Here is a 263453-nt window from a genome sequence, read left to right as displayed (position 1 = left end):
TAAGAGTCTGCCTGCCAATGCAGGGGACACAAGTTCGAGCCCTGTTCTGGGAAGATCTCATGTGCTGTGGAGCAACTAAGCCCGTGCGCCACAACTACTGAGCCTGCGCTCTACAGCCCGCAAGCCACAACTACTGAATCCCGTACTCCTAGAGCCCGTGCTCCGCAACAAGAGAAGCCATCACAGTGAGAAGCCCACGCACCACAATGAAGAGTAACCCCCCATTCGCCACAACTAGAGAAAGTCCGCATGCAGCAATGAAGACCCAACACAGCCAATAAATTAATAAAAATAAAATTAAAAAAATAAAGTATATGATCCAGTGGCATTAAATACATTCACCATGCTGTGCAACCATTGCCTCTTATCTAGTTTCAGAACACTTCCATCACCCCCAAAAGAAACCCTGTCCCCATTAGCAGTCACTTCCCATCTCCCCTCCTGCAGCCCCTGGCAACCACTAATCTGCTTTCTGTCTCTATGAATTTTCCTGTTCTGGACATTTCATATCAATGGAATCATACAGTATGTGGCCTTATGAGTCTGGCTTCTTTCACTCAGCCTGGTGTTTTAAGGTTCATCCATGCAGTAGCATGTGTCAGTGCTTCATTCCTCTTCACTGTTGAGTAACATTCCATTGTATGAATGGACCACGGTTTGTTTCTTTAACTGTTGATGAACATTTGTTTTCTTTTCTTTTGGCGATTGTGAATAGTGCTGTCATGAACTTTCACCTATAATATTTGGACACCTATTTAATTATTTTGGCTTTATCCCTAGGAGTGGAATTGCTGGGGCCTATGGTAACCATGTTTAACTTCTTGAGGAACTGCCAAACTTTTCCACAGTAGCTGCACCACTTTACTGCACTTGGCTTTCCAATGTAACCATCATGATTTTTTAAATAAAGAGTTCTCCATCCCTCCCCCTCCCTTCACCTCGCCTCTCACAGGCACTGAGCTGCTTGTTACACTGTTGCAAAGCCAGACTGTGAACACACAACTTAGCCCCTCTAGCCAGCTTTCTTTGGCCCTTCTTGTCCTTCCTTAAGGACTTTGGTCCTGCTTTCCCTTCCCTACGGACTCACCCACTTATTTCTTTTTTTTTTTTTTTTTTTTTTTTTTTTTTTTCCTTTTTGCGGTATGCGGGCCTCTCACTGTTGTGGCCTCTCCCGTTGCGGAGCACAGGCTCCGGACGCGCAGGCCCAGCGGCCATGGCTCACGGGCCCAGCCGCTCCGCGGCATATGGGATCCTCCCAGACCGGGGCACGAACCCGTATCCCCTGCATGGCAGGCGGACTCTCAACCACTGCGCCACCAGGGAGGCCCTCACCCACTTATTTCTGATCCAAATCCCAGCCCCTTCCATGTGTGACTTGGGATCAGTGGCTTAGCTGCTCAGGGTCCCTTTTCCTTACTTGCAAAATGGGATAAGAATAGTTCCTCCCTCCAAAGATTTCTGATATTAAAAAAGAGAACATCAGTGATGTGCTTAAACAGGGCCCGCATCCAGTGAATACTAACTTTTACCCGCATCACTCTCGGCAGTAGCACGTGACTCAGTTTTTCTGATCACCGCTAACTCAGTGTCATCAATTTCCTCTTTTTTTTTTTTCCCAGTGCGATGGTGGGGAAAATGAAACCCTCTGTGGTTTCCCTCTCTTCACATCCCCAGCTTCTAGCAATACATGCACGTTGTACCAGACACTTATTACAGGTTTGAGTTATAAAACCAGATTCTTGGTGAGATTTTTCTTCTGTTCTTTTCTTCTACTTGGCTGAGGTCTCGCTCTCACAGCTGGCCCAGGCTGGATTCCACATTTTCTGAATTCTACCTGAAACTGCCAGAGACCAAAATAGCCACTGAGTGTGTGACCTCTGGTCTGAGCTTGCAAACAAGGCTCCCGGGCAGTTCAGAGAACATTGCCTTGGATATTCTGAGGCCTGGGCCAGAGGCAGACGGTCCTTGGTCAGCACCCTGACTAATCTGGGCCAAGGCTGCTTGGAATGAGATGTCAGTGACCCACGTCCAAGGTCCAGTCCTGTTTCTAAGGATGTGGCCAGAAACTCAGCCGTATTTTTTGGCTATTTTTGGAAGAATGCTGGCCTCTGCTGAATGTGGGTTGGGGACCTACTGTGTGCTAGGTACAAGGCTCTAATGGAGACATAACCCTGCTCTGGAAGTCAGGGCAGGAAATGGGAAATAAACCAGAAAAGCAGTGTCGGGCTTCCCTGGTGGCCCAGTGGTTAAGAATCTGCCTTCCAATGCAGGGGACATGGGTTCGAGCCCTGGTCCGGTAAGATCCCACATGCCGGGGAGCAACTAAGCCCGCAAGCCACAACTACTGAGTCCGCGTGCCTAGAGCCCGTGCTCCGCAACAAGAGAAGCCCCCGCAATGAGAAGCCCACGCACCACAATGAAGAGTAGCCCCCACTCACCGCAACTAGAGAAAAGCCCACGCGCAGCCAAAAATAAATAAATAAATAAAATTAAAAAAAAAAAAGAAAAGCAGTGCCTATAAAGGAATGATTTCTGAATGTGATTGCTGCTCTGAAGAGGATGAAACAAGGAAATGAGATGGACCTACTGGGGTGGTGGTGAGTTGGGGTGGGGGATTTCAGCCAGGGTGAGGAGGACCCCTAGGAGGAGGTGATGTTCCAGCTGAGCCCTGAAGAAGCAACTAGTTTTGCAGGAACCTGTAGGGCATGTTCCAGGCAGAAGAAACAGCAAGTGCAAAGGCCCTAAGGTGGGACTGTGTTGGGTGGGCCCTTGGAGGATTGCTGAGTCTAGAGCAGCTGTGTATTGGGGAGAAGGAGGGAGGGGAGGCCCAGGTATCTGGGGCCACATCAGCCTCCTTAGCAACACAGGAGCCTGCTTTGGGCACCACCCAGCTGTGGGTGCCCGGTTTTCACCTTATTTCATCCCCCCCTCAAACTCCTGGCTTGAATGCCGCATCTGTGACCCCAGGAGGCTTTAGGTGAATGGCCTTCCGAACTAGGCCTCAGCTTCCTCATCTGTAAAAGGGGCCGAATAATGGAGCCTTGCTCACAGGGAGGTGGGGGGCACCGATATAACTCACAGCAGTTGATCGGTGAACATTGTGGAATGAATAATAATTCATGAATTCAATGAATGAATTCAATAATAATTCATCGTCCCCAGCGCGTGACTCGAGTTCAAGCGGCCACAACCTGCAGGACGAACTGTCCCCATCCAACGGGTGGGTAAACTGAGGCTGGGGAGTCCGGGCAACCACGCACTACTGTGGGGAGAGTTAGGGATGGGGCGTGCACTCTGCGTCTTGGTCGCGGGGACGCGCACGCCCAGAGGCCCGGCCGGGGGCGGGGCCAGGGCGGGGCGAGGCCGGACTTGGGGGCGGGGCGGCGCGGTGGCCGAGCGGCGGCAGCGGGCTTACCGGGCCGGACAGGAGTGGGTCAAAGGCGCAGCCTGAGCCCGCCATGGAGCAGCCCAGGAAGGCGGTGGTGGTGACGGGTACGCGGGTAGTGTTCTGATGGCGGCCGCGGCAGCGCGGCCCATGGCGGGGGCGGGTCGGGCGGCTCCGGAGGCAGCGGGGCCGGAAGAAGCGCGGTGGCCCGGGTGGGGCAGGTGCTAGAAGTCGTCCCAGGTGCTGGAAGTCGTCCCAGGTTTGGAAGATGTCATCGCCCACGGGAGCCCAGCTCAGTCCGCGCGACAGAGAAAGTGGAGAAGGGGGCGCCCCTGTGGTCCCACTGTCAGGAGTCGGGGCAGGCAAGGACGTGGGTGTCCTGGCAAGTGCCCCACACGGAGCAGGCCCCTCTGGCCTCCTTCCTGACCCGGTTGGGGACAGGGACCCTCCGGGCACTTGTTTTTTGTGTCTGCCCGGCAGGCTGGACTGGACTCCTCCCTGCCCCTCCCGAGGTTGGGTTTGTCACCACCCCCGGTCCCAGGGGATAAAGGCCGATTTGCGGGCAGGAAGTGCCCCGTGACAAGTTAATCTCTTGCCAGCCACTGCTCCCCGAGCCCTGCGCTAATGGGGGGCTGCTCTCCCGAGGCGGGGGCAGGTGAAGTTCGGGGAACCTCGGGTGCCCGGCCGTTCTTCCGCTTGTCCCAAGGACTGTCTTAGTCAAAATCTTTCCTGCCCGGGCTGTTTGTGGGTGAGCCTGGATCCCCCGCCCCACTGTCACCGACTCCCTAAAACTAACTGCTTCTCCTCCAGGAGACTCCACGTCGGAGCCTCGTGTGCGGTCAATTTCTGCCAGGCCTCTGGTGGTGGTGGTGGGGGGGGTGCGGTATTATTTTGACCCTGTCAGGAGGGGTCAGAGTGAGAAATCCAGCTAAGCTAATCCAGGTATATTGTGGTCCAGGGAGGTTTGGGCTGGTCCTGGAATTCCCAGGAATATGGAAGTAGCCACTTACCTAACAAACAGGTGTGTCAAGTTGCCTGAGGGTCACTTTCCCCTGCAGCCCTCCTATATCTGCTTATTTATTACTTTAGTCCTGACTCAGCAGGCAGCCACGGGATTGGGCATTTTTCTTGCATGAGCTCATTAAATCCTTACTGTCTCCATTTTGCAGAGGGGGAAACTGAGGCTCACAAAGGTCACCTTGTTTGTAAGTGGCTGAGCTGGGACTCATACTTGGTCCATGCAGGAGGAGGAAAGGGGTGGAGAGGTTCTGACCCTACTTGGGGGCCCCCTGCTGTTCCAGGGAACAGTATCCCGCCATGATACCACTTGGGACACTTGGCCCAACTGGAGTGACCCATGGTTCAATGACAGCCTTTATAGAGAGGTTTATTTCTTAGGTGGTATGTTGGGGCGATTAGAAGAGGGAGGCCACAGACTCTCCTGGGTCTGTGTTTGAATCCATGCTCTTCCGTCTTCTTGCTGTGAGACCTTGGGCAGCTGGCTTCACCTCTCTGTACCTCAGTCCCGGCTCCTCTAAAATAGGCCCAGGAAACACCCTTGCCTGAAAGGGAGGCACAGGGAGGCTGAATGCCACAGGGCATGCAGAGCACTTAGCACATCCTCAGGTGAGAATCTGGTTTGTAAATGGGGCCTGGAGTTTGAGTAAGTAGGGAGGAGGGTGGTGGGATGATGTCTGGACAGCCTGACCTGGGAGATATCCACGTGCATCCCTTAAGGGCCGTTCCTTATCAGGTGATGATTCACAGACCGCCTATGGCTCTGCAGTTCCAGAGTCCAGGGGAGAGGCACAAAGACAATGATAAAATTATATTTGGGGGTCAAGGATAGGGGAAGAAATTGGGAAGGGAACAAGGCCAGCCTTTTCTGGGGCCAAAGGAGGGCACTGGCCTCTTGCTGGGCATGAAGGTCAGGTGAAAGTGAGGACGAGAAAGGACTCACAGCTTCGGTTAAGAGCAGACAAGTTTGTGTGGTGGAGGGCTCTGAAGGGCCACTGGGTGCACCCCAAACTTGGGACCAGGCCCCCGACATTGTCCCAGGTGGCAGCTGCTCCCGAAGCTCCCTGCTCCATTCTCCTGGATGAAAGCAGCAGCCTGGCCCTGGGCAGGCCAGGAGGGGCCGCTGGGTGACATGCTGCTTTTCTTATTTTTTTCAGGGTTCGGCCCTTTTGGGGAACACACTGTGAATGCCAGCTGGATTGCAGTCCAGGTAACTGGATCCAGAGGGGAGGAATCAGGCTTGGGGCTGGGCTTCCCCTGGAAATACTTGACACCAAAGAAAGGAAGGAACCTACGAAGAGAATGTCTGTCTCCCGTGAAGCTTCCTGAGAGATATTTAAGTCTGATATACACTTCCTCTCAGATAGTTACCACTGTAGCTTGCGTTTGTTGAGTGCTTGCTCTGCGCCAAGTATTTTTTGCTGCCCAGCATGCTGAATTCTGCCAACAACCCTTAGGTGCAGTTATTCTTGTGCCCACTTTATGGGTGAGGAAACTGAGGCACAGAGAGAGTTACTGAGGTCATCCAGCTCAGAAACCAGAGTGGCATTTCTTCGGAAGTAGCCCATGCCACAGCCAGGTTTTGGAGGACCAGGCAGGGATATTGGGGGATGTATTAACCTTGTAGAGCGGGTGCAGTGACTCTCAGTGTTGCTTCCTGGCAGCTGGAGGAAGCAAAGGCCGCATATTGCAGGGGAGGAGGTCTTTCCCGCTGTCCTGAGCCTTCCAGTTTCTTTGTCAGCTGGGGCATTTGGAGGGACAGACTGGGGAACAATGGGCAGAGAGAAAGAGAGAGAAGTTTTCTCCTTATATAAATCAGATCTGCACAGACCGGAGTCAAACTCGTGTTAATCCTAGCCCATTAGCTGCTTGATTTAAAGCATCCCCTGCTTTCCACTCCAGAGCCCTGAATTCAGAGAAAAATCCAAGCTGAAACCTCAGTGTGTCTATTCCCAGTTGGGGTGCCCCACCTTTTTTGTTACCCTTCTTCCAGACCTCAAAATCTTGGCCACATTCCTCTCCCTTTTTAAAAATTTTCACCCCACTTTGCTAGCAGAACAGAGGGACAGGATCCCTGGGATTCCGCAGATGGGAGCATGTCTGAGGCCCTGCTCGTCGCACCCGCTCCCTGGAGCCCCAGACAAAAAGGAAACAGCATGTTTCTGAAGACGTGTGTGTCTGGCTTTGTGCGAGTTTCAGACAGGAGTCTTCACGGGGCTGAGTGGACACAAAGCCGTGTGTCTGAATCCCTGGGCCCCAGACACTATGATCTGCATCTAAATAGGAGAAAAATCAATTAAACAATCTTTGGAAATCCCTCCGAGCTTTGGGACTTGGATGGTGGAAGATGGCAGCTTTTCATCCTGCTGCCGGTGGGGAAATACCCCTTATATTTCAGTCACCCATCTCTCCAGACCTCACCTCTAGAAGACTTTCAGTTTCTTCCTCAACTTTATGAGACAAGAAGAGAGAATTCTCCACCATTCCCCAGCTAAAAAATGCCAACCTTCCCAGGTCCAATTGTTTCCCTTAAAAAAGCAACAACAAAAAAAACTGGAGTTGCGCATACATACCGAGTGTGCACAGCAATGTTAGTCCGTGAAATTTTACACGTGTACCTCTGCAGCACCTGAGTCCAGATCAAGACCTAGAACATTCTCAGCCCCTTCTCTGTTGGTCCCCATTGCAGAAGCCCCTTGTGTCCTTTCCCAGGTACTCCCACTGCACCCGCCAACCCTACTCCCAGGTGTAAACCTCTCTGCTGACTTTATGGCCTCCATAGGTGCATTTTACCTGTTCTAGAACTTGGTGTCAATGGAATTGCACTTGGGTCCCATGCCTTCTGCACAGCAGAGCATCTGCCGGATCCACTCACGGGGTGGCTAGGAGCCGCTGGTGGTGCTTTTCAGTTACTCTGGATAAAACAGATTTGCCCATGGAAAGGGTGTAGTCATTGGATGGGTCAAATCCATCCCTCAAGAAAATATGCCTCAGAGTGTTCTTGGTGTGATCCAGACATGAGTTGCGGGCAGCCATTGATGTCTGTCACCTCAAGCTGAAGATGGGTGTTTGGTGAGGTGGAGTGAGCAGCCGTTACTTCCTGTCCCGACTGATTTTTCTGAAGCTCAAGTTGCCACCTGTGGAAGGAACTCCTCCTCCTCTGCCAGGGACCAACTCACTTCTCTCTGTCTCTCTCTGTTTCTCTGTCACTCTCAGTCTCTCTCTGGGTGTCTCTCTCTGGGTCTCTGTCTCTCCCCTTCTCCATGTCTCTTTCCATATATCTGTCTCTCTTTGAGTTTCTCTTGGCCTCTCTGGGTCTCTGTCTCTTCCTGTCTCTCTCTCTCCCTCCCCCACCTCCTTCTCTCTCTCTCTCTCTCTCTCTCTCTCTCTCTCTCTCTCTCTCCCTCTCCTCTCTCTCTTATCTGACCTTCCTTCTTCATGCCCTGGGTGAACTGGCGCCCCAGCAGACAGTGAACTGTTTCCCACCAGCCACATTCTGGAGGTAGGAGTTCTGGGGACAGAGGGGCACCGCTCCTTTCCTCTTTCCCAGGAAAAAATGCCGCTGCCCCTAGCACCCCACACAGGAGGGACTGCATTTTTCAAGTATCCTGTCTCCCCACAGGTCTTGGGTGGTGGGAGTGGGATGCTGGCTGCGGGTCTTTCTCGCCCTAGGAGGCTGAGGTGGGTGTTGAGGGCCTGGACCCCCTTGGCTTGGGGCCATCTGTAGCCTTCTCTGCCCAAGTGGGGCAAGGAGGAGTCGGGTCACAGGTCCTGGTGACATCGCAGGACAATTACTGCCACAGTGAGTCTAGACAGACCTGCTAAGGATATTAACCAGGGAACAAAGCGGGTCTTTGTTACGGGGTCAAGGGAATCAGTCAGACGCAGCCGCTCAGCGGGGTCTTGTCAGGTAGATGGGGTGTAGACAATGTGTTGTCTGGGGCGCACAAGCCCCGTTACTTTCACAGTCTGTGCTTGGCGGCTGTGCTCGCTGCACATTGTCGTGGGACTTGGGGTGCGCTGCTACCCTCCCCCCAGGAGAACTGTCCAGCCCTTTTGGAGCAGAAAGTGGTCAGAGGCCAAGAATTTCGCTTGATTATGGGCCACCCACTTCTCTTAACTTCAGATGAACGGTGTAGCTGCTCCTCCCCCACCATTGCCCTTATTAAAATTGGGGAATCATTTGTATAAAATCATGTACAGATCTTCAGTGCCCCCATCACTTTGGTGAAAAGTATTTATGCCCATGTCACCAATACTTCGATCAAGGTGGTTGATTCCCATCAACCCAGAACATTCTTTCCTGCTACCCCCCCCCCGCCCCGCTCCCCATCACTCCTCAGCTGCTTCCTGAGCTCCGTCACTGCAGATGAGTTCTGCCTGGTCTCAAGTTGCAAATAAATGAATGGGATGGAACAGCCTCTGTGTTCCTCTGGCACCAGCTGCTTTTGCTCAGCCTGTATTGGGGGGTGTGTGTGTGTGGCGGGGGGACAACTGTCTCCTTTCCCGACCCACCCCTCCTCCCATTGGCGCTGACACTGGGGGCTTCAGGGTTTGCTCCCCAAGGATAAAGCAACAAGGATGCCCCTCTCAGGGTCTCTAGTGAGCATGTGGACGCCTCTCTGTGGGGATGCTGGCCATGGGGTGTGTGTATTTCTTTGATGGTGGGTTTCTTAGTTTATTTTTTCCCCCCAGATGGGGAGGGGGTAGGTGGGGACCCAGAGGACATGAGGAGGAAAGGTTAGGACAAGAAGGTGACTCACTCCGTGGCTCCCTGGTGGCACCAGGTCATTTCCTACCATCAAAAGTCGATGTGGGGCCTCCCTGGTGGCGCAGTGGTTGAGAGTCCGCCTGCCGATGCAGGGGATACGGGTTCGTGCCCCAGTCTGGGAGGATCCCATATGCCGCGGAGCGGCTGGGCCCGTGAGCCATGGCCGCTGGGCCTGCGCATCCGGAGCCTGTGCTCCGCAACGGGAGAGGCCACAACAGTGAGAGGCCCGCATACCGCAAAAAGAAAAAAAAAAAAAAAAAAAAAGTCGATGTGGGCGATTCTTCCCACTAATGCTTGGTAAACATCACCCAGTGGGAGAGACCCTTGAGTTACTGTGGGCGGGCAGTGGTGCTCAGCATGTAGCGCCTGGTCTGCTGGGTAAAGGGAGAGGGGCAGAGACAGGATCCATAAGGCGGGGCTGCTGTCCTGAGCTGGGGGTCCGACCTTGGCATATCACATGTCATGGTGGCCACCGGGAGGGTTACTGCGTCGTGTAGAGGGTTCCTTGGCTTGGTCACTAACCGAGTTAGTAGCATCCTCAGTACCCCACCCCCCCTGCCCATAGAGATTCTTCCACCAAATTGACTTGCCTGGGCATATGGGTGGCCTGTCCTGTGGACAGCTTTGGGGATAACTCCCTGAGTGAAACTCTGAACAAATGAAGATGATCCTTTTAAGTCCTCACTTAACTGAGGGATGGATTCTTTTCATTACTGGACTTTCAACATGTTGCCAGAAAGCGCTGCCAGGGCCATGGGGAAAAGAAGTGGGAGGGGGCGGGGAAATTTCAAGCTGTGGGGGACAGGAGGGTAAGAAAAAGTGGGGTCGTGGTTGACAGGGTGTAAAGATAGATGAGATTATTTACCTTATGCTGAGAGGTCTTTGCTGGAGATTTCTCCTCCCAGCCATGGCAGGAGAGGATGACAAAGAAATCCTTTCACACCCAGATTCCCCAAGTGTTAACATTATATTACATTTGCTCTTTCTCTACAGATAAATAGGTAGGTAGATAAATACAGTTTAAAAAATTTTTTGACTTCCAAGTCATTTTTTAAACTGTGGTATAATATATATAATATAAACTTTACCACCTTAACCATTATTAAGTGTACAGTTGAGTGGCATTAAGTACATTCACATTGTTTTGCAGCCATCACCATCATTGGTTTCCAGAACTTCTTCATCTTCCTAAACTGAAACTCTGTCCCCATTAAACACTAACTGCTCATTCCTCACTCTCCCAGCCCCTGGCAACTACCACATTCTCCTTTCTGTCTCTATGGATCTGACTACGCTAGGGACCTCATATAAATGGAAGCATACAGTTTTGTGCTTTTGTGCCTGGCTTATTTCATTTAGCATAATGTTGTCAAGTTTCATTCGTGTTGTAGCATGTGTCAGAATTTCCTTCCTCTTGAAGGTTGATATATATCCCATTGCCTGGTCTCAGGCTTTATATACCACATTTTGCTTATCCATTAATTGGTCAGTAGACACTTGGGTTGCTTGTACATTTTAGCTCTTATGAATAATGCAGCCATGAACATGGGCCTACAAATATCTCTTCAAGATCCTGCTTTCAGTCCTTGTGGGTATACACCCTGAAGTGGAATGACTGCATCCTATGGTAATTCTGTGTTTAATATTTTGAGGAACTGTCATGCTCTGTGTCATTTAGGGGTCAGTTGCAGACATGATACTCCTCTATCCCTAAATAAGTCACCGTGTATTTCCTAAAACACAGCCTCAGCACAGTGATCAAAATCAGGCTTATTGGACATTGATACAATTCTATAATCTACAGACCTTATTCAGATTTTGCCAACCACCCTGTTAATGTCCTTCACAGCAGAAGAAAGTTCCAGATTATATGTAGGTTCAGTTGTCCCATTTCTTTAATCTCCTGTGGTCTGGAAAGTTCCTCAGTCTTCCTTTGTGTCTCATGGCATGACATGTTTGCTAAGAACTGCTCAATCCTTTGGAGAGTGTCCGTCAAGGTGGCTCCTCCAGTGTTTCCTCATGACTAGATGGAGGCTGTGTGTGTATTTGGGGCAGGAATCCCACAGAAGTAATGTTGTGTCCTTCTCCGTGCATCATATCAGGAGGCACTGGATATATTGATGTGTCTCATTCTTGGTATCATTGACCTTGATCACTTGCTAAAGTTGTGGTCTGATGGATTTCTTCTTTGCAAAGTTACTATCTTGCCCTTTGTGATGAAAAAGTATCCCATAGAGAGATACTTTGAGACCCTGTAAAGAGATACTTTGAGACCATATTAGCATCCCCTGGTGAGTCTCACCTGAATCAGTTATTATTTTAGTATGATGCCTGCCAAATGATGGTTTTCTAATTCCATCTTTCCTTCGACACTTTTTATGACCTTCTGTGAGTTTATTTGTATCTGCGTGGACTCATGGGTACTGTCTTCAACAAATGATAATCTCTTACTCTTAATTTTTTTTAATTTTTATTTTATATTGGAGTATAGTTGGTTTACAGTGTTGTGTTAGTTTCAGGTGTACAGCAAAGTGATTCAGTTATACATATACATATATCTATTTTTCAGATTCTTTTCCTGTATAGGTTATTACGTCTTACTTTCTTAATTTTGATGTTCAAATTGTCCCAGATTTGGCCCATGGCAGCCCCTTCAGGCTGGCTCCTGTATCATTCTTTTTTTTTTTTTTGGTACGCGGGCCTCTCACTGTTGTGGCCTCTCCCGTTGCGGAGCACAGGCTCCGGACGCGCAGGCTCAGCGGCCATGGCTCACGGGCCCAGCCGCTCCACGGCATGTGGGACCTTCCCGGACCGGGGCACGAACCCGTGTCCCCTGCATTGGCAGGCGGACTCTCAACCACTGCGCCACCAGGGAAGCCCCTCCTGTATCATTCTTGAGCACTTCCTTCCTTTTTGGTTTCAGGCTCACTTTTTGGAAATGCATTTTTTTTTTTACTTTTTTTTTAAAATTCAAACAGAAAGTCACAAAAATTGTAATCATCCTCATCAGTTCACTCAGTCCCATGTAATTAATTGTTTTTCATCTTGGTCTTTTGTTAGCACTTTTATGAATTCATCAGTTTTCCATTAGAGTTCTGAAAATGCTTATTCATTCAGTTCAGCAGTATAGTCAGTTACCAGAAACCTGTACTTGTCAGAGTCTTTTCCATGAATTCTTTGAAGATGAAACCCTTTTATAGGAACATTTTTGCAAAAGCATCAGAGTACACCCAGAACTGTCTTTAAATGACAAAAGACTTAAAAATGACCACGGTTGAAGATTTGATAAAAGTTCATAATAATGCAATTGACAAGGAAATTTAGTTATTTCTGAGATATACATTTTAAAGTAATAACTAGAATTATGACTTATAACATTATACCAGAACATATAAGATTTTTAGGAATTTCATGTAATGTCTGAAACATATTAACATATTTCCATACAAATAACCCAAAGGAAGTTTAGTATTACTTTTTTTTAATTTTTGAATTTTATTATTTTTTATACAGCAGGTTCTTATTAGTCATCAATTTTATACACATCAGTGTATACATGTCAATTTCACATGTATTTTCACAATAATTTTAGATTTACAGAGAAATTACAAAGATAATACAAAGAGTTCCCACATACCCCTTACTCGATTTCCCCTAGTGTTAACATACGTAATGACTACATATCTCAAAATGAAGAAATCAACATTGGTCCATTACTGTTAACTAAACTCCAGTCTTTATTCGAGTTTCATGAGTTTTCCCACTAATGTCCTTTTTCTGCTTCAGGATCCCATCCAAGACACTACACTGCATTTAGTAGGGCATCCTTCCCCCCGCATTTTTCTGATTTCTACCTGAGTATTGGATGTCAGATGCTTTGTATGCTTTTTAAAAACCTGAGATACAATTTTATGGGATATAATCATGTACCATAAAATTCACCCTTTTAAAGTGTATAATATAGCAGTTTATAGTATAGTCACAGAGTTGTACAACCATCACTTCCATCTAATTCCAGAGCATTTTCATCACCCCAAAAGAAGCCCATACCCATTAACTATCACTCCCATTCCTCCTTTTCCTCAGGTAACCACTAATTTACCTTCTGTCTCTATGAATTTGCCTTTTCTGGACATTTCATATAAATGGAATCACAAGACGTGGCCTTTTATGTCTCCTTTCACTCAGCATAACATTTTCAAGGTCCGTCCCTGTTGTGGCGTGAATCAATGCTTCACTCCTTTCCATGGCTGAGTAATATTTCATTGTATGGATGGACCATGTTTTGTTTATTTGTTCACCCATTGATGGGCATTTGGGTTATTTCCACCTTTTGGTTATATGAGTAATGCTACATGGACACTCACATACAAGTTTTTGTGCGCATGTAGGTCTTCATTTCTCTTAGGGGTATGTGTATGTATCAAGAGGGGAATTGTTGGGTCTTATAGGAATTCTGGGTCCACCTTTGTACTTTCCCTGTCCCATCCCTGAAATGAGCAACTTCTCCAAGAAAACCTTCATTCTTTTAGCAGAGAATAATATTTAAAGCTGGAAGCTGGGAGCTGGGTGTGCTCATTGCTACTAGGATATCATCGCTTCTGAGTTCTGTCAGTTGACAGAACTGGAAAGTAGAGGTGTGTACATTCACACACACACACACCGGCACCCATTTCTATATCAAAACCCTGGAATTTGCACAGATGCCTTCAATTCCGATCCAACACCACAGACTTGTGACTCCTTCCTCCGACATTGTGAATCCCCTCCCCTCATGATCCCCCAGTGTGTTCACTTCTTTGATCAATCCTAGAATAAACAGAAAGAACTTTCAGAATTACCTACTCATGCTTCCCCCAAAGAAAGCCTACTTATTAGAATTTAGTATTCGCTTATGGTTCTTTTTGTCTTTAGCCTGAGGGCGGATTCCAAACAATGTATTCAAAAAAATTACTTGAGTTACTTTTTATTAATCCAATATTTATTTATTTATTTATTTATTTAAAATTGAAGTGTAGTTGATTTACAATGTTGTGTTTGTTTCTGGCGTACAGCTAAGTGATTCATATGTGTGTGCGCGTGTATATATGTATATGTCTATATTCTTTTTCAGTAAATATATATTCAGTATATATTCTTCTTCAATAAAATTCTTTTATTACAAGATATTAAATATAGTTCCCTGTGCTATACAGTAGGACCTTGTTTATCTACTTGGGTTAGTTTTTGTTTGTTTTTTTTTTAACTTGAGTTAATTTTAAAAGGACTAACTTAAAAATATTGTTGGAGGAAGAGAGAAGTACTTTAAATTATTTTTGAAATATTTCATACATGAAAAGTATACACACACTATATAGGGCAAACATGAAATTATGGTGGCTATGTATTTAATATAATGTGTTTTAGAAAAAGCATATATAACTAGCACATCATGTCCTGTAACTTCATGGATATTGTCACCTAGGGATGAGGCTACATTTATTTAAGGGAAAAAATTAAATGATTGAGTTTGAGAAAAATATTAAGTAATATTAGCTGCACTGGGGAAATGGAGCTGAGCATGGTGGGCCTATAGCCTGGGGCTTGAGGAAAGGTGTCTGTGTCTCTAAGCTGATGACTTTCTGGAAAACTCACTTTTAAAAAAAAAATAATTAATTAATTAATTTTTGGCTGCATTGGGTCTTCATTGCTGCGCGTGGGCTTTCTCTAGTTGCAGTGAGTGGGGGCTACTCTTTGTTGCGGTGCACGGGCTTCTCATTGCGGTGGCTTCTCTTGTTCCGGGCTCTAGGTGCGTGGGCTTCAGTAGTTGTGGTGTGCGGGCTCAGTAGTTATGGTGCACGGGCTTAGCTGCTCCGCGGCATGTGGGATCTTCCTGGACCAGGGCTCGAACCCGTGTCCCCTGCATTGGCAGGCGGATTCTTAACAACTGCGCCATCAGGGAAGTCCCCAGTTTCCTTAAAAATGAAAGGTTTATGTATCCCCATTTCCCCTACTTGTTCAAGATCCTGATAAAGGGACACAATTCATCATTTTTTTTTTTTTTGCGGTATGCGGGCCTCTCACTGTTGTGGCCTCTCCTGTTGTGGAGCACAGGCTCCGGACGCAAAGGCTCAGCGGCCATGGCTCATGGGCCCAGCAACTCCGCGGCATGTGGGATCTTCCCAGACCGGGACACGAACCCGAATTCCCTGCATCGGCAGGCGGACTCTCAACCACTGTGCCACCAGGGAAGCCCCACAATTCATCATTTAAAGGAAATGAGGAGGACCCCAGATTGGGCGCCTTCACATATCTGGGTCCTTCCTCCTGGCCAGGCAGTTGGGAATTTGAAATTCCTGCAAATTATGTGTGTGTGGGAGGGCTTGGAAGTGGGTATTTACTCTGTAGATTTTATTTTATTTCACTTCACTTCATTTCATTTCTTTTTTTTTTTTTGCGGTACACGGGCCTCTCACTGTTGTGGCCTCTCCCGTTGAGGAGCACAGGCTCCGGACGCGCAGGCTCAGCAGCCATGGCTCACGGGCCCAGCCGCTCTGCGGCATGTGGGATCTTCCTGGACCGGGACACGAACCCGTGTCCCCTGCATCGGCAGGCGGACTCTCAACCACTGCGCCACCAGGGAAGCCCGTAAGCATTCTTTATATACAGTTGACCCTTGAACAACTTGGGCGTTAGGGGCACCTACCTTCTGCCCAGTGGAAAACCCATCTGTAACTTACAGTCAGTCTTCCATATGCTTTGTTCCTCCATATCCACAGTTCTGCATCTGCAGATTCAGCCAAGCTCGAACTGTGTGGTGTTGTAGTATTTACTGTTGAAAATAAATCTGCATATAAGTGGACCCATGCTGTTCAAATCTGTGTTGTTCAAGGGTCAGCTGTATTCTAGATATAGATCCCTTGTCAGATACACGGTTTGCAAATATTTTCTTTCACCCCAGGTGCTGTCTTTTCATTCTATTTATTGCATCCTTTGATTCACAATTTTTTTTCATTTTTATGAAATCTTAATTTCTCTATTTTTTTCTTTTATTGTCTGTACTTTTGGTGCCATTGAATTTGTTTTTAAGATGGAAAAGAGCTCACTGGGTCTCCTTTTGGGGATTAAGGGAAGTTTCATTGATAAACCCTTAAGTTTTTCCCCTACCTCTAGTATATACTGAGTCTGAGGTCAGAAGGGCAAGCTTCAAGAGTTCCCTGGTGGCCTGGTAGTTAGGATTCTGGGCTTTCACTGCTGTGGCCCGGGTTCAATCCCTGGTCGGGGAACTAAGATCCTGCAAGCCTTGTGGTGTGGCCAAAAGAAAACAAAAAAGAAAGGAAGAAAGAAAAGAAAAGCAGGCTTCAGTGTGATAGTATCACTCACTAGCATACATGTTCTGATCTTGCAGTGCAACTCTTTTTAGCATTTAAGCTTCACACATAGGTGCGAGAAATGTGCACAAGGATGCTTGCTGCAGTATGGCTTAAAACTGAGGAAAATTGGAAGCCACTTAAATATTCCAGTGTAGGGGAATGTTTAAATCCAACTAATTTCTGGGATGGAATATTATGCAGCAGGGAAAAGGGAAAGGAACAAGATTTACATGTAATAATGTAGCTAGATCTCCAAAACCAACTGCTGAGTGGAGAAAGCATAGTTGCTGAAGGATGCAATTGATGTAAAAATAAATACTATGTGTTTTCTCAGACAGGTGTGTAGAAGGGATAGAAATAGGTCTGCAGGGATGTGTGTGCTGTTAACAGTACTTTCTTCTGAAGTATGGGAATGGGACCCAGACTCGGGGTGAGGGGGCTTCAAACTTGATCTGTCTGGCTTTTTAAAAATATACCAACTATTTTCATGTCCTCATCTACTAATTCTACCATCTGTGTTGTTTCTGGTCCTGTTTCTTTTCTTTTTCTTTCTTTCTTTCTTTTTTTTTGGCCATGCCACGTGGCTTGAGGGATCTTAGTTTCCTGACCAGGGATTGAACCCGGGCCATCAGCAGGGAAAGCGTGAAATCCTAATCACTAGACCACCAGGGAATTCCCTGGTCCTGTTTCTTTTCTTTTTTAAATTTATATTTACAATGGTTACATAGCAGGGGATTTTCATTTCTTTTTTAAAACATTTATTTATTTATTTTATTTTTGGCTGCGTTGGGTTTTCGTTGCTGCGTGTGGTCTTTCTTTAGTTGTGGCGAGCAAGGACTACTCTTCGATGCGGTGCGCGGGCTTCTCGTTGCAGTGGCTTCTCTTGTTGCGGAGCTTGGACTCTAGGTGCTCGGGCTTTAGTAGTTGTGGCACGCGGGCTTCAGTCATTGTGGCTCACGGCCTAGTTGCTCTGCGCATGTGGGATCTTCCTGGACCAGGGCTTGAACCTGTGTCCCCTGCATTGGCAGAAGGATTCTTAACCACTGCACCACCAGGGAAGCCCCCGGTCCTGTTTCTATTGATTGATTTTTCTCTTCATTATGGGTGGTAGTTTTTGGCTTCTTTGCACGCCTGGTCAGTTTCAACTGATGCCAGACCTTGTGAATTTTACCTTGTGGCATGCTGTATACTTTTGTATTTCCTCAAACTATTCTTGAGCTTTGTTCTGGGATACAATTAAGCTACTGGAAACAGTTCCTTTCCAGGCTTGCTGTTCAGTTTTGTTAGGCAGGACCAGAGCAGTCTTCACTCTGGGGCTAATTTTTCTCCACTTCCTTGTGAAGTTTTTCCACTCTGGCTGGTGGGAACAAGTATTTCCAGCCCGGTATGAGCTCGGAGGCTTGTTCCCTGTGTTCCTTTCAAGTGGCTCTATCCCTGGCCTCTGCATGCGTGTAAACCCATCAGCCCTCGGACTCTCAAAAGATCTCTGGATCAACTTCTAGACTGATCTCTCTCTCTCTTCCTCCCTCTCTCTTCCTCTCTACACACTCTCTCCTCCCCACCTACTTCCCTCCTCCCCTTCCCCTCCCCCCTCCTCTCCCTCCCCCTACCTCCTCTTCCCCCCAGGTCCCTCCTGTCCAGGACTCCACTCTGCAAACTGTAGCCCTCTTACACTTTCTAGAACCTCAGCTTTGACTCCTCAACTCCATGTCTGAAAACTGTTAGTTTACACATTTTGTCTATTTTTTTTCACTTATGCCATATTAGGCAGAAAAAATCACTTGGATTTTTTTTTAAGGAAACACATTAACGTTTTAAAATATAATTTAACATTGTTTTATTTTTTCTAGTTTCTTCTATTGTTTTATTTTTTCTCCCTATGACATGGGTACTACTGTTCACCCATTTACAGATGAAGGAACTAAAGCACAGAGGTTGAGTGACTTACCCAGGGTCACCCAGCCAGGGAGTGAGGGTAGGGGAGGGAGAACAAACCTGGTCACCTGGCTTTAGAGGCTCCACCCCTGATTCCTACCCTCCACCATCCATGCAATTAAGAGCTGCTTTTTTCCTTTTTTAAAAAATTGAGATGAACTTATATAGTATAAATCTATTTTAAAGTGTACAAATCAGTGGCATTTATTACATTCACAGTGTTGTCCAACCACCACCTCTATTTAATTCCAGAACATTTTTATCATCCAAAAAGGAAATCCTGTCCCCATTAGCAGTCACTCCCCATCCCCAGTCCCCAAGCCCCTGGCAGCCATTGATCTGCTTTCTGTCTCTGTGGATTTGCCTGTTCTGGATATTTCACATAAACAGAGTCATATAATATGTGACCTTTTGTGTCTGGCTTTTTTCATGCAGCATGATGTTTTCAAGGTTCATCCACATTGTAGCATGTGTCAGTGCTTCGTTCCTTTTCATGGCTGAGTAATATTCCACTGTGTGGATGGACCATATTTTGTTTATATCCTTTCATCCAGTGATGGATACTTCGGCTGTTGCAAATAGTGAGGAGCTACTTTTAAATGTAGGAAAGGATGAAAAGGAAAGGGGTCACAGCCAGCAGTGAGTCCAAACCCCCACTTACAGTTAAGAAAAACAAAGCACCCTCAGGAGGGTCGGGTACTTGCCCAGGCTCACCTGGGTCTGTATTTGTTCTCAGTCCAAGCTTGAACTGCTCACTTGTTCAGCTGACATTCACCAGCACCTAATGTGTGCACATCTTGGGGCGTGGCCAGGACATTGACCTGTGGGACCGAGAGAGCATGTAAAGCAGGCTGGGCATCCAGAATGTCTTCTTGGGAGGCTGAGACATGAAGGCTAAGGAGTCAACTGACCGGAAAGTGATGGGAAGAGCATTCTAAGCGGAGGGAATAGCCAGTGCAAAGGCCCTGAGGCAGGAGTGAGTCTGGTATGTGGGAGGCTGTGTTGGGGGAAGTGAGCAAAAGGGGGACAAAGGGAGAGGAGGGCAGCATCCCGACCCCTCAGGGCATCGTGGGCTATGGTGGGGAGTTAATATTTTTATTCTGAGCGTGGCAGGAGCCACAGCAGGGCGGAAGCAGGGAAAGGCTGCATTGTGATTTTAGATGCTGCCTTGGGGGACAGGAGGCTGGGGTAGTGCTGGGGAGGAGATGGGGCTTGATCTCCACATCAATTTGCCAAAACAAAACTTGGGTGTATCCAACAAACGTCAAGAAGCCAGTGGTCTATAACATCCTATTATTTTTAATGTGTGGCCATTCAAAATAATCAGTCCGGGCGTGCAGCATGCACAAACAGGGTGAATATTGATAAAAATCACGGGAATGGAAACAGGGAGCACAGATCTAAAACCTCCAGTGCTTCTCAGGGGTTCGATGGTGTAAAAAACAATACGGTGAGGTAGGAATCGTGGTTGTGTGCCAGCGAGCACCAGGCCTGCCTCGTCTCTGAATCCATAAACCCTTGAAGAAAGTCCCCTCTGATTCCCATCACCACAGTCCAGGGAGTTGAGAAGACAAAGGAGCATGAAGAATAAAAATATTAGTGTCTAAGAAAACTGATTGTGGGAGAAATTAAATATTTTACAAAGTTTTCTCTTTAGTGTCTTTTAAAATAGATTTCACACAAAATATAACCACCCTCCCCGCCAGCCCTCTACCCATCAGTGTCTGCAGCTCACCGTGCACCATGTTTGGGGAGCAGGTTTGCGCTCTGCCCTCTTCTGTCCTGCGGGGAGGGCTTCCTGATCTCACACATAACTGGGCTTAGCAAGAGGGCCGGGCTCCCAGATCCTGGTGTTGGCATTTGAGACTCCCCCCGCACACACACCTGCCTCGCCCCACCTACCCTCCAGATGTCCTTGTCTCCAGGTGACCTCTTTGGGGAGCAATTTGGAATTATCTATCAGTGAGGAAAGACCTGCTATTCCAGGCATCGGATACTCTCCAGAGCAACTGCCGTCAGTGGGGCACAGATCTGGGATAGCGTGGGTAGCAAGGTCAAGGCAACCAGAGAAAGAAATCCTGTAGCCGCTGCAGGAGATGCAAGAACTCACCTCTAGGGACTTCCCTGGTGGTCCAGTGGTTAGGACTCCACACTTTCACTGCCGTGGGCCTGGTTCAGTTCCTGGTTGGGGAACTAAGATCCCACAGGCTGCGCAGCGTGACAAAAAAAAAAAAGATAAGAGCTCACCTCTAGTGAATTCGGCAAGGCCAGATGCGAAACCTGCTTCGCCTGGGACCTGCCCATAGAACTCTGTAACATCCGCCAGTGGTAGCATGTCCAAATTACTGCATGAGATCTGAGAATAATATGAAACAGCCTGACCGATAATCATTATTTGGGGTATTAATTTTACCATGAAGAATGCTCAGTTTTTGATATTAAGCTGAAACCTTCATCCCTGAACGTCTCTGCCCACCCCTGGACGCCAGAGCTGCCAGGATCACCATTCCTCCGGGAAAGTTGGTTCTGGGTCTGCTGTGCTCTGAGTTGTGGGCCATCTGGGGGAAGGAGGCCCAGTCATGGGCTCTGCCACACTGAGAATCTGAGGAAAGCATCCGTGTTTCCCCAGAAAAGTACGCATGTGGTGATCCATCATAGCCCTTTTTTCCCAGATATATATTTATATATACATATATATGTATGTACTTATGTGTACATATTCTTTTTCAGATTTTTTCCATTATAGGTTATTACAAGATAGTGAATATAGTTCCCTGTGCTGTACAGTAGGTCCTTGTTGGTTATCTATTTTATATATAGTGGTGTGTATCTGTTAATCCCAAACTTCTAATTTATCCCTCCCCACCCTTTCCCCTTTGATAACCGTCAGTTTGTTTTTTATGTCTGTGAGTCTGTCTCTGTTTTGTAAATAAGTTCATTTGTATCATTTTTTTTTAGATTCCACATATAAGTGATATCATATGGTATTTGTCTTTCTCTGCTTGACTGACTTCACTTAGTATGATAATCTCTAGTTCTATCCATGTTGCTGCAAATGGCATTATTTCACTCTTCTTTTAAAAACATTATTTATTTATTTATTTTTGGCTGTTGGGTCTTTGTTGCTGCGCTCAGGCTTTCTCTAGTTGCAGCGAGCGGGGGCTACTCTTCGTTGCAGTGTACGGGCTTCTCATTGCAGTGTCTTCTCTTGTTGCGGAGCACAGGCTATAGGCACGTGGGCTTCAGTAGTTGTGGCTCGTGGGCTCAGTAGTTGTGGCTCACGGGCTCAGTAGTTATGGCTCGCAGGCTCTAGAACGCAGGCTCAGTAGTTGTGGTGCACAGGCTTAGTTGCTCCGCGGCATGTGGCATCTTCCCGGACCAGGGCTCGAACCCATGTCCTCTGCATTGGCAGGCATATTCTTAACCACTGTGCCACCAGGGAAGTCCCTATTTCACTCTCTTTTGTGGTTGAGTAATATTCCATTTATATATATACCACATCTTCTTTATCCGTTCATCTGTTGATGGACATTCAGGTTGCTTCCATGTCTTGGCTGTTGTAAATAGCGCTGCTGTGAACATTGGGGTCATCATAGCCGATTTTTGTTTATAATTCATGATGTTTTTAAACCCCTTCATTCCTGAGATGGTTAGAGGCTCCCTAAGGAGTTGGGTCCATCTGTAAAGGTATGTTGAGACCCTGCTATCTACCATGCACCAAGTCTATAAATAATTCTTAACAGGTGTAACAAAGGGAGAGCGTAATAACAAACAACAAAGATAACAGTAGTAATGGTAGTCAGCATTACTCGAGTCCCTGCAGTATGCCAAACATTGCTTGGAACTCTTTAGCGTGAATTAGTTCCTTCATTTGTTATAACTACCTTGTGAAGTAAGTACTTTATTATCCCCATTTTACAGATGAGGAAACTGAGGCACAGAGAGGTTAAGTGACTTGCCCAAGTCACTGCCCTTACCCCCACAGGCAGGGTTCAAATCCAGGAGACTAGCCTCAGAGGCCATGGTATCATGCTGCTGCCCACGGAGATGCTGAGAGAGTGGGTGGAGAAGGAGCTGAGGGAGGAGCTTTGGGCTGAGGGAGGAGCTTTGGGATAGACCAGCACATGGGCCTTCCCGCTCTGCACAGTGAGTCAGGAACCCTGCCTGTCTTCTGAGGATAGGTCACTCTGTCCCCAGGGATCTAGTTATCTCTGCAGCCCTGACCTAATGCCACATTTCCTCTGCTCTTGCTCCCAGGAGCTGGAGAAGCTGGGGCTCGGTGACAGCGTGGACCTGCATGTGTATGAGATTCCAGTGGAGTACAAGACAGTCCAGAGGCTCATCCCTGCCCTTTGGGAGAAGCACAGTCCACAGGTAAATGGGGCAATTGAGTGGGGTGAAGGTAGGTGCTTCCCCATCAGGACCTGCAGGTGGGTGCCCCACACATGGATGGTTTGTGTGACTTTGTTCCTGCTCTGATCACATGGCTGATGCCACAGCCTTATTTCCTAAAGTGCCGCACTTTCCTGGGTTACCCTTAGAGGTGAGGGAGGAAAGCAAACATCTGGAACTTCACAGAGCCTGGTTCTGTCCCACTTGAGTTCTGTATCAGTCATGACCTGTTTGGTTATAAGTGACAGTCAAATCATACCTCAACCCAGCTTGAGCACAAATGTTGGTATGCTTCAGGTATAGCTTGATTCAGGTGCTCACCCAATGTCATCAGCCTCCTCTCTTGACCACGTAGCTTTGCTTTGCTTTCCACTTTGCTTTTGCTTTGGCAGAGATAGGTGGTTGCTGGCTGATATCCTCCCAACTCAGCGGCTCAGCAGAAAGAGAACACCTCTCCTCCAAATAATTCCCCAGAGTCTATGGCTGATTCTCATTGGTCGGCTTGGGTCACAGGCCAGTCCCTGAGCCAATCACTATGGTTGGGGAAGAAGGAATGCTCTGATTTGTGAAGCCTGAGTCCCACATGCCTACTCTGGTGGCCAGAGGGTGGTGTCACCTCTCTCCAAACCTCCTAGAATGAGAAGAAATGGAGGGTGGTCCACAAAGGGAAAATAGCTGTGGGAGGGAGCTGTGGTTTTAACCTGATGTGATGGAATGGAGGCCAGACAGGCAGGAACCACACCCTCCCACAGAGGTAGTTTTGGCCCAGCCGAGACCTTGGGCAGGAGCCATCTGGGAACTTACCTGGGCTGGTATCTCTGACAAGTATAGTCCCAGTCCCTTTGGGGGGCCTCACTCAGCTTCCTACCCTATCCTGCTGTTTCAGATTCTCCAGGGCTGGCTGGAGGCATCTTCCTTTCTAAGAAGCCCTCTCATTGCACCTCAAGTAGAATTTGTCCCATAAGAGGTGGGTGGGGGGGATAAATTGGGAGATTGGGATTAACATACACTACTATATATAAAATAGATAACTAATAAGGACCTACTGTATAGCATAGGGAACTCTACTCAATACTCTGTAATGGCCTATATGGGAAAGTAATCTAAAAATGAGTGGATATATGTATAACTGATTCACTTTGCTGTACACCTGAAACACAACATTGTAAATCAACTATACTCCAATAAAAAAATTTTTTTTTGAATGTGGCTACTTTCTTATTTTTATTATTGTAATTAACGAAGTTCTGTGTTCTAAGGTACACATTACACTTTGTATCCATGGACCCTTCTTGTTACATAAAAGTATCATCAAGTATGTAAAAAACAAAAAGGTCAGGCAATAAAGCAAAAATAGGACAGTAAAAACAATATGATATTCACTTTTGTTTCCTTTAAAACAGAAGCGTTCTTCACAATTGCTTGCTGTTGGCTCAGAGAACTAGAGAATGTATATTAGAACATCAGTACTCAGAAAAATGATCTTCCTTGGCTATTATTTTGATAAGAAGCAATAAGCCATATAATTTACAAGAAGAAAGCTAATGAATCCTTCAGAAAACACAACCTGCCAGTTTATCTTCAGTGCAAAATAATAAGGTGGCAGGAGCGTATAGAGAAACAAGTCTTGGAGAACATCATGTAAGGGAATCCAGCTGTGCTTGTATGGTCACAAGCTTGTTATAGAAATCAGACAATTTCTTGTGACTGAATTCCTCAAGAACTTTCTTCAGGCTCTTTGACTCTTCATTGCTCACTCCTAGCTGTAACACAGCTTGAGGAGATTTTAGTTTTGCTTGGGCAGGATGAGCCATCTGAAGGTTAAGCTGCCATCCGACCGTCTCCAGCTCGTGGGGTGCGAGAATCCTCTGCCTGAATACTTCAATGGTTTCTTGACCCATAGACGACCAAGCGTTGACAAATGCTTCTGCTTTGTCTTGTCTAAGTTGAATGTTCTCTAACTGCTGCTGCAAAGCAGCTGGCTTCACGTTGTGGTATACTGCCTGTTCTAAAATGAATGATATTGTTGCAAGAACTAGGTGAAGATCTTGTCTCTCTAGAGAAAATGCAGCTTGAAGTCTTTCTTCCTCTTCTTCACTGAAACTATTCTCAGCCTTCAGGTGAAGTTTTTGAAGAATTGGGGTGAGCAATCGTGGAAATCTTCCTCTATCTATTTCATTTATCAGCGACACTGCTTTCTTCATGCTGGGGCTCTCCTGGTGGTGCAGTGGTTGAGAATCTGCCTGCCAATGCAGAGGACACGGGTTCGAGCCCTGGTCTGGGAAGATCCCACATGCCGCGGAGCAACTGGGCCCGTGAGCCACAGCTACTGAGCCTGCGCGTCTGGAGCCTGTGCTCCGCAACGGGAGAGGCCGCAACAGTGAGAGGCCTGCGCACCACGATGAAGAGTGGCCCCCGCTCGCCGCAACCAGAGGAAGCCCTCGCACAGAAACGAAGACCCAAGACAGCCAAAAATAAATAAATAAATTTATTAAAAACGAAAATTAGAATTTGTCCCTTTTTACAGAGGGGGACCTGGGGCTCAGTGAGATGTGACTGAAGGTTCTGTGAATGAGCTTTTTCCTCTACTGTCTATATAGTCCTGCCTTATTCTAGTTAAAAAGAAAACCTAAGGCATGAACATGTCTTAAAAATGTCTCACTATATAGAAAGGAATAAAGAAGAAAGATTTTGGGTCCAGGCTGCTACTGATGAGCTGTGAGGTCTCAGGGAAGCTCCTTGGGTTCCCCGTGCCTCAGTTTCCTCCTGTGACAGGTGGAAATAATAATAGTCGGGAATCAACCAAGCAAAGATCAAAAATATTTGTAAGAAAATTCCAGAGAATTCCCTGGTGGTACAGTGGTTATAACCCCATGCTTCCACTGCTGGGGGCCCGGGTTTAATCCCTGGTTGGGGAACTAACATCCAGTAAGCCGTGCAGTGCAGAAAAAATAAATAAATAAGTAAATTCAGAAAGTTCCAAAAAGCAAAACTTGAATTTGCCTTGAGCTGACAGCTATTTATTTGTATAACATTTGCATTCTATTAGGTATCATCTAGAGATGATTTGAGGTGTACAGGAAGATGTGCAGTAGGTTATGTGAAAATACTACACCATTTTATTTTTATTTATTTGCTGTTTTTGCGGTACACGGGCCTCTCACTGTTGTGGCCTCCCCCACCGCGGAGCACAGGCTCCGGACGCGCAGGCTCAGAGGCCATGGCTCACGGGCCTAGCCACGCCGTGGCATGTGGGATCTTCCCGGACCGGGGCACGAACCCGCGTTCCCTGCATCGGCAGGCGGACTCTCAACCACTGCGCCACCAGGGAAGCCCTACTTTGCCATTTTAGATAAGAGACTTGAGCATCCCCAGATGTTGTTATCCGAGGGAGGCGGGGGGGAACCTGGAACCAATCTCCTGTGGATACCAAAGCGAGGGGCGACTGAAGTACTAAAATTCTACCACCCAATTCCAGTGCGTGGGTGGGGTTATCCCCACACCAAGCAATTCTTGGAGAGCGGCTGTGGGTCCTACAATTCAACTCAATTCTGACACTACCTACCCAGAGATAGAATCGCATTCCACAGGGTAAGGGCTCCATCCCACAGGACTGCCCTCCACTTCAGATACCAATCTTTTTTTTTTTTTTTAAGTATAGTTGATTTACAATGTTGTGTTAATTTCTGCTGTACAGCAAAATGATTCAGTTATACATATATATACATTCTTTTTTTAATATTCTTTTCCATTATGGTTATCACAGGATATTGAATATAGTTCCCTGTGCTCTACAGTAGGACATTATTGTTTATCCATTCTATATAAAATAGTTTTCAGATGCCAATCTTAAGTCTAGGTTGTTACCTGTGCTTCTGTCCAACTGGCTATAAATCAGGGGTTCCCACGACCCCTTCCTTGGGTTCCATTAATTTGCTAGAACAGCTCACAGAACTCAGGAACCCCATTTACTCACTGGATTACCAGTTTATTATAAAAGCATATAACTCAGGAACAGCCAGCCAGATGAAAGAGATGCATAGGACAATGTATGCTTTGTCCTATGCCCTCCCGAGCATATGCCGCTTCGCCCTCCCGAGCGCCCTACTCTCCCCAGCTGAACTCCATCTCCAGGCCCTCTCCCTTCCTCTGAGGTAGCGGGGTGGGGCTGAAAGTTCCAACCCTCTAATCATGTGGTTGGTTCCCCTGGCAACCAGCCCCCATTCTAAGGTGCTTTCCAAAAGTTACCTCATTAACAAAACAGGGGAATTCCCTGGAAGTCCAGTGGTTAGGACTCCACGCTTCCATTGCATGGGGCACGGGTTTGATTCCTGGTCAGGGAACTAAGATCCCACATGCCATGCAGCAGCAGCAAAAAAAAAAATTAACCAAACAGGACCCCTTTACTGCTCTCATCACTTAGGGAACTCTAAGGGTTTTAGGAGCTCTGTGCCAAGAAGAGTGAACTAAGGACAAATATATATTTCTTTTTTTATTTTTTAATATTTATTTATTTATTTTGGCTGCACTGGGTCTTAGTTGCGGCATGCGGGCTTTTAGCTATGGCATGAGAACTTTTAGTTGCAGCATGCATGTGGGATCTAGTTCCCCAACCAGGGATCGAACCCCAGGCCCCTGCATTGGGAGCATGGGGTCTCACCCCCTGCACCACCAGGGAAGTTCCAACAAATGTACATCTCTTACTATAGATCTCGCTATCACAAGCACTAACATCGTGAGTTTGTGGTGGGGATGAGAAAGATGAGGCCAGTAGGGCAATAAACAGTTCTCAGCCCACCCCAGGGTTTCTCAGCTACACTGGGGCCAGAGCCTTCTCTGTGATGGGCTGTGCTGTGCACTGTAGGGTACTGAGCAGCATCCCTGACCACCACCCATGAGATGCCAGGAGCACTGTATCTCCAGTTTGATACCCCATAACGTCTCACCCCTGGTTGAGAACTCCTGGTCTATAGTAAGCTCTTTTTTTTAAAAAAAAAATTTTATTTATTTAGGCTGCGCCAGGTCTTAGTTTGGCACACGGGATCTTCGTTGCGACATGTGGACTCTTAGTTGTGGCATGCGTACTTCTTAGTTGTGGCACACAGACTTCTTAGTTGCGGCATGCATGCAGGATCTAGTTCCCCAACCAGGGATATAGAACCCCAAGTCCCTTGCATTGGGAGCGTGGAGTCTGACCCACTGGACCACCAGGGAAGTCCCTATAGTAAGCTCTTAATAGTGGTTAACTGGTACCACAGCTATTGTCATCACTCACATCTTCTTCACACACATGCATCTTCATATACATTTGTGCTCACCTGCAAGTACTGTTTAAGCATTGTACTGCATGGATTAGCATCCTGTGGCTGACATAACAATTGACTGCCAACTAGGTGTCTTAAAACTACAGAAATTTATAAGCACACAGTTCTGGAGGCCAGAAGTCCAAAATCAAGGCATGAGCAGGGCTGTGGCTCCCTCCAAAGGCTCTAGGGGAGGATCCTTCCTTGTCTCTTCCAGCTTCTGGTGGCCCCAGGCATTCCTTGGCTTGTGGCCTCATCACTGTGTCCTCTGCCACTGTCTCCACATGACCTTCTCCTTTCCTCTCTCTCTGTCCCTGCTCTGTGTGTCTCTTTTAAGGGCATTTGTCAATGGATTTTGAGCCCATCCAGATAATCCAGGAGGGCCTCATCTCAAGATCCTTTACTTAATTACATCTGCAAAGACCCTTTCCCAAATAAGGTCCCAGTCACAGTTTCCAGGTATTAGGGCAGGGACATACCTTTCCTTTTCTTTTCTTTCTTTTTTTTTTTTTTTGGTGGTGGTGGTGGAGTCACCATTCAACCCTCTATACTACAGCTAGCTGCTATTTTGTTTTTGCATTCACAGGAATTACAGTGTTACCTGATGCTCCACTGGTTTATGGAGCACCAGATAACACAGTGTGGGTGCTAGGCATCCAGTAACATAGCCCCTGCTCCTGGCTAGTTATATTCTTGAGAATCACGGCCTGCTAGACGTTACCATGCCAGCTACACAGGACAGTTTAAACTTTCTAGAAGCCACAATTGAAAAGCATACAAAGAAGGAATTCCCTGGTCCAGTGGTTAGGACTCGGCACTTTCACTGCTGTAGCTCGGGTTCAATCCCTGGTCTGGGAACTAAGATCCCACAAGCTTCATGGCCAGAAAAAAAAAAGCATACAAAGAAATAGTGAAATTAATTTTAATAATATCTTAAATGTCACCCCTTATTTCTAAAATATTATGTCAATGTGTAATCAACATCTAAAAAGTTATTAATGAGACATTTTACTTTCTTTTTTTTTTTTTTTTTTACTTTTTAGCCGCACCGTGCGGCATGTGAGATCTCCGTGCTCTGCAGTCGAGTCTTAACATGCAGCGTCTTACCGCTGGACCACCAGGGAAGTCCCTACATTCTTTTTTCATGCCCAGTCTCTGAAACCGGTGTGTGTGCTGCACTGGCATCTCAATTTGTATCAGCCATGTGTCGGCAATCTGTGTATCTTCTTTGGAGAAATGTCTATTTAGCTCTTCCACCCATTTTTGGATTGGGTGGTTTGTTTTTTTGATATTGAGCTGCTTGTATATTTTGGAGATTAATCCTTTGTCAGTTGCTTCATTTGCAAATATTTTCTCCTATTCTGAGGGTTATCTTTTCGTCTTGGTTATGGTTTCCTTTGCTGTGCAAAAGCTTTTAGTTTTCATTAGGTCCCATTTGTTTATTTTTGTTTTTATTTCCATTTCTCTAGGAGGTGGGTCAAGAAGGATCTTGCTGTGATTTATGTCATAGAGTGTTCTGCCTATGTTTTCTTCTAAGAGTTTTATAGTGTCTGGCCTTACATTTAGGTCTTTAATCCATTTTGTGTGTTTTTTTAAATTAATTAATTAATTTATATTTATTTTTGGTTGTGTTGGGTCTTCGTTTCTGTGCGAGGCTTTCTCTAGTTGCGGCAAGCTGGGGCCACTCTTCATCACGGTGCGCGGGCCTCTCACTATCGCGGCCTCTCTTGTTGCGGAGGACAGGCTCCAGACACGCAGGCTCAGTAGTTGTGGCTCACGGGCCTAGTTGCTCCACGGCATGTGGGATCTTCCCAGACCAGGGCTCGAACCCGTGTCCCCTCCATTGGCAGGCAGATTCTCAACCACTCACTGCACCACCAGGGAAGCCCATTTTGTGTTTATTTTTGGACATGGAAGCAACCTAAGTGTCCATTGACAGATGAATGGATAAAGAAGATGTGGCACATATATACAATGGAATATTACTCAGCCAAAAAAGGAAATGAAATTGAGCTATTTGTAGTGAGGTGGATGAACCTAGAGTCTGTCATACAGCATGAAGTATGTCAGAAAGAGAAAAACAAATACCGTATGCTAACACATATATATGGAATCTAAAAAACAAAAAATGGTTCTGATGAACCTAGGGGCAGGACAGGAATAAAGACGCAGACATAGAGAATGGACTTGAGGACATGGGAAGGGGGAAGGATAAGCTGGGACGAAGTGAGAGAGTAGCATTTCCGTATATATACTAGTGGGAAACAGCTGTATAGCACAGGGAGATCAGCTCGAAGCTTTGTGACCACCTAGAGAGGTGGGATAGGGAGGGTGGGAGACGCAAGAGGGAGGGGATATGGGGTTGTGTGTATACATACAGCTGATTCACTTTGTTATACAGCAGAAACTAATACAACATTGTAAAGCAATTATACTCCAATAAAGATGTTAAAAAAAAAAGTCACTGTAACATATATCACCGTAGGGAAATAACCAATAATCAAATAAAGAAAATGCATAGAAAAAACGTTTGTATCAGCCACATTTCAAATGCTCAATAGCCACATGTGTCCTGTGACTGCCATATGGCACAGTGTGCTCATCAGTCTGTATTTTAAATGTTCACATATTTTCTTACAGTGCCCTTTCTGTATATAAACATACACACAAATAATTAATATTTGAAGTTAAACTGTATTCAGTTTGGTATCCTGCCTCTTATAAATATGTTATCATGAGCATTTAATCACGCAGGTCATTAAAAATTCTCCCTTAACATTATTTTAACAGCTGGGTAATATTTAGTAATTAATACAACCATTCTCCTATTATTGGGCATGCTGGTCATTTCTATGTTTTGGGGGTTTTTTCCTCACTTTTATAAATAACACTGAAGTGACCATCAGCAAATTATTATCTCTTTGATTGTTTTTAGGTTAGATTCCTGGAAATTATACCTTGGCTTTTGTGTTTGGCAATATGTCTTGAAGATTATTTCATACAGAATTGCCTTGGGCATGTTAACAGCTACAAAGTAGCTCATACTTTACTTATCCAACCCCCCCACCTCACCATGGATGGCTAATTAGGTTGTTTCCAAAATTTGATTGTAATGACAAAGCTGCAGTGAACATCTTTGCATATTTCACATTCTTGCATGTTTCACTTGGCACACCTTTCTGTAAGAGTGACTGTAGGGTCTATTCCAGCAGCAAGATGTCAGAAAGCACATAACCCCCAGCAGAGCTCTGTGAGGAGGCTGCCCTCTCCTTGGCCTGGGGGGACTCCCAGTCCCATGACCAGACCCTATTAAGCCTTGCCCATCTGTCTGCAGCTGGTGGTGCATGTGGGGGTGTCAGGCATGGCGACCACAGTCACGCTGGAGAAGTGCGGGCACAACAAGGGCTACAAGGGGCTGGACAACTGCCGATTCTGCCCTGGCTCCCAGTGCTGTGTGGAGGATGGGCCTGAAAGCATTGACTCCATCATTGACATGGATGCTGTATGTAAGAGGGTTACTACACTGGGCCTGGATGTGTCAGTGACCATCTCACAAGATGCTGGCAGGTAAGGCACCATGGGGCCCTATGTGTAGGTGTGAGTAGGGGTTTCCCTTCTACATCAGCCCAGGCTGGGTGTTGAACAAGCCAAGTGTGTTTGACTTTAGCCCCTTTGGGCCAAGTGCTCACTTTTTTTTTTTTTTTTTTTTTTTTTTTTGTGGTACGCGGGCCTCTCACTGTTGTGGCCTCTCCCATTGTGGAGCACAGGCTCCAGACACGCAGGCTCAGCGGCCATGGCTCACGGGCCCAGCCGCTCCACGGCATGTGGGATCCTCCTGGACCGGGGCACGAACCCGTGTCCCCTGCATCGGCAGGAGGACTCTCAATCACTGCGCCACCAGGGAAGCCCCCCAGGTGCTCACTTTTTCTTTTTCACTTTTGGAAACATAATTGATTTACCACCTGATTAAAGCATGGGATAATTTTTTTAAGCATGGGATATTTTAACAGTATTATACATAATACTTTTACATAGAATTTCACAGTATATAAACCTCACAATGCATGAGGCACAGAGTTAAGTATATATGTGTATGTGTGTGTATATATATATAAAACAGGTTCCACGGATTCTGCTTCTGGAACTCGTTGTGTGTGGATTGTGGACCCTGGCATCTCCCACCTGCACGTTGCTCCGGCCGTCTCCCTGCTGTTCCTCCTGCCACATCTACCCCAACCCTGACAGTCCTTCTCTCCTAAGCAGTCAGTTTCTATATTAGTTTCCTGTGGCTGCTATATATAACAAATTACCATGTTGGTGGCTTAGGACAACAAACATTTATTCTCTCCCAGTTCTGGAGACTAAAAGTCCAAAATCAAGGTGTCAGCAGGGTTGGTTCCTTCTGGAGGTTCTGAGGGAGAATCTGTTCCATGCGTCTCTGGCTTATGGGCGCTGCTGACAACGCTGAGTGTTCCGTGGCTTGAGACGCTTTACCCCAATCTCTGCCTTCATCTCCACATGGCCTTCTTCCCTGTGTGTGTCTTCACATGGCCTTATTTTATTTTATTTTTTAAGATTTTTTTTGATGTGGACAATTTTTAAAGTCTTTATTGAATTTGTTACAATATTGCTTCTGGTTTTTTTAATATGTAAATTTATTTATTTATTTTTGGCTGCATTGGGTCTTCGTTGCTGCGCACGGGCTTTCTCTAGTTGCAGCGAGTGGGGGCTACTCTTCGTTGCAGTGTTCAGTCTTCTCATTGCAGTGGCTTCTCTTGCTGCGGAGCTTGGGCTCTGGGAGCGTGGGCTCAGTAGCTGTGGCTCGCAGGCTATAGAACGCAGGCTTAGTAGTTGTGGCGCATGGGCTTAGTTGCTCTGCGGCATGTGGGATCTTCCTGGGCCAGGGATCAAACCCGTTTTTCCCTGCATTGGCAGGTGGATTCTTAACCACTGCGCCACCAGGGAAGTCCCTGCTTCTGTTTTATGTTTCAGTTTTTTGGCTGCAAGGCACATGGGATCTTAGCTCCTCGACCTGGTATCGAACCTACACCCCCAGCATTGGAGGGCAAAGTTTTAACCACGGTACAGCCAGAGAAGTCCCCATGTGGCCTTCTTACAAGGACACCAATCATTGGATTTAGGACCTACCCTAAACCACTATGACCTCATCTTAACTAATTACATCTGCAAAAACCTTATCTCCAAATCAGGTCACTTTTTTTTTTAGACGTTGGGGGTAGGAGTTTATTAATTAATTAATTAATTTTTGCTGTGTTGGGTCTTCGTTTCTGTGCGAGGGCTGTCTCTAGTTGTGGCAAGCGGGGGCCACTCTTCATCGCGGTGCGTGGGCCTCTCACTGTCGCGGCCTCTCTTGTTGCGGAGCACAGGCTCCAGACGCGCAGGCTCAGTAGTTGTGGCTCACGGGCCCAGCCGCTCCGCAGCATGTGGGATCCTCCCAGACCAGGGCTCGAACCCATGTCCCCTGCACCGGCAGGCAGACTCCCAACCACTGCGCCACCAGGGAAGCCCTCAGGTCACATTTTGAGGTTCTAGATGAACACAGATTTGGGACAGAAACTAACTATTCAGCCTATTAGAGGGTCTATTAATTTAAGTCCGATGATGTCCCTAACTTGCTTAATTCTTCCTACAGCTGCACCTCGAATGAAATCCCAGCTCTCCACCATGCACAGGTTCTGTGTGGTCTGGCCCCTGCCCGCCTCTCCACCCTCCTCTGCCTTCACTCTTGCCGCACCACTGCCTTCCAGACCCACAAACCAGCCTCCTCCTGTTCCTCAAACACACCAAGCTCACTCTAGCATCAGGGCCTTTGCATATGCTAAGACCTCTGCCCAGAGCTCACCTCCCTCTGATAATACCTCTTTCAGGTCTTAACTCCAAAATGTTGCCCCCTTGGGAAGGACTCCCCAGCCTCCCAGACCTCTCTGTTCTATGCCCTCTCAACACCAGATACCTTGATTTCTCAACGCTTTGTACACCTCTCCAGTCCAAAGGTGGCAGGTGGCAAATTCAGTTGACAGAATGAAGAAGTGGCTGAATTTACCATCAGTCTTTTTTTAAAAATTATTATTATTTTTTAAAGATTTATTTATTATGTCTTTATTTAATTTATTTTTGGCTGCATCAGGTCTTAATTGCGGCATGCGAGATCTTCCCTGTGGTATGTGAGATCTTTCGTTGCTGCACGCGGGCTCTTCTCATTGTGATGCGTGAGCTTCTCTCTAGCTGTGGCGTGCGGGTTTTTTCTCTTCTCTAGTTGTAGCGCGCGGTCTCCAGGGCACGTGGGCTCTGTAGTTTGTGGCACTTGGGCTCTTTAGTTGAGGCTTCTGAGCTCAGTGGTTATGGCGTGCAGGCCCAGTTGCCCCGTGGCATGTGGGATCCCAGTTCCCTGACCAGGGATTGAACCCATGTCCCCCTCATTGTAAGGCAGACTCATTACCACTGGACCACCAGGGAAGTCCTTTAATTATTTTTTTATTAAAGTATAGTTGATGTACAATAGTATACGTTACAGATGTACAATACAGTGATTCACAGTTTTTAAAAGTTACACTCCTGGGCTTCCCTGGTGGCGCAGTGGTTAAGAATCCGCCTGCCGATGCAGGGGACACGGGTTCGAGCCCTGGTCCGGGAAGATCCCACATGCCGTGGAGCAACTAAGCCCGTGTACCACAACTACTGAGCCTGCGCTCTAGAGCCTGCGAGCCACAGCTACTGAGCCCATGTGCCACAGCTACTGAAGCCCGCATGCCTAGAGCCCATGCTCCGCAACAAGAGAAGCCACTACAATGAGAAGCCTGCTCAAGGAAGAGTAGCCCCCGCTTGCCACAGCTAGAGAAAGCCTGCACACAGCAACGAAGACCCAAGCAGCCAAAAAGAAATAAATAAATTTATTTTTTAAAAGTTATACTCCATTTATAGTTATTATAAAATATTGGCTATATTCCCTGTGTTGTACAATATATCCCTGTAGCTTATTTTATACCTAATATTTTGTACCTCTTAATCCCCTTCTCCTATATTGCCCCTTCCCCCTCCCACCAGTCTTTTTTTTTTTTTTTTAATTTATTTTTGGCTGCATTGGGTCTTTGTTTCTGCACGCGGGCTTTCTCCAGTTGCAGCGATCGGGGGCTACTCTTCACTGTGGTGCGCAGGATTCTCATTGCGGTGGCTTCTCTTGTTGCGGAGCATGGGCTCCAGGCACACGGGCTTCAGTAGTTGTGGCACGTGGGCTCAGTCTTTTTTTTTAACTAATTTTTTTTTTGTTTTTGGCTGCGCCACACAGCTTTCAGGATCTCAGTTCCCTGACCAGGGATTGAACCAGGGCCCTGTCGGTGAAAGCCCGGAACCCTAACCACTAGGCCACTAGGGAACTCCCCTAAAATTAATTTTAAGTTACTCAGATAATTCTAGAGTGTATTCTCATACTTGCCTGTTGTGAAAGATTCTCTTGCCCTCTCTCCTCCCCCCGCCCCTCCCCGCCCCAGGGATCCCTCGGTTAAATCAGAGACTTAAATTATGACCCTTCCTACTCACCCTCACATATGTTTCCATACATATGTAGGACATCTGGTGTACTACTTTTGAATTTTGTCCTGTTTCACTTTGCTTTCACGTGGATGGGGTTACGTGGTGTGCATTTTCATGAGAGTTCCCTTCCTTGGTTTCACTTGTGGGCATGTGACATGGGTCTTAGTGAGTTCTGTCTTCCTGTGGCTCCACTGCCTGCCTTGTAAACGGCTGCATAGTATTCCACTGTGCAGATGAACCAGAGTTTATTAAGCCACTCCTCTGTCAGTGGACATTTAGGTGGTGTTTTAGTCTGCTATAACCAAAAAAACCCCAGACTGGGCAGCGTATAAACAACAGAAAGTTACTACTCACAGCTCTGGAGGCAAGGAAGTTCAAGATCCAGGCACCAGCATGGTGGTGTTCTGATAAAGGCCTTCCTATAGGTTGCAGACTGCCGACTTCTGGCCATGTCCTTACAGGGTGGGAGGGGATTTGGGGGGACATTCAGATCCTAGCAGATTGCTTCCTGTTTTTCTGCTTTTACACATCATGCTGCAGCAGATAACCTTGTTTATCTTTCTCGTGCTCTTGTGCAGATGGCTCCTGAGATAGAGTCTAAAAACTCAAAACATCAGTCATAAAGTCTATGCATTTGTAATTTTTTTAAAATTATTTTTTAAAAATTTTATTGTAGTTCATTCACAATGTTGTGTTAATTTCTGCTGTACAGCAAAGTGATTGATATATATATATATTGTTTCATATTCTTTTCCGTTAAGGTTTATCACAAAATATTGAATATTGCACATTTGTATTTTTTTAGCCTGCCAGATTGCCCTCCCCTGGGGCAATTTGCATCCCAACCAGCAGCATCTCACACTGCTTCCTTCCCCACATATACCTCGGCACTTGGAGTTATTTATTTATTTATTTATTTATTTATTTGCTGGCCTGGGGAGGGAGAAGCAGTATTCCATCTTGTGGATGACTGATGAGGTTGGGGCGGGGGGGGTGTCTTATGATGGATTTCAATGGAACATTCACTCTCTGACCCCATTTGGTCTCCTTCCCATCCCCCACACCCTGTGGCTTAGGTACCTCTGCGACTTCGCCTACTATACCTCTCTGTACCAGAGTCACGGCCGCTCAGCCTTTGTTCACGTGCCCCCTCTGGGCAAGCCCTACAATGCAGACCAGCTGGGCCGGGCGCTTCAGGCCATCATCGAGGAAATGCTGGACGTCCTAGAGCAGTCAGAAGGCAAACTCAACTGTTGCCACAAACACTGATTGCTGCTCAGGCCTCCCAAGACCTCATTCTGCCAGGGACCCTGAGAGAGACGTCTGCCCTCCGGGGCCTGACCGGGAAGGACGAGCCCATCAGCTGGGGATCTGTTTTGGATCAAATATGCCAACTTACACACCTCCTCTCCCTTTTTCTCTGCAAAAGCACTGGTTGATTTGAAGGCCGTAGTGAAGATTTTTTTCTCTATTTCTCTTTGCATCTGGGGATACAGCTGTGGCAGCCAGGAAGCCGGGAGGTCCTGATTTCTTCAGAGAACCCCGATCAGGTGTCTCTATTCCGTGATCCCATGGCTGGGGCTACCTGCCATTCTAAGTCTGTGGTGGAGGGGTTCCAGAGTTCCCTCTGTCCGTGACTGTTTTTTCCCAAATGTAAAAGCCTCATGGAGACTCTTTACCCTGATCCATGTCCCAGCAGCCTGGACAGCCCCGGCAAGGGCCGCCTTGGGATCTGGCATGGCTTTTTTTTCTTCTTTCTTATTCTCTTTTTAAAAACAATAGTGCTAGTTTGGGCACAGAGTAATTGATATTCCCTTTGGTTAAAACGCGGGCTTTAGCCAAACACAGAAGTGTCTTTTCTTTTTCCTGGGGTGCAGCCCCTTCTGCCTCCTGCCCTGAACACTGGACCTACATCTTTGTTTTGGGGGTGACATTGAGGTCCCCTTGCTCGAGGGGTGTGGCACTGGGCCCATGGCCAGACCACGGGGAGTGGGGGGTGGCTGGTGCCCCAGGAGACTGAAAGGGTTGGCTGATCCTTTCAACGACCGAGCTGTGAGCTGTACCCACGGGGCCACTGGGGCCGGGCTGCCGGTGGGAAAGCAGACTCTCATTTCAACATGCACATGACTTTTTCTTTTTTTTTAATATGTAAAAATGCGTAGCAGCTGCAAACCTACCCCACATCTGACCTGGATTTTCAGTCTTGGTGCTTGTTTTCCTTAAGGGGAGAGGGCCAAATGGAGTCTGGGGGCTGAGCTCCATGTGTGCTGGTGTATTTGAGCAGGAGGGCGGTGGGGCAGCCAGCAGGCTTCGTGTAGTTGGTTTTTGGATGTGCCTAGGACTCGGTGAATTTTTATCTCACTCCCTGGTAAATTTTTATCTCACTCCCTGGTGACTTTGAACTTACCAGCAGGGGTGAGAGTGACATCTCCCAGGAGGCAGCTAAATTCAGCTGGACCCTGACACCCATCAGAGAGAGGGGGTGGCAGAAGCAACCGTGAGGAAAACACACGTTTTGGAAGTATTCTTCTATTTTTTTGGAGAACACGCAGTTTTATCGCTTCACTAAGTGTGAAGCGTGTGCTATAGTCTGATGCTGTGTTGGATCATGTTGGTGTTTCCCAGCTTGCAGCTCTTTTGAAAACAGCTGAGATTTTTGTTTTGTTTTGTTTTCTTAAACATTCGCCCTCTTTTCCTCCTGTTCCGATGCCCAGGGTGGTTGCTGCCTCCGTTGAGCTGCTGTGTCGCTTGGAGACCAGGTTGATAGGTTTCTGAGTGAAATGTATTTTGTGAGTCCTGGGCTTTCTCTGGAGGGGAAAAGTGGGCACAGGTGGGTGACGTGGGGTTAGCATATGGCATATGGTGACGTGGGGTCAGCATATGGTGGGTGTGTACCACGGCCCGCAGGGTAAAATGATCAGGACCTAGCTCCCCTGTCCATGCCAGCCCTCCCTCTGCCAGAAATGCCCCCTCCACATCCCTGGTCCGAGTTTGCAGTCTCCTGAGAAATCTGGAGCATAGGATGTCATGGCATCTACTCACTCAGCTGGCTTCTGTGAGCAGAGGCTCTTTTGAATGTGGGGGGGCTCAAGGCCAGGGGGTCCCCCAGAGGTCTTATTAAGAATGGCATCTAGCTCTAACTAGCTCTGTTCTCTAAAGGTCTGATCTGTGGGGCTCTGAGGAGGAAATGGACCTAGGCAAGCTGGAGTAGGGAGGGAAGACTGGAAGTGAGCCAGGTTTGAGCTTAGCTGGGTGTCCACGGAACCCAGACACACCATCCCCAAACTCTGCATTTTCATCTTTCTTTTGTCCTCCCTTCTCTTCTCTGTTTAAAGCACCATGTGGTTTAGCAACTTAGAGATATAATTTATTGTCTGATCATTGTTGAGTGTGTGTGTGTCATTTTTGTGTTCCTGCCATGGTTTTAGATTTCCTCATCAAGTCAAACCAGAACCCTGTCCTTGTTCATGATGTAGAGCACATAGGTCATTTTTATCTAATCAGATAGCCATTAAACATTTCACTCGCTCCCTGCCAACTTTAAAATTTTCCTGTTTTAATTACTTTTATCTTTTTCTTTGGGGCAAACCCAGCCATTCAGTCCATGGTATATCTGTCTGCATTTGTTGGGTCCCGGACAAAAATGTCCTTGTGTGAGAAGAGGGGGGCCAAGTCTCATTCCTTCTGCCTTGTCATTTCAGAGTCTGGGTTGTCGGGGGCACAGAATAGGGAAAGGGATGAGCCTGTGAAGTGGGTGCAGCTTGGCATGTACGGAGGTGAGCAATGCCAGAAGGGGTGGGTGCAGTGAGTGTTAATGGTGGAAGGATGGGCTGAGGGATGTGGTGGGAAGGCTGGTGGGGGAAAGGTGAGAAGGAATGCTGGGGGTGGACTCATAGGAAAGTGGAGGGGGCCTCTCTCTGGTGAGCCCTGTGGAGGGTACTGAGGTGGGGGATGGGGGCAGAGACAGTGATCCGGGCGTCGGGTGATGGCATCTCCTTTAAGGTGCCAGAGCCTCTGCACCTTATAACTTTATTCTTCTCTAAGCCCCTTTGGCTCCCCCCTTCCCACCAAAAAGAAGGTCGGTGGTCTGCATATGAGTACGTAGCTCGAAAAAGAAATAAGACAGAGTGGATAGAAAGAAAGGTGGGAAGAAGCAGGAATTCCAGTTGGTGGACTGGGCTTGGTGCCACCTGCCTCGTCTGGTCCGATCAAGGAACAGCCGAGGTCTCCTGGCCACTGAGAGAGACAGGGCCGTGGGGCAGCAGGGGGTGGTGGGCAGAGGTCATGGCTTCCCAGTCGGTGCCAGGTCTTTGGGGAAAGGTCAGATTGTGATAGTTTCAGCAAGAAAAATAGTTTTCAGCTACGCTGCTCTTTGCTGGCATGGAAACTTCTAGAACAGAAAGGACCTGCTCAAGGGGACGACTGGAAAAGTATATTCTTGATGCCTTTTGTTATCTTAGAAGTTTCTGCCAGGAAGCCAGGCCAGTGGGTGTGCATGTACACCCACAGGCCTGTTCCCCCGAGGGGTGACCGGGAGGGGGAAGGGAGCTGCTCGTGGAAATCCTCCCAGCACACTGGCCTGTTTTTTGCTGCCACTGTCTAGACTGTTGACCTTTGACCTCTTCACCTCTTGGAGTGTCTGAACCCAGAAGTCCCCTTCGGGGATGGTGGGACAAAGCCCCATTCTTCTCTGAGGGCCCAGCCTCCGCCCTGAGACCACTGGAAGCCTTCTCAAGCCTGCAGCCAGCGTGAGGCACTGATGCTGGTCATACAGACAGAGGCAGCTGCCTTATTGTCAGGTCATCCCTCATGGCCAAGAGTCTCATGGCCTCCACAGACTTGTGGGGAGCTAAAAAGGGCTTTGTTTTTATATCCCCAATTAAATTTCCCTTCTCATGGAACAAGTGCCTCGTAAAGGGACCAGGGCTGCCCCTGCGAGGAAAAACATCTCCATTTTTGCAGTGAGGAAGTGTGTTAAAGGCCAGGATCCCCCTCAGACCCAGGGCAGAATGGCTGTTGAGGGGAAAGGACATTTGCCAAAAATCCACATCTTGAAAGTTAGTTCTTGGATGGACACTGGGCATACCTGCTACGAGATCCTGTCCCCCAGTTTAGGGGCAGTTGTCACAGCTTGAGTTTCAGGGGTTCCTAGACCTCCAAGGGCTCCAGTCCAGCCCGAGCTGCTCCCCGCACTTAAAATCTGTTTCTCCTCCTCCCTCTCCTCACCCAAGGCTTCCCTTCAGCTGCCCAGAGACCCACAGAAGTGCCTGCCTCTGCATTACACATGGGGCACAGAGAAAGGGGACAGGATGGGAAAGAGAGAAGCACCCCCAGGCCCTGGTTCCCCACTGCCCAGACTGGCCTCACCCAAGCCGTTTGCAGGGGTGGGACCTGGGGCCAGTGGCTTTTGTGTCCTGCTCACTTTGAGGAAATCCCAGAGAAAGCCGGTTTGGAATGGGGCTCTCTGCTCCCAAGGCCTGGCTGGATGCCACAGGAGACCCATCTGGATCGTGGGAAACAGAGTTGGCCTTCCTCCTGCCCAGGCATATTTCCGGGGCTTCCTTAACATCTCAGGTTTCTATCTTGTTGTAAATCTCTGTCTAGGAAAAACCCTTCCTGCTGAAGGTGACCCTGTGTTCTCTCCGCAAAGGAGGGTCCAGCCCCTGCAGCTTCGGGGTGGCTTCTCCCTGAATGCAGGGAGACTCCTATGAGTGCCTTGTCTGAAAGTGCCGTGTCTGGGACCCCAGGCCGGGCAAGGGTCTGCCAGACTTTGCTGGGGGCTGGGCCCTGGGAGACCCCAAACTTGACACCCCAGAAAGCAAATAAAACAGTTGAAATATGCAGTTTCTTGTGTGTCTTTGTGAGAAGCTGGCATCCGCCAGGGTCATCCTCAACCTGGGGTCATCAACTGGCAGAGGGGGCCTCAAATCACCAGTATTTCTGTCCTTGGTGCTTGGTGTGTGACTGGTACTTGGTGTGTGGCCACTGCAATGAGTGTTCTGAATGGATAATGATGAGAAGATTTCTGTACTGAGTGTTCCACCTCCTACAACCCACTGCCTTCGTTCTGAGGCACAGAGAGGTTGAGTAACTTGCCTGTGGTCACACAGCAAGGGGGGTGGGGGGTGGGATTTGAATCGTGATCATGTTGACCCCCAGTGTGTGCAGAATTCCCCTGTGGGGGAGGTGCTATTACCACCTTTTACAGCTGGGGAAACTGAGGCTCTGTCTGTTGAAGCCCCTTTTCCCAAGGAGACGAGGGGCGGGAATGTGAACCCAAGCCGGCTACTCTGGACTGAGCAGCTTGAACACCGGAAACAGGATTCGGTCATCCCCCCGTGTCTGTCCTCAGCAGGAATGGGGACACTCCAGAGTCAGTGGCCTTCAAAGAAGAAGGGGCTTCAGCAGTAAGGAAATGGCTTGTCTTTGGGAACATGGGTCCCAGGGGAGGGGGTACCCCCTCCAAGTCCCTGAGCCCCCAAGGTCTTTTCACCCCAAGATGAGGTGTCTATAGCATGGTGGTTTTGCTTCTAAGGCTGGCTCTTTCCACGGCCCCGGGGTGTGAGCAGGGTCCCAGGTGTACCATATAGATGCTCCTGTGGTCACTGGAAGGGGCTGTGTCCTTTTTACATGGGGGATCCTTTTCCCAAATCCTGGAAACCTCCCCTCACCTCCCTGGTTCAGTGGGACCCCCCGCCTCCCCTTGGCCACGCTGCCCAGAGAGAAACCCCCTGACCTCAACTGTAGCCTACAAGTTGCAGGCCAAGAGGGGCAGCTGTGTGTGGAGGGGAGGTGGGAGGGGTAGCAGGGCTGATGGCGCAGGGTCTCAAGGCCTGGCGAGTGGTCTGGGTGTTATTCCAAAGGCTATGAGAAGCTGAGAGGTGGGGGACGATCTGAGGCCCACTTCCCTGAGCCTCAGTTCCCCACACTCATGGGCCTTGTGTGAGAATTCAGTGAGATTCTGCTTTTACAGCTCTGGCACATAGTACTTACTTAATAAGTACAACTACTATTACTTCCTCCTCCAGGAAGCCCTCCTGGCTGTCCAGGTACCTCCTCTGCCTCCCATAGCTGCCTGGTTCCCCCCCACCCCCGTGCCAACATACTCTGGGTAGTAACTGACTAGTTCTATGGGAGTCCCGGAGGACAGGCAGGTCTGTCTGGGGTCCCCTGAGTCTGTTGCACCCAGAACAGCACTGGGCACGTAATAGGTGTGCAATAAGCTATGGGAGAGAGGAGAGGGGTCGGTGCTGGGTGTTCCATTCTGAGGCCAACAGGGGGCGCAGGGAGGTGCAGGAGCCTCCGGGGAGGGGACGGGAGATGACACGCCCCTGAAGGCCAGGCGCCTCCTCCAGCTCAGGCCCCCACCCTGCCTGTTCACTGCCTCTAGAGCCCCATCTCCTCTTGGCTGCTCCAGGAACTTAAAAATTACCTACTGTGCGCTGGGTTTGGACTGGGGACACACCAGGAAACCAGCAGCTCCCAGGCTGGGAGTACAGTGCAGGGGTCCCAGCTGTGATGGGGGACAGACAGGCAGCTGAAGGGTCTAAGGTATATTCAGGGAGGCTAATTCAAGAGTAAGGCTTGGCCCCATTCAACAGAGTTTCCCTCAGCTCTTGCTTGGATGTTCTCGGTCTTAAAGGTGAGGGTCTCAGACAAGAGTCCATCCCGTTTCAGGGATCTGCCTGGGCCCCTCTCCACCTCTCACACCCTCGGTGGCTCCCCTTGGCCCACAGGAGAAAGCCAGACTCCTCTGCTGGACATCTGAACCCCTTTTCCCTTGTCTCTGCTGACCCCAGTTTGTCTTTTCTGCCTGGAAGTCCCCCCTCCTCCATTTACACCTAGAGAACTCCTATGCATCCCTCAAAACCCAAAGTTTTGGGGGAAGATGCTGAGGTCATCTTGGGACACTTTGAGTGTGACAGGCCTGGGTGGGGGTAAGAAGGGCAAAGTACCACACCAGAAATCCCAAACTAGGCCTTCCTGCACACCCTCTTCAACCTTCCTACTGGCTCCTTCCTGCCCTGGCATCTTGCCACTAGGCATTCAGCAGTTTCTACAAGGAGTGTCCAGACCTGCCCGGACATGTCCTGGTCCCCTGGAAGAGAGGAGGGGTGCGTTCAGGCTTCCCCCCACCCCCAACACACACACATACACACACACACACACACACACACACTGATGGGGGTGTTGGTGAGAAACAGAAAAACAAATGCAGAGAGAACAAGGGAGAGAGAGAGAGGGACTGAGGGAGGCAAAGAGAGAAAATGTGAACTTCCTTGCTGTTTTTTCTTCTAAGTTGCCGTGTTTAGGGTGAGGACACCTAGAGGTGGAGAGGGGCCCAGCCCGCCAAGGAGGAGGAGCTGGGATGCTGGGTGACTGGGAAACCACGCTGTGTGAGTCATGCACAGGGCTGCCCTCTTCTGGGCCTCAGTTTCCCCCAGTGTCAGGGAACTAATTCCCCCAGCCCCGTGGCAGGGCTGGGGGTCCACACTCAGCCAGGGCCTAGTGCACAGCAGATGCTCCATAAATGTACACCGTGGTCAGTGAAACCATTACAGGAGCAGGCATGCAAACCAGGGCGCTGGAGGGGTGTGTGTGGGGGCGGGAGGTGGGGGGGTTAGGGGTTCCGGGCAGTGAGCATGTGGGACCCCAAGCCTGATGCCTCAGCTGACCCACTTCCTGCCCGGCCTGGGCTGTGCTGGTGACCACCCGCAGCCAGGAATCCGCACAGCCGGTCCCAGGGCCTGAGCCAACCACTTCTGTCCCCCGCTCCCCCTGCAGCCCAGGCCCTGCTGACTCACACTCAGCTGTCCCCACTCTTCCCTCACTGAGCTCTGATTTTGAGAGGTAGGGGCGCTGGCAGAGGCCCAAACCCCGAAGGCAGGGAAGTCACGGCCGGCTGGGAGCATCACGGAAGAGAGAGAATTATACCCCAGGTTTAACTGCCTGAAAAATGAAAACCTGCTCTTGACAAGGAAAAAAAATGAATACTTTTGGGACAGTCCTTTGGAATCAGTCACAATTTCAAACTTTTGGCCACCAAAAAAATCCATAAAGAAATTGAAAAGATAAGCCAGGGACAGAGAGGAGATACCTGCGATGCATTTAACTGACCAAGGAATAGCTTCCAGGACATATGAAGTGCCCCCACTCCACCAGACACACTAGATGGAAAGAAAAAACACCACACAGAAAAATGGGCAGATGGCATTGTTTTTGCCATAACAATGACCACGAACTGGGTCTTACATTTCTGGCTTACAACAGCAGAAATTTATTCTCTCACAATTCTGGTGGCCAGAAGTCCCAAATCAAAGTGTCTGCAGGGCTGGAGGCTGTGAGGGAGAATTGGTCCCAGGCCGCTCTCCTGGCTTCTGGTGGCTTCTGGCACTGGTCGGCATCCCTTGGCTTGTGGCTGCATCACTCCAATCTCTCCTTCCATCTTCATGTGGCCTCTTACAAAGTAATCAGTCGTTGGATTTAGGGCCCACCCTACTCCAGTATGACCTCATCTTAATGTAAATAATTACATCTACAAAGACCCTCAAGGTCACAATCTGAGGTTCTGGTGGACATGAATTTGGGGACACACTATTCAATGCAGTACAGGCATGGAAAGGCAATTCTGGGAAGATGAACCCAGGACAACCAATAAATAGAAGCTCAATCTAGTCATCAGGGAAAAAAATTCACTGAGATCCCATTTCACTCTTAGGCAGGGGACAGAGTCACTGGTGGTGGGCGTGGGAATTAGTTTGACCACTCAGAAGAACAATTTGGCCATGTTAACATAGCTGAGGATGGCTGGACCCTCCCTCCTGGTCCTAGTGTGAACCCTAGAGAAACCTACATGTGCATGCCTTTCCAGCAGCATGGTTCATAATAAGAAGGAGCTGGGAACTAGGGAAATGTTAGGGTGTGTTCTTACGATGGAGTACTATACAACGGTGAAAAAGGATGCGCCAGACTTGCAGGCAGAAACCTCCAATCCAGACCCTTGAGTGAAAATAATTGTAACAGTGTGATACCATTTTTATAAAGTTTTTTTTAATTTGCATTTTTGTATTGTGGTAAAATATATATAACATACATAGAATTTGCCATTTTAACCATTTTTAAGTGGACTGTTAGTGACATTAAGTACATCTGAAATGTTGAGCATACACATAGTACATCACCACTATCTACTTCCAAAACTTTTCCATCACCCCCAAACAGAAACTCTGAAACTGTTAAGCAATAATTCCTCATTTCTACCCCCTCTTCCTCCAGCCCCTGGTAACCTAAAATTGACTTCCTGTCTCTATGAATTTGCATATTCTAGACATTTCATACCAGTGGAATCATATAATGTTTGTCCTCTTGTGACGGGCTTATTTCACTCAGCATAATGTTTCAAGGTTCATCCACGTTGTAGCATGGATCAGAACATCATTCTATTTTTATGACTGTGTAATAGTCCATTGTGTGGATATACCAAATTTTGTTTATCCATTCAGTTATTGGTGGACATTTGCATTGTTTCCACCTTTTGGCTATTGTGAATAGTGCTGCTGTGTACATTGGTGTACAAGCTCAGTTTGAGTCCCTGCTTTCAATTCTTTTGAATATATATCCAGAAGTGGAGTTGCTGGATCATATGGTCATTCGTGTTTAGCTTTTTGAGGAACTGCCAAACTGTTTTCCACGGCATCTGCACCATTTCACATTTCCCCCAGAGGTCCAAGAGGGTTCCAATTTCTCCACACCAACACTTGTTATTTTGCTAATAGCCATGCTATTGGGTATAAAATGGTATCTCGGGACTTCCTTGATGGCGCAATGGTGAAGAATCCCCCTGCCAATGCAGGGACAGGGGTTCGATCCCTGGTCCAGGAAGATCCCACATGCTGCGGAGCAACTAAGCACATGTGCCGCAACTACTGAAGCCCGGGCGCCTAGAGCCCGTGCTCCACAACGAGGGCCACGGCAATGAGAAGCCTGCACACCGCTACGAAGAGTAGCCCCCGCTCACTGCAACTAGAGAAAGCCCACGCGCAGCAACGAAGACCCAACGCAGCCATAAACAAACAAACGAATAGATAAAATTTAAAAATAAAGTGATATCTCACCATAGTTTTTTTTTGTTTTTTTTGTTTTGCGGTACGCGGGCCTCTCACTGTCGCGGCCTCTCCCGTTGCGGAGCACAGGCTCCGGACACGCAGGCTCAGCAGCCATGGCTCACGGGCCCAGCTGCTCCGCGGCATGTGGGATCTTCCCGGACTGGGGCACGAACACGTGTCCCCTGCATCGGCAGGCAGGCTGTCAACCACTGCGCCACCAGGGAAGCCCTCACCATAGTTTTGATTTGCCGCAACCAGAGAAAGCCCGCACGCAGCAATGAAGACCCAACGCAGCCAAAAATAAATAAATTTAATTTAATTTAATTTAAGAAGAAATTGGAGTGATGCATCTACCAGCCTAGGAACACCAAGGATTGCTGGCAAACACCTGAGGCTGGAAGAGGCAGGGAAGGATTCTTCCCTATAGATCTCAGAAAGAGCGTGGCCCTATCAATACCTTGATTTCAGACTTGTGTCCTCCAGAACTGTGAGAAAATAAATTGCTACTGTTTTAAGCACACACACACCCCCAGGCAAAAAAAAAAAAGAAGAACATGAGAAGGATACAGAGATGTGGAAGGCAAGGCATCCGGGAAGGGGCGCAAGGCTTCCATGCCCTCTTGCAGCACCTCCACGTGTTCACCAGCCCAGAAACTCTCTGAACCCGGTTCTTTTGGGATTTTTATGGAGGCGTCATCACGTAGGCATGATCAATCATTAACTCCATTTTCAGGCCATCCCCCCTCTCTGGAGAATGGTGGGAGAGGGAGTGTGGCTGAAAATTCCAAACTCTTAATCATGGCTTGGCCCTTCTGGTGACCAGCCCCCATCCAGGAGCCATCCACGAGCCCACCCGGTCCCATGATTACAACAAAAGACACTCCTATCACCCAGGAAATTCCAGAGGATCTGTGTCAGGCACTAGGGTCAAAGACCAAATATTAGAACAAAAGATGCTCTGAGTGTTCTTATCACGTAGGAAGTTACAAGGTTTTCAGGAGCTCTATGCCAGGAACCGGGGGCAGAGACCAATATATATATATATTTTTTTCCTATTATCTCACAGTGCGTAATTTTCTTTTCCTGCAACATGTTTACCTGTCATTATTATCAGAGTAATTCTGGCCTCATTAGAACTGTCACTTCCCCTTCTATTTTTTCGAAGAATTAGATAAGAATTGGTATTATTCCATAAATGATTCAGAATTCACCAGGGAAGCCATCTGGTCTTGGACTTCTCTGTTGGAAGGTTTATTATTATTATTATTATTATTATTGGTCACACAGCATGGCATATGGGATCCTAGCTCCCTGACCAAGGATCAAACTCACGTCCCCTGCATTGGAAGCACAGAGTCTGAACCACTGGACCACCAGGGAAATCCCGAAGTTTTTTGGTTCTTTTTGTTTTTTAATTAATTAATTAATTTTTATTTTTGGCTGAGTTGGGTCTTCATGGCTGGTTGCAGGCTTTTCTCTAGTTGCGGCGAGCGGGAGGGCTACTCTTCGCTGCAGCATGTGGGCTTCTCATGGCGGTGGCTTCTCTTGCTGCAGAGCACGGGCTCTAGGGGCATGGGCTTCAGTAGTTGTGGCACACAGGCTCAGTAGTTGTGGCTTGCGGGTTTTAAAGTGCAGGCTCAGTAGTTGTGGCACACAGGCTTAGTTGCTCCACAGCCTGTGAGATCTTCCCAGACCAGGGCTCGAACCTGTGTCCACTGCATTGGCAGGCGGATTCTTAAGCACTGCACCACCAGGGAAGTCTCTCTATTATTTCTTTATTCTCTATTTAATTTATGTCTGCTCTAATCTGTATGATTTCCTAACTTCTACTACCTTTGATTTTAGTTTACTCCTCTTTTCCTACTCCCTCAAAGTATAAAGTTAGGTTCTTGATAACTTTTAGTATGTTTATAATTGACCAGGACCCATGGGGCCTTCCTGGGACAGACCACCCCCCATGACCCCACCATGTCCTCTGCCTACCTCTTGTCTGTAGAAGAACATTAGGCTCCTAGGCCTTCCTCAAGTTCCAAAGCATAAATTTAATCAGAGATGTGAGAAAATGCAGAAAGGAGGGAAAACAGTCAAGCAAGACAAAATAATACTAGTTTAGCCATTAAACAAAGTCAAGAACCTTTAGTTCCATCTCAAGGGCTGTAGATAATATTCTGAGCCACATCCTTTGAGCAGTTTTTCAGATACTTGAAACCTCCACCCGGTGGAAAAGGGTAACCATATGCTGCCCGCAAGCACGTAGACTTCAGGCCAGTTGGAACCAGAAGGTTGATGATGTTGACTCCCGATTACCTCACCACCAGCCAATCAGAAGAATGTCCATGAGCTGATCACACACCCACAACCCCCCTCCCTCACCTTGTCCTTAAAAACCTTTCCCTGAAAGCCACCAGGGAGTTCAGGTGTTTTGAACACTAGCTACCTGGACACCTTGCTTGGTACCTGCAATAAATGCTGCACTTTCCTTCACTACAACCTGGTGTCAATAGATTGGCTTTACTGCACGTGGGCGAGTGGCCCGAAGTTTGGTTCGTTACGTGTTGTATTTTTGTTTTCATTCATCTGCAAGTATTTTCCAATTTCTTTCGTGATTTCTTCTTTGATCCATGGTTTCTTTAAGAGTGTGTTAGCAGTGTGCTCAGCGGTCCCGTGCATCTGTCTCTTGCTTCAACAGTGTTTGGATGGAACAGACCCAGGAACACCCTTTGCTCCAGCCTCTGACCACCCTCCAACATTTTTTGCAGTCACAACATTCAGAATCAGCCACTCAGTTATCCTTGGTCACCAGGACCAGCCAACACCATTTTTCGAGATTAACTCCTTATTACCAATCAACCATGAGTTCCCAGATTCATCAGAATTATTCCACTGAGGTGGAGGCCGCCATCAACCGCCTGGTCAACATGCATCTGTGGGTCTCCTACACCTACCTCTCTCTGGGCTTCTAGTTTGATCCCGACGATGTGGCTCTGGAGGGCATGGGCCACTTTTTCCTTGAATTGGCCGAAGAGAAGTGTGAGGGCGCCGAGTGTCTCTTGAAAATGCAAAACCAGCACGGCAGCCGTGCCCTCTTCCAGGATGTGCAGAAGCCATCTCAGGATGAGTGGGGTAAAACCCAGGACGCTATGGAAGACGCCATTCTCATTGAGAAGAACCTGAACCAGGCCCTTTTGGATCTGCATGCCCTGGGTTCTGCCCGTGCAGACCCCCACCTCTGTGACTTCTTGGAGAGCCACTTCCTAGAAGAGGGGGTGAAACTCATCAAGAAGATGGGTGCCACCTGACCAACCTCCACAGGCTGGCTGGTCCCCAGGCTGGGCTGGGCGAGTATCTCTAGGAAGTACTCACCCTCAAGCATGACTAGGAGTCTCTGAAGTCCAACGGCCTCTGAGGAGCCCCTCTGGTGTCAGGGCTTCTGCTTGAAGCCCATCTCTGCAGCCACTAGGCAGCTTTTTAACCACCCTGGGGCCCTCTCCCAAGCCTTGGACCAAATCGAAACAATAAAACTTTCTGCAGCAGAAAAAAAAGTGTGTTGTTTAATATCCACATATTTGTGAACATTCCAGCTTTCCTTCTGTTATTGATTTCTAGCTTTATTCCATTGTAGCTGGAGATGATTTCCACTTTTTAAAATTTATTGAGAGTACACCTGTAACTTATATAATACTGTACATCAACTATACTTCAATAAAAAATAAAATTAAATAAATGATGCCAGAAAATGTATTGAGAGTTGCGTTTTTGCCTAATAGCTGATCTATACTGGAGCATGTTCCATGTGCATTTGATAGAGATGTGTATTGTGCTGTTGGAGTGTTCTATAGATGTCTATTTGGTCTAGTTGGTTTAGAGAGTTGCTCATTCCTCCATATCTTTAATCTTCTCTCTAGATGTTCTATCCATTATTAAAAGTGGGATATTGAAGTCTCCAACTGTTATTGTAGAACTATTTACTTCTCCCTTCAAGTCTTAGATACAGCTTTGAGTTACTGTTTAGGGTCCTTTCATTTTAACCAGCAGGACTCCCTTTAGCATTTCTTGCATGGCAAGTATAATGGTAACAAACTCCCTCAACTTTTGCTTACCTGAGAATGTCTTGATTTCTCCCTTTTTCTTTCCTTCTTTCTTTCTTTCTTTCTTTCTTTTTTTTTTTTTGGCCATGCAGTATGGCTTGTGGGATCTTAGTTCCCCAGCCAGGAATTGAACCCGGGCCCTGGCAGTGAAAGCGCCAAGTCCTAACCACCGGACCACCAAGGAATTCCCTCTCCCTTATTTTGGAAGAATGGTTTTGCTGGATATAGAATTCTTGGTCAACAGTTTTTCTTTCAGCAGTTTAAATATGTCATTTCATTGCCATCTGGAGTCTAGGGTTTCTGATGAAAAACTGGCTGTTGATCTTACAGAGGATCCCTTGTACTTGATAAGTAGCTTTCTCCTGCTACTTTCAAGATTCACTTTTCGTCTCTGGCTTTCAACAGTTTGATTACAGTGTGTCTCAGTGTGTGTCTGAGTATATTCTTCTTGGAGTTCACTGAGCCTGTGAGATGTGTAGATTTGTATCTTTCATCAAATTTGGGAAGTTTTTGGCCATTATTTCTTCAAATATTCTTTCTACCCTTCCTCTCTCTCTCTGTCCTCCTTCTGGGACTCTCATAATATATATGTTGGTCCTCTTGATGGTGTCCTACAGGTCCTTTAGACTCAGTTCACCTTTCTTCATTCTTATTTCTGCTCTTCAGACTTGATAATTTCAATTGTCCTGTATTGAGGTATGCTGATTATTTCTTCTACCTGCTCAAATCTTCTGTCGAACACCTCTAGTGAATTTTTCATTTCAGTTATTGTACTTTTCAGATTCAGAATTTCTGTGCTTTTTTCTGTGCTTCATGCTTTTTTTTTCTTTCTTTTTTCCTTTAGCTTTTGAGCATGTTTAAAATAGTTGTTGTAAAGTTTTTGTTTAGTAGGTCTGATGTCTGGGCTTCCTTAGGGATGATTTCTGTCAATTACTTTTTTTCCTTTGAATGGGCCATACTTTCATATTTTTATGCCTTGTGATTTTTTTGTTGAAAACCAGGCATTTGAATATTATAATGTGGCAAACTCTGGAAATCAGATTCTACGCCTTCCTGAGGGTTTTGCTGTTTTGATTTTGTTTTTGAATTGTTGAAGGCTGTAGTATTCCTTTTGTTTAGGTACTTTTCCAAACTATTTTTGCAAAGACTGTATTCCTTTTCATGTGTGGTCACTGATGTCTGTCCATTTAGCTCATGTTCAGCCAATGTCTTGACAGAGATTTCCTTGAATGCCAGGAGCTAAAAATGAAAAACCCAAACAAACAAACAAAATCCGCATCTCCCAGTGTTTGTAGATGGGTTCTGGGCTGGAATACTCCTTTAACTTTTAGCCAGGTTTGTATTGAGACTAGGGATCAGCCTGAGGTGAAGCTCAGAGTCTTCTCAGTTCTTTTCTGAGCATAAGTCTTGCCCCTGGGTGTGTACATAGATTTCTAAATTCCCTCCATACACACAGGTGCTTTTGAATGTCCTAATTTCCCCCAGTAATTAGGTAATATCCCCCAGCTTTTCCTCTCAGGGTTTAAGTGGTTGATAATATGTTTTGACCGTAACCTTTTGCCCTAAGTGTCTGTATGTGTTTGGTTCAGCTTGCAGTGCTTTTGAGCAACACCCACCACTTTTCCAGCCCAAGCTCCAAGTTAGGCAGTTCAGAGGTGAGCTGCCATGTCAGTCCTTCAAGAAGCCCCAGACAGGTTAGAATAGACCTACACAATAATTTGTGAATAAGATCTGCACTGCTCCCACCAGATCCAAGGACCACGGTCCTGCACTGGGAACATGGGTTACTTCCGCTACAAGACCACAGCTGTGGGACTTCCCTGGTGGCACAGTGGTTAAGATTCTGCCTGCCAATGCAGGGGACACGGGTTTAATCCCTGGTCTGGGAAGATCCCACATGCCGCGGAGCAACTAAGTCCATGCACCATAACTACTTAAGCCTGCGCTCTAGGGCCCATGAGCCACAACTACTGAGACCGCGTGCCGCAACTACTGAAGCCCACGCACCTAGAGCCCATGCTCCACAAGAGAAGCCACCACAATGAGAAGCCTGCACACCACTGTGAAGAGTAGCCCCCGCTCGCTGCAACTAGAGAAAGCATGCGTGCAGCAGTGAAGGCCCAATGCAGCCAAAAATAAAAAATAAATAAAAATTAAAAAAAAAAGACCACAGCCGAGCTGCAGAGTGGGTGGGGCAAGGGCAAGTGGAAATGCCACGAGTGTTCCTACCATTTTCAAGTTGCCTTTTTCTTGCTTCAACATGCACTTAGTTGTTACAAATTTCTGTTTTCCAGAGTTCTAACAAAGTCAGTTCTGATAGTTTTTGTTTGATGGTCCTGTAGGGGAAGGAGAGGTTGGAGCTGAATACTGCACCATTTTGTTGATAAAATTTTAAATATACTTACTATATATATATATATATATATATATATATATATATATATATATATATGGCATGCATGGGGATGATCAAATCAAATCCCAATTTTAGACAAAGGCTTGGTGAGTGGTGGGTGGTGGAGGTGTACACGGGCTTCAGCTCTCTTGGGAATGTTTCTGCAGCAGGGTGCTGGGTACTTGGGTGTTTGTTACTTTATTATTGATACTTTTGTGTATATGCCTGGAATATTTCATAATGAAAAATAAAACTGACAGGAGAAGGCTTGGTGATTTCTCAAACATAAAATTACCACATGACCCAGCAATTCCACTCCTTGATATATACCCAAGAGAACTGAAAGCAGGTGTTCAAACAAAAACTTGTACACACATGTTGATACCAGTATTACCGAACTGGGTCCATTTGCCTGACACACAGCAAGCCAAACACTGAGACTCTGAGGTTTGCAGCAGAGAAAGAATTTATTCATAAGGCAGCCAAGCGAGGAGATGGGAGAACAAGTCTCAGATCTGCCTCCCCGAAGGCGAGGGGTTTGGGATATTTATGGGAGAAGCAGGGTGGTCTTGGGCATAGGAAAAGGTGATTGGAGGTAGGGGAAAAGGTGAGGTAATCGGTGTTCTGCACAGGCGTATCTGGGTTACATGTTTCTGCATCTTCAAAAATGGAGGCACTTAGCATGATCTGAGGGTGGAGTTTTCTGACATCAAAAGGCCATTCAGGGCTTCCCTGGTGACGCAGTGGTTGAGAGTCCGCCTGCCGATGCAGGGGACACGGGTTCGTGCCCCAGTCCGGGAAGATCCCACATGCCGCGGAGTGGCTGGGCCCGTGAGCCATGGCCGCTGAGCCTGCGCGTCCGGAGCCTGTGCTCCGCAATGGGAGAGGCCACAACAGTGAGAGGCCCGCGTACCGCAAAAAAAAAAAAAAAAAAAAAGGCCATTCATCCAATGCATGGGCCCAGTTTTGGGGTTAGTGGTCCCCATCAGCCTTAGTTGAGCAAGAGCTGACTCCTGTAAACAACTGGGCTATGTGACTCTGGGAAGGTATGCAATTAAAGAGAGGAAGAAAAGAATGAAAGAAAAAATAACTAAAGCAAGCTTAATCAGTGAAGGCAGTTTACAAGCAGAGGAGTTTCAACAAGCTGTTCCCCTATCTGTTGCTCTGCAAGACAAACTCAAGAATTCCTGTTAGTCATCTGCTTCTGTTAACTCTCTGGGGCCAGTTTCCGTGGTTGCCACGGGCTGGAGGAGGGGGCATGGGGAGTGACTGCTGATGGGGACATGGTTTCCTTTTGGGGTGATGGGAAAGTTCTGGAAATAGATAATGGTGATGGTTACACCACGCTGAGAATGTGCTAAATGCCACTAAGTTGCACATGTTTAAATGGTTAAAATGATACATTTCATGTAATATGTATTTTACCACGATTAAAATTTTTATTTAAAAACAAGGTCCTATTGCATAGCATAGGGGAACTACATTCAGTATCCTGTAGTAAACTGTAATGGAAAATAATTTTTAATTGTTTTAATAATAAAATAAAATAAAATAAAAGCGACTTTGCTCAAGTAACCCCAGCCATCAATTGGGCATCTTTGGGGGTGCATTCACATGCTCACAGATTTTTTTAAAACTTACCTTGACTGTGAAGAGCTGCAAAAAAAACCTCTCCAGGTGAGGAAAACTACCTTTGACAAGGAAAAAATTCTAGGATGTGAAGTGCTTGCTTGCCCTGGTCACAGAGCCAAGGAGAAGCCAAACTCGGATTTGAACCAGGCTTGTCTGCTGTGAATGGCCTCATGCGCCTGCATCAGCTTTCAAGTTCCTTTACCAGCCTGGTGCCTTGAGTTGCCTGTCTGACCTCAGGGTCTTTGAACATGCTGTGTTCCCCTGCCAGAATCACCCTTTCCTCTACTCCTCCCATGCCTAGAGACTTTTCTTTTGCTACTTGAAAGGAGGTCTGGCACATAATAGATGTTAAAAGAAATATCTCTGGAGCGAATGGATGAAGGAGTGAATGGATAAATGAATAGATGAGTTCCTTTAAAGCACCTCTCATGTGAGCACAAGGAGAAAGACGTGTGGATCCTCACAGCTGTGGCCTGTCCAGAGCTCAGGACATTGAAGGAAGAGTGGCACAGAGAGGCCAAGCCACCTGCCCAAGGTCACACAGCCAGGAACTGGCATGATCAGGATTTGAACCTGGATCTTCCTTCCCTGAGCCTGGATTCTTCCCACAATGCCCAGGTATTGCAAGCCCATCATATGCCCAACATTGCAATTTCATCAGTCCCATCTGAAGGGTAGCAGAAGGTGCCACTCCAGAGCCTGCCTCTTTGGCATAAAGATTCTTTTGAGAAACTGCAGGTACAGGAGAAACTCTGAAAACAGAGTAGAAGTTATGCTTTTGTAAGGGGCATTTACATTTACAAAAAAAGTCTCCATTTGTTAAGTGTGTCTCCCTCTCTGTAGGAGGAGGAAGAGCATGGCTGTAAATCCCTGGAGAATCTTATCAGTGGAGAGAGCACAAATTAAAACCTGCAGAATGAATCTTACCCTTGTTTACTGTGCTTTTCCTGGTCACCTCCCAGAATTGGCCTCAACACCCACCCCAGGCCCAGCACCTTTCTTTTGTCTTTAGCGGAAGATGGTATGTAAGGGAGTGGCTGGGGCCCTCTTGGGGAGTTTTACTCAGTTTCCCTCTGTATCTCCCATATATACACGAGATATACATGTTAAACTTCTGTGTGTTTTTCTCTTGCTAGTCTGTCTTTTATTCCAGGGGGTCTCAGCCAAGAACTCAGAAGGGTAGAGGGAGAATTCGTCTTCCTCCTCCCTGCCCCACATCTCATGCTGGCCCCTGAGGGTGGCCAGATACCCTCTTTTTTTTTTTGCGGTACGCGGGCCTCTCACTGTTGTGGCCTCTCCCATTGCGGAGCACAGGCTCCGGACGCGCAGGCTCAGCAGCCATGGCTCACGGGCCCAGCCGCTCCACAGCATGTGGGATCCTCCCGGACCGGGGCACGAACCCGTGTCCCCTGCATCGGCAGGCAGACTCTCAACCACTGCGCCACCAGGGAAGCCCCAGATCCCCTCTTTTTAGAGGCTCTGGGGCAGACAGAGCAGGCTAGGGGGCTGGCTGCCTGGGCTTCAAGCCCAGCTTCACTGGTTTCTGGCCTTGGCACAATGCCTCTCCGGCCTCAGGTTGTCACCTGTCAAGTGAAGATCATGATCCGCCCCCATCAGGTCTTATAAGGATTATGTCTTATGTGCCAGACACATAGTAGTGAAACTGAGCCCCCCTAAAACTGAGTTCCCTTACCAAGTTTAGGATTAATCCCTCTATCCCAAACTTCTTTCCCTTTCTTGTCCTGTCTGACCTCAATCCTGTGCTAACTGAACACTAATCAACCAGAGTCAGATGATTAAAATTGCTGATGTTGATAGCATCGTTAATGTACCAAAATGGCTATTGTAGATAACATCGCTAGCATACAAACTCAGCTTGTTTCTCCGGGTCGAGATGAGCTCACAGACCCCAGAGCCATGGACCACCTGGCCAGAGAATCATAAACCAGACATATCCTGATGCCTGAAACTATGATTAAGAAATGTCACAGCAGGGGCTTCCGTGGTGGCACAGTAGTTAAGACTTTGTACTCCAGGACTTCCCTGGTGGTGCAGTGGTTAAGAATCTGACTGCCAATGCAGGGGATATGGGTTCAATCCCTGGCCAGGGAACTAGATCTCACATGCATGCTGCAACTAAGAGTTCACATGCCACAACTAAGGAGCCCAAGCACTGCAACTAACACCCAGTGCAACCAAATAAATAAATATTAAAAAAAGAAGAAGAGGGCCTCCCTGGTGGCGCAGTGGTTGAGAGTCCGCCTGCCGATGCAGGGGACACGGGTTCGTGCCCCGGTCTGGGAGGATCCCATATGCCGCGGAGCGGCTGGGCCCGTGAGCCATGGCCGCTGGGCCTGCGCGTCCGGAGCCTGTGCTCCGCAACGGGGGAGGCCACAACAGTGAGAGGCCCGCATACCGCAAAAAGAAAAAAAAAAAAGAAGAAGAAAAGAATGGGTACAATTCTGATTTAAAAAAACCAGAAATGTCACAGCAATGTCACAAGATGATTAATTTCAGCCTTTTTGTTCTTCCCCTTTTAAAAAAACTCCTAACTCAGGGGCCAAGGTGGAGCGGATTGGAGGCTGGTCTCCCACTCCCTTGCCTGGCGCCCTGCAATAAACATTGTACTTTCCTTCAACACAACCTGGTGTCAGTAGATTGGCTTTGTTGCGTGTAGGGTGAGCTGACCCGAGTTCAGTTTGGTAACAGTAGGTGCTCAAAATGTTTCCCCTGGTATTTATTCTTTGCTCCACACTTTGCTGCAGATGTAGGTGTCTCCCCACACCATCGCCACCATTCACTGCTGTGATGTTTCTCAGGGAATTTCATGGCCCTTCTCTGGACCACACCTCCCTTGATGAGTTGGTACAGATCCCTCAGTCCCTGTGAATGTGACATCATTTGGACAAAGGGTCTTTGCGGAAGTAATTAAGTTAAAGATCTTGAAATGAAACTGTTCTGGATTTACACTGGGCCCTAAATACAATAAGTCCCCTACATATGAACCTTCAAGTTGTGAACTTTCAAAGATGCGAACATACATTCTATCAACGTGGGGCGTGAGTGAAATTGCAGCTTGCCCTCCGTCTCCTCTTGCTGACGATCCTTCAGCTCTACCATCTCCCACCTCCTCTCCCTCCTCCAGTCAGTAACTCTTCTTGCGTGTTCACTGGATGCCAGCCCTGTATGCTGTTGTACTGTACTACTGTACTATTCAAGGGACTGTACTGTAAAATTTTAAATGTTTTCTTTATTTTTGTGTGTTTGTTTGTTTTGTATGTATTATTTGTGTGAAAAGTATTATAAACCTATTACAGTACAGTACTATATAGCCAATGGTGTTAGTTGGGTACGTAGGCTAACTTTGTTGGACTTACAAATCGGACTTATGAACGCGCTCTCAGAATGGAACTCGTTCGCACGTAGGGGACTTACTGCATACTGACAGGTGTCCTTAGAGAAGAGGAGGGATAGACAGAGAAGAAGAGAAGGCCATGGGAAATCAGAGGCAGAGACTGAAGTGATGCAGCCGCAAGCCAAGGAACACCTGGGGCCACCAGAAGCTGGAAGAGGCAAGGAAGCCTCCTCCCCTAGAGCCTTTGGAGGGAGCACGGCCCTGCCGACCTATGATTTCATAGTTCTGGCTTCCAAAACTGTGACAGAATAAATTTCTGTTGTTTTAAACTACCCAGTTTGTGGCAATTTATTATGGCAGCCACAGGAAACTAACATAGTGATACTGGGACTTGGTCCCAGAAAGCTCTGGTCTGACAGGGCACAGAGCCAGACTCAGACCCTCCAGCCTTGTGTGGTCAGGATGAGGCCAGAGGGAGGCCCCTCAGCCTGAGGGAACCTGGGCAGAGAACAAGGAAGTCTTATTGGAAGATGGGGCATCAAACTGGGGTTTAAGAGGTAAATAGGAGTTTGCCAGTGGGGGCCATTCTTTCTAAGTAAGCTTGCCCAGACCTATCTGAGCCCAACTCTAGCTGAAGCTGAGACATTATTGGCCAATTACCCATAATACCAATAGTTATTAGTTCTTGGGAGTGTAGCTCCAATCAAACTTCATCTACTCAGTGCTGCCCTATAAGAGGGTAATACTGAGAAACAGGCTGCACTGAGAAACTGAGGTTTGGAGAGATTAGTAACGCTTCCCAAATCTGCTTGGTATCTCAAGGACTAAGCCACGATTTGAACCCAGTCTGCCTGTGTACCCCCATCGATGACACAGGCACGTGTTGGCCTGGAGGGACGTTCACAGCTACAGGACAGCAGTTCTCCTTGTCGGTTGAACTCAAGAGATTTTTAAATAACCTGCTTTTTCACCTCTTCTGGATCTCGTGTCATGACTGTGTTTGCCTCACATAATGAGAAACCAACAACTGGGTTTGGGTTGTTTCTTGTGTGTCGCGTGTGTCTGATGAGGGTGCCTACGGCCAACAGAAGGTGGTGAAGAAAAATTCTAGGAGGTTGGGAGCTAAGCCAAGTGAAGGGAACAGCCTGACCCCCGGCCTCTGTGCTCTGTTTACCTCTGCCGTGGTGTGGCCTCTGGGACTCGTGGAAGCTGCCAGTGAGGAATGCAGGGTCCCGGCCGACTGAGCTCATCGCTGGCTGGCTGCCTGCAGCCTGCCCCACTGTTCCTCCCAGCTTGGCCATGGGACTGGCCATGAGGTCATCGGCTAACAATGCTGTGAAGGGGAGCCAGATCGGCCTGGCTGCCGGCATTCCAGAATTTGGTGAAGTGGAAACCACCATGGAGCTAATGTCACCCTTTCCTGTTCTAGGGACCACCCACGGGCTGTGTCCCCTTGAGAAGTTCCAGGAATAAAGGGGAACTAATTACTGGTCCTGCTCGTAAAGTGACAGACACCCACTCATGAGTCAGCAGCTCCACTCCTGGACATGCACAGTGGAATACTATACAGCAAGGAAAAAGAACAAGGCACACAATAGGTGAAGAACACAGCCATTCACAGCCATGGTGTTGAGTGAAAGTCACCAGACAGAAAAGAGGATGCACTGGCTGGTTCTGTTTACATCAAGTTAGGAAACAGGCAAACTCATCCATGGTAACAGAGGTGGGCACAGCTGTTATCTGAAGGTAGGGAGAGTGATGGAGCTGGGAATGTTCTGGAACCTCATTTTGGGAGGTGGTTATGTGAAATGTCATCGAAGTCAACACCTAAGATTAGGCCTTTTTGCTTTCTGTAAGTCATATCTTGATAAAAATTTAAAAATAAAAAGGCAGAGGGCTGTAGAAAACATTTTTGTGATGCCTCAAAAAGTTACACATAGAATGATCATATGATCCAGCAATTCCCCTTCTGGGTACAACCTCACAAAAATTGAAAACAGGTCCTCAAATCTTCATGTATGTGTTCAAGAAAGCACTACTCACAATAGTTCAAAAGGTGGAAACAGCCCAATGACCATCAATGGATGAATGGATGAATGAAGTGTGGTGTCTTCATATGCTGGAATACTATTCAGTCATAAAAAAGAGAAAAGCACTGCTACACACTCCAACATAGATGAACCCTGAAAACATGCTGAGTGAAAGAAGCCAGATCCAAAAGGCCACATGCTGCATGATTCCTTTTATATATGTGATATTGTGACTTATAATAAGAAATATACATTTGGTCTTCCACCCCATTTCTGGCATAGAGCTCCTAAAACCCTTGGGATTTCCTGTGAAGAGAGAGATAAAGGTGGCTTTCGTTATGTTATAGAGGTGACTTTTGAAAAACAACTCAAGGATAGAGGCTGGTTGCTAGGAGCACAAACCATGCAATTAGAGGGTTGGAACATTCATCCCCAACCTCCCATACCCCCCAATTCCGGGGATGGAAGAGGGGTTGGAGCTAGAGTTCAATCACCAATGGCCAGTGACTTAATCAACTGTGCCTATGTAATGAAGCTTCCATAAAACCCCAAAGGATGGGCTTTGGAGAGCTTCTGGGTTGATGAACATGCAGAGGTGCTGGGAGGGTGATGCGCTGGAAGAGGACATAGAAAATCCATGCCCTTTTCACATACCTTGCCCTATGCATCTCTTCCATCTGGCTGTTGATCCGTTTCCTTTATTTTTTAAAATATAAATTTATTTATTTATTTATTTATGGCTGCGTTGGGTCTTCGTTGCTGCACACGGGCTTCCTCTAGTTGTGGCGATCGGGGGTTGCTCTTCGTTGCAGTTCACGGACTTCGCATTGCGGTGGCTTCTCTTGTTGCAGAGCATGGACTCTAGGTGCGTGGGCTTCAGTAGTTGTGGAACGCGGGCTCAGTAGTTGTGGTTCGTGGGCTGTAGAGTGCAGGCTCAGTAGTTGCGGCACAGGGCTTAGTTGCTCCACGGCATGTGGGATCCTCCCGGACCAGGGGTCGAACCGTGTCTCCTGCCTTGGCCGGCGGATTCTCAACCGCTGCGCCACCAGGGAAGTCCCTCCATTTCCTTTAATATCCTTTGTAATAAACCTGTAATCTAGTGAGTGAATGGATTTCCTGAGTTCTCTGACTGGCTCTAGCGAATTAATCAAACCCAAGGAAGGGATTATGGAAAGCTTTGATTTATAGCCATTGGTCAAAAGTACAGGTGACCACCTGGACTTGTGACTGGCATCTGAAGCGGGGTGGTGGAGGGCAGTCTTGTGGTACTGAGCCCTTAAGCCGTGGGGTCTGACGCTATCTCTGGGTAGACAGTGCCATAACTGAGTTGAATTATAGGACACCCAGCTGATGTCGGAGAATTGTTCATGTGGGGAAAGAATGTTTAATATGAAATGTCCAGAATAGACAAATCCATAGAGATAGAAAGCAGATTAGTGGTTTCCAGGGGCTGGGGGAGGGGGGATGGGGAGTGACTGCTAACGGGGACAGGGTCTCCTTTTGGGGTGATGAAAATATTCTGGAACAGGTGGTGGTTGCACAACATTGTGAATGTACTAAATGCCACTCAGTTGCTCACTTTATTTATTTATTTATTTATTTATTTATTTAATTTATTTAGGCTGCATTGGGTCTTCGTTGCTGCACGCGGGCTTTCTCTAGTTGCGGCGAGCAGGGGCTACTCTTCGTTGCGGTGCGCAGGCTTCTCATTGCAGTGGCTTCTCTTGTTGTGGAGCACGGGCTCTAGGCGCGCGGGCTTCAGTAGTTGTGATGCACGGACTTAGTTGTTCTGCGGCATGTGGCATCTTCCTGGACCAGGGCTCGAACCCATGTCCCCTGCATTGGCAGGCGGATTCTTAACCACTGCGCCACCAGGGAAGTCTTGTTCACTTTAAAAGTTGAATTTGCTGTTAACTTCCTGGGCAGGCTCATACCTGGGAGGCATGAGAAGCTGTCCTATGACAGCTTTCCAAGAGAGGTAAGGAGGTGAGTGGTGATGGCTTCCGCGAAACTCCTCCCAGGCCTCCAAACTCTGGGTTCCCAGTGGACCCAGGCATTCTGACAAGACTCAGATGAGGTCTGCGTGGCCTTTGTGGACAAGTGCAAGATCCTATGGTGGGACTGTCCCCTACAACTCTACCCACCTTACTTGCCCCTCAAAGTTTTGGTTTCCTTATCCCTAGAAAGGAACTGAGTCCCATGGAAATAAGAGGACTGGTCCAGCCTCCCAACCAGCTGCAGTCAGATGGACATGATTGTGACGTGAGCAGAGAGACGTCTCTACTAAGCACCTGCTGAATGCCCGGGGCATCACATCGAGAGCCTCAGCCCTCCACCCCCATAGCTGGGCGATAATCCCACTGCACAGAAACTGAGGCTGAGACCCAGTGGAGCCAGAGGCTTGGTGGGGCTCACACAGCTGGAGGTGGGGAGGGCCTGGACTCCATTTCTCCAGTAGGAGCCTTGCTGTGTGACACCCCCCCCTTGTATCTGTTGCCTGCACACACCCCATCACACTTTACACACCCCCACGATCTGCTTTGCACAGCGGCCCATCCTCTCTGAGGCCAGGAAGCTGGGAGTAGGCACAGGGATGGATGCCTGGGGCCAGGAGTCCTGAGCAGTAGAGCAAGGGCTGGGTACCCCAGGAGAAAGGATGTTCCTGGGGCACCCTCTACCCCTCTATCCTCTGGTGGCTGGACCTGATACCAGCCTTCACTGCCCCAGGCCCCAGCACCCCAATTCTCTGCCACCTCTTCTTCAGGCCCAGCCAAATGATGGGGGCCCAGAGTAGCTTCATCCCTGCCCAAGCCTTCAAGAAGCCCCAAGTCTGGGGCAGACAGAGCCAAGCACACACACTCCCAGCACTGTGGGGTCAGGGCTGGGCTGGAGGAAGGGATGGGGTTGGAAGCACCCTGCTGAGCCTGGAAAGGAAATGTCAGAGAAGGCTTCCTGGAGGAGGGGCTTTCTGAGTAGGGTTTTGAGGAATGGATAGGAGTTCCCCAGCTGAAGACGAGTAACTGCAAAAACACCCAGTTTATCAAGCACCTGCTATGTGCCTGGTCCTGTCCTTTACACCTCATTTGACCTTCTCTCCAGTGAAAGTCTCAATCCTTCCTTATTTTCCAGATGAAGAAATAGAGGTGTGATGGAGAGGAATGATTTGCCCCAGGTTACACTTTCTGGCTGTTCTTTTCCTCTGCTTCCTTTGTTTTTCACTATCTTCAGCCTTTGACCCTAAGCAAAGAGGGGAGAGCAGGAATCTCATCAGGGAAGAAAGCCACCTCACCTCTTAAGCTCCTGTTGTGGAGTTTAGCACATAGTAATAAATCTTTTTTGAGAAAATTATTCTTCCCTCCAGTCCACCAAGCTGGGATGATGTCCCCATTTCACAGAAGAGGATACTGAGGCTCAGAGAGGCTCCTGAGGGGGGTTCCCCAGCATACCTAGGAGCAACCCCCCCATCAAAAAGCACTGCCCCCTGAAAAGCAGCCGAAGACCCCTCCCAGTTGTGGTCCCTGGAGTGTTTACTCTGCACCCACGGTGGGCGGGACCAGGCAGGCGGGGGCGGACAAAGTCCGGGGACTATAAAGGCTAGTCCAGCAGCGTCCGGTCAGTCCCAGCTTAGAGCTTAACTAACACAGCCATGCCAGGGCAGAGACGGACACCACCACACTGCTCTCCGATGCTGCTGATGCTGCTGATGTTCTCCTGGCTGCCGTCGGGAGGCGCCCTATCTCTGGCCCAGGAGCACTTCCCCGCTTTCCCGGGACCCTCATACGTGCACTCCAGTCCTGATGTCTCCAGATTCCGGGAGTTGCGGAAACGCTACGAAGATTTGCTCACCCAGCTTCGAGCGAACCAGACCCGGGAGGACTCGAACCCGGACCTCATTCCCCTTCCTCAAGTCCTGATAGTCACTCCAAAGCGTGAGTAAAATCTCAGAGACCCCACCCTGGGCAGCTCCCATCATTTAACCAGTGGTTCTTAGACATAGAGGCCTAGGCCTACCGCCGAGCCTCAGTTTCCCCATCCGTGAACCCAGCAAGAAAGTCACCCCTCGAGGCTGATGGGGGAACTAAAGCCTGGGTTTGCATCAGGAACAGGAGAGGCTTAGCCAACCTGAGATGTTACAACACCTCCCCGGGTGGCAGATGGGGAAACTAGGGCCAGAGAATCCAGAGACTCTACTGAAGACTCAAAGAGTCCGGAGAACCCAGAGACAAGGTCAGGCGAGGGGACATGGTCCCTGCCCTTGGATGTGAGGAAAGGGTTAGAGGGGGATTTCCAGTGGGAAGGATCCAGGGGTCCGGCGGAAGGGCGGGGCGGGGGAGGAGACAGAGTGGTGCGCAGAGATGCACAGAACCTGCTTGGGCTGGTTGTGAATCTGATGCAATTGCACGCCAAGGCACTGCTAAAGTTGCACGTGACTGGTGCCTTAGGGAGGGAGTGGAGTATCTTCACGCCCTCCACCGAGCCTCCAGCGGATGGAGGGGGTGCAAGGACATGTGGGCTGCGCTAGGAACTGGGATTTGAGGGAAGGGTGTCAGGCCAGAAGGGAGAGCTCTTATCCCGCCCTAATCCCACTTGTGCTGTGGGACTCCAGGAAAACTTCCCTCTCTCTGAGCCTAGCGACTGGGTTGTGAGCCCTCAAACCTCAGTCTCCCCAGTATCCCCAACATCTGTACCAGCCTGGAGGTCTGAGAATCCTAGGGAGCCAGACACCCTTCATTTCTCAGATATGGAGGAAACCAGAGAGTTGAAAACACAGTAGCTCGTTGCTGTATCCCTAGCCCCGGGCACTTAGTAGAACTTCAGTAAAAGTGATTTTGGCAGCCAGAAGGAGGCGGAGCCAGCACTGGAATCTCAGTCTCTCTAAAAGATCAGATACACATTCATTCCTGCAAGTATTAACTAAGCACCTACTATGTGCCAGGCACAGTGGTGACCAAGCAGACAGAAATCCCCGCTGAGATTCTGGTGGGGGAGGCAAATAATAGACAACCAAATAAAATAGGTCGGTGCCAATTTTAGGCAGGTTGGAGTGGTATGTAACCAGCCATGCTGAGATTCAGGGGAGGAGTGTGGCCGGTAGAGGAAGTAGCTTGTGCAAAGGCCCTGAGGTAGGATCTAGCTTGGGGTGTTGGAGGAAATGGGCACACACACACACCACCACCACCCCGCGTCCGGCACACAGTAGGCCCGTGAATGACTGGTTTTCCTCTCTCCCATAGTGCGACTTGGACCAGGCGGCCACCTGCACCTGCGCATCCCCCGGGTCGACTTAACTGAGGAGCTCCCTGCAGCCTCCCGCCTGCATAGGGCTCTTCTCCGGCTGTCCCCGAGGGCGCGGAGCTCGTGGGACGTAACGCGGCCACTACAGCGTCAGCTCAGCCTCGGAAGCTCCCGGGCTCCCGCAATACGCCTGCGACCGTTGCGGCGACCGGACGAGTTGCTGGAGGCGTTGTCTTCTGCACAGCCCCAGCTTGAGCTGCACTGGCGGACAAGCGCCACCAGGGGGCGACGCCACGTGCGTGCTCGCACCCGGGACGGTTGCCCGCTCGGGGAGGGGCGCTGCTGTCGCCTGCAGAGCCTGCGCGCGTCGCTCGAGGACCTGGGCTGGGCTGACTGGGTGTTGGCGCCGCGCGAGCTGGACGTGCGCATGTGCATCGGCGCGTGCCCGAGCCACTTCCGATCGGCTAACAGGCACGCGCAGATGCAAGCGCGCCTGCATGGCCTGAACCCTGATGCTGCGCCTGCCCCATGCTGCGTGCCAGCCAGCTACGATCCGGTGGTGCTCATGCACCAAGACAGCGACGGCCGCGTGTCACTCACGCCCTTCGACGACCTCGTGGCCAAGGACTGCCACTGCGTGTGAGCGGCCCTGGTCCTTCACTTATGGCACAAATGCAATGGAAATGACTTCAGTTGTCCTTGTCTGTCTAATGGGCTCGTGGAACCTGAAATACCCGATTCCTAACCATTGCTGTCTGCTCCCTCCTGGCCCAAACCTATGTATTTATGTTTGTATTTATTATTAATTTATTGGGGTGATCTGCCTGGGGACTGGAGGGCTGGGGAGGCGTGGTCTGACAGGGTGTGTGTTTATGGAAAACTCTGGTAATAAAAATGAAGCTGTCTGACCTGACCCCTGTGGTGTCCAGGATGGAGCTGGTGACCTTGGGAAGAGCCCACCCCCGCTGGCCTCAATTCCCTCAGGGGAGCTGATATGAGATGACTGGAACAGTCCGAGGAATGGGTGGCAGGACGTTCTTGGGAATGCCAAGAAATTGGACGGTGCTCATGATGGCAATGGTCCTCAAGCGCAGCCGGAGACATCCCTCTCTCTATTTCTGTGCTTCTCTACCTCCCTATTCCTCTGCTTTTGTTTCTGAGACCCTTTTGGGTCTCAGTTTCCCTCCATCTCTTCTGATCTCTCAGTACTCCTGTCTCCGTAATTATCTGGCCCTGTCTCTATCACCATCCTGCTCTCTCTCCCTCCATGGGGGTCACCTTTCCAAACACAGGCAGCCCAGAGTCAAGTGCATTGTGTGTGAATCTGCCCCCGACTTGGAAGAGTCCCATTACCTCTCCTGTTTGTGGCACCTCCCTTCATGTTAATGATGCCTCTATCCTTTCATATAAAAAGAGCAGGGAGAGGGACTTCCCTGGTGGCACAGTGGTTAAGAATCCACCTGCCAAAGCAGGGGACATGGGTTCGAGCCCTGGTCCAGGAAGATCCCACATGCCATGGAGCAACTAAGCCCGTGTGCCACAACTACTGAGCCCGCGGGCCACAACTACTGAAGCCCGCGTGCCTAGATCCCATGCTCTGCAACAAAGGAATCCACTGCAATGAGAAGCCTGAGCACCATAACGAAGAGTAGCCCCTGCTCGCCACAACTAGAGAAAAGCCCATGCACAGCAACGAAGACCCAACGCAGCCAAAAATTAATTAATTAACTATTTAAAAAAAAAAAAAGAGCAGGGAGAAGCAAGTTGTGAAGAACGTTTTCATGCACACCACATCTCCCAGGTTATATCTTTTCCTACTTAGGAGCTTGGAATTGCTGAGATGTACCAAGCCCAGCCCCTTCCCCACACCCACTTGCCTGTTCACCCTGAGGAACCGTCATGGGAGTCTGGAGGACAGGGCACCCAGCTTCAGCAGTGAGTGAGATGTGTCCCCTGTGAACCCCACCATCCAGAGGCAGATCTGAATGACTGCAGGTGCCCCTGAATGTATTCAGTGAGTACCCACTTTGTGCCAGGCCATGGCTGGGCACTGAGGACACGAAGGAACAACGTAGGCAAAAACCACTCCATTCAAGCTCAGCTGAGTGCAGGGACAAATGAGTATAAATCATAAGTGGCTGATGGTAGTAAGAATTGTGCAAAGAGGTCAACCCAGGCAATGCATTAGTGAGCAGAGGAAGACAGATTTTTGGCAGCAGGAGTGGGGGCTCGAGTAGTGTCTAGGGCAGGGATGCAGGGATGCAAGGAAGCTGGAGACCCTCATAGGTTGCCTCTCCCACGCTGGGTCACTCCCAGGTGTTTGGGAAGCCAAGGGAACCTCAAAATTAAACTCAATGTCAGGATCACCCAAAGGTAGCAGCTGCCATACTGAGTCTCTCCCCAAACATCAACTGTTGCCTTTGCCAGACACTGCTGCCCATGTGCCTTTTCACACCTCCAGGCTGGTCCCCCTGCCCAGTGTGCCTTGTCCTTTCTACTTCTCGAACACCTATGCATCCTTCAAAACACACTTCAGATTCCCCTCTTACATACAGCCCTTTTAAACTCCATTCATCTTCCTCTGGGTACCGTCGTTCCATCTCTCCTTCTGGCCCAGGCTTGACATCCCAGGACTGGGGGTGTCTGTGTCCAGCTCTGTCTCCCCTAGTTTGGGGGCTTGGCAGGAGTCGGGCTGGGAGCAGCTGACAGGAAACCCAGCTGAGGCATGAGCTTGAACAAACTCTTGAAATACACTGAGCTCTGGGAGTGATGAACTCTGCCTGAGGAGGAGCCAGGGAAGGGTTCTCAGAGTGGCATTGGCATTGCACCTGGGCCTTGAAGGGTGCGTTAAGGTGTCTCAGCATATTAGAGCTAAAACAGCCTTAGAGGCCAATTTTAATCACCTTGTTTTACAGATGGGGGAACTGAAGCCCAGAGGGTTAATGGCAGAGTCAGGAAGTGTACCCATGCCTCCTGATGTCCAGACCAGAGTTCTGCATCTGTATTTAGATGCTTAAGAGTGAGAAAACATGGAAGGGGATGGCAATCTGGGCAAAAGGAAAGGCATGGGTAAATGGCATGAGAAAATGAAAGCTTCAGGAGGGAGGTGAGCTTGATGGGGAGGAGGCCCAGACCAGAAGGACAGAGGAATGGGAGAGGGCAGTGGGTTGGGCAGGGCTGGGTCACGCAGGTCTCAACCACCAGGCTAAGAATCTGGGGGCAGTGGGGAGCCATAGAGTGTGCGTGAGCAGGGGAGGGGCGCAGTCCCATTCAAGAGTTATAAGGATCCCTTTGAGGCTAGTGTGGGCTGCCCTGGGGGGCCAAGTCTAGATACCAGGCACCTGAGAAGGGGACCTGAGAGTGACAGAGGGGAGAGACTGGGGGTTGGGAGCAATTTGGGAGTCCCAGAGCTCTTGTCTTGGGAGCCCAGCAGCCTCATCTGTCCCGCAGAATTTATTGGGCAATACTTGCACACCAACGGGAGGGTGACGACAGAATTCACACGTTGACCCTCCCATCCCTGTGTTGGGGTCTCTCCTTCTCCACTTCTAGCAGCCGAGTGGCCTGAGGAGCAGAGTGGTCTAGGGAGGGGGCTGCAGAGCCCCCCTGGGGCCTCAAGGATGATCCTTCCCTGGCCCCATTCCTCAGATGGGAAGACTGAGGCCAGGGAAGATCCAGGGTGCCCCAAGTCACCTGGAAGGGGGTAGGCTGGAGTTTGAGATGTTGAAGGCTCAGCGCCCAGGGATCACATACTCCTCTTCATCCGATGGGGCCTGGCCCAGCGACTGCAAGTTGCAGTAGACAGGCTGGGAATCATGGTGGAGGCTCTCATAGTTCATGTAGAAGTTGCTGTCCTCTGAAGGGTGAGGCCTGTGGGGACAGACAGATGGGAGGGCAGGTAGAATTCAGGGAGCAGACACATCAGCTTTGAGAGGCAAAGTAGTTCAGGGCGATTGAGTCCACTCCTAATATTTACATATGAGAAAAGTGAGTCATGGGGCAGTGTTCTCCCAGCCTGGCCCAACTTTCTGTGAGGAAAACAAGTAAGGGGCAGTGATTCAGGGAAGATTCTGTGGATTCAGTATTGTAACGCTGTGGTCCAAGGACCCTGAGTCATTGTAGGGTTTTTTTCTTCCTTAAAGTTGAGATGGTTGCCCATTTTTTACATTAAATTGTAGGTTTTGTTTTCCTCTTGAAGAACTGGAAGCTCTAGTCACACCAGCCACATGAACACAAGTGGCTGGAGCTGAACCAGTGCCCCTTCAGATGGGAAATGTTTTCACCAGGTCCCCAGAAGCAACTGAATTTGTAGTCTTGATACAAAAATAAAACTCTGAGCCTCAGTTTCCCCAACCACAAAATGGATCAGGGAGGAGGTAGCTTCTTAGGAATGTCTTGCTATGGTGGGCAAGACACCCAGAGAAGAACTTTCCTGCCTCCAGAACATCCTAACACCCCCATCCCCGCTCCTCTTGTAAAAAAGGCCACCTTGGGTAAGTGGTGTCTATCAGTCATTTGTACTTTATTATAAATTACTCCAAATACATAAATGGTTGCATGGGGATGGAAGTCAGGGTTTGTTTCTTGCTTCTGCTTCTGACCTTGGGCATGTCATTCCCCTGCCTTCCAGAACCTCCATTTCTTTCTTTCTTTCTTTCTTTTTCTTTTTTCAGCCACACCGCATGACTCGTGGGACCTTAGTTCCCCGACCAGGGATTGAACCCGCACCCTCACCAGTGAAAGCACAGCGTCCTAACCACTGGACCACCAGTGAATTTCCAGAACCTCCATTTCTGCAACTGTAAAATGTAGGTTGGGATTGACACATCCAATTCTAAACAGTGTTTTTAGAGGAGACTGGTCCTGAGGTCTTGGTGACAGCGAGGTAGAGGCAAACATCAGAACACAAGCTGCCTTAGGGAGTGTGGTGCCTTCAACTCCTTACCTCAGCCCACTTCCGCTTTTGAGCCATATTTGCATCTGCTTTGCGTATTCTCTTATTTCTCACCAACAGCCTCCCACAGGCCTCCCCACCTTTTGGATTCTGCTGCCCCCAAACCCAGCCATGACCCTCTTCCCTTACTGCTTGGATCCTCCCAGCCCCCTCCAACTTCAGTCCTGATGTCTTGCCTTCTCAAAACACATGCACAGCAGATTCTCTGTTCTCTCCCACCTCCAGGCTTTTGCCCTTCCTTGTGCCTGCCCCCCTGAAATCCCCTCCACTCCCTCATCCAACCTGGAAAAGTTGAACCCATCTATCTAAGCCCAGGCAACTTTGGAGGCAGGGCTTTGTGGGGTAGAGAGAGACACAGATGGCTTTCTTAGCATCTCCTATGTGTCAGAAGTAGACCGGAGTGCTGTCCCATTTTACAGAGACCGAAACGGAAGTTCAGAGACAGCCCTGGGTCACACGACATCTGAGCCCAGGCCACTGACCGCTACTGCAGAGCCCCGACTCTGCCTTGAACACCTGCCTCCTCTCTCCCAATCCTTGGCAGCCAGAAGCTGGGTTTGCAGGTCACGAGAGGGACGCTTGTCTCAAGCACAAGAACTCAATTCTTGTCCCAACTCCATGAGGCGGAGGGCTGTTATTGACCCCATTTTATCGGTGAAGAAACAGTGACTCAGAGAGGTGGAAATGACTTGCCCAAGATCACACAGCCTGTAAGAGGCAGAGCTGGGAATTGAACCCTGGCCATCTGGCTCCAGAGTCTTGCAGGCAGATGTGTGTGGGTCACTCACCTGTGTTCAGCCCACTGGTGCCTGGCAGCTGGTTGGCCCACAGACATGTTCTCATAGTCAGAAGTGGAAGGTCCGGGCAGGGTGGCTGCTGGGAGCTTAGGGCTGAGGCCCCGGCTACTGTACCGTGGCTGCTGGCCCGAGCCAGACCTAGGACCATTCTGAGCAGCCCACGTTTTGCTCATGCCCCGGCTACTGCCTACCCGATGTCTACAGAGTCTCCACGCCAGCACTGGGCCAGCAATGGCGAGCATGAAGAACAGGCTTCCACTGGCCACCAGCGCTCCTATGGTTGTCATGGTCAGAGGAGGGGCACAGCCCACTTCCAAGAAGGCAGAGACGTTGTGCCAGGCGCCGGTGGACACATCCAGGCACCGCAGAGACAGTGGGCCAGAGCAGTTGTCCCGCCGGACCTCGTGCCAGGGTGATAGGACACAGCTGCAGTCAGCCCTCAGGTCAAGGTCACAGTGTTCGGCCAGTGCCCTGTCCACGGGGTCCAGGGGGTTGTTGGTCACATCCAGGACCTGCAGCTTTCCCAGGTGAGCAAAAAAAAGTGGTGGGAGCTCTCGAAGGCCATTCCCAGACAGGTCGAGATGAAGCACACTGCTGGCCTGCAGAGACTGGTTCTGAGGCAGCCAGCTCAGGCTTTGGCCACTGAAGTTCAGGCATGTGTCCGTGAACTCCCTGGTCCAGTCCACGTCCCCCGAGGACACATGGCACGACAATTCCTGGCTGCCTGGATGGAACAGCAGCAGCGGCGGCAACAACAGCAGCCATACCAGGGCGCCCCCCATGCAGGCAACCTAGGCAGAGACACCGGAATCCAAGCCCCAACCTCAGTCTGGGGTCACCCTCCCCCTCGCCACGTATGTTTGTTATATATATTTTTAATAGCCGAGAGCAGCTCAGGCCACTTCTGAAGTGTTAAAACTTAGCCCTTCCGCTGGTGGCTCCTCTTTGATTGGCTCTGGCCCCCTGCCTCAGTCTCCCCTTCCGAGGAATGGGTACCTAACCCGGATGCCTCAGGGGCTTGGAAGGCGAGGAGGAGACCTGACCCAGACAGCCCCTTCCCCTTCTCTCAGATCAGCCACTTCGGGCTAAGTTGCCCAATTTCCCCGAACATTTCGGGAGCCCTCTTTGGCCAGGTCGGGGACTATATGCAAATGAGCCATTGCCCCGGAAACGACCCCGCCCCCTCTGCCTTTCTTTTCCGAACTGCAGGCTGTTGGGAGTCTTGGGCTGGCCGGGGTTGGGGGGGGCTGCTGACGGGGTCCCACCAGCTCTGGTTTGCACAGACCCAAGTTCTAGTGCCTCCGTCCTACCTTTCTGGTCCCGCTGCCACGCCTTGGCCTCGGTCGTGCTCTAGAAGTCTCCGGCGCGGAGGGGCTGCGTCGTGGCTCACCTGGACGCGGGGGGTCAGAAGGTCTGACCCTCCGCGGATCCGGATCCACTGTGGTGCCTGGCGCTTCTCAGGCTCTACCCAGCGACTCAGGGGAAGAGGAACTGGTGTCGGCTGAAGCGCAGAGGGGAAGAATGAAGAAGATACAGAGACCCGCCCCCCCACCCCCACCCCGCTGAAAGGCCTCAAGGACCAGGATTCTTAGGGGAAGGGCAGGGGCAGCCTGCTTCCTTCTTACTGGAACCCAATGACTACACGTCCCCCAGTAACACCCCAACTAACTGCTACCTCATCAACTCACTTCCTGGTCTCAGCTCAGTTGACTCCCAGCCCATGCATTCATTTATTCGTTCAACAAACATCATCCATGCTGAGCCCCCAAGAGACTTCAGCCCGTCCAGTTTCTTCAGGAGCAACCAGTCTCGGAAAAAGACAGAACCGGACACAGGCGTCCCAAGTCTGATGGAGTCAGGTCAAGGCCACAGTGAGGGACGGGGTACTGGAAGCTTTCCTGGAGAGGAAACATTAGAATTGGGGTTTCAACACATGAGTAGGAGTTTGCCAAGGATTCCTTGGCAAACAGCCTTTGACTTTCCAAGCTCCTAGCCTCTCCCACAAGCTCAGAGCTCTCCTCACGTACAAATCATGCCTCCATGCTGCAGGGGGGATGTGAGGAGGGCTCCCTGGGGGAGGGGATGTTGAGTCTGGGGCTTGGAGGATGAGTTGCAGTGGAAGACAAAAACGAATGCATTGCAGATTCCAGGCAGAAGGCACAACAGGAGTAAAGGTCCTGCAGCTTGAGAAAGCATAGCCGGCTGGGACAGCGTCGTTAGGAGTGGAGTGGCTGGAAGGGACAGACTAAATGGAGAAACTGGTGACATGGGCAGGTTGGGGAGGCAGCACAGGCCTCCAAAGCCAGGTGGAGGAGTGGGGCTTTATTCCCAGGGCCAAGCAGGTGTGTGAGCAGGGGAGGGGCACTGTGTCAAAAGATTCTTCTGGAGTGAGTCTGGGGTCTGGAGGTGGGAAACCTTTTGAGGAGCCCAGAGTCCCAGAGGGAGAGGGGGAGCTGAGTCAGACCTGAGGGATAGTGACATAAGAGAGATTGAGGAGGGAATGAGTACAGGTAGGCTGACAGAGAGTCTCAACCTCATTGGGGTCCAGGCTTCAGGCAGACCAGGTTCAAATCCTTTCCAGCCCCTGGCTCACTGCTTGACTTTAACTGTTCTGTACCTCAGTTTCCACATCTGTAAAATGGTACCTCAGTTTCCACATCTGTAAAATGGGATGTCAAGAGTCTTTCCTGGACTCTGGGAGGCTGGAGTCTACTCCCCCATGCTTTCCCCTCTCCTCAGACTCTGCCCCTTTTCCATCTCCAAACTCAGACGAATGGTCAAAGGTCTTGAACTGAGACTTTGGGGAAGGGCTGCAATTTGTTCTTCAACAGCCCAAAGATACTCACTCCTAGTAAAAAACAGGAAATCACAGCAACTCTGAGACACTGTTTGATTCCATCTATCAGATGGGCAAAAATTCAAAAGTGTGATGACACCCTGTGCTGGCCAGGCTGTGGGGAAACAGGCAACCCCACACATTGCTGGGGGAGCATCTGAAGTGCAGCCCGATGTAAGGCATCCTGTCACGGGAATTATGAATGCACATGCCCACTGATCCAGCATCCCACTCCTGGGACTCCTGAATATTTTCATGTTTACAAAATGACAGGGGCAGGAACTGATGAGTAGATAAACTAAATGTGGTCCATCCATACAATGAATATTATTTGGCCATAAAAAGGAATGAAGCTCTGATACACACTACATGTGGATGAACCTCAAAAACATTAGGCTGAGTGAACAAAGCCAGACACAAAAGACTACATAGTCTATGATTTCATTAATATAAAGTGTCCAGAACAGGCAAATCCACAGAGACAGACAGTAGATTAGTGATTGTCAGGGGCTGAGGAGGGGGATATGGAGAGTGACTGCTAATGGGGATGGGGTTTCCTTTTGGGGTAATAAAAAGGTTCTGGAACTAGATAGGGATGATGGTTGCACACACTGTGAATGTACTAAAAATCACTGAATTGTTCACTTTAAAGTGGCTAAAGTGGTAAATATTTTGTTAAGTGTACTTTGCACAATTAAAAAAAACTCACCTGAAACTTACAAGATATTGTAAATCAACTATGCTTCAATAAAAAAAATTTTTTAAGGCAAAAAGATGACAGAGCTACAGGATGATTCATTGCAGCATTGTTTGTTTTATGAAAACAAGAATTGGAAACCACCTAAGGGATTGATTAGATCAATAGCAGTTCATCTATCCTGAGAGGTGCTACAGAGTCATGAAAATGAAATTACAGATCTCTATGAAACAATAAGGAAAGACATTCATTTCCTCCACAAACCATTATTAAGCTCCTACTGTGTGCCAGGCACTGGTCTAGGAGCTGCAGATACAGCCATGAACAAAACAAACTCCCAATCCCAGTGGAGTTCTTGTAGTAGTTGGGGAGGCTGGAAACATGCGGAATCTATCAAGAAAATATGGGACTTCCCTGGTGACGCAGTGGTTAAGAACCCGCCTGCCAATGCAGGGGACACAGGTTCGATCCCCGGTCCGGGAAGATCCCACATGCCGCGGAGCAACTAAGCCCATGCGCCACAACTACTGAGCCTACGCTCGCGAGCCCGCAAGCTGCAACTACTGAGCCTGCATGCCACAGCTACTGAAGCCTGTGCACCTAGAGCCCCTGCTTTGCAACAAGAGAAGCCACTGCAGTGAGAAGCCCGTACACTGCAATGAAAAGTAGCCCCCTCTCGCTGCAATTAGAGAAAGCCCGCACGCAGCAACAAAGACCCAATGCAGCCAAAAATTAATTAATTAATTAATTAATTAATTAATTAAAAATATGTAACAGGTGGCAGAGAAAGTAAAGTTGGGAAGCAAGCAGGGAGGGTGGCAACTTTTTAATGGGATGACCAAGGGAGGGTTTATTGCAAAGGATAAGGGGGCTTATTGAGCACGGAGGTGGGGGAAGGGCATGCAGGGAGTAGAACAGCCTGTGTAAAGGCCCTGGGGCGAGAGTGGGCCTGGGTGAGAGCAGATGTCTTCAAATGAATATGTTAACTGGTGGGGGGGGGGGCGCAAAAAGCAGCTTCCTACAGAAACTTTTTTTTTAAATCTATTTATTTTTGATTGCGTTGGGTCTTCGTTGCTGCGTACTGGCTTTCTCAAGTTGCGGTGAGCGAGGGCTACTTCTCATTGCAGTGCGCAGACTTCTCTTGCTGCAGAGCACTGGCTCTAGGTGCGCGGGCTTCAGTGGTTGCGGCTCACGGGCTCTAGAGCGCAGGCTCAGTAGTTGTGGCGCACAGACTTACTTGCTCCGTGGTATGTGGGATCTTCCTGGACCAGGGCTCGAACACATGTCCCCTGCGTTGGCAGGTGGATTCTTAACCACTGCGCCACCAGGGAAGCCCCCCTATAGAAACTTTTGTTGAAACAGGAAAAACAAATACCCTGGGGTTACCTCTTAGTGGCAGATGGATGGGAGGGAGAAGCTCCCCATGTATGTTTTTATCTTTTTTCTTTTAGAATCCTATCATATCATGTGAATACAAATCACAGTCAACACGTTCAATCCAAACATTGAAATCAGCCAACAAGCACACACAAGAACTCAGGCTTTTAGGATGAGAGGAACAGAGGGGCGCCAGCTGGCGGGCCTGGGTGTGGGTGGATTCCAACACTGAGGCCTCTTAGAATAGGAGGAAATGAGGAAATGAAGTGAAGGAAATGAGGAACTAAAGGGCCATACACTCAGGCTTGAGGTGGGCTGTGTGGGCGTGGGACAGGCCGGCTTGGGGCCTGAGACAGTGGGTTCTGGAGGTGGGTCTGGGGGAGCCTGGGGCCTGGGCCTTCCTGCTGCAGCCCTGGCAGGCCATGGCTAGGCTGTGGGAAGAGGGGCTACACTGGCTCTCAACCTGGCTGAGAGGAACCAGAAGCTTCCAGAGGGCTCATCTTCATATTCCCCCTCCTGCCCATATGAGTCCCAGGCAGGGCCAACCTGTCATCACAGAGACCTCTGCAGAGCCTCAGAGACACCTAGAGACCTTCAGAAACCCCAGAGAAACCCAGACATCCCCAAGACCCCAGAGATACCTAGAAGAAATTCAGAGACCACTCCCAAAGACAAAGACAGAGATGCGGGGAGTGCCCTGGGGTAACCCAGACTCAGGGCCACCAACTTGTGGTCCCACAACTTTGCCACATTTGCCCAACACCCTCTGATCCCCTGTACGCACCTTGTGCTGGGTGAGGCCTCGGTGTGTCCCCAGGAGTCCCTAGTCTGGGGAGCTGGAGAGGGGCCAAGGGTTTCCCCTCCCCACATCCACCTCCAGTCCTGTCCCGAGGCTCTCACACTTACCTGGAATCAACCCCTCTCCACCTCCGAGCTTCCCCAGGGCGAGGCCTCTAAATCTCCGGCTTCAGCCCCTTCCTGCAGTCTCCATTCTCCCTGTGACAGCCTTTGAACTACCGGCACCCCCATCCCCTGGCTCTGGTCTAGCTACTCTTAGAGTCCAGTCTCACCCCAGGGGGGGTGGAGGGCAGGTTGCTAGGCAGCCCAAAGCACAGTAGAAGTCCTTTACAGGGCCTGGGGATCTTGAGGCCTCTGAGGAGCTCTGGAGCTGGCTGGTCAGGACCACAGGCAGTTATGATGCCCAAGGGCTGGGCTAAGGTGGCCAAGCCAACTTAGGGGCAAACCTGGAATGTGAGCAGACTCCAGCAACTGCAGACCTCCATGCGTTAATTCAGCAAACAGTGCACTGAGCCACTTCATTGCTGTGTGACCTGGGGCCAGTACCTTAAACTCTCTGTTCCTCCACTTCTTCCTTTGTAATTTTTAAAATAAATTAATTTATTTATGTATTTATTTTTGGCTGCGATTGGTCTTCATTGCTGCACATGGGTTTTCTCCAGTTGTGGTGAGTGGGGGCTACTCTTCCTTGAGGTGAGTGTGTTTCTCATTGTGGTGGCTTCTCTTGTTGCCGAGCATGGGCTCTAGGTGTCCAGGCTTCAGTAATTGTGGTCCGCAGGCTCAGTAGTTGTGGCGCACGGGCTTAGTTGCTCTGCGGCATGTGGGATCTTCCTGGACCAGGGCTCAAACCTGTGTCCCCTGCATTGGCAGGTGGATTCGTAACCACCGTGCCCCCAGGGAAGCCCAAATTTTCTTTTAAGGTTTTTTTTTTTTTTGATGTGGACAATTTTTAAAGTTTTTATTGAATTTGTTACAATATTGCTTCTGTTTTATGTTTCGGTTTTTTGGCTGGGAGGCATGTGGGATCTTAGCTCTCCCACCAGGGATCGAACCCTCACCCCCTGCATTGGAAGGCGAAGTCTTAACCACTGGACCACCAGGGACGTCCCTCTGCTTCCTCCTTTGTAAAATGAGGACAGTAAAAACCACCGTGCAGGGTGGCCGTGAAGGGCTGGGAGACGGATGTGAACGTTAGCATGTGCCTGGTACCGGGCCGTGTGTGACTAATACACCAGCTGAGTGTCCCAAGGGTGGGGGAGGTGTAAATGGTCCATCATGCACAAAAATCGAATTCAGAAGGTAAAGCTTGATTTTTAATGTAACGGAAAGACCTTATTTGAGGTCACATGGCTTCGTTGGTTATAGTAAAATTTTAGAAGCCAAGAATGCCTTTAGGAGAGGGGTGGGCAAACAAAATGTGGCACCAGGGCAGCTGCGGTCGGCAAGCACCCTCCACCTGCCAGACCGGCATTTCTTTGCTGAGGCTGCTCTGGTCACAGGAGGCCACAATGTTGGCCCACACGGCTCTCCTGGGAGCAGTCCTGACCACAGACGGAAGGAGAGTTGATTAGAAACGCCTCGGCTTCCTCCTCCCTCCTCCCTCCAGTAGGACGTCTCTGAGGCACTTGCTCTTGGCGGGCTTCTTGAGGGCCCACTGGGAAACCAGCCTTGTGGAGCCTGCTCGTTGGCACCCCTGCAGGTCCCCGTCTCTCTTCTCACCCGGACCAGGGCTTCCTCCCAAATAAGTACTGTCTTGAATTCCAACCTCCGGTCTACTTCCAGGGGGCCCCAAATTAAGATAGGTGGAGGAATATAAAGAAACATTATAAGCCGTCAGATTTTTAAAACATTTTAAGTAATTATAAATAGCAGCAGCCAAGCACTGGCTATTTAAGTAGCATTAAGCGATGTCATCTTCACTATAGCTTCTTGAGGTAGGAACTGTCATTACCCCCCATTTCACAGACGGGGAAACTGAGCCACAGTGTGTTTGAGTAGCTTGCCCAAGGCTCTACAGCAACCGAGGGTGAGCCCTCAAAACGTGTGGTTAACCATTAGGCTACACTGTGCTCAGACAAGATTCATTTGTCTGCATCTACGTAGAAGCATGTGCAGAGCCATTGCACGGCACACGATGACAATCTGCCGCTCCTGGATGCGCAGGTTTAGACTTGACTTCATGGTAGTGGCTGCCTGGGGGTGGCGGGGCTAAGAAGGTTATTTAGCTTATTTGCTAGGTTTTATTTAATTTATTTTTTACTTTTGGTAAGATTTCCTTCCTTCCAGAAATATTTACTGAGCACCTACCAGATGCAGCAAAACTCTCACCCTTAGAAAGGTGAATTGGGGGAGGGGTGGGAGGTTGGGGGAGATCTGAAGAACCGTAAATTAGCAAATTTAAAGGAGGTTAGGAAATAATAGGGCTGGGGAGAGGAAAAGTTAAAAAGAATTTGGGGGATTTGGAGAGAAAGACAGGGCGGTTTGCAGTTTTGAACAGGGTTCGTCAAAGAAAACCCCTCGAGGGAAAAAAAAAAGAAAACAGACAAAAAAGGAAAAAAACATGTGCAGGTAAGAGCTCAAAATGAGAACACTTTGGGGGGGATGGGAGAACTGGGTGATTTTTTCTGTATTTGTCTTCTTTTTGCCATGAAATAAGTCAGTACATAAATATGTAAATATATATTTGGAAGCCTACTTGGGGGCATGGGCAAGGTCAACAGAGGTGTACCAGATTCCATGCCTGAAACTTGGGGTCTCAAGAGCCACTCCAAAGGCGGGGCCCGCTGGGACCCTCCGGAGATGTACTTGCGAATCTCTGCTGCCCTCGTGTGGCCAGGCTTGGGATTTCAGGTTCTGGTGGCTTTGGAAGAGGCAGAGAATTGGTCCCTCCCACTTCTCTGACTCCCAAACTCCATCCCGACCAACACGGGGAGGACGGGGGGAGTTCAAGACGGTCTGTGTCGCTCTCAGGCTGAGACCCCTGAAGGAGGGAACTGGAGGCCTCAGACCCCAGAACAGAGGGGACGTTGGTAATTTTTAACTCATTCGGTCGGCAACAGGTATTTATTAAGCGCCTGTGTGCCGAGACTTGTTGTAAGTGCTCGGGACATAGCACTGAACAAAATAATCGAATTCCCTGCCCTCACAGAACTCATGGGTTACTGGGGACATTGGCAATCAACGTGCAAAAATAAGATTTGCGGGAAAACCCAACAGGGCAATGTGATCCAGATGGCTGGAGGGCCTCTCTGAGGCCTGAAGGACAAAGAGAGGCAGGCTATGGGGAAGGGCTGGGGAAGGGCTGGAGAAGGGTGTCCGAGGCCGGGAGGACAGCCTGTGCAGAGGCTTTGGGGTGGGAATGAGCTGGGTGAAGGCAACAGGATCATGGACAAAACTGCCCAGTTTCTGGTGCTTAGTGAGCATCCACTCCCCAGTGCTGTTATTCAGCAGAGGAAGCCCCCCACCAAAAGGAAAGAAAAGACCCCTCCCCCTGTACCGCCCCGGGATCTTAGGACTTTAGGTTGCCATGGAAACTCCACCACAGGAAGAGAGGCGGAGCTCCAGAGAGAGGTGGTGAGGGAGGGGCGTTGCCAGGGCACCCCAAAGTGGGACCCGGTGCCTCCATTCTCTAATGTGTGTCCCCCCGGCGAGTGACTCCCCGGCTTTGAGCCTCAGATCTGCAGAACTTTCTCTGTAGCTGCGATAGGTTTCTCCCTCCCCCATTTCTCCCTTCCCTGCTCTTGAGGTTTCCACAAAATGCCTCCAATCTCCCAGAGTATCCCAGACCCAGACAGGGAGCTGGAGGCACTCCAGTGAGTGGGGTGCTGCCTCTGGGTCGCCCATGTGTCTCCCTTCATGCTTCTCTGGGCCTCAGTTTCCCCATTCTGTAACATGGGGGGGGGGGAAATGCTGCCTCTCTCAGGAGGCTGCTGGGAGGATTTTAAGGGATGATCAGGGCTGGGCGTACCAATTCCTACTGATTAGTTTGACTCTGGAAAGTGCAGGGCGGAGGGGCGGAGTCTTGATTTGTGAGCTGTGGAGCCATGGAAGGTGCTGGAAGCCTGGCAGTGTACTGACTCAGGCTGAGCTTCCCGGAGGATGAACGGGGGAGTGAGCTGTAGGTCTGACTGAGGCTCCTCCATTCAGTCCTCCTGTGTCCCTTCTCTCGCCTGAGTTCCTCAAGACCCTGAGAGCCTGGGAGCTGAGGTTCAAGGCCACACAGCCGGACCGACAGCGCCAGGGTTCAAACCCAGGTCCAGATCCTCCAAGCGGGGAGTTCCGCCTCCAGGTGATCAGCCTTAGGGTATAACCCCCATTTCGCAAACCCGAGACTACAAGGGTTTGCTGGCTGTCCAAAGAGTCCAGCCTGTCTTAATGACCCTCCGCCCTGTGTCCCTTCACAACCCCCTCCCCCCGTACTTGCTCCTCCCACCAGGTCTAGGCTGGAACCCGCAGCCCAGCCTGCGCCGGTGCTCACCAGCTGCTGTGGCTTCTTCCCTCCCGGTGTTGTTTGGGTTTTAATTTTTGTGTTGCAGTTAGAAAATTACCCATAATTACAGCTTCTGAAAGGAAACGTCTCACGACGCACACCCTGCTCCCAGCTGTGGCCGCCTCCCACTCACGGCTGAGGAGGGGTTGCAGGGGTCTCCAGCCTGGATCCTGGCCCCTCCCCGAATCCCTCCCTCCCCCTGTCCCCCCCCCATTAACGGGCTGCTTCCACCTCCTGTGGAGAGGAAAAACCATCATCGGGGAAAACCCAAACTAGCCTTCCCAACGACTCAAGCAACATATTCATGGACCCCTACCGCTGTGTCTGCAGGGAGAGCAGATCCAGAGGGAGGCGGAAGCTGCCAGCAGATGACTTAGGCATTATTTTATCGTAACAGTGACAAGTCCAGCCAAGGCTAGTGAAGAACCAGTAATTTGGAGGAGATGGCCACGGAAAGCAAGGAGTTAGGGGGAGGGAAAGATGGAGGAGGACGAGAAGAAGGGGAGGAGGAGGGAGGAGAAGGGAAAAGAGGGAGAGGAGGAGAAAGAGAAGGGCGAGTGGGGGAGAAGAAGGAATAATGCGGCCAAAAGTCGAAGGAGGCCAGAACAGGCCAGGCCTAGAGCCAGAGAAAAGAGCGCTCCAGGAGGCAGGAACGGCCAGTGCAAAGGCCGAGAGGTGGGTCTGAAGAATGGAAGGGTTGGAAGGGAGTGAGGGGAGGGATGGCTCCTCCTGCAGGCAATCCCCCTGCCCTACAAGCAGAGCCGAGTTCGGGCTCTCCCAGGCACCGAACCCGACCTGAAGGGGCTGGGGTTTGGGGGCGTCGGTGGTCCCAAGAGTCAGAGACCCAGCTCAGGGCTGCAGTCCTCGGCAGCCACATGGGGGCGACCGAGAGCCGGCAAAGGAGCCGCAGGTCTGGGGCCCAGCTTTAACCCTTAGCGCTCCATGTTTACCGTCCCCCGCCCCCACACCGGCTCCTAAATCAATTCTCGGGCCTACCAGGTCCTCCTGAGCCTCTTATCGGGTCAACCTCCCTGCCTCCTCCATGCCATCCCGATCTACCTGGCAGCCCCATGGAGCTTCTTAAAATCCTGACGCAGATCCCGCCCCTCGCGGCTACACACCTTCCTGTGGCTCCCTATTCCTTTTAAAACAAAGGCCAACCCGTCCCCGCCAGGAATGGCCCGACCCGTTTCCTCCTTTTCCCCTCGCCCTCCTCGCTCTGCCTCCAACACTTTAACCGTGTGCCCACCTCAGGGCCTTTGCACTTGCCGTGACTACAATCTGAACATTATTCTTCCAGATCTTTCGGATCCACCCCCTCCCCTTATTAAAAAAAAAAAAAAATATATATATATGTTTTTGCAAGGCGTGCTTTCTGGTTGGTTGTGCACGCGGCTCAGCTCCCCGGACACCGCATGGAGGCTAGAGCTTGCTCTTCTCCGACTTTTCCGCCAGCGCCGAGGTAGTGTTTTGGAGATCCGTCCCTGTTGCCATGAGAACCGCGCTAGTCTCTCCCGCCGGCCGCGCCTCCCCCTCCGCAGCTAGCCCCGCCACGGGCGCCTCCGTCTCCCAGCCTCCCTCCCTCCGCCTTCCGCCCCTTCCGTCCTCTTCACCGGGGTCCCCTCCCTCTGCCCATCACGTGGAACTCCCTGAAATTATCCTACTGTTCGCCAGCTTTTGACTGTCCGCCTTTCCCATCAGACCCTCTGCTCCACAAGCAGTAGCAACGTGTCCCGACTGGGTCCACAGAGGCCGGCACACAGGAGACACTCAATAAATGTTTGTGGGGAGGATGAAGACTCACATCGACTCAAGGAACCGGAGCTCAGAGAGGGCCATGGACCCGCCCAGGGCACACAGAATCCTGGGGAGCAACAGAGCATTAGGAGATAAATGGGGGCGCCTGGGGGGGTGGGAGCGTCCGTGGGAATCACAGCTGTCACCAATACACTGTGTGGCTTGGGTGAGTCACACCCTCTCTGTGCCTGGCCGGGAGTCTTTGTTGGAGAGCGGTGATGGGAACGGGTATTAAGATGAGGGTGTCCTTGACGCCCACGTTCACCGGTGGCCCCCGGGGCATTGGGCAGTCCCCATCTCGACGTCCGACTGAAGCTGGCCTGCCGCGCCCCCATTAGTGCGCAGCGCGGGCTCCTCCTCCGCGCCGGCCCGGGGCCCGGGAGGTCTGCGGGAGAGGAAGTTGGGGGAGGGGACGACCGGCTGGACAGGAAGTGGGAAGGGTTGGCGTGTCCCCCCCTCCCCCCCGGCCGTGGCCCCTCGGGATGGAGGCGGGGCTGGGGCCGGCCTGGCCCTTCCCTTCCTCTCCGCCTGTCTGGAACCGCAGTGGTTCAAGACTTCCCGCCCGGCAGAAGACCTGGGTGGGGGGGAGGCCGTTGGGGGACTTCTAAGAGGGAGGCATAATGGGGGGTCGGCCGGCAGCGGGAGGGGCGCTCCGATCAACACACAACACACGACACAGGAAATGTGAGCGCACAGCCACACAACACACGTCCCAGGGGGCCAGCAATCCACCCATTCGGGGAGGCACACACACTAGTGCACAAAACCTGACGCGGCGTCACTCGGCCCCGCACGGCCGCTGCGGACACATAACCACCGTCGCAGAGCCAGGGACAGTTGCCCAGACAGCGACTGGGTGCCTGCCAACCCCCCACGCACAACGACGCACACGTGCACTCACACAGGAACTGCGTGTTTACACACACACTTGTGGTCGTAAAAAGAAAAAAAAACCTATGGCAAACGTTCACAGAAGCATCTAGACCTAGAGTCACAACTGGACCGCCTCCCGCCACCTAGCCCACGCACGTCCGGCGCACACTGCCCACAGGTACCCTGGCACACAGGCCTCCGCCCCCACCCCAGACACCCCTGCCCTGCGGGTGTCCTTGCCTCGGTGTCGGCCTCCAGCTCCTCTGCACACCTCCTGGGGGGGAGAAGAAGGGCCCTAGGAGGGAGAATGGGGTGCCCACTGCCTGCACCCCTGACTCCTGCAAAGGTGCTATTAAAGTTGGAATATTTACAGCTGGCAGCACAGGCTGAGAGGCGGAGCCAGCGGGAATGACGCAGTCAGTCAAGTCACCCAGCACCCACACAATTGACACGGAAGTGTGACTGTGGGGCAATGCAGGGTAGCTCCCAGGGTGTGGCCTGGGTACCCCAGGAGCTTCTTGTCTGTGTGGTGTCTTTGTGTTGCATGTATCCGTGTTGTGTGACTGTGTGTTGCGTGTGACTGAGCCATCTGTGGTTCGATGAGACCCCAGGTCCCTGTGTGGAGCCCTCGGGACACTGCGACGGTGTGCCCCAGGGTGAGGGCTCTTTCCACAGCTGTTGGAAGCTGTGGCATAGCGGTGCCGATGCGTGTCTCTGTGCGGCTGTGTGCGTATGTGAGCGTCGAGTGTGTTTCAATGTTTTGTAACAGCCACTATTTGAGCTGTGTATACCTGCGTGTATGATAGTGTATCCCTGGGCAGACTGTGTGTGTGGCGGTTCCCACCCGTGCTGGGCGTGGGTAGCTCTGCGGGGCGATACACCCAGTATGACTGCCTGTAGCTTTACGGGGCTATCAGTAGTTGTTACAGTAGCTATAGAGACTTATGTGTGCAGAGTCCTGTGTCAGAGAGTGTAGCCGCAACTAAGTGTGTGGCTGTGTTCTTGGGTGTACAATTTGGGTGTATCTGGAAAGTGTGTGTGTAGCCGTGATCAGCTGTGTCCCGCTGTGTGCCCCCGGGTGCCTGTCCCCAGTCGCACCGAGTATGTGTATCCCCGCGCCCCCTCCCCCCGCGGCGGGCACTGCGCGTGCGCGCCCGGCCCACGGTCCCGGCGGCGGGACCCACCCGCGCTCACGCCATCGCCCCTTTAAGAGCGGCGCCCGCGGGCGACGGGGAGGTGGCGGGCGGGGGCGCGCGCGGCGGGAGGAGGGGGCGCGCGCTTCCCGGAACAGCCCGCGCTGAGGGAAGAGAGGAAGAAAATAAAACCCGCGGCCGGAGCCAAAGCTGGAGCTGCCGCCGCCGCCGTCTCGGCCGTCTGGAGCTCCCCCGCGCGGACGATGCCCGCGATGCCCGCGCGGGGCTCGGGGCGGTGAGGCCCGGGGCGCGGGGTAGCTATGGCGACCGGGAGCGCGGCCCGCGGCGCCGCCTGACAGGTGTGGGGCCCCGGCGGCGGCGGCGGCGGCACGGAGCAGCATGTACGCCAAGGGGGGCAAGGGCTCGGCCGTGCCCTCCGACAGCCAGGCACGAGAGAAGTGAGTCGGTGGTCCGGGACCGTGGGAGACGGGGGCGGGGCTCGGTGGCCGCGCCGCTTCCGTGGCCCTAACGCCGGCGGGCACCGCGTGGGGCACGTGGGTGCGGGGCAGGAGCGAGATTTGAGGGGCGCGCGAGAGCGGAGGAGCTGGAGGGTCGCGAGCTACGGGGGAGCTCGCTAGACCCAAGGGGCGTGAGGGGCTTAAGGGGTCGCGAGACTTGAGGGGACGCGCGAGATTCGAGAGGTCGTGAGAGTAGAAGGGACCCGGGAGACCCGAGGGGGGCGAAATTGCGGGGGTGCGCGAGATTCGAGCGGTTCTAGAGGGTCGCGAGACCTTCCCGACGGCTGAGCCTTGGGTGTGGGAGGTTGCGAACGCGTGTGCGCGCGGAGTCGCCATTCGTGCCGCTTCCCCCATCCTCTGGGGAAGTTTCCCGGACAGGCGAGACTGGCCGCTCTGGGCGCCTCCCCCCTCCCCCCCCTCCCCCGCTCCTTACCGAAAGCTTGAGAGACGCGAGAAGGGCTTGAGGGGCGCCGGCCCCACCCCTGAAAGGCCACCTGTCCAGCCGGGCCTGGGGCAGCTGGGTGGGGCCCTTGGGGAAGCCGCAGGCTCACAGTCCTGGGGCCCCCACTTGTTCTGGGCATGGCGCTGGGCCGTGGGTAGCAGATGGTCTCAGGCTGGTAGAGGGGCAGGTTCCTAACTCCCAGACTCTGCAGTGAGGGGCGGAGAGCGCTCAGAGCTTCTTGGGGTGGGGAGGCAGCTGAGCTGTTGGGCTTGCCTGCTGGCCCTGCCACTTACCTGCCCTGTGGCTTTGGGTGAGGGAGCACTCCCTCTTAGGCTTATTTTCCTATCCTGAGAAATGCAGGCATAATAACAGTGCTGTCTCTTAGGTTTGGGGAGTGTTTGAAAGGTGCTAGGACGTGTGACTGTCTCACAGCAAGGGTACCCAACAGTTTGCGATATTGTTAAAGTGCCAGGGAAAAGAGAAGGCTTCTGATGTCTGATGGCCAATGGCTGATTTGCAGGATCCTAGAAGTCAAGCCACCTAGGGCGGGAAACCAGCTGCTGGAGCAGTTAGGAGGCTGGGTTACTGGGGAGAGGTCTCATGATAACTCTCTTTGAGGGCCAGAGCAGGAGTGAGGATTGAACGTCTGGGCAGTGAAAAGGAGCCCTGAATACGGGCTCTCTCCTGTCTTTTCTTCCTGGACTGACCTTGGGACACCACCTCTCCCCCGCCCCACCCAAGGATGAGTGTCCATTCTCTACCCAGCCTCGGGGTCATTTTGGAGAAGAGATTCTTCTGGCCAGAAGATGCTAGACAGATGACTGCCCTTCCAGACCTCTCTTGTCTGTCTGCACAGTTATGAGGTTGGGGTCCATTTCCAAGCACCATTAAGCAGGAAGACTTTTTGAAACTGGCACCTGGCTCCTGCCCAGGTTGGAAGCAGGGGGTGTGTAGCCACCCCACTCCTGGGGATCTTGGCACATCTCCAGCCATCCTTGTACCCTGGCTTCTGGGCTCTGGGGCTACCACTCCCCCAGTGGGAATCGTTCACTTGTTCAGACATGTGCTGGGCTGGGTCTTGGGGTGTAGTGGTTGGGAAGCCAGGCCCTGGCCCTGAAGAAGCCCACATCCTAGCTAGGAGGAAAGTGAGTTACTCAGCAAGCTGATGGGAGGATCTGGAGCTATGCTCTGAAAAAAGCAAAATGGGGAAGTGGGCGGTAGTGAAGTGTGAGGAGGTGTGTCAGGTGTGCAGCAACCTGGAGGAAGAGCTGATGGCTGAGGACACAGCAAGTGCAAAGGCCCTAGGGCGAGGCCAGGCCAGAGAGCTGGGGCTAGTGCCCAGGGCGGGGATGTGCTGTGTGGGCCAGTGACGCTTGTGTTCGTTCGAAAGTACACTCCAGCTCCTTTGTGGAGTGGGGCTTACTGGGGGTCGCGTGAGGGTAGAGGGCCAGGAGACCTGGGGGAGGCAGGCACAGTTATCTGGGAGAGAGCTAATGGTGGCAGCTTAGGGGGTGGCCATGGAGATAAGAGAAGGGAGGAAATAGGTTTGAGCTGGGGTGATGGTGTTTGGAGTTGCGTTTCAATCCCACTAGACAGTCCAGGAGAGATTTTGAGTCTTTGAACCGGGCCTCGGCTCTTGGCTAGGGGTAGAAGAGGGGATTATCTGACTTCTTGGCCAGAGCCATCCTGCGCTCATCCATTTCTTGTCTAGAGGGTCCTGTAGCAGCGTTGGCTTGGAGACGAGGTTTTGCCGCTAAAGAAAGTTTGGAAAACACCAGATGGTGGCATCCACTTCACTGAGGGGGATGCCAGGCCCTGGAGAGGAAGGACCCTGCTGAAGACTCAGGTTCTGGGGCACAGGAGAGCTCTCAGATGCTTGGGGCTGATACACTAGAGAGGCGGGCTTGTTACTCTGAGCCTCAGTCCCCTCTGAAACGCGGACAGCCGGCCTTGCAGGATTCTCACGAGGACTGGGGGAGAGGCTGCAGATAGAGCACCCCTCACAGGCATTCACCGATCACGCCACTTCCTGTCTCTGGGCCTTGGTTTCCTCCTCCATGAAATGGGGTGAAGGGGGTTCCACTGCTCGACTCTCCGGGACTGTTTTTTCCTCCCTGATCTCACCCTCCTGACTCCTCCTGCCCTTCTCCTTTTTCCTTCTTGGGCCCCTGTCCTGAGCCCCCTCTGGCTCCCCATCTCAGCACTAGGTCTGGGCTAGCCTGTCCCAGAAATGGACTTAGCGCCTGCTGGGTGCACAGATGGTGGGTCCCTGCTCTTGGGGGCTCACAGCAAACCGTGGTGACTGCTGGGTCCAGGGAATACAGGGAAGGGATGGCAGGGTGGGCGAGAGGGAGGCTGGGGTCTGAGTGGGCTGCCTGCAGGAAGACACAGCCTCTCCTTCTGTAAATGATGAACACTCCAACCTACAGGGAAACCCCGAGATCACTTCCCACCCAGAACTAACTAGCGCTTGCATTCGGTCACTGGTTTCAGGTCTCTTTAAATAAGATGAAGGTGACAGGGACAGTTGAAGGCCCCTGTGTCCCCTTTGCATCCCTTCCCCCTTCCAGCCCCAAAGGGTGTGCTGTCCTAAGTTGAGGGGAGAAATCTAAATGTTTGCATCGTGTGTGTACATCCTTGAACACTTTAAGTGCTGCCACGTGGGTTTAGAATAGTTCCGTAAGTGATGGTCACTGTCAGTGTCACTGGGCATCTTGTGTTTTTCTCCCAGGATTAGTTTTGTTTTTAAGATTTATTTAGTACTTATTTATTTTATTTATTTTTGACTGCGTTGGGTCTTAGTTGTGGCACACGGGATCTTCGTTGAGGCATGCAGATTCTTTTGTTGCAGCACGCGGGCTTCTCTTTAGTTGTGGCAGCGGGTTTTCTCTCTGTAATTGTGGCGCGTGGGCTCTGTAGGTTGCAGCACGCGGGCTCTCTCATTGAGGCGCGTGAGCTCAGTAGTTGTGGCACGCGTGCCTAGTTGCCCAGCAGCATGTGGGATCTTAGTTCCCTGACCAGGGACGGAACCCGCGTCCCCTGCATTGGAAGGCATATTCTCTATCACTGGATCACCAGGAAAGTCCCCAGGGTTAGTTCTGATGTGGGCACATCACCTCAGGTAGTTTGTTCATTATCCCAGCAGGCAAGGGACTCACCATGTGTCTGTCCCATCCCTAGCTGGGCTTCCAGGTGCCCATGCCGGTGGGCATCCTTGTTGGAGGGGGGTGCATGGGTAAGAGGTTCTTGAGAAAGGAGCCCCCGAACTGAGTCCTGGAGGCTGAGCAGAGCCCGTGGACACAGGGGAGCTTTCTGGGAAGGTCTTGAGGCAGTATCTGGGGGGCAAATGCTGGGATGGAATTTGTTAGTGGGGGCGGTTACTTTGGCTGCTGGGTAGGAGAAAGGCTGTAAGGGGCAAGTGTGGAGGCTGCCAGGAGGCCGGTGAGGAGGGTGGCCACCACCCTGGCTCTTAAGAGCTGAAGGCCTGGCCGTGAGGGTGGCGGAGGGGAGGGAGGAAATGTGTAGGCTGGAGAGTCCCTTAGGGGCATCGGTGGGACCTGGTGATGGATTAGATGGGGGTGAGGGGGTGACACAAGGCCTTGAGTAGAGAGGGCTTCTCCCAGCCCCCAGCAGTATGTGCCTCCAGGGGCTTTAAAGGGGGAGGGGGAGCCGGGCAGGGAGCACCTCTTACCTTAATTCTTGGTTATTATGGTAATTCTTGATGATGCAGGTAGTACAGCTGCGTTTTAGTCCGGGAGGCTCCCGTACCCCATTCTGTCACTCCTTCCCTGCGCAGCTGCAGCTTCTCCCCATGAGTACTCCAGGTCCGGGCACCCTGTATCCTCCAGATCACCGTTCCTTCTGGAGGGAGGGCCCCCGGTGCACCCCACACTCCCTCCTATCTCCTGCCCTCTTGCATCGGGAGCCCCTCTGATGGGTGGGCTCTTCATTCTGCAGGTCATTTGCTGACCAGGGCTGGGGTGGGGCCAGGATTTGGATCCAGAGCCCAGGCCCTTTCCCACAACCCATCTCAGGGCCTAGACAGTGACCTGCAAGCCAGAAGCCCTCCCTGAGTGGCGGGCCCTGGAGGTCCTGAAACAACCTGACCAGATGTCCAGGCTTCAGAAGTTTTCACTAAAAACAAAGCTGCTCACAGTCTCTGAGACTTGATCTTGATAAAAATTAAAGTACCAGCATATAAGAGAAATCAAGCAAAACTGAAAACCTTCTCTGGCTCCTCTTTGCTCTTGGGATAAAACCCCAAATCCTTAACATCAGAATAGTAAGTAAGTGCTGACATTCATAAGTGCCTACTGGACATCCCAGGAGCGAGGGGGTTCAGGGTTGGTTGGTTCATTCATTGGAGTGGCTGGGGGCCCAGGATGCCCAGTGCTGTGTAAGCTCAGGAGTGAGACGAAGTCCCCGCCCTCCCAAAGCTACATCCAGTGGGGGCTGCAGGCAGTAAGCAGAGGGCCTTGTGTCAAATGGAGATAAATATGATGGGGGGCAAGTGGAGAATGGAGCAGGGCTGCCGTTAGAAGTGATAGGGAAGCCTCTGCCCCGTGACTTTGGAGCCATGAGGGTCTCTAGCAGAAGTGTCTCAGGCAGGGAAATGGCTTGTGCAAAGGCCCTGGGGTGGAGAGGTAGAGAGTGGCCAATGTGTGTGGGAGGCACTGGAGGGTCTGAGTGAGGAGTGCTGGTGGGGAGGGGAGGAAGCAGCCCCTGGAGGGGCCCTGTTGAAATCCAGGTAAGTGATAGTGGTGGCCTGGACCAAGTGTGTGCTGAGGAAGGCAGGGAGAAGGCTCAGAATCAGGAGAGAGAGTGCTTTTCCCTTAAGTTTTCCCCCTAAATTCAATAAATGTAGTGATCTCTGGGGGACAGCTAGGTGGATCTTCACACTTGCGCCGCACCTATGTGAGTCAAGACCACCCAGGTCAGGGAACAGGACGGGAAGGAGAGGAAGAAGCTGGGGTGGGGCTGGGCCTTTAAGATGTCAAGTGGACGGCAGACCCTGAGTTCCAGGGGGAGGCCGGGCTGGAGGAACCCTGTGGGCAGCTGCACCATGTCAGTCATCAACATAAAAGCAGGAGGGGAGGCCACCCAGGGAGAAGAGAGAGCTGGGGCAGGGCGGGAGGAGGGAGGAGAGCGGGCAGTGGTGGGCTCCGGGACCTGCATCCTGGGTCGGATGCCACCCCTGGACAGTGAAGGGTGAGAGGTGATGGAGAGGGACCTAATGGGCTGGCAGCATAGAGCCCTTGGTGGCCTTAGTGGGAGCCAACATGTTCTTCAGGAGGCTCCCTGAACCCTGAGGAGAGGCTTCTGCCCTTGGTGGGGGTGGGGCCAGACTGCAGCCCCCCATGTGCTCCCCCTGCCCTGCTGCGCTTTCCTTCTGGGCAGCCTACCTGGATCCCCCCACTCTGTCTTGCTCCCTGTCTCTGTGCACCTCATTCCCTGCACTGTTCCCCCAAGGTGGTGGGGGGCCAGCTGGATCTCTTCAAACCTCTCTATTTGCCTGGAGGGTCCGTTGGTGAGCAGGCTGGGGCTGCTCGTGTCTCCTCTGGCCCCACTGACTTTTTATGTTCATTTCTTCACTGATGGACTCGGGCCTGATAGATGCAGTCCACTCGTGAAGGCTCAGGAAGCCTCTAGAAAGGGAGGGGGGTCCCAGGAGTGAGTTGGACAGGTGAGCCTGGAGGCTGGGGGGTGAGGAAGACCACTGGGCTGGAGAAGGGTGGATGCTGGATACTGCCGGGGTGCGATGTTGGAACCTGGGGGCGCCCGGGCTGGAGGTGCTGCCGAGAGGGGTGTGATGACAAGGCAGGAACCTTGGCCAGTGTTGGGGGAGACCCATGCTCAGAACTATGTGAGCCCCACAAATCCTACCCCTCTGTGCCCTGTTTCTGTCCCTCCGGTGGCTGTCACAGCTCGCGTGGTGTAATGTGAGCTGTGGACATACCTTGCCCTGGTTCAGCTGCCCACCTGGACTCCCTGATGTACCCCCTTGTACTTCTGTAGCACACACTACCTTCCACCCCACCAGATGACTTACCTCCTCCTTTGTATTTTTGCTCCTCCGTCTCTCCCCACGAGCAGGTAGCCTCCAGGGAGATAGGGCCTGGTGTGTTCACTGCTCAAGGAGGTGAATGTTTGTTGAATGAATGACTGAAAGGACGGATGGATGGATGAAGGAAGGAAGAGGGTCCAGGGCAAGGGCAGAAGCCGTGGGGTGGGGCCTGGGACAGAAGGGCTAGAACTGCCTTGGTGAGGTCTGAGCTGGAGCTGGGGGCGGGGGTGCTCTGCAGAGGGGGCTGGGATGTGAGGATTGAGCAGCCTGGCTGGGAAGGGTGAGAGAAAGCAGGAGAATGAGTCAAAGCAAGGTTATTTCAGGATGGGGCCATCAGCCAGGGGAGGGAGGCCAGCTGAGCGGGGAGGCATCTGGAAGGGCCTACAGCTTTCACCAGAGCAGCCTCAGGCTGGCCCTTGGGGAGCCCCTGGTCTTAGATCCAGACTCCCCTCGGTCCACCTGGGGCCTGGCTGGGTAGTAGGAAGACCCTGAAGGTGCTCGGAGGGACCGGTACTGGTAGAGTGGGGGCTGGGGAATGGGTGACCCTAGCGGGTGGGGAATTATCCCTCTGCTGGCGGGTGTGGAAGACAGATTGCGGGGTGGAGGCCAAGGATGGAAAGGCCTGGAAGGCAATGTGGATGGTCCGGCCTCCCTGTGTGGGCCCATGGATGGTGTTGCTGGTTGGAGCGTGGCCTGTGCTCTTGGGGCGGGCAGTGGCCGAGTTGGTGTGTCCAGGGGTACTGGGCACTGTGGGCATTTGGACAGGGCGGTGCCGTGGCAGCTGAGTGGCACTGCTGGCCCTACCTCCCATTTCTCCAGACTCCCCCTTGGGGGGCTGGTATGGGTATGTCATAGCCACCACTGGTGGATGGGAACTGATCCTGAGGAAAAGGATGGGGTCTAGGGAAACCTGGAGGAGGAAGACCTCGGGTCAGAGAGCCCCTTTTCTTCCAGGCGAGGCTGGGATTGAGTTAGGTGCTGGGCCCTGGCCACATGGCCCAGGGTGCCTGCTGGGAGACCCCACCCAGAGCACAATCTAGAGTGAAGCCCAGGAGCTGTTCCTCCAAGGAAAGGAACTCCCTGGGGCCAAGGCTGCTATAAGATCTCAGCATTGGCAGGATGGGGCCAGGACTTGGCCCATCAGGGGGTGTTGAACTGAGCAGAATTTGGCCTGGAGGTGGGGGGCTGGGGACTGCTAGGAGAGCTGCCTAGAAGAGGGGCCTGCAGGCTGTGTGTTGATGGATGTGTAGGAGTTGGTCAGGCTGAGCAACTGGTGAGGAGGCCATCTTTTCTGAGGGGTGGGGGAGGTGGGGCGAGGGGGGGACCAGCAGAGGGAAGTGAGTGAGGCTGGCAGTAGGTGGTAGGTACGATGAGGGGCTCACTGTGGGCCCCTGCCCTTCTCCACCTTCCCACCAGAGGGCAGGTACCTCACCTTAAAGCCCCTCCCAGGGACCCTCGGGGCGGAGCTTTGGGGCCGCCCGGACCTCCTGAGAGCCTGAGCCGGCCCCCACCCCTCCCGCCTGCAGGTTGGCGCTGTACGTGTATGAGTACCTGCTGCACGTTGGTGCCCAGAAGTCAGCCCAGACCTTTCTGTCCGAGGTAAGCTGGCTTGGCCAGGCAGGGCCCCCACAGCCAGCCCCTTCCTTGGCACCCACACCCTGGGGTCCTCCCTACCCCATTTTTATCAGGTCTCCGTGGTGGGGTGGGGTTGTGCCCTGGGAACTGAGGGCTGCGGAGCGGCGGGGCTGGCATCCTGGTGTCTGTCCATCCATCTGAGGATCTGCCTCCCACTCCTCTGTCCCTCTCCTCACCAAGCTGTCCCCCTCCTGGCTCCCTTGCTCTGATCTGCTGGTTTCCTGCCCCGGTGTTTCCTGGGCCCCCGGGGTTGGGTTGGGGCTGCCTCTTGGGAGGGGAAGGGGTCAGACAGGGCCAGGCCGTTAGCCCTCACCTTCCTTCCCTCTCCCCTGCAGATCCGATGGGAGAAGAACATTACGCTGGGGGAGCCCCCGGGCTTCCTGCATTCCTGGTGGTGGTGCGCGCAAGGCTGGTGTGGGGGGGACATGGGGGGGCGGGGGGGGGGCGCGTGGGGAAACCATCGTCCCCCCCTGCCGCCCACAGCGTGTTCTGGGACTTGTACTGTGCAGCGCCCGACCGCAGAGAGGCGTGCGAGCACTCGAGTGAAGCCAAGGCCTTCCAGGACTATGTGAGTCCCCGCCCTGGGGGCTGGGACCAGGGCTCACGGGTGTGAGCAGGGGCCTGTAGCCTTGGGGGGCTGCATGGCCCGAAGCTGGCTCAGGTGGGCTAGTGGGCCGGGCTGTGGGGTTTGACCTGAGATCATGGCTACTGTGGGGTCCCTCTGCCCCCCCACTGCACCCAACTCCTGACGGTCCCCATGAGCCCCACACCCTCCCGAGGCCAGCCCCTCCTTTGCTCCCCCTCACGTGAACGCTATGTGGAACCAGGTAGACAGAACCACAGCTCCTGCCTCCCTGGCTGCCCAGTTCCGTGTATGCGGGGCCAGATGGGCGGCCACCACTGCTTGTCCCCTCCCACCCCAGCCTTTCCAAGCCTTCTGGGGTGGGGGCCCAGGCAGGGGTGCTGGGGGACGGCTAACTGCCCGTGCACCCTGGAGCAGGAGAGGCCGAGCACTTGGCAGATCTCCCAACCTTGCTCTGCGACTGGGGCTGCTGACTTCACGTCTTTGGCCTCAGTTTCGTACAAGTTGAGTGGGAGTCAGAGGCCTGTCCCTAGAGGAGGGTGCGTAACGTGAGGGGGCGGGCGGCACCTTGTTGTCATGGGGAGATGGCAGCCCCCTGCCTTTAACTTCTTCACCCTGGCCCGTGGGGATTGGCCACCTGGCCCCTGAGAGAGGTTCCCCCTGCCCTCCCCCCTCCCTTGCAACCACTCTTCCCACAGCGGGCGCCTTCACATCCTGTGCCCTCTGCTCTGCTGTGCCCCTCAGGGCCCGGCTGTTCCCCGCCCTCTGCGGTTAGTCTGGGTCCCACACCACGCACGGCCTCGCAACAGAGAGGTCCCCCTGTGGAGGCGTGCAGGCCTCTGCAGGGCCAGGGTGCAGCCCGAGAAGGCTGGGGTTCACCATGTCCCTGAAGATGCCCCATGCACGCTGTATGCGCATTTATGGGAGCCGAGGTCGCTGCTGTTCACCCCCATCAGGTCCCACTATTCATGTTGTGCTCCCGCCAGAACTGGGGTAACAGAAGTGTGTGGAGCTGTGTGCGTGCGTGACTCCGCGTGGGCCCGGCTCTCTCTCCCCAGTGTAGCCCCCAGCTCCTCCCTTTGCCTCTCCCGGGCCTCTTGAGCTCTGTTTCCCCTCCCGGGCTGCGTAGACCTCCCCTCTCCGCGCCTGCCTTCGTCCCGCCCCGAGCCTGGCGCCTCCGGGGAGGGGAGAGCGCGGTCTCCCAGCGGAATGAGAGCGCTTCCTGGGGCGCGCTGCTGGTTACCATGGCAGCGGGGCGCGTCAGGGGAGGGGGGTGGCGCCCCGTCCCTGGGGTGACAGGGTCCCTGTGTCAGCAGACTGAAGCCAGCTACACGTTCTGCCCCACCTCCGCACTTACTGGGGGTGGGGTGAAGGGGCGTCCTGCCGCCTCTCCCTCGCAGTCGGGGCTCCCTCCTCCCGCCCTCCGCCCCCTGAGGGGGCTCAGTCAGAGCCTCCCGGCTGGGGGCCAACCTCGGCGTCTCCAGGAAACGCGAGCGCGCCCAGCCTGTTGTTATGGCAACGCAGGCCAGGCTGGCGCCTCCGGGGGTGGTTGATTGACTTGGGGGGTCCAGCTCAGGTCACCCGACCGGGAGGGTGGGCCCTACCCCCCCACCCTGGATTAACCCTTCAAGGCTTAGAGTTGGGGAGCCCCATCTTCTCCCCGCCCCCACACCTCACAGTCTGGAGCGGCAGCCACCCGCACCACCACCCTCCCCAACCAGGAAATGCTCTGGCGCCTGCTGTGGCTCAAAAGGGGGGCTGCCCTCCTGCCCTCCGTAAGGGTTGGGGAGGGGTGGACAGACCCAGGGCTCAGAGCTGTTTGCCTCCAGCCACTGAGGCCGGCGCCAGCGAGAGTAGCTGCTCTAAGCCATCGTGTTGTGTTTGTGGGAGAGGGCGAGGTGGAGGGCAGGGGTGACCCAGCATTTTGGAGAGGGGCTGAGAGCTTCGTTCCCCGCCCCCCACCCCCGGGGTCGCTTGGGTTTTCAAAGATTTGTGCTGGGCCCTGGGAGTGCTCTCACTGTTACCCTCCCAGCTTGGGCCTGGGTAGAAATCCATTAGAGGCTGACCTTTGAGAAAGAGCAAGAAGGGGGCAGGTGTCAGTCCACAAAGGGAAGGGTGTAACTCCAGGGCCCCTGCTCCGACCCAGACGAGGAGCCCCTTTCCCCACTCCTGTAGGGCAGGGTGCGCTGTGTGACCATGGGCTAAGTGCTTAACTCTTCGGAACCCAAATGGCTGCAGTTCCACAAATTCCTGAGTGGCCCTGTGTGCTGGCTTGTGCCAGCTGCAGGGACAGCAGTGACCCAGACAGACCAGCCTCTTCCTTTTGGGGCCTGGAGGCGGAGGGGGGAGGGCAGATGATGCAGAGACAAGAGTTAAGGGGCCTTAAAGAGAAGTGCTCTACTCAGTGCCTGCAGTGTCTTCCCCCTTCCCTGTCCTTTTGCTGTGTCTCCTCTGCCCTAAAGACTAGGCCTCTATCTCCCCCTTTCCCCCTGCTCTGAGGGCCCCAAAGGCAGACAAGCCTGGGACTTGGAACCGACCAGAGGAAGTGGCCTGTCAGCCTGTCCCCCTGCCAACTCTGGGCCTGCCACCAGCATCTCCACCCTTGGCAGACATGGGAACTCCCCTCTCAGGCACCCGGGCTTCTCCCCTCCTCCATCTGAAGAGAGGTTGGGGGTCTGGAGACCCCACTGCAGAGTTCTGCTCTTCCTTCCCCTCCTTCCTGGAGGAGGAGGAGGGGGAGTGGTCTGTACAGTAGCTCCAAGGAGGAGCCCTCTGGGAGGGAGGTTCATCTTGAAGCTGTCTATTGATTTTTCTGTCTGTTGGTTTGAGGTGTCTTGGGGGCCCAGCTAAGCTGCATTGCCAGGCAGGAGGAATCAGGGCTGGTTGGCTTGGGCTGGGAGTGGGGGACTGTGCCCCCGCCCATCTGAAGTTAGATTCAGACCAAAAGAACAAGCCTGTGCTAGAAGGATGTGGCACGCACTGGAGTCCTGGGTGGATGGCATTTTCAGACCCCCGGAATCCTCAGGGTGGGGACATTAGGGGCTGAGGTTCCTGATCACCTGGGCTGTGGGCTCAGCCAGGCTGGGCCCTGATCACCTCCAGGGTCACAGGTTCAGCAAGGAGGCAGAGCCCTTGCTGAGGGCCACCCAGCACATCTGGTTGCTAAGCCAGGGTGGGGACGGGCCGCAGCTCTTCCCTCACCTAGAGCCGCCTCCCCCCTCCGCCCCCCACCCCGCAAATCCTCCCGTGCCTGAGTAGTTGGATGGCTTGGGTTCCTTGTTCCGTGGGGCCAGCTGCTTGAGGAGAGAAGGAAACACGTGGACAGGAAGTGACCTGACTTGGCTCTTGCCATCTCCCCCACCCCTGCAGAGCGCTGCAGCGGCCCCCAGCCCGGTGATGGGGAGCATGGCTCCCAATGATGCAATGGCATCAGGCCCCATGGCACCCGGCTTCTTCCAGGTATAGCCGGGGCTGGGGCTCCCTGTCTCCTGACCCTGGGTGGGCTTGTGTGGGAGGGTGACAGGCAGGGGCAATGACGGGGTGGCTATGCTCCTGCGGGCCTCGATAGTGCCGGTGAGGGAGGGGCCCTCTGGCCTGGGCCCCCGCTGCGGGAGGGGGCGGGGTCTCTGCACTAGGCCTGCGCCTGTGTGTGTCGGGGCGCCTGGGGCCCGCACAGCTTGGCTCGCTGAACCACGGGTCCTGCCCATGACCTTCCCCTTAGGGTCCACCCCACCCCCGCCACGTCCCGCAGATGGGGCTAGTTGGCCCACACTCCTGCCTCCACGGGTGTCCCCTCCCCTCCCTGGCCAGGCTCAGCTGAGCCACAGGAAACGGTGGAACTTCGGGTGACCTCGCTCCTCCCAGCCCACCTGGTTCTGTCCTCCTAGGGCCCCCCCAGCTCCCAACCTCCCCCCACAACCCCAACGCCCCCATGATGGGGCCTCAGGTTCCGGTAAGGACCTGTGGTGCCCGGCCCCCTCGAGTACGCACACCCTTCCCCCTGGCTCTTGGGCCCGTCCCACTGCGCTCCCACGCCCCCGGCGCGGCTGGCTGAGGTCTGCTGGCTTGTCCTGGAGGAGGGGGAGTGTCCAGCCTGGGGGCCCGGGTGCGGCAGGAAGCGGGTAGCTTTGGGGGCTGAGTAGGTGGGGGGAGGTGCTGATCCCCGGCCCACCTCTTCCAGCCCTTCATGTCACCGCGGTTCCCAGGGGGCCCTCGGCCCACCCTGCGGATGCCGAGCCAGGTGAGAGAGGGATGAGGGGAGGGGGGCAGGACTTGGGCCGGGGTGGGGGCACCCACACTCAGTGCTGCCACTCCCCCTCCACAGCCTCCCGTGGGCCTACCCGGCTCCCAGCCCCTCCTCCCTGGCGCCATGGACCCCTCCCCACGTGCTCAGGGTGAGTAGGGAAGCTCCCGCTGCTGTCCCCCGCCTCCCCGGCTCCCGTCAGGATCCCAGAGCCAGTTCCCCGCCGTCCACCGTGCAGGAACACCCCCAACCCCCAGCACAACGCCTGTCCACACCGGGGAACGGCCGCGGCCTGAGCCCTCTTCCTTCTGCCCCCAGGTCATTCGAGCATGGGCCCGATGCAGAGGGTGACGCCTCCACGGGGCATGACCAGCGTTGGGCCCCAGGTAAGGGCTGGGCCCAGGCGACAGGGGAGCTTCAGGGGCTGCCCTCTCTCGGCTTGCCCTCTCACGGCCCCTTTACCTTCACAGAGCTACGGAAGTGGCATGCGGCCCCCACCCAACTCTCTTGCTGGCCCGGGTTTGCCCACCATGAACATGTAAGGCCCTCAGGAACCCCCGGGAGTGTGCCCATGCGGGCCACCACCCAGCTTCATGGGCTGGGTATGATGGGGCAGACCCCGAAGCCGCACAAGAGCCCCGATACTGTTTACACCACTGCTGGGTGGGGAAACTCAGGCTCAAAGACCAGTGAGTGATGGATGGGGTTGGGATTTGAAGGCTGGCCTGGCATCTGTGCTTGGTTACTTCTCGGCCAACATCTGCTGCTTTGAGGGCACGTGGGGCAGGCTGGGGGTGTCAGGGAGTGTGTGCTGGGGGGTTGTGTACCGCCTGGCTTAGACCCAGGGTCCACCACTGTCTGTTCTAGGGGACCCGGAGTGCGTGGCCCATGGGCCAGCCCCAGTGGCAACTCGGTGAGTGTCGGGATGGCGTTGGTGGGGGTGGGGGGGGATTAGGAGTGTGCGAGTTGGTAAGAGTGAGCGGACTGCTCACAGCTGCCTATCTCCCCAGATCCCCTACTCCTCCTCCTCCCCTGGCAGCTACACGGTGAGTGATGCCGAAGCTGGGACACCCGACCTGGGGGCAGGGGTTGTGGGGTGGCAGTTGGAGGGCTTTTCTCACCTTCTGTGTCTCCCTCTGTGTGCAGGGACCCCCAGGAGGAGGTGGGCCCCCTGGAACACCCATCATGCCCAGCCCTGGAGGTACTACAGCCTGGGCGGGGCATAGGGAGGGGTGTGTTTGGGTGAGGCCCTCTCACACCCCGCCCCCTCACGTGCTGCCTCAGACTCCACCAACTCCAGTGAGAACATGTACACCATCATGAACCCCATCGGGCCAGGCGCCGGCAGGGCTAATGTGAGCTGGGGCTTGCGGGGGTCGGGGTGGGGGCGGAGAGGTGGTGGCCCGAGGCCCAAGCTGCTCCTCTGCCTGCAGTTCCCGCTTGGCCCTGGTCCGGAGGCCCCCATGGCCGCCATGAGTGCGATGGAGCCTCACCATGTAAACGGATCCCTGGGTGAGTGGGCGGAGTCCCGGGACACACAGACACCCACACACACGCCCCCGCCCCGCTGCTTCGCGAGCCTCGTGCGCCCCCTGGCGGCCCCCTTCAGCCCCTCCGCCTCTGTGCTCAACCGGCGTTGGGGGCGCGCTCCGAGCTTCTCTGGGCTCAGTGACTGGGGCTGCGCTGCGGGCAGGGTCCAGTAACTAAACCGTGGGGACGCCCGGCCGCCGGCACTGACCCACCACCCCCGATCTGGGCCCTCCGCCCGGGACCCCCGGCGGTGCCCCAGTGGGCTGGGCCGAGGAAGGGGGCGCGGCCGCCGGGGAAGTTCGGAAAGGGGTCGGTGGAGCCGGCTTGGCGGCGGCGCAGGCGCGTCTGAGCCGCGTCACCGCCGTCTGTCGGTCCACAGGCTCGGGCGATCTGGACGGGTTGCCGAAGGTGAGAGGGCCGCGCTCCCGCGGGGGGTGGGGGGCGGGGCTGCGGGGTCGGCCCCCGTGGAGAGGCCTAGTCCTGGTTGGGCCGCGTGGCGGTCGGGGCCTGGCCCGCGTGGCGGGGTGTTCCGCTCTGACCGCGGCCGCCCCCAGAGCTCCCCCGGCGCCGTGGCCGGCCTGAGCAACACCCCGGGCACCCCGCGGGACGACGGCGAGATGGCGGCCGCCGGGACCTTCCTGCACCCGTTCCCGAGCGAAAGCGTAAGCGACTGCGTCGACTCCCCCCCCGCGGCGGCGTCGGGCCGGAGGGGCCTGGCGGGCAGACCCCGGCGGGGCGGCCGGGGGGCCAGAGCAAGACCGTGACCGCGGCGGGCCAGGTGGGGGGGCGGCCGCGGCATCCTTCCCTTCCTCCCGCCTTCCCCTCCCCAGGCCCGCCCTATCGCCCCGCCCCGCCCACATCCCACCCCAACCCTGGGACCCGCGGCCCAGGGCGGCCTCCCCACGCATCGCCACCTGGTCCCTTTCCATCCCACGTCCATCCCGCCCTGTCCCCCCTTCCCCCCGGGGGCGGGTCCCAGCCTAGGCCGGAACTGAGCCGGCCCCCGCGCGCCACCCCCTCGTCTTTCCGCAGTACTCCCCCGGGATGACCATGAGCGTGTGATGGGGCCGCAGCCCCTTGCCCACTGCCGACCTCGGCTTCTGCCCAGCGCCCCTGCCCGGGGCCAAGGTCCAGGGGCTCGGGTGGTCTGCAGGGTGAGGGTCTGAGGTCACACCGCGGGCAACTGGACTCCCGGTCAAGGCTTGGATGGCTGGGAGGCCCCGCGCGAAGGACTCATTTTATAAAAAACACAAGGACCTCAGAGACGTTCTTTCCCCTCCCGCCATTTCTGTTTTGTCCAGGGGGCTCCTTGGGGGACTTCTTTTCCCCTGGAGAGCAGGGGTGGGCCCCATCAATAAACATAACTCGATTTTGGTTTTTGGCATCTGGTCTCGGATTTCTTCACTCTGGCTTAACAGCCACAGCCTGCTCAGCCTAACCTTCAAGGGTGGTGGTTAGGCAGAGCCCCCCTCCCCCCGGGGGTTCTGGAAACCCCCTGAGAGTTGGGACAGCAGAGTTTGGAAGAGTAGGTAGAAGTCCAGCTGGTGGAAAAGGGAGATGTGGCTGGTATTGGGGGCCGTTAGGGTTAGGTCACAGGCACCAAAAATCCACAGCTGTGGCTCATAGTGGCACTGGCTTTATTGTCTTAAGGGGGCCTGGAAGGGTCGGGTGCTGAGGAGCAATGGGGGCAGGAGTTACAGGGGAGCTGTATGGCCATGGCCTTAGGTGGTGGGCATCTGGGGTGCCTCAGCCTGTGAGTGCCCATAGGTGTCACCAGTACAGCCATTGGGGGCAGTTGGTGCTGATTCTTTCTTGCAAGGCACGGGGCAGGCGGTGGCCACATGCCCAACTTGCTTGAGGCCAGGGCGCTCCATCTTGTGCTCCAGAAGCATGTGGTTCTGCGGCGGGAGCCCCACGCAGGCCCTGAGAGATGGTCACGGCTCAGCAGGGCCAGACCCTGAGACTGCCCTGCAGTCCCTAGGCCCTGTGCACAGCCCCGCCAGTGGACATCTGGGCCGTAGGTGGGGATCCCCAAGGTCGGGGCACACCTGAGGATATTCTCGATGCAGCTGCGCTGGCGGAAGAGGGCGTTGACCACTGGGCTGCCCGGTGGCGCAAGCGGCGCCTTGAAGAGGAAGCCAAGCAGCGACAGCACCGGGTGGAAGCTCTGCGGCTCCGGGTCAATGTCGGTGCAGAAGCTCACACGCTGGCACAGTTCAGTCAGCAGGGCCAGGTCCAGCATGATGGGCGTGGCCAGGAGCGAGTCCTGTGGGGCCAGCGGGTCAGGAGGTGGGCCGGGCTGGTGGACAGCCCCACTCCTGCCCCCTCTTGCCCCACACCTCGCACGTGTTGTGCAGCACCAGCGTGTTGGTACCGCCCAGCATCAGCTCCGATGTGTACTCATCCAGGGCTCGCTTGCTGTCGCCCACGTATGGAACGTACTTGATGACCACCTGGGGGGCGGCACGAGGTCACACGGGTCCCTGCCCTTCTCCGTGGAGAGCACTGCCCCACCCCACCTCCCACCCCTTGCCGCGCCTGCGCCCCACGCACGCAGTGGTCGGGCTCTTCGCCCGGCGAGTAGAGCACTGGGTTGCTGTGCACCATGTCGTCCACCACGCTGCTCTTCGACACCTCCTTGGAACGGAACTGTGGCGGCGCCGACAGGTTCTGCCCGTCGTTGTTGCCCAGGTGGTTGTAGCTCACGATGGACATGGTCTGCGGGGGCAAGGAGACCCGCGGCAGCTGCAAGCCCCGCAGCACACAAGCCCACCCCTCGGGGTCCGCGCCCCCCCCATACTGAGCTGAGCAGCCCCCCAGGCCCACACACCTTGAGGCCAGAGCCAATAAGGAAGTCCACGAGCACGGACTTGACCTTGGTCTGCCCCGACTTGAAGTCGTCTCCACCCACAAAGACACGGCGCTGCCATGCAAGCTCGAGGGCACCAGGCACCAGCGTGTTCTGTGGGGACCCATTGAGGAAGGCGCAGCCCTCCAAGATGCTGGCCACGGCAAAGAGGGTGGAGGGCGACACTTCCAGGCCCAGCTGCGGGCAGAAGCGAGCAGTCAGCACAGGAGTCCTTGGGGGCTGGCCCTGAGCCTACCCCACCCCTTGGGCGCGCCCACCTGGATGGTGCGCAGCAGGTTCTCAGCGGTGTCATTGAGGCCCGGGACCACTTCGCAGAAGCGCTCCGTGTTCGCTGTCCACAGCACGATGACTTTGTCCAGCCCGGCGCTGGACCGGAAGTCGCGGATGTCCCTACGGATCTGCTCCAGCTGGGGGGTGGGGGGCATGGAGGGGGAGGAGGTTGTACAGGCTCCCCGGAACTCTGGAGGCCTGGGCCACTCAGTTCCCCAAGCGCAAAGTGGGACCTGGACCCTCGGGATGGAAGCACGGAGACAAAAGAGGGGTAACAGGTGGTGGGGAGGGAGGACAAGTGGCAGGGGTAACGGACGCGGGGAGGGGCTGCACCTGCTGCGCGCGCGTGCCCGGGATTACGTTGTCGGCGCGCGCACTCTGGTTAGCTGCGATGAACTCGGGGATGTAGACGGAGGGCCGCGGGCGCAGGGCCTCCATGTGCGGCCACAGTTGCTCCTGCAGCCCCCAATCCAGTACCTGCGCGCGCCGCATCGCCTCCGCCAGGTTCAGCGACGATATGTCCCAGCCTGGGGGGGACCCTCAAGCTCGGCCCGGCCCCAATCCTGGGCCCCTCTAGGCCCCGCCTCCCACCCCACCCCCGACCCAGGGCCCCGCCCACCGTCGAACACGAGGTCGTCGGGTGCCACCATGGGCAGCAGCGACTTGAAGGGCACGAACACCTCCTGGCCCTCGGCGTCCAGACCCAGGCTAACAGTGCCCGCCTGCGTCAGCGAGCCGTAGTAGTTGGCCTCCTGGGTTGGGGGGGTGGGCAGAGGGGGCTGAGTGAAGGGTGGGCGTGGCGTGGGCCACGAGCTGGCCAGGACCCCTATCGGCACCCTCAAGCCCCGCCCTACTTTTGGGCACCTCCCCTCGGCGCTCCAAGCCTGGGCGGAAGCCGCTCCGCTCCTGAGGTCCCACCCCGAAGCCCTCCCACACCTTAGGCTCCGCCCCTGCAAGACCCCTGAGGAGTTCCCCCCCACCCCGCCCGCGGAAGCCCCTCCCTGGAGTCAGCCCGCAGCCAGAAACCCTGCCCACTGCGGGCCCACTCCTCCGTAGAGCCCCTCCCCCTCCGCATGGATTCCTGCGAAGCCTTCTCTCCGACCGAGCCTCGCCCGACCCCCCACCTTGCGGCCGGTGCGCGTGGGCCAGGACAGGCGCAGTCGGTTGGCCAGCACGGCAGCGGTCAGCGTGGAGCCGTTGTTCCCGCCCCAGCCGACGAGCATGACCCCGAGCCGGGGCACCTGCCGGGCGGTCCGGAAGGTGAAGCGCGTGGACGTGGGGTGCACCTGAGGGCGGGCAGCTCGGTGAGCCGCGAGGCCCTCCCGCCTCACTGCAGGGCGGGAGTCGCAGAAGTTGGGCAATTCCCGCTCCCTCCCGGCTCCCTGGTTCCCCCAGTCCCATGGCCCGCCCGGTCGGTCCCTCGCTTACCTTGAGGACGCCGCCCTCGCGGCTGACGCACGTCGTCCGGTACTCATACTGCGCCTCGATGGCCTCGGGGCTGTAGACCACGTCGGGGCTCTCGACCACGAACTCAGTTGCGGCCTCCATCGCGACGAGCTGGGGGCGCGGGGTTGGCAGGAGGTCAGAGGGGGCCCGAGAACCGGCCGGGCCAAGCCGACTTCGGTCCCCGGGGAGCCTGCACCCCTCCTGGGGCGGCACTCACCGGCGCGGAGTCGGCTGGCACAGCGGGGGACAGCTAGAGCTCCGGGCGCGCGAACTCCAGAGAAAAGAGCCGCGGCCCCACCCCCGCCCCGCCCCTCGCTCCGCCCGCGCAGGGGAGGAGGGGCGCTTGCGTTGGGGAGGGCGTGCACCGGCCGTGGGGCTCGGGTTCGAGGCCCTTCTAACAGGACCTTCCGCGGCTATCTGGTCCCCGGCCCGGCAATCACGTGGGCCGCAGCCACCCACCCCCACCCCCACGCCCCCCCGCCGCCCCGGCCCTAGCTCGGCGCGCGTGATTAACTTAGGGCCCGCGGCCGCTTATCCCCATTTTACAAAAGAGGACTTTAAGGCTGTAAGTGAGCCAGGCCCCAACCACAAGGCAGGAGGTGGAGCTAGGCTAGGAAGCTCATTCTTTGCGTGGGGGGGACCAGGGGGCGCGTCTCTGGAGAAACTGAGGCACGGGACACTGAGGCAGAAGACTAAGTCAGGATTCGGATTTCAACGCGAGACGCTCCTCCAGCCCAGGCTCCCTCCTCCTCCCACTTCCTGAGCAGCAGCACCCACCAGGCACTCCACCCCCACAGGGCTCGCATGGAGCGGGGGTGGCTGCGAGTCCTCGAGTCCTTGGTGTCCTCACCTATAGCAGGAGGGCTTGATAGGGCCGCGCTGGAGTGGGGGCAGGGGGAGAGACTGTTCTGTGGGGAAGGGAGGGAAGCGGATGGGCAGGGCAGAGGCGGCCAGCTGGGAGGAGCTAGGCCTGCAAAGCACTGAGCCCCTCTAAGCGCCCAGTGATAAAGGAGCGTGGGAACTCGGCAGGCGGGCGGGGGCGGCTCCCCCAGGAACTTTCCAAAACAAGCGGCCTCCTCCGGCTGGAAAGTTTCCACCATTGGAACTGGCCCAAAAGGTGGATCGTTGGGAACGTTTGCAGGAAACTTGGTCAGAGCCTGGCCTTGGGGAGTGGGGGCTCTAAGACTCTGGTCCAGGCTTTGCCCTCAAGGGGCCCCAGTGTAGGGGATTCAGAAGTGGACTTTGGACACTCCCAGCCAGAGGGACCTAAGAGGTGGGGGTGGGCAGGGCAGACTGCTTGGAGGAGGTGGCTGCTGGAAGGAGTCTTGAGATACTCAGACATCTCCTATCAACGATATGAAGAGCAGCTGCCCAGGCAAAAACCTGGGGGACTGGTTTCAGGGACAGATGAAACGGGGCTGGGTGTGAGGGAGAGGGAGGCAGTTTGGGGACCAGGGCAGACCCTCAGGGCTGGGTACAGGGAATTCCTTATAATAAATATTTGGGTTTTGTCCCCGATTCCTGGCTGGAGATTGAGTTCAGTCACCAATGGCCAAGGGCTTCGCTCGTGGTCCAGTGGTTAGGACTCCGCCCTTCCACTGCAGGGGACGAGGGTTAGATCCCTGGTCGCGGAACTAAGATCCCACATGCTGCGCGGTGCGGCCAAAAATCAGAAAAAAAAAAAAAAATCACCGACGGCCGGCGATTTACACAATCATGCCTATGTAATGGAACCTCTGTAAAAAGAACCCCTAAACAACAGGATTCGGGGGAACACATGGAGGTGCTGGGAGGGTGGCACACCTGGAGGAGTCATGGCAGCCCTGTACCATTCCCTACACACTGCTCTTGGCTTCTCCATTCGGCTGTTGAAGTGTTTTCCTCAGCACTTTGAGCCATTCTAGCAACTCACTAAACCTCTGAGGGGGCAGGAGGGAACCCCTGATTTATAGCGGGTTGGTCAGAAGTCTGGGTGGCCAGGGACTTGTGGTAGGTGTCTGAAGTGAGGGCCTGAGCCCCTTCACCTGTGGGGTCTGATGCCAGACCTGGTAATGGAACTGTTGGACCTCCAGTTGGTGTTGGAGAATCTGCGGGAGGCTGTGCCTTCAGGCCGTGTGTGACGTCACAGGAATGGGTACAGAAAGGCCTCCAAAGACCCAGCCCTAGGAAACCCCAGCACTCACAGGACAACCTGTGGGAGGTGCTGGCAGGAGGGTGGTGGGGGCAGAGCGGACCTGGGCAGGATCCCTGGAGGGTCAGTGTTGGGGCAGCTGGGAGGGACGTGGCTGCTTTGATTCCAAGCCGTCAGTTGGTGCTGTAAGGCCATTGCGGGGACCGCCTGGGTGTGTGACATGGGGTGAGTGTGCTGCCTGGTGGTGAGCAGCGAGCAACTGGAGACCCCTGATCCCACCAGACCCCAGGCTTCTGAGGGCAAGGGCAGAGCTGTTGAGGTCACTGCTGAGTGCCAGCGCCCAGATGGAGCCCGGTGCACAGGAGGGGCCGCAGGATCTGGGTGCAGGATGTTGTCTGGCAAGTGGCAGGGGCCGGTGGGTGACCCCAAGCCCCTTGGCCACGGTGCAGGTCGTGAGGGTGGGAAGACCCTGCTGGGCCCCTGAGGGACTGGACTCAGGTGCCGTTGGCTCGGGAAAGGATGGTCAGGGAACCGCCTGTGGCCATGGTGCCATGGGGCAGCGTGGGGGCCGTGGGGGAGGCTGGGGGAGGCGGGGAGGCAACGCGAGGCTGAGGCGCAGGAGGCCAAAGGAGGCAGGTATCGGCCCTGGGCCCGGGGTTGTGGCAGCAGAGACATTGTTACCCCTTAGAACAGCACGGCCAGGCCGCCTGGGGAGCAGGGTACATTCTGCCCCGCAGGGCCTGCCTGACCTCCCCTCCCGCGCCCCTCAGATTCCTGGGCCGCCTCAGAACTCAGGCCAAGGCCACTGGCCAGCAGGGCCACCAGAGAGGCTAAGGCCCATAGTCCCTGACCCCTGGACCCCTTTAATCCTGGTCTTATTCTTTGTCTGTTTTTCCTTCCTAAAATAAACATTCCCCCCCACTGTGTCCTTGGAGGGTAGAACCTGCCCCCTGCCTTCCGCTCCTCACCTAGAACAAGGGGCAAGGATGGCCATCCGGCTGGTGTCCTGAGCCACACTGTGGGGCTCCACTGGGCCTTGGTGTCCGTGTCCCCATGGAGGGGGGCAAGGGGATCCCCCCACCCCAGCATGTGGCCCAGGAGGAATAATCAAGCAGTGCCGTTACTCACTGCCGTTTCATCAGTCACAGATTGTTACCCCAAATAAGGGCACTCCCTTTGCCCCATGTGGCCCCCCTACTGGGGGCTTTGGCCCTGTGGGAGCCCCGGGGACCCCCCTGCCTGGCTCAACCCACCCTGCACACTCCACGGGGGCACTGCCCTTCTTATACACTGGCCGTGGCTCCCTGCTGCCTCCACCTCCCATCTCTTGACATCTCTCACCCATGACCAGGCTGTCTGGCCTCCTGCTCTGGCACCTACCTGCAGGGCCCTCCGCCTCAGATCAGCCCTCCACCTGCCGGCCTCATTCCTGGGCGGTGGCTCTGGCAGGCTGCCCAGTACTAGCCTGTGCCCTGCCCATCACCATGGCCGCCCCATGGCCAGGCTGCCTCCTCACCCCAGCCCACCCCAACACAGAACCAGCCGCCCACCCCCGGGGGAATGACACACACACTCCCAGCTTGGGCCGACAGGTTCGGTTCAGTGAAATTTATTGTAGGTTGAAAAAAATCAGCATTCACCTGTTTAGTGTACAAAAAGGACACTAGTTCTTTTAAGAAAATATTAGGAAACTAAAGATGCAGATGCCTTTCAATTGTAACATTTTGGCAAAAGTGAAAAGTTCTTGTAAACACCAACTCCATGGCTCAAAAGTTTTTCTCCACAGTACAATATTAAAAGGAAAAAAAAAAAACACAGTATCAATAAGTTAGACCATATTTAATCAGCTAGAGCTTTTGTCCATCAACCCCCAAAGCACAAAACTTTTCTTAGCTTCACGATTCCTTAAAAGGAGAAAATAAACAACAACAACAAAAAACAACGAGGAGGAGGAAATTGAACTGAGAGTCCCTTGAACTGGATCCCAGGGCAGAGGGCGGCTCGGCCCTCCAGGGTGGGGCCCTCCTTGAGTGCTCCCATTTCACCTGAGTCTGCACGTCCAGGCTGAGTACAAGATGGCTGTCGGGGGAACCTGGGGTCCCAGGGTCTGCTCAGCCCTTCCCCCTCTCCATCCCAAATGAGAAACAAAACAACAGCTGTTGAAACAGAAAGGATCAGCATCCTCGGCACTCCAGGCACCCCAGGGGTCCCACAGAGACTCTGGGGTGGGGTGGGCACAATGCAGGCGTGCCTGCTCTTTGGGAAGCCATTAGGAGACACCGCCACAGCTCAGAAAACTAAACGTGTCTACGAGAGCATTTCCGCTCTCCCTCGCTACTGCTTCCAGCAGCACCTCCGCCCCCGTGACCCCTGGGCTGTGGGCTGCAACCACCCCCATGACCTTCCCCAGTTGTGGCTTCACTGAACACAGCTCTGAATTCATGTGAACGCTCGCTTTAGACCCCACCGCGCCCGGGGGTCCCTCACACACAAACACGCACGCCCCCTGACGCCCTGGGGGACATTAGACTAGGCACAGTGACTAAGCAGCAATTGGGGTGTCCTCGGGCCAGCACCCCCAAAATGGGTGGATCCAGCGCCTTTTCCGAGCTCACTCTTGCCCCTGCCCCCCCGCCCCCCGGCTCTATCGACCCCCCAGCCCCTCCCTGAGTGCAAACCCCGTGGTGGCTCTGCAAAGACGACCCCAGGACCCACAAGTGGGCTGAGGGGCGGAGCGAGGTCAACAGCATGGAGACCACTTGGTCTCAACAGTGCGAAATGAAGAGCAGCAGCAAAGGGGAGAATTGAGAAGACAGTAAAATAAAATCCGACACTGCTGCCGCAGAGCGCAGGCTACAAGCACAGAAACTCCCAGCGACCCCTGACAGCTGAGGGCCTGGAATAGCAGGGCAGGCCTGGTGGCTCCCAGCAGCTGCTCCTGGACCAGCTGGAGTTTTCCAAATAGAGCTGCGGGGGTCGCATTGCCCTGCACGCCCCCTTAGAGCCAGGGAGAGGCTGTGTGTGAGGGAGACCAGCGTGGGAGAGGCACCCCTGCCGGCCCCCCACAGGTTCTCTCCTGGGAGCCCTGGAGCTCAGAAACAACGCCGAACTTCCCGAGCATCTGTAATACTGTAGAAAGGACACAGGGCAGCGCCTAGACCCTGGGCGTCCAAGGAGGGGAGGCACAGGTTTAGAAAAAAGATGCTTTCTCTTTCGTATAAAAATAGACTCAAGTCTCATAAGCAGTAGCTAAAAGTGGCTGTCTTTGTATAAAACTAGAAAAGGCAGGCAGGCAGGCCGGCCTTGGAGTCTTTCACTGACAGGAAGCTGAAGCCCCTGGGGGGCCGGGGTGGCTGGCGAGGAGGTGGGCTTCTTGGGGAGCCCATCCTGGGTGGGGAGGTGTGTGGGGCCCCGGGGGAGCTGGACACCCCACCTGGGTCTGCGTGACCTGTGGGCGCCAGGGCTGCAGGGACTCCCCTGAAAGCCGGCGTTCCTGGCTCAGATGAATGCGTCTTCCTCACGTTTATTTTTTCAAATAAATCTCTTTTTTCCTCATCTTCAGCTCCCCCTCGCCCCCAGCTCCCCCACCATCCAGAACGGTCAGCCCGGTGAGGTGAGCTGGCCTGGCTGGCTGGGTGGGGCCTCCTGCCCTGTGGCCTTGGGCTAAGGCCAGGCCTGCAGCTGCCGCTGGTCATACTCAGCGATGAGCCTCTTGATGTGGGCCAGCTTGCTGTGCAGGTACTCACAGCGGTGCTTCTCCTGGCTGTAGTTGGTGTTGGTCTGTAAGAGAGCCGCCGGGCTGAGACTCGCCCACACGGCCAAGGCTGAGAGCCCAACCCGAACTCGAGCTGCCCCGCTTGGCTGCCCCAGGTTCCCACTCGCCCTGCTTGCAGCCTGAACTCTCCATGCTGTGACGGGGACCCCTGCTCTGCCCCTCGGCTCCACCCTGGGAAACGGTCACAGCCAGGGTGAGAGGCTGAGGCAAGATAGGCCATGAAGCTTCCACGCTGGGCTGGGGCCTGGCTGGCAGGGAGCCACCCTGGCACATGTGGCCCTCAGGAACGAGAGCTGCTGTTGTGGAACCACATCGCAGGAGACTGTCAGGGAGCCCGAGGCTGGGGGCTTGGTGCTCCCAAGGAGATAGCTTGAGCCCAGGAGGCTGGGCGTTCCTCCCAGACTCTAGGAGCTAAGGACTCAGATGGGGCCAGGATGGGGGCAGGGAACTAGGGCTCCTCCCCTGGACCTTTGAGGGAGGCGGAAAGGACCTGGGGCTGTGCCCATCAAACATTGGGAGAGCGGGGGTGGGGGCCGCAGGGGTGCCCGGGGAGGGGCTGCACCCAAGCTCATATGACAGGCTCAGCTCCTCAGCTGTGACCAGGGGCAGGGGCTACTCCGAGGGCCTGAGACCAGCCCAGTGAGGCCCTTCCTCCCTCCCTCCTCTCCCAGACTGTGGCGCCACTCATCGTGAAACAGCTTCTTCTGACCCCACCTCACCTACCCCCAACAAAGGGATGGAGACTCACCTTCTTGATTTTTCGATATTCTTGTAAAATCTGCCCACGAGTAGTCTGGAGGAAAAATAAAGGAGAAAGCGAACAATGCATTACCTGCAGGACACCCCAACTGAATGGCCCCTTCTCCCTGATAACCTGCGACCTGCAAGGTCACTGCATGCTGGGGGACAATGACCTCAGCATGGCGTGATGGCGTGAGGAAGCACAGAGGAGGGGCAGGGGGCAGGCTGGGGGATGAGCAGGGCAGGAGGTGGGGGAGGAAGCTGGGCCAGGGGAGCGAGGGGCAGGGGCCCAGCCTCAGGGACAAGCACGAGGCCATGCGGTAGGAGGGGCAGGCTGGTCAGAGCCTCGGGAGGAGGCAAAGAGCAGATGGGACGGCCCCTTCCCTCGCACCCAGCTGGCCTGTGCACAGTTCAAGGCCAAGCGCAGAAGCCCCCTGACCACCTGGGGAGTGTGCTTGTGGGGCCTGCAGGGAGGAGAGAGGACAGGGATGCCCTGGGGATTTTCTGTCCTAGACCCTCAGAGGCCCCATTTCTCTGCCCCAATCACAAGCCATCTCCTCTGGAAACCAAAGTGGCCTCCACCAGGGGAGATGGACCCCAACACCACGATTAATCAGGGCTGGCTCTGCAGTCAGGTAACCAGCTCTGAAAGGTGACACAAGGGGGAGGGTTGGCGTCCCAGGGCTGGTGACCAAGCCCCCTGCACTGAGCTCCCACATGGGATGGCTAGGGGAACCCAGGTGCCCTTGGCCAGAGGAAGAGGGTTGGGGTGGGGGGACCCCAAGGACCCTCCATCCCCTCCCACGTCCCACTGTGTCTGTGACAGTTCTGATGGGCCGTGGGGTGTGGCCTGGCACAGCCCCTCCTGGCTGGGGGACTGAGAATTCTCGTGTGACGTGGGTAGTGGGCTGCAGAGGGGACCCCAGGCGCTCTCAGAGGTGGGGACACAGGCACCCCAGCCCGCTGCTCCCCACTGTCTCCACTGCTTGGAACACTGCCCCCGTCCCCGCAGGTCGTCTCCCACCTGCGGAGTCAGTCACAACCGGCCCCACTGCTGAGGACGCTGAGCTCCAGGGACAGGCCTAAACCACTTGGGGAGTGGGAAGGAAAGGCGAGCAGGGCCCTCCACCCAGAATACAAGGGAACATGCCCGAGGATGCCAGCACCGGGCAGAGCCATTGGATGTGTGTGGGCAGGGCTCTACCTCGTACTCCTCGGAGCCCTGGGAGAGCTGCCGGAGCTGGGCATCGAGCTGCGTGAAGCGCCGCGTGATCTGCTCGATGCGGGCGTGCAGGTCTCGGTACTCGCTATACTCAGCATTGAAGTCGTTTTTGTAGCTCTGGCGCTGCTCCGAGGAGGAGATAGTGGCGTATTTTCTGGAGAGACCAGAGAGAGGAGCAGGAGGGGCTCAGGGGGCAGCAGGAGAGAGCCTGGAAGTGCCCACAGCCTTGCGGCCGGCCCCACCCAGGAAGCAGCCCTGACCTCCAGCAGACTGGGCCAGGAATTCACACACAAGGCCTGGGGTCAGCTCTGCCTCTAACCTGCAGGGCAGGGGCCGGGAGGGGAGAGGTGCAGCCGGAAGTACTCACAGCAAGTAGTCGGGCGTCTCCGAGGTCGACGTGGGAACACTTGAGCTGCTGCAGGTCCCATTTAAACCTACAAAGAGCAAACACATAACTCCTGAGTCCACAGCTCGTGTGTCCACAGTGAGATCCTCAGAAGGTTGATGCCTTGTTGTCTGAAGGCCCTGGAGGGGACGCTGCGTGGAGAGGATTGCTGAGGCCACGTAGCGGGAGCCAGGACCGGCAAAGGAGGCATGAGCACTGGGCAAGTGCTGTCTGGCTACCTCGGGGGTCCAGCTGCAGCCAGGAGTGCCCTCAGCCCGTGGGAGAAGTGGTGAGGCAGCATGGTATGTGTCCCTAAAGCACAGCCGTGCAGAGATGGCATCGTGGGTACGTTTTCAGCAAGCACCCCAAAGGACGGATTCATTGCAGGGCAAAGCCTGGGCAACAAGTCCAGAGCCTCTGCCGCTTCCACTGACCTCGTGTAAAAGATCACTAAGCTGAAAACCGGTGACCCCTGGATAATCGAGTCCCGGGGGTATCCTGGTCTCTAGCCCTACAGGACAAAGACAGACGGCCACCAGGGAAAGCCCTGGCTCCTCTCTACACCTCTCCCTGTGGATGGAGTCACAGGCTCTGCAGGCTCCGGTCCCTGGTCTGAGCCACCCCCTCTCCCCATCCTCCCGTTCTTCACACCAGAGATGGGACTTCAGGATCAGAGGGGCAGCCCCGGAACAGGGCTGGGCTGGTGGCTTGAGAGGCCAGGGACTGTGACACAAGACTGTCCACAGGGCTTGAGGCCTGCCCAGGCTGCAGTCAACCAAAGCTACAGTCCGGTCCTTTTCCCCTGGGAAATTCTTCCAGCTGGCCTCCCCCTCCCCCCAACTTAGAAGCAATTTTATCACTTTGAAGCATATCCTGAGTGCTTATTTTTGTGCCTCTCTCAGAGGAAAGCAGCCCACCCAGTGGATCAGCAGTTTGCTGAGCCCTTCTGTGGTTTTATACTCCAGCGCGAGGTGCAATTCCCACCAATGGACGGAGCCCACCCCCACCTGGGTGTCATCTTTGAAGAGGCTGTGCCTCCCCAGAATGCAGCCCAACAGGCACATACATGAGGGTTTAGTATACACTCCCACCACCCACACCCCACACAGGACAGGCCTCCTGGGGTGTTCCGCCTTGAGGCTTAGGGTCAGACTGACCTGGCGCCCAGGACGCCGTTGGGGTCCAGCCTGTGGCAAACCTTTGTGGTCCCCACGCCTGCTCCGGCACTGGCTGTGTGAGGCTGTCGCTTGGCTGCCCCTGCACTAGCAGAGCTGGTTCCCACACCCATGTGTCCCCTCCACTAGCTTCTCCTGTGCCTCCCCAGGGCAGGGGTTGCAGGGACATGTCTGTGAGTTCACCCTGCAGGACCCAGGTCTGGGTGCCAATGGGAGAGGGTGTCCCCGTTTCTACACAGGGGTCAGTGGGCCTGAGCTTGGCCTGGCTGAGCCCAAGCCCTCCACCCAGCATGCCAGCCTGCCCAGGAAGGCACCCTCTGGCCACAGGAAGGATCCACAGCCTGAGCAAGAGTTGGGGGCAGGCACGAGGGTGGGCGTAGGACCCAGGAGTGGGCCTGCGGCATAGGGGGATGAAGATGGCCAGAGGGGGGCCTCGAGAGTGGGAGCCACAGGGAGGCTGAGCTGAGCCACCTGCCTGACAGGTGGAGGCCGCCACACCTGTCAGGGTCAGAGGCAATCACAGGGCAGGGCTGGGACAGCAGGGCCAGACCAGGAGGACAGTGTCACCCAGAAGGGTGGGTTAAACAGATCCCTCTGCCCCATAGGACATAAGGGCGAGGAAGCTTCCTCAGGGGCTGCCCTGGAGCCCGGGCCCTGGAGCCCTCTCCAGCAAGGCTGGGGGAGCGTTCAGAGAACAATGCTATTGTTAACGGTGGGTGGGTAGCTCCTGCCTGCACATGCCCCCAACCCAGGAAGGAGTCACAGCAGGGTGTGTGTGTGTGTGGGTGTGTAGCTTGGGGGGGGGGCTTTGCACCCACCTATTACCATTATCATCTGAGCTGCCTGAGAGACCGCTTAAGGTGGATCACTCGGCACCAGACCCAGCTTCCGGTGCCTCAGTCACCCTTTTCCTTTCTCTTGGGGCCTCTACTCCCTTGGTTGCCTGACCCCAAACGTCACTTTCTCACCTCGGCCGGCCTGGGCAGCATGTTCCTGGCCCCATCTGATGCCCGGCCCCACAGTCCTCCTGCCCAGGGCCCTGCCAGAAGCACACGGCATCCGCTTCCACCATCTGGGACAGAATGCGCTGCCCGGCTGCTCAGGGCCTGTCTCCCTGAGGAGGAGCCAGATCAGATGGTGTGTGCTCAGGGAACCGGGCCGCCTTCTCCCCTGCGGCCCACCCACAGGTGCTAGGAAGCCTAGCGTGCAACAGGGTTGAGGAATACCAGGGGACTTGACGGAACTGCAATGTCCGTCTTCACCGGACCAACCCTGCTCTTCCAGGACCTGCCCTCCAGCCACAGAGGGAGGGGCTGGCGCTACCATGAAGGATAGGTGAGGACAAATATAAAAGCCTTAAGGAGAAGTGGCTCCACCCCATCCAGGAATGCCCCCTGCTGGGGACCCTCCTGAGGAAATAATCAGAAAGCTGCAGCAGGTGGCCCCCATGGCTGCACCTCTGTTGCCACATGCTGATAAGGTTAAATTACATGAAAGGAAATTCACAATGGAGTCAGTGTTGCTAAGAAAGCTCTCTAAAAATGGAACCAAGAGGCCATTAAGGAAGTGTGACTTGTGCACGTCTCAGCCTAGATGGAATCTGACCTTCTGACCCGATGAAGTCATCTGCCAGAAACTTGTGAGAGCCTATCTACTCATCAGACCCCCTACCCTAAAAACACTCGTGACACTCTGTCTACTTACTGGACCCCTAACCTCAAACAAATATTTTCTGACTTGCATCAGAGTTAAACCTCCTCACCAGGCAACCTTTAACAAACTCGTGGCTTTCTGTCTGTATAAGCCCGACTCTTTCTCCTCCTCAGAACACTCTTTCGCGCTCACCTGAATCTATGTCTCCCGAACTGTAATTTTTAAGACCTCAAATACACAATTTTCTTACCTGCAGCCTCCTGAATTATTCTTGGGGTTGACAGTAGCCACAAAGGGTGCTCGGCTCAGGTACCTAGGGCTATAACTGGAGGCGGGGGAGGCTCTGGGGGACAGGACCCCAGCCCCACCGCCATCCTAGCCTATCCATGCACCTCCCCAGTGCCCCGGGCCTGAGAAGGTTTCCCTGCTCAGCACATGGCCCTGGCCAGCCTTGCACCCCTCATCCTGCTGAGGGTCTGTCGACTGCCAGCTTCCCCACAGGCTGCAACTACAAGACCGTGTTCTGGCTCTTACCGTCTGTTGTTCTATGGACGGTCTGGGTCCACCTCCCAAACCCTTTCTCCACAGGCTGAAATGTTCGCCTAGCAGGCCACACCAGGTCCCTAGTGATCCAGGGGCTGCCCACCTCCCTCTCTACCAGGCCCTGCCCCACCACTGCCTTCCCTGAGCCCCAGTCCCACCCTGTTCTCCCTCTGTGTCTGGGACCTCCCCACAGCCAGAGCTGGGCCCTGGAACTGTTGCTCTCCCTGTGTGATGTCTCCTCCCGTGAGCCTCAGCTCCATCAGGCTCCAAGCCCCTGGCCCCCAGAGCTGGCCTGGCACACACAGGACTGCAAGAGGCTCTCAGAATAACACTGCCAGGGCAGTCACAGACGAGCCGGTACGAGGACACAGGAGGCAAAGAGGCCTAATGTGCAGGCTGATTCGAAGTGGGGGCTTGTGGGCAGCCCTCTCGGCACTCTGTGGAGTGAGGGTGGTGGGCGTGGGGCCGGTGCTCAGGCTCCTGGCGACACCCTCCTGCAGAGCCCCTGCCCCTAGGCCTGCCTCTTGGCACCTACCCGGGGCGACTGGTGGGGCTCCAAGGGGGCCCGGCATCTGGTCTGGCGGCCGGGGCCGGTGCCTGTCCTCAGCCACCCTCTCCTTGTCTTTGTGCTTCTTGGATTTCTTCTTGGACTTGCCGTGCAAGGAGCTGCCATGGGGCCTGCTGGGCTGGGCACAGTCCGTCAGCAGGGGCAGGTTGAGGCACTCAGTAGGTGCCGGGGCGGCCACTTCCCCACGCTCGCAATCCCGGCCGCTGTGGCCCAGGTCATTGCTGACATCGGCCAGGGGGTCGTGGGCCCGTGGTGGCTCCAGCCGCGGGGGCAGGTGGGCGTCTGTACCAGCCAGTGGGCCCGGGGTGGGAAGCAGGGCCTCACGGCCGTGGGGCACACTCAGTTTCCCGTTGACTGCAGGCTGAGCTCTCTGGGTGAAGTGCGATATCCTGGGTTTCTTGTTGGCCAGAGGGTCGATGAAATCAGGAGGCTGTGGCCGTTTCTGGGAAGGAAAGGAGACAATTTCAGAGGGGAGACTGTGCCTAGAGTTACTGGGGAGAGGCTGGGCACCGCAGGCCCGGAGGAAACCCAGTGACCACACGCAAGGCCCGCGCTGACCACATGGGGGCGCGCGAACACTAGCTAGGCCCAGGATGCCCAGAGCTCAGCAGGGGCTGCCTGCCCAGGGGCTCAGCTCTCAGCTGGGCCCAGAAGCCACCAGAGCGGAGGAAGGGCACTGGGTCATTAGTGGACCTGGTTGCAGCCCATAAGGGCCACCTCTGGGAACTGGTCTAAAACATCACTGTGCTCAGCATCTTCCCTGGACGATGGGAAGAGTGACAGAGTCAAATCTGAGTGATACAGGGCAGCCCCACAGGCCAGGACCAACACCTCCAGGCCCCTGACTACTTGGATCCCCATGGCAACCCTGTGACATAGTGCAGGCTTCATCCCCATTTCACAGACAAGAATACTGAGGCCTTTGAGGCAAGGCCAGACCACAAGAATGGAGCCAGGATCAGACCAGGTGGCCCAGGACCAGGGAAGCAGCAGTAGGGAGAAAGATGGCAGATGGGCAACCCAGGATCAGAGGGAAGCAGTGGGGACGCAAGTGAAATGAGGCCCTCTGTCCTCCACAATGGCCCTACAGCCACAGGGAGGCTTTAGGGTCATGGGCCTAGGCTGGGTGCCTCCAGGGCAGAGGAGGAAGAGGGAGAAGAGGGGCTGGCCCCTCCCAAGCAGGGGATGGAGACGTGGGACTCATAAGTCAGAGCATGCAGGTGGGTGGGGAGAGCTTTCACCAAACAGCTCAAGCAACGGTGAGGCAGGTATTGCTGAAGATCAAGCCCCCAACAGCAAGGCCCCCCCCAAATGCCCTTCCCGACTACTGACTAACATGGCCGTGGCCACTGCTCATAGGACCCCACTGGGCCCTGGCTGGGCTGCAGCCATACGCTTGATTTTCCAACAGCCCTGGGAGGCAGGAGCGCCCACCATACAGAGAAAGCAGGAGGCTCAGTGTGGTTCAGCAGCCTGCCCTCCCTCGGCCACATACCCACAGGTAAACCAAGGAACCATAACCAAGTCCCAGGCCCAGGACACCCAACCCCCAGCCAGCTGCTCACTCATTCAAGAAAGCTTGCCAGCCCTGAGCCGAAGGCCCAACAGGCTCCCTAAGAACCAAGGTCAGGTCAGGCCCACTGGCTCTGGTGAGACCCACCCTCCCTCCCCACCACGCTCCTACCTGAGGGGGTGAGGCTGAGCTCCCATGCTCGCCTGGAGGACTGTTGGCCGCAAGGTCCCCAGGGAGGCCGCCTGAGCTCTGTGGCTGGCACAGCTTCCTGCAAAGGAGAAGCAGGGTGGGTTGGAGGGATCCTCAGCAGTGCCCTGTGGGGCGCACACACGCCCACCTCTCTCTGCACTGACACCACGCTGTCCCACTCACGCCCAGTGATTTGGGGAGGGCCGGACTCCAGAGCAGAACCAGAGCAGGGCTGAGTGTGATGGGTACACCAGGGCCCGGCAGGCAGAGAGCAGCCTGAGCACATTCCACCCTGGGTTTATCCACAGCTGCCCTGTGGCCAAGGTCTCAGCCTCACTGCCAGGAGGACTGTCCCATTGGGTGTTCTGCGCCCAGAGAAGGGTCAGATGACCACCCACTCATCTAGACTCCCATTACCATGGAGACCAAGGACCCATATAAAACTGACCAGACACTCAAGAGCCATGCTGTGTCCCCAGGGGCGCTGCTGTCACTGGGGTGCCGGTCCTCACTTTTAAAAACAACTGTCATCCTAATAAACAACACTCACTGGAGAAAAAGAGAACACAGAAGAGGACTGAGATGCCCTGGTCTGTGGTGGGAGGGCCTCCCAGATTCAGCTCCCATCATCCTGGGAGCCCAGGCCACAGCACCTCCAGGGATGGCAGGGGTGGGTACCAGTCCAGCGGGACGCGAGCACAACAATGTAGCCAGGGAAGAGAGAAGAAACACCCCAATGCCTGACACACAAATGGAGGCCCCGACAGTCACCCTGGCTCGGCGGTGGGGAGGGGGCTCTCCGCTTAGCCTCCTGCACTCCCAGAGACTGTGCGTTTCGTGGGAGCCCAGGCAGCTGGCCCGGTGCTGGGAGTGGTGCCGAGGGCCCTCCACGCCCTGCAGGGAGGCTGAGCTGAGGTCCAGGGCCATGTCTGAGCTGCTCTAACCAGTGACAAGCAGAGCCCAGCCCCTGACCAACAGCCACATTCTAGACAACTGCTGCTGTCCCCTCCACGGTGGCCTGAAATGCAAGCAGAGCCACAGGAAAAGGGCCCGAAACATGCAGGCACTTGGGGCAACACCATCCACGAGGCTGAGGGCAAGTCAGACAACTGCTGCTCCAGCCACATGGAAGCAACCAGAGCTTTCGGTTAAAGACAGAGAACCAGGTATTTACATCCACTCTCTTTCAAGCCCCCACTAAAAAGGCATAAAAGAGAAAGGGAAAAAGAGAGCAATGAGGGGGCTTCCCTGGTGGCGCCATGGTTAAGAATCCGCCTGCTAATGCAGGGGACACGGGTTCGAGCGCTGGTCCGGGAGGATCCCACATGCCGCAGAGCAACTAGGCCCGTGTGCCACAGCTACTGAGCCCATGTGTCACAACTACTGAAACCCACATACCTAGAGCCCGTGCTCTGCAACAAGAGAAGCCACCACAGTGAGAAGCCCGTGCACCGCAACGAACAGTAGCCCCCACTCGCCACAACTAGAGAAAGCCCACGTGCAGCAACGAAGACCCAACGCTGCCAAAAATAAATAAAATACATTTATTAAAAAAAAAGAGAGAAATGAGCGATGATATTCAACGCAGAAGTACAAGTGGTGACTGTCCTATAGGATCCAAGAAAACGGAGTCCCAGGCCACAGAACCCCACGGGCCCAGGGTGGGTGCCTCAGGAACCTCAGCAGAGGGATCCCTGCCAGGCTGAGCCCCAGCTCAGAGCCCTGCTCTGGGTCCCGGCCTGCTGTGGGGCAGCAGGGAAGGGAGCCCACAGCATGTTCAGGAGTGAAGGAGCCCAGGCCTTCTCCAGGATGCTCGGGCCACACAGGATGGACAGAGACGTGGCCTCGGGAGAAGAGGAAACAGAGGGGCCTATGGGGGATTCAGAAACGCCTCAGCAGTGCTCCTGAGGAGGCTGAGTTGCCAATGGGAAAGTCCTGATGAGGCTGCACCCGGGCTTCCAGGCAACAGATGTCCCACCCCAAGACAGACAGGAAAATGCATTTGAAAAGAGAGACTCTGTAAGGGGATGAAAACTTTAAATCCACGAGAAAAACACCACCCTTAATAGCCTTAGAAAGACATAGAACTTAAATACACATTTCTCCAAAGAAGACATACGAATGGCCAATAAGCACATGAAAAGATGCTCAACGTCATTATTCATCCAGGGAAACACAAATCAAAACCATAAGATACCACTTCACACCTGCTAGGATGGCTAGAATCAAAAAAATGGAAAATAACAAGTGTTGGCGAGGATGTAGAAAAACTGGAACTGTGTACTGCTGGTGGGAATGTAAAATGCCGTGGCCACTGAGAAAAAGTTTGGCAGTTCTTCAGAAAGTTAAACACAGGATTACCTTATGGCCCAGCAATTCCACTCCTCAGTGTATATTTGAGAGAAATGAAAATCTATGTCAGCTATATTCGTGTCCTGGTACATGAATGCTCATGGCAGCACTATTCATAATCATGAAAAGGTGGAAACAATCCAAGTGTCCATGGACAGACAGATAAATGAATCAACAAAATACCCCCACACAATAGAATACTACCTGGCCATAAAAAAGAGTGAAGCTCTGCCACATGCTACAGTGTGGATGAAACTCAAAAACCTAATCCAAGTTAAAGAAGCCAGACACAAAAGGCTAGAGTACATAATCCCATTTATATGAAATACCCAGAACAGACAAATCCATCAAGACAAGAAGCAGATTAGTGGTCGCCAGAGGCTGGGAGAAGGGGAACGGGGAGTGACTGTTAACGTGGGGTTTTGTTTTGGGGTGACTGCTTTGGAACTAGAGAGAAGTGGTAGCTGCACCTTGGGAACTAGCAACAATGGTAAAAAAAAGAGACAGAGGGAGAAGCTGAAGAAATCTTCCAAAAGTAGAAGAAATTAAAAGAAACAACAGGGAAGACAATGGTGAATGGTGCAGCACAGCCCCCAGTGGCAGAATGAGAGGCAGGGCGAGGGAGGACAGTGAGGCCTCTCACAACCACACCCAGGACGGGAAGAAGGATGAGGCACGTTTTCAGACTGCAAGGGCTGGGGCGCCGGTCCCAGAGCACCCGCCAGGCCATCCTGTGACCATGCAGATGTATACAGGGCCAGGAAGGGAAACTCCGTGGCTCTCCGGGGGCCAGGTCTTCAACATGGAGGGAAAGTTCCTTCCAATCTGGAAGCCTAGACTTCGCCAACTGCCAATTCAGTGTGATGGCCACCCAGGTGTGAAGATATGACAGACGGACCTCCCAAAGCCCTCTCCTCTGAGAGATGCTCCAAGAGCTGTGTCCCTTCAACCCCAGGGCAGAATCACAGACCCAGGAACAGAAGGACCCGCAAGGGAGGGGGGCAGCTCCCGGTGGAAGCCCTGATCCCCTGAAAGTGAAAAGGCCATGGGACAACCACGGGGAGCTTGGGGTTGGACATGAAGGACACAGAACGCTGAGCACAGAAAGTAACAACTCGGCCAAGCAGGTTACCAACTCCAGGGAAAGCATGATGCATGCGAGATGGACTGAGGCTCAGTCGGGTTGTCTAGGCTGTGCCCTGGGCGGAAGTGAGGCCAGGACATGGGCAGGTCGGGGTGACTGATTTCAGGGCCAGGTGGAGTTGAGGCCTCATCCTGCACTGCGACGTCCACAGACTCCTCCTGGGACGGGACGGGCCCAAGCAGCTACACACATGGGGACTAAAAGCACAGAGGAAGCATCCAAATAAACAGCCGAGATGCTGGGAGTGCATGTCTGTGCAGAGCAAAGGCACGGGGGCCCAGGCAGACCCTGGAAGCATGAGCATGTTTAACTCAGGTATGAGTTTAGAACAAGCTGTAGGAAAAGGAGGTGTTATAGCCCCTGGGGTGACACAAGTCCCCACACCCTGCCTGTAACAACAGACACACCCCAAGATCCTATTTTTTGCCTTCTTGCCTTGAGACCACAGCATCAAGACCTGCTATAATTGGGGCTTTCTTCAGGGAGGGAGAAACCTAAACAAGAAAAAAAAAAAAGTTGTGCAGAGGGGCGCCTGGAGTAACCTTCTGTGTGGCTGCGGGCATCAGGGATGTTGACCCTGACCTCTGCACGCCAATCAGTTCAAGCTTCCAAGGGCAGTAGGAGCTGTCAGCTTCCCAAGAGGCTTCCGGCGGCAAGGCTGCTCCCCCAGCTGGCCCACGCAGACGGAAAGAAGAGCATCAAGACAGCCCAGAGCGAAAACAAGGGAGGAAGCATGAGCTTGGCATTATACTGAGCTCCAGAGTCCGCATCCCTAGGAACCTCCCACCTAACACCCCTCAAGATTCAGCCCAGGCGCTGTTTCCTACAAACCACACCCATTCACACAGAGACAGGCTGCTTGCTCTCGGCCACACCCCTTCCCGGGAGCTCTGGGAGGCCAAGACCCTTGGGGTCTGAGATCAGCGAGAGGCACCCAGTGAGAGGCTCTGAAGGAAGGAAGAGTGGAAGCAGCCTCAAGGTGCCCCCCACGTGCCCCTGGCCACCTCAAAGCACTAGGGTGGGTGTAAGTGACTATTTCAACCCTTTGCCAAAAAACGTGATAGATGTGAACACCTGCAGGAGGTGACTGCCTACCCAAGATGTGCTTTGCTGGGGCAACAGAGGACCCCCAGAGAGGGCACTGGGGGCCGGGGGGGGCACCTTCTGCTGAGACCGTCTCCTCTCAGCCTCCCTGAGCACCCAGAGACCTCCAGACAGCCAGAGCAGTGACCCCGGGACAGCAGGTGAGTGTCCCACAGGGCCAAGGAGGAACTCAGGGTTCACCTAGACTGGCCCTGACTCAGCTCTGCTTTCCAGACGCAATTACTGCTTTAAACAGCTAAACTTAAAAAAAAAAAACAAAAAACCCAAAAACCCAAAACCCTTCATAAATAGCTCCAAGTCCCTGAGAAATCACTTAAGGACTAATTAGCATATCAGGCTGTTCTGAACAGCACTTCACTTCACAGCCCGGGCTCCGGAGCCGGGCATCAATTGAGAAGGAAATCATTAATTGCTTGCCTCAGATGGGGGCCTACTTACCCACTTCTCCCTAGAGCTACCGTGGCCACTCCTGACTTTGGGTCCCAATTAACCAGAGAGGGGATGCATTTAATTAATGCTGTTTAATCATGTCTGTGGGGAGTTTTGTTTCTCTCTGCTTCTTGTTCTTGAGAGGTTCTTTTTAAGAAAGAGGGCCTGCAGCAGACGCCTGTGGGGATGTGCAGGTTTTGGAAGCAACCTTGACAGGAAGGGAAAGAGTGGGCAGAAGAAACGGTCTGGGGCCTTCTGTCCAGGCATTCTGGTGTTCAAGACGGTGACTCATGCCCTCCAGCCCACTCGGTGAGGGCTGGCCTCTTCCCTACAGGAGGACACGGTGGGCCACCCAGGCAGTCTCCACAGACCCCTCCGTCCTGCTTGCAGGCCCTGCAGCCTTTGGGGCCAGATGAGGCCCCCCCAGCATCTTTGGGATGAGATCTGCCCCGGGTCCAGGGGCTGGGAACTCGCTCAGGGATAGGGAGGCAGTTACCGGATGAGCATCCGCTTCAGCAACTTCTGGTCCCCCTCCGAGTAGCCGGGCCAGTCCTTCTGCACATCCTTGTACACACAGTCCTTCAGCGTGCACGTGCCATCCTTGGCATTCACGTTGGCTACCTGCAAGACAGAGCTGGTGTCACCTTGTGTGAAGCCCAAGAGAGACAGATGTTCCTGAAAGCATCTGCGGTGGGGGGAAGGGGGGCGCGGGGGGGCATGGAGAGGCGGAGACAGACATGAAAGGGGAAAGAGGACAGCACACTTCCTCCACGAGCCAACACCTCACCCCACAGCTCCGCTGCGTGCCAGCGCAGCAACCCTTGGGGTGCAGAAGGGTCAGGGCAGCAGGTCCATATATATATGTCTTACAGCTGCTGGAGGCCAGGTTGGCTCCAAAAAGGGGAGGCTGCCATCTATACTCCCAAGACTCCATCACCAGCCCATCCCCCTGCTATGGACTGAACCATTTTTGTCCTCCCAAAATCCATGTTAAATCTTAACCCCCTTAATCTAAGGTGATGGTATTCAGAGGTGGGGCCTTTGGGAGGTGATTAGGTCATGAGGGTGGAGCCCCCATGATGGGGTTAGTGTCTATATATAAAGGAAAACCCAGAGAGCTCCCTCACCCCTTCTGCCCTGTGATGACAGTAAGAAGGCAGCTGTCTATAAACCAGGACGCATGCCCTCACCAGACACCCAATCTGCCGGCGCCTTGATCTTGGACTTCCCAGACTCCAAAGCTGTGAGAAGTAAACGTCTGTGGTGTGTAAGCCATCCAGTCTATGGTATTCTGTTACAGCAGCCCAATGGACTAAGATACCCGCTCTCGGATTCAGACCTCCTGTGGCAGAGTCGGCCGAGACTGGGGTGCTGGGTGAGGGGTGCCTCCAGGGGCCAGGCTGAGCTCACCTTCCCTGCAACCAGCCAGCCCTGCTGCTGCTGCTGGTTAACAAAAGCTGAGCTTTGTCTTTGCAAAGATGGATTTAAAACGTTTGCTCTAAGATGCTTGACAGAATTCAGGCCCCTGACCTGAAGCGGGCACTTCCCTGAGTGTCTCGCTTGGGCACCATGGTCTCCAGAACACGCGTGTGTAGCCGTGTGGCTGGCACGCTGTCTTTCGCTATCACTGAGACTACAAGTTCTCCACATCACAGCAGTTTCCACAAGGAGCATTTTTAATGGTTGAGTAATATTCCACCAAGTGGCTACACTGTGGTGTACTCAAACGTTTCTCCTTTATTGGATGCTGACGCCGTTTCCAGTTCCTCTGTAGCATAAACAGATGTCACTTGTGCAGGTTTTTCCATGCTGGTGATGGTTTTCTTCAGCCAGCTTCCCGGAAGTGGGATTAGTGGGTCAAAGGCTCTGAACATTTTTATGGCTCTTGATATGTTTTGCTAAAATGCCCTCCAGAAGAGCCATCCACCCATCAACACTCCCACCAGGAAGATGGAACACCTTAAATCTTTTCTGTTTTCACAGAAGGAATAGAGAAGGCGCCTTTGAGCAGTGTGGTTTTGTTAGTGCTGTTCATCAGAGTCCCTGGTCACTTGCAGGGGCTGGAAATGAGCATCCTGGGTGAGGCACAGCCCCCGACACCTTCCCATCCCCAAGCTGGTGGGGGTCCTCCTGCCCCCAACACCGCTGTGGAGAACAAGTTGGGTAGTAAATACAGAAGCAAAAGCACAGATGGGGGCAGTTTAGGAGAAATCAGAGCGGGCACGAGGAGGACGCTCTACCCCAAGACACTGGCTGGGCCACCCCCTAGGAGCTGCCAAACCCAAGTCCGCTGGAGAAGCTGGAGCCCAGTACGGTGCCTCTCTGGTCCCAGGAAAGGACCAGGAGCAATGAGAATGTCACAGGGGTTAAAAATGGAGCAGCGCCCCAGGCAGACCTAAGTCAGTACCACCAGCCCCTCTCTCTCCAGAGAACTGAGCCTGGCATCCCTGCCGCATCTGAGGGCTGCTCAGTGGGTAAATCTCAGGTGTAACCAAGTGCTCAGTCAGCTAAGGGTCACATTCTGTGTTGTGCTTTCTTACTCTGGGCACAAACAGGACGAGATTAGAGAGCAGGAGCAAGGGCATTTCTAAGAACACTACACCAGGGGCTGAGGGCCCAGCTGGATGGCAACACAAGCTACGGGCACATCCAGGGGCGGGCGTGGCTGCCGCACTTGTCTCCAGTCCTGGCTCATGTCTGATGACTCTGTCCAGCTCCCTTCAGCCCTGCTGCGGTCACCCCGTGCAGCAGGAGGCAGCTCTGGGTGGCCCCCAGCCCAGGGAAAGGGCCTCCCATGTACTTCCCCCAAATTCCCAGGGGCAAGGCCGGCACGCGACTTTCCAAGGAAACGAGCGCCCTGGAAATGTCGTTCCTGGTTCTAGAGCTTTCTGGGTGCTTTGGCAAGCCCCTTTGCCAAAGAAAACTTCTGGGCCACAGAGCCATGCATCTATCTTCTAATAGGCCCCGAGCCAACTCCTAAGCTTGCAGGGAGAAACAGTGCTGCTCAGTCCTTGCCAGCAGGACCTCCATGTGGGGGACAGTGGCTCAGGAGGCCAAATCCAGACGTGGGCGCTCCTGACAGTAACGTGAGTCTCTGGTGAGCACCTCAGCCCTCAGGATACAAGAGGATTCTCCTCGGGTGAAGGATGGGGGAGGCACCCTTCACTTGCTCTGTGGATGGGGCCCAGCCCCTGCCCAGACCCACATCTGTGCCTCGGAATGCAGGGGTATGTCACAGAGGCCTCTCCTCCCTCTTCACCCATTCCCTTTGCCCTGAACTCTCGGGGGGTAACGGGTAACACAGGGACCCCAGCCAGAGCACGGAGGGATGAGAGCCATGCCGACATCCTCCCAACAGATGTGCTGTGTGGTCACAGCAGCCTTGGACCGCACTGGGGATGGGGAAGAGAAGTGCCCAGAGGCCTGCTGAAGAACTCGGTAAATCTGAAACTCATCCTCGGACATAGCTACTGATGGTCACGGCGTGCACTTTCTGCTATAGGAGGCACCATCCAAGTGCCCGGAGTATCTGAGGCAGGGCCACGCCTCCTCCTCAGGATGCTGGCATGACTGCTGCTGGCTGTGCCGTCCTCACAGCGCTCTAAGGTGGCCCATCCCCACTTCATGGCAAAGTGGCATCCACATGCCCCAGCTGCTGTGGTGAAGCCGGAGTGAGCCACTCACCTTCTCAGGGGTCCTCAAGTTGCCTCCTCTAGGGTAGGGCCTCAGGAAGGTGCTGGGGCCACCGCCCTTGCTCCAAAGCCCTGGCTGCTTAACAGCAGGCTCCACCTGCTGGCACCACGTTCCTGCCCGCTTAGCTCTTGACCCCAAGCGAGGTGCTGTGGACATGCCCCAGCCACAGATGGAAGCCTGAGGGTCCGGACATGAAGCCCCTTGCCTGGAGCCACAACTGATGAGCAACAAGGAGGCCCTTGCTGTCTGACTGTGAAGCCCGAGCTCTTGCTAACTCATGCTTGTGGGTTCCTCAGACGTCGTTCAATTCTAAAAACCTTGTGCAACTGAAGTCTTGGATCCCCTGTGCTACGCCCACTGCCTGTGTGTCCGCAGCTGGTAAGGAGGAGGGCCCTGGACAGTGAGTGCCACATGCGCAGCCCAGGCCAGCCCAGGGCAAGCACGTACCTGCTGGAGGAGGCCATCCAGTGTGTCCTTGTCCGCCTGGGCCAGGCCGTCCTTCTGCAGCCTCAGCAGCAGCTCGGCCTTCCGGTAGGGCCTCAGTGCCAGCAGGTGCAGCACCCGATCACGGAAGGGCCTCTGAGACACCCCGCTGCCCCCGCTAACGCTGCCAGTGCTGGTCTTCTTGATGGCGCTTGCCAGGTTGATGGGGGTCGCCCGCTTCCGGGAGGGCACAGCATCCACTGCCCCTGGGGCCGGTTTTCGAAACTGAACCTTTTTACCTGCAATAAGAGCCAGGCATTAGGGATTGGAAGGGGTGAGGGAGAGGCCACCGTGTCCCACTGCCTGGGGCCGACGCCAAGTTCCTGAGCAAGCTCGTGGACACCCGTGGATGACCGATGGCCAACAGCCCCAAGCTCTCACTAAGCCCAAAAGGAAGGCAATTCAAGCCTCGTCCAGCCCCACCTGCTCAGTGGGGCCCTTGGGCGGCCGAGACTGCCACCTGCTGACCACAAACAGCTCAGTGGGCATTTGCAGGGCCCCACAGTCTCAGAAGCGGGAGCTACAGGAAATAGAAGTGGGCTTAGAGCCTTAACTGACTTCATCATGGGCAGCCTACATCCTGGGGACCCACAACACCTGACCCATATGGGGAGAGGGGGCTGATGTTAACAAGGGAGTCCCGTAACTGCCAGAGGAAGGCACACAGAGCCTGAACTTCACAGCACTACGCTGGTCCCATAGGATCTGCCATTCTTTTTTATGAAAAAGGAGAAGAAAATAAAGGCGTCAGGGCCACTTGGGCAACTGCTCTGGAGACCCCAGGGTGTGAGCAGCTCCCCAGTTGTGGCCCTGGCAAGTGCTCCTTGGGCAGACCTGGCTGTGCTCAGAGGCCCGGGGGCAGCAGGCCAATCCCCCACCCTCTTGCTGCAAACAGAGACGTACGAGGGGATCCTCCACGGAGGCGCCAGCACTGCTCCCGAGGGAGGGTGCTCCCCCTCCTAAGTCGTTAACTCCACCGTGGACGGCGCTCCCGCCACTGCAGCAACGAGGGCCGCTGAGCAAAGTCAGCGCACACCTTGAATCCTTGGGCCAGAAACCTCTCCACGACGACTTCCTTTGCATGTATCCCTCAAATCTGATTTGTCAAATGAACACAGGGAAGAAGTGCTTTTAGAATCCTCAGGGCCAGACTTCATCCCCAGAGGACCCATCTGACGGGCCGACATGGGGTGGGGGGAGAGGCCTGACACACCCAGGACGTGCATGTCGGTGGCTTAAGAGGCCAGGACACGAGCGTTTCCGCCAGAACGTAAACTACTGCAAAAACCTTCATTGTACCCAAAATGGCACCATAAGATGAATTTTGGACCAAGTTTTTGGCTGAAAGACCGACCCAAAATTTATTAAAATGTGTACAAATGTCCACATTCGCATCTTGAAGCAAAAGCAGGCTCTGAAGCCCTTTTAGATTCTGGCTGGCACCTCTTGGGCAGCTTACAGCCCAGGGCCCAGGCTCCCTGGTCACTTACAGCCACATCCACTGGGGCCCAGCACTGACAGGCAGGACAGATTCCTGCACCGTCTGGGGTTTCATTCAGAGCCAACCCCACTGCCAAGCAAGGAAAATCACATGCTCTTTGGAGCAACATGAAATACTCTTGCTTTTCCTTAAAGAAGAAAAAAACCCCAAAAGCCATCAAGGTTCTCCCTTGCTGTAAGCCATTTCACAGCTCTCTCAGGCCTTTCTTGCCTGGCAACGAATTCCAGTGACTCTTTAACTCCATCTGCACCCAGGAGGCAGGAAGACTACGGCAAGATGGTGGAGTTTTCTAAATAGACAGTACTTTTCTCCCTACTTTTAATGTTGTCAGTGTCTCGACTTCACTGAAACTGTTTCCAAGCAGATGCTGAGGGGCCGGAGCCTTCCCAGTGAACAGGGATCAATGCGTTTCCTTCCTGGTCTCCACCCTACGGTCCCTCGCTGGCCCCAACACAGCAGCAGGCCGCCCGCCACAGAGTGCATCTCGTCATCTGCACCTTGCCCCGGCCACGTCGGTCTTGGGAAGGAGACATCTGGGCAGGTGAGGGCAGGGGTGGCAGCTGGAGGACAGACCGAAGCTCTGGCTTCATATAGGGTGAGTCCCCATGATGGGTAGAGGTCCCTGAGGCTACAGCCTGGGAGAGCAGCCCTGAGATTCAGAATGCCTGGAATTCTTGGGCCCCTTAGTCCATCTTGGGTTCAGAAGGCAGCAGATGCCACCCAGGAAGGACCTTCCGTCCTGACCCAACACTGACCCAGCTCATCCTACCTCTCTGTCAACCCATCACTCCCGCTCCTGGTCTGGATGGGCCCTGAGTCTCTCCTGCTCCCCCGACAGCTGCCCAGCAGGTACAAGACCCCCACAGGTGGAGCCCCAGGCCCCTGATCCTCACCCAGGTAACGGCCTCCGGGCTTGATGACGATGGCGCCTCGACTCCGTGTCTCCTCCTCAGCCTGTGCCAGGCTCTGCCGTGCTTTCTGGTAGGAGTCGTCGGTGGCACACACTGTGATTTTGTCCTGGATGCTGCCCAGGCAGTCCAGGTGGACATCCCCATGGCTGCAAGACAAGGGGCCAGAAGCTGAGATGAGCACCTGGGATGACCAGGAGACATGGTCACCACCCCCATGTCCAAGAAATGGGGTTTGGTGCTGACTTGGGCAACAGGGTTTCTTCAAGGCACATCTTGACCCGAAAGAAACAAGGGAACCCAGGTCCCTGGGCCACAGGTGGCACGCCAGGACCTAGACCAGTGCCCTGGACACACTGTAAGGAGCCAGGGTAGCTCACTTGAGAAGGGGAAGAAGGGGCGCTGGGGCTGGAGGTGGTGGGTAAACATCTGCACAGCAGGCTGGGGCAGGGGATGCCACAGTGGAAGTCAGGGGAGGCGGGTCTGCCCACTGGGAGACCTGGGGAAGGCTGGGCAAGGCTCACCTGGAGACGTACTGCTGGATGCAGTCAAAGCTGCCCTGGGGGCTGTCACGGCCGATGTTGGAGAGGTAGAAGGAGAACGTCCGCGGCTCCGTGGGGCAGTCAGGCTGGGGGATGGAGATGTGCTGCGTGGAGAGGGGGGAACATCATCGGTAGGTCCACAGCACAGAGGGGACCACAGGATGGGCCAGCACAGGACCCAGGCCCATCCCTGAAGCATGCCCCTTACAGTGGGAATGTGCAACCACATTCCTTTGAAACGCACCTTTGTTTTGCCGACAGTGACAGGACCAGCGTGTCACCATGGACAGGCTGCTGGTGGGTCCTGGGTTCTCATGCAGTGGCAGGGGGGTGGGGTCCTGTGTCTGGTTTCTAAGCAGCAATGGCAACTCAGGCTGAGGAGCACAGGGCACTCAGCACATAACCAGAGGCAGGGACCCCACCCCAAGCTGGGCCATGACTCAGTTTCCCCACCAAACAGGGCTGATGTGGTTCAGGACAACCGTAAAGATGAGATGAGACAAGATGGGTGGGCGTCAGCAGCGGGCAGGGCATGCTAAGAGGTCGGGATGCCCTGACCCGCACTCCCACTTAGTAACGCCCTCTCCACTTCCTCCAGACCAAACACTGACTCCACCTGGGTGTCTGTGAATGAGGCAGGCACGGGCCCCAAGGGGCTTACAGATGGGCAGCACTTGCCCCCAGTCAACCATGACAGGGGATGCGTGTGCCATGGTTTATGTAACCCCAACTTCAGAGAGCACCACTATAGCCTAGGCGAGGCAAAGCCACAGCCGCCAGAGAGAACAGACAGACGGCCTGGCTGACAGACAGACAGACAGACAGCACTAGTCCTGGCCAAAGTGCAGGGCTCAGCGTAGGCAGGACATCCAGCGGCCACTTTATTCCAGGTCGACCCTCTGGCCCCCTGCCCACACTGGGTGAAGGCCAGCAGCTGCTGAAAAACACAGACAGGAAAACCTCACATTCCGGCTGCCAGCCCCTGTGCAGGCAGTGGAAGGGCCTCCAGAACCCTGTCACCAGAGGTGACCAGCCTTAAAGTAATCCCTGGGCTTGAGCACAGGAGCTCATCACAGCTAGGCAGACACACTAGGTGGAGTCACAAGCGGTCCACAAGAAGGGGCAGCACTGGGGGTTAGGGGGCTGCAGGCCTCGTTCCTGGGCTCTCGCACCAGCCCAGCAGGCCAGGGCGAGCACGTCTTCTCTTTGGCTGTGTGAGGACACTAACATGCCTCATCAGCACTGGACAGAATGCGGCTCAGGGCTGAATCCCCTCTGCCCTGTGCCCAGCTGTCATATGTGACTGCAGGCAGCTCAGCCTGTCTGAGCCTTGTCCGTGAGAGCAAGGACACGGCAGCTTGGGCCACAGGGAGGGATGCGGCTCCCCTGCCCCAGCCCTCAGGGTGGTGTGTAGACCCATGAGGGAAGCTGGGAGGTCACACAGCCCAGGGCTGACTCAAAATGCTGCAGGACCCACTCAATGCACAGCCAGTTCCTGCTCCAAAGAGAGGCCCCCGCCGTGCACATTGAGAGCCAAGGCGTCACAGAGTGGCTCCCAGGCACAGCCGCTCAGGGCAGGAAGAGCCTGGCCTGGGGGAGAGGGACAGTCTGCACCAGCCGTCCAAAGACTGCCAATGACCTTGGGCCAATGATAATCCCTGTCCCCCACCTCCCCGCCCCAGGATGAATGCTGCCCAGGAGAAAGGCTGCCCCGTTGGCCCAGCTCCACCCAGCCACCCAGCTGGGGTCTGTCCAGCGCTCCCTCCTGGCCCTCCAGCATGATCCTGTCAATGCAGTTCGGGGGCAGGCCCCCCGCCCCACCCAGGACACACACCCAGTGGCAGGTGAGGCCAAAGTCCATGGAGGAGACCAGCAGGGTGGCAATGCCAGGTCGGCCCTGGCCAGCCACGCAGGCCTTAATCTCAACACAGACACCTGTTTCTTTATGAGGGTCAAAAAGAGATGGAGCAGCTCACACTCAGCGTCTAAAAAAATCAAACCCAGACTGCCTGCTGTCACTCACCTCGGGCAGGAAAACACACATGTATATACACACACACACACGCTCCAGTGCGTGTGCAGCATCTCATCCAGCACTAGTAGCCACCCTGTGTTGTCTGCACATTCCTTTGCAGGTGTGACTTTTGTTCTCCATTATAGAAGTAACTGAAAACCCAGCACTCAGATGCTTCTGAACGTCACTGTGGGAGATGCACCCGCAGCCAGGTACACACTGATGCAGTTGCCCAGAATGTGGCAGGAAGACTGTGCACCACAAAGTCAGAAAAATCAAAAGGCACTTCCGATGGAGCCTGAACCCCAACACGGGTGGCTCTTCCTCCATCCTGACCTTGATCCTCTCCCTGCCACATCTTGGCTCCGGCAGAGACCAGGCTCCCCAGGTGGCATTTTTCCATCTCAGTCTGCTCAAAGGGCAGTGGCTGCCATGACTGCCACAGTCCCCATCAGGCTATCGCCCCTAAGAGGAAAGGAGAGGGTACGTACAGCATGAGTCCTGATGCAGCCATGCTTCCCTCTGGGCAGGGGTGTGGTGGAACCTTCACTGTGATCCTTTTACCCTGTGAGAACCTTTTCCACATGGGTATGTCTGGCCACTTCCAAAATCCTGGAGGCGGGGGCACAGCACAGAGCCCAGAGGAGGGTCTGTGCAGCTATTGGGGCTGCAGGATGGTGGGAAGGGGAGGCTTGCTTGGAGCCTGGCACTGGAGGCTCTTCAAGCCCCAGGCCCTCCCCAGCTCTGTGGCACCACCGCCTATGGAATCCTCTGGTTAACAGGCTGTTTTGCTGCTGGTTAATGATGCTGGTTAATGGCTACCAGTCACTGGAAACCAGCAGGGAAACCAGCCAGCTGGGCATGAATGGCTCAGGAATGCGCGGCTTTCTCTGTGACAGCAGAGAGCTCCACACATTTTCTGAAACTTGGCCCCCGCTTAGCAGTACGTGTGCCTTCTGGACCGAGTCTCGGCTGTCCCATGGGGACCACCACGTGGCCCTCAGCTGGCCCGAGCATGGCAGGTTTGGGTGCATCTGATGTTAGCCCCAACTCCTGGTTATGGGGAGGCAGAGGGAGTTGCCATAAACTTAAGCATGTGTCTGTGTGCACAGACGAACAGATGGACCTGGAGCAACAAACAGCCTTGTCCCATCCCAAATGGTCCTGGGCGCCTGAGGGGCTGACATCCGCCTCTGAGGCCTGAGGCCCAAGAGGGGGTGTTGGTTCCGCTGCGAGTAGGTCGAGTCCCTGCCAGAGCCCTAAATCAACCCCCTCTGAAATCTGTCCCAAGTCAGGCCGGCAGCCCTCCCCCAGACCTGCAGGGCCTGGTCTGTCTGCGGTGCAGGTGGGAGCTTCGATGAGACAAATCAAGTCCCGAGCTGGGTGGGGGATAAATGGTGGGGAGCACTTGGTATTCCAGTCAGGTAAGAACAAGACAAAACAGGCACACACAGGAACCAAACTGACAAGCCAGGCTCTCTCTAGCCAGAGGGGTTTTCAGAGAATGTTTGTTTTCATTATTTTTCTTTTCCAGGGAACCCTCAGAATAAAATATGTTTTGGCTAAAGAGTTACTACTGCGCAGCTGAATACAACTCCTAAGAGTTGTAGTGGCCTCTTCCGCCCACTGGGAGGCTAGCTTCCTCAACCCCAAACCCAGGGCGCTTTCTAAGCACCTATTTCCTTCTTGAGAGCCGCTCCCGCAAGCTGTGGGCCCTGGGAAGCAGGAGTGCACAACGCCCGCCCACCTGCCCGCCCCTTCCCGGGCTTTCCAAGTTATCCCTGTGACACAGCAACAAGCACCCCTGTGGCTCAATCTTGCGCACATCCCTAATGATTCCCGCAGAGTTGGCTCCTAGATCACAGAGACACCAGTCAAAGGCCCTTGACAAGTGCCACCAAACCTCATTCTGTAAACTGTCATTTGGGTTCCTGCTGCAGCACATGCAAATGCCTTCAACAGCCCTGGATGCCAAACCTACTTCCCTTTCTTTCTTTTTTCATCAACTGAAGAGTGCTGCGCTGCAGCCGGCCAAGTGGGGCTTTCTTTTCCCCTCTGCAGCCTGACGCTTCACGAGCTGTCAGGGGCTGACACCTTAGAAGTGACCCCTGATGGCAGAGGGGCCCAGGTCAGCCAGCTCAGTGTCTGTGAGAGGGCAGAGAACACACATGTACACGGCAAATGAAACAAAGGTGAGCATTTTGCTCTGAAGACGATGCCCTAGATGCCCTAGATCATGGACGTGCTACAGGTGGGGCCAGGCTCTCCGGGGAACCTGGCAATGCCATACAGCCGCCCCAAGGAGCCAGCCAACACCGGGGCCCAGCCGCACAGCACCCAGCGCTTGTGGCACTCACAGCACGGGCGGGGAGGTGGCTGGACTGGATGTGACTCCCAACCCGGGAGTTGAGTGACACCAAGACCCTACGCCAGCTGTACTGCATTCACATCAGGTGGGGATTAGCACCAGGAACTGAGTGAGCGGGTTCTGGACTGCAGGGAGGACTCTGGTTCTCCTAAGGCCATGTTAACCTGCATACAACCCTCGAGGTGGGTGGCCCATCTCCTGGGCAGGGAGGCCAAGGGACAGAGGGAGAAGATCTGGCCAAGGTCCCTGAGCTAAGGAGCAAACAGGGTCTCAATGTTCAGTCTGCCAGCTTCATGGGCCTCTGGGAAGTGGGCCCTGTCAGCCTACATGGGGTCCAGAACATCGAGTCAGCCCAAGCATCAGGAACAATGAGCCTGCCCAACTCGACCCGCCAGCCTCCTACTCTATTTCCAACCTCACAGGTGGAGTGTACAGAGCGACCAGGAGAAGTGAGAGTGGACAGCGAGGCACCCTGACTCCTCCCCTCCTCCGCTCTGAGTGACCATGCAGATAAGGCCTGGCCAGGACAGAGTCCGCTGTGTGCCTGGCACCAGGCCAGGCCTCTCACACCTGGCAGGGAGGAATGGTCACATTCCATCAATGCCCAGGAGGAGAAGGACAAGGTCCAGAGGTCATAAGGGGCAGACTCAGCACCTGATCCTTCACAGCAAGCTGGGAAAGCACCCCCCTCGTCACACAGCCCCCTCCAGCCCTCACATGGTCTCATACAGGGAATAGCCTCTTAGTGGAGACTCATGGCCTGGCTTGCCCCAAGCTGCAGCGCAGGGCCTCCACACCCTCAGAACCTTCCAGGAACTCCATTACACATGAGAATGCCCAGAAGGAAGGAAATGTGGGCAAAGCATAAGTCTAAAACTAAGATGTTGGGACCCCTAACTTCAATGGATGTGGCTCTTAGGTTTTGCACAGGAATTTCGGCGACACAGGATACAACCCAGGAGAACCTCACAGCGCTTCTATGAGCAGCCAAGTGGTGCCTTGCTGACTAGAAAGCATCGCTCACTGGATAAATGAACACCAACCCGTGCACTGGCTTCCTCATCTTCCCACGGCTGCTGAGGGCACAGAGTGATCATGGGCCACAAGAGGGCGCCACTGGACCAGTCTGGCAGCAAGCCCAGCATTGACCTCCAACCCCTGGGGAAATGTCTCAGGGAAGATAAAGAGGAGGCTGCAAATGGGTGACTGGCAGAAGACTGATGGGGCCAATGAAGGTGTGGAGGAAGCCCCAGAGGAGGCATTGGGGGGGGGGGTCGGGGGCAGGGCCCTGGGGCCTTTAAGGGCGTCTCACCGACCTTGACTGGTCTTGGTGTGATGGTCAGTTCGTGTGTCCCCCTGGCCAGGCCACAGCCCCCAGTGACTCTATGAATGGTAATCTGGGTGCGCCGTGGAGGTACTCTGTAGATGCAGTGACACCCACGACCAGCTGACTTTAAGGAGATGACCCTTCATTCTCTGGGTGGGCCTCATCCAATCAGCTGAAGGCCTTAAGAAGGAAACTAAGGCTTCCCTGAGGAGGAGGAAGCTCGCCTATGAACCCCAGTGCCAGCTCCTACCTGCCCCATGGAATTCAGACTCATCAGCCCCACTACCACATGAGTCAATGTCTTGCAATAAATCTCTTGGTATCAATGTATCTACACATGCAGACACATATCTCCTCAAGGCTCCATCTCTCTGGAGCATGCTGGCTGGGGCAAAACCCACAGAACCCCTGGTTCTGTAAGAAGCCAGCAGGCTGTCAGGTGGAAACTGACTTAGACACATATGGCAACTCTTCAGATTAAAAAAAAAAAAAAAGTCTTGCAACGAAGACTAGAAGAAAAACTAAAGTGTTCTAAAGCACCTTTGGTAGGTGGACGATATGGGAGTCCTAAGACCTGGGGTGGGTAAGGATTATGGACAACCCACCCTTTCTTCCATTCCCCAATTTTTCTGTAAGATGGTTACTTAGAATCAAATATCTTTCACGAAAAACTGGGAATGTTGAGTTTCTATAACCCCCCTGCCCAGTACCAAAAGCCAGACAAACACCCATGGTCCCAGGTCCACCGACAGAGACAAGTGTCCCACCCTGGCGGGGGCACAGTTCCAGGCTTGCTTGGGCTCTGGGGCCATAGTTTTGAATCCGCACAGAGATCAAATCAGAACAGGGGTTTGGTGGCTACAGGAAGGAAGTGGGAGAGACTGAGGAGCCACTGGACAGGAGAGCTGCCTTCAGGCCACAGATGGCCTGTTGGTGTGGCCCCAGCCACAGGACCAGCCTGGAGACAACCAGAGGCAGATCTTGACTCAGCATAGGGCCCAGCCTGGCACAAAGGTGGATGGGGCCAAAACACTGCTCCCAGCCAGCTGCTGTGCCCAGCAAGCCCTAACAGGGCAGGGAGCACACCAGCTCCACAATTCTAAATATGATTAAGACCAAAAAAAGACTCACCCCCTGACTTCCTTGAAATCGGATCGAAGGTCTCAGTGAAACAGAGTCCTGCAAAAAAGCAAGATGGAAAAATGTCAATAAAGATATCTGGAAATCCAAAGACTCACTTCCCAGTCATACAAGGAGCCAGATAAGGACAGCGTTTTCAGGAGGGGTGAAAAAAAACCCACACATGTTGAAAATTACAGGAAAGGTTACCGGAGCAGAGTTTTGAAGGATCAATAGGAGTTCCTCAGATGGCACAGGAGCCAGGGCTGAAGGTACACATGAGAGGCAAGAGTGAAGATACAGGCCATGGGCAGCCCCCCTTCCCCATTCTCCAAACACCAACATCAGCCCAGGTCATCCTGCCTCAGAGACACCCCGCTGGAAAGGAATCGGGGTAGGTGAGCACCACCAGCTAGGAGGCAGGCTGATGAGGTGACGCCCTGCCCCCCAACACCCTGGCAGGACAGAGCCCAACGCCTGCCCAGCTCCCACGTCACAGCTTCAGAGCAGCTTGTCACTGCACTTGGAGTGGCGGAATTTCCAAATGTCACAAGAAAAAATACACCAAAAAACTCAAAATAATTTAAGCTTTAGCTATTCAGAGATCAGCCTTCTGGTGGAATTTTAGAAAGAACACGGATCCAGATGGAGGGTCGCACCTCTCTTTCTCAGCTATCTTGGGGCCCTCAGCACCCACCTTCTGTGTAGCAGACATCACCCGACAGGGTAGCGCTGGTTTGTCACCACAACCCCTTCCCTCTACCCCCAAACCCACAGGACCCAAATTGGCCTCTGTGGCCATTGTCCTCCCCAGTTCCTCCACAGGGTGCCGACGTCTTGGGCTCTCCCACCTCCATCAGAGCCCACCTCTCAGGTCTCCACCCTAGCGCCCCCTAGAGGGAGGGGAGGCTCTCCCACCTGGGCCCCCCCACGCCTCTCTCAGAGCGCCTGGAGTGGCTACCTGTCTGCTCCCCACCCAGAATGTCCGGCCCCCCGCAAGCGCTGGGTGGGTAGAGGAGCTACATACACGTGGGGAGAACCAACCAGTGGGCAGACTGGCCTCTTGGTGCCCGTGACCCCGTCAGCCACTGGGCCGAGGGCTGTAGGCATGTGAGGGAGACAGGGCTCAGCCAGCTTGGACCCTGTGGGCCACACACTCACCCCACTTTGCTTACCAGGAGCCTCCCCTTTTGCCAAGGATCTCCAAGGACTCTGCCATTTGGAGCAGACCTGAGAGGTCACACGGAGCTCCAGCACTTACCTCCATGGGATCTGACACCCCAGAAACCACCCCACACTTCTAAAGCACAACACTCCTCACCACCAGGCCGGCGTCAAGGTAAAGCCACCCTGTCTGTCGTCATTACGGAGCTCTCTACTGACATCACCTGATCATGAAAGCTAGGAAGTCAGGGTGTTCTTGGCCAGGGAACAGCAAGTGCAAAGCCCGGAGCAGAGACGTGGGACACCATGGTAGTAGAGAGCATGCAGAACTTGGTTGTCGTGCCCCCAGGTCTCTCGGTCCAGACCTCCATGCAAGACTCAGCTCGGGGCTGACCACAGCACCATGTGTGTCTGTCATCCACACACAGCAAGGCCTCTGTGTTCCAGGGGCTTGGGGGACAGGGGCCATGACGTCAGCAATGATGCGAGCCCGGATTTAGGTAGCGAAGGAGAGGAACTAAGAAGGGTACACCTTCCCAGAAGAGACTCCACCAGGGCAGCCCCCTTGGTGCCTGGCTGACTTGATGGTGTGGTGGGCCATCCTCCCCCTGGATCACACGCTCCCTGTGGGCCATCTAGTGAAGGATTTAACTGGCCTAGTTGTCAAGCAAGTTATTTGGGAGACTCCTTTCTCACAAAGTCATTCAATCCCCAAGGGCACTGAGAATAAGACTTTATACTGTAGAGAAGTTAGCTGAGAGGTCTAAAAGCCCAAGCTTCCTCCACTATGCCAGGAGGGCTGGCTTCAAGTGCATGTCCCCATGCCGCCTGACTTTCATCATAGAACCAGGGTCCGGGTCACATGGGTTCTTGTGGTGTCTCCTCCCTCCAGTAGGAGGATCAGGCCAGGTCCTTCTCGTCAACAAGAGAGCAATTCACTCATACCACTGTGCGCGCGTGTGTGCATACGCACACGCACGCGCACACACACACGTGGGTGATGGGCCACCTGTCTATCACTATTAGCAAAAAAGACACCAAGCCAAGATCTGTCTAAATTCCACCAGCCACTGTGCCGGCAGAGGGGACAAGAGGCCCCATTTGGAAGGCTTTGGAACAAAAAGAGGAGTCAATGACACTTGGTCAATGACTGAGGTGTATTCTTTTTTCTTTTTTTCCATTTTTTTGGGTCACGCTCCACAGCTTATGGGATCTTAGTTCCCTGACCAAAGATGGAACCCGCACCCTTGGCAGTGAAAGCAGAGAGTCCTAACCACTGGACCGCCAGGGACTTCCCCTGAGGTACGTTTGTTTGTTTGTTTTATAAATTTACTTATTTATTTTATTTATTTATTTTTGGCTGCATCGGATCTTCGTTGCTGTGCGCGGGCTTTCTCTAGTTGCGGCGAGCTGGGGCTACTCTTCGTTGCAGTGCACGGGCTTCTCACTGCAGTGGCTTCTCTTGTTGCAGAGCATGGGCTTCAGGCGCGCGGGCTTCAGTAGTTGTGTCACGTGGGCTCAGTAGTTGTGGCTCACGGGCTCTAGAGCGCAGGATCAGTAGTTGTGGCGCATGGGCTTAGTTGCTCCGCGGCTGGCTGTTTGTTTACTGACTGACTGGCTGGCTGCACCTCGCAGCTTGTGGGATCTTAGTTCCCTGACCAGGGATTGACCCCGGGCCCTCAGCAGTGAAAGCACAGAGTCCAAACCACTGTACCACCAGGGAAGTCCCTCCCCTGAGGTGTATTCTAATGGCACTCAGCCCATGCCGCCTAACAGCTGGCGACCAAGAGCAGTCAAAAGCACATCTGCTGGCACCAGAGGGCCCACCCTCAATGATCTGGGTTAATGCAGCTGCCTAAGCTGGCCGTGGCTCTCGCCCATCAGTTCTCCTCTGTCCTGGGGGTGACAGCCTTGACCCTTTCTGCAGAACTTTCCACATGGGGTGCCTGTAGGTAAGCTGCCTGCTCACCACTGTGTCCCCCCCATCCGGTTTCCAGGAGGAAACACAGGCACTGGCCAGGGCACCTCTCCAAGGGCTGCAGGAGTCTCTGATTTTGGAGTGCCCTGCACACTGGCACGTGACCATCCCACCTGTCACAGACTCCCAGCTCGGAGGCCCAATAACATTTTAATGAAGCACAACAAAATTAAAATTGTTACAAGAAGGCTTAAGAAAAGAGAATTTTCTAAAGCGTTCTAAAATGTACTTAAAAACTACTTGTGCGTCTTCAACATCCACCAAAGTGGCCTTTGGCACATACTGTTTTGTTGTGGCGCAGGGGCTACCTGAAATGGAGATCTGTTTTAGATCAAAGTAAAGTTTCTATCTTCTTAAACAGAAGTTTTTAGGTGCTTACTGTGAAGCAAATACACTTTATTTGAATCACTCAAAGTGCATCCAGCCCTGTCACCTCCAAGAAGCTATCGGAAGGAAGCTGGTCACGTGATAACTCATCGGTTCTCTCCCTTCCTTCTGAGTCAGGTTCAAAGTGGGGCAGGTAGTCTGAGGGCAACCCCAAGTGCCGTGGGCCCCTCTGGAAACCCTGCCATATGGGTCGCTCACAATGACAGAGGTGCCTCCCAGCACCTGGGGCCATGGCCCCACTTCCACCCTCTGCTGTTTAAACAAGGCAGGACAGGACCATCTGGGCTAATTCCCACTCCAACCAGCAAGCTGCAGGGGACGCCAACGGGGACCCTCACTTGGAGGTTGCTGGGTGTCCACTGGGTGCACTCAGGACACAAGCCCCACCCATCAAAGGCCTGTGCCTGACTCCAGTGGGTGGCCACTGGGCTGGTGGGAGGAGGAGTGGCTGCGGTCCACTAGCAGCGCTGCACACTGTGCAGGTCTGATGCTGGCTGTTCCCGAAGGCTCCGGGGAAACCTGGGCAGGGCAGCCTCAAGGCCCCAGGCCGGCAACTTCCAGCCTCCTGCAGGCAGGCCACACTGAAAGCCAAAGATCCAGGATCCCTGAGGAACAGCCCACCTGCACTTCCCTTGACTTAACAGCCTGGTGAAGGCTCGGGACCCAGAGCCATCCTGAGCAGGGGGGGCACCACGGGACCAGGGCACATGGCACCCAGGAACACATCCTGCAGGCCGCAGGCTAAGAGCTGCATTTTAGGCTTGTTATTGCTAAACTCCACCACAAACCTCAAGTATCAGAGAGGGTCAAATGACTCGCCCAAACCCACACAGGGCCAGGATCCAACTCCACCTGCCACCTCCAAGGCTCTCTGTGCTGGGTGGTACACAAATTTGTAGCCTCCTTTTCTCTGAGCCCTTCAGGGACTTGTAGGCTGACCCCAGGAGGACACAGCCACGTCTGCTGCAGTCACCTCCAACCTTCTGTCTGGAGATTTTGGTGATTAGGCCGGTGACTCATGCCCTGCACTCCACTTAGAGGGGGCAGGCCTTTCCACCACTGGAAGGCCATGGTGGGCCACCCAAGCCCAGGAAATATCCACTGGATGGATGGAGGGGTGAATGGATAGATAGCCGTCCCGTTGAATCTTCTCAGTTCCTTCACAAGCAGGCCCCCATGTCAGGGCCAGACAGACCACCTGGGACCAGATAAGCCATCCACTGGTGACAACTAGGGTGCTGGACAAAACACACAACAATGCTTTCAAAGTGAACGCAGGCAGCACTGCCCAGAGATGTGAAAGAAGGGAAACGGCCAAGGGAGCCTCTGGACTGCTCAGCTCACTGCCTCCAGGAACCTCTGGACCACGGGCCAGGGAGGCTGAAGGAACTGCATGTGCGGGCAAAGGGCCATGAAGGTAAGGACAGTGCAGAGGGACAGCTCCTGGCACCTGCAGGGGGCCTTGAGCTGCTGCCCAGGAAGGCTTCAGGTCTCTCCCTGGGGTGGGGCCCCAAGCGCAGGAATATGGGCCAGGAGACGCCATAGACAGCCAGCCCAGAGGAGTCCTCACTGCACCACTCAGCAGTGGAGCTAAACCAGCCCTCATTTAAGGGATTCTCTTATTCCCCTTACTAAGAAATTTCAAAAACAAGCTTCCCCAACATCAGCTGATCCACTGCTAACCAAACTGCCTGCCAGCAGCCAGCAGAACTGACACGCTTTAAGACAATAAAATCCAGCAGACAATCCCATGGAATCTACAACACACAGTATCCAAAAACCAAAACTCTCCAGACATGTGAAGCTGTAGAAAAATGTGAACCTTAACCCAGGAGAAAAATCAGTCAATGGAAAGAGACCCAGAAAGGACAGAGAAGATGGAATTATCAGACAAGGGTTTCACTTTAGAGCAACTATTCTAAATTTAAAATGCTCAAGGGCTTAAAGGGAACCTTGAACTGGTGAGAAGAGGAATATGAAGTACCAGAGGAGAGTCACATGGAACTTCTTGAGCTGAGAAATGCAGTATCTTGATGAAATACTTACGGGGTGGGATTAACGTTAAACACTGTGGAAGAAAAGGTTAGTGAATCCGATGACAAAGTAATGTCAATTTACCCAAAACGAATCACACAGAAAAAAAACTACAGGAAAATGAACAAAGCCTTGGTGAGCCCGGCTGCGTGTCTGAAGACTGTGGGAGGTGAGGAAGGCCAGCCCGTGGCCCTAGACGGTGGGAAATCCAGGCATGGGAAGCGTGAGGGGAGGAGTATTACCACAGGCGCCCAAGGCCAGTCTGTGTGAGTAGGAACACGGAAAAGCCGAAGTAGTGCCCGGACATGAGAAAGACGTCCAGATGTCTCACCGCGGCAATGAGCACCGCAAGGCTGTGTGGGACGTTCTGGAACCTTGCCATGGAGTGCTGCGTAGATGGCGGTGCAGGGCCATGGCCCAGAAACGTATGTTAGGTGAAAACTGTCTTCCCACGCCGCTTGCACACTCCGACAAGAACTCTGTAGATATGCGTGTGTGCGTGCATATGGGAAAATAAAAAGATTACTAAAAAAAAAAAAAAAAAAAATAGCCGTGGTGAACCGTGGGACAGTACTAAGAAATCCATTATACATGTAACTGGAGTCCCAGGGGCATGATATCCAAAGAAATAATGGCCTCAAACCCCGAAATGTGACAAATACTATAAATCCACAGACCTAAGAAGCTCCAGCAGAAAACAAAGAACCACGTGGCAACACACCATAAGCAAACAAGTGCAGCGGGCTGACTGATGTACCACAAACGGAGAAGCACTCATGAGGCCAAATGTCAGAAACAAGCTCAGAGGCCACAGAAGGACATCTTCAAAATACTGAGGCAAGAACACTGCCAACCCAGAATTCCATATACAGTGAAAAGAGAAGGTGACATAAAGATCTGTTCAGACAAAGGCTGAGAGAGTCTATTTGCAGCAGATCTGCATTACAAGGAAGGTTCTGGAAGTTCTTTAGGAGGAAGGGAGAGTGACACCAGATAGACATGCAGATCTGCACAGAGGATGAAGACTGTCAGGTTATGGTGAACATTTATGAACATGAAAGACCTCTTTCTCATTATGTTTCTGTAAAAGATAATTGATAGTTGAAGGCATAAATAACCATAATGAAGTGCGGGATCTGGATGTGCAACACTAAATGGGTGGCAACCAGGGGCAAGGAGGAGGAGGGGGAGACGGGAGCAGACTGTCCCAGGGTCCTGACACCATCTGACCCACTGCAGGAGATTAACTGGGAGGGCGTGGTCTCCCGGTGCCAGAGCTGACCCAGACCTCCCTGCACCTCAGCTCTGGGGACGTGGAGCAGGTGGACTCGCATATTTGCCTCTGGACATGCTGAACGTGCACCTCTGGCCTGGTCGGACCGTTTACCCGTTCTTGCCCTCAAGGGGTACTTCCCGAGCCTCGAGGGTCCCAGGCCATGCCTCACAGAGTGGAAGAGCTGGACACAGAGAGGACACCACATGGCCGTGACTGCACACAGAAGGAACAAGTAAGGGGCACAGTGCACATGGCGTAAGGAGATGAAGCGGAGACGCTGAGGTGGACTGCAAGCAGCAAGGGTGGCAGAGACACCAGCCATGGGTGAGAAGGCAAGGTTTTTGTTTTATTGATTGACTGATTGATTGATTGGCTGTGTTGGGTCTTCGTTGCTGCGTGCGAGCTTCCTCTAGTTGCGGTGAGCGGGGGCTACCCTTCGTTGCGGTGCGCGGGCTTCTCATTGTCATGGCTTCTCTTGTTGCGGTACACGGGCTCTAGGTGCTCAGGCTTCAGTAGCTGTGGCATGTGGGCTCGGTAGTTGTGGCTTACGGGCCTTAGAGCTCAGGCTCAGTAGTTGTGGCGCATGGGTTTAGTTGCTCCACGGTGTGCTCCACGGCGTGTGGGATCTTCGCGGACCAGGGCTCGAACCCGTGTCCCCTGCATTGGTAGGCGGATTCTTAACCACTGTGCCACCAGGGAAGCCCGAGAAGGCAAGGTTTGAGGGCAGCCATGGTATAAGCGAGACAGGGGCCCCTCTGGGTTCGTGGGCCCTCTCAGAAAGTAGATGTGGTACCAACAGTGTCTTCTGAGCAAACAGGCAGAGGTGTCTTTATAGTAGGACCAGCGTCACCCTCCAGACCCACCCAGCCTGCCCTGGACCCCAGCAGCTAGGACGCCCCTGGTGGTGCATGGGCTGAACGTGCAAACATGGTCCTTCCTTGACTTCTGGCTGGCTGTTCCCTGCAGGGGCTGACAGCTCACAGGATCAAGGACGCACCACTTGTTAGGGGTACCTGCCATCCTGTTACCTCCTCTACATTTTAGGGAGCCAGAGGGACTGACAGACTAGCCTGGGCAATGCCCACTTCCCTGTCTCCTCAGCAGCTTTCGGGTCAGCCCTCAGACAGTGATTAACAAGCCACCAGGTAATGTAACTTCCCATGACACCACCCCCCAGGCACAACACCGCCCATCTCCATGCCTGTCACACTTGGTACATGCACAGGCTACGCCTCAGGCTGGCAGCATTATACATGACACGCTTATAGTCTCTTCAGACCCTCTGAGGGCCTGTGTCGCTCACATCACAGGCTCACAGGTCACGCCCTCCCCCGGGGCCAAGCTGCCCAGCGTGGCACCTCCCGAGTAGCAGGCACCGACCCCCACACCGGCCCTGTCAGCACCCCGAGTAGCAGAACACCACCCCCCAGTAGCAGTGCAGGGAGGGCGAAACGAGTGTCACTGCTAGTGCCATGCTTTGCCCGAGAGCCCAGGGCTGAGTTGGGAGGCCTGGCAGTGGTGGGCAGTGGGGAGGCCTCAACACAGCAGGGCAGGGGCGTCCACGCCCTGAGGTCACTCAGCCCCCAGGCAGCTCCCCAATGCGTGGGGCGCAACTTGGGTGAAGAAACCTGTTTAGTAAAGATGTTGATGCATGTAAGAAAAAACAGGGTGGGCACAGGGCAGTGACGGGCAGGGGAACAGGCAGGCCTGTGGGAGAAGGTGTGAATCCTGGCCCGAAACTCCTCTTCCCTAAGATGGGGCGAGGGCGAGAAGGAAGCTTACGGCCGGGATCCTCTTCTCTCTCCCATGGAGAAGAACACTTCGAGGGTGAAGCAACAGGAAGTGGCTTACGAAATCCACCTCCAGGTCTAGCGACCAGTTTGTAGGAAGTGCAGTGGGTAAGGCATCAAGTTACACTTGCAGTTCTCCACTGGGTGACTCTGCCCCAGGGGACACTGGCGACGCGCAGAGACACTTTAGGACGTCGTAACTTGGTTGTGGGGGGCTGCTCCTGGCATCTGATGGATGGAGGCCAGAGACTCTGCCCAACAGACTACGGCGTACAGGATGGCCCCACCACAGAGTGACCCAGCCCCAGACGTCAGTGAAGTCAAGGCCGAGAAGCCCTAAGCTAGCTGTTGCCACGTGGAAAGCAACGAGGACAGTGACTGCCAGGGCAGGACATGGGAAATTCCTTGGGACCGATGAACTGGTTTCTTCAACAGATGAATGGCTCGAGGGGAAGAATGGAGTGCTATAAATTACCAAAGACTTAACACGAATGTCGCATGTGGCTCTGTGTGGACCCTGCTTGAACTAGCCTCAGTGAAGAGCCTGTGGAGAGCCAGCAAGGGTGCTCTCAGGGAGCTGCGCGGAGGCGATGTCTAAAAAACACAAGTCTGTATCTGTTGACATTCAACACAGTGATTGAAATAGCCATGGATGAAATGAAAAGATACCTGGGATCGTTTTAAAGATGCTCTAGCAAAACCAAACAAACCAAAAATGGGGGAATGAGGAGGGCACAGGGAAAAGTTGAGACAAGATAGGTAAAAGCTCAGAGGGTGAGACTGACGGCCAGGGGGCAATCGTTATTCTCATCTTCATCCCACAACCCATGCACATTCCCATGTGAAAAGATTTAAAATAAAAAGTGGAACAAGATAGAAAGCCCAGGGCTTGCCTGGTGGCGCGGTGGTTGAGAGTCCGCCTGCTGATGCAGGGGACACGGGTTCATGCCCTGGTCCGGGAGGATCCCACATGCTGCAGAGCGGCCGGGCCCGTGAGCCATGGCCACTGAGCCTGCGCATCCAGAGCTTGTGCTCCGCAACAGGAGAAGCCACAACAGTGAGAGGCCCGCGTACCGCAAAAAAAAAAAAAAAAAAGATAGAAAGCCCAGAGGTAGGGCTTCCCTGGTGGCGCAGTGGTTGAGGGTCCGCCTGATGATGCAGGGGACGCGGGTTCGTGCCCCGGTCTGGGAGGATCCCACATGCCGCAGAGCGGCTGGGCCCGTGAGCCATGGCCGCTGAGCCTGCGCGTCCGGAGCCCGAGCTCCGCAACGGGAGAGGCCACAGCAGTGAGAGGCCTGTGTACCGCAAAAAAAAAAAAAAAAAAAGAAAGCCCAGAGGTAAACCCACGCACCTATGGTCAACTAATCTATGACAAAGGACGCAAGGATATACAATGGAGAAAAGACAGTCTCTTCAATAAGTGGTGCTAGGAAAACTGGACAGGTACATGTAAAAGAATGAAATTAGAACACTCCCTAACACCATACACAAAAATAAAATCAAAATGGATCAGAGACCTAAATGTAAGACCGGACACTATAAAATTCTTAGAGGAAAACATAGGAAGAACACTCTGACATAAATCACAGCAAGATCTTTTTTGACCTACCTCCTAGAGTAATGGAAATAAAAACAAAAATAAACACATGGAACCTAATGAAACTTAAAAGCTTTTGCACAGCAAAGGAAACCATAAGCAAGACGAAGAGACAACCCTCAGAATGGGAGAAAATATTTGCAAACGAATCAACGGACAAAGGATTAATCTCCAAAATATATAAACAGCTCATGCAGCTCAATATTAAAAAAACAAACAACCCAATCCAAAAATGGGCAGAAGTCTTAAATAGACATTTCTCCAAAGAAGACATACAGATGACTAAGAAGCACATGAAAAGCTGCTCAACATTACTAATTATTAGAGAAATGCAAATCAAAACTACAATGAACTATCACCTCACACCAGTTAGAATGGGCTTCATAAGAAAATCTACAAACAACAAATGCTGGAGAGGGTGTGGAGAAAAGGGAACCCTCTTGCACTGTTGGTGGGAATGTAAACTGATACAGCCACTATGGAGAACAGTATGGAGGTTCCTTAAAAAACTAAAAATAGAATTACCATATGATCCAGCAATCCCACTACTGGGCACATACCCAGAGAAAACCACAATTCAAAAAGACACATGCACCCCAATGTTCACTGCAGCACTATTTACAATAGCCAGGTCATGGAAGCAACCTAAATGCCCATCGACAGACGAATGGATAAAGAAGATGTGGTACATATATACAATGGAATATTACTCAGCCATAAAAAGAACAAAATTGGGTCATTTGTTGAGACGTGGATGGATCTAGAGACTGTCATACAGAGTGAAGTAGTGAAGTAAGTCAGAAAGAGAAAAACAAATATCGTATATTAACGCATATATGTGGAACCTAGAAAAATGGTACAGATGAACCGGTTTGCAGGGCAGAAATTGAGACACAGATGTAGAGAACAAACGTATGGACACCAAGGGGGAAAAGCCACACGGGGGTGGGGGTGGTGGTGTGATGAACTGGGCGATTAGGATTGACATGTATACACTGATGTGTATAAAATTGATGACTAATAAGAACCTGCTGTATAAAAAATTTTTTTAATTTTTAAAAATTTAATTTTTTTTTTTTGCGGTACGCGGGCCTCTCACTGTTGTGGCCTCTCCCGTTGCGGAGCACAGGCTCCGGACGCGCAGACCCAGCGGCCATGGCTCACAGGCCCAGCCGCTCCATGGCATGTGGGATCTTCCCGGACCGGGGCACGAACCCGTGTCCCCTACATCGGCAGGTGGACTCTCAACCACTGCGCCACCAGGGAAGCCCCCCCCAAAATTTTTTTTAATTAAAAAAAAATTTTTAAGTGCAGGACTTCCCTGGTGGCACAGTGGTTAGGAATCCGCCTGACGATGCAGGGGACATGGGTTCAAGCCCCGGTCCGGGAAGATCCCACATGCCGCGGAGCAACTAAGCCCGTGAGCCACAACTACTGAGCCCGCATGCCACAGCTACTGAAGCCTGTGCACCTAGAGCCCGTGCTCTGCAACAAGAGAAGCCATCGCAACGAGAAGCCCACGCACCGCAGCAAAGAGTAGCCCCCGCTCACCACAACTAGAGAAAGCCCGCATGCAGCAACGAAGACCCAACGCAGCCATAAATAAATAAATAAATAAATAATTTTTAAAACGTCTTTATTGGAGTATAATTGCTTTACAATGGTGTGTTAGTTTCTGCTTTATAACAAAGTGAATCAGTTATACATATACATATGTTCCCATATCTCTTCCCTCTTGCGTCTCCCTCCTTCCCACCCTCCCTATCCCACAATAATTTTTTTTAAGTGTACATGTACAAGACCCCCCACCCAAGGCACACTGAATGGACAGTGTGGGAGGGTGTGAGGCTGGTGAGCACAGAGCTGGTGCTTCACGTGGGGGAAAGGGATGGAGCCAGTGGAGGTGGAAGGACCATCAAGGACGGGGCAGATCTGGACACAGTCCCAGGATGCCCACCACTGGCTGAACGTGGGGAGCATCAGTACCCAACACTGCCCCTCTCGGTCCTGAAGTGCCCACTGGGGGCAGTGGCAACTGTGCCCAGGCAGCATGCTCCCTGTGGCCTGAAGCCCCCGTAACTCAGAGGTGCCTGAAAGTGATGGGAGGGAAGGCTTCTGTTCCTCCTTAAAGAGTCTGTCTTTCTGATTCTACAAAGCACAAACGTAGCCCATGAACTGATTCTGCAGAGCTGGGATCCAACCTCTCCTGAGCAGTGCGTGGCCAGCAAAGGGCGAGGTTAGGTCCTGGGAAATTTGCCTGTCAGCCGACCTCCTGGCAACTGTCCCCCAATTTCCAGTAAAGCAGAGACGATTGGGAAACGGCTTTCAGGAATCCTCCCTGCAACTTCCTGGCAGGTTCCGAGTGGGATGCTGAGACCATAGAGAGTTTAGACAGTGTCTGGGACCAAGAGGGGCCATTTGTGTGAACCACAGGCGGGTAGGAAGGCCTGGGATGCATCCCCAGATCAGTCCTGTGGGCGTGGCCAGCTCAGGGCCAAGCTGGGAAACCTGGGCGGACACACTGATAAGATTCTTCTACCCTTACTTGATGAGGTCACAGCAGAGCAAGGGTATGGCAGGCCAGCACAGGGGCCCACAGCAGCTCCTCCCCTTGGCCGGGAGGACGGCACAACATTCATCATTATGTGAAGGGACATGTAAAGGCAAGAAAAGGGATTCCAAGTGGCCATAAGCCAGGTGTAAATCAGGACCCACACGGTGGCCAGCACAGCAAATATTTCTACCTAAAGTCACAGAAGTGCACAGAAAGCTTAGGGAAAAAATTTTAAGACATCCTGAGGATTAGAAAAACAGATGTAAATCACCTGCAACTGTCCCTGACACCTTCCCATGCATTTCTGTTTGCTCTTCTTGGGTCAGCAAATAAACACGGTCAGCACCAGACGGGCCACCTTCCTTTCTGCTGCAATTCCCACATGCCCACCTGTACTCCAACTCTCCCCTCATCCCCAGTGATCTCCAATCTGTGTTCTGTCCGTATGGTTGCATCTTTTCTAGAAGGTCATATAAATGGAATCATACTGTATTAGCTTCCTGTGGCTATGTAACAAGTCACCACTAACTTGGTGGCGTAAAACAACAGAAGTTTATTCTCTCAGTCCTGGAGGCCAGAAATCAGTATCCTTGGGCTGAAATCAAAGCATCACTGGAAGGGCTGACTTCCCTTTGCAGGCTCTAGGGGAGGATCCTTCCTAGCTTCTTCCAGCTTCTGGAGGCTCCAGGCATTCCTTGGCTTATGGCCGCATCACTCCAACCTCTGCCTCTGTAGTCACATCACCTTCTCTTCCTCTGCATCAAATCTCTCTCTGCTCTCTCTTAAAAGGTCACTTGTGGGGCTTCCCTGGTGGCGCAGTGGTTGAGGGTCCGCCTGCCGATGCAGGGGACACAGGCTCGTGCCCCGGTCCAGGAAGATCCCACATGCCGCAGAGCGGCTGGGCCCGTGAGCCATGGCCACTGAGCCTGAGCATCTGGAGCCTGTGCTCCGCAATGGGAGAGGCCACAACAGTGAGAGGCCCACGTACCGCAAAAAAAAAAAAAAAAGGTCACTTGTGATCACATTTAGGGCCTATAAACCCAGGATAATCCCATCTCAGAATCCTTAACTCTTTAAAATAATTTTTTCTTAGCTTTTTTTTTATCTAAACATAGATTTACATTTATCATACTTTACTATTTTTTAAAACTTATTGAATGAAAGATTCTTTAAATTCTACAGTGCTTTACAATTTTCAGAAGTTTCACCCACATGATTTCAAATAATCCCATAATAACCCTTTTAAAAAAAATCTCCTACTCCTATACTGTCCCTCCCTGCTTCCCTCTCCCCACTGGTAACCACTAGTTTGTTCTCTGTATCTGTGAGTCTGCTTTAGAATCCTTAACTTACTCCCACCTACAAAGTCGTTTTTTTCACATAAGGTCACGTTCACAGGTTCCAGAGGTTAAGGCCTGGACATCGATAGGTAAGGGGGCCCTTACCCGGCTGACCACACAACACTTAGCATAATGCCTTGGAGATTCAACCAGGCTGCTGTCACCAGAAGTTCATTCCTTTTGACTGCTTAGTATTAACCCACCATATTATACTACAGTCTGTTCATCCATCTGCAGACTAAGTTAGGACACTGGGGTCATTTCCAGTTTGGGGAACTAATGAATCAACTGCTATAAACATTCACATGCAGGTTTTTGTGCAGACACGAGTTTTCATTTCACCTGATGAACAGCCAGAAGCGTGATGGCTGGGTCCAAATGGTAAGTGTATGTTTAATTTCATGAGAAATGGCCACACTGGCTTCCAGGGTGGCTGTACATTCTGCAGTCCCATCAGCAAGGAAGGAGAGTTCCACTTGCTCCCCGCCCATGTCAGGATTTAATGTTGTCAGGTTTTCTATTTTAGCCATTCTCGTAGGTGTGAAGTGGTATCTCGTGGTTTCAATTTGCACTTCCCTAATGACGTGGAATGTTCTCATGGACTAATCTGCCATTCTTGAATCTTTATGGTGAAGCTATACAAATCTCCAACGCATTTTTTAAAACTGGGTCATCTTATTATTGCGTTTTGAGAGTTCTTCTTATATCCTAGATACCAGAGCTTTAGCAGATGAGTTTTACAAAGATTTTTCTCCCAGTCTGTGGCTTGTCTTTTTAGTCTCTTAACAATGTCCTTCAAAAAGCAGTCCTTAATTCTATTTTTAAAAATTTATTTATTTATTTATTTATTTATTTGTGGCTGTGTTGGGTCTTCGTTGCTGCGCGCAGGCTTTCTCTGGTTGCGGCGAGCAGGGCCTACTCGTCATTGTGGTGTGCGGACTTCTCATCGTGGTGGCTTCTCTTGTTGCAGAGCACGGGCTCTAGGTGCGTGGGCTTCAGTAGTTGTGGCATGCGAGCTCAGTAGTTGTGGCTTGCTGGCTCTAGAGCACAGGCTCAGTAGTTGTGCGGCACGGGCTTAGTTGCTCTGCGGCATGTGGGATCTTCCCGGACCAGGGATCAGACCTGTGTCCCCTGCATTGGCAGGTGGATCCTTAACCACTGCGCTACCAGGGAAGTTCCGCTCCTTTCTTTTTTTTGAATGGCTCCATTTTATTAAAACCTTCTAAATTCTTACCAACTTCCCTCTCCTCTCCGCGAAAAGAAGTTCCAGAGAACTGCTGAGTCCAACACCACCACCCCCGCCAGATCCCACTGCAGGGTCTCCTTCAGAGTCCCATGTCTGCATGCTCTCTGCATCATGACCCCAGACGCTCCCTGGGTGCTGACCAGCCAGATGGTGCAGGGTTTGAGGACATCATCTGGTTTCAGCCTCACAACACCCGTGGGGTGGGGTGGGGTAGGTGGTGTCCTGCCCGCCCCTGATACCCCTGCCTCACCCTGAGCGGCAGCACACGCTGCTCCACTGCTCACACACCCATAAAGCCAACAAGCCAGGCCTAGGCCATGTGGAACCAAGACCACTCCCCTGCCGGGTCCCGGGTCCCTCGTGTGCCAGCCGACACGACTGCCCCAGGTGTCCAAAGCAGTGACTCTACACAGGGGCACTGGACAAGTCAGAGCACAGGGGACGTCAGTACACAGGAAGGGCAAAAGGACCCGCAGGGCAGGGTCTGGTGTGTGTTCTACTTAAATGTCGGTGGGTGGGTGGCATCTGAGCCCTGACTGGAGGGGAGCTGCACGGACTTGCTGGGCACAGGCTCTCCATGGAAATCACAGCCAAATTGAACATGGTGACTTGTGGTATCAAGGACAGCAGGCCTCCATCAAGAAACTCACTCCCATCTTTGACTACTCAGATATCAGGGTTCCTGCTGTTACGACTGAGGAAAATAAGGTACAGACAGGGGGCAGAGCTGCTGGAGGTCACAGGGCAGGGCTGGGGGCCCCAGTCCACCAGCAGAGCTGATCCCAACCTCACAGGAAGGCCAGTCCTGGGGCCCTCACACGGCTCATGCTCAGTCACCGCCCCATTAGACTGCATCCCAATTTCACAATTTATCCAAACTGTGAAAAGCACGTGACCCCGTAGTAATGGGATAAGACAAACATTTGCTAAACAATTCTTCACATTAAAGTGCTCCTTGGGGCTTCCCTGGTGGCGCAGTGGTTGAGAGTCCGCCTGCCGATGCAGGGGACACGGGTTCGTGCCCCAGTCCGGAGGATCCCACATGCCGCAGAGCGGCTGGGCCCGTGAGCCATGGCCGCTGAGCCTGCGCATCCGGAGCCTGTGCTCCTCAACAGGAGAGGCCACAACAGTGAGAGGTCCGCGTATCGCAAAAAAAAAAACACAAAAAAGTGCTCCTATTCCGCTGAGCCCTGTTCCATCCACAGCTGCCTGCAGCACATCCCAGGCCTGCCCCCAGGGGAGTGCGCTCTCATGAGCCACCAACCCTGCCACCTCTCTGAGCTCTGCAACCCACGCCTGCGCCAGGCCCTCTTTTCAACACCTTTGCCTCGTTATTATTTCATCTTTCCCATCTGCTTTTCCTCAAATAGAAAAATTAAGAAGCCGCCCCACGTCAGTACCTGCTGCACGCCCCCGGCACACGCACCCTGCAGCACTGAGCAGAGCCTGCGGAGGAGCCAGGTCCACACGCTGGACTCAGCTCCCTGTCCCCACATGGCCGAACCTCGGATCTCATCTTGTCTGTGTTACCGCTGCCCTGTGGGAACAGAGCAAGCTCGCGCAAAGGACCACAGCACCGTGTCTCGGAGTTTGCAGCCCAGGCCCTTTGCTCTGCTCTGGGGACCTGAGGCCCCCTCCCTCTGAGCAGGGAGTTGTGTCCTTGGCCTCATCTTACTCTCTTTCAGGGAGCCCTTGACAAGGCTGATGGAAGCACACCGGAAATGCAGACAAATAGGAAGGAAGATATCTGGGGCACTCTGCACCATTGCGCTTCTGACGTGCCTCGCCAGGAGCCTGAATGCTGGGTGGGCTTGTTTTTCCTTTCTATTTATTTATTTATTTAATATTTAAAAAAGAATTTTTTTTTGATGCGGACCGCTTCTAAAGTCATTATTACAATAAAGTTTGTTACAATACTGCTTATGTTTTATGTTGTATGTTTTGTTTTTTTGGCTGCAAGGCATATGGGATCTTAGCTCCCCGGCCAGGGATCGAACCCGCACAACCCCTGCATTGGAAGGCGAAGTCTTAACCACCGGACTGCCAGGGAAGTCCCTGTTTTTCCTTTTTAAATGCTCACTAAAACTCATCATCAGGCACTGAACTCAGCATCAAACTTCACTCTGCTCTAACTTGTCCTCTGCCCATGACCTGGGGGCAACATGATCTCTCTCTCTCTGTCTCTCTCTCTGTCTCTGTCTCTCTCTCTCTAAGGAAGCTGAGGGCTTGACCTAGATGGCCTGGGTCCTCTGGGGCACAGCCTAGGATGCTGCTCTGCATCTCGGCGAGGAGCTCAGCTCGAGTTGCTCCCTTCTCATCACCTACAAAGCGCCCCAAACCTGTCCCAGGAGATGCAGGCACAAATCACAGACAAATAAATGCCATGGCTGAGAACTCGGCCTTCTCTCCCCTTTGGGATGTGATCCCCCACCCTACCCCGTGGCCTCCAGCTGGTGCCCACAGCAGGGTCACTCTCCTGTATCTCCTTCTCACACACACAAATGACCTGCAATCTGGACCTGGGAGCTGCCAGGTCAGGGACCTGCCTTCCCAGCCTAGGAGCTCACTCAGCATTGGTCCCACAGTGTCACCTCGGACACATGCTCCCAAGTCCATGTTACCTCTCCACCCCACCAGCCTCTGACCAGCTTCAGGCATCAGCTCCAGACCATATTCAACACCCTCCGCCACTTCTACCACTGCAAAGGAGTAAATCCTAATTGCTCAGAACCACAGAAAAGGCCTCACCATGCAGACCCTGCCTTGAACACACCACCACTCACCAGCTGGGGACCCCGGGAAGGGAGACTGCCTCTGAGCAGAGCCGATTCTCGAGCAGCTGGGCAGTAAAGGCTGCCTCTACCACAAGGTTGGGTCAGAGACACGGCCTTGGAGCACAGGCTGGGATACTGTTCCTGAGGGTTCCAGAGACATCCTAGAGGCTTGGAGAAACGTCTGGACAAGCCAACCTCCCCAGAGAGCTGGGTAATCTCTCTCTTTCTAGCAACTCTGATATATATATATTTTTTTAAGATTAATTTTATTTATTTATTTATGGCTGCGTTGGGTCTTCGTTGCTGCGCACCGGCTTTCTCTAGTTGCAGCGAGCCGGGGTTACTCTTTGTTGTGGTGTGCAGGCTTCTCATTGCGGTGGCTTCTCTTGTTGCGGAGCACAGGCTCTAGGCACGTGGGTTTAAGTAGCTGTGGCACACGGGCTCCAGTAGCTGTGGCACACGGGCTCAGTAGTTGTGGCTCACGGGCTCAGTAGTTGTGGCTCACGGGCTCTAGAGCACAGGCTCAGTAGTTGTGGCACACAGGCTTAGTTGCTCTGCAGCATGTGGGATCTTCCCGGACCAGGGCTCGAACCCGTGTCCCCTGCCTCGAACCCGTGTCCCCTGCCTCGGCAGGTGGATTCTTAACCACTGCGCCACCAGGGAAGCCCAACTCTGATATTTTGAGCCAGAAAACTCCAAAAGTCTCAAAGAGCCATCAAAACCTGGGAGAAGAGAATTCCCTGGCGGTGCAGTGGTTAGGACTCCGCGTTTTCACTGCCAAAGGCGCGGGTTCAATCCCTGGTCAGGAACTAAGATCGCACAAGTTGCGTGGCAGGGCCAAAAAAAATAAAACAAGAATTTGTTTAAAAAAAAATCCGGGAGAAAAGATGGCCTAGGGCTTGGGACCCGCCTACAGGTCCCTCGGTCATTGGCATGCTCTTGTGGCACCAGGGGGTGGGCACTGACTGGGCCCAGGGCTTGTCCTGGCCTGCCCTCAAATGTGTGGGGCAGGAGAGAGCAGAACAAACGTGACAAACAAACACGTGTGAGGTGTGTGTTCTGGGCAGCAAGGCCTCAGAAAGCCAACACCACTGAATTCAGCCCACAATCTTCCTTCTCCTGGAGGAGCACTAGGGCGCCATGCACGCAGCTGGGCCTGGGTGCAGCCTGCAGTTTGGGGATAGGGCTTTGAGCAGCCAGGTGGCTGGCTCAGATATGGGCCCCTAGTTACCAGCTACATGTCCCAAGAAAGTCTTCAACCTCACAGGGTCTGACATGGAGCAGGCTGTATGAAATCGGCACATTTTTAAACTTGTCTTTGAGAAACAGAACCTAACCTGACCTGGCCGAGGCCGGGCTGTGCTGGACCCTCGGGGAGGCCCTGGGAGCCAACACTGCCCTGAGTCCTGCACCTGCAGAGATCTCCACAGTGAGGACCCGTGTGGCTGTCGGGCACTCAGGTCTCATCACTATCAGAGCCCAGAACGGATCAGTCCCTTCCGATCCTTGCTTGGCCTCCGACAGACCCAGGTGTCAGTCTCTGGGAACAGGAGGATCCTCTATCACCCTGACAGACAGAACAGGCCTTCCTGGAACAACCTGGACTTTGACTCTGGACACTCAGGAGCTGCTGGAGCCCAGAGAGGCAGGGCCCAGCTGCCCATCCAGCTGTCATCCCAGCCATTGGCTTCAGACCAACCCCTCAAAGGGCTCTCTGCCAGCTGCCGCTGCTGGGTGGTGAGTACAGCCCCCTCTGAGCACGGACGGGCTGACTGGGAAGTCTGCGGGGCGGGTTGCCTCCACCACACTCCTCCTGACCTGGAGTTCTGAGAAATGTGCCCACGGGCCCCCGGCAGGTGAGCAGCGAGTGACGCTTGGCCCAGGCCGCCTCTCCAAACACATCAGCTGCCACCTGGCTCCCATCAGCAAAAGGATCAGCCCTGTTCTTGGGTTAAGTTGTGCACAGGTGTCCACCAAGGTCCACCAACTGACTGCCCCCCTAGAAACATGACCTGCCCCCAGAGCAAACAGCCCAACGAGAAATGTCACCAAACTGGGCCCATGCTGCAGAGCAGGTGGGGCAGCAATGCTGGTCTCTTCTGGGGTGGGAGCAGCATGCGTTCTGCCAGCAGCTTGCACCCAATGGCCCTCAAGAGCCTGACCGTGGGGACCTCCCGTGGACAAGGTCACGTGTTTCCACAATCAGCTCTGGGTGCATGAGGAAACTGAGGCTCAGGGAAGCCAGCAGCTTTGCTCAAGGTCACCAGCTCAGGAAGCGGCAGAGGACACACTCAAACCCAGGACCGCCCCCCAAACCAGGGGGCGGAGGGCCCTCTACTCTTTTAGGACAGATCTTTGCCCCTGACTGCCTTTCCTTCAGCATCAATGGGGTCATGCTGCTTTGGATGCTCCTGTCACCCTCCTCAACAGGCTGACCAGCGTCCTCGCTGGAGCTGCACGGGGCGCTCCTGTTTCTGCAGATCCATTTTCATTCATCAGCCTGCTGGAGGAGAGCCTTGCCCTGAAAGCACAAATGAGCCAGAAGTCTGAAACCATCAGCCACCTTTTTACAGAACATCTTGTCACCTGCCTAAAAACAAAAGTGACTGATCTCGGCTCAAAGTGACAAGATTAAGCATTGTGTATTTGTGTAAAGCTGACGCGCCCCAGAAGCCAGAAGGCAGCTGGAGTTCTGCTGAGCAAACTGCGGATCTGAGTGAGAACAGAGCGTAGACGTAAATGAGGAGTCCTTCCAGGACTCTTATAAGCATTCGTCAAATCACATCCTGCAGCCCTGGGGGCTCACGGTGACCCCCTTTACGATATTCAAACCCAGCACTTGTGTGACACCCGCCCTAAGCCACTGTCTGAGGCATTCTTCCCTGCATCCACCCGGCTGACTCCTCAACTGAGGCTTCCTCAGAAAGGCTCCCAGTGGGGCACGCTCACTCAGACTCCTGCCACCAGGTGAGGACATCTCCCTGACAGACATGCTGGGCTGGTCTGAAGATGAGTCCCAGGAAGGAGGATGTCCTATCACTGCTGGTCTCCAGCGCAGATGGTCTGGCACCAGGTCACCCAAGTCAGGGCTCAGCCGCATGCAGAGTAGAGACGTGAGCCAGCCCCAACCACACCGTGTGGCAGGTGAGACGCTGCTTCCGGGAGCAGGGAACAAACGTCCCTGCCTGGCTATCTCTCCTAAATATGATCTGGAAATAATCTCAAGCTCACAGAAAAGCTGCAAGAGCACAAAGAATACCCAAATACCTTTAAACCCCACACTGACCTGCCCACAAGCTCTCTGCCCCTACGCACACATGCACGCCATAACGTATAGATTTGGGTGCACACACTTGCTTTCCCAAACCAATTGAGAGTAAGTTGCATACACCACTGTGCTTCACCCCTAAACACTCAGTGCGTCTCCTAGGAGTAAACCACATGACAGCCGCCAGCTTCACCATGTTCATTACTGACGGGACACTGTACACCACTGTCTACCTTCCACGTTGCCACCTGGCTCGGTGGTGTCCTCCCACTGCCCTCCCTCCAGTGAGGAGAACAGCACACAGCACTGAGCCACCCCGTCTCATCAGCCACCTTTAATCTGGAGGTTTCTTGGCTGTTTGTTTGTTTGTTTATTTATTTATTTTTGGCCATATTGGGTCTTTGTTGCTGTGTGTGGGTTTTCTCTAGTTGTGGCGAGCGGGGGCTACTCTTCGTCATGGTGCACAGGCTTCTCATTGCAGTGGCTTCTCCTGTTGCGGAGCACAGGCTCTAGGCTCACGGGCTTCAGTAGCTGTGGCATGTGGGCTGAGTAGTTGTGCCTCGCGGGCTCTAGAGCGCAGGCTCAGTAGTTGTGGCTCTTGGGCTCTAGAGCGCAGGCTCAGTAGTTGTGGCGCACGGGCTTAGTTGCTCCGCAGCATGTGGGATCTTCCCGGATCAGAGCTCCAACCCGTGTCCCCTGCACTGGCAGGCGGATTCTTAACCACTGCGCCACCAGGGAAGCCCTCTTGGCTGTTCTTTGACGTTTAGGACATTGACATTTTTGGAGGATACAGGTGCCCCTGCCTTTTCTTTACTAGAGCATGCTACATTTTGGGTCTACCTAGTGTGACTGTGATGAACTGCACTGTGCTCCATCCGCATGATGGGAGGTGACCATTGTCCTCCACGGCACCCCACCCAGAGGCACTCGCAGAGGGGTCTGTCTGCCCTTCTGGGATGGTTAACTCTGATCACCCAGGCAGAGCCACCCTGTTCGGTCTGCCCTCTCCCCATGCAGGTCACAACAGACGCTTGCTCTCCACCCACAGCCCGGGTTCAGCCAGCCCCACCCTCCATAGCTTCGTGGTGGTGACTGTAAAACTCAGTCCCTGTCTCTGGCAGCCTCGGCATCCCACCATAAGCAGGAGCCCTCCCTTTTCCCCACTAATTTATTTACATGCTACCATCAGCAGTATGGTGAATTTCATGTATCAACTTGGCTAGGCCACGGAACCCAATTGCTTGGTCAAATACCAGTTGCAGTGAAGGCATTTTTTAGATGTAATTAACATTTAAATCAGTAGACTATGAGTAAAGTAGATTACCCTCCACAACCCTCCCAATCAGTTGAAGGCTGTAAGAGAAAAAAGGACCAAGATCCTCTGGAAAAAGGAGGACCTCTGCCCCCGCACAGCCTTTGAACTCAAGATACAACATCAGCTCTTCCCCAGGTCTCCAGCCTGCCAGCCCGCCCCACAGGTTTTGGACTTGCCAGCCCCCATGACTGCATGACCCAATTCTTTAAAAGAAGTCTCTTCTCAAACACAAATGGCAAATAGACACATGAAAAGATGCTCAACATTGCTAATTATTAAGAGAAACGTAAATCAAAACTACAATGAGGTATCACCTCACACCGGTCAGAATGGCCATCATTAAAAACTCTACGAGGACTTTCCTGGTTGGCGCAGTGGCTAAGAATCCGCCTGCCAATGCAGGGAACACAGGTTCAAGCCGTGGTCCAGGAAGATCCCACATGCCGCGGAGCAACTAAGCCCATGCACCACAACTACTGAGCCTGTGCTCTAGAGCCTGTGAGCCACAGCTACTGAGCCCGCGTGCCACAACTACTGAAGCCCGCGTGCCTAGATCCCGTGCTCCGCAAAAAGAGAAGCCACCACAATGAGAAGCCTGTGCACCGCAACGAAGAGTAGCCCCTGCTCACCACAACTAGAGGAAGCCCACGCACAGCAACGAAGACCCAACACAACCAAAAATAAATATAAATAAAATAAATTAATTAAAAAAAAAATTTATGAATAACAAATGCTGGAGAGGATGTGGGAAAAGGGGAACCCTCCTACACTGCTGGTGGGAATGTAAGTTGGTACAGCCAATATGGAAAGCAGTATAGAGGTTCCTCAGAAAACTAAAAATAGAAATAGAATTACCATATGATACAGCAATCCCACTCCTGGGCATATATCAGACAGAAAACGATACATATGGGACTTCCCTGGTGGTCCAGCGCTAAGACTCAGCGCTCCCAGTGCAGGGGGCCCAGTTTCGACCCCTGGTCAGGGAACTATATCCCACATGTCGCAACTAAGACCCAGAGCAGCCTAATAAATAATTTTTAAAAAGATACATGCACCCCTACGTTCACAGCAGCACTATTCACAATAGCCAAGACGTGGAAACAATGTAAATGTCCATGGACAGATGAATGGATAAAGAAGATGTGGTACCTAAACACAACGGAAAACTACTCAGCCATAAAAAGGAATGAGATAATGCCATTTGCAGCAACATGGATGCAACTAGAGATTACCACACTAAATGAAGTAAGTCAAAGAGAAAGACAAATACCATATGATATCACTTATATGTGGAATCTAAAATATGACACAAATGAACCATCTATGAAACAGAAACAGACCCACAAACATAGAGAACAGACTTGTGGTTGCCAAGGGGGAGAGGGGTGGGGGAGGGATGGAGTGGGAGGCTGGGGTTAGCAGATGTAAGCTATTATACATAGAATGGATAAACAACAAGGTCCTACCCTATAGCACAGAGAACTAGATTCAATATCCTATGATAAACCATAATGGAAAATATATTTTAAAAAGAATGTATATATTTGTATAACTGAATCACTTTGCTGCACAGCAGAAATTAACACAACACTGTAAATCAACTGTACTTCAATAAAAAAAAATTTTTTTTTAACACACACAAGGGAATTCCCTGTCGGTCCAGTGGTTAGGACTTGGCACTTTCACTGCCGTGGCCTGGATTCGATCCCTGGTCAGGGAACTACGATCCACAAACTGCGAGGCTCAGCCAAACACACACACACACACACACACACACACACAAACACACACACACGCAAACAAGTCTCTTCTCGCTCCTTCACTCCTATTGGTTCTGTTTCTCTGGAGAACCCTGATATGGACAGACTCGTGGACTGCCTTTTGCAATGGTCTCAAGTGCATTCCAGTCCTTACTTATCCTGATACTCAGATTGTCTCAGACTGGCCCTGGGGTCCTTGGTGCTGGCTCCCAACTCATCCCCGCCCTCCTCTGAGACCTCTCTGACGTCCTAGCCCCACAAGAGGTTCTGGCCAGAGCCATGGGGTTGTCCAGCTCTCAAAGGAGCCCCGGTTCCGAGACTGAGACTAGGGACCTTCCTCATTCCTCACAGCAGATTACAGAGGTCCATGCCCGAGACAGCTGCTGAGGGCCCTACATCGGAAGAAGTGTACAGAACAGGGCTCACATTTGGGGCGTCCTTGAATTTGGGTGGGAAGAAAAAACACATCTATTTCCACTAACTGTAACTTAGCATTTCCTTCAGTTACAAAGGCAGGCAACAAACTACAGCAGTTATGAGCAGTATCAACTCTGATATGCTTTAGCGCATCAAATGATGGTTTGTTGCTGTCTTCAAACACCATTTTTGCTCACCACAATTTCAAAATTACAGCAACTAGATCCACTGCTAGATCTCATCACTTAACACATTAACATAATAAATTTGTTACTAGGTCACACATTCCTTTTTAATACTTTATTCACTCTCTGTGTAGCACATTTCCTTGGTAATTCTACATACTTTAGGCATCTGAGAGGGATCATGCCCAGAAAGGGCCGAGGCCCCTGTCTGTGATTCAGTGACTTACCAGGAGCTGCCCCAAATAGGGCATGGCCACGACAGCCTGACTGGGAAGGTGCTTATAAAGTAGGCTGTAGTTCAAAAAAAATTACCCCTACTAATCCACTGTCTCTAAAACACTATTTACTCCTGGCCTCAGAAAGTTGGGGGTGAGGAATCACCAGATAAGCCACGTAAAGTGCTAACTCGGGCATGGAATGTCAGCACCCCGGCCTCCACACCAGTACTGCTGATGCCCACGGGGTGGGGTGGGGGGGGGTCCTCCATGCAGTGGGGAACACATGGCTGAGTCCTAGAGCATCTGGTTCCAATTATTTAAAATGCCATTATTACATCATGAACACAGGTGCATGCAGGCGCCACAAGATGTCACACAACTGAGAGGACATTTGGAAATGAATGATCCCCCCCCCCCGCCTGTCTGGAGTACCTCCCCCTGAGCAGGCCCCTCTCTAAAGCCTCGCCTTCTCACTCAGGTTGCCCTTCTGCAGCGTCAGGCTGCCTACTCCCTGGAGTGGCTGTCCCTCCTGCCCCATCTCCCCAAACCCCCTGGCAGGAAGAGCCTGTGTGCTGGCCTCAGCTGGGCCTCCATCAGCTGGGCTGAGAGGACACCAGGAAAGGCTAGAATAAGTACATGTTCCCCCCACACCCAGCAATTCCTCCTAAGACCCCCTCCCACCCCCAAAATGAAAAGAGCAGCTCTGAACACCTCACAGAGCAGGCTGGGCCAAACTGCTGCTCCTGATCTGGTGCGGTTTCTAAAGCCACTTGGACAAGCAGAGGCGACGGCAGGCTGCCTTCGTCTTCTGCACCAAGACCAGACCAGGAGGGTAACTAAGGAGGAAAGCAGGGGATGTACCAAAGACAAACCATTTCTACAAGCCCGGGGATTTGTATGAGAACCTAAAAAGGAAAGAAGGAGACCGTCACAGGCAGCTCAGACCCCAGGGTGGTGAGAAGGGGCCACTGTCACCAGAGCTGCCCACCAGGCCCTGCTGGGAAGCTCTACCCAGCACCTACCAAAAAACACCCTCTCTGTACTGCGGCACTGCAGAGCTTGCCTGGGCTCTAGGCAGCATAATGACACCTCTGTCCCCTCTGAGGCTGCTAGCCAGGGCAGAAAGGGCTGGGCTTCCCTGAACGCAGGGTGTGGGGCTTCATCTTGGGCAAAAAACAGAGACCGTTAAATGGGAGCAAGACGCCCGACTCAGGAGGATGAAATGACAAGAACATGGCATATTTTTCCCTCTCTAACCTACCACGTGACCCAACGGGTAGGGCAGGCAGGACGTCCATACCTAGACAGCCCCACAGACAAAGGGAGAGGGCCCACCAGCCACCTGGTCCCTGGGAAACACCGTCCTTTACCCTGCAGCCTAGGAAAGGCCTGCTGGGTCACTGATCACTTTTCCCAGTGTTGTCTGCTCTGGTCCCAGCACACAGGTGCCCTCCAGAGGGGACAGTCCCAGAGACCCCTAAGAGGTGACCTGTCCTACAAGGGCACAGTAAGGTCTCTCTCACCAGGCAGGTAATCAGAAACAAAAATCAATACTAGAAATCTATCCCAGGGCATGAGGATCCCCAAAGACCAAAGACCCCCCCTGAAATCCCCCCAGGTCTTTCTACCCCCCAGGTCCCTCCTCTCTGCTGCCTGGCACTAAAGACCACAAACGAAAATTTCCAACTCCCTACCTCTGCTCAGCTCGACCCCTCCCACCACCCCACACTCATTTGCCAGCATTCTGGGTGCCAGACCAGGTAACTGCATCTTCCAGCATCTTCTTTGCCTTCAGAGCTGCATCAGCTCTGCCCATGCCAGACTGGAATCCTCTCCCTCCACGTCCTGAGCTGGCAACCCCTGGACACCTGGCACCTTTGGCAGGTGCAATCTCAGAACCATCTCGCCTAGGACTTAATAGCTGGAGAAGGCAGCAAAAGCACTACAGCAAGCCGGAAGGATGGAGGCAGGAGGCAAGGACCCAGCAGCCAATAAGACAGATGCTGCCCTGTCCACTCAGGGTCCCTTGGCACAGTTTAAGAGTGGACAATAGAGTGACACTGGGAGAGGTTGTTCTGATGGGATGAGAGGGGGCGCTGAGCCGAGACCAGAAGGACAGGAGGTGACAGACCTCAAGGGAGGCCAGACCAGGGAAACGGAGCAGGGAGAGAAGGGCCTGAGCACCCAGAGGGGCGTCGCTTGGTCCCACGCGCCTGTCAACCACTGCTCTGGGCAGCTGGGGCACAGAACAGGAGCCAGTAAGGAGCAGCAGGAGACCCCAGATGGGAGATGCTGGCCTCTGCCGTTCCTCCTCACTCGTGTCCCCGTTAGCTCCCCACTACAGCTGAGGGAGGAAAGGCAGGGGGTGGTCCAAACAGAGAGAACAGTCTTAAGGATGCTGAGCCAGGCAGAGCAGAGTGACGGGGAGGGAAGAGGGGCCCCCAGCGCTAGGCAGAGCCGGCAGAAGCCAGGTCCCCTGCACAGCCACTTCCTGGGAGTCTGCACTAGGGTAGGGGATGGGCAGGCTGACCCCGAGTACCTCAGCCTGGGCTGTGGGAAAGATCTGACAGAGGCCAGTGCCTCTGCTGACCTTCTGACCTGAGCCTGGGGTGACAGGGCTCAGAGAGGAGGGCCGAGCAGAGTCCCCTGCACTCTCCAGAAGGGGCCTCTCCTTGGCACACCTGCTCCCTGCCCTGACGGCGGGGATTTGCACGCCCCAAAAGATGATGTCCAGGGTTTGGACAGGCGTGCAGATGTGGCCGAGTGCATCCTCTCCTCAGCGTGACAGCGATGAGCAGAGGACACCCCTTCACGTGGCCCTTCATCTGACACTCCACTCAGTTCCCCGCAACCTCCAGGGAAGGGGCAACTGCTCCCTCCTCACAGAGGGAGAAACTGAGGCTCAGGCCATGCCTGAGCCCCACGACAAGGGAAGGAGGACTCAACCCAGACCGGCCAGGTCCCCACGCAGGTGCCTTTCAGCATCACCAAGCCAAACTTCAGATCCTGACAACCTCGAGCTGCGACAGCCGTGCCTGAGTGTGTGCCACGTGGCATGTTGGAGGAAAGGAGAGCCATGCGTGAGCCCAGGGGTGGTGCAGCCCCTGCCTCACACAGGAGGACCTCAAGCACAGACACTGGCTGAGATTCCAAAAGAGGCAGGAGCCTCCTGCAGTGAGCAATCTGTCATCTCGGAGACAACGGAGCCAGAGCAACCTCCAGGCTCAGGAAGCAGCAGAGTCTCCCGAGGGGTGACCCGGGAAAGTGCTGCCTCCACCACTCGGCTGCTCAACAGGCCAAACCTGAGGAGGCCCAGCCATGTGCCACACCTGTGAGTGACAGAACACGTCTTCCTGGACTCGAAAATGCATAAAACCAGGTCAGGTGCAAGAAACAACTTTTCTTTTTTTTTTTTTTGCGGTACGCGGGCCTCTCACCGCTGTGGCCTCTCCCGTTGCGGAGCACAGGCTCCGGACGCGCAGGCCCAGCGGCCATGGCTCACAGGACCAGCCGCTCCGCAGCATGTGGGATCTTCCCGGACCGGGGCACGAACCCGTGTCCCCTGCATCAGCAGGCGGACTCTCAACCACTGCGCCACCAGGGAAGCCCAAGAAACAACTTTCTTTAAAGTTTCTAGAAGGGTAGTCTGTGTAGAAGACACAGTGAGGCCAGCCTCAGCGACAGGAGGAGCACAGTGGACTCTCACCGTGGCCGGAATACCGAGTCTTCTAAGTGAGCAAACATCACTCCAGCAACACGAAACCCCTAGAAGGAAAACTCAAGTCTCCTGCCTTCCTACTCAACAACCTCAGGTCAACAAAACCATTTTATCTCAGGCCTGAAATTAGATTTCGGGAGCAGCTTACAATCTGCGCCATCACAGAAGGAGAACCTGGCAGGACTCCAGGCCAGCCGCCTCAGCGGAAGGAGGACCAGAAGGTCTATTTAGGAAAGGAAGACGGAAGTGTCTCGCTGGCACTGACAGTCGCGTGCATCGGCAGTGAGACTGCACAGTACAGTCCAAACGCTTTCTGGACTTCTAGACTAGGAACACAGAATCAACCAGAGTGAGAGATCAAGTGAAGTTGGGGGCCCTCGGCTGGTCCAGCCTCACATCACCACCACGCTGCCCCGGGGGCTGGGTTAAGGAGAACGTAACATGAAACTCACAGCCTTATGCAGGAACTTAAGCCAAAAGGTTCTAACCCCCTCCAAGGTCCAGGGTCCCCTCCTCCACACCACTCCAAGCCATTCAAACCCAACCCATAGCTGGGGGGGGAAGGGCTGGGCATTGCTTGAAAGCTGAGGCAGCACCTGGAGGTGTCCTGTCCTTTCTTTATAGGAGATCGGAGCAGTGCACCTGCCAGGCTTCCACATCAATCAACCGGTCCCAGCAGAGACAGGGAACCAAAGGCTTAAGAACAGGAATGATACACTGGGGCTTTCAGCAGCTGCTGGGACTCAAAAGCAAAACTTCTGTCTCAGGGCCCAGAACTAAGATCAGAGGATTCGCTTCCACTTCAGGATCTGCCGCTTAAGAGCTGTGTGACCTAAGTAAGACACTTAATCTCTCTGGCTTGGTCACACGGGGCTGTGCTGAAACAACGTACAGAACAGCACAAACCGGCTCTGCCACACACGTGACCTCCAGCTCCTTCCTGCCTCTCAGTTTTTGAACACTGGAAAATAAAGCATTGCAACACTCTTTAAAAAAAAAAAAACAACAACAACCCTGACGCAAGGAAGAAGGCAAGGCCAAGAGACCTCCGAGGACCTCCAGAGTGAGGGAAACGACCCTCTAATCAACTGTGTGGTCAGTTTTCTCATCTGAGAAATGGGAATGACCTTGTTCCTGCCTTTTTTATCCCCACCAGGGACGGCTGACAGGCCAGACCCAGACAAAGGGAGCGCCCCGCCCCCCAAACCAAGGGAACCATCAGAGCTACGGAACCTTTCCCAAAACTGTATTGATGACCTCAAATAATATTCAACAAAGTGATAACAAGTCAATAATAATAAAAGTAATAATAATAAGTGCTCATTTAAGTAAAACATGACTACTAGCTGCACTCATGTTTCCACATCTGCCATGTACGTGGTGGGTATCTCCATAAGGACCCCAGTGCATGTTCAGCATTTGATTGAACCCCCTTAGATGGTGCTCACGAAGCACTCACCACGCAGACATCTGTCGTGGATTCATTTAACAGCAGCCCCATCAACCCTCTGGTCATGACATTTGAAATCGTGCAGGTCAAATCCAGTTTTCTCCAAGCAGGACCTGTCAGCAGATTCCTCCTCAAGGAATTGACTCTGTCAAAGGTAGAAATAGGAACCACCCTTGCAGGATGGAGGGATGATGGGGGAATTATGGCTTCCTTCAGGGAAGCAGCTGTGTGTTGGGGCTGATGGATGGCACATCCTCATCCCAGCCAAGGCCAGCATGGCACAGGGGCCCGGACCTCTCAGTGAGCCCTCACTCTGACCCAGGGACAAGCAGTGACTCCCACAGCCTGGCACAGTGGCCCTAACTGACCACCCCTGCCTCCTGAAGTTGGCGTGGGCTCAAACACTATACATATATGGAATAATTTTGGGAACCAACAGGGGCTATACAAACTAGTATTTTCCAATCCACAAGCACGTTTTTTCCACTAATATGTCACTGAGGTAAATGGAAGCAAACCCAAGACCCTGGAAAATAGTCTAACAACACAGTCTAAGTGCTTCAAAGTCATTGGGCAGCTGGGTCCACGGTCACACTCAAGCAAGTGACAAATGGCCAGCTGGTTGCCAACTTTACACATCTGACTTGCCAGAAAAGAGCCTAAGAGTAAGTGTCACTCACAGGGACAGCCAAGCCAAAACTGAGGCGATCTTGTTTGGTCAAGAGTGTGGTGGGTCACAGACTTTCCTGGTGGTGTACTGGTCAAGAATCCACCTGCCAATGCAGGGGACACAGGTTCGAGCCCTGGTCTGGGAAGATCCCACATGCCACGGAGCAACTAAGCCCGCGAGCCACAAATACTGAGCCCATGTGCCACAACTACTGAAGCCCACACACCTAGAGCCCGTGCTCCACAAAAGAAGCCACGGCAGTGAGAAGCCCGCTCATCGCAACAAAGAGTAGCCCCCACTCGCCGCAACTAGAGAAAGCCCGTGCGCAGCAATGAAGACCCAATACAACCAAAAATAAATAAATAAATGAATAAATTTATTTTTTTTAAAAAGTGTGTGGTGGGTCACACCTGGGAGAAGAAATGACCACGCCACAATGCCGTTCCAGTGAGAGAGCTGAGGGGGTTAACTGGCGCGGGAGTGAGCCCCATTCAAAGACACACACACCCCAAGAGGAAAAGGCGACGACTGGCGCAGACTGAGAAGACGGTACAAGTGGCTAAAATACATGAGAAGCCACCAACAAAACACAAATGAGAGATACCATTTTTGCCCAGCACTACCACAAAATTAGGAAGAATAAGACAATCTGGTATGCAAAAAGAAGTGGGAAACGTCCTGGGACACGCTCACAGAGGTGGCATGAAAGGTCAGCTGCTGGGGGCAGTGGGGAACAAGGCACAACCCACAGGACAGCAGAGCCTGGCCCTCCCTCGAGTCTGTGGTCGGGATGGCCGAGTATCTTGAGCCAGGTGCCAGTTGCTCAGGGGAGCAGAGGAGGATGCACTGGAGTCACGGGGCAGGACCTGAGGGGCCTCAGCATTCAGCAGGGTGTGCTCTGTGGGAGTGAGGCACTTCCCACTGGACTGCCTGACACACCTGGCTGGTGCCTAAGAGCTGGCTGCACCATGTAAGAGCAAAACAAAGTCGGAAACCACTGATCCAGAGAGAGAAGGCCCAATCAAATTCAGAGGCTCACGGCAAAGGCCTGGTGTGTGCCAGGCCCTCTCATGCACACTCTGTCCTTGGGGAGCATTCTGGACTCCAGGAGTGTGCTTCTTGGTGGGCAGGAAGGAGGGGAGGCAGCAAGAGCACCGACACTAAAGAGGAGACCTTTTTTCTTTTTGGCCGCGCTGCACAGCTTGTGTGATCTTATTTCCCCGACCAGGGATCAAACCCGGACCCTAGGCAGTGAGAGCGAGGAGTCCTAACCACTGGACCGCCAGGGAAGTCCCGAGGAGACTTTCAAAGAAAGGCCTTTGGCTGTCAAGGAGAGAATGCTGGGGCCTGGGCAGCGGGGTCCCCGGGAGCCCTGTGAATCACACATCGCCGCCCACAGGTGGCCCCCAGCAGCAGTGAGTGGCAACACCACCCGGATGTTTGTAACAGGTGGCAGAAACTCCATGTTAGGCCACCAAATGTCCCAGAGCTCTGTAGGACAGGAGTGGCCCCTATCACTGTGGCTGGATATCCTGTTAAGGACCCACACTCCCAGCCAGTGATGAAGGAGGGCTCCAGGAAAGCAGTGGACCCAGAGAAGAGACACGGCGACCCTGGGGTGACGGCACAAGAACACACGGCAGGCCCCGTGTCTGTGGGTGCAGAGAGGCTTCCGGGAGCCATGACCACAGAGCTATCTATGCTGACAGAGTGCTTTCCGTGAGTCGTGGGTGTGACAGGAGTGAGTCAGGAGGGGACAGAGGGCATCCCAGGTGAGGGGGGCAAGGGGCACAGACCCCTAGGGAGGGAGGGGTGCAGGCCTGCACCAACTGCTCCAGGTGGAGGCACTGGCGACAGCGGTGCTGCAGACTGCTGGGGCAGCCAAAACCCAGGGTGAGCTGGCCTTTGTCAATTCTGCAAATGGGGACCACAGCACCACAGAAAACCCTCCAACCAGCCAAATTAGGAGGAAACCTTTAGAGTCAAAAAGTCAAATATCCCCACCAAGGACATTCCAGGACCCCAAACAGTGGCTTTTGGGGTTTCCCAAAACCCTATCCATGAAGGAAGACAAACAGCAGCAACACCACTGGCCGCATCCCAGATCTCCAGGACAGAGGAGCAGGAACGTGGCGTGCAGCATGGTCAGTGTTCTGCAAGGAAACTCAATGACCTTCCTCTTTTTGCTTCTGAGCCAACTTAGGGAAGAAGTTCTGGGCCCATAAATGCAGAATCCAAAAGCCCCTACTTGAGGAAAGCATTCAGCAGCCTAGCAAGGTTTGTCAATGCCCAGGAAGGAGCCTGGTCACTGGTAACAATACGGGGCTCCAAGCAAATGCCCCAATGCTGCCATCTGGGGTGCCCCCAACCCAGGCAGGCTGTGGAGGCTCGGAACGCCCTGGGAGTGGGATGACACTGCCCGGGATGAGGCCAGAATCTCACCAAGGGTTCCTGGGCAGAGCCGGGGCCCAACCCCCATGGCATGGGCCACCCAGTAGGACTCCCCGGCCCGCACCAGAGTCACCCCTGTCACCTGCTTTATAAAGTGGCGTTTAAAGCTGGTTTTACTTGGTAAAAAGGGAACCCAGCTCAAAAAGAAAAACGTTAAAATTAGCATAACACACCAGGCCCAGACCCGCTGCAGAGGAGGTGTTGTAAGCCGCGGGTCTGGAGAGCGCTCCGGCGGCACTGTCCACCCTGGGGCCTGCGCTGCTGCCCCAAGCAAGAGGGGATTTTATGGTGCTCTGGGAGGGAATACCACCACCCTGGGGTGAGAACTGGGATAAAGCTGGTGAGAAGGAGGCGGCAGAGCTTTTATATTTGGAAAAGGAATCTGGCAGAGCCGGAGAATGAGGAAGGGAGAGATCAGACACGTGTGACTGAGGAGAGTCCCCCCACTGAGAACAGTTACGGCCTCCAGGGCAGGAGTCTGCTGAGGGAGCTGAGCTGACAGCACCCTGAATCTGGAGCAGGATGCTGGCCCTTGAAGTGACAGAACAGACTGGGCAGAGTGAGCTGGACAAGGCAACCACACAGGGCCTGCACCCCTCCTGGACACGGTCCCACCACATGTTCATATGGTACGGTTCACCCCACTGCTACAGCGTGCCGATGTGGCTCCAGACGCTGGGACAGGAGCACTCACACCTCAGGGGACACGCTGAGTGCTGGGGATACACGGAGGAGCCCTCTGAGCAGAGAATACAAAGATGGGGGAGACAGAGGCCCGTAGAGACCTAGAGGAAAAGTGTTTGAGGCACAGGCACACATGCTGTTTCCTGAAGCTTGTGCCCTGCGGTGCCGTGTGCTGGCCACCCTCCCCAGCACTCTGACCTGTTTGTCTGATCTCGGCACTCTTGGGAGAGGGCCGGGCTTCTTCCTCAGCACAGCCTCCTGGGCCTCCTGGGGTGTAGACTCTTCCCCACCACCAGCTCTGGCCCCAGGAACTCCACTTTTCCAACAGGTCCCAGCAAATGTTCCTTCTCCAGCAAGCCCTCCTGACCTGTAGGTGGAATTAGAGCCCACGGGACCGTCGCTCTTCACTCAGGACCCACAACGCCCAGCACAGGGCCAGGCACTCCAAAACTGGGATGTCACACCTGGGGCCTGGCTGCAGCCCGGCCTGTCCACCTAAGGACAGGTGCTCTGGGCCAGATGCCTGGGGCTGACCAGGACCCCACATGTCAGCATCCCACTTGCTTACTCCCTGCGGCCAGGGCCTCGCTTGGGCCTCAGAGCCTGGGGAGGACTCACCAGGTGGCTGCAGTGTGCAGAGGACACACACACACTGCTCCATTTCAGGCCCTGGGCAACGGGTGTTCGGCCACCATGTAGACAGGCTGGGGAGGTGCAGGGGACTGAAGAGAGGCAGGAGGCCAGCCACCCTGTTGAGGGATCTGCCCGCGTGGACTGACTGACGCCACTCCTGTTCTGTTTTTCAAATGCAGTCTTGTGACACTCTGAGTTACCAAAATCTCAAGGCACATCCTGAGTGAAAACGATGACGTGGGGATCACTGTTCTAAATTTCCCCTAAATTTTCCGCAGACTTCAGGATTCCTCCTGGATGCCTATGTGAAACTGCTGTGCACATCTGATTTCAGTCACGTTCACCTATGACTGGGCCAGAAAGGGAAGCAACTACAGGCTCCAGAATCCTCAATCCCAGCACCCGGTTTTCAAAGCAACAATGTTCTTCCGTCCAGAATTGGCCAGCTTGCAGAGCTCAGACCCCACCTGCCAGGCCTAAGGCCAGCTTGGTACCACCCACAAGGTTAATCAATGGCTTAATAAGTAACAACAAAGAACACAAGACCCAACTTTAAACAAACAGAGCTCCCAGCCTGCATCCTGCCTAAGGCCCGGCAGCATCTGTGCATGAACTGTGTCCCCGCTCACCACCTCTAACGTGCTCTTTACAATGGAACATGCCCCTCTGCTAAGCCCTGTACAGCCACCACCGAGTCTGGCCACCAACCTGTCCAATCGACAGGCTCTGAGGGCCCGCAAAGACCCCATAACCTTGAGCAGCAGAGGAGCCGGCTAGCCTGAGGTCTATGATGCCTGCACCCAGGAGATCCCTGGCCTATGGCTCCAACAGAGGAGCAAATGCCTACCTTTCAGAGACACCCCAGGCCTTGACTCTTCTGCTAGACAGCTAAGGCTGCAACATGGAAGGAAGGCACAGACCCCACAACATGACCCCCATCCCGCGGGGGGGTAAACTGCGGTCCAGAGGGTGGTGCCACTGTCCAGCCAGTCCCCTCTCCCCAAACCGTGTCCTGCACTGCACTCTGCAGCCACCCAGCCCATGCATGGTCAATACCAGTGAGAGTTTAGAAACAATACGGCCTGACTCCCTACCCCGGCCCTCAGCTGTCTGAGGTACAGAGCTCAGACACCCGGAACCTCTGTACCTAGGCCTGCTGGGTGCCCATATGAACACGGGGCAGTGGGCAGCCTCCCCAGGTCTGCAGGCTGGCTCAAAACCAGCCCCAGCTCAGCCAATTCGAGGTATCCTGCTTCACTGCCCCAGGCCTGGGCCCTGCGTCCTCCAGTGACCTGCTTCAACACCTCCAAGTTCGCCCGCCCCCTGAACTAAGCAACAGCAGGGGGACACCCACTCTGTGTGCTCACTCTTGAATGGCTGAGCCCCAGGAACAGCACCAGGAGCTCCAAGAAGAGGGCATGGAGGCAGAAGCCACGTCCGCTCAGACCAGCCACTCACCAAGGCTGAGCTGTGCCCAGCAGATCACACACTTGGCAATTCCTGTCACACGAAAGCATCCAGGCCTCAGTGAATTCTTACATGAGAGACCAAAACCAGGAGGAAGAGAGGCAGGTGGCAGGAGCTGTGTGAAGATCTCAGGACAAAGTGCAATCAGAGCCACGGCTCTGGGGCACAGACCCTGGTGAGTCACCTTCAACCCCTGGGGAAAAAGAGGTCCAAAGCCTTGTGCATTTGTAGCATGGCATCAGTCCACCTTCCGCTGACAGCCTGTAAGCCTCGCCCTGCACACCCAGGCACTGGCAGACCCCTTTCGCTGGCCCCACTCTCACAGCCCAGGCTCACCTGGGGGGCCACTAACCTCACCTGCTCAATGACAAGAAGGGACCCTCCCCACAGAGATGCTAGATGGCAGGGCTAAGACCAGGGAGGGCCAGGGGCCACATACCATTAATCCTACACTCCAGGCCAAACACCACCTCAGAATCCTTCTTAACACAGCTCCGCTTCCTGTCAGGGCAAGCTGGCACGGATCACTATGTCATGTGGCTCTACAAACAAGGCTCTCAACTAGTGGGACCCTGTGTACAGGTAAGGGAACAAGCATGGGCCTGGTGCCCTCCCCAGAGCAGGCTGGAGACAAGCTGGACATAGGCGACCAGGGCTGGTTATCCTCATCCCACTAGCCAGATCCACTGTAAGCTGAGCATATTTTGCTGGAACCAGCAGACATCTGTGAGCATCCAATACCAAAAATAGTACAACCAGAGGAGGAAGGAACATGTTCTTCTAGCTGTGGCCTGCCCCTGCCCCAGATATCTCCCAGCAGTCTCTCCACCCTGGGATGTCCCCAGTATGATCCCCCTTTGGACCTCCCCCTTCCCTCGAACTTCCCCCTACACCGTCCCCCTGCCCACCCTGCCACAGCTCAACAGTGCCATCTGATTCTACAAAGGGAGAAACGACACCATATAATAGCAAAATCATGCCATTTCTGGGAACAGAACCCAGAAACCACAGCCCCTTGGCAGAGGCCTGCCCAAGAAGGCCTTCTCTAGTGTCCAACTCAGAATCATCTACAGATGGCACTTGTCAGAATCTAACTACAGGTAGCACTCGTCCAGAGCTGAGAAAGCTCCAAAGGTTCACTGAACGCCAACCCCCGGGCCCCGCCTGAGGACAGCTCACTCCTGGGGAGCAGAAGAGGCCTGCTGCCTGTCGTCTCCACACAAGGGACCCAAGGGACCCATCTGAAACCACTGTCATCTGACTGTTCCTCATGTCATGAAACACACATTCGAAAACACTGCGGGAACTGACCCCTTACTGGGCACAATCCCCCCTCGGAAGGTGACACCAGCCCCACTGTACACCCACGGAGCTGAGGCTGAGGGATGAGGAGGACTTTAGCCAGAGCCTGACTCGAATCAGAGGCAGATGCCCACCCTCCCAGCTCGGCCAGGGACACGCACACAGCCCTTCCCACCCAGGCTGCACAGTTATGTTTCTAGAGTTCACCAGAAGGTCACAAATAAAAAGGCCAGGCCCACTGGAAGCTGTGCCAAACCTGTCACTGTGCCTGAGAAAAGCTGCTCCCAGGAAACCCAGTGACTCACAAGAGGGGCAGGAAGCACTCGGAGTCTCCATGAAATTGGGAGGGCAGGCAGTCCCAGAGTGGACACCCTTAGGTTTGAGGCTCGGTTTAATCTATGCTGATGTGACCGTGGGCCAACCACCATTCTCTAGACATCCCACCCATGAAATGAAGAGGCTGGACAAAAAGGACCCTCTGAAGCATCGGTCTAGCCCTGAGATGCAATGGCAAGCTGTCTGCCAGGGCTCACCCAGGGACCAGGGGTCCGAGGCCTGAGCTTTCCCCCAGGACAGCAACAGTCTGCTAAACACACCCATCCCAACACTCCAGACCAGCAAATGCAGGCTTCTGTAAAGAGCCAGAGAGTTAATGTCTCAGGCTTTGAGGGCCAGACAGTCCCTGTTGCAAAAACTCTGCCACCGTTGCAGTGCGAAAGCAGCCATAGACAACACCACTGTGTCCCAATAAAACTTTATTTACAAACACAGGTGGGGGCCAGATTTGGCCCTCATTTTAGACTCTAAGGCTGACACTGAAAAAAAGAACACGCCGTTAACAGTGACTTCATCAGTGTCCTTATCCGATTCTGTTCACCTAACATGGTGGCAAACTACAGAGGCCTTGGTCTTGGGGGCCGACAGCTACAGCAGCAACGCTGGGCACAAGAGACCTCAGATTCTTCAGGGCCAGAAAGAGGGCCCATCAGTTCCACCACTAATCCCACAGGTAAAGGGAGCAGTCAGAAGGGCGATGTGGCACTGGCTCACTGTCAGGACCTTGAAAATGTGGCAGGGAGGGACCCACCATCAAGGGCGAGGCCAAGCTGAGCTTGCCCCCACTCTAGCCCCTGTGAGCTAGGCTGTCCTGACTCAATTCAGTGGGTTTTCCCCTTCCTGTTGGAAGTGTTGCACCGGGACCGTTAAATCACTCCCTCCAGATGTGGGGAGAACCACAAGGTCCACAGCAGGAAGCTGAATTTCCCCAAAAAGTCACCGTGTAAAAAAAAAAAAAAAAAAAAAAGGGAGGGGACTTCCCTGGTGGTCCAGTGGGTAAAACTCTGCACTCCCAATGCAAGGGACCCAGGTTCGATCCCTGGTCAGGGAACTAGATCCTACGTGCCGCAACTAAGAAGCCCGCACGCCACAACTAAAAACAAAAAAGATCCTGCATGGGCTTCCCTGGTGGCGCAGTGGTTAAGAATCCACCTGCCAATGCAGGAGACACGGGTTTGAGCCCTGGTCCGGGAAGACCCCACATGCCACAGAGCAACTAAGCCCATGTGCCACTACTACTGAGCCTTCACTCTAGAGCCCACGATTCACAACTACTGAGCCTGTGTGCCACAACTACTGAAGCCTGCGCGCCTAGAGCCTGTGTTCCGCAACAAGAGAAGCCACCATAATGAGAAGCCTGCGCACCTCAATGAAGAGTAGCCCCCACTCATCGCAACTGGAGAAAGCCCGCGCACAGTAACGATGACCTAACACAGCCAAAAAAAAAAAAAGATCCTGCATGCCGCAACTAAAACATGCTGCAACTAAGACCTGGTGCAGCCTAAATAAATACATAAATACATAAATAAATAAAACTTTAAAAGGAAAAAGGAACCTCCCGGCCCACTTACTCTCTTCAGGGTAGTAAGAGAAGGCAAGGTCACCCTGAGCCCAGGGCAGCCTAACAGGGTGGTGACCACAACCAGGGCCCTTGGGCCCTCTCAGATCAGCCTCCCCTGGATGGAGGGAACCAAAAGCATGGGGGCCAGGGTGTGCGCTGTGCGCACGCATGCATGCACACACACCATGCAAGAAAAGGGGAGACAGAAGCAGGACTGGACAGGGAGCCCACCTGCTGGAGTCCCCCAGAGGGCAAGTGGGCTGCATCTGCCCAAAGGGTCCCGAAAAAAACACTGCTCCTCCTCCCCCTCATGCACCTTCACACAGGCCCTGAGGCCAGGCCAAGGGCAGGAGAGGGGTCAACGGTACTGGAGGTCTTGAAGGCTGAGGCTCAGCCTATACCTGCCCAGTGCCCCACAAAGGGCAGTGCCTGACCCTTGGGGTCTCCAGGCCGCTTCCCACCTGGAAGAAAGCCCATTTTCCGAAATAGTCCCCTTGTGATTCAACATGGGACACAAACTGCTAAACTCACAAAAGTCGAGTAGATTCTGCCCCATCGGAGCTCATGACCAGGGTAGGGCCCAGCAGCCTCAGGTGCCCGCAGGGAGGAGCCCAGCCCCTCCCTGTCACATGACCTCAGGGCCTCTGTTTGGTTTTAGGGGGAGTGGGGAGCACAGAAGTCTTGCCTTTGGAAGGGCAGGAAGTGGTGAGGGTTGCAGAGAGCTGAGCTACCTGAGCTGACCCCATGTCACACACACTTCCACCCTTCCCTGGCCCTCAGCCCCCACTGCTTGCCCCCTGCCACAAGTTCTCCAGACCACCCAAGGTACGTACTAACTCTCCCAACTTAGAGACCCAGGTCCTGACTGGGCCCAGGCTCCTACACCATCACTGCTATCTCAACTCATTACTGTTATCCTCCCCTTGTCACTGTCATCTCCACTTGACCACAGCTTCTCATTCAGGGTGGGGCCACACCTGCTCTCCCTGCCCTTCCTGTCATCTGCTCCCACGTGACCCTCTCAAAATCTTCCCTCAGGCAGGACCTGAAGCCAGCCCAAGCCCACCTCAAGTGTGGGTGCCAACATGCCTCCGTTCCGCTGGGGTCAGGTTCTCTGTCACCTTCACAGGGAATTCCTGAGCCTATCAATAGTCCAACAAGTGCCAGAGGCCCTTCAGACCTTAACACTCACCAGAGAGTCACAAGCATCTTAGTACATTTTAAAGGCTCCAAGATCACCTCTCACCCGTCAGGATGGTTACTATCAAAAAAGCAGAAAATAACAAGTGCTGGGGAGGATGTCGAGAAACTGGAACCCTTGTGCACTGTTGGTGGGAATGCAAAATGGTGCAGCCGCTATGGAAAACAGTATGGAAGTTCCTCAAGAAGTTAAACATAGGACTTCCCTGGTGGCGCAGTGGTTCAGAATCCGCCTGCCAATGCAGGGGACATGGGTTCGAGCCCTGGTCCGGGAAGATCTCACATGCCACGGAGCAACTAAGCCCGTGTGCCACAACTACTGAGCCCTGGCACCACAACTACTGCAGCCCATGCACCTAGAGCCCGTGCTCCGCAACAAGAGAAGCCACTGCAATGAGAAGCCCGCGCACTGCAACGAAGAGTAGCCCCAGCTGGCTGCAACTAGAGAAAGCCTGCACACAGCAACGAAGACCCAAAGCAGCCAAAAATAAGTAAGTAAATAAATAAATTTATTTAAAAAAACAAAAAAAGAAGTTAAACATAGAATATGATCCATATGATCCAGCAATCCCACTTCCGGGTGTATACCCAAAAGAATTGCAAGCTGGGACTCAGATAACTGTTAACCTATGTTCATAGCAGCATCATTCACAGCTGCCAAGAGGTGGAAACAACCCAAATGTCCACTGACAGATGAATGGATAAGCAAAAAGTGGTAGATCAAAACGATGGAAAATTATTCAGCCCTAAAAAGGAAGAAAATACTAACACATACTACACCATGGACAAACCTTGAGGTCATTATGCTAAGTGAAATAAGCCAGTCACAAAAGGACAAATACTGTATGATTCCACTTTTAAGAGGTCCCTAGAGCCATCAGATTCATAGAGACGGAAAACAGAATTGCGGTTGCCAGAGGCTGGAGGAGGGGAATGGGCAGTTAGTGTTTAATGGGGACAGAGGTTCAGTTTGGGAAGATGAACAAGTTCTGGAGATGGACGGTGGTGATGGCTGCACAGCAATGTGAATGTACTTGATGCCACTGAACTGTGTACTTAACAATGGTTAAGATGGTAAATGTATGTTATGTGAATTTTACAATTTAATTTTACAATTAAAGATAAAAAATAGGGCTTCCCTGGTGGCGCAGTGGTTGAGAGTCTGCCTCCCGATGCAGGGGACACAGGTTCGTGCCCCGGTCCAGGAAGATCCCACATGCCGCAGAGCGGCTGGGCCCGTGAGCCATGGCTGCTGAGCCTGCACGTCCGGAGCCTGTGCTCCACAACGGGAGAGGCCACAACAGTGAGGCCCGGGTACCACAAAAAAAAAAAAAAAGATAAAAAGTAACAGGACTTCCTTGGTGGCGCAGAGGTTAAGAATCTGCCTGCCAATGCAGGGGACACGAGTTTGAGCCCTGGTCCAGGAAGATCCCACGTGCCGCTGAGCAACTAAGCTCGTGGGCCACAACTACTGAGCCTGCGCTCTAGAGCCCGCAAGCCACAACTACTGAGCCCATGTGCCACAACTACTGAAGCCCATGCACCTGGAGCCCGTGCTCTGCCACAAGAGAAGACACTGCAATGAGAAGCCCGCGCACCGCAACAAGAGTAGCCCCCGCTCCACGCAACTAGAGAAAGCCCATGTGCACCAACGAAGACCCAACACAGATATAAATAAATAGGAGTGGTCTTAAAAAAAAAAAAAGATAAAAAATAACAATAATAAAAATTTTTTTAAAAGCCTCTGAGAGATCCCAGGTAAAGACTGGGGTTGACTGGTCTTAGCACTCCCAAGGCCTCCCTGACCACAACCCTGCCCCCAGTCCTGCCTGTCACAGAAGGAATCCCCCAAGGGAAAATGTTCATGCATAGAGTGAAATCAGCCATGGGGTCGAGCCTTCCACAGGGAGCCCCCAGGAAGGGGCTGCAGCCGTCTACACCCACACAAAGCAGAGGAGCCACAGCTACTCACTCAGGGCTTCCCTGGATGATGAAATTGACCCCAACTTCCGGCTCAGGCACCCCTTACCCCCAACTTCCTCTGGCTGCTCCACCCTCCCAGCCTCCCTTCCAGCCTCCCTCCTTCAGCTACTCTCTCAGATCTCATGCTGACATTCTAGGCCTTTCCCGGATGGTTTCACTTGCCCTGCTTCCCGAGGGCACCTCCCTCCCCATCGTCGCTGCATTTCTCCCACCTGGCAGCCATCATCACCATGCCCTCGGCTGGCCTCCCCCATAGGGATGTGGGGACTGCAGGGTGAGACCAAGTCAGTCAGTCTAATAAACAGGACACGAAGGCCACAGGCACACGCCCAGATGAGGAGAGAGGTAGGCCAGGGACTCCTCAGGCCTCTCATGCCCGTGTCCTGCCACTCCTGTCCAAAAAGAAGCCGAGGGGCCCAGGAAAGGGCAGGGGCGGACGGGGTGGCCCCTCATTACTCGGCTTTTGCACACCTTTGCCAGGGCCACAGTCAGCCAAGCTGGATGATGGAAGGGCCAGGAACCCCTCCTCACATAACTAGGGAACAGAATTCTCGAATGGAGAGGGGGTTTGGCCCCTCGAGACTGCCCTTGTGTGACTCCCCAACACTCACAAGCTTGAGCACAACCTGAAGGCAAAGACGGAGCCACTACACCCTGGGCTCTGGGGCTGATTCCTCACACTCTGCTGGCAGCGGCCACCAACCCAGCGACCTCAGCAGTCATCCCCAGGCCCAGTCGGACACGACCTCCCGTCCCTCCTCAGCTCCATCTGGCCTCTGCTCACTGCCTGCTCCACCAGCACTGCCCACTGAGGCCGCTCAAGGGATCAAGAAGGGGGATGCATGAGGGCCCAGCCCCCTCCGACACAGTGCGGTGGACTTCCAGGCAGGAAAGTGGCTAAAAAAGACTGGGGAAATCCATTTAATCTAGCCATTCTTTTACAAAAAAATCCTTGACAATAGAGGCAAAGAAGTGGATACTGTAAATTCTGAAGGGCTTCACTTTCTCAGATCCTTTGTAGAGTATGCGCGCGCGCGCGCACACACACACACACACGGGGGCAGGAGTGGTCAGCATCCATACGTTTCGCCCATCTGACCTGGGAGGCCACTACAACTGCAGGTGTTGCTTCAACCCAGGAAACTGAGGCTTGGGAGGGAGCCAGCAGCCCGGGGACCCCAGGCTGTCAGCAGGACCTGGCTGGAGCCAGGCTACCTGACCCCAACGTGTAGCATCCTTTGAGGGAGGCACTCCCTTGTTAGGCCACCCTCCCTTAGCATCTAGGACAGACACAGGGGCAGCAAGGCAAACAGTGAGGAGCTGACACCCTCCCAGTAGGCCTGGGTTAGGAACCAGGGTAGGTGGAAGGGCACGTACTCGGGAAAGGTGTCCTGTGCCAAGCCTCAGTCTCCCTTTCTGAAGGTCTACCAGGAGAACACCGATGATGGAGCAATGATGTGGAGCATTACCCACAGCCCCTGATCATCGGCGGCTCATTAATTTCTTGAAAGCACAGCAGTCCAAGGCGGGCTGAACTCCTCCAGGACCTCCTGTTATGGAGTGTCCCTGGGAACCCTGGGAAGTGCTAAGCAAGCCTTGAGCCCTCGACCCAATGTTATCTGCACTTGGACAGCGTAGCCCACCTGCTCACCTGCCCATGAGGCTGACTCGGGGTGACAGTGACACCCAAATGCTGTCTCAGGTTGCAGCCCCTATGTCCAGGCCCAGCCTTGGCTCCCCCAGTGTCCAGAACACCCACTGTCCAGAAACTGGTCAATGCCAGCACAATAAAGGAAGCCTGCTATCCAACTGCCCCTGAGCAATGAACACAATCCAAGAACCAGAAAAAGAAAGGCTGCTGGCTTCCACAGCCACCACATCCGTTCTAAACCGCCTTCAAATTGCACTGGTTAGGACACTGGCAAGAAACTCATGACATCACACCCTGAGACAAAGGCGGCAACCCAGAAAGACATGGGCCCTGAAGCAGCATCACCATGGCTGCACACGCACGTCTTCCACCTCGCCCCACATCAATGACGATGATGCTGATGTTGTTCACCCACCACAGACCTGCAGCAGCTCTCTGATCAGCCATAGTCGCCTTTCCTCCAGCCAAGAGTCACTCCAGAGGTGACCATTAGCGTCTCATCAAGCCCTGCATAACCTGACTCTCACAAACCCAGCTCAGGCATGACAGTAAGCCGAGTGTGCAAAGACACTTCTGCCCTATGGCCAGAATCAGGAAAGCTTAGAAATGTCCACCTCCTCCAACCAGGTACAGGTGGCAGCCCAAATACTTCTACATCTGTCCCCTTGCCCGACCCCAGTGGACCCCAGCTCAGGCCATCAAAGTCTCCACCCCCAGCCTCCCCACCTCTAGGCCTGACCTCCCTCAGCATCCAACACCACAAACCAGACCAAATCCCCCCTGGGCCTCGATTTCAACATACAATAGTTGTACCGTTCAGCACCTGCAACCTCCAGCTCCACTCGCAAATGCACAGGTACACCAGGGGTGCCTCTCACTGCAATTTAGCATCTCTGCACAGTCCTCAGTACCGGACAGCAGACTAGGACTAAAGCCACTAAAAAACAAAGTTTAGCACTGCAATAAAAAAAAATCAAGACCTAAGATTATATGAGGACACCACTATGATGTCCACTTCCTCTGGATGCAAGACAGAGGGAGGCGCTGAGGTGCTAACAACAGCCCACGGAACAGGGAATTGCTAGTGTTCTTCACTGAACTCTACAGCTTCTGTGGTAAAAAGAAAGAAACTTTTGACATGTGTCGCTTTTAAACAGGAGTTCGGTGACCCCACAAACTTCACAGACATGCGAGGCCCCCTCCCCTCTGGAGGGGTTGTGGCGAGTCACCAACGCACCCCTTTGACCTGGTGACTCAGCCAGGAGCCACATCTCAACGTGGCCAGGGAGGGACCCAGCTAGGAGGATATAATTAGCATCAGACTCCAGTGCAGCCACTTAGTGTGGGAACAGGAGATCTCCCCCTGAATGGTTTACTTGGACACCAGCTTCTTTATTAAAAAGCAAAGTGATAAAACTGCACATGGTGGCTGTCTGTGTCACTTACTGCACTGCAGGTCAGAGGCTGTTTGCAGGGATTGTCCTAGAAAGCATCCCTGTGGTCTCTGGGTGACTGCAGAGTGGCCATGTATCGCTAGAGATGAGATCTCAGACAACTCCAGGCCATGAGAGTCACAGACCAAGGAGAAAGTCATAAAGGCAGAGAGCAAGGGAGCAAGGCCCTACAAGTGAAGGACCTAGGGGAGGCAAAACCCAAAGGCACAGGATGGATTTCCAGCCAGGCACGTTGAGCAGGGCTGTTGCCACGAAGAAGCAGATTTCCCAAAACCAGGGTCTGCTCTGGGACGAGAGATGCACAGAACAGGAGAAACAGTCTTGTTTTTCAAGGACTCCCCAGAGATGTCACAATCTGGGTGTGATGTCAAAACTACTTCAAGGGTGATGAACTCTGGCCTTGCCGATGAGTCAACAGAGGGTGGGTTTCCGAGAGCCACCAGCTGTTTACACATAGTCACCATGGTGAATGGCTGCCGGAAGCCTAGTCAAGGGTCAGTGGCAGATGCGGGGCTTGGTCCCTCACACAGCCTCATAGGCCATCTGCAGAAATGACCAGCACTCACTCCATACCCCAGGTTGCTCGCCTTCCCTCAGTACCTATGAGACATGCGCCTCTGGGAGGGACTCACCCCACCCAGACCTATTGAGTGCCCACCTTGAAACACACAGGCAAACCGAACCCCTACGTCATGCTCCTGACACCAATGCGCCAGCCCAGTCCACTCGGCCACCACCCTTCAGAGGAGGCAAAGCTCAAGGACACACACACTGCATTCCAGCCAGATGCCCGGTTCTCAGCCCCATCCCAGCTGGGAGACTCCTTCTGGTGACTCGGCCTCCCAGAGTCTTTACCTGTTTCCTCACCTGAGAAATGAGAACCGCTCCCCACCACAGGGCTGACAGCCAGGGGACAAGATGAAGTAACATGTACAGCTCAGGCCAGCGCTGGCATGCAGGGCACAATCCACAGGCACTGGTTATCACCTGCAGGCTTTCTCAGGGGAGAGGGCAAGGTACAGTCAAAGCTGGCAACTTCAGGAATTTGCATGGCCACTCATGTCACCAATGTTCTCGGGACCCTGGGATGCTGGCATGTCATGAGGACTTGAGACCACAGTGGGACTCCCTTTCATAGCTGTGGCTCAAACTCCTGCCCAACTGGAGAGGCAGCCTGGGCCAGTGAGGACAGTCAGCGTGACCTCAGGCAGGCAACGCTGCCCCTCAGAGCCTCAACTGCCTCCAATGAACAGTGAGAACAATAAGCTAGCCTTCCTGCCAAAACTGTCAAGATGACATGTGCCTGGACAAAGGGCTTACAGGGGCCTGGCCAGAGGCCAGGAGGGGCAGCGAATTTAGCTATTCCTGAAGACAGCTCGGGGACTTCCCTGGTGGCGCAGTGATTAAGAATCCGCCTGCCAATGCAGGGGACACGGGTTCGAGCCCTGGTCCGGGAAGATCCCACGTGCCACGGAACAACTAAGCCTGTGCGCCACAACTACTGAGCCTGCGCTCTAGAGACTGTGCTCCGCAACAAGAGAAGGCACCGCAATGAGAAGCCCGTGCACCGCAACGAAGAATAGGCCCTGCTCGCCGCAACTAGAGAAAGCCTGTGTGCAGCAACGAAGACCCAACGCAGCCAAGAAAATTGAAAAAATAAAGACAGCTCATATGAAAAACAGACAGGGCTGGCAAGAAGCGACCTAGTTAGGGCCGAGCGGGGCGGCCCCCCAGGAAGGAGAGACGAACCCACCTCCTGGGGCCTCACAGTGGGAGGGGAGTAGAGGCTAAATTAAGGCTCCTCCTGCCACCGGTGGCCAGGCTGACACCCACGCAGCTAGCCCCTCAGCAGCAGGCAAGCAGCCCCTAGCGTGGGTCCAGAACAGTCACAGAGTATTTGTTGCAGACCTCCTCTTCCTAAGCCCGTCCCAGGACAGAGCCCTGCAGCTGCCTCCACGTCTTTACCTGGGCCTTGCCCCCTGCCCAAACACCCTCCCCAGCCCCTCATGTCTCAAGGCCTATGCATGTGCCATGCCTGGAACTCACACCCCTTCCCCCCAGGGGACCCCTCGCCCAGCAGACCTCAGCTCTGGCATCTCCTAGGCAGCGCCCTTTCACATTGCCCCATTTTATTTCCTTCCTGACAATGACTGCTGACAAGCTCTTCATGCAGATTTGTGTGCCACCCTGTTCATCATCTGTCTCCTGCCTCTAGAATGCCAGCTCGAGAGACTGGGGACCCAGTTGGTCACTTATAAATGTCCAGCCCCTGAGCAGTGTCCCTGTACAGACCAGGCGCTCAATCAGATTTGGGAAAATGTAGGAGCCCAGGCTCTCCCATAGTCTCTGCTCAAACCTCCAGGTGGGAACCAGCCCTGGGTACCGACACCAAGTGCTGAGACCCTGGGAGGGGTCAGGGCTGCACCGAGGGCCGCACGTGTGCCAAAGGAATCCCAACAGCCCTGAGAGGAGGAGCCAGAGCTCAGAGAGGGCAGGGCCCGGGACCCTCAGAGTCCGGAGAGAAGGATCTGGAGCTGGGAGGGGTCAGGTACTGGGACCCTCAGAGCCCTGAGAGAAGAATCCAGAGCTCAGAGAGGGTTGGGCACTGCCACACCCACAACCCTGAGAGAGGAAGGATTAGGAGCTGAGAGGGCTCAGGTACTGGGACACTCATAATCCTAAAGAGAAGAAGGATCCAGAGCAGCCACTGGGATCCTCATAGCTCTGAGGAGGAGGACCTGGACTGGGAGGGGTCAGGCACTGACCCAAGGCCTCATGCAGGTAGAGCCGAGATTCAGAGATTCAAACCCAGATAGCCTCCAATTCCCAGGTTGCTTGGGCCCCTCCCTGGGCCCTCAATTTTTCCTGAACAACAATATGCTACTCTTCATCAAAGACCTTTTAATCTGGGAGAGGGGAGGATCACTCAGCAACAGAGCCCACCCAATCCGACGATGAAATACTCAGGTGGTCGAGGGAGGTGCCCCAGGGAGGGCCACTTCCATTGAATCACTGTCAGGGACACTTCTCTGAATAGGCGCATGATGCTGTCTTGGAAAGATGGGTTGTGTTTACGCTTCCCCTCTCTTCTCTCCCGGAAGTAACCCATCACAGTGAAAAGGGAGATCCGTGGGAGTGCCTTGGGATGCACTCAAGACTGCGTGAAGCCCAAGTCTGGACGCTGGCAGCTGCACATATGACTACATCTTTACCTTCCACCATGTTCCAGGCTGGTCACTAGGTCTGTACAAAGGCAGATCAGACTCCAGACCTCTCTGCAGAGGGAAGCTGTCAGGGACTTCTCCGGCTACTCCAACAGCTAGGCTCCCAGGAGCTACAGAGAAAGTTTTGAAGGATGCTCCTCTCCAGGCCCCTGCCACATCTGAGTCTGTAAAAACCTCTTTGCAATTACATTTGCCCCTTGAACAACACTGGGGCTAGGGGCACCAATCCCTGAGCCGTCAAAAATCCCTTATAAACTTTACAGTCGGCCCTCCATATCCTGAGTGCTGAATCTGCAGATTCAACCAACCGTGGGTCCCCTAGTACTGTAGTATGTGTTTAGTGAAAAAAAATCCACATACAAGTGGACCCGGGCAGTTCAAACCGGTGTTGTTCAAGGACAACTGTAAAAAGTAAAAGTAAAAACCCTCCCCACAAGTTGTCACTGGCAAACCATATAACCACAGCGCTAGAGAATAGAAAACTCTAGACGCTACTGACAGTCAAACATATGAGGTTTTATTAATAACTAATACACTTCACTAGTCACACAAACAAGTTCTTCAAGTCACCTTCCCCATGCCCACCACCCAAGAACACTGAGTGTGCCCAAGCTGTCCTGATTTTACTTCAGTCCACTACATTGCCCACTGGATAACATTAAATACAAAACTGCCAAGTAACTTAAATCAGAAGTCAGCCTCTGGGGCCTCCCTGGTGGCGCAGTGGTTGAGAGTCCGCCTGCCGATGCAGGGGATACGGGTTCGTGCCCCGGTCTGGGAGGATCCCATATGCCGCAGAGCGGCTGGGCCCGTGAGCCATGGCCGCTGGGCCTGCGCATCCGGAGCCTGTGCTCCGCAACGGGAGAGGCCACAACAGTGAGAGGCCCGCATACCGCAAAAAGAAAAAAAAAAAAAAAAAGAAGTCAGCCTCTGAGAAAAATGAAAGTTTGAGTCACCCCCAAAATTTAGCCCAGCCAGCCAAGTTAACACGAGTAGCTCGAGAAGGAGAAGCTCTTCGAGGGAGCCCCTTCCGGCTGATCAACATGGACATACACAGCTGGGCTCTCCGAGGGACGAACTTGAGTCTACAGTTATACCTTCACCCTCATAGGAGGAAGATCCAGCTTAGGGGATGAAACCAACACCCTAAATTAAAAATAGCAGCGTGACAGCATGAGGTGGACGCACAGGCGGGCCTTCCGGACGACTAGATCAAGGGAGGGCAGCATGGCAGGGAAGGCGGGGCTCCAAACTCACAGTGACCAGGTACCAAGCTCACCTTATTTACATGACGCATAAGCTCTCCCCCAGCTGTTTCTAGGAAATCCTGCCTTCCAGGGGAACAAGTCAGAATTGCCCAGGGAAAAAGACTCCCGGCTGGAATTCCACAAGGAAGGGAGGTTCAAGCTGGCCACCGTGCCCCCTCCTCCTCATCTGCAGTGGCACCCCAGCCTCACCTTGGGGAATCCCTTTTGACAAGGTGAGAACTCACTCTTCCAGAAAGATGAAATCCCGGTTCTATGAAGGGGACACTGAGACACGAGGACAGGAAGGAAATTGTCCAAAAAAGTGGGAAGAAGAGCGGGAAGGGTGGGCACTGGGAACAAAACAGGGGAAGAAATTCCCAGCTTAGCTAATGGTGCCGAACAAGTCCAGGGCAGGAAGAAAGCCACATTCCTTCCTAGTTAGTCTCTCTCCTCACCCGCCCGAGGCCCCCCCATCCCCAGTACACACGCGCACACACACGCACACGGCAGGGCCTCCCTGAACCTGACGCCAGACCCCTCCCCCTATAGCCACTGACTATGAAGCCCCCACTTTCCAGGAAAGGAGGAAAAGGGCTCCCAAACCACCTCCCCTCAGGACCTGACCACTGGGCACCTGCAACTTCTGTCCCAACACAGGAGGAGGGCGCCATGACACAAACAGAAATGGGAAGAAGCAGTTTCTGACCACGGCCCCAGATGTGCCCCAAAGTCAGGCCTGAAAGAAGGTAGAAAGAAGCCTCTCCCCAACCCCCCGGGCCAGGTGGCAGAACTGAAACGCCTCGAACTTCCCGAGATGGGCCCAAATCGGCCCCTGAGAAGTTTGAGAGTCAGCAGCCAGGTGCAGTGGCCAGAGCGCCTCCCCAGGTGCCCACAACAGGCTCCCAGCTTGGGAGAGGCACCATGCCAGCAATTCCCCCCACAAAACACTCCCATTTTCTAAAGGTGTCCAGTGACTCAGGTTCACCTAGGGAGTTGGGGACAAGCTGTCAGGTTCTGCCCAAACTCCCCTTCGCAAGAACCAAGAGTGAACCCAACTCCAGAGGCCTCATTGGAAAGCATCAAAGACGGCCCCCAAGTGTAGACACAACCTCCGCAAACAAACGGAACAGGACCCCACAGATGCCCCGACAGCGGTGCCCCACTGACCCACCCTGCCAGCGTCCTAGACGGAAAACCTGCTCCTCAGGGAGCAGTCAGCCATCCCTACCAGCCACCCTGCAAGGAGCCAGACTGAGAAGTCCCAAACCCCCACCTCCCGTGCTCGGACGGCGCTGCCTCCACCCCCTCCCCTGGTCAGGTAAAAAAACGAGTTCTTGCCCAGGTGCCGGTTTAGTGTCGGGAAAGGCCCCGGACGCCTCCAGGTGCCGACACAGAACGTCCCCCGGACCAGGCGCGCAAGTTCGGGCCCCTCGGCCGCCCTGGGCCGCCCGCCAGGGTCGTCTCCCCGCGCCGAGGCTCCCCGCGCTCCGAGCCGGACAGGCGCCCACCCCGCGCCCCACCGGCCCAGGAATCCGCGAGCAGCACCTCAGACGCCGGACCCCGAGCCCCCAGGCAAGGACGTCACGGAGAGGGGCGCGCGAGGCCGACCTGCGCCCCGACGTCCCCGACGGCCGCGCCAAGCCCCATGCCGCTCACCTGGCTGGCGCGGTAGCTCTCGAAGGCCCTCAGGGCACTGTCGGTGAGCTTCACGTGGAACACGGACACCTTGCTGCCGTCGCTCACTCGCCCGCACGACAGCCCGTAGCTCCGATCCTCCTTCAGCGCCGCCATCTTGCGACCATCGCTCCCCCGCCCCCCCCTTCCCGGCTCCAGGGCCGGAGGCGCGCCGGCCACGCCCCACCCCGCCGCCCGCTGACGCGCTGCATTATTCATGAGACGCGACTGGCGACGCCCCCTCCGGATCCAGCGAGAACCACAATCGCCGCCGCACCCACCGCCGACGTGCTACATTATTCGTGAGACGCGGCTGGCCACGCCACCCTGCGGGCCTTGTGAGGCCCACAGTCACCACCCCGACTTCCTGCATATTCATAAGATGCGGATGGCCCCACCTCTCAAGACTCTAGAGGTGTCCACTTTCGTGCCCGGACTCCGCCCCGACACGCGCCCACCTTCAGGCCCCGCCTCAATGTGTATTATTCATGACCCTGACAACCAGGCCCGTCGAAGCCCCGCCCCACCAGCCGCTGATGTGATGTATTACTTATGCGGTCTCTCCAAGTCTTCCGCCTTTGGCTTCTGTTGAGAGCCCCAACGAGGGCGCGGAGGGGGCCAGGCCGGCGCAAAACACGTGGTGGGGGGGGGCGGAACCAGCGGCAGGCTGGGTGGGTGGCTGGGCGTGACTATGCAAACCGAGCGCGCGTTGGACGCTGGGTTGGGCTGGTGGGGCTTCCCTAAGGTTGTTGGGGAATTGTGGGGGCTGGTAAACTTTGCTCGCAATAAGACTAGACTTTTTTTTTTTAATATTTATTTATTTATTTTGGCTGCGCTGGGTCTTAGTTGCGGCATGCGTGTGGGATCTAGTTCCCCCACCAGGGATCGAACCCGGGCCCCCTGCATTGGGAGCGCAGGGAGCGCAGAGTCTTACCCATTGGACCACCATGGAAGTCCCAAGAGTAGACTTTTTTTTTTTTTTTTTTTTTTTTTTTTTTGCGGTACGCAGGCCTCTTCCTGGCGTGGCCTCTCCCGCTGCGGAGCACAGGCTCCGGACGCGCAGGCCCAGCGGCCATGGCTCACGGGCCCAGCCGCCCCGCGGCACGTGGGATCCTCCCGGACCGGGGCACGAACCCACGTCCCCTGCATCGGCAGGCGGACGCCCAACCACCGCACCACCAGGGAAGCCCAAAAAGTAGAGTTTTAATAGAATAAAATCCTACATCCCCACGGGCCCTGAGAGATGGTGGTTGTCCAGTTCTCCTATTAAAAAAAACATTTCACATATAAAATTAACCCATTTAAAGTGTACAATACTGTGGCATTTAGTACATTCACAGTGCTGTGCAGTCACTACCACTATCTAGTTCCAGAACATTTTCATCACCCCTAAAGGAAACCCCATACCCACTAAGCAGGTTATTCCTCACCCCACTCCCCAGCCCCTAGCAACCACTAAGCTACTTTCTCTATCTATGAATTTGCTTTTTCTAGACATTTCATATTAATGGAATCATACAATATGTGACCTTCTGTGACTGGCTTCTTTCACTCAGCATGATGGCTTCAAGGTTAGTCCATGCTGTTACCTGTATCAATGCTTCATCCCTTTTTATGACTGAATAATATTCCATTGTGTGGATAAACCACATTTTGTTTATCCATTCATCCATTGATGGACGTGTGGGTTGTTTCCACTTTTTCACTATTACGAATAGTGCTGCTGTGAACATTCAAGTACATGGTTTTGTATGGACAGATGTTTTCCCTTCTCTTGGGTCTATACCTGGGAATGAAATTGCTAAGTCATATGGTAATTCTATGTTTAACCTTCTGAGAAACTGCCAAACTGTTTTTCACAGGAACTGTGCCATTTTATCAATTTCTTGTTTTACACGTGGGGAAACTAAAGCTGAAGACCAGCTCTGGCTTGCCCAGGAAAGCTCCTCCTGGGCTCCTGGGTCTTCTGACCTGCAAAAAGTTCCTGAGTCATTTTCCTTCTCGCTTGAATCTAATTTACGGTGGTCATAGAATGAATATTTTGAGGCGAGAGAGGAAGGTGAAGGTGTACGTCTCTACCCAGGTGGTCTCATTAGTTCTGCCCACCAGTGCCAGGCTGGCACTACCATCTCTTAACCTCCGATCATGAACTGCTGACCCTAAAGGCAATGCTAGAGTCTGTGAAACCTTTTCCCATACCTGTCATTAATATCTCCATTTACAAATGGAGAAACTGAGGCTCAAAAGGGTTAGGCAGCATGTGACGATATTCACCCTACCAGTGAATGGGCTGCTTGGAACTTTGAACTTGGATCTTTCTGATCCAGAGCCCTCCTGATTACCCTTCATCCTGCCTCTGGTACCTGGGTCCCTTTCTGTATTTCCTCATTGAACCCCAGCACAGGGCCTAGCACAGAGTAGGTGCTCAGGAAATATGTGTTGAATTAATAAATGATCTCATTTAATCCTCACAACACAGCTACCAGCCCATTTCAGGGATGAGGAGAGCGAGGCTCGGAGAATCTGGAAGGTCTTACATACTGCTGCAGAGATTCCAACTCCAGCCTGTCTGAGCTCAGGGCCAAAGCTCTGGGATCCTCCACCCTTCACCTGGGATCAGTCCATCCTACCACCAAGATGCCAGCACTTGCTCAGACACGCTGACCCATTTACCCACTGCCGTGCCCAACTGTGTATCCGGAGGCTGGGCGAGAAAAATATTGGAGCAGGCCAGGGCTGCACTGCCCCTAGAAGGGCCACAGAAGGGCAAGAAGGGTAGCTGTGGAGCAGGCAGTCTGGAGTTAGAGGATGGGGAGGGGAGAGACAGCCAGACGGCTGAATGGAGTAGAACGTGGGAGGAGCCAGCTCTAAGTGCTGACCAGCTTGCTGTGTGACATTGGGAAAGGCACTTGCCCTCTGAGTGTAAGTGGATTCATCTGAGAAACAGACAACAGTACTAGTAACAGTCACCCCACGTAGAGTATTTAAAACACATGAGGCTCTGTGCTCAGTGTTTGGCACCCACAACTGCCTTTTGAGGTGGATACAGTGGCTTGGTCCCATCTGCCAGAGGAGGAAACTGAGCACTTAGAGAAGTTAAAAGACTTAGGAACACTGCAACCATGGGCTGTAGTGCTTGGTAACAAGTATTGATTTTTCTCCACTTTACACTTAATGCCCCAGTGGCTCCCAACAGGACCCCTGAAACGATAATGGAGGAAATCATCAGGCATTGGCATGCTCTCCAAAAGCCTTTAAGAACTAGGTCACCCAAGAAATTGGAAGCCAGTTGATCACCTTGGGTAGCCTCTCAACATATATTCCACCTAGCAAGCCCATTGAAAAAGGTCTAGCTCTGTGATGGGAACAGTGACCCTAGCCTGACCCTCACCCCTTGTAGCCTTGGATGTGTCTCACCCTCTCTGTTCCTCATTTTGCTCATCCATAAAATAGGGATAACAACAGCATTTACCCAAGAGCCTGGCCCTAGACCAAAGGCAAATGGAAATTGTTATTATTATTATTAATGGGTTTACAAGAGTTTATGTACATAATCTCTTTCTGTTAGACATTTATGTTGTTTGCAGTTTGTGGGTTTTTAAACCACACTAGGATGAACACCCACTATTCATTAGTTGGTTATCGCTAATATATGTATTAGTTTGTTATTGCTGCCTATTACTGTGTAACAAAGTATCTCAAACTTAGTGACTTAATATAAGGAACATTTATTATCTCACAGTTTCTGTGAGTCATAAGTTTAGTATGTTTTAACTGGTTCTCTGCTCAGGGTCTCATGAGGCTGTAATCAAGGTATTGGCTTGGCTGTGTCCTCATCCAGAGGCTCAACTGGAGAAGGATCTGTGTTCAAACTCCTTCAGGTTGTTGGCAGAACTCATTTTTTGGTGGTTGTAGGACTGAGGTCCCCACTTCCTTCTCAGGCGCTGGCCACGTGGCCCCCTCCATCTCAGCAATAGAGACCTCCCTCATGTTGAATCCCTCTGACTTCCTCTTCTACAACCAGCAGGGTCAGGCCCACCCAGATTATCTTAAGGTAAACTGTGCCCAATAACAACACAATCATGGGAGTGAGGTCTACCACATTCCCAGACCTGGGATGACACAGGATGAGAAATCTTAGAAACGCCTTAAAACTTCTGCAACGCACAGCCCTTAGAGACACATCTCTGCACATCTGTCCCAGAACTTCCTGAAACTTGAGATGCTAGGTCAGAGCAAATGGACCTTTGGGATTTTGAAGCAAACAGTTTTGCAGCAAAGGGAACGTGATGATCCATGAGAACACTCAGTTTGGAGCTGGCCCCTTTGCATGGTGGGGTGGCCAGCAAGCAGCCTGCTCCGGTGTTCCCTTAGCTGGGCACCTCAGAGCCAGCAAGTCTACCTTTTGGGGCCTCAGGACTCATCTGTGCAATGGGTAGGGGGGGGCGCTCACAGCTCTTCTCAGGACGGGGGTAAAGACATCTGTTGTCAGGGATCCCCAAGACCACCCTTGGGTTTGATAATTCACTAGGAGAACTCAGAAAAGCTGTTACATTCGTGACTATGGTTGATCACAGCCAAAGGATAAGGATCAGCAAAGGAAAAGGGTGCATAAGGCAGAAACCAGGAGAAACCAGGCACAAGCTTCTGGTTGCAGACAGCACTGAATTTTCCCAGCAATGACTGTGACAACACACATGGAATACTGCCATCCAGGGAAGCTCACCTGAGCCTTGTCCAGGGTTTTTGTTGGGGAGGAGGGGTCAGTCATGCAGATATGGCTGACCACCCATGTGATGAAATTCAGTCTCCAGCCCATCCAGTGGTTGAACTGATACCATGTGGCCAAAAGCCCCCACCCTAAATCATATTGTTAGCATGGACTATCTGGTGTGGCCCACGACCTCAGGTAAACACTTACACCAGTCAGGACATTCCAAGAGTCTAGAGGTGACCTCCCAGGTGCCAGTCAAGGGCCAGTCCTTTAAATGTGCATGGTTTGGACAACCCAGGCCTGATGAGTTATTTCTTTACCACTCTAAAGCAGGTGGGGCTCCAGGTGCCCTCATGGCTCCAGCAGAAGTACCACAGGCGGCTTTAATAGTTCACTGTGTGTCACGTGACCACCCAGGAGCCAATCACTGTGGCCAGGGGGCTAGAATGCTCTGATTGGTCAGGCCTGGGTTGCAGATCCACCCCTGAAGGCTGGTGGGGAACCAGCTCCATCTGCATGATGAGGAGTAAAGGTGAGTTCCACCAGGAGGAGAAATAGAGCACAGGCACTCAGAGACACTGATGATTCCACACTGGGTGACCCCAGCCAACAGTCACCACCAGGAAGTTGTCCTTTAAGGATGACATGACATGGAAGTATGCAAAGGTCATCCCACTGAAGTGCTCAGGAGACATGAGCTCTCACACGCAAAGCTCATTCTACCATGTTCACTTCCAACTCACAGCCCACTGAGAGTCGCGCCCCTCGAGGGCAAGTTCAGGCTGAGTCATCGCCCAAGACAGGGTACACAGAAGGCACTGGTATACGTTTTGATGTGAAAGAAAAATCCATCCTAGTTGTCCTCTGAACATACCACGCACCATCCAGCCAGCATACCTTTGCACATGCTATGCCTGAGCCAGGAGCAAACACTGTTTGCCACCCACCAAAGCCCTCCTTGTGCCTTTAGGGCAACTTCGATGCCCCTCGTCCTGGATGTCCTGGCTCCCCACCCCAACCCTGTTCAGACTACTGAGGATGGAATGACCAAGGGGGTGAACACATTAAAGTCACACATCTGGCCGTGGCATTCAAGGCCTTTCTCATCTCCTGGCTTTAACTTGCAGTAAGATGCAGAACCAGCTGGTGGGTGGAGCATGTGCTCTGGAGGCAGGCTGACCTGGGCCAAATCCTGCCTGTTGCTTCCAGGTAGTGGGACCCTGGGCAGGAGCTGTCTCCTCTCTGGGCCTCGGTCTGCTCAGCTAATAATGGGACACAACCAAAGCAACCACGGAGGAAAGGGGCAAAGGTGGAAGGCACACCCAGCCTGACTCCATCATTACTAAAAAGCTAGTCTTCAGGACAGTATGGAACCTGCCAAGGGGACACAGAGACCCTCACCATGGAGCAGAGTCCAGAAAAGACACACGTGTGGTCAGTTGCTTTTGACAAAGCTGCCACAGTAACTCACTAAGGAAAAGTAAGTCTTCCCCACAGATGTTTCAGCAACAACTGATGGCTACATGGGAAAAAATGGGGACTTCCCTGGTGCTCCAGTGGTTACGGCTCTGCACTCCCAATGCAGGGGGCCCAGGTTCAATCCCTGGTCACGGAACTAGATCCCACACGCCGCAACTAAGAGTTTGTGTGCTGCAACTAAAGGTCCCACACGCGGCAATGAAGATCCCGTGTGCTGCAATTAAGACCCAGCGCAGCCAAATTAATTAATTAATATTTTAAAAGAAGAAAAAAATGAACCTCAACCCCAACCTCACACCACATACAAAAATTAACTCAAAGTGGCTCATAGATCTCAATGCAAAAGTTAAAGCCATAGAACGTTTAAAAGAAAACCTAGAAAATCTCTACATGCTGGGCTCAGCAAATAGTGACAAAAAGCACATGGAATGGAAGAAAAAAAAATGACAAATTGGACTGCATCAAATTTTAAATGTCTGCTCTTTGAAAGACATCATTAAGAAAATGAAAAGTGAGCCACAGAGTGGGAACTATATTCACAATATACCTATACGACAAAGGACTTGTCCCCAGAATATATGAAAAATGGGCACAGAACAAGGCTGCTGTGGGTAAACAGTGGACTAACGCCATTGCCAGCACACAATCAGTGCTCAGGAATGTCAGCGGTGGTGACTCTCACACCCGGGCCAGGAAGTCACCCCAGCCGGCCCACAGTCCCGCTAGCCAACCTTCAGGCCAGCTTCCCAGCCTGAAGTCAAGGAGACTGAGGAAAGAGAGGGGTATCCTGCCTGAGATGCAGGTCTCCCAAGCCTGGCCAACCCATGGTCCCCACCCCAGCACCTTCCATGGAGCCCCCTTCCTGTCTGAGGACGAGGTAGAAACCTAAGGGGGCTGAATGGTGGAGAGGAGAAGCAGGTCCAAGCCACCCCGATTTGTGCCCTGAGAGTAATCCAGGTGGCCCAGCAACAGCCTGGAGCAGGCAGGGCAAAGATCTAGTTTCCAGGCCTGATGGCCACCTTCTGCTGGGTGGCTGTGGCCAGTTGCTTCTACTCCTGGACTGTAAGGGATGGGGGCAGGCCGAACACTTGTGTGGTCTATCTCGGAGACAGCAGCAGCGAGAGGAACTCAGGTTAATAAAGGCCCAAACACTGGCTCTGGCTGTCCTGGTTGTGACGGTGGGCAACATTTTGGGAAGAAGCTCTGACAGCCCTGGGTTGTAGGGAAAAGGAGATGGGATGGAGCTCCTGGAATCAAACCCAACCCCTCCCCATAGCCCCCAAGGCCCTGCAGGGTCCAGCTCTGCTGACCACCCACCTTTATCAACTTTGGACAGACGCTGCTCCAAGGTCTTCACACTGGCTATGTTGCTGCCCAGACATGGGGCTGTCCGCTTGCTGCACAGCCAGACCCCTGTGGTCATTGAGGGCTCAGCACAGTCCCCAGTTAGGTCCCATCAAGGTCCCCAATTTCAGATGAGGCAACAGAGTCAAGAGAGGTGGGGTAAGGAGCATAGCTAGCTGTGAACCCCCGCAGAGCCTGACCAGGGACCCTGAGCATAACGCCCCGCTATTCCAGGTCTCAGTTTCCCCGTTGGTAAAGACGGTCTGCTGTGACCTGAGAGCAGACAACCCCCACTCTAGTCCTGGCTCGGCCATATCCACGGTCCTGTGTGACCCTGGACAAGGCACAGGCTGTCTCTGGCTCAGCCCCAAGCGATGGTAAAAGAAGGCTCCAGAGCCAGCAGGGTGCGGGGTGGGAGGCTTTATTTCACTGTGTGTGTGTTGGGGGGTGGGGTGGGGGGTACCTGGACAGAGGGCAGCAGGCGGGGCAGGAGGAGTTGGCGCTTGGACAGGGAATGGGTGGGGGAAGGGCTGCCCCCAGGCCTGTTGGGAAGGAGAAACTGAGGCTGGTCCCTGTTGGGACCTAACCCAGGAAGTGGGGTTAGGGCTGGGAATTGGGTCTGGAGGAATGAGGGCCCCCTTGCTCCGGGCTGGATGTGGGACCCGGGCCCTGCCTCACTTTCCTCCTATAGGGCTCAGTCCCTCCTGCTTGCTGGGCCACGTGACCCCCAAACCTCACTGCCCCCGCCCCAGAGGAGGGGGCCAGGCCAGTTAGGGCAGTGGACAGGGAGCCTGGGGGAGTTAGGGAGCGCAGGGTGGGGTCCACAGTGAGTGGAGGGGATGGCGGCCACCTAGGCGGTCAGTTCCTGGCAGCGATGACCACAGAGAGCGCCACGCCCCCCAGGGCGACAGCAGTTGCCCCAAACAGCCACTTCCATGGGATGGACTGTGGATAAAGCAGAGGGAAGAGGAGGCTAGACAGCGGTCAAGACGGATGTCTTGCACTTCAGCTAGCAACAGGCCCCAAACAGGCCTCCCAGGAAACCACTGCCTGACAATGCCTTGCCTGCCTCTTGGAAAACACCTACTCATGCATCAAAACTCAAGCCAAATGTCCCCTCCTCTGGTACACCTCCCCTTCCCCTCTGGAGGAGCCCCACCTTGAGCCCTCCAGATTGTGTTTTATCTTCTGCTTTAGTCCTGGTCACACAGCACTGGGGCTTCTCTGTGTCCCCAGCATAGTCCACAACACCCCAGTTCATGAAGACATCAACGTTTGCAAAATGAAGAAACTCCCTCTGCATGGCGTACCCTGCCCATAGCCCCTGCCCCTACTCTGGGAGCCTCCTTGTGCCCGCCGGCCCCAGCTCACCCAGGCACCCTTGCCAGGACACTTGGCAGGCAGCCGGCTGGGGTTGCCTAGCATCTTCCGGTACAGGGCGGTCTCAGTGCTCCGCTGGGCCGCGTGCTTCTTCACCAGCTTTGAGAGCTCTGCATGGATCGTCTGTGAGAGGGGGGTGTCTGTGAGAGCAGGTGGCAGCAGAAGCCAACGATCACTGCTAGCAGTCTGCCTTTCTGGGGCCCTTCGGGGCTGGAACCACTGGGACATGGGAATTCTGTCAGCTATTCTCTGGGCATCAGCGAAGTGAGGGCTGCTATCTCCATCCTCCTAGGAAGCCAGAAGATGGAGTGGAGAAAGGGCGGCCCGGAGAGAGGAAGGTTCTGGGAAGAAAGCTGAAGACACTGGCATTGGCCAGGCTGGCTAGTGCCCTTGGCCTCTGGGACCCCTGTTGGGGGTGAGTCCAGACTGCCTATGCAAGGGTCAATAAGGGTCTCAGCAGGTGGGCTGGGGCCCTTCAGCTACCTACCCCCTGCCACTTCCCAGGTAGAAACACCATAGGGAAAGCCACAGCAAGAAGGCTAAGGGGCAGACCACAGGAAAAACTTCCCAGACAGGCCGGCACAGCAAATCTCAGGGTGCCCCCATTCTGCTCACCTTGTTGGAAGGTTCCAGCTTCAGGGCTGCTCTCAAGATGGGGATGGCCTCACTGTACTCGCCTTGCTGGGCCAACACCTGTGGGAGGAAGTGGGGAGTATATCATTCTGGACCCACGCTGGACCATGTTCTCCTTCAAGAGACCCAGCCCTGCCAGGCTCCTGGCCACCTGACTAGTCCCAAATGTATCTCTAGCAAGTGCCCCGGGGGTCCAGTCACCCCTACACTGCTCCCCTGAGCCCTCAGACTACATGAGCAGACCAGCAGGCTTGGTGTCACTCCCCTAACCTGCTCCTTCTCCTGGGTGTCTGGCTCATCCTGCGCAGGAGACCCAGGTGCTGGTCTCTCCTCCTCCTTCACCACCTCGGCTGGCTCGAGAAGCCAAATGGATGCTGCCAAAGCTCTGGCCACATCGAATGATTCAGAGCCAGGCATGTGACTCAAGCCAGCCAATGAGATCCAGCCTGAACTCTGATGGTACCACTGAGAGGCCAGTTGCTAAGTGCAAGGGATGGAAGCCTGGAGCTTTTGGCAGAGCACGAGGGAGCATCTTGGTCACCCTGAGAGAGGAGCCTGCCTGAGAGAGAAACACGGCAGACAGACACAGCATCTGCACAACATCTCTAAACACCTGGATCCAGCCGTGCCTGAAGCCAGTTACCCCTGACTTGGCAGTTCCACAAGTCGTTAATTCCTTTGGCTGAATCTATTTGAGTGGTCTTCCATCACCTTCAACCAGCAGACCCAAACACGTATAAGGCTACATGAGCAGACAGTCTCACTCCCCACAAGAAGATTCTAAACCCTTGAAAAACAGGGACAGCATCTTTTCTCTCCTCTCTGTTTCTATGCAGAACTCTACACACAAAAAGTACTTAAAAAATGCTGGCTGGCCTGCTCAGGCCTCTCATTAACACACTAGGGGACCCTGCATTTGCTTGCACCTCAGTTTCCTTGATTTACTGCTAAAAAACGCTGAAAGCACCCCCTATCCCAACAGAGTGAAGATGAACAGAGATGGGGACAAAAGCAATTAAAGTCAAGTCCATTCAGGCCAAATTCACTCCTACATTCCACCAGCACTTACTCAGCACCTACTGTATGCCTGGCTCTGTTTGAAGGACTAGAGATTTAGCAGTGAATGAGACATACAAAATCCCCACCTTCTGGTAAAGGAGATGGACAAGAGGCATGACACCTGGCCATGCTGACAGTGACACGGAAAACATGAAGGCAGGGCAGAGGGTCAGGGTAGGTGTTATAGGGAGGACTTCCTGAGGAGGTGACATCAGAGCAAAGACTTGAAGGAGGTGAGAGAAGGACCCATGGGTGTATTTGGGGTATGAATATCTCAAGCAGAGAACATAGCCTGTGCAAAGGCACGGGGGTAGGAGCAGACCTGGCCCAGGCAGCAAGTAGTGGAGAAGCTGAGCAGGATGCAAAAAAGCAAGAGTATACTGGAAGATGATGGCAGGAGGAAGACCAGATAGCTCAGAGCCTTAAAGGCTGAAATAAGAACCCGGCTTTTACTCTGAGGGAGATGGGAGTCACAAAGGGTTATATGCAAGGAACAGTTACCAATGGGCCAAAGGGCAGTGTTGGGGAGTAGAGGAAACCTAAGACCCAGGGTTCAAATCTGACCTCAGTCAGGGGACTTCCCTAGTGGTCCAGTGGTTAAGACTCCACGCTTCCAATGCAGGGGGAACGGGTTTGATCCCTGGTTGGGGAACTAAGATCCCACATGCCGTGTGGTGCAGCCCACAAAAAAAAAAAGAAAGAAAGAAAATCTGGCCTCAGTCAATGAATTGCTATGACCCAGGCCACACCCCTGCACCTGTCTGGGCCTCAGTTTCCCCATTTATACCCCAGGGAGCTTGGCTGACTGATACCTATGCCTTTCTCAAATCTAGGGTTTGGGACCAGCGTCACTGCTCTGAGGTCAGGGAGCCAGCCTGCCCGCCTGCTGCCTGTGAGCTGCAGCTCACCTTGCCCTTGCGGAAGAGTGCCTTGATGTTGTCGGGCTGGTGCTCGAGCACAAGGCTGCAGGAGCGCAGCGCTGCACGATAGTGGTCCAGCTTCAGCTGTGAGGCTGCCAGGTTGTTCAGACACTTCACCTTCAGCTGCAGGAGCTGCTCCTCCTCCTCGAATGTCATGTCCACTGTGGGGGGACAGCACTCAACTACAGCCACTGTCACCACGCCGCCAGCCGCCCACAACCATCTGCAGAGGGATGATGTGACCCAGGCCAAGGCCCACCCCCGTGCACCTGGTGCTGGAGGAGACTGCGGGGGAAGGGTCTCTGAGTGTCCCAGTCACAAGAGATGGGGAGTTTCCAAGATCCCAGTGCTGGGGCCTCTACCACCTACTCCCTGGGGGACCTCAGGCCTCTCTGGCCTGTTTCCCCATCTCTAACACGGGCCAATACCAGTGCCGTCCTCAGGGCATTCCCAAGGAGTCGACAAAACGGAGCCTAAGTGAACGAGGGCCTGATCATGGATTGACAGTATCTGCAGTCACCCACGTTCCAACATCTACCTGAACTCCGCAACAGTCCACTGACCTGGGATATAAGTCTAGAAATATCTAAAGACTAGGCATAGCTAAACATCTATCCATATTCTAGAATTTTCTATAACATTTTGAATCTGGGGCCCTCTGTGGCTTGAAGTTTCTAGCACTAGTGGGGATGGCTTTGCAGGGGAGGTGCTGGGATTCGACCTGGCAGTCACCTTTGGCACTAGAAGTGATGGCCTTGATGGCGAGGTCGTAGGAGTTGGCGGCCAGCACGAAGTCGGCCCGCTGGTAGTGAGCATTGCCACACTCCCGCTTCCGGTTGGCCAGGGCCACGCGTTCCTGCCCCGTGAGCATCTCCAGGTCAGGCCCATCCACGGCAGTCTTCAGGGTCACCTCCAGGCACAGGGCCGCGTGTGGGGGGATGTATGGGCTCCTGCTGGGGGATGGGGTGGGGACAGCACTCAGACCCAGCGGCCACCATGACTGAACCCCAGACACGCTAGGTTCAGTGGGCGCAGGCGGGAAAGGGCTGTCACCCCCTCCTCAGTAAAACACAAGGGAAGTTAACTCTTGCTACTCGAGCTCCGTGACTTGGTGCAGGAGTTCCCCTCCCGGAGCCTGTTTCCTTTTCTATAAACCGTACACCTAGATGGGGTGAGATGCGGGAGCAACCCATCCCACCCACTTCCTCACCCCCACAGGGACCCCTGCAGGCAGCAGGTACTCACCTGCCCTGGGGGCCGTAGCAGTACTTGGAATCAGCAGTGACCATAGCCGTCTCTCCCACGTCCATGAGCGGGACGCTGAGATCCAGGGCCTGGGGTCGGGGAGGGGAGCGGCATGAGTTGAGTGGGTCCAGGTGCAGCACAGCAGTGCCCACCCACCCGGCCGCCACCACCACCACCACCACCTCCCCTGCATCTCACCCCAGCCCCTCCCCACCCAGAACTGCCCAGGCCCTGCACCGTTCCCACCTGGATGACATCACAGTCACCCAGGGTGAACACCAGCTCCGGCTCCTCCTGTACCCGTGTGCCATTCTCCAGCGAAGTCTGCAGCTGCACGGTGACCACCTGGCCCTTGGCCGGGCGGCTTGAGCCTGGTGGGCCTGGAACCAGCATCTTCTTCCTCAACAGCCCATTCCCTGCCATGGAGCAGGGACAAGCAGCCTGTCACTGAGCAGCTCAGATGGGCTGCCCCCTGGGCACTTCCCCCTCCCCAGCTCTGCCTATCCTGGGGGTGGCACAGCACCAGGGCACAAGATGAGTTTTCAGTGGCCACTCTGCCACTTACTGGGCAGGTGACCCCATGCCTCTGGGCCTCGGTGTCCCCAGCTTGGACGCTGGGCATGAAAGGGCTGATTTGGGGACTGACAATACTGGCTCCAAGGATGGGCTCAGTGAACGCTGGCTGGTCTGTTATCTTAAGAAAACCAAGGTAGTTCCCCGGTGGCCTAATGGTTAGCATTCTGGGCTTTCACTACTGTGACCCGGGTTCAATCCATGGTCAGGTAACTGAGATCCCGCAAGCCACGTGGTGTGGCCAAAAGAAGGAAAAAAAAAAAAGAAAGTCAAGGCTCAGTGAGGGCAAAGGGCTGAGAAAAGCCATCCTGCCTACCACAATCAGGGCAGCAGGGATACCCAGTAATGAGACTCTGGAGGTACCCTCTCCTCCCTCCTCCGGTTCCAATCTCAGCCCTGTGACATGTGGACCTCAATTTACCCAGCCATGAAATGGGGTGGTCAGGGGGTATCCTGGTGACACCTAGTGAGTAGTTTGCTTGGTTAGCAGAGTACCTGTGATGCCAGGACTGTGTCCCGACCAAAGCACCACATCACAGAAGGACCTATAAGCAAAGGTAGCCCCCAACGCCCCCCTCCAGCTGCCGAAGAGACCCCTCCATACCCCAAACGATCTTAGGAATGGCCAAATGGCCACAGCCAACACCTACTGAGTACCAGGCATGAGGCCCCATGCTCTCATGAATCCACTTGAGGAGCCCCCACAATGATGACACCCACTGTCATGCCATGACAACTGCTGGGGCAATAGAGGGCTTACACCTATGGGGCACGTCAGACTGACATCATCTGCAGTCACCCATGTTCCAACAAGTACCTGTATTCCGTAATATTCCACTGGTCTGGAAAATACTACCATGAATCTGAGTAGACCCTAGTCTAAAGGTTAGGGGCAGAGAGATCTATTCATACTATGGAATATTCTAGAGTGTTCCAAATTTCTGCAGTGCTCCCCAACTTATACATGCCCCCGCATCCAGTTTGAGAACCAGTGATCTAGAGGATGTCAAGAGACCCCTGTGTCTTGAGGTTTCTGGGCACTAATAGTGGATATGCTGGTAGGACCTCAACCAGGCACTGCCTCTCACCCAGGTAAACCAAGGGATGTAGAATCACATCCCCTCTCAAGGCCTCAGTTTCCTTGTCTAGAAGCCTGAATTCTGACTTCAGAAAGCAGCTGGCTTGAATATAAACAAACAGAGGCATCCTCATGCTCAGGCAGGGAGCAGTGCAGCTCTTAATATCATTAGAGAAGAGCTTCCCAAACTTTAATACAGCCAAGGAGGCTGTGCAACCTTGGACAAGTGCCTTCACCTCTCTGAGCCTGTTTCCCTATCTGTAAAACGGGGATATGGCAGGAATTACATCGTGGGGTTGTTGTGAGGATACAATAAGATGATGCACAGGCCTGGCACAGAACCAGTGCTCAGTAAATATCACCTGGTGTTATTTTTAGGCGCAGTAAGGTTTATATCTGTAGTGGAGGTGAAATCAGTACCAGTTCGGTTTTACCAGTGCCAGTATTACTTGATACGACCGTATCATTAGCGCTAACGATGGCAGTAATAATGTTTTACTATTATTTGTGTGGCCATTAGCATTACTTAGCGTATTAGATATCAGAACTAGTAGCGCTGTGTTCATCTTCTAGAGTTGTTGTGATGGGGTACATGGGGGTGGCACATGTGTGGGCTCTCCTAGTTTCTTTCTTGCAGGACTCTTCTGAACAATTAGCACACTAATGAATACTATGAACCAGACACAGGGATGAACAAAATGGGATGTTCCACAGATCTATTTGACCTCAGGACACATTGTTCTGGGGACAGGCACTTGCCAGACAAATGCCAAGAAAAGTGGGGGTTGGGAGCTGCCAGCGCCTGCTGTGCTGGCTGTGTGGCTCTGGGCAAGTGATTCAGCCTCTCTGAGCCCTGTCAGCAGCTCTGCGAAAGCAAGTCATGGGGTGGGGAGGCAAAAAAAGGGCATAAACATGAAGTGTCTCAAACAACTGCCTGTGGCTGGCGATCAACGTGGTTACCACATGTTTTACTTCCAACCTTCTTCACAACAGAGATGGGGAAATGAGGCTCAGGGGAGGAGAGGGCCTAGGCCAAGGTCACTCCTGAACCTGAGCTGTCCAGGCGCTGTCGGTCAACCCGAGCCACCCCTGCTCCTTACCCAGGATGTCCAGCCACTCGTCCAGGGCCGGGGCGGGCTCCGGCTCCGGCTCCATGGCAGCCAGGAACTCTCGGGCCAGGGCCCCGGGCTGTTCGGCCTCCTCCTGTGAGGGCTGCCCTACATCCTCAAGTGGCGGCAGCTCACTCAGATCCTCCTCCTCCTCCTCCTCCTCCTCCTCGCCCTCTGCGTCTTCCACCCCGTCCAGCACTTCGAAGTCCTCAAGTGGTGGGACCCCAGCAGGTGGCGGGGCAGTGGGCTCAGGGTCCGCAGCAGAGGGCTCAGCACAGGATGCCATGCTGCTGGGGGGATGGGAATTGGCCCTGGTGGGGAGAATGGATGGGGGTAAGAATCCCACCAAGCCCCTCCAATCTCCTCTGCCTCCATTCTCCACACCGCCAATCACTTGCTGTGTGACTCAGGGGCTCCAGGCCTTAGTTTCCTCATCTACAGGGTGGGTAGAGTAACAACCCTGGTTTGTCCAAAGGACTTAACAACCCACTCATCAAGCCCTGGCATCAGGTTCAAACAGTGTTAGCTATTATTAATTATTATTTAATCTTTATAAACACCCCGGGGAAGTAGGGAACATCCCCCTGCAGAAAAGGAAATTGAGGCCCAGAGTGGCGAAGCCATTTGCCCAAGGTCACAGAGCAAGCCAACCACAGGAGGCAGGATTTGAACCTAGGGCTTTATCTGCTTAAATGTCCAGAGCTGGTGCTGGGATTTTTTTTCAGGGGGACAACCCCTGAGATCTTGGGGAGACTTTTTTTAGAGCCCAAGGGAAAAATAACTGAATCTTTACCAGGGCTCCCCACCTCCAGTTGTCCCTTCTCCTAAGGGGAGCCACCCAGAAACCCCAAGGCTTTCCTTCCATACACTGAACCTAATACCACCGCCCCCAACACCAGGGACCGTGACCCAAGTCATTCCTTGGGAGCCTTTTCTCCTCTCCTCAGGCCTTCTTACCACCTTCTCAAAGTAGCCTCCTTTGAGGAGGAGTGGTCGAGACCCCCACGGCTTCTTCCTTGGACCATCAAGAACTGTCCGCCTCCCCCAGGCCCCAAGCTCTGGCGGTGGTAGAGCCGTCATTCTAACCCACAGCATCCCCTCCCTAACCTTCACCTGCCTGCTCCTTCCGGGCTCGGGTCCCATTTTCTGAGACCCTCCCAGCCCCCACCCTCACCATCTCCTGCGCTCGCATAAATAGCCCTCCCCCCACCCCAAGCACCGACCCCAGCCCGGGCCAGCTTCCCCCACAGCTGGCCTGTCGCCCCCAAACACCTTGATACCCCCAGACGCCTCCCCTATCCCATAATACCTCACGCTCTCCAGACGCCCCCTGCACCGGCCTGGCCTACCGTCGACCTCCCACCCAAGTTCCCAACGCCCTACGCCTGTTTGACGCCACCAGTCTGGGGCTCCCGACCCCCTGCAACCCTCGGGCGCCCCCGGCCCTGCACGTCTCTGCCGGCAGCGCCTCCACCCGCTGCCCTTGACCTTCCGTGGCCCCCACCCCCAGCTGCCCTCACCAGGCCGCGCCCTCTCCGGCACTCAGACCCTCCGCGCCCCCCGGCTCGCTTCCCCCCGCGGCCCTTCACTCCGCCTAGCAGCCGCAGCCCCCGCCGCGCCGGTCCCCGGCTAGCCCAGGTCCGGGCAGCGCTCCGGGCCGGCGCTACCCCGCCGGCGCCCCGGGACACGTGCCTCCGGCTCCGGGACCCCGGCCTGGGGTCCTGCGCCCCCCTCCCCGCCCCCAGCCGCGGCCGCCGCGCCTCGGGAACCAGGCTCTGGCGCCCAGCACCGCCCTCGCCGCGCCCATTGGACGCCGCCTCAGAGACTGCAGCGTCCATTGGTGCGCGAGCACATCCGTCTCAGGCACAGGCACCGCCCCCTTCCTGCTTGTATCCGTGGGGCGTTCTTAAAGGGGCAGAGGCCGTCGCGCCAACCCCGGACGGAGGCGGGGGCGGAGGTGGGGGCGGGGGGCTGTAGATCCGAGTCAGTTCTCGGGTCAGCGCCGCGCAGCTTGGCCAGACTTAAAACCCCTGTCTGAGCTTCATTCTGCTCATCTGTGAAATGGCGATAAACACCTCTATGCGCGCACTCTCACCTTGGGGGCTGTTGGGAGGACAACACTAAATGGTATTTCCTTAAGGAGCTCAGGCTTGCAGGTCAGGGCAGCCAGACTGCTGGATAACCCACTCTGAACCGTTAGTTACTTCTGTAGACCCGAAGCCCCGAGGGGGAGCGACGTGCCCAAGAGCACACAGAACCTCCGCCCCCCCGCTACACCGCCCCCGCACCTGGTCTGTCTAATCCCGGGAGGGTGGCCTGGTGCATACAGGAGGAACTCAATAATGGCTAGGTTAACTGCTGAGTGAGCAGGGCCACTCCTCCCTGCACCTTCTGCTAGAGTATGATAAGGTGCCCACGGCCCCAGGAGAAGGTGGCAGCATTGATTAGAAGGGTTTTTATGGCTCTTGTTTTGAAAGAGGGGGCACTTACTCCTCTTCACTATATTTTATTTTCTTCCCAGCAGTTACCCCCTTCCAGAATGATCTTGTTCACTCTTTTGCTTCCCCCCTTGCCCCCACTTTGCTCCAGCCTGGAAAGAATTTTGTCTGTTTTGTCCTCACCACCTCCTTGAATGATGCTTAAGGGCCTATGGGAGTTCAATAGATGAATGAATAATTGAATGAATTAATGAATAAATGAGCAGGACACTGGCTTTTGGAGGTAGCTAACACTGGAGAAGGTAACTGGCTTTTGGCGGTAACTTGTCAGATAGGTGCTCTGTGGTCACCTCCTACTGGAAGCCATCCCTGACCTCCCCATGGCAAGGCCAGGTGTCCTGATTGGCTGCAGTCTTGGTAAAATCAACCTCCACTTCATAACTGATTCACTTGTGTCTGTGCCATCAGTTGACTTTTGCTTCACCCAGTAGACTGGAAGACCCCCAAAATCTGAGAAGGGTACATTGTTTCTTATTGTTTTAGTCCTGAGGCCTACATACTGCATGGCACAAAACAGAGGGAGGTATTCAGGGAAATCATTGTGGAAGGAAGGAAGGAAGGCGAGGAGGAAGGAAGGGTGGCCAGTCAGAAGAGGTGGTGGGGGGACTTTCCTGGTGGTGCAGTGGTTAAGAATCCACCTGCCATTTTTCACAGAACTAGAACAAAAAATTTCAAAATGTGTTTGGAAAAACAAAAGACCCCGAATAGCCAAAGCAATCTTGAGAACGAAAAATGGAGCTGGAGGAATCAGGCTCCCTGACTTCAGACTATACTACAAAGCTACAGTAATCAAGACAGTGTGGTACTGGCACAAAAACAGAAAGATAGATCAATGGAACAGGATAGAAAGCCCAGAGATAAACCCACGCACATATGGTCAACTTATCTTTGATAAAGGAGGCAGGAATGTACAGTGGAGAAAGGACAGCCTCTTCAATAAGTCGTGCTGGGAAAACTGGACAGGGACATGTAAAAGTATGAGATTAGATCATTCCCTAACACCATACACAAAAATAAGCTCAAAATGGATTAAAGACCTAAATGTAAGGCCAGAAACTATCAAACTCTTAGAGGAAAACATAGGCAGAACACTCTATGACATAAATCACAGCAAGATCCTTTTGGACCCACCTCCTAGAGAAATGGAAATAAAAACAAAGATAAACAAATGGGACCTAATGAAACTTCAAAGCTTTTGCACAGCAAAGGAAACCATAAACAAGACCAAAAGACAGCACTCAGAATGGGAGAAAATATTTGCAAATGAAGCAACTGACAAAGGATTAATCTCCAAATTTTATAAGCAGCTCATGCAGCTCAATATTAAAAAAACAAACAACCCAATCCAAAAATGGGCAGAAGACTTAAATAGACATTTCTCCAAAGAAGATATACAGACTGCCAACAAACACATGAAAGAATGCTCAACATCATTAATCATTAGAGAAATGCAAATCAAAACTACAATGAGATATCATCTCACACCAGTCAGAATGGCCATCATCAAAAAATCTAGAAACAATAAATGCTGGAGAGGGTGTGGAGAAAAGGGAACACTCTTGCACTGCTGGTGGGAATGTGAATTGGTACAGCCACCATGGAGAACAGTATGGAGGTTCCTTAAAAAACTACAAATAGAACTACCATATGACCCAGCAATCCCACCACTAGGCATATACCCTGAGAAAACCAACATTCAAAAAGAGACATGTACCAAAATGTTCATAGCAGCTCTATTCACAATAGCCCAGAGATGGAAACAACCTAAGTGTCCATCATCGGATGAATGGATAAAGAAGATGTGGCACATATATACAATGGAATATTACTCAGCCATAAAAAGAAATGAAACTGAGCTATTTGTAATGAGGTGGATAGACCTAGAGTCTGTCATACAGAGTGAAGTAAGTCAGAAAGAGAAAGACAAATACCGTATGCTAACACATATATATGGAATTTAAGAAAAAAAATGTCATGAAGAACCTAGGGGTAAAGCAGAAATAAAGACACAGACCTACTTGAGAATGCACTTGAGGATATGGGGAGGGGGAAGGGTAAGCTGTGACAAAGCGAGAGAGAGGCATGGACATATATACAGTACCAAACGTAAGGTAGATAGATAGTGGGAAGCAGCCGCATAGCACAGGGAGATCAGCTCGGTGCTTTGTGACCGCCTGGAGGGGTGGGATAGGGAGGATGGGAGGGAGGGAGATGCAAGAGGGAAGGGATGTGGGAACAGATGTATATGTATGACTGATTCACTTTGTTATAAAGCAGAAACTAATAATAATAAAAAAAAAGAAAATGCAGAGAGGAATTCTAAAGTACTTGGAATGTTCTGTTCTTAACTGGGGTGCTGAATACATAAGTATTCACTTGTAATTATTCTTAAACTGTTCTTGTGTATTTTATATGTTCTTTTTCTATAAAACAAATTTATTCTCATTAAAAAAAAAAAAGAATCCACCTGCCAATGCAGGGAACACAGGTTCGATCCCTGGTCCGGGAAGATCACACCTGCCGCAGAGCAACTAAGCCCATGTGCCACAGATACTGAGCCTACGCTCTAGAGCCCGTGAGCCACAACTACTGACCCCGCGTGCTGCAACTACTGAAGCCTGTGCGCCTAGAGCCCATGTTCCGCAACAAGAGAAGCCATAGCAGTCAGAAGCCAATGCACCACAACGAAGAGTAGCCCCCGCTCGCTGCAACTAGAGAAAGCCCACATACAGCAATGAAGACCCAATGCAGCCAAAAATCAATCAATCAGTAAATAAAATTAAAAAAAAAAAGAATCCGCCTGCCACTGCAGGGAACACGGGTTCGAGCCCTGGTCTGGGAAGATCCCACATGCCACGGAGCAACAAAGCCCGTGCACCACAACTACTAAGCCTGCACTCTACAGCTCGCGAGCCACAACTACTGAGCCCATATGCCACAACTACTGAAGCCCGCACGCCTAGAGCCCGTGCTCTGCAACAAGAGAAACCACTGCAATCAGAAGCCCGTGCCCTGCAACAAAGAGTAGCCCCTGCTCGCCGCAACTAGAGAAAGCCCGCACGCAGCAGCAAAGACCCAACACAGCCAAGAAAATAAATAAATAAAATTTAAACAAAATAAAAAAGGAAAATATTTGGGACCAGCCAAGTCCCTTTTGACTTCAATGTGCAGCCCCCACCCCTTCCAGGAAACTCGTAAATGTTCCCTGGCCTCCAACAGAGCCCAAGAGACCCCTTGAAAAGCTTGGTTTCTCCAGTCTGGGCCTCTTCTGCTACAGCTTGGCAAAGCCATGCAGACAGAGCCACGGTTCTACTTTTCCCAGCAGCCGCCACCCAGGCTCTTCTCAGCACTGGCTGCTGTCTGGCTCATGGAGCTCCACAATTCTTAAAAGATCAAATCCACACTATGTGCTTTCCCACCATCCTGTCTTTGCTCCTGTGATCCCCTCAGTCCTGAGTGATTGTCAGCACCTGCAAAACTCCTAATTCTACTTCAAAACTCCATCCAGATGTACCTGCTTCCTGGCCTTCAGAAGTCCTTACAACCCCACTCTGCAGGTTCCTCCAACCTTGACTCTCTCCTCCCTCTAACCCACATTGTTCCCTTCAGGGCTGGGATTGTCTGTCAGGCTCTCCTTCATCCTCCAAGGTTAGGCAGGGACTGAGTATTTTCTGGATTCTCAGAATATGGGCCAAACCCAGAAGGGGTGACTAGAGGGTTTACTGAACAATTTTTAAAACTGTTGGTTGAACTATAAGAATGTATAAGATTCCTGATCATCATTAACTTTTCAGTGAATGAATGCAGGAGAGCGTGAGAGTAATAATAGAGTTTACCCTCAATTTACCAAGGGCTTACAATGGGCCAAACTCTGTTGTAAGGCAGCGGTCCCCAACCCTTTTGGCACCAGGGACTGGTTTCGTGGAAGACAATTTTTCCACGGATGCGGGTGGGGTGGGGCAATGGTTCAGGCCGTAATGCCAGCAATGATTCAGGTGCTAATGCGAGAGATGGGGAGTGATGGGCAGCGGCAGATGAAGCTCTGCTTGGTCGCCCGCCGCTCACCTCCTGCTGTGCAGCCCGGTTCCTAATAGGCCGAGAACAAGTACTGGTCCACGGCCTGGGGTTGGGACCCCTCTTGTAAGGAATTAACCTGCATGATTTCTTAAGGTTAAGCCATTTGCTCAAGGCCACCCAGCTAGGATGTGACAGCTGGAATTAGAACTCAGATATGCCAATTCCAGGGCTCTCAAAGAGTCTTCCATGTGCCCAAGGGTATGTGTGTATCTCTCAAGCTCTTAGCAACCTTAAGAGGCAGATGCTAGGTTCACCCAGACTCACAGTTAACAAACTGAGACACAGAAAAATCAGACATATAATATATAACATACATTTCATAAGACCTCAGAAACTAATGATAACTGCTAACACTTATCAAGCAATTACTATTTGCCCCATTTTGTTCATGCATTTAACTTGGGTTATCTCACTTAATGCATCCTCATCTCAGTATGAACTCATGGTTTTCAGTAGAGACACAAGGGAACAGATATAGAACTAAAAATAGATGTGTATATGCATGGGTTAGTAGACATACTTGTATTTCGTAGCTCTGACTGCTGAGAGGGTCTCTAAGCAATAATACCTGGGTAGCAGTGAGCACACCCAGCACCCAGATCTTGGTCTCTAAATACCATTCTCCAAGAAGCAGAACCAGGCTCCTTGGAGAAATGGCTGATTCCAGGGATATTCCAAAGCAAGCACAGAACATCTTGTGGTGCCAAAAGTAAGGACGTACTCACAGAAACATGGAGACATATTAAAAGGACATAGGAGCTAAATTAAAGGGGCAGTAAAATAAATAATATAGAAATTAATTATAAGCCACAGAATAAAATAAATACTCATGACTCCATAGTGATATAAATACTTGAATACATAATTGAGAAGAATGGACAGCTCTTGTTTACAACAGAATTCCAATTAATAATTAAATTAAAAATCACCATTATGCAAACACATAGTAAGTAATCATTATTGCTGCCAAGAGCCATGAATGGATGCTAAAACTAAAGGGTGAAAAATATGTAAACAACAACAACAAAAAAAAAACCAAGACCAAAACACCAAGGGTATTTACATGGTCTCTTAAGTATCCCCCCATAGGATACTTATTAATTGCAAAGGAAAATAGTAACTTGACAGTTGAGAAGCTGGTAGACACTGCCTTAAGCAAGTAATCAAAGTTAAGTCACCAACAATGAGACATATCAACATCCCAGTGCCTCCTGATACGATGCATTGAGAAGGAAACAACATCACTTCTGTGGGGTTCTTTCCCAAACTGCTCAACTTCAGTCTAATCATGAGGAAATATTGAACAAACCCATAATGTTAGGTATTCTACAAAACCAGTACTCTTCAAAAGTCTTAGGGTCATGAAAGATTAAGGAAGACAGGAATTGTCACAGAGTGGAAGAGACCAAGGAGACATGACTAAATGCAATGCAGGATCCTGGCCCAGAAAAAGGTTACCAAAAACGGAGCAGGGGTTTTTAAACCCGAGTGAGTCTGATTCCCAGCCTGGAAAGCAGAACATTTGGGTCTGGATCCACCACAGGCCACTCGAGGATTATATGACCCTGTGGGAATGCCTGCCGCTCTCGGACCTCAGTCTTACCATCTATAAAAGTGGTTGTCTCATCATCCCTCCCCATTCCCCTCCCCCCTTCCGGGCTGCCTTGGAGCTCGTGCTTTGGAAACTACGCAGGCGCGAGAGGGACTGCTTGATTGGCTATTTGTTGTGATGCACCCGCAAATAGAAGCTGCGTCTAAGCTCCACCCGTTCTTGCCGCGCCTCCACGCACGCAAGTCAGCCCAGGGCACGTCGCCGCCACGCGCTCTCGCACGCATGGTGCGTGGTGACGTCGCGGCGGCGCGGGCGCCATCCCGGAAGCGCGAGCAAGGCCGCCAGATGTGCAGGTGCTGCTGCCACCGACGCCGGGGCCGAGTTCGGGGTGGGCCTGGGGTCGCAGGGGCCTCTGGGGAGCCGGGCCGGGTCGGGCGCGGTCCTCGGGTTGTAGCGGGGTGGGGCGCGCCGCTGGCAACATCTGGGCACCCCTCCTGCGCACAGGCCTCAGTTTCCCCGTCTGCGCGGTGGACGCGCGGGCGGCGCCATGGGTCGAGTCTGGATCCGAGGCGCGGGAGTTGGGGCCGCCTGTGTTCAGGCTGTGCCGTGTCTCCCGGAATCGGGCGTTGACCTGCTTGGGCCTCAGTTTCCCGCTTCACAGGGGCGGGGCATGAGGGGATTTGTGAGCCCCGCCCCGCCTCGCGGGTTTTGTTGAGCTTGGGCAGCCAAATTAAATTCTGTTAAATGACTTGGGTGGAGTTGCGGCGCCTCTCCGCATTGGTGTGTGACCTGAGCCCACCCATGGGAGTCTTAGGTGCCCTCGGAGATGCCCTTGTAGGGGAGACTGGGTATTAAATGAAGTGCTGTATAAGTGTTTGTTCTGTATTCTTGGAAGCACTAGGGAGGCCCTCATTAGAATACTGATTCCCCGGCCCTGTCCTAGGATTTCTTCACACTCCACTTGGAGAAACTGACTGCTCCGAGCCCAGCACCTCTTATCACTATTGGTTTTAGTCCCCACAGACAGCATTGTGAGATTCTGACTCTTTGTTATACCTATTTTCTGGGTGAGAAAACGGATCTAGGAAGTGAGGTGACTCTCCCAAGGTCACACAGCCTCCCTCTCTGCGTGTGTCCCCCATAAATATATTTGGAGCAGGGATCAGAGCCCATGCTGGGTCATTTCCACTCTGTATGTGGGCCAGATTAGCAGTTAGTCAGGGAAGGCTTCCTGTGAGAGGCAGCTGGTGGGGCAGTGTGCCTTGAATCCCTCAGCCCTCACATCTGGGAGCCAGAGACAGGAAAGAGCCCATCTTTGTAGCAGAACCATTTCCCACAGGTCCAAATCCTGCACCTGCCAGGCTCTAGCTGTGGGCTTCCCACCACATTCTGTCCTTTGAGAGCCCAAGTGTCCTTTTTTTTTTTGCGGTACGCGGAGCACAGGCTCCGGACGCGCAGGCCCAGAGGCCATGGCTCATGGGCCCAGCCGCTCCGCGGCATGTGGGATCCTCCCGGACCGGGGCACGAACCCATGTCCCCTGCATCGGCAGGTGGACTCTCAACCTCTGCGCCACCAGGGAAGCCCCCCAAGTGTCCTCTTTATACATGATCTTCTTTGGAAATGTGGAGGGTGTGGGTGTCCATGCCTGGTACATAGAAGGAGCTCAAACATGGTGATTGGGGAGGGGGTGGATTTCATCAGGTGTGGCAGTTTATCTCCAGAAGGCACGTAATGGCTGCAAACTGATAGCCAGATTCTGGGCACAAATAGATACGTATTCTTGGCCTCTATGGTGTTGGGGTAAGAAAAATATTAGTTGCTAACATTTGTAAATGAGGCGATTTCACAGGAAAAAGAAATCCATATTTCAGGTTTATTTCTGGAGACAATCAGAAGTCTGGCAGGACCAGGTGCTGTAAGAAGCAGCTGTCCTGTCACAGGTAGCTACTGAACGTCAGAGTCACACATTTGTGGATCCTGTGGTCTGTGGGCGTTTGAGTTGTGACCCATGTTCACTGGCTGTGTGACAACGGCCTAGTTCCTCAGTCTTTGAGCCTCAATTTTCTCATATATAAATAAGGATGGTAACAGTTGCCAGTGTTTGAAATTGGTGTCTTGTTTAGTATACAGTAGGTGCTCAATAAAGAGGAGGGTAGTTAAGTGGGCTCTGAAGGCCCTTCCTGATCCTGTGTGTGAATCTTAACCAATTGCAAGTGGGCCTTTCTGTCGGCCATTAAATGTGCAGACCTCAGAGCCAAGCTATGTCAGGATTCTGGGTTTTTCCTGAACCCCCTTAGGAGGGTCAGTGCTGAAGCTGTGGTCCCTCCTGCCCTAGCATGGTCCAGGAACTCCCCACCTGCTGGGATGGCATCTGTGTGCCAGGGAAGCTGGGAGCCAAGAGCCACAGAGCCATCTGGGTTGCTGGGGCCCACAGCCTGGCTGCCAGTGCCTGAAATTCTTGGCTTTAACTTGCTGATATAAGTCTAGCTTCAGAGCTGAGTTTGAAAGGTTCTGTTTGCCTTCATCAAACTAAATTCTCGGGCAATTCCTTTCTGTGAACAAGGTTCTGGGCTGGGCTCTGGAGACAGAGCAGCGAGCAAGAAAGTACACACGCCTCTGTTCTATTGGAGCTAATATTGCTGTGGGGGTGACAGGCAAAAGGGTTAACTGATAACTAAGATAATTTCAGGAAGAGATGAGACAGTGGAGCAACTAAAAAAAGGTGAAGTGATGAGTGACCAGAATAGGGGTAGTCATCATAGACCTCTTGGGAGAAAAGGCATTGGAGGGGGTGATGATTTGAGGGGGCAGCCAGGAGGAGGGGGGCAGATCTATGCAGGAGGAAGGTGCCTGTAGCTTTGGGCACATGGAGAGGGGCGGGTGTGGAGGTGGGAGGGGTGATGGGATTGTGATGTGCTTGGGTGCAAGTTATAAATAGGAACTCCTGTGGTTCTCGAAACACCCCCGAGTTCCTGGCATGACAAAGCTGAGGCTCAGGTGGCATGACCCACTTACGGACAGGTGGCCTGTGGGGTTCCCAGCCCCTCCTCTCCATCCCACCTCCCCCCACTTCCTGATGCAGACTGAAAACACTTTCTTCCTGCCTGTTTCAGGCAGCGGAGGAGGAGGAAGAGATGGACCCCCCGGACTCGGCCTCGAGGGTCTTCTGTAGCCGCATCCTGAGCATGGTGAATGCGGACGACGTCAACGCCATCATCCTGGCCCAGAAGAACATGTGAGTGGAAGCCAAGGGCCCTCGGCCCCCGGTGTGGGAAGGAATCCACTTGCTGGCCAGCATTCTTGCCCTGCCCGCCTCTACCCTGGGCCCACACTGGTGATAAAATGAAGGAAATGAGCAAATCTGCTGGCTGGCTCCAAAGTAAATTCCTTCCTGGTCTGGAGGCGAGGCCTTGGCACAGGAAGCAGGGCTCTGGGACAGTTTCGCAGCTGCGGACAGTTTGGCGGGGACCACAGCGGCTCCTTTCCCGAGGCCTGGGGTGGGGAGACTTGTGGGGGGGATAAGGAAGGAACTGCTGGGGGATTTAAGGGAGCCAGTCGGCTCACTTCCTGTTGGGAACCTATTCTCTCAGAGCCTAGGCTGTCTCTGCAGAGCACCCAGGGTCACTTGGAAGGGCTGTCAATGGCCTTTGCCCTCTTTGGGGCTTGGCACTGTGGCCACCATAGCCTCACCCTAATTCCGGCCTGCTCTGTGGGGAAGAAGGGCTGACACAACCTTTGGGGGGAAACATGGTCTCTTGGGGCTTTATTTTTGTGTCTTTAAGCCAAAGGCTCTTCCTTCCATTTACAGCACAGCACAGACCTGATACCTTACCTTTCTTGCCCTGTGACAGGGGTGCTGGATATGTCTGGGTCTCAGCAATACCCATCTCCCTCCTAGGTCTTTAGTTCAGATTCAGACCTGACCCCGGGGAACTCCCAGACCGAGGGGAGACAAAATCAGACTTGAACCTTCCTGGCCTCGGGGTGTCAGGGCTGGGCCAGAGAAAGAAGCTGGGGCTAGGGGAGTCAGAGTGTCAAAGAGTCTACTTGAGGGAGAGGGTTAAGGCTACATGAGAAGGGTACACTTGAGTAGGATTTTTGAGTAGGGTTTTGAAAGTTGAATAGGAGTTTGCTAGCTGGCTCAAACACCAGGTAGGACTCCACAAGTCAAGGGAATGGTCTACGCAAAGGTCATGGAGCAGGAAAGGGCCTAGCAGGATCAGTTGGCAGGGACCTGGAGGCTGAGCAGAGGAGTTGGTGCCCTTTTTCCGCCACCAGGCTGGACCGCTTTGAGAAGACGAACGAGATGCTGCTCAACTTCAACAACCTGTCAAGTGCCCGCCTGCAGCAGATGAGCGAGCGCTTTCTGCACCACACAAGGACCCTGGTGGAGATGAAACGGGACCTGGACAGCATCTTCCGCAGGATCAGGTGGGTGCTTGGCCCTCCAGTCTCTGCCTCCTGCTCTGAGCCTCTAAGCCTGAAAAGAGGGTTCCTCCTCTTTTCAATGAGGGCCGTCCTCTCCACGTAGCAGGGCGGTGGGGAGATTCAGCTTGTTTTACGAGGCTTTATTGCACACTTAGTATTGGAGAAGATCTGAAAATCTTGGAGTTTCTGAATTTAAATTTTATTCCTTTTTTGAAAATGCAACATAGTGCCAGACCCATAATGCAAAAGGCAGGCAGGAGCAGACAGTGAAAGGCTAGCCTCGTGTCCCCCTTGGCCTCCACCCAGGACTTCTCCCAAGAGGAAAGTGAGATTGCCAGGTTTTGTGGGTCCTTCTCAAGCTGGTTTCCACGAGGACAGAGAAAGACGATGTCCAAGTCCCCAGCCACATAGAATGCTTGACACAGCCCCCGGAGCTCCTATCACCACTGCTGCCATTAACAACTGCCGCTGGGGCGCCCAGGCCTGGAACAAGCTGGTACTACAGCTGTATTTCTGGCTGACGGTGCCGCTTCTTCTTTTCCGGGGGCAGCCACATCTGCTGGCAGAGCAGGTGCCACAGATTGAGGGCAACATGTTTCCTTGGAGCATGCTCTGTGCAGAAATCACAAGACAGGCCGGATAAATCCTTTATCAAAGCGTATCTTTTCTGGGGCATCTCACCAGGCTGGTTGCCCACGTGTGGTGTTGCAGGGGTGGGAGTAGAGTAGGAACCACAAGGGTTGACACCTTTTGTGTGTATCTGTGTCAGTCAGGAAGGAGATAAGTGTGTCCACCCAGGCAGGGATGCAGCAGCAGTGGTACTTCGGGGGGGGGGTTTGGGGGGGACAGTGCTGGCTGGCCATAGTCAAGGGTGAGAGACTGCTCTGAAGAGCCTTTTGTAATTCTTTGTAAACAGAACTGCCTTACTTCAGGTAAAAAGGAAAAACCAGCAGGTTAAAAAGGGAAGCAGGTGCTTCTCTGTGAAGTTCAGTTTAGTGAGTGCCAGTGTTCGGTGATTGGGATGTGGATAGTCAGCACTCCTGGCCCCCACAGACATCCTCACCCTGGGGATGGAGAGACAGGCTGGGACAAGTCACCCAGAGGAGTGCCTGTTGAGGCAAGGGGAAGGGAAGCTTCCTGGAAGGTTGTCCTGGTAGAAGAGGTTTAGACATGAGGCATTACAGGGGTAGAGGGCCCAGCCAGCACGCAGAGCCAGCACCAAGGACACGCAGAAGTTGGGTGACAGCTGGGTAGCTGCCATCCGTCCTGGGGGTGGGAGGTCTGCTGGCTGAGCGCCCAGTCCTACCTCCAGCCCTGGAGCAGAGTATGACAAGCAGTGAGGGGGAGGTTCCTGGCCTGCACCGGGCCCAGCCTGCACACTCTGCGGGTTCAGCCCTGTGTGCCTTCCCTTCCCCTGCAGGACACTGAAAGGGAAGCTGGCCAGGCAGCACCCGGAGGCCTTCAGCCGTAAGTGTCACCCAGAGCTCCTACATCCCGTTTCTGGGCTCTGTGCCCTTGGATGCCAGGGCCCTCAGCCCAGGGCTGGCTTCTGGAAGGTCACCTCAAGGGCTGACACCAAGCCCGGGCCCTAGTGGGCAGTGGGTCCAGTAAGACCTGGGGCAGGGGCGGGAGTGCTGGCCTGATCTTCTTGGCAACCTGCGGAGCAGGTGTTGGGATGAGAGTCTCCTCCCTTGGGGGAGGTCACACGAGGGTATGTGGACAAGAATGATGACAGTCAGTCCTTAGCCCAGTGAATGTCACGTACCCCTACGAGCCAGGCTGTTACCCACAACCACCTATGAGGTGGGGACTGTGCCCAGAGGGGCAGTGACGTGTCAGAGGAAGCACAGCATCCCCCATGCTGAGCTTCAGTTTACCCAGTCTGCAAAATGGGCCAACAGCTCCCCAACTCCAGGGCCGCTGACCACCACAGGCATAAAGGCAATGCTGTCATTCCCAGTTTATAGAGCAGGGAGCCGAGACATGGGCAGGTGAGGGGCCTGGCCCAGGTGACACAGTCAAGAGGGCAGAGCCAGGCTCAGACTTGCCCCCAGGGCCCGCGTAGGCCTAACCCCAGAGAACCTGAGTCTTTACCTTACCTCACCTTAAAGAGAGGCCTCTCACCTGCTTGGGCCTCAGTTTCCTCATCTGTAAAATGAACCAAGTTATGTCCCATGGGGTGGGGGTAGCTGTCAGGGGTCCCGGGCCCAGTTAATCCCTCATCACAGTGCCTGGCATGGTGACTAAGCCAACTCCTGGGCCTCCTTCCTCCAGACATCCCGGAGGCGTCCCTCCTGGAAGACGAGGATGAAGACCCCATCCCGCCCAGTACCACAACAACCATTGCCACCTCGGAACAGAGCACAGGCTCATGTGACACCAGCCCCGACACAGTCTCACCCTCCCTCAGCCCCGGCTTCGAGGACCTGTCCCACGTCCGGCCCGGCTCCCCTGCCATCAATGGCCACAGCCATACAGATGACGAGGAGACGCCGGGCGAGTAGCCCTAACTCCCAGGAGCTCGGAGGGGTCTCAGGGCAGCAGCGGTGCCACTGCCCAGATGTCTGAGGTGGCAGTGGGTAACCCTGCCTTGAGACAGTCAGCTTTGCCACCCTACTCTGTCATTTGGGGCTCACTGGGGGACAAGGCTCCTTCCCTGGGGTATGGAATTCCTGGGGATCTATCATTCCCCCTCCTTCCTCACTGAGAACGTCTCTCTTCTGTAGACCCCTCTGCCAGGCCAGGGGATGACCAGTCCAGCTGGAGTCGGGTTGGGCGCAAGGGAGCTTTTCCAGAGCCAGGCCTGAGGTCTGCTCTGAGCAACACCTAAAGGTTTCCAGAGACCAGAGCCAGATGTCCTCTGCCCCAGCACCCTGGTCAGGACCTCCTCAAGGTGGCCAAGCACTGTCATGTCTGAGTTCACCCCAGCCCACTCCTGTGCCTACTCATTCTGGTCTCCTTGCCCCTTCCTCCAATGACAGTATTGAATACTTTCTCCAGTCATCTCAAGGAGGTTTCTGAGACAGTTGTAGAAGCCTCAAGGCAGAGATTAGCCATCCACTCAGCACCGAGCCTGGTTAGGCCCTGTTTCTCGGACCAGAGGTGTGGACCCTGAGGGCCCAGCAGGCTTCTCCTGGGGCCTCCATGGAGCAAGCCGAGCCACCTTGGAGAACAGAGTTAAGCAGAATATTTTTGTACCCGATGTTTACAGATGCTGTTGGGAAGTTATCAATAAAAAGACTCTGTTACTAAAAAGGGAAGGGTGCACCTAGCAGTGGCTTCCTTCCATCCTTGGGCCCAGCAGTCCAGAATGGGGGCAAGTGCTGGATGTGGGACAGGATGGTTATGGACAGCCAGGCACCATTGAGCTGGAAAGAAGTGGGCTGCTCTCCTTTGAGTGGGAGTCTCCAGTGGTGGCAACCATAATAACCCCACTTCCTATCACCAACCAGGCCTTCAAATGTGCTGTTCCCACTGCCCACAACATTATTCCTTTACCTCCGTGAGTAACTCCTTCTCCAAATCTCAGCCCTAAGGTGGGCTCCTCAAGGAGCTAGGGTCTCATTCCCCATCAGACACTCTCACAGAGTCCCCTCATCTTTGGAGCACTTAGAAATTACGTTATTAAAGGCCTCTTCCCAGACTTCAGAGTGTCTGCTTTTGCCTGGTCCATAGGGGGCGCCGGGAAGTGTTCAAGGAAATAAGGTACGCTGCCAAACCCACAGGTAACTTCTCAGTTCTCACCGCTTTCCGGCGCCCAGCACTTTTTAGCCATCCTTGAGTCTTCTCCGTCTTATATCCTAAACAGACCCTGGGTCCCACCCCATTTCCTTGGGTGAATGCACCAGCCCCACCTGCTCTCCGTGCTCCTGTACGGACCCGCCCTTTAATCCATCTGTGCACAGCGGCCGGCCTCCAGTGGCTCCAACACGTTCGGCCCTTACGCCGCCTCCTGCCTCGACCCTTGCGTCTTGGACCCGCAGACCCTCTGCTTAATGCCTCCACTTTAGCACAAAACAGTTTCCCCTACTCTGTTGAAATATTTCCGGAGCACCCGCTACGTGCGGGCAGTCTTCAGGGGGCCTGGAAACAGCAGGCAGAAACACCAGGAAAGGTGCGGCATTATCGTACGTGACCCGACGGGCGGAGCTCACACCCCGAGGCAGGTGGGCACCGGTCGCCCACAGGCGCCGCGGCTTCGTGCGCCCACACCCAACAGGGGGGGCGGGGCCGAGGGCGGGGCGCGGCGCGGATTGTGACGCAGACGCGCAGCGTGCTCGGTGCGCAGGCGCCCTCGGCGGCGAATCGGCGGTTTCCGGTTCAACGGCCCTCTTTCTCTTCAACGAGACAACGGAGCAGGTCGGTGATGGCGGACTTGCGGGTTGGCCCTGGGCAGGGTTGGGCGGTAGCCTGCGGGGGGCCAGGCAGCGGAGGGGGCGGCCTGGAATCCGTCTAGGTGAGCTAGGCCCTGTGGGGCGGCTTAGCAAGGCACCCTGGGCCGGGTTCCGAGCCCGAGTTGGGCCCCGGGAGGGAAGCCGGCCTTTGGAAGAGGACCCTGCCCGCTCCGCCGGTCCCAGCTATCTGACGAGGCTTTGGGGCGAGGATGTGTCCTTCGGGGCAGATCCGATTTAATGGGGAGGAGTATTAACTGTAACTTTGTCTCGTGGCGCACACTCTGTCAGTCCATTTAAAAATATTAAGCCTTTGAGCTGGGTCTCTACCCGTCTCCTTTTCTAAATCTGTAAGGAGAGTCTGGTAGTAGCAGCCATTTTCTAGACTTGGAAAGTGAAAAAACAGAAATACCTGTGTAAACAAGTATCAGGCACGTGGTTGGCAGTTGTTACTTATGGATTGGATCAAAGGCAGGAAATGTGGTCTGAGGATTAGGGCGTAACCCAGAAGGAAGCCAAAGTTTTGGGTGTCTGTGCTTGCAATTAGGAGAAGGGACTGTAGGGAGGAAAGCGTGTGGGGGGGATGCTACTAAGATGGGATTCCCACCCCGGCTGCAGGAAGAGCGGGGGCTGGTGGAGGAGAGGAAGGATGGGACCTCCAGACCGTTCTTGGCAAGGTGGTGCCGTAGACCTGTACTTTTCGTTCCATCTTCAACGACGAAGCTGCTGGCTTGGAGGGTGGAAGGAAACAGGCTCTGGGGCGGGCCTGCATTTGAAGTCGATGCTGGAACAGGGCTGGCAGGAACTAAGGCTGGCCAGCCTGTGAGCTCGGGCTGCTCAGACCTTCAGTGCTCACCATTCCATCCGGCCATTCTCCCCCCTCTCTCGCCAGCAGACGCAGAGATGCAGATCTTTGTGAAGACCTTGACGGGCAAGACCATCACTCTAGAGGTCGAGCCCAGTGACACCATTGAGAATGTCAAAGCTAAAATCCAAGACAAGGAGGGTGAGTTGGGTTGGGGCTGTGTGCTCCGCAAAATGGGGTCCCTTCAGCCCTGGGGATGTGCTGTCCTGTGTGGAATGGGTGCTTTGGACAGATCTCAGCCATGCCAGTGCTTCCCCTGTGTGATCTTGGGAAGGCAGCTTGTCCTCTCTACCTCATTTTCCCTTTTGACAGTTTGGGGGTGATCCTGGCACAGCCCTGTGGAGGGAGGGGAGATCTGCCGGTAGTATTCTTGCCAGAGCTTTAGTAACTGAAGTGCTCTCTTCTTAGGCATTCCACCTGACCAGCAGCGTCTGATTTTCGCGGGCAAACAGCTGGAGGATGGCCGCACTCTGTCAGACTATAATATCCAGAAAGGTACAGGGGTGGGGTGGCTAGACAGTACCTCAGTGAGGCCTAGGACCCAGGATGGGGCCCTGACAACCTCTTCAGCACTGGGAGGGGGCTGTAGAGGAGGATTGTTCTTAAGGTGAGGATCACATAGGGCTAGGGAGTATTGCTTTGTAAGGTACTGTTTCCATCGCTGGAAAGCATCTCAAGATCTCCACCAGGATTTCCAAATGGCGATGGTTTCTCATGTTCTTATTCACTTTTTTTCTTTAATTCTTGTGTTTGTGTTTCTCAGTGTGATAACTAAAGAAAATCGGCACCACTTTTTGCAGCAAAAGGTTTAAATGTCTTACCTAGGAAAATAAAAGGTCGTCCTCGCACCACTTAGAAATTGCCTTGCCTTTGGGGAAACCCAGGTGGACACCACTGTTGATGTATATTTATATTAGTCTCAGACTCCCCGAGGACTGGTGGGAAATGACAAGGTGGAGGTTCTGTGGGGTGGGCTGGGCTGGTGTGTCCATCTACACATAGAACGCCCAACGGATTCCGATGTGTCCCTGCCACACGTGAGAAGCTCTGGTCTGCAGGGCACTGGAGGCTGCCCTGCACCTGTGGGACTGAGGTGGTGAGCCTAGGCTCAGTCACTGTCTCTCTCTGCCCTTCGTTTCCTATAGAGTCCACCCTGCACTTGGTGCTTCGTCTGCGAGGTGGCATCATTGAGCCTTCCCTTCGCCAGCTCGCTCAGAAATACAACTGCGACAAGATGATCTGCCGCAAGTGTGTACTCTTCAGATTGGGGGTGTGGGCTGGCCCTGGTGGGGGTCGGGATGTGCCCTCACCACTCGCTCGTGTCCTCGCACAGGTGTTACGCTCGCCTGCACCCCCGTGCTGTCAACTGCCGCAAGAAGAAGTGCGGCCACACCAACAACCTGCGCCCCAAGAAGAAGGTCAAATAAGATCCCTCCACCGGCTTCTTCTTTGCCCGCAGGGTGGCCTCCTGCCTAAGCCCCATGGCCCTGGGGCCTCAGTAAAGTTTCCCTTTCGTTGACTGAAGCAGTAACTGGTGTCCACGTGGTTGGTCTGTCCAATGGGGAGGTGGCTGAGGTGCGGGCATCTCCCTGAGGGACTTCCTGTCACTGAGTTCTTCATAGCTCTTGGGGGTCCTCTGTCCTGGGTTCCAGTTGTCTTACCTGTAAAGTGGGCCATGGTCTCTGCCCTTCATGTCTAAAGTTGTCATAACCATAGCACAGGCAAGTCTCACTCCTGGCCCTCTGCCACATAGCCTAGTGAGCCCACCCATCTGGATTTTGTCATCTGTAATATGGGAATAAAGACCTCAGCCTAGGGACTGGTGGGACCTGGTCAGGCACATTAACAACCCTCACATCTGGGGCCTGGAGGTGTTCAGATGTAGGTGGATGGCGGGGTAGGAAGGAACACCCCACCTAGTGTAAAATACCTGTTCTCAATTTTGACTGACCTTTAGGAGCTCCTGGGTCCCATCCAAGACTGATGTCTGTCAGGTGAGGGCTTGTAGTGCCCTGACAAGGCCATGCTTCTATTTGTCTTGGGGTGACTGGGGCTTCCTGTAGGTGACAACGCAGGCCTAGACAGTGATGCCTGAGAACAGCTGAATGCCTGAGAACAGCTGAGACCTGGAGTGCCAGCTAAAGGCTGTCACTTCAGGCCTCAGTTGGGTTTCATTTTTGTCAGTTGCCCCCTCCTCCCTAAGGCCAGGCCACCACCATCTTTCTGGTCTACCCTGTGTCCACTCCTGGAGGAGGAAGCTTCCTGAAGCTCAAACTAGGCAGTGTATGTCCAGCTCCCAGGCCTTCTCTGTACTTAATAGGAACCCTCCCACCCCCCACCCCTGACCTCAGCCCTGCACCAGACTCCCACCTCAGGGCCTTTTGCACAGCCCCCCCACCTTCAGAGCAGTTCACACAGAACCTGTGGGTGCCAGTGACTTGAATTCTCCAGTGTCAGAACCTACGTTCAAATCTCACTCTTGTCACAACCTCGTGGCATTAGATGATGGCTATCACTTACTGGATTCAATTTTCTTTATCTTAGTGGGGATGGGATGTGAGGAAGTGAAGTCGGGTTTTGACATAGCTGCATAGAAACAAGCTGAAGGACAGCCTTGCTGTATACAGAGCCGTACATTTAAGGTCGAAAACGTTAAGGCAGGCGCTGGTCGGGAACAAGCACAGGGTTGCGGGTGGGCGGAGGGTGTCAGGCCCCCAGTCTTCGCTCCCCATTCTTCCCCCGGGGTCTCCAGGTTAGCTGGCCGCCACAAGCTGGCTCCAGAGGCCTCCGGGCCTGCAGGGGGCGCCAGGCGCAGCGGAGCAACCTGCTCCCGGGCGGGACCAGAGCTGCGCAGTCATGATCATCACTGAGGCCGCGACGGAGTCCGCTGTCCCCGCGGTGTCCGGTGATGTGGAAGCCACTGGAACCCCGGAGCGCGAGCAGCTGGTGTGGCCCTGGGTGAGCTCGAGCCCGAGCGGGGACAGGCGCGGGGCGGGCGGTGCAGGCACGGGGGCGCCGGCTTCATACCCTAGCCGTGCCCCTCGCCCCGTAGAAAGATGCCGCGATACGGGCGCTTGTGCAGCGCATCCACCAGTTGCAGGCTGAGCGCGCGCAGGCCTTCCGCCGGCTGGATGAGTAAGTGAGCGCGTAGGGGAGGGGAGGTGTCAGCCCCCCAGCCCGCTCCGGGGATGGACGTGCCTTGGGGGAGGAACTGGGTCCCCACGGGGCCGCGGTGTCAGAGGTGGGGCGGGATTTGCGGGGAGACCAGATCGCTCCCTTCCGCGTGCGCAGGGGTGGGCCCGTCTTGGGTTACCCTGCGGGAGTCAGAACGTCCTCCACACTCTGGGGTTTAGGGGACACTTGGAGGGCTTTCAGGTGGTCGATGCGGGTGCAGGGCCTGAGAGCCGGGGCCGTAGCCTCAGGATCCCCGCCTGCCGCAGAGGCCACCGACAGTACCTGAGCAGCGGCCCGCCCTACGACTTTCCGCGCTACCGGAGCACAGTACACGAGGTGACCCAGGCCTTCGCCGCCGCCTCGCGGGAGGTGCTGGCGGTGGAGGCCGAGCTAGCCGGACCCCGAGCGCAGCCGCTGCTTGCGAGCCACGTGCGCAGGCTGCAGCAGCTGGAGGAGACGCGCCTGGCCACGGTGAGGTCCCGCCCCCCGGCCATGTATCCCCCTACTCCACGGCTTGTCTCTCGGGCCTTGGCCCACTGTGTACCCCTTGGGGGAGGGGCCAGATTCCGTCCCCTTGAACCCCGCCCCTGGCGCCCCAGCACCCGCTCTTCCTGCCCCACCTCAGTCATCCACTAAGAGTTCACTGGAGAGTCTCAGGGTTAACCCCCTCCTGTCCGCCCCCACTTTTCACCCAGATCTTTAGTCCCAGGACACGCCCACCCTATCCCAGACCCCGCCCCTACAATGCTCCTACCCGCCCTGGCTTGTCCCAATGCCCCAGGCCAGGTACTCAACCCCCTGCTGATTGGGGGCCTTGGATTTCCAGGCCAGGTCCCCTTCCGGGTACACCCTCGATCCCAGCCTAGGTTCTGGGCCTGTTCCTCCCGCTAGGGATCCAAGGCCCAGGCTACTCTGCCTCTACAGGCAGTCCTGACCAAGATACACTACCATTCCCAGGTCAGCTCCACGCGAAGCCACGCCCACATCACACTCTACGCTGGGATTCCCAGGCCACGCTGCTGTAGAGACCCAATCCCAGTCTAGGTTTTTGGCCTACTTCCACCCTGGGATTGTAACTCCCTGGCTGGTCCCTGAGACTCCGCCTACTTCACAACCCTCACAACCCACCCACCCCCGCCCCCGCCCACCTATCCCTGGCTGAGATTTCACCACTGTTCCCCTTCCCCGCCTACGTGAGGCCATGCCCATGTTGCGCTCTGCACTGATTCTAGGGCCCGCCCACTCGGCCCCTCTCCTCAGGAGCCCCCCTAAACCTAATCCTAGATTCCTCCTGCGCTAAGTATCGACCCTTGAGACTCCCGCCTGCTGTGGCCCCACCCTTGCGCTGCCTTTCCTGGTGCTTCAGTGTCTCTTCCTCCCTACTATGTGGGAGGGCAGGGCGTGGCCTCTGCCAGTTGTGACATCCTCCTTGCTGCCTATTCCCCAACCAGGTGGCCCTGCTGCAGCTGATGGGGACACCAGAGCTGACTGGGCAGGACAACCTGCAGATGCACCGGCTGAAGATGAAGTGAGCACCGCCTCCCAGTGGGCTGACCATGCTAGATTTGCACATGCACCCTTGGGCACCCACCCCCAGCCAGGTGCGCCCCAGGGCTGGCAAGGGCAGATCTGCACACGACCCTTAGGGTGTGCACGCCAGAGTACTCACTTGGTGACTCCTAGATGTACTACACACTCCCCCAGCGCACAGGCTGTGCAGTTTCACACCAGACTCGCTGTGCATTCCCAGGACACAGCTGTGCACCTCATACACACCAATCCTGCTCACATGGCTCGACTCCGAGCTTGGACATGGTCGCCCAGGCCCCACCAGGCACACGCCTGCACACTCCTGCCTTTGGCCCCCCAAGCGCACACATGTGCACACCCACTAGACATGTGCCACCGTCACCCTGCACACCTTCCTGATGGCACACACCCACCCAAGATGGCCTTTTCTCTTGCCACTCGGGACCCGTGGGACCACCCATCCTCCCAGGCACCTAAATGGTCCTTCTGGCTGCTAGTGCTGCCTGGAGGTTTGGCGGCAGGCAGGAGAGCCTGCGGCTGGCTACAGCCCCTTCGGAGCTGCGCAGCGGCGGCTAATTTGCCCCATCTGGGTTTTATTTATAGTTCCCATCCACTCTTGTAGGGTAATTAAAACCATGGAAGCGATCAGCGATGTTCTCCAGGATCTCAGGTTTGATGCAGAATCTGCCGAGTGATGGTGGCTCCCCAGGGACAAGCCAAAGGAGATGGGAAATGGGGCATGCAGCGCTCTGCCCTGACTGCCAGCTGGCTGGGGTCATGCCCCACCGGACCACTGACCCTCTTCAAGTTCGCCTCACCTCTCATAATAAAGAACCTAAAGAACCTTTCGTCTGCAGCTGCTCCACTGTCTCTCTGTGCTGGGGTGGGATCCCACAAAGCCAGGGATGGCGGGTGCAAGATTCCCCCACTCCATGAGTGTAAAAACCCTGGTGTTTTGAATCACACTCTCCAAGGAGTTTGGAACCAGATATTTCAGATCATGGAGAAAGTCAGAAATTCTGGGAGGTCAAGATTCCCATCCCAACGGGTCATCAGGATTCCTCGTCAGTCCCCACCCTAGGCCACTCTAGCCCCAAACTCACCTTCACAATCAGGGCACCTAAATAGTTTGTTTATTTAAAAAGACTCTTTGGAGTGGTCCTGGGTAGGGGGGAGTAATGACCCTTTTTCACCCCCAGCCCTGGCAGGCGTTCTGGGAAGCTCAGCCCCCCTCACACACATTCCCCCCACTGGGGTGCACCTCACGTGGAGGCCAGAGCTGTTGTGGCCCTCGGAGCTCAGAGTGCTCGCCCCAGCTGCTGCCGAGAGGGCTGGGGCACCCTGAGGTGAGGGTACAGAGGTGGCCCCCAGTCTGGGGGTGGCCCCTGGGTCTCCATGCAGCAGGGAGGGCAGCCCCAGCCTCTAGAGCTTATCTGGCAGGACCTGCAGGCAGAGGGGAAGCCAGGCTTAGCAAGGAGCCTGGGGGGGGCGGGCCAGGACCACAGAGCAAATGAGGAGGCCCCAGTTCAGGTCCTGGTCCCACCACTTTCAGCTGGGTGACCTTGGGTAGGCTATTGCCCCTCTCTAGGCACCGGTTTCCCCATCTGAAAAGTAATATCTATCTATCCCATGGAGTGTCCTGCAGGTAATGTGCTTGGCACAGGGCCGGTATGCAGTAGGCGCTCATATAATGCTACCGGGTGGCTATGTGCATTCATCCCTGAGGATGACATTCCCCTCTGGACATTTTAAAGGGATCTGGACGCTCTTACTAGACTAAGGGCTACAGGGGCAGGCACACAGTAGGTGTTAACGTAAATGCTGATAAGAGATGGAGGAAGGGATTGCACCTCAGTAACTAGGGCTGAGGGTGGAGGGCCCGTGGCCTACGGCCATCAGGAGGGTCCCTTGTCTCCCTGCCTGCCCACCCACCTGGGCCCCCCTTACCTCTCGCCGCGCCCCGTCTGCCCGAGGACAGGATCCCCTCGTCCTGTGCTTGGAAGGAAGGAGGCAGTGTCTGAGGGGTGAGGACCTACCTCCCCAGCCCGTTTACCCCCCTGGCCCCACCCCTCCACCTCTCGCCCGGGCGTCCCTCCTTCCTACCTGGTTGCGGGTCTTATGTGACTTCTGCATCCAGGCTCGCCACTGGTCATAGAGGCGGAAGCTGAGGTTCGAGCAGTACGCGTGCTTCTTGAGCCAGCCCAGAAACTGCTTGAGCTCGCGCCTCACCGGCCCCGAGCTCGGCTCGCCGCCCCGCGGCTCGCACGTCCCGCCGCCCGGGCCCGGGCGCTCTAATAGGGGCGGAGAGACAGCGTCAGAGCGCGCCCGGCAGAGGGCGCGCGCGGGCAGGAGAGGGATGTTCCCTTAGGGCACCTCCCTCCCTGTTTCTACGGGACCCGGTCCTCCCCACGGCCCAGCCCAGCACTGCAGCCCAGCTGCGCCCCCAAGGAGATAGGGGGCAGGGGAAGGAAGGGGCTCCTCCTCCACATCCCCTCTAGGAACCCGATTCCCGTGGCCTGAGCCAGGTGTGAGTGGAAGGGGGCGGGAGGAGGAGAGAGGCCAGGGCCAAAGGGATGAGAAGCAGACAGAGCAGGGGGCAGAGGAAGGAAGAGAGAGACGCTGATGAGAAAGAGCTGGAGAGAGAGAGACAGAGACTGAGCGATGGAGGCAAGGAGAGACAGATAGAGGGAGAGCGAAAGCAATGAGAGACAGCCAAGGAGATGCAGAGGGTCGAGAGATGGAGAGCCAGAGCAGGGAGGGACAGAGACACTGGGGGTGTAGGGACGCAGAAACCAAGAAAGGCAGAAAGATAGAAACAGGGAGAGAGAGTGAGTGACAGAGAGATGAAGGGAGACAGAGAATTCGAGGTGGCTCCGAGGGGGAGGGGCAAGCCCCCAGGACAGGCCTGAGAGTACAACCCGTTGGATGGGGAGTGGGCCAGGAGGGCCAGGTGGGAGGCCGGCCTGTCGGTCCAGTCACTGGCCGCAGCCAGCCCTGAGCAGGCCGGCGGATAAGGACATCGGCCTCACATCATAAATAACGCCGGGGACCCGCTGACAGGCCCTGGCACAGCCCCGGCCCCCACCGCCCCTGCCGGCTTCCCCTGGCCTCCCCAGCCTCCCCAGCGGACACAGCCGCCTGCTGGCTCACGTGCAAGAATCACAGGTGCTGGGCACGAGCAGGGGCCAAGGCTCAGGCCCCTCCCAGCTGTGCTAGTTCCCGCCCACCGCCGAACCTGGAGGGGCCCGGGACGGGGGCTGGGGGACTGGCTGGAGCCCTGCTCTGCCACTCCCTGACTCTGGGATCCTCACTGGGCCTTAGTTTCCCCATCATCCCAGGAGCATGAGCCAGGATTTCAAGGGAACTGAGTTCAGATCCCTGTGTGACCTTGGGGCCTTGGTGTCCTCATCTCAGAAAAGGGGCCCTCCCTTAGGTGAAACCACTGGGGGAGCAGGGGATGGGAGTCTCAGTAACTATTACTTGCAAACGCTTGAGTGGCACCCACCATGAGAGCACTTTCCATGGGTTATCTCTCATCTAACCCTCACAATAGCCTGAGGCAGGCATGATTATCATCCCCACTTTCCAGATAGGGAAGCTGAGGCCGGACAAACCAAATAAGATTTCATACCATTTCACAAAGGAGAGAAGGGAGGTCCATGGGCTTAGATAAACCCCCGACCACAAAGGGAATCAGACCCAGCCCCTGATCATGCCATCCCGCTACCTTTAACAGAAGGGGAAATCAAAGCCGGTCATAGGGAGAGTTGGCAGCCCATCGTCTTAGAAGTAGGGGTCTCAAACTCACTTGCCCTTAGGGGCTGGGGAAGGGGTACATGTGGGTGAAACAGGCCAGGTGGGGATGGTGCAACTGAAAGAGTAAGGGCCCTGACTTAAGGGACAGCCTCTGCTGATGGGGGCTGTGGAGTAACTCTGGTTGTGTCCTATTACATTTTCTAGACAATTTTTCTAGGGAATCTAGGATATTTGTGTTCAAACTTATTGTTTTTAAAAGTCTGCCAGTAGGTCAAACTTTTTTTTCCAAATGACAGGCCAAGAAAATAGATCCAAGGGCCACAATTGGCCCCTGGGGCCAAGAGTTTGAGACCTCTGCTCTCTTGAAGGGAACAAGGAAACAGAGGCCCCAGCCTGGTTTGGGGCTGGTCCCAGGACCACCCAGCCCTGTTGGGGTGCTCACCACTTCGGGGGGTGGAGGCAGCCGTGGGGTGGCTCCATTCGCTCCATATCCCTGCCTTCTTGGAGCCATAGATGCCAAAGGGGTTGCAGCGCACTTGCACAAAGTAGACGGTGCCTGGCTTAAGGCCTGCCAGGCGGCAGGAGGTCTGGTTGCTCACATCGTCCACCACCTGGGCAGAAAGGGCAGGGTCAGAGGTCGTCCACCACCTGGGCGGCAAGGGAAGGGTCAGAGGCGGGGGCAGCTTGGGGTGGGGAGGGGGGAGAGGAGGAGGGAGGAGCGGAACTGGGGGTGGGTGCGGGCACCTTCCAATCCACGCTGTCCTCCACTCGGTAGCGGATCTGGTACTTGGCTTGGAAGAGGAAGTCCTTGAGGGCAGGCGGTGAAACCCAGCGCACGCTCAGCTGGTCCTCCAGGCCCCCTACGCGGCTCACGTGCACTTCTGGCGGGGGGTCGGTGGTCACTAGGGGGGTGGGGTGGGGCTTAGTCACCGGGCTCTCTTTGGACCTGGCTGGCCCCTGTCTGGGTCCAAATACCAGGGAACATGGCTTAGATGGCACCTGCCTCCGTTCTCCCCTCTCCCCCCTTCAGGACGGGTGGATTACATTAGATAATATTCAGGAAACACTCAGCACCTAGAAGCACTCAATTAATGTTAGCTGTTATCACCATTATTATCTGTGACAGGAGAAACATAATCCTACCTTCAGGGAACTATGTAAAAAGCAGACACTGCCTGGATGATGATATTATTTTTTTTGAGGGGGGGGTGGGTACACGGGCCTCTCACTGTTGTGGCCTCTCCCGGTGCGGAGCACAGGCTCCAGACGCGCAGGCTCAGCGGCCATGGCTCACGGGCCCAGCCGCTCCGCGGCATGTGGGATCTTCCCGGACCGGGGCACGAACCCGTGTCCCCTGCATCGGCAGGCGGACTCCCAACCACCGCACCACCAGGGAAGCCCGATATTATTATTATTATGCCCAGGAGACCAGGGAGCCCTCGGGTTGCCAGACTCCTGGGAAGTTCCCCCAACCCCGCCACTGCCCACCTCCTGCTCTTTCCAACTTCACAAAGGTCCTCAACGTGACGGCTTTGCTCGGTGCAAAGGGACAACTGAGGCTTAGAACGTGCCCACTGCAGCTTCAGGACTTAAGGAAGCAAAGTGGGAAGCAGGAGGAGGGAGTCACTGCAACACTTCTGAGGAACCTTCTGGGAGCCCTTTGGGCAGCAGGGAGGGCTGGCTTCTTCCCCTGAGGCCTTGGTGAGGGGCCGAAAGGGTTAAGGCACAGGCCTGCTTGGGGCTGAGAAACACCGTAATTAGATTAGGCCCAATTCTGCTCGCAGATCATCCATTTCCTGCCTCCCGCCTGCACGCCCCCCCCCAGCTACAGGCTGCTGCTTCCTGGGGCGCCTCCAGACCTGGGCGCCCCCCCTCCCAGCTCCCCGGGGGGCCCCCCTCAGCACACCTGGGCTGCCGAGGGGGAGGCAGCCAGGCCAGGTGTTCTCCACAGAGTAGGGGTATCCTGGCTGCTTCAGGGGGCTGGAGACGGACGGGTGGATGCCTAGCTTCTCCCCATCCCAACCAGCAGCGCAGACCTCAGCTGAGCTGCAGCTTGGCTGGGCTGGTGGGGGCCGAGGGGGAGGGGGTGGATCCCAGGTGGGCCAGGCTGGCTTTGGCGGGGGGGCAGGGCTCACCTACATCCAGGATGTCCAGTGTCAGCACATCAGAGCGGGCCGAGCCCAGCCTGTTGGTGGCCTCCACCCAGATCTCATAGGGTGTGAAGAGAGCCAGGTCCTTGGGGATGTGGCAAGAGTGAGGTCCGACCGTGTGGTATTCCTCACATGTGTTGTCCTGCCCATACCACCTGCAGGGGCAGGAGGGGAGGAGGACATGTGAGGGTCCCTTTGGGCCCCCAAACCTCCCCCCAGCAGCCCCGGAGTGCAGAAAGGACACCAGCACTCCGAGAGGGAAGGCTTGGCCAAGGCCACACAGCCAGACTGGAACACATGTCACCCGAGGGCCACCACCAACCTCAGCTTGTACTTGAGGGAGTAGTTGGTGTGGAGGAAGGTTTCCCCGTGGGCCCCCGGCGTCCAGCGGCATGTCAGGTCCTTCATGTTCTTGGACCAGCAGCTGATGTTGAAGGGTTTCTCTGGGGGCACTGGGGAAGGGGGGTTCAGGGGCTGAGGGTCTGGACCGGCCGTGGACAGGTGGAAGGGGGAGTTGCTGGCTGCCAGCTGGGGCCCCCATCTTGGAGCGGAAGGAGGATGGACAGAGCAGATGTTGGCAGGACCACCTGCATAGCTCTCTTGAGGATGGTCTTGTGGGGGGGTGGTCTCCAGGCTCTCATTCCCACCCTAGCGGCCTGTACCTCTCAACTTATGCCAGTATACCCATTGTTCAGCCCCAGACCAGAGGGCCCATGATTCATGCTCCTCTCCAGAGGGAGATGTTGCCCCCAAGAGCTACCCCTAGGTGTCCTGGGGGCCCACTTACGGCCAACATAGAGGCAGGAGCCGGCTAGGATGCTGCCGTCACGGGCGTGGCACACGAGGTTGTCCCCCGACTGCTGCCTGGATCCGTTGAGGTTGGCCAGGGCAAGGGCTAGAGTGGAGGCGTTGAGCATTCGGGACAGCTCAGGGGGCAGGCGGTGCCCGTTGAGGGTCCAGTAGAGGCCCTCGGCGGTGGCCCCTGGTGGGTCCCCGTGCACTGAGCACGTGGCCTGCAGGGAGGAGCCGATGAGGAGCGTGGGGTCCTGGGGACTGATCACAGCCGTGTCTGGGGTCAGAGAGGAGCACCCGTCAGGCCTGGGATGGAGCTGCCCTGAGCATCCCCCACCATCCTAGATCCTCCAAGACTCACGGTAGTCCTGCAAAGGAGCTTTATATGATCGTCCCCATTTTACAGAGAAGGAAACTGAGGCTCTATTAGGTCAAGTGACAAACCCAAGGTTGGTGGCAAAAGCCAAGATTCAGCCCCAGGACTGTCTGATTCCACAACTCAGGTCCTCCCAAACCACTTCCTCACTGACTTGTTCAGGGCTTTCTGAGTGGTTACAAACCTCACTCAGATCCAAGTACCTCTTGCTTTGCACATACTTCTGACAACCACTACACTCTGCTTTTTTTTTTTCATTTTATTTTTGACAATTAGAAGTAACAGACTGTGTGTTCGTTCTCTTCTACCCCCAGAACCTCACACATGTGTCTCTGTGGGGAGGAAGGCACTTCTAAAAAGGGGTGCCCTGACCCCTACTAGAATCCTGCTCATTTTATGGATGAAAAAAAACAAGGCTCTGAGAGATCGAGTCCTTTGCCTAAGGTCACCAAATAGAAGAAGGGCACACTATTTAAACCTATATTTGTCAGTCTCTGCGCTGGCACTGGAACTGAGAGTGACTGTGGCAAGCTCTAGGCTCCCCACCCCCATCCAAAGGGACTTGCCGTCATCCTGCTTTCCCTCGATTCAGTTTTCCTAATCTGCAAAATGGGAACAAGAAAACTCACAGTCCTCAGGGCCATTGGGAAGATCAGATGGAAAGTGACTTCCTAAACTGGGTTGTGTGTGAATTGGGTGCTGGGCACAGGGGCCTCTGGGATGCCGTGGTTGATGCCTTTCCTCCTGCCTTCCACAGGAGAAGCCTTCTAGTCCAAAGATTAGAACTTAAGAGAGACCTGTTTTTATCCAAGGGGAAACCAAGGCACAGAAGAGGGGATGGGGATGCACAGTTCAAGCCCCTGATGCCCCTCTGAGTCTCAGTCTCCGCACCTGGGAAGTGGGCATCATGGTATCAGCCACATGAGATTGTTTGAGAAGAGTGAAAATATTGTCTTAAGGACAACCCTGTGGGATCTTTAAGCCAGGCTGAGCTGTGTTCGAATGCCCCCAGCTCACTCTGGAGGTTAAGCCAGTTCTTTTACTTCTCTGAGACTTTGGGAAGGGGCCTCTCCCTCCACCAAGAGTGGTAATGAGGACTCATTCACTCATTTGTTCATTCATTCATTCAAGGAGCACCTACAGTGTGCCAGGACCTGAGGGCACAATGGTGACCAAGATACCCCAAATTCATGCCCCTTTGGGCCTTGAATCCAAGGGAGCAGTAGGAAAAAGAACAAATAAATGTCTAGGAGAACAAGTAAGGGAGAAAATAAAGCACGAATCAGTGGTGGCAGCTAAATGGCCCAAGAGGCCTGTCTGGGGAGGTGGCATTTGAGCTGTGAATAAAGTGAAAGAAGTAGCCATGAAAACATACAGAAGAGAGTGTCCAGGCAGTGGGAGCGGCAAGTGCAAAGATACTGGGGGGCAGGGGTGGTAGGAAATGAGGTCTGGGAGGTTAGCAGGGGGCCAGACCTGCAGGGAGGAGTTATTCCAGGGTTCTGAGCAAGGGAGGGATTTATATTTTAAAAGGATCACTGGGCAGCTGTAAGCAGGGACTGCAGGGGGGCAGAGAGGCAGGGGCAGCCCAGCTTCCCTGGCAGCCAAGGACAGGGTGATCCTGGTTCCCCTGGGAGGCCCCTAAATGCCAGCGGCTGCCCTGTGCTGGCTCTCACTGCCCCAAATGGGCGAGATGGGGTGGACACAGTTCCTGGGGCCAGCCCTGACGATTTTCCGGGGCAAACTTGGCTTGAGGGCCATGTCTTGCTGGAGCCTGGGATCGCAGTTGCGTTTGGGGCTTGGCCCAGGGCTCGCCGGAGGTCTCAGCGTCCGTGCGAAGGAGCCGGCTGTGCCGGCCAGAGCCGAGGAGGCGGGGGCGGCTGGGGGGCGGGGGGCCAGGGGGCCGCCCCGGAGGTCCCAGGCAGCCAGCCGCCCGCTAATTCGGAATTCCTTCAGCATGAACTCGGGCGTGCCAGCGTCTCTGCCCCGGCCCACCCACCGCTTCCTGCCTGGGCTCCCCCAGCAGGGTGGGAGGCATGGCCAGGCCTGCCCGGACCCCAGGCCCATTCTCAAACCTCCAGGGGTGGGTCACGGCCCTCCTGTCCCCCACTCACCCCCACGGCCAGGCCAGGAAGGGGGCTCTCAGGGGGGTCCTGGCTGGCTGTGGCACTGCCCCTCTGCCACACCAGCCTGGCCTGGGCTGGTGTGGCCTGCCTGCCAGCAGCTGCAGCTGCCCTCCCAGGGCTGGGCGGGGGACAGGGCAAGAGGGCAAGGCCAGGCGGGCCTGGACAGGCCAGTCACCCACCCCAAGCTCCAGCAGGAAATGTCACAGGGAGGACTTCTCCTCCTGGGACGTGGGTGCCCATCTTGGCTGGGGCACCTGGGCAACTGGCTTCTCCTCCCCTGTTCTCAGTTTCCTCCTCCGTAAAATGGGAGGAAAATACGTTCTACCTGCTGGGGAGATGAATGAGATGAGCTCACCATGTCCAGAGGGCCCAGAACACTGCAGTGCCTAGGAACTGTTGGGATTAGGGCCCCTCCCAGCTCTGGGGTCCTGGCTGGCTGGTGCGCTCCCTCCAGGCCTCCCCAAACAATGGGCCAAGGCATTTGGGACCAGGATGCACACATTCCAGCCCAGGCAAAGCAGCTGGGGACAGCTCACTGAGGTTGGGAGGGCCCTTGGCCTCGTTTGGGGGGCTTCCTAGAAGGCTCCCTTAAGCAGATCCCTGGGCTAGGCTTTTGGACAGCCCCGCTCCCCTGCTCCCTTCCTCCCCGCCTTTCCCTCAGAGCTGGGGCCTTTAAAAGTTTTTTCTCTCCCCCTTCCCAATCTGGAGCCACTGCCGTTATTAAAAAGGAACACCATGTGTTTTAAAAGGGAAAAGTGTGAGACTCTCTGCAAGCAAGGCAGGAGGGTGGCCTCTACCCGGGGTCCCCATGGGGGTCCCCATCTCCTGTCCCGCTGGTACCTGCAGACGCTTTATGACCCACCCGCCTGCTGGTCAGGTGCTAAGACACACCACACCGTAAGTAGAAACATATTGCTGAGGTGTGAGAATCTTTAATTTCTTCCCCCTTAAAGGAAAAAACACACGCACAACAATCCTTCTACCACCACCACCTTTGCCTGCCGCTCTGCTGGCTGGGAAACAAAGCCTGCCACTAAAGGTGGCATTCACAGGTGTTGCCCACTGCCTGGCAGAGCTGTCAGGAACCCCAGGAGGGCCTGGGGAAGCCCCTCACCTGCCCAAGAGCCTTGGACATGTTAGGCTTTCAGCAAGTGCCTCCAGGACACCGGACCCTGCTCTTTCTGAAGGAGCACCGCAGGGAGCCTGCAAACAGCTCTGTGCAGTGTAGGTCCACCTCGGGTGCAGTGTTTGCCCACCCGGGTCGACTTGTGTGCCTGGATGGGGTGCGTGGAGTGACTGCGAACATCCAGGGCAGGTTGTGCCTGCGTGTGTGCCGTGTTGCCTCTCCCTCGAAAAGAGTGTGACCATGAATGTGTGTGTGTCAGGGATGGAATGTGTGTGTGCGCCCCGATGGTGTGCGAATGTGCATCTGGGATGCAGTGTGCGCACATCTGAGGGCGAGGGTGACGGGCCACAAGCCAGTGTGAGTCTTTGTGTGTCTCTGGGTGTGTCCCAGAGCGGGTCTGGATGTGGAGACCGTGTCCTGGCGGGGGTGTGCATTGGGTGGGGGACCGGAGAGTACCGGAGGCCAGGCGCTCCCAGCAGGGCGGGGGTCTCGGCCTGCGGGGGCTGTGGGCTCCCGGTGGCTGCTCCCCCACCAACGGCTGGGCCTGCGGTGCCCGGACTCGCTGGGTTCCGCTCCCTCTCACTCTCACCCACTCTCTCACAAAGATTTCTCTCCCTAGAGTCTCCTAGCCCGGCGCAGCGTGGCCGGGAACAGTTCTGAGCGCCGCCAGTGGCGAGGACTCCATGGACCCCCGCGCTCGGGGTCCCGCAGGGGGAGGGCGGCGGCGCCGGCCCGCGGAGAGGCGCGTCCCCGGGGACCCCGGGCCGCGCGCCAGGCGGCCAGAGCGGCCCCCTCCCGCCCCGCCTTCCTCACGGGGCTCATCCCTCCACCCGGGGGGGCCCCGCTCAGGGCCGGCACCCAGCGCGCCTACCGCGTGCGCCGCCGCCCAAGAGCGGTGACCCGCGGTCTCCGCGTCTCCGAGTCAGCAGACGCTGTCGTGTGCGCCCACCGCGTCCTGGAGTGCAGAGGGTCCCAGGCCGCGGCCCCTCGACCACCCTGGGCCGACTCGGGCGTCCTCCAGAGGACAGCCCAGGTAAAAAGGCCTCGGCAGCGGAAGCCGGACCCTCGGGCCAGGGGACTTCGGCGCTGTGCGCCCCACAGGTGAGGATGCCCCGAGGGCCGCGCCGGGGGCGCCTTCCTTTGTTCCCGGGCCGTCCAGGTGGCGCCCGCGCCCCCTCCCCCCGCGGTTGCCCCCGGGGCGCACGCTCTCGGCCCAGGCGGGAAGAGGGGAGCACGGCGCCGGCTACTCACCGGCTCCTGATCCCGCTTGCGGCGCCCCGAGGACGCAGAGCAGCAGTAGGGGCAGCAGCGGCGGCGGCCGCCGCGCGGATTGGGCGGCGGGGCCCGGGCGGCCGGCGGGCATGGGGCCGGCGCTGCCGGGGGCGCGCGGCGGGCGGCGGCTGCAGCGGCGGCGGCGAGGGACTCGGGGCGCAGGCGGGGCGCGGGCCAAGTAGCCCGCACGTCGCTGGGCGCGGGCGCGGAGGCCAGAGCAAGTCTGAGCAACCGAATTGACAAGGCGCTAATGCGCCGCTGGCCCCGCCCGGCCCCGCCCCCGGCCCGGCCCCCGGGGGGGGGCGAGCTCCGGGCCCCGCACCGGCCTCCCCGCCGCCCGCCAGCCCGCGGGCACCGCGGGCCCCACCCGTCCGGCCTCCGCCCCGCCGCGCACCTCACGCGCCCTTTCCCGCGGCCCCAAACCCCCCACTCTACCCTTACCGACCTGGGACCTCCCTCTCCAACCCCGCGAGCTCCAGGCTCCCTACCCACAATCTGGGACCTGGAGCCCCCAGTCGGGTTTCCATACCCTCGCCCACTTCCCTGCACCCTGCTCTCAGCCATGTGCCCCTTCGGCGTCCCCTGAGGCCCCCAGCCCTCGCCCGCTCCTCCCCCCCATCCTCTGTCTCGGCCCCCACCCGAACTCTGGCCCCGCCCCCCCACTGAGCGGTCCCTGAGCCCCGCCTGCTCCCATCTCCAGCTCCCCTTCCTCCCCAGGGGCCTAAAAGTCGCCCTCCCTCCCGCCCCAGGCCATCGGCGCGCGGGTCCCACCGGTTTTGGCCCAGCGCTCCCCCTCCCACTTCATCCCGCCTCTTCTGGTCCTCCAGCGCGCGAAGCCTCGGCCCCAGGCTTTGCTGGAGGGAAGACGGAGAAAAAGCTGCAAGGCACAGCGTCCCTGGACCTTACCCTGGCTCAGCTGTCCCCCTCGAGCGGGACCGAGCTGGGGTTCTTTGGGGGCATCCGGGGGCCTCAGTAGGGAGTTCCCGCGTGGGGAGGCGGGGAGAAATGGGCCCCCGTGGGAAAGGGGACGGGGGCTTGCGCGGGTCCCGTATGCGGGGCAGGACAGATTCCCAGGAGGAGAGCGGTAAGGAGGTTCCCCCCGACTCGCTGACACCCCCCCCACCGAAAAACCCGCTCAGCGGCCCGCGGGTGGGGTGCGCCACGCAGTGACTAATCGCTCGGGCGGCCGCCGCCCGCCGACTCCAGGTAACGTCGGCTGCCCCGAGCGACGCATAGTTTGTCTTCCTTTTTTTGCGTAGGGATCCTTCTCCGTGTTATTATTTTTGGCCACTGCTTGGGTTTCGGGACCCCTCCAGGCCCGGACGCCTCACCCCCCTCCTCTTGGTCCCCACCCGATTCGGGCGCCCACGATAAAAGGGCTCCTGACCTCCAAGGTCCCGGTGGAGGGGGAGCCTGAAATGAGAGTTCCGGGGCCGCCTTCAGTCCGGCTGTTAGAGTCGCAGCCCTGCCCCCAGCCGCGTGCCCTCAGAGGGGAAGGGCTCTAACTCCCCTTTCCAGGGGTTCCCTTAGAGACCTGGACCCTCCGTCTTGGTCCCTAACCAGCCAAGGGGGTAAAAGTGTCTGAGGAGGGCTCAGGAGTTCCCATCTCGTTTGCTCACGGCTGCCCTCCACCCCTGCTACTTGGGTCCCCAACTCAGACATCAGACTGTCAGAAAAGAGGATTAAAGGATGGAGTCCGGGGTGTGCCCCTCTAGTCCCCCATTCTAGACTCTGGATGTGTTTGTGAAGGAGAGAGTAAAGCCCTGGCATACTGCACTGTCGTTTACTGGGGCACACCAGGCCTCTCTGCCTCAGTTTCCTCCTCAGCACAGTGGGTGACTCCTAGACAGCCTAAGGGTTTCTGTGGGAAGTTGCAACGTAGCAGAAGGCTCCATGGTCTAAACACTTAGCATAGTGTCTGGCACTGGGGGCACATTCTTTTGGAGCCTCAGTTTGTCACCTCTGAAAAATGGGGCCATAGTCCCACCTGCCAGGTGGTCCAGAGAGTTAAGTGGAGGTGGCAGTTCTTGGCTGGAATTGTGTTTCCAGGATATATGCCACCCCCTCCCCCACAACCTCTGTCCTGCAACGTTTGACTCCCTCCTGGAGGACTTCAGGCTTCTGGAGCAAAATCTTGATTATTTTCCTCCCCAGTCTCTGCTCCTCCCCAGTCATTCCCCAGTCTCGGGAAAAGGCTCCCCCATCCACCCAGATGCTCGGGCCAGAGACCTGGAGGTGCGCGTGACAACTATCTCCTTCGCTCATCCCCTACGTCCAACCCATCAGCAAATCCTGCTGGCTGATTCCAAAACACATCCCCATTCTGAGATTCGGACCCCTTTCCTCCACCCCATCCGGCTCCAGGCCCCACTATCTCCGTCTGGGATGCCGCCCAGCCTCCTCCTAGGCTTCTTGGGTAAATCCTCTTGCCCTTGTATGTACAGCAGGCAGAAGGAGCTTTTAAAAGAAGCAAAGCAGGTCTTTTTTGCCCTGCCACCCTCTCCCCCCTCCTTTTCTCCTCTCTCTCCTCCTCTTTCTTCCTCTCCCTCACTCCACTCCAGCTGCTGCACCCCCGTTTCTCCCAAACACATAGCCTTGTTTATTATCACGGGGTCTTTGTACATTTGCTTTTCCCCCTGCAGGGATACAGTTCCCCCAAACCTTCACCCAGTTAGCACCTTCTCTTCCGTCAGGTCACAGGTCAAGTATTCTCAGAGGGGTCCCCCAACCTTCCCAGGCACCCTCCATCCCCTCCCCCCCCTTTTTTTTTCTGCGGTACGCGGGCCTCTCACTGTTGTGGCCTCTCCCGGTGCAGAGCACAGGCTCCGGACGTGCAGGCTCAGCAGCCATGGCTCACAGGCCCAGCTGCTCCGCGGCATGTAGGATCTTCCCGGACCGGGGCACGAACCCATGTCCCCTGCATCGGCAGGCAGACTCACAACCACTGCACCACCAGGGAAGCCCCCCTTCCCCTTTTTAAATTATCTTTGTAACACAGTTCTTCGAACATCATCTTTCTCTTGAGATATTTTCTTTAGACTGTGAGCACCCTGAGAGCCATTAGGACCCCATGCTGGGCCCAGTGAGGGCCACAGGAGAAGAGCTCAGTGAACACTTGCAAGATGAAAGGATGGAGAATTCTCAGTGCCTCAGAGTAGCAAGAAAATTCAGTTCCAGTGAATCATGCTGTCTGGGGTCCCAGACAGGCCCTGGACTTGCTGTGTGACCCAACCTGGTAGCCACCCCTCTCTGATCCTTACCTGTAGAAGGGTATGGGTTGTTCACCCAGCCCCTCCTTGGAGCATGCCCTCTGCCCTCTGGGTGACCTTTACCTCAAACCTTTGACTTTAAGGAAAGTGATATGGCCTCTAGGTGCACACTTCCCCGCCCTTGGTTCTCCAGGTGGCTTAACCCCTTCCTCATCAGTCCCACCACCTCTTTGTGCAGGAAGGGGAAAGAGCGTTGATGGAACTTCTGGCAAATATTGACCCAAGTCCTTGAAGGTGGCTGGGAATGTACTGAGGTGGCAGATGGAGAGAGGGCCCCACATGGGGGAGGGGCTCCTCAGTCTTTGCACCTAAGGATTACCTTGGGGGAGACCCTCCGGCCCAGCTCCCTGCATAATTCCAGGGCACTGAGGGGGCCCCAGGGAGAGGCAGGGGTAACAGCCCCTTCAGGGTCCCACTGGGAGTGAGGAGGGCACAGAGCTGCCTCTCCCATGTTGAGACCCCTGAGACCCCTCAGTATGGGATTAGCTGCCTTGTGTTCCAGGCCAGTGTGCCCAGGAAGCAGGGACAGTGAAGGTCTCGCCCGGACGTGGGCTCGGGACAGCAGAACCTAGGTTCAGGACATGTGTGCAGGAGAAGGCGGGCTTTATCATTTCCACCCTGGAGGCTCACCTGGGGAGCTGGGTTGCCTGGGTCCCAAGCTTTGTGCAGTCTGTACTTTAAAAATCCAGCCCCCATAGGCATTGGAGGTGAGATCTCAGGAGTGAAGAGCTGCCTGTGTCTAGGTCAGGGCCAGTGTTTACCGGGCCTTGGAGGCCTGGGTTCCCTGCCTCTCCGCACCCTGGAGAACCTCGGACATCTGGGTTCCAGGAGGCGCCAGCTATGTTGGGGGTGACAGTTGTGCCCCTTCCCCTCCCCCCACCCACTGTCTGCAAGCCGCCGGCGCCAGGGAGCCGTGCCCGCTCCCCAGGCTGTACCCGGCTTGGGGGTGGGGGTCAACGGGGTCGTGGCGAGGGCGGCAAGGGATAAAGGGCGCTTGTCTGATGCCCGCCCTGACCTCGGCCGCCGCTTCCCGGACGCCCGGCCGAACTCTGATTCACGCCCAGGCCGGCCGCAGCGCCCTCCCCACCCCCGGCACCGCCCCCCCCCGCGCCTGCCGCCCCGGGGGGTAGGAAGTGGGGCGGGGGGGCGAGGGGCGGCGCCGAGTCAACTTTCCCTCTTAAGCCCCGAAGGAATGTCGGCGGATTTCCTGAAACCCGACCCCGGCCGCCCGCCGGCCCGCCTGCCCCTCACCTGGACCTGCTCCCTCGGGAACAGCAGGAGGGGCGCGGGGGCTCACCTGGGGGGCCGGGGTCAAGTTCTCCTTCCGCTCCCGCCCCAGGCGGCCTCTTGCAGCGGAAAAGGGGGTGAGTGGGAGGCAATCAAACCCTCTCACTCCTCTCCAGCGGCCTAGGCCAGCGTCCCAACCCCTCCAGCCTCAGTTTCCCCTTCCGCTTTTAAAAAGGCGCGGGTATCCTTCCTTCCTGTTGTGGTTTAAGAGACGCCTCTTAAGCCCGATTCCCCTGACTCCCCACCGCCTAGTCTTGGCAGGGGTCTGCCCACCTCTCTTGGCTTCCCTCGCTTGTCACCTGGGCCGACCCCCTTTGCCACCCTGATCCTCAAATTCCTCAGCTGTAAATTGGACAACGCTGCCAGTTCTTCCTTATAGGTTGTTACAAGAAAATACTTGGGAAGTGTTTTGTTTGGAATGAATGAAGAACAGTAATTGTGGAGGGCTTCAGCGCGCTGGGCTCTGGAATTGACATGTGTGGGCTTGAATCCTGGCTCTGCGGAGGGGTCCTGGAGACTAGGTTTCCCACCTGTGAAACGGGGGACAGTATTGGTCATAACCAATGCCTGTTTCCCAAGGCGCAGGCCTGGCGCGCGGTGGGTTAGATGCGGGGTTCCCTGGCTCTCGCGCAAACTGCAGGCTGGAGGCCCTGGCCTCAGGGTCGCGCGGCAGCCTAGCCTGGGAGGGGCGGGGCGGGGGAGGGGCCGCGCGGGGATCCAGATGTTCAGGGTCCGCCAGGCACAGCCGCGCCTGATTAAGCCATGTGGGGGCTGGCTGAGGCGCGGAGATGAAAGCGCGGCGGCCGGCCGGGGGAGGAGGCGTGCCAGCCATCAGCCCCCCGCCCCGCCAGTCCCCTCCTCCTCGGCCGGAACCTACGGCGCCCTCTGACACGCCGACCCCGAGTGGCTGCCACCCTGTCTGCTGAGGCAGAGGGTGGATGGAAGATGCGCAGGCGACAGACACCTGCGCGGGGCACGCCAGAGAGAGGGAGGGTGTCATTTTTGCAAGGTCTCAGGCTTAGAGGGGAGCCCCCACTCCCATGCCTGCCGGAGAGGAAGCTAGGGGGACCTCCTAACCCAAGATTCATGGGGCTACACTCTTGTCACCTTGGAGTGCGATGGAAGTCAGAAGTGTTCCTGCTTGTCCCAAGTTTTCCCACGAGAATTAGAAATTTTAGCAGCACCCCATCACCCCTATCAGCATCTCTGTGCCGCCTCCCTCTCAGCCCCAGGCCGAGGGGCCCCTAGTCTGGGGGAGCAGGGACCAGATCCCCCAGGTTTGTAGATCAGGGCTGGGTCAGAGGGAGGAGAGGCTGGGGGAGTCCTGGAGGGTCTGGGAGGGCTTCCTAAAGGAGGCAAACTGCGCACACGTTACCGGATCTCTGACTTGGGTACCAAAGTAGATGATGACACAGACCTTCAGAAGGCCTTCTCTAACACAGCTCTGCGACACTCACGACCCTCCATCTCCGCTCTCTGGCTGGGTTCCAGCCACGACCACCGCCCTCCTACTTCCGTTTTCCAACAAGCTCATCCCCTCCTCAGGGCCCTCGCTGTTCCTTCGGCCTCCTCGCGTGGCCAGCTCCAACGTTGCCTATCCGGGAGGCCTTCCTTGATTCCCTGGCGAATAGATCTCTCCCCCATCCTACCACCCTATTTGTTTTCTTTTGGCCCCTAGCGATGCCTGAGATCCCTCGTGCGTGGATACTAGGGAGGTGTCATGGCACCCCCGAGATGGGACAGACGGCAGGGGCCACGATCCACCTGCCTCGCCCTGCCCGCACCCTGACGGTGCCGCAGCGCCGCTCCCCCGCCCGTTCTCCGCATCCCCCACCCGCCCTTCCCAGGCTGCCTCGCTCGGGTGACGTCAGCTAACCGGTCCCCGCCGCCGCCGCATCCTCCGCGCCTGCCAGGAGCCGGCGTCCCCCGCGCTCCTTGCGCCCGGCCTGGCCATGGCTTCGGTCGCCCTGATGCCGCTCCTGTTGCTGCTGCTGCAGCCTCCGCCCGCCACCCCCGCGCCGCCTGCCCGCGACCCCTTCGCCCTGCAGCTCGGGGACACGCAGAGCTGCCAGCTGCGGTGCCGCGACCGTTACCCTAATCCGCAGCCCGCTCAGGTGAAGCGCATGCGGCGCCAGCGGGAGGACCAGAGATCTCTCCAATGGGGGATGGGTTGAGGATGCGATTCCCCCGAGTCGGAGCGGGAGACAAGGGTTCCTCGGAGGGGGAAGGGGTCAGGGAAGGGGGCTCTCCAATGGGGGTGGGTCCCTCTGGTTGGGGAAGGTCTGGCGTTCCTTCGATGGTGGTGAGCGCAGGGGTCGGGGGTCCCTCCGATGAGGATCGGGATGTTCCTCCCGCAGGGGATGGGCCGTGGGGTCCCTCTGATGGGGGAAGGTTTAGGGATGCGGGTCCTTCCGATGAATTCGGTGTTGCTGGAGTCTCTCCAAGCCTGAGGCAGGGAGGAGACTGGGGCTCCTGATGCTGCCTAGAGGGTTCTGGCTCCACAATGCTGCGCAAGGACCCTTGGGGCGTCCAACCCCCACTTTCCCCAGGCCTGACAGTCCCCTTCTCCTCCCCCTCTACCCTAGCAGCTTCCACATCCTCCTCCCTCCCCGCCTCAGAGCTACCAGCCCCCACTCCTATCCTCATGCCCCCCCCAGTCGGATCCCAATTTTCCCAGTCCTGAAGGGGGACAAAACCTCCTCTGAGCCTCCCCTTCTTCTTCAGGCCTGAGAAGCCCTCCTCCCTGGAGCCTTGGGGGGGACCATTTCCCTCGATCTTCCCCAGCTTTCCAGCCGTTACCCAAACCCAACAACCTCCGTTGTTTATTCTCTTTCTCAAGCCCCCTCTCCCTCTCTCCTCCTCAGAGCTAAGAGACCCTGCTAATATGCTTAGCCTCCTCCCCAACTTCATCCCAATCCCCTTAGAAGATTTGGGGGGGGATCAAATTATCTACCTCCTCACATGAGGGCTTCCAGCGCTGCCCTCCTCCTGCCCCTCCCCTGGCCTGAACCCCACATCTTCGCTTCCAGGAGGAGTTGGAGGAGGACCCCACTGAGTCCCGGAAAGCGAATGCGTATAATAGGGCCGTCCTGATCAGTGCTTGCGAGCGAGGCTGCCGCCTCTTCTCCATCTGCCGATTCGTGGCCAGGAGTTCCAAGCCCAATGCCACACAGGCTGAGTGTGAAGCAGGTATGGGCTGGATGGGTGGGCCAGGGTGGGGAGAGGTGGCCTGGGAAGGGCTGTGCCCCCAGTCACCCTCTCCTGCCTCTTGCAGCCTGTGTGGAGGCCTATGTGAAGGAGACGGAGCAGCAGGCCTGCAGCGAGGGCTGCTGGAGCCAGAATCCAGAGCCAGAGCCCGAAGCCGAGCCTGAGCTGGAGCAGAAGGTGGGCACCCTCCCACCTGTGGCCCCAGGCCCATGCCCCCTCTCCTCTACCCCCCAAATCTGCACTCATATCCAGCGTCTCTGAGACTCTCCATTCCATTCGGGACCTACTGGGTTTCCTTGATTAAGCCATTTCACATCCCAAGACTCAATTATCATCTCTGTGACTTCTCCCCCTCCCCGCCCCTGCTGCCGCCAGAACAGCCACAGTTTACATTATTTAGCAAGCATTTGTCCTGGTCCAGGCCTTACCTCAGCCTGTCCTAAATTCCTTGGGCCACCCGGAGGCACCTGAGACAGTGTCATCCTCATTTCATGCCCACAGAACAACTGGCCAAGGTCACACAGGGCTGTGCAGAGGTGAGATTTAAAGCCAGTGCCACTAGGGCTTGTGACCACCCCTCACCTCCCTCATCTTCAGTGCCACAAGAGCTGACTGCTGAGCACCTACATGCCAGCTACTGGTCTAATCACTCTCCTTGTGATGAACAAGTGGCCACTCTCATCTGGGGTGGCTCAGAACAGAGGTGCAGGGAGCAGCTTCCCAAGCACACATGTAGTACCCCTCCCCCCACTCCAGGGAGAAATAATAACTGCTCACCTATCATAGTCTGTGAGAGAGTCTAGAAAACGCTGCATCAGGGGAAACTGAGGCACAGGAAATCCTTCATCACAGCCAGAAACGCATGGGCTGGGATTCCCCAGAAAGCCCTTTCCCTCTTCACTCATTTTCCTCCACCCCTTCCAGGCTTTCACTGTTCATAAAAGCACAGTGCACTATCATTTCTTCCTATTCTGAGTTCTCTCCTGATGCTGTCAAAATAAGAACAATGATGGTGATATTTTTAATAGTAGCAGCTACTACATATTAGGCACTTGTACCATTGTCTAGTTGAAATCTCATAGCAACCCCACGAGGGAAGAGAATCATCCCCATTTCAGGGCTCGGAGAGGGCAATCCACTTTCCCAAGGGCACACAGTCATCCAAATGCAGTGCTGAGGTCTGTGTTCATTGTATGAAGCCCTGTTGCCTCAAACCACTTAGTGAGTTTTGATAACAATGAATTCTCCCAGCTCCCCTCCCACTGGTTAATGCCCTACATTGGTGACATTTCTGTGCCTTGGGCCTCCCCTTGGCAGAGAAAAGTCCTGGAAGCTCCAAGTGGGGCCCTCTCGCTCCTGGACTTGTTTTCCACCCTCTGCAATGACCTTGTCAACTCGGCGCAGGGCTTCGTCTCCTCCACCTGGACATACTACCTGCAGACTGACAATGGGAAGGTGGTGGTGTTCCAGGTGAGGGCTCTGGCAGGGGCCGCACTAGAGTAGTGGTTGGGTGGTCAGGGTAAGAAGGTGGGATGAGTTGGTTCTTGGCTCATGGGATGCAAAGTCCACAGGAAACAGGCTTCAGGCACAGCTGGATCCAGGGGTTCAGTGTCTCACTCCACCGCTGGACTCTGCTGTCCTTTTTGGTGGCTTCATTCTCAGGCAAGCACGTCCCTCCTCACAGCAGGGTGGATGCCTGAGGCTCTAGATGACAACCTCTCTGAGGTTTTAACTAAGCTGATTGGCCCTGGTTCAGTCATGTGATAACCTCTCAGCCAATCCCTGTGATTCTATTGGCATGCCTTGGATCACATCCCAACTTTAGGAGCAAGACAAATCAGGGCCCCACATTAGCAGGGAACAGCATCCCTGGTATCACAGCTCACAGCTCCATAGAGGGTGTCCTCTCTGTCCCCAGTGGAACTAGGTGCCAGCTGGGCTTGGGACAATGTAACCTACAGGGGGCACAGAGAGGTGCCTCCTAGGGCCAAGATGGTGCCTTTCTAAAGGGCTTCTCTGTGCTGTATTGTTCCTGGCCCAGACCCAGCCTGTGGTAGAGAGCCTGGGGCACGAGGGGGCCCGTCTGCAGCGAGTGGAGGTGACCTGGCGGGGATCCCACCCTGAGGCCTTGGAGGTGCATGTTGGTAAGGTCCAAGCCTAGACCAGTGTTCCTTCCACAGGTGGCTCCACTGCCACAAGGGGTTCTCCTGACAAATGAACCCTTGAGGATTGGGATTTCCATCTCTCAACTCCTGGGGTTCCTTGGTCCATCTCCCAGGGTTCCTTGGTTCATCTCCCAGGGGTCCGTGGTCCATCTTTCAGGGTTCTGATTTATTCCAGGACCCAATGCCCCGTTGCCCCAGGTCCTGGCCTCCTTTCTGTTCTCCATGGCTGCTGTTGCCTCTTGGCGAAGGCCTGGAGGCTGCTGAGAGGTGACCTATTCTCTCAGACCCTGTAGGCCCCTTGGACAAGGTAAGGAAGGCCAAGATTCGAGTCAAGACCAGCAGCAAGGCCAAGGTGGAGTCCGATGAGCTGCAGGACAACGACTTCCTCAGTTGCATGTCCCGGTGGGTGGCAGAACCCTGGGGATGGTGGAGGGGGGTGGGGTCAGAGGGGAGTGACTGTCTGGCTTAACTAGGGCCACTGAGCGTGCCTGCTGGGTGGGGCAGGCGCTCTGGGCTTCCTCGCTGGATCCTGGCCTGCTGCCTCTTTCTTTCTGTGCTGGTGATGCTGTGGCTGAGCTGTTCCACCCTGGTGACCACACCCGGCCAGCACCTCAAGTTCCAGGTGGGTGGGGCCCACAGGCAGGGGTGGGAGGAGAACTGTTCCCTCGTCTGGATAGGGCTGCCCCCTCTCCCATGGAGGCAGGTACCCCTGACTTGCTGCGTGACATTAGGCAAGTTTTATCACTCCCTTATGAAATGGGGGAAACAACTCCCACCCTTAGTAGGAGTAACCTCAGGTCAGGGGTGGGAAGGAGCCTTGCCAGTTTGAGGACTCATAGCCCTCGCTCCCTCTTCCTCCCCCTGCAGCCCCTGTCTCTGGAGCAGCACAAGGGCTTTATGGTAGAGCCAGACTGGCCCCTGTACCCTCCCCCGTCGCACGCCTTTGCAGACAATCCCCCGCCCTACAAGCTGAAGCTGGACCTGACCAAGCTGTAGGCCTCCATTGCCAAGTTCAGGAGCTCCTTGGGTCTTGAGTCCAGGTCAGGGTGGGACGGTCCTTGGGCTCCTCCTCTCCCCAAATTCTTTTTCTCTCCCAAGTCCCGCTCCTCCCCCCTCCCCCCCCCCCCCCCCATCCTGGGGTTGCCCTGCCCCTGCTGGGGGGCAGGATCTGACCTTGGTTCCTCCACACCCCGCTTCCCCAGAGCGTGTTACTTTTGTCTTCTATCGTGTAGCTTCTTGAGTATTTCAACCCCAGTTCTGTGCTGCCTTCGTCCTTCCTCCTTTCTCCCCTCTGAGGGGCTGAGGCCACAGGGGAGCTGCTTTGTTCTAGGGCTTCCCCCTTTTTCCCCACCCCACCCCTGGAGATGTAGCCTCGTGAGAGGAGGCCCCCCCAAGAGAGGAGGTGGTGGGTAGCTCCATGCTGGGAGTTGCAGCATGGGGGTCGGGAGGAATAAACCATGATATAAAACCCATCTTGGACTGAGCCTGCTTCTGTTGGTCTTTCCACCTGCCTCTTGGGGACTGGCCTGAATGTGGCCATGACCCCTGCCCACCAGGCCCTTTCTGAGATGGGGGAGGTGAACTTCGGGAACTCCCCGTGGCTTGAGTGGTGAGAACCAGCTGACATCTGGAAGGACAGCCCCTCTGCTACCCAGTGCACATCACATTCCTAACTAGGGGTGACTCTGGATAGGCGGCTTGTGCCACCTGCCTGGCCCAGGTGGGTCAGTGCCCCTTCCTGGGTCTCCACGGGGCTCCTGTGAAATGGACAGGTCACATCTTGAAGAGGATATTTGTTAATTTTGTCGCCACCTGGCTTCCATCCGCCTTTCTTTTGGGGATGGAGCTCTGCCCTGTTGGGGGCAGTCTCAGGATCCTGTCCACAGGTTCTCTCCCCTTCCTTACCCAAGAGGTCCAGACTTGGCGTTCTTTCCTGCACTTTGCATTCAAGAGGAGTCTTGTAGGACAGGAACAGCCCACCCTGATGAGGCCACAGCCATGGCACTCCATCCTTCCTGTCCATTCTGCAGACTCCCCAAGATCCTCCCAGTAAATCTTTCGGTTAAGTAGGCTAGAGTTGTTTCTGTTGCTGGCAACCAGAGATTCTTGGCTGGTGGGGGCCGCACCTCCTTGGAAGAGTTTGGGATGAGGGACATGGTGGTCAATGTGGCAGAGGTTTCCAAGGTCTGATGGAGGCCTGTGGGTGATGGGTGAGTGGTTGGGGGAAGGTGAGTTAGAGCTGAGTGGGGCTGAGTATCTGCCCCGCCACCCTTCACCCCGCCCTGTGTCCTGGGAGTTTGATGCACTTGGGCCCTCAGCCTCTACTAGAGTCAGCCGGGGGGACACCAGCAGGAGGTGGAAGGAAGGAGGAGTGAGAAGTCGGTGGTTTCTCTCCCTGTTTCCCTCCCTGCATCCTCCAACCCAGTGCCACAACTCCACCAAGTGAGCCTTCAGCCTGGGTGTGTAAACACCTCCCCACTGTTGCCCATCCTGTGTGCTGCACCACCCCATGTCAGTTACCCAGCCCTGCTGCACCTCTGTAAATATCCCCTTTATTACTGCTGTCCTGAATCTTCCATTCTGACTGGCTCCTGCTTGCTGCCAGGACCCTGCCTGATATCATGAGCATCAGGATTCAACATAAAGGCAATTTAGGCCCCTGAGTACATTTCTGGGCCCAGTGTAGGGTTTCAGAGCAGCCCCGGGAACGTCACCAAGAAATAAGACCCGGGCAGAGGTGAGAAGTGATGGCAGGCCAGCGCTGCCCAGTAGAACACTGTGTGATGACGGAAACGTTCTGTCTGCACCACCCGCAGCCACATGGTGTTGCAGAGCCCTGGCTAGTACGACTCAAGGACTGTGTTTCCTGGTTCTTTAGTTTGAGTTGATGTACATTTAAGGTTTTTCCTCTATTTTTTCGTGGTGGTAAAAAATATGCATCACATAAAATTTGCCATCTTAGCCAGTTTTTTTTTTTGCGGTACGCGGGCCTCTCACTGTTGTGGCCTCTCCCGTTGCGGAGCACAGGCTCCGGACGCGCAGGCTCAGCGGCCATGGCTCACGGGCCCAGCTGTTCCGCGGCATGTGGGATCTTCCCGGACCGGGGCATGAACCCGTGTCCCCTGCATCGGCAGGCGGACTCTCAACCACTGCGCCACCAGGGAAGCCCATTAGCCAGTTTTTAAGAGTATAATTCAGTGGCATTAGGTACATCTTCAATGTTGTGCAATTATCACCATTATCTATTTAAATGATTACCCTAATTCCTCAGCCCAGCTCAAAGGGGACCTTGGCCGTCCTTTCCCCTGCAGACCTGCCCTGCCTCTGGCCTCCCCATTTCAATGGCTCTAGACAGCTGGGTGGCGTCTTGATTCTTCTTTGTCCTCCCTCCACCTTATCCCATCAGCAGGGCCTGTCCCCTCAGCCTCCAGCCCACATGCTTCTCTCTATCTCCATGGCAACAGCTGAGGTCCAAGCTGCCATCATCTATTGCCCAAAAAATGTACCCATCTCCTCTCAGAGCTCCCTGCTTCCCCTCTAGCCATGCTCCAGCTTCAGGCAGCAGCTGGGGAGCTGTTGGTATAAAGCAAACCTGATCCTAGACATCACCCATTCTGGGGTCTAGTGCTGCCATGAGGAGCCCAAATATCCACATGAACCAACAAGGACCCCCATGGCTTGGCCCAATTAGCATCTCCAACCGCTTCTACAGAGGCTTTGTCCCTTGCTGACATGGGTTCTTTCTGGATCCCTCGAACCTACCTTGTTCCTTCCAGCCCCAGGGCCTTTACACTTGCATCTCCCTCTGCCAGCAACACCCTCGAAGCCCTGTTCTACCAAAGTTCTCAACAAAAAGGGTTCCTCCTCAACCAAAGACATCCCCACCACCCCAGACTCGGCCAGCATCCCCTGTTATACCCATGTTCAGCTCCCTGTTCGTCTTCCCTGTGCTTACCACATTTACAGTCGATTAATAATTATTTGCTTCAATGTCAGCCTCCTTTAACATAATTTTATGAACTCCATGAAGGCAGCTCCCTAGGGTCTCACATGTGAACTGGCATGGAGCAGGTGACCAGTAATTATTTTTGCTTGGGTGTCTCCCTGTTTCCTTCTCAGACCCCAGAAGCAGCCTCACCCAGTCAAGCCCGTTCTCTACGCAGAGTCTGACCTTGTCCCTCTCCTACAAGCTCCCTGTTGCCCTCGGACACCACCTAATTTCCCCTGCTTACCTTTTCTTTCTTTTTTTTTAACTTGTGGCATGCGGGATTTTTTTGTTTTTGTTGTGGCCTGTGAACTCAGTTGCGGCATGCATACGAGAGTCTTACCCACTGGACCACCAGGAAAGTACCTCCTCTGCTTACCTTTTAAGGGCTTTTAATCCTCACCAAGCTGGCAGCCACCACCTCTTATGTTCCTCCAAACTTTTAGTCTAAAGACATAAGGGACATCAATGTTCCAGCCTCCAGACCTTTGCTATAGCTGCTCCCTCTGCTCAGAACACCATCATAGACTTGGTAGGAATCTACCTGTCACCTGTCACCCTCATCTTCCTTTCTAACAGGACTCTGGTTTGGTTTGATCAAAGCTATGTGACTCAGGGGAAGTTGAGCAGCGTGACCCAAGCTTCCTCTGGTATTGGTGGGATTTATTGGGAGATAGACATGCCCTGTTAAGTGGGGTTGTTGAGCTGGAAGAATGTCAGTCTGAAGATAGAGGGATGGAAAGAGACGGTATCTTCATGCCTTTGCTGGAAGTCCTGGGTCAAGCTGTGCCTGAAGGCATCTTGTCCTTGATTTTTTGGCTTAAGCCAGTTTGTGTTGGGCTCCTTGGAACTGAAAAGTTGTTTCTGATCCCCGTCTCTTTGTCCTCCCTCCCCTCTCTCAAGACTGAGCTGAAAGGGCAGAGAGTTTTGTTTGTATGCTGCTGTGTGTCTAGTGCATTAAATCTTTTTTTTTTTTGGCCTTGCTACATGGCTTACAGTATCTTAGGTCCCAGACCAGGGATTGAACCAGGGTCCCTGGAAGTGAGAGCACAAAGTCCTAACCACAGGATCGCTGGGGAATTCCCTAGTGCATTAATTATTTTTTTTAAATTAATTAATTTGTTTATTTATTTTTGACTGCGTTGGGTCTTCATTGCTGCGCACGGGCTTTCTCTAGTTGCGGCGAGCAGGGGCTACTCTTAGTTGCGGTGCATGGGCTCCTCATTGCGGTGGCTTCTCTTGTTGCGGACCACGGGCTCTAGGCGTGTGGGCTTCAGTAGCGTGGCACGCGACCTCAGTAGTTGTGGCTTGAGGACTCCAGAGTGCAGGCTCAGCAGTTGTGGCGCACGGGCCTAGCTACTCTGCGGCATGTGGGATATTCCCGGACCAGGGTTCGAACCTGCATCCCCTGAATTGGTAGGCGGATCCTTAACCACTGCGCCACTAGGGAAGTCCCTAGTGCATTAGTTCTTGAAACCCCAGTGAACAGCCCAGGGTTGGGCCCAGATCGGATCCCTCATAGCTGTGGAATGCATAACGCCATTTGGTGTGGGTAGAAACTGTGAGCCCTGTGGATGTGTGGAGGTGAGAGAGGATTCCCTTCCAAGCTGGTGGTGACTGATGGCTGCCTGAAAGAGGTGGCAGCTGAACTGGACTTTGAAGGATGGGTAGAATCCGGGGAGAAGGGAGGGTGTCCCAGGTGCATGGGTATGAGTGTTGAAGGTGTGTGTACATTCAGAGAAAAGTAATACCTACTCACATAACCTGCCGTTCTGAGGGCTTCACTGGAGAAGGGGCCCCAAGTGCCAAGTGAAGACTCTTCTGGAGTCTTAGGAGAGAGGGAGCCCTTCACCTCCATCAGAGGCTCCTCCCAGGGACAAGGGCCCACAGAGCTTACCCACAGATAAGTCCTGACTTGCTGCAGCTCTCTGAGCCTCAGTTTCCTCGTCTGTCCCCAGCCCTCCCCCCAGCTCTGCAAGGCATCTGAGATGCCACCCTCTCTGCCCCTCCCTCCGCCTTCCTCTTGTACCCCAGTGCAGGCCTGGTGGAAGGTGGGTGGGTAGCTGGTGTCATGGCAACAAGCAGGAACGCCCATGTGTCTGGGTAGTGAGGGTTGCCATGGCAACCTGTGGTCCTGGTTCCCTGGCGACAGGCCTGAGTTCTGGGCCTAGGGGTGGAAAGGGAGGGAGGGAGGCATCCCTGGAGACACTCTGTAAGATCTTGGAGGGAAGAATGGGGACTCATGTCTTTCTCTTCTGTGAGGGGGGCAGGTGCAGGCCAGATCCCAGCTGAGGATTGCTTAAGTCCCTGCTTGGGGCCAGATGTGAGCCCAACAGGGAAACTGAAGTCTCCAGGGGTCCTGTGTCATGTGATGCTGTCCTCCACCACCCCCTTCACACCCAGTCCCACCAGATTCCAAGTGGCTCCTGGTATGCTCCCTCCTCACGGTCCCCACACAGTCTGTTCCCTCTGGCTGGAAGGCTCTGTTCTCTTCCTAGCCAACTTTTCAACCCGAATATCCCTCCTTGATCTCATGGCTCAGCCCAGACCCCCTAAATCACTATAACCCAGCTCAAGCCTCTATCATGTTGACAATTAAGTTATTGCTTCTTTGCTTGTGTGATGATTGGTTTAATAAATGTTCCCTCTGCCAGATGTGACACTGTAGCAGTCTCGGTCACAGCTGTGTCCCACACACTGAGGAGGCTGCTCTCAATACATCTTTGTCAACACTCTCCCTCCTAGCTCCAAACCTTGCCCATGTCAACCCAGCCAATGTGGTCTCACCTCTGTCCCTCAGGCTCTTTCAGGCACCCGGCTTGATCCATACACATTACCTCCACCTGGAATATTCTGGAACATTCTGGGCCCTTCCACAATGTTCTGGAATGTCCCAGAACACCCTAGAACATTCTGTCTCCTGCTTTATTAAAGTTGGGACATCACCTCCTCAAAGAGGCTCTCCCCAACCTCCTGGTTAAAGCAGTCCTTCCTCCCTTGGTCACTCTCAGCCCATTGCTTTCATGGCAATTATCACATCTGGAAAGGTCTTGGCCATTGATTGGTTTGTATGTCTCAGGTTTATCCTTCCCATTGGAATATACATTCCAGAATATTCTGGAACATGAAGGGCAGGGATCGGGTCTGGTGTTCTTACAGTTGAATCCCTAGCCCCTGGTGCATAGCAGGTGCATAATAAGTGCTTGTTGATTGAATGGAGAGAGGGGGTGATGAGAGCAGGAGGAGGTGATGAGCTCTAGGGTAGGCAGCTCTCACACTATCCTGCTGGAACCTTGGGTGAGTTACTTAGCTCTCTGAGCCCCAGGTTTTTTCTTTTCAATCCAATGTAACTTACAAACAGCAAGGTGCACCCATTTTTACTGTGAAGCCCAATGAACGGTAACACTCCTGTGACCCAAATACAGAGTACCCGCCAGCCCCCAGGGGCTTCCTTGTGCCCCCTTCCAGTCACTTCCCAGAGGCAGCCCCACATCTGACCTCTGTCCCCTTGGCTCCATCCAACCTGTTTTTCTTTTTTAAATTAATTAATTTATTTATTTATTTTTGTCTGCATTGGATCTTTGTTGCTGTGCGCGGGCTTTCTCTAGTTGTGGCGAGCCGGGGCTAGTCTTCGTTGTGGTACACTGACTTCCCATTGCGGTGGCTTCTCTTGTTGCGGAGCACGGGCTCTAGATGCGCAGGCTTCAGTAGCTGTGGCGCGCAGGCTTCATTAGCTGTGGCACACAGGCTTAGCTGCTCCGTGGCATGTAGGATCTTCCCGGACAGGGCTCGAACCCATGTTCCCTGCATTGGCAGGTGGATGCCCAACCACTGTGCACCAGGGAAGCCCCGACCTGTTTTTTTGTTTTGTTTTTGTTTTTTTGCCACGCCATGCAGCTTGCAGGATCTCAGTTCCCCTACCAGGGATTGAACCTGGGCCACGGCAGTGAAAGCCTGGAATCTTAACTACTAGGCCACCAGGGAACTCCCTATTTTTGTTTTAATAAATCAGCTTTAATGAGGCAAACTTTACATTTAATAATACAACCATGTTAAGTGCTCAATGAGTTTTGACAAATGTAATCCCCCCTGTTGCCCCATAATCAAGATATAGGACAGTTCCATTGCCCCAAGGCCCCGTATCCCTTTGTGGTCACTGATTTGCCTCCTTGATGATCCCCACCAGAGACCCCCAACCTCTGTCACCACAGATTAGTGTGGCCTGTTTGTGAATTTCACATAAATGGAATCACAACATGTGTCCTTTTTGTTTCTTTTGCTTAGTGTTGGTGAGATCCCTTGTGGGATACGTGTAGCAGTGGGTCATTCTTTTTCCTTGTTGCATAGTATTCCACCACTGAACATGTTGTTGTCTGTTTATCCATCAACCTGTTGATGAACCTTTGGGCTGTTTCCAGTTCGGGGCTGCTATGACCATTTATGTTTACATATTTTGGTGAATCCCTGTCCTCCTTTCTGTTGGATGGATACCTGTAGTGGGTTGAGTGGTGCCCCAAATCACCCCCAATTCATGTCTACCTGGAACCTCAGAATGTGACCTTGTTTGGAAATAGGGTCTTTGCAGATGGAATTTAGCTAAGAATCCAGATCAAACTGGATTAGGGTGGGCCCCAAATCCAGTGAGAGTGTCTTGGTAAGAGACAGAAATGAATATGCAGAGAGACACAAGAAGAAGACCATGTGAAGATACAGGCAGAGATTGGAGTGATATAGCTGCAAGTCAAGGGATGCCAAAAATGACAGACAACACCCGAAGCTGGGAGAGAGATGTGATTCTCTCTCGGAGCCCTCAGAAGGAACCAACCCTGCCAACTTCTTGATTTTGGACTTCTGGCCTCTTGAACTGTGAGAGAGTAAATTTCTGTTTTAAACCATCCGTTTGTGGTCATTTGTTGTGGCAGCCCCAGGACACTCGTAAAATGCCTAAGGATAGAATTGCTAGGCCACAGAGTGTACAAATACTCCCTTTTAGCAAATATTGCCACACGGCTGTCCCAAGTGGTTGTACCAATTGACATTCCCACCAGCTGGGCGCAAGAGCCATTGCTTCTCCATCTCTAAAATAGGGACACTAATTACCGTTCAGAGGTGTGGTGAGAATACATGAGAATGCACAGTTCTGAGCATTGAAAACACTCTGTAAACGGTAACTTAAAAAAAAATTGCAGAGAAGGTGCAAACTCGGCTCCATCTGTCTTCAGTGTTGGGTTTTTCTGCTCTTCCCTAGAAGAAGTCACACACAGGGAGCTCGGGGTGGGGACCCTCTCCCCCTGTAGGAGAAGCCAGTGGGGGCTGGGTTCTGTGGTGATAGTGGGGACACTGGGAGGCCCAAGAGAGCTGCAAGGCTGGAAGCAACTAAGGAAAGCCAGAGCAGAGCCAGCACAAGAAAATATTATTCATTCATTCATTCATTCACCGTCAGATTTGCTGCCAGTCAGTGCTGGATTCAAGAGGCTGGAAGCCTGGCAAGGCCCCAATCTGGACACAGGCTAGGCAGCCAGACTAGGCAGAGGGGAAATGGGATCTCTGCTGAGCAGCCAGGAAGGCTTCCTGGAGGAAGAGACCTGTGGTGGGTTTGAAGAACATGGGAGGGTGCACAGGACCACACTGACCAGCCCTTCTGCCACGCCAGAAGTCTGAAATCAAAGTGTTGGCAGCTGTGCTCCCTCTGGAGGCTCTAGAGGAGGATCCTTCCCTGCCTCGTCCAACTTCTGGTGGCTCCAGGCATTCCTTGGCTTGTGGCAACATCACTCCAATCTCTGCCTCTATCTTCACATGGACTTCTCTCTGTTTGGATTTACTTCTTCTTCTAGGGACACCAGTCATTGGATTTAGCTCCCTCACCCAATCCAGGATAATCTCATCTCGAGATCCTTACCTTAATTATATCTGCAAAGACTCTTATTCCAAACAAGGTCATATTTCGAGGTTCCAGGTGGACATGTCTTTGGGGGGACACCATTCAACCCAGTACAGTGAGGGCGTTTGTTCAATTTCTTTTCAGCGAGACTGTTCTCCTGGGGGTAGAGCTGTCTCAGCCTTGTCTGGAGCATGTACTCCGTGCCCATCACAGGGTCTGGGGCATAGGAGGCTGTCAATAAGTGCTCATTGAATGCCTGAAGAAAAGGAGGAGGGTGAGTCAGCATGGGGTGCTGCAGAGGGCATAGCCTTGGGGTCAGAGATTGGGGGTTCCATTTCCTCTCCTGAGCCTTGGCAGGATGCTTCCACTCTCTGAGTCTCACTTTCCCCACTTTGCAAGGTTGTTGTGAGGATGAGGGTCAAAGTCTGGAGGTCACTGAGTACCCAGTACGATCTTAGGAGGTATAGCTATGGTGGTGGGCTGGGAGGGTGACCCAGGCAGGAAACGTTCTAGACGGCAGGTAAAGTTAGAGAAGGTGGACCCGGTGCAGATCTGACTTCAAGGGGGCGCTGCAATGAGGCCGGCTGGGGTGACAGCGAGAGAGCAAGATCAAGGGCAACTGTGTTTATTTGTCACTGAGCCCTGCTCACAGTCCTGCAAGGAAGTGGTCTCTATGTCCCTCCCCATTTTTTCCCCACTGAAGTGAGATTCACATAATGTGAAATTAACCTTTTTTTTTGCCTCGCTGCGCAGCTTGAGGGATATCAGTTCCCCGACCAGGGATTGAACCCAGGCCCTTGGCAGTGAAGCCCCAGATCCTAACCACTAGACCACCAGGGAACGCCCTAAAATTAACTACTTTAAAGTGAACAATTCAGTGACATTTAGTACATTCACGATATTGTGCAACCATCACCTCTGTTTAATTGAGAACATTTCCATTTTTCCCAAAAGGAAGCCCTGTTCCCATTAGCAGCCACTCCCCACCCCCCTCCCCCAGCCCCTGGCAACCACTAATCTGCTTTCTGTCTCTATGGATTTGCCTGTTTTGGACATTTCATATAAATGGAATCATACAAAAGGTGACCTTTTGTGTCTGGCTTCTTTCACTCGGCATATTTTCTAGGTTCTTCCACGTTATAGCATGTGTCAGAGCTTCATTCCTTCTCATGGCTGAGTAATAGTCCATTGTATGAGTGGACCACATTTTGCTTATCCATTCGTCACTTGATGGACACTTGGGCTGTTTCCTCCTTTTGGTGGTCGTGACTAATGCTGCTGTGAACATGTGTGCATGTGTATTTGTTTAAACACCCGATTTCACTTCCCTTGGGTGTACGCCAATTTTAAAGATGAGAAAACTGAGGCTGAGAGGGGATGAGTCGGCTGTGAAGAGTGTAGATTTGAAATGAGGTAAGATTTGGACCTGGCTTGAGGCTGGGCTCTGCCGGACACTCACATGTGACTTTGGTCTTGGGGAGCTACCAGGACCCCTGGCTCATAGGAAGAAGCGTCTGGGAGGACATGTCACAACACTTGGTCCATAGTGGCTACTATGTTATTAATAGCAACAACGGGGGAAGCTGGGATTCTTCCCCTCGCCCAGAGCCCACTCCCACTGGGGATCAGTTACTGGGGCCTCCTTTGCCCACCCTGCATGAGGTCCCCTGGGGTTGGCTCACCTCTAAGCAGCAGTCCTGGCCTTGCCTGGCTGTGGACTGGCGTCTGCCCCCAGTGCTCCAACTGAGGTGGGGCTCCCCAGAGCTGCCTCTGTCTCAGCCTCCCAGACGGCCCACTCCTTAAGGCGCAGAGCCCAAAGCCATTGCTGTGTAACTGCAGGAGCCCCTCCCCATCTCTGCACTTGACCTTCTCTGCTGTTCAGGTTCCGGCCATCTGTGGAGGCAGCACTGGGAGGAAGAAATGCAGAATTGGTGACTGTTTGCTTGGGGAGAGTTAGCAGCCCATGGTGCTTACACTGTGGGCATCTGAATGTCAGGCTCAGAGCCTTTTTGGAGGAAGGGGGACTAATTCTTTTCCTTCTTTTTTTAAAAAATTTATTTTATTTTTGGCTGTGTTGGGTCTTCGTTGCTGTGCACAGTCTTTCTTTAGTTGCGGCAAACAGGGGCTACTCTTTGTTGCAGTGCGTGGGCTTCTCATGGTGGTGGCTTCTCGTTGCGGAACACAGGCTCTAGGCATATGGGTTTCAGTAGCTGTGGCGTGTGGGCTCAGTAGTTGTGGTTTGCGGGCTCTAGAGTGCAGGCTCAGTAGTTGTGGCCCATGGGGCTAGCTGCTCCGCAGCATGTGGGATCTTCCTGGACGTGGGCTTGAACCCGTGTCCCCTGCATTGGCAGGTGGATTCTTAACCACTGCTCCACCAGGGAAGCCCAGGACTAATTCTTACCAAGGGAAGGATTGAGTCCATTCGCATTTCACAGATGTGGAAATTGAGATCCCAGAGAACCTAAGAGTTCTTGTTCAGCCAAGAGTCACATTGATTTGTTCATGCATCGTGTATTTACTTAACATTCTGGGTGCTGCCCAGGGCTCTGTGGAGTGGCCAGGAAGAAAACAGAGTTCCCATCCCTTGAGGAGATGACAGAGGATAAGGAAGAAAAGAAAATGTAGGGAATTCCCTAGTGGTCCAGTGGTTAGGACTCTGCGCTTTCACTGACGAGGGCCCGGGTTCAATCCCTGATTGGGGAATTAAGATCCTGCAAGTGACGCACGCCATGAGGCCAAAAAAAAAAAAGAAAAGAAAAGTAAAGAAAATGCAAGACAGTTCCTCAAAAAATTCCTTATAGAGCTAACCTGTGATCCAGCAATTCCACTCCTAGGTATGTGCCCCCCCAAAAGTGAACACAGGGACTCTGACAGATGCTTGTATACGCATGTTCACAGCAACACTAGTCACAATCGCCAAAAGAGGCACAACCCAAATGTCCATCAGTGGATGAATGAATAAACGAAATGTGGTCCATCCATACTGTGGAATTTTTTTTTTTTTTTTTTGGCCATGCCACACGGCATGTGGGATCTTAGTTCCCCGATCGGGGATCGAACCCACACCCCCTGTAGTGGAACTGCAGCGTCTTAACCACTGGACTGCCAGGGAAATCCCCATACTATGGCATATTACCCAGTCATAAAAAGAAATGAAGCACTGACACATGCTACAATGTGGATGAACCTCAAAAGCATTATGCTGAGTAAAATAGAACAAGCCAGACCCAGAAGGACACATGTCATTCCATTCATATGAAATGTTCAGAATAGGTAAATCCATAGGGACAGAAAACAGATTAGTGGGGTGATGGAAATGTTTTGGAACTAGATAGCGGTGCTGATTGCATGACATCATGAATGCACTGAATGCCACTGAATTGTACACTTTACAATGGTGAATTTTACGGCATGGGAATTATATCTCAATTTTAAAAAAAGGAAACCTAAAATACAGAGTTTGTTAGATAGAGAGAAAAATCAAGCAGGGCTGGGGGTTGAAGAGTGAGTGTGGGAGAGGGGAAATGCCCATAGCTGGCATGGAGTTAAGATCTACTACCTGAGTGGCCCTGAGCACTGTACATTGTTTATTTTATCTGGGCTTCTGCTCTGTCCTACAGGGACATTTTAAAGATGGGAAAACTGATGTGTAGAGCTGGAGCAACCCACTCAAGGCCTCGAGGCTCATAAGAAGTTGATGCACAACTAAGGGTAATAGCAAAGATTGTGAGAATTTACTTGATGGTGACCTCTCTGGTTTATAGAGAAGCAGAAGGAGGCGCCCGAGTGTCAGCAGCTTGCTCTGAGGCCACTCAGTGGTGAAGGGCAGACAGCATGGATGAGGCCCCAGCAAGAGGCTGTAGGAAAGCAAGGCATCTCCTATCCCTCAGGCCTCAATTTCCTCCTCTGTAACAGCTGGGGGTTATAAGGAGGCCTCCCAGATCCGACCTGGGGCCATGAGTTCCACAGCTGGTCTGGAGCGGGGAGCAGGTGGTGAGCCCTTGCCTCTGGGAAAGCTGTGCCAGCTGTGGGCCAGATAGTGGCCAGGCCTGCAGACGCTGTCTGCCATGTCCCTGCCTGTGGGCTCTGCCAGACCATAGATCATCATTATTGGATGACTGTGTGCAGTAACCTTCCTGGGTCCTCTCTGTCCCCACCTGCCCGTGACGCATTCCAGGTATTGCAGCCCATTGGGCTCAGGCCAAGAACCCTGGGGGAAGGATCCCT

General features: G+C 54.1%; 13 protein-coding genes and 1 pseudogene across 49 annotated transcripts; 8 read left to right on the top strand and 6 right to left on the bottom strand.

Moving 5' to 3' along the window:
- Positions 1-3271: 3271 nt before the first annotated feature.
- On the top strand, positions 3272-39520 carry PGPEP1 (pyroglutamyl-peptidase I). Of its 4 annotated transcripts, XM_082622225.1 has the most exons (6): positions 3272-3492; positions 5560-5612; positions 22718-22834; positions 31490-31722; positions 32276-32417; positions 36783-36859. In XM_082622225.1, exons 1-5 carry the CDS (start codon positions 3459-3461, stop codon positions 32412-32414), a joined length of 576 nt encoding a protein of 191 aa, XP_082478351.1. In that variant the 5' UTR covers positions 3272-3458; the 3' UTR covers positions 32415-32417; positions 36783-36859. The 4 variants fall into 4 exon arrangements, with proteins under 4 accessions (XP_082478351.1, XP_082478350.1, XP_082478352.1 ...); XM_082622224.1 differs by lacking the exon at positions 32276-32417 and having other exon boundaries at positions 36783-37110; XM_082622226.1 differs by lacking the exons at positions 31490-31722; positions 32276-32417 and having other exon boundaries at positions 36783-39520.
- On the bottom strand, positions 24293-25180 carry LOC309804707 (COMM domain-containing protein 10-like). Its single transcript, XM_082622234.1, has one exon. It carries the CDS (start codon positions 25054-25056, stop codon positions 24490-24492), a length of 567 nt encoding a protein of 188 aa, XP_082478360.1. The 5' UTR covers positions 25057-25180; the 3' UTR covers positions 24293-24489.
- A 10143-nt stretch (positions 39521-49663) lies between the features above and the next one.
- LOC309804709 (ferritin light chain-like) lies at positions 49664-50468 on the top strand (annotated as a pseudogene). Its single transcript has one exon. The product of its transcript is annotated as a ferritin light chain-like (transcript).
- Positions 50469-63840: 13372 nt separating this feature from the next.
- On the top strand, positions 63841-66580 carry GDF15 (growth differentiation factor 15). Its single transcript, XM_082622220.1, has 2 exons — positions 63841-64240; positions 65546-66580. Exons 1-2 carry the CDS (start codon positions 63958-63960, stop codon positions 66187-66189), a joined length of 927 nt encoding a protein of 308 aa, XP_082478346.1. The 5' UTR covers positions 63841-63957; the 3' UTR covers positions 66190-66580.
- Positions 66581-68304: 1724 nt separating this feature from the next.
- Positions 68305-73124, bottom strand: LRRC25 (leucine rich repeat containing 25). Of its 3 annotated transcripts, XM_082622218.1 has the most exons (5): positions 72986-73124; positions 72608-72798; positions 71289-72088; positions 69240-69416; positions 68305-68326 (listed from the first exon to the last, which is right to left on the bottom strand). In XM_082622218.1, exons 3-4 carry the CDS (start codon positions 72077-72079, stop codon positions 69278-69280), a joined length of 930 nt encoding a protein of 309 aa, XP_082478344.1. In that variant the 5' UTR covers positions 72080-72088; positions 72608-72798; positions 72986-73124; the 3' UTR covers positions 68305-68326; positions 69240-69277. The 3 variants fall into 3 exon arrangements, with proteins under 3 accessions (XP_082478344.1, XP_082478343.1, XP_082478345.1); XM_082622217.1 differs by lacking the exon at positions 68305-68326 and having other exon boundaries at positions 68987-69416; XM_082622219.1 differs by lacking the exon at positions 68305-68326 and having other exon boundaries at positions 69356-69395; positions 71285-72088.
- Positions 73125-84710: 11586 nt separating this feature from the next.
- On the top strand, positions 84711-101696 carry SSBP4 (single stranded DNA binding protein 4). 10 transcript variants are annotated; one of them, XM_082622209.1, is made up of 17 exons: positions 85163-85755; positions 93848-93920; positions 94292-94353; positions 94440-94524; positions 97909-97998; positions 98720-98779; positions 98864-98933; positions 99101-99168; positions 99253-99320; positions 99650-99695; positions 99793-99828; positions 99929-99983; positions 100067-100137; positions 100216-100294; positions 100692-100720; positions 100867-100974; positions 101345-101696. In XM_082622209.1, exons 1-17 carry the CDS (start codon positions 85697-85699, stop codon positions 101372-101374), a joined length of 1089 nt encoding a protein of 362 aa, XP_082478335.1. In that variant the 5' UTR covers positions 85163-85696; the 3' UTR covers positions 101375-101696. The 10 variants fall into 10 exon arrangements, with proteins under 10 accessions (XP_082478334.1, XP_082478329.1, XP_082478333.1 ...); XM_082622205.1 differs by having other exon boundaries at positions 85149-85755; positions 100067-100294; XM_082622204.1 differs by having other exon boundaries at positions 85149-85755; positions 99101-99320.
- Positions 101697-101932: 236 nt separating this feature from the next.
- ISYNA1 (inositol-3-phosphate synthase 1) lies at positions 101933-105750 on the bottom strand. Of its 2 annotated transcripts, none has more exons than XM_082622176.1 (11): positions 105675-105750; positions 104880-105008; positions 104576-104737; positions 104071-104203; positions 103785-103978; positions 103439-103588; positions 103143-103358; positions 102866-103030; positions 102652-102765; positions 102361-102578; positions 101933-102235 (listed from the first exon to the last, which is right to left on the bottom strand). In XM_082622176.1, the coding sequence occupies exons 2-11, from the start codon at positions 104997-104999 to the stop codon at positions 102034-102036; spliced, it is 1674 nt and encodes a 557-aa protein (XP_082478302.1). In that variant the 5' UTR covers positions 105000-105008; positions 105675-105750; the 3' UTR covers positions 101933-102033. The 2 variants fall into 2 exon arrangements, with proteins under 2 accessions (XP_082478302.1, XP_082478301.1); XM_082622175.1 differs by lacking the exon at positions 105675-105750 and adding an exon at positions 105115-105184.
- A 3944-nt stretch (positions 105751-109694) lies between these two features.
- Positions 109695-189927, bottom strand: ELL (elongation factor for RNA polymerase II). The gene is made up of 12 exons (XM_082622170.1): positions 189770-189927; positions 137789-137836; positions 130931-131052; positions 130392-130555; positions 127962-128236; positions 124318-124442; positions 118775-118871; positions 117058-117532; positions 113134-113200; positions 112749-112920; positions 111552-111596; positions 109695-110808 (listed from the first exon to the last, which is right to left on the bottom strand). Exons 1-12 carry the CDS (start codon positions 189902-189904, stop codon positions 110692-110694), a joined length of 1842 nt encoding a protein of 613 aa, XP_082478296.1. The 5' UTR covers positions 189905-189927; the 3' UTR covers positions 109695-110691.
- Positions 189928-197729: 7802 nt separating this feature from the next.
- FKBP8 (FKBP prolyl isomerase 8) lies at positions 197730-213519 on the bottom strand. 9 transcript variants are annotated; one of them, XM_082622192.1, is made up of 9 exons: positions 213500-213519; positions 205313-205608; positions 202808-202977; positions 202562-202650; positions 202049-202269; positions 201305-201477; positions 199320-199397; positions 198696-198827; positions 197730-198269 (listed from the first exon to the last, which is right to left on the bottom strand). In XM_082622192.1, exons 2-9 carry the CDS (start codon positions 205605-205607, stop codon positions 198183-198185), a joined length of 1245 nt encoding a protein of 414 aa, XP_082478318.1. In that variant the 5' UTR covers position 205608; positions 213500-213519; the 3' UTR covers positions 197730-198182. The 9 variants fall into 9 exon arrangements, with proteins under 9 accessions (XP_082478318.1, XP_082478313.1, XP_082478319.1 ...); XM_082622187.1 differs by lacking the exon at positions 213500-213519 and adding an exon at positions 207014-207109 and having other exon boundaries at positions 205313-205632; XM_082622193.1 differs by lacking the exon at positions 213500-213519 and adding an exon at positions 207014-207109 and having other exon boundaries at positions 202049-202266; positions 205313-205632.
- Positions 213520-213696: 177 nt separating this feature from the next.
- Positions 213697-221132, top strand: KXD1 (KxDL motif containing 1). The gene is made up of 5 exons (XM_082622235.1): positions 213697-213801; positions 216563-216684; positions 217728-217880; positions 219298-219344; positions 220152-221132. Exons 2-5 carry the CDS (start codon positions 216584-216586, stop codon positions 220379-220381), a joined length of 531 nt encoding a protein of 176 aa, XP_082478361.1. The 5' UTR covers positions 213697-213801; positions 216563-216583; the 3' UTR covers positions 220382-221132.
- Positions 221133-222122: 990 nt separating this feature from the next.
- Positions 222123-224664, top strand: UBA52 (ubiquitin A-52 residue ribosomal protein fusion product 1). Of its 2 annotated transcripts, none has more exons than XM_082622243.1 (5): positions 222123-222236; positions 223164-223274; positions 223542-223628; positions 224279-224381; positions 224467-224664. In XM_082622243.1, the coding sequence occupies exons 2-5, from the start codon at positions 223172-223174 to the stop codon at positions 224558-224560; spliced, it is 387 nt and encodes a 128-aa protein (XP_082478369.1). In that variant the 5' UTR covers positions 222123-222236; positions 223164-223171; the 3' UTR covers positions 224561-224664. The 2 variants fall into 2 exon arrangements, with proteins under 2 accessions (XP_082478369.1, XP_082478370.1); XM_082622244.1 differs by having other exon boundaries at positions 222163-222236; positions 223161-223274.
- A 155-nt stretch (positions 224665-224819) lies between these two features.
- REX1BD (required for excision 1-B domain containing) lies at positions 224820-228685 on the top strand. 8 transcript variants are annotated; one of them, XR_014294160.1, is made up of 6 exons: positions 224820-226091; positions 226186-226268; positions 226487-226778; positions 227265-227351; positions 227759-227835; positions 228460-228476. XR_014294160.1 is itself a non-coding variant. In XM_082622233.1 (5 exons), exons 1-5 carry the CDS (start codon positions 225990-225992, stop codon positions 228530-228532), a joined length of 528 nt encoding a protein of 175 aa, XP_082478359.1. In that variant the 5' UTR covers positions 224820-225989; the 3' UTR covers positions 228533-228685. The 8 variants fall into 8 exon arrangements, 6 of the variants coding, with proteins under 6 accessions (XP_082478359.1, XP_082478355.1, XP_082478358.1 ...); XR_014294159.1 differs by lacking the exon at positions 227265-227351 and having other exon boundaries at positions 227759-227908; positions 228460-228685; XM_082622233.1 differs by lacking the exon at positions 227265-227351 and having other exon boundaries at positions 224820-226079; positions 226574-226778; positions 228460-228685.
- Positions 228686-228953: 268 nt separating this feature from the next.
- On the bottom strand, positions 228954-239655 carry CRLF1 (cytokine receptor like factor 1). Of its 4 annotated transcripts, none has more exons than XM_082622177.1 (9): positions 239412-239655; positions 234531-234812; positions 234066-234195; positions 233729-233898; positions 232338-232495; positions 232036-232204; positions 229941-230128; positions 229785-229832; positions 228954-229280 (listed from the first exon to the last, which is right to left on the bottom strand). In XM_082622177.1, exons 1-9 carry the CDS (start codon positions 239521-239523, stop codon positions 229260-229262), a joined length of 1278 nt encoding a protein of 425 aa, XP_082478303.1. In that variant the 5' UTR covers positions 239524-239655; the 3' UTR covers positions 228954-229259. The 4 variants fall into 4 exon arrangements, with proteins under 4 accessions (XP_082478303.1, XP_082478305.1, XP_082478304.1 ...); XM_082622178.1 differs by having other exon boundaries at positions 229141-229280; positions 229785-229827; XM_082622179.1 differs by lacking the exon at positions 234531-234812.
- Positions 239656-245859: 6204 nt separating this feature from the next.
- Positions 245860-250832, top strand: TMEM59L (transmembrane protein 59 like). Of its 2 annotated transcripts, none has more exons than XM_082622213.1 (8): positions 245860-246102; positions 247018-247177; positions 247263-247372; positions 248600-248665; positions 249237-249339; positions 249645-249762; positions 249865-249982; positions 250228-250832. In XM_082622213.1, exons 1-8 carry the CDS (start codon positions 245941-245943, stop codon positions 250354-250356), a joined length of 966 nt encoding a protein of 321 aa, XP_082478339.1. In that variant the 5' UTR covers positions 245860-245940; the 3' UTR covers positions 250357-250832. The 2 variants fall into 2 exon arrangements, with proteins under 2 accessions (XP_082478339.1, XP_082478338.1); XM_082622212.1 differs by having other exon boundaries at positions 248513-248665.
- The last annotated feature ends 12621 nt before the right edge of the window (positions 250833-263453 follow it).

Source organism: Mesoplodon mirus (genome assembly GCF_964341445.2).
Source record: "Mesoplodon mirus genome assembly, chromosome: 5".
In the NCBI taxonomy this organism is placed as follows: domain Eukaryota; kingdom Metazoa; phylum Chordata; class Mammalia; order Artiodactyla; family Ziphiidae; genus Mesoplodon; species Mesoplodon mirus.
The sequence above is the reverse complement of the archived record's forward strand: the minus strand, read 5'-3'. Positions and strand labels throughout refer to the sequence as shown.

Coding starts and splice junctions, on each gene's coding strand:
- PGPEP1 (XM_082622224.1), top strand. CDS start 3,459: ATGGAGCAGCCCAGGAAGGCGGTGGTGGTGACGG. Junction 5,613..22,717: donor CCAGCTGGATTGCAGTCCAG/GTAACTGGATCC, acceptor TCTTGCTCCCAG/GAGCTGGAGAAGCTGGGGCT. Junction 22,835..31,489: donor GGGAGAAGCACAGTCCACAG/GTAAATGGGGCA, acceptor ATCTGTCTGCAG/CTGGTGGTGCATGTGGGGGT.
- LOC309804707 (XM_082622234.1), bottom strand. CDS start 25,056: ATGAAGAAAGCAGTGTCGCTGATAAATGAAATAGATAGAGGAAGATTT.
- GDF15 (XM_082622220.1), top strand. CDS start 63,958: ATGCCAGGGCAGAGACGGACACCACCACACTGCTCTCCGATGCTGCTG. Junction 64,241..65,545: donor CCTGATAGTCACTCCAAAGC/GTGAGTAAAATC, acceptor TCTCTCCCATAG/TGCGACTTGGACCAGGCGGC.
- LRRC25 (XM_082622218.1), bottom strand. CDS start 72,079: ATGGGGGGCGCCCTGGTATGGCTGCTGTTGTTGCCGCCGCTGCTGCTG. Junction 69,417..71,288: donor CACCAGTGGGCTGAACACAG/GTGAGTGACCCA, acceptor CTGTCCCCACAG/GCCTCACCCTTCAGAGGACA.
- SSBP4 (XM_082622200.1), top strand. CDS start 85,697: ATGTACGCCAAGGGGGGCAAGGGCTCGGCCGTGCCCTCCGACAGCCAG. Junction 99,696..99,792: donor CCAGCCCCAGTGGCAACTCG/GTGAGTGTCGGG, acceptor CTATCTCCCCAG/ATCCCCTACTCCTCCTCCTC. Junction 99,984..100,066: donor CATCATGCCCAGCCCTGGAG/GTACTACAGCCT, acceptor GTGCTGCCTCAG/ACTCCACCAACTCCAGTGAG.
- ISYNA1 (XM_082622176.1), bottom strand. CDS start 104,999: ATGGAGGCCGCAACTGAGTTCGTGGTCGAGAGCCCCGACGTGGTCTAC. Junction 103,589..103,784: donor CGGGCACGCGCGCGCAGCAG/GTGCAGCCCCTC, acceptor CCCACCCCCCAG/CTGGAGCAGATCCGTAGGGA. Junction 103,031..103,142: donor TTATTGGCTCTGGCCTCAAG/GTGTGTGGGCCT, acceptor TTGCCCCCGCAG/ACCATGTCCATCGTGAGCTA.
- ELL (XM_082622170.1), bottom strand. CDS start 189,904: ATGGCGGCGCTGAAGGAGGATCGGAGCTACGGGCTGTCGTGCGGGCGA. Junction 118,872..124,317: donor CTGAAGCGGATGCTCATCCG/GTAACTGCCTCC, acceptor TCTCCTTTGCAG/GAAGCTGTGCCAGCCACAGA. Junction 113,201..117,057: donor AGCCCCACCAGTCGCCCCGG/GTAGGTGCCAAG, acceptor TGCTCTTTGTAG/GTTTAAATGGGACCTGCAGC.
- FKBP8 (XM_082622192.1), bottom strand. CDS start 205,607: ATGGCATCCTGTGCTGAGCCCTCTGCTGCGGACCCTGAGCCCACTGCC. Junction 202,651..202,807: donor GTGACTGTGATGTCATCCAG/GTGGGAACGGTG, acceptor CCCCGACCCCAG/GCCCTGGATCTCAGCGTCCC. Junction 199,398..201,304: donor CACTCTTCCGCAAGGGCAAG/GTGAGCTGCAGC, acceptor TTCCTCCCACAG/GTGTTGGCCCAGCAAGGCGA.
- KXD1 (XM_082622235.1), top strand. CDS start 216,584: ATGGACCCCCCGGACTCGGCCTCGAGGGTCTTCTGTAGCCGCATCCTG. Junction 217,881..219,297: donor AGCATCTTCCGCAGGATCAG/GTGGGTGCTTGG, acceptor CTTCCCCTGCAG/GACACTGAAAGGGAAGCTGG. Junction 219,345..220,151: donor GCACCCGGAGGCCTTCAGCC/GTAAGTGTCACC, acceptor TCCTTCCTCCAG/ACATCCCGGAGGCGTCCCTC.
- UBA52 (XM_082622243.1), top strand. CDS start 223,172: ATGCAGATCTTTGTGAAGACCTTGACGGGCAAGACCATCACTCTAGAG. Junction 223,629..224,278: donor AGACTATAATATCCAGAAAG/GTACAGGGGTGG, acceptor CGTTTCCTATAG/AGTCCACCCTGCACTTGGTG. Junction 224,382..224,466: donor GACAAGATGATCTGCCGCAA/GTGTGTACTCTT, acceptor GTCCTCGCACAG/GTGTTACGCTCGCCTGCACC.
- REX1BD (XM_082622228.1), top strand. CDS start 225,990: ATGATCATCACTGAGGCCGCGACGGAGTCCGCTGTCCCCGCGGTGTCC. Junction 226,779..227,758: donor AGGAGACGCGCCTGGCCACG/GTGAGGTCCCGC, acceptor TTCCCCAACCAG/GTGGCCCTGCTGCAGCTGAT. Junction 227,836..228,459: donor ATGCACCGGCTGAAGATGAA/GTGAGCACCGCC, acceptor CCACTCTTGTAG/GGTAATTAAAACCATGGAAG.
- CRLF1 (XM_082622177.1), bottom strand. CDS start 239,523: ATGCCCGCCGGCCGCCCGGGCCCCGCCGCCCAATCCGCGCGGCGGCCG. Junction 234,813..239,411: donor GCAAGCGGGATCAGGAGCCG/GTGAGTAGCCGG, acceptor CTCTGACCCCAG/ACACGGCTGTGATCAGTCCC. Junction 232,205..232,337: donor AGGACAGCGTGGATTGGAAG/GTGCCCGCACCC, acceptor CTTTCTGCCCAG/GTGGTGGACGATGTGAGCAA.
- TMEM59L (XM_082622212.1), top strand. CDS start 245,941: ATGGCTTCGGTCGCCCTGATGCCGCTCCTGTTGCTGCTGCTGCAGCCT. Junction 248,666..249,236: donor GGAAGGTGGTGGTGTTCCAG/GTGAGGGCTCTG, acceptor TTCCTGGCCCAG/ACCCAGCCTGTGGTAGAGAG. Junction 249,763..249,864: donor TTCCTCAGTTGCATGTCCCG/GTGGGTGGCAGA, acceptor TGGGTGGGGCAG/GCGCTCTGGGCTTCCTCGCT.